The sequence below is a fragment of the Daucus carota genome, chromosome 2, assembly GCF_001625215.2.
Source record: "Daucus carota subsp. sativus chromosome 2, DH1 v3.0, whole genome shotgun sequence".
In the NCBI taxonomy this organism is placed as follows: domain Eukaryota; kingdom Viridiplantae; phylum Streptophyta; class Magnoliopsida; order Apiales; family Apiaceae; genus Daucus; species Daucus carota.
In genome coordinates this window covers 47,206,611-47,446,017 of record NC_030382.2, presented here as the reverse complement: position 1 = coordinate 47,446,017, position 239,407 = coordinate 47,206,611, and the positions used below count along the sequence as shown (strand labels likewise).

General features: G+C 34.0%; 36 protein-coding genes and 2 non-coding genes across 55 annotated transcripts; 16 read left to right on the top strand and 22 right to left on the bottom strand.

Annotated features, from left to right (window-relative positions):
* Positions 1-8,972: 8,972 nt before the first annotated feature.
* LOC108209299 (myb family transcription factor PHL8) lies at positions 8,973-10,726 on the top strand. The gene is made up of 6 exons (XM_017380128.2): positions 8,973-9,262; positions 9,352-9,428; positions 9,513-9,570; positions 9,665-9,734; positions 9,821-9,890; positions 9,982-10,726. The coding sequence occupies exons 1-6, from the start codon at positions 9,127-9,129 to the stop codon at positions 10,609-10,611; spliced, it is 1,041 nt and encodes a 346-aa protein (XP_017235617.1). The 5' UTR covers positions 8,973-9,126; the 3' UTR covers positions 10,612-10,726.
* Positions 10,727-11,432: 706 nt separating this feature from the next.
* Positions 11,433-12,609, bottom strand: LOC108209300 (E3 ubiquitin-protein ligase MPSR1). Its single transcript, XM_017380129.2, has one exon. It carries the CDS (start codon positions 12,338-12,340, stop codon positions 11,567-11,569), a length of 774 nt encoding a protein of 257 aa, XP_017235618.1. The 5' UTR covers positions 12,341-12,609; the 3' UTR covers positions 11,433-11,566.
* Positions 12,610-13,645: 1,036 nt separating this feature from the next.
* On the top strand, positions 13,646-15,743 carry LOC108209302 (uncharacterized). Of its 2 annotated transcripts, none has more exons than XM_064087868.1 (5): positions 13,646-13,813; positions 13,906-14,017; positions 14,122-14,210; positions 14,304-14,456; positions 15,431-15,743. In XM_064087868.1, exons 2-5 carry the CDS (start codon positions 13,918-13,920, stop codon positions 15,584-15,586), a joined length of 498 nt encoding a protein of 165 aa, XP_063943938.1. In that variant the 5' UTR covers positions 13,646-13,813; positions 13,906-13,917; the 3' UTR covers positions 15,587-15,743. The 2 variants fall into 2 exon arrangements, with proteins under 2 accessions (XP_063943938.1, XP_017235621.1); XM_017380132.2 differs by having other exon boundaries at positions 13,647-13,818.
* A 772-nt stretch (positions 15,744-16,515) lies between these two features.
* On the bottom strand, positions 16,516-17,878 carry LOC108209301 (extracellular ribonuclease LE). Its single transcript, XM_017380131.2, has 3 exons — positions 17,705-17,878; positions 17,406-17,561; positions 16,516-17,072 (listed from the first exon to the last, which is right to left on the bottom strand). Exons 1-3 carry the CDS (start codon positions 17,807-17,809, stop codon positions 16,650-16,652), a joined length of 684 nt encoding a protein of 227 aa, XP_017235620.1. The 5' UTR covers positions 17,810-17,878; the 3' UTR covers positions 16,516-16,649.
* Positions 17,879-21,290: 3,412 nt separating this feature from the next.
* On the bottom strand, positions 21,291-23,244 carry LOC108207026 (amino acid transporter AVT1I). Its single transcript, XM_017377492.2, has 3 exons — positions 22,917-23,244; positions 22,230-22,837; positions 21,291-22,065 (listed from the first exon to the last, which is right to left on the bottom strand). The coding sequence occupies exons 1-3, from the start codon at positions 23,032-23,034 to the stop codon at positions 21,544-21,546; spliced, it is 1,248 nt and encodes a 415-aa protein (XP_017232981.1). The 5' UTR covers positions 23,035-23,244; the 3' UTR covers positions 21,291-21,543.
* Positions 23,245-23,404: 160 nt separating this feature from the next.
* Positions 23,405-25,278, bottom strand: LOC108207028 (extracellular ribonuclease LE-like). Its single transcript, XM_017377493.2, has 4 exons — positions 24,995-25,278; positions 24,744-24,899; positions 24,081-24,279; positions 23,405-23,877 (listed from the first exon to the last, which is right to left on the bottom strand). The coding sequence occupies exons 1-4, from the start codon at positions 25,094-25,096 to the stop codon at positions 23,654-23,656; spliced, it is 681 nt and encodes a 226-aa protein (XP_017232982.1). The 5' UTR covers positions 25,097-25,278; the 3' UTR covers positions 23,405-23,653.
* A 980-nt stretch (positions 25,279-26,258) lies between these two features.
* On the bottom strand, positions 26,259-27,858 carry LOC108208183 (amino acid transporter AVT1I-like). Its single transcript, XM_017378684.2, has 3 exons — positions 27,700-27,858; positions 27,005-27,612; positions 26,259-26,885 (listed from the first exon to the last, which is right to left on the bottom strand). Exons 1-3 carry the CDS (start codon positions 27,815-27,817, stop codon positions 26,364-26,366), a joined length of 1,248 nt encoding a protein of 415 aa, XP_017234173.1. The 5' UTR covers positions 27,818-27,858; the 3' UTR covers positions 26,259-26,363.
* A 4,527-nt stretch (positions 27,859-32,385) lies between these two features.
* LOC108209727 (probable apyrase 6) lies at positions 32,386-37,527 on the top strand. 2 transcript variants are annotated; one of them, XM_017380792.2, is made up of 9 exons: positions 32,386-33,228; positions 33,683-33,795; positions 34,104-34,211; positions 34,684-34,738; positions 36,038-36,226; positions 36,315-36,412; positions 36,542-36,738; positions 36,867-36,981; positions 37,062-37,527. In XM_017380792.2, exons 1-9 carry the CDS (start codon positions 32,628-32,630, stop codon positions 37,092-37,094), a joined length of 1,509 nt encoding a protein of 502 aa, XP_017236281.1. In that variant the 5' UTR covers positions 32,386-32,627; the 3' UTR covers positions 37,095-37,527. The 2 variants fall into 2 exon arrangements, with proteins under 2 accessions (XP_017236281.1, XP_017236280.1); XM_017380791.2 differs by having other exon boundaries at positions 32,405-33,228; positions 36,867-37,527.
* Positions 37,528-39,633: 2,106 nt separating this feature from the next.
* On the top strand, positions 39,634-44,418 carry LOC108210192 (uncharacterized). 4 transcript variants are annotated; one of them, XM_017381480.2, is made up of 8 exons: positions 39,634-39,851; positions 40,412-40,720; positions 41,192-41,263; positions 41,928-41,992; positions 42,165-42,321; positions 43,295-43,375; positions 43,482-43,571; positions 43,991-44,418. In XM_017381480.2, the coding sequence occupies exons 2-8, from the start codon at positions 40,448-40,450 to the stop codon at positions 44,114-44,116; spliced, it is 864 nt and encodes a 287-aa protein (XP_017236969.1). In that variant the 5' UTR covers positions 39,634-39,851; positions 40,412-40,447; the 3' UTR covers positions 44,117-44,418. The 4 variants fall into 4 exon arrangements, with proteins under 4 accessions (XP_017236969.1, XP_017236967.1, XP_017236970.1 ...); XM_017381478.2 differs by lacking the exon at positions 39,634-39,851 and adding an exon at positions 39,857-40,185; XM_017381481.2 differs by lacking the exon at positions 39,634-39,851 and adding an exon at positions 39,903-40,029.
* Positions 44,419-45,807: 1,389 nt separating this feature from the next.
* Positions 45,808-51,929, bottom strand: LOC108205708 (TATA box-binding protein-associated factor RNA polymerase I subunit B). Of its 2 annotated transcripts, none has more exons than XM_017375739.2 (6): positions 51,216-51,929; positions 49,634-50,410; positions 49,360-49,493; positions 48,063-48,839; positions 47,345-47,438; positions 45,808-46,207 (listed from the first exon to the last, which is right to left on the bottom strand). In XM_017375739.2, the coding sequence occupies exons 1-4, from the start codon at positions 51,784-51,786 to the stop codon at positions 48,138-48,140; spliced, it is 2,184 nt and encodes a 727-aa protein (XP_017231228.1). In that variant the 5' UTR covers positions 51,787-51,929; the 3' UTR covers positions 45,808-46,207; positions 47,345-47,438; positions 48,063-48,137. The 2 variants fall into 2 exon arrangements, with proteins under 2 accessions (XP_017231228.1, XP_017231230.1); XM_017375741.2 differs by having other exon boundaries at positions 46,070-46,207; positions 47,353-47,438.
* Positions 51,930-53,887: 1,958 nt separating this feature from the next.
* Positions 53,888-55,850, bottom strand: LOC108207668 (putative NAC domain-containing protein 94). Its single transcript, XM_017378101.2, has 3 exons — positions 55,358-55,850; positions 54,938-55,233; positions 53,888-54,761 (listed from the first exon to the last, which is right to left on the bottom strand). Exons 1-3 carry the CDS (start codon positions 55,542-55,544, stop codon positions 54,072-54,074), a joined length of 1,173 nt encoding a protein of 390 aa, XP_017233590.1. The 5' UTR covers positions 55,545-55,850; the 3' UTR covers positions 53,888-54,071.
* A 2,670-nt stretch (positions 55,851-58,520) lies between these two features.
* LOC108208106 (origin of replication complex subunit 6) lies at positions 58,521-61,560 on the bottom strand. The gene is made up of 10 exons (XM_017378591.2): positions 61,238-61,560; positions 61,105-61,151; positions 60,912-61,016; positions 60,729-60,809; positions 60,503-60,614; positions 60,336-60,398; positions 60,134-60,221; positions 59,959-60,029; positions 58,978-59,074; positions 58,521-58,886 (listed from the first exon to the last, which is right to left on the bottom strand). Exons 1-10 carry the CDS (start codon positions 61,361-61,363, stop codon positions 58,810-58,812), a joined length of 867 nt encoding a protein of 288 aa, XP_017234080.1. The 5' UTR covers positions 61,364-61,560; the 3' UTR covers positions 58,521-58,809.
* Positions 61,561-62,347: 787 nt separating this feature from the next.
* On the bottom strand, positions 62,348-68,477 carry LOC108206168 (uncharacterized). Of its 2 annotated transcripts, XM_017376381.2 has the most exons (9): positions 68,332-68,477; positions 67,929-68,051; positions 67,474-67,671; positions 67,114-67,192; positions 66,397-66,542; positions 63,855-63,968; positions 63,418-63,549; positions 62,916-63,029; positions 62,348-62,813 (listed from the first exon to the last, which is right to left on the bottom strand). In XM_017376381.2, the coding sequence occupies exons 1-9, from the start codon at positions 68,383-68,385 to the stop codon at positions 62,766-62,768; spliced, it is 1,008 nt and encodes a 335-aa protein (XP_017231870.1). In that variant the 5' UTR covers positions 68,386-68,477; the 3' UTR covers positions 62,348-62,765. The 2 variants fall into 2 exon arrangements, with proteins under 2 accessions (XP_017231870.1, XP_063943937.1); XM_064087867.1 differs by lacking the exon at positions 67,929-68,051 and having other exon boundaries at positions 62,533-62,813; positions 68,332-68,450.
* Positions 68,478-68,533: 56 nt separating this feature from the next.
* Positions 68,534-68,607, top strand: TRNAR-UCG (transfer RNA arginine (anticodon UCG)). Its single transcript has one exon. It is a non-coding gene; the product is annotated as a tRNA-Arg (tRNA).
* A 532-nt stretch (positions 68,608-69,139) lies between these two features.
* LOC108209930 (cullin-3A) lies at positions 69,140-74,227 on the bottom strand. Its single transcript, XM_017381146.2, has 3 exons — positions 73,856-74,227; positions 73,555-73,744; positions 69,140-71,534 (listed from the first exon to the last, which is right to left on the bottom strand). Exons 2-3 carry the CDS (start codon positions 73,722-73,724, stop codon positions 69,494-69,496), a joined length of 2,211 nt encoding a protein of 736 aa, XP_017236635.2. The 5' UTR covers positions 73,725-73,744; positions 73,856-74,227; the 3' UTR covers positions 69,140-69,493.
* Positions 74,228-78,592: 4,365 nt separating this feature from the next.
* LOC108209850 (PH, RCC1 and FYVE domains-containing protein 1) lies at positions 78,593-86,982 on the top strand. The gene is made up of 9 exons (XM_017381001.2): positions 78,593-79,432; positions 80,053-80,139; positions 81,051-81,140; positions 81,351-81,431; positions 81,698-81,868; positions 81,963-84,071; positions 84,927-85,073; positions 85,577-85,863; positions 86,698-86,982. The coding sequence occupies exons 1-9, from the start codon at positions 79,385-79,387 to the stop codon at positions 86,789-86,791; spliced, it is 3,114 nt and encodes a 1,037-aa protein (XP_017236490.1). The 5' UTR covers positions 78,593-79,384; the 3' UTR covers positions 86,792-86,982.
* Positions 86,983-87,139: 157 nt separating this feature from the next.
* Positions 87,140-89,094, bottom strand: LOC108209851 (pentatricopeptide repeat-containing protein At1g26900, mitochondrial). Its single transcript, XM_017381002.2, has one exon. It carries the CDS (start codon positions 88,908-88,910, stop codon positions 87,144-87,146), a length of 1,767 nt encoding a protein of 588 aa, XP_017236491.1. The 5' UTR covers positions 88,911-89,094; the 3' UTR covers positions 87,140-87,143.
* Positions 89,095-90,051: 957 nt separating this feature from the next.
* LOC108208055 (uncharacterized) lies at positions 90,052-90,814 on the bottom strand. Its single transcript, XM_017378530.2, has one exon. It carries the CDS (start codon positions 90,641-90,643, stop codon positions 90,089-90,091), a length of 555 nt encoding a protein of 184 aa, XP_017234019.1. The 5' UTR covers positions 90,644-90,814; the 3' UTR covers positions 90,052-90,088.
* Positions 90,815-97,092: 6,278 nt separating this feature from the next.
* LOC108205730 (F-box/kelch-repeat protein At1g26930) lies at positions 97,093-99,516 on the bottom strand. Its single transcript, XM_017375770.2, has 2 exons — positions 99,287-99,516; positions 97,093-98,786 (listed from the first exon to the last, which is right to left on the bottom strand). The coding sequence occupies exon 2, from the start codon at positions 98,740-98,742 to the stop codon at positions 97,306-97,308; it is 1,437 nt and encodes a 478-aa protein (XP_017231259.1). The 5' UTR covers positions 98,743-98,786; positions 99,287-99,516; the 3' UTR covers positions 97,093-97,305.
* A 1,535-nt stretch (positions 99,517-101,051) lies between these two features.
* On the bottom strand, positions 101,052-102,533 carry LOC108207667 (AAA-ATPase At3g28510). The gene is made up of 2 exons (XM_017378100.2): positions 102,405-102,533; positions 101,052-102,195 (listed from the first exon to the last, which is right to left on the bottom strand). Exon 2 carries the CDS (start codon positions 102,182-102,184, stop codon positions 101,186-101,188), a length of 999 nt encoding a protein of 332 aa, XP_017233589.1. The 5' UTR covers positions 102,185-102,195; positions 102,405-102,533; the 3' UTR covers positions 101,052-101,185.
* A 522-nt stretch (positions 102,534-103,055) lies between these two features.
* On the bottom strand, positions 103,056-104,988 carry LOC108208384 (AAA-ATPase At3g28580-like). The gene has a single exon (XM_064087865.1). The coding sequence runs from the start codon at positions 104,801-104,803 to the stop codon at positions 103,292-103,294; it is 1,512 nt and encodes a 503-aa protein (XP_063943935.1). The 5' UTR covers positions 104,804-104,988; the 3' UTR covers positions 103,056-103,291.
* Positions 104,989-112,248: 7,260 nt separating this feature from the next.
* LOC108208197 (transcription factor PRE6) lies at positions 112,249-113,169 on the top strand. Its single transcript, XM_017378698.2, has 2 exons — positions 112,249-112,590; positions 112,954-113,169. Exons 1-2 carry the CDS (start codon positions 112,456-112,458, stop codon positions 113,104-113,106), a joined length of 288 nt encoding a protein of 95 aa, XP_017234187.1. The 5' UTR covers positions 112,249-112,455; the 3' UTR covers positions 113,107-113,169.
* A 2,434-nt stretch (positions 113,170-115,603) lies between these two features.
* On the top strand, positions 115,604-119,800 carry LOC108205955 (binding partner of ACD11 1). Of its 2 annotated transcripts, none has more exons than XM_017376088.2 (5): positions 115,604-115,806; positions 117,576-117,702; positions 118,360-118,435; positions 118,914-119,027; positions 119,152-119,800. In XM_017376088.2, exons 2-5 carry the CDS (start codon positions 117,587-117,589, stop codon positions 119,581-119,583), a joined length of 738 nt encoding a protein of 245 aa, XP_017231577.1. In that variant the 5' UTR covers positions 115,604-115,806; positions 117,576-117,586; the 3' UTR covers positions 119,584-119,800. The 2 variants fall into 2 exon arrangements, with proteins under 2 accessions (XP_017231577.1, XP_063943934.1); XM_064087864.1 differs by having other exon boundaries at positions 115,610-115,806; positions 119,149-119,800.
* Positions 119,801-123,498: 3,698 nt separating this feature from the next.
* LOC108205872 (homeobox-leucine zipper protein ATHB-13) lies at positions 123,499-125,488 on the top strand. The gene is made up of 3 exons (XM_017375988.2): positions 123,499-123,855; positions 123,941-124,371; positions 124,980-125,488. Exons 1-3 carry the CDS (start codon positions 123,702-123,704, stop codon positions 125,340-125,342), a joined length of 948 nt encoding a protein of 315 aa, XP_017231477.1. The 5' UTR covers positions 123,499-123,701; the 3' UTR covers positions 125,343-125,488.
* Positions 125,489-129,685: 4,197 nt separating this feature from the next.
* LOC108206017 (uncharacterized) lies at positions 129,686-130,629 on the top strand. Its single transcript, XM_017376177.2, has one exon. It carries the CDS (start codon positions 129,923-129,925, stop codon positions 130,508-130,510), a length of 588 nt encoding a protein of 195 aa, XP_017231666.1. The 5' UTR covers positions 129,686-129,922; the 3' UTR covers positions 130,511-130,629.
* A 138-nt stretch (positions 130,630-130,767) lies between these two features.
* LOC108206018 (transcription factor MYB124-like) lies at positions 130,768-134,810 on the top strand. 4 transcript variants are annotated; one of them, XM_064087860.1, is made up of 11 exons: positions 130,768-131,355; positions 132,049-132,298; positions 132,385-132,437; positions 132,524-132,580; positions 132,679-132,751; positions 132,835-132,890; positions 133,000-133,218; positions 133,304-133,435; positions 133,516-133,748; positions 133,848-133,996; positions 134,174-134,810. In XM_064087860.1, the coding sequence occupies exons 2-11, from the start codon at positions 132,239-132,241 to the stop codon at positions 134,354-134,356; spliced, it is 1,215 nt and encodes a 404-aa protein (XP_063943930.1). In that variant the 5' UTR covers positions 130,768-131,355; positions 132,049-132,238; the 3' UTR covers positions 134,357-134,810. The 4 variants fall into 4 exon arrangements, with proteins under 4 accessions (XP_063943930.1, XP_063943929.1, XP_063943931.1 ...); XM_064087859.1 differs by lacking the exon at positions 130,768-131,355 and having other exon boundaries at positions 131,884-132,298; XM_064087861.1 differs by lacking the exon at positions 130,768-131,355 and having other exon boundaries at positions 131,887-132,298; positions 132,391-132,437.
* Positions 134,811-136,054: 1,244 nt separating this feature from the next.
* On the top strand, positions 136,055-136,126 carry TRNAG-UCC (transfer RNA glycine (anticodon UCC)). Its single transcript has one exon. It is a non-coding gene; the product is annotated as a tRNA-Gly (tRNA).
* Positions 136,127-136,242: 116 nt separating this feature from the next.
* On the top strand, positions 136,243-139,548 carry LOC108210044 (probable serine/threonine-protein kinase PBL3). Its single transcript, XM_017381292.2, has 6 exons — positions 136,243-136,398; positions 137,462-137,793; positions 137,884-138,019; positions 138,177-138,313; positions 138,451-138,574; positions 138,647-139,548. Exons 1-6 carry the CDS (start codon positions 136,341-136,343, stop codon positions 139,114-139,116), a joined length of 1,257 nt encoding a protein of 418 aa, XP_017236781.1. The 5' UTR covers positions 136,243-136,340; the 3' UTR covers positions 139,117-139,548.
* A 38-nt stretch (positions 139,549-139,586) lies between these two features.
* Positions 139,587-141,948, bottom strand: LOC108210043 (SNF1-related protein kinase regulatory subunit gamma-1-like). The gene is made up of 6 exons (XM_017381291.2): positions 141,830-141,948; positions 141,353-141,531; positions 140,828-141,270; positions 140,260-140,526; positions 139,996-140,168; positions 139,587-139,866 (listed from the first exon to the last, which is right to left on the bottom strand). Exons 2-6 carry the CDS (start codon positions 141,519-141,521, stop codon positions 139,587-139,589), a joined length of 1,332 nt encoding a protein of 443 aa, XP_017236780.1. The 5' UTR covers positions 141,522-141,531; positions 141,830-141,948.
* A 1,787-nt stretch (positions 141,949-143,735) lies between these two features.
* On the bottom strand, positions 143,736-146,453 carry LOC108208242 (WRKY transcription factor 72A). The gene is made up of 4 exons (XM_017378762.2): positions 146,206-146,453; positions 145,327-145,914; positions 145,096-145,209; positions 143,736-144,693 (listed from the first exon to the last, which is right to left on the bottom strand). Exons 1-4 carry the CDS (start codon positions 146,272-146,274, stop codon positions 143,845-143,847), a joined length of 1,620 nt encoding a protein of 539 aa, XP_017234251.1. The 5' UTR covers positions 146,275-146,453; the 3' UTR covers positions 143,736-143,844.
* A 4,164-nt stretch (positions 146,454-150,617) lies between these two features.
* LOC108206568 (single-stranded DNA-binding protein WHY1, chloroplastic) lies at positions 150,618-153,219 on the bottom strand. Its single transcript, XM_017376908.2, has 7 exons — positions 152,847-153,219; positions 152,616-152,719; positions 152,417-152,509; positions 152,140-152,234; positions 151,397-151,470; positions 151,219-151,307; positions 150,618-150,943 (listed from the first exon to the last, which is right to left on the bottom strand). The coding sequence occupies exons 1-7, from the start codon at positions 153,082-153,084 to the stop codon at positions 150,824-150,826; spliced, it is 813 nt and encodes a 270-aa protein (XP_017232397.1). The 5' UTR covers positions 153,085-153,219; the 3' UTR covers positions 150,618-150,823.
* A 15,377-nt stretch (positions 153,220-168,596) lies between these two features.
* LOC108208160 (pectate lyase) lies at positions 168,597-170,673 on the bottom strand. Its single transcript, XM_017378657.2, has 4 exons — positions 170,336-170,673; positions 169,592-170,234; positions 169,256-169,498; positions 168,597-169,154 (listed from the first exon to the last, which is right to left on the bottom strand). Exons 1-4 carry the CDS (start codon positions 170,521-170,523, stop codon positions 168,927-168,929), a joined length of 1,302 nt encoding a protein of 433 aa, XP_017234146.1. The 5' UTR covers positions 170,524-170,673; the 3' UTR covers positions 168,597-168,926.
* A 3,689-nt stretch (positions 170,674-174,362) lies between these two features.
* LOC108205606 (mitochondrial outer membrane protein porin of 36 kDa) lies at positions 174,363-177,608 on the top strand. The gene is made up of 6 exons (XM_017375574.2): positions 174,363-174,547; positions 174,664-174,731; positions 176,053-176,163; positions 176,411-176,497; positions 176,645-176,853; positions 177,044-177,608. The coding sequence occupies exons 1-6, from the start codon at positions 174,499-174,501 to the stop codon at positions 177,348-177,350; spliced, it is 831 nt and encodes a 276-aa protein (XP_017231063.1). The 5' UTR covers positions 174,363-174,498; the 3' UTR covers positions 177,351-177,608.
* A 584-nt stretch (positions 177,609-178,192) lies between these two features.
* LOC108206282 (protein NRT1/ PTR FAMILY 4.6) lies at positions 178,193-185,626 on the bottom strand. The gene is made up of 5 exons (XM_017376531.2): positions 185,488-185,626; positions 185,276-185,384; positions 184,946-185,163; positions 179,464-179,898; positions 178,193-179,379 (listed from the first exon to the last, which is right to left on the bottom strand). The coding sequence occupies exons 1-5, from the start codon at positions 185,488-185,490 to the stop codon at positions 178,402-178,404; spliced, it is 1,743 nt and encodes a 580-aa protein (XP_017232020.1). The 5' UTR covers positions 185,491-185,626; the 3' UTR covers positions 178,193-178,401.
* A 6,882-nt stretch (positions 185,627-192,508) lies between these two features.
* Positions 192,509-194,461, top strand: LOC108206101 (homeobox-leucine zipper protein HAT5). Of its 2 annotated transcripts, XM_017376292.2 has the most exons (4): positions 192,509-192,660; positions 192,970-193,104; positions 193,405-193,817; positions 193,957-194,461. In XM_017376292.2, the coding sequence occupies exons 2-4, from the start codon at positions 192,975-192,977 to the stop codon at positions 194,368-194,370; spliced, it is 957 nt and encodes a 318-aa protein (XP_017231781.1). In that variant the 5' UTR covers positions 192,509-192,660; positions 192,970-192,974; the 3' UTR covers positions 194,371-194,461. The 2 variants fall into 2 exon arrangements, with proteins under 2 accessions (XP_017231781.1, XP_017231780.1); XM_017376291.2 differs by lacking the exon at positions 192,509-192,660 and having other exon boundaries at positions 192,715-193,104.
* A 9,959-nt stretch (positions 194,462-204,420) lies between these two features.
* LOC108206334 (DUF724 domain-containing protein 3) lies at positions 204,421-215,654 on the bottom strand. 2 transcript variants are annotated; one of them, XM_017376597.2, is made up of 9 exons: positions 215,458-215,654; positions 215,198-215,332; positions 208,586-208,990; positions 207,297-207,399; positions 207,064-207,224; positions 206,001-206,079; positions 205,715-205,924; positions 205,343-205,441; positions 204,421-205,212 (listed from the first exon to the last, which is right to left on the bottom strand). In XM_017376597.2, exons 3-9 carry the CDS (start codon positions 208,976-208,978, stop codon positions 204,602-204,604), a joined length of 1,656 nt encoding a protein of 551 aa, XP_017232086.2. In that variant the 5' UTR covers positions 208,979-208,990; positions 215,198-215,332; positions 215,458-215,654; the 3' UTR covers positions 204,421-204,601. The 2 variants fall into 2 exon arrangements, with proteins under 2 accessions (XP_017232086.2, XP_017232087.2); XM_017376598.2 differs by having other exon boundaries at positions 205,343-205,438; positions 215,458-215,653.
* A 574-nt stretch (positions 215,655-216,228) lies between these two features.
* On the bottom strand, positions 216,229-226,551 carry LOC108206425 (DUF724 domain-containing protein 1). Of its 5 annotated transcripts, none has more exons than XM_064087858.1 (6): positions 225,768-226,551; positions 220,247-220,634; positions 218,912-218,993; positions 218,195-218,497; positions 217,264-217,356; positions 216,229-217,169 (listed from the first exon to the last, which is right to left on the bottom strand). In XM_064087858.1, exons 2-6 carry the CDS (start codon positions 220,631-220,633, stop codon positions 216,505-216,507), a joined length of 1,530 nt encoding a protein of 509 aa, XP_063943928.1. In that variant the 5' UTR covers position 220,634; positions 225,768-226,551; the 3' UTR covers positions 216,229-216,504. The 5 variants fall into 5 exon arrangements, with proteins under 5 accessions (XP_063943928.1, XP_017232216.1, XP_017232215.1 ...); XM_017376727.2 differs by having other exon boundaries at positions 216,229-217,181; positions 225,763-226,549; XM_017376726.2 differs by having other exon boundaries at positions 216,229-217,181; positions 225,768-226,549.
* A 6,645-nt stretch (positions 226,552-233,196) lies between these two features.
* Positions 233,197-237,014, top strand: LOC108206197 (protein NRT1/ PTR FAMILY 2.13). Its single transcript, XM_017376417.2, has 4 exons — positions 233,197-233,462; positions 233,723-233,940; positions 234,720-235,294; positions 236,034-237,014. The coding sequence occupies exons 1-4, from the start codon at positions 233,279-233,281 to the stop codon at positions 236,911-236,913; spliced, it is 1,857 nt and encodes a 618-aa protein (XP_017231906.1). The 5' UTR covers positions 233,197-233,278; the 3' UTR covers positions 236,914-237,014.
* Positions 237,015-239,407: the final 2,393 nt, after the last annotated feature.

Sequence of the window (239,407 nt, the reverse complement as noted above, 5' to 3'; positions counted from 1 at the left end):
TGGTGTATTTGCAGGGGGTCCATCATTATCAAGAGAAAGGAGCTAATCAAAATGATCTAAGCATAAAATTTTCCGCACTCATGTAGGCACACCATAGAAAAACCGTTTTACTAAAGGGTGCTTTGGACCGATAAAGTACTTATTACTAATAATGGACACGTCGTGTAGACAAGCTAAATACATCGCTTAGCATCATCACACTAGCAAACCCTTCGATAAATTACACAGACATATTTTGGTAACTAATTCAGTACCTTGATATTACCTGTTGGGGCACAGAGATTGCTGTACAATGTTTTAATACAATCAAAGTGTGTGGATATATCTCCTAAACGAGTGTTACGTTCGAGTCCTGGAATTGGGGTAGAATTTGCCTCTGGTCCAGATCTTTTTTCCAAGGAGAAAGTTATGCTCGGGACCCTGCGCTCAATATTCTATGTTCGAGAATAAACGGAGGTTGAGTTTTGTCTTCAGGCTCCGATCTCCACTCTCGTCAGAATTCCGATCTGATGATGATTTATGGATTTTATTTTATAATTCGGTAACATCATTCTTTTATTTTATTTGTAATCCATTTCTCCGTCTATTTAAAAGATACGTCTTTTTTCGATGTTTGTTGTGTGTTTTCGTTTGTTTTGGTGGTTTTTGTATTTTTTATGATAGTAGATCTATATTAGTGCATGTTTGTTTCTCTTCTCTTCCGATAGTATAAGGTTTTTTAGGTGATCGGATTCTTTTATGATTTCGTTGAAATTTGTTCGGATTAGGTTATGAATTTTGTTGAGTTTAGTGGCCTATATATTTTAACTTGTTTTATCTTGGCCGGATTTGTTGTGGTCGACCACAAAATTAGTCGAGAACGGGGTTTTGTTTTAATTTTCCACTATGTGTTCTTTGTGTTCTTGGTAATTTTTGATTAGTGAATGTGTTTAGTGTGTGTTTGATCTTCTTCATTTTAAATTTTAGTTTTTAAAATTGTTTTTAGTTGAATGTACAAATAGTTTATTGTTTTGTTATGTTTTAAATATCAATTGGTTTAAATTGGTAGGATTCTAATTTGTATGTTTAGGTAATAAATTTCATGATTTATCGTTTTTTAGATGTTTTATATCTAATGGGCTGATTTTATGGGTAACTCCGATCTTTCAAATTTCTTGCAGGATAAATATTTTTTATGAATATTTAGTACCATTTATTGGGGGTCATTATTGATGACATTATTGTGCCTTTAATGGCTTTTAATTTCCTGATTGTGTGCCATTTTTATGGCTTATGTTACCATTTTGATGGTATATTATATATATATATATATATATATATGATATATGATTATGTTTTAATGTCTATTATTTTAATACTCGATTAAATAATTAAGGTTTATGTATCTAACCAAAGGAATCCCCTTTGGTTAGTTTTCTTTTTATTTATTATTATTTTTCATTATTTTACTTCCTCTATTTTATTATATTCATTTTTTTCTTTTATGGCTTTATTAAATTTATTACTTTTTACATTAATTAAGTTTATATATATATATATGGGTATCACTCCACAGCATACCCTCTTATATAGAGTTACGTAGCACACCATTATAAATATATACATAATATATATTCTAGAAGTTATACAATTTTTTTATTCCAAAGATTATCTAAAATTATGCAATATCTCAACATGATTCTATAACAGAATAATAATCATCTAGAATTATTCTGTTGTAGAATCAGTTTCGAAAATATATTTTTTTAATCAAATTTTAAGTGTTAAATTACTTAAAATAAATTTATTTTATAGTATTTTATATTAGAATCACGTTTTATATGTATTCTATAACAGAATTTATAATAAAATTGATGATTTATAGTGGCGCGCTATATAACTCCATATAAGGAGTCCCTCTCTTGAATGTTGGCCTATATATATAAACATATATGATTTTCTTGTATTGATTTATGTTTTGTTTTATTTTGTTTCTTTTTCAGGATTCTTTGGAAGAATAGAAGAGGGGTTTATCTTTTCAATCATTAAGTCTTATTTTCTAAGCTTCTGGGGCCATTTTGCATGACCTTCAGTTAGAAAATAAACTTTCTTGAATGAAAGAATTCTCTTGTGGCAGCTATTGTATTCGATACAATTCATCTACGTGTATGTAGACCCTGACGGACAAAAAAAAAAGTGTGTGGATATGTATCTGTTTGGTGTAATGCTGTTGGGCTATCTAATAGGAGAAATCACGTTTCCTTTCCTTTTTTCTTCGCATGGAAATTTATGAGGCTAAGAGCTGATGATAGCAACAATTGATAAAGCATGGAAGGGAGTATTATTCGATGAAAATAAAGAGATGATTAGGTCGACACCTTTCCTTCTGCTTACCAGCCTACTTTTTTGCAGAAAATTCGTAAATCATTTGGACCAGCCAAGTGTTTTCACATTCTAAACCATGAATCCGTTTGAATGCCAAGGCATAACAAGTTCAGAGTCTGGAATATGCAATAAGCCGAGGGTTGAATTTCCTCTATATCTCTCATTCCTTGTTAAGCTTAAGGATGAATGTTTGTTGAAAGATATATTTGTTTGAGCATGGAATTAAGTAAATTCATTTTTATTTCTCCTGTATGACACTGGACAGCTTGCAGAACTGGATTACAGATTACCAATTCCACCTAAAAACTATTTGGATACATGAATCAGATATTCAAAATTTGTCAAGAGCCACAGGGTCGTGCTCTTTGCTCAATGCAGAATATTTAGTTTAGCCAACAATTGCGAAGATCTGTGAAAACTGATATGTTTGAAGATGAAAGGGTGAATTCTAGCAAGTTGGTTTCAAACTGAAACAAAAATATAATTTTGTTAAATATCCTACACATCAGTTCTTATGCATAGTCTTTGACGAAATGTTTGTTGAATTTTAACCAAAAATTAGACCTTATACTGTTATGCATATCCAGACGTTCAGGATTCTTATTGGATCATATTGCATCAGAGTTGCAATGTAGCCCACCCTTGATTCTAAATTTTAAGGATCTGCATCTCTGTGTTGCTTTAGACCGCTTATAGTGCAATCCCATAGCTCCATCCCTCTAAGCAACAACTACAAGGAAACACCTTGTCCTTGGTCCAGGTTTTCATCACACTACAGCACATACGCGGATACTAGGTTTACTGACATGTGTGTAATGCTAGTCTGGAAACATTTGGTTCACTACAGTCTACAGCTATATATGGGCATTTTGCTATCTTAAGCTTTATTCAATTTTGTGTTAGTGCCTGTTTGGGGTTGTGGTTCCAAACCACAACAGCAGCTTTTTCTCAAACCGCTATAAAAAAGTGTTTGGTAAAATCTGAAAGAGCTTTTTCTAACCACAAATTTTGTCCAAAAGCAGCTTTTACAGAAAGCTGGTGTACCCTGCTTTTCACAAAAGCAGCTGTTGCGCGCAGTTGTTACAGACCCCAACATCAAACCCTGACACAAACAACTATTTTTTATAAAATATATTGTAGCCCTTAAAACAAAATAACAAAACACATATATAACACATGTTTTATTATATTCTGGGATTATTGTTGGTACACATGATGGTTGTTGAATTTTTTCTAATAAAAATTTAAATGAAAATATTTGAAATAAATATTGTTTAAATGAATTTTAAAGTTATATCTTTTTGGTGTTATTAAATTTTGTCCAAAAAAATTTCATTATAATATAGAGACAGAAATTAAATTTGTTGAGTAATATATATTAATAGAAGAAAAAAATTATATATTTATATATAAAATAAACGTAAGTAGTATATTTGGTAAATGTTATAGATTTTTATATAATTTTTAAATGAATATAAGAATTAATATTGGTGTTCCAAATAAAATAGAAGTAATCTAAATCACATAAAAAAATATTGTATGTTACTAATAAAGAATTGCTTTTTTTTATATTTGTGTGTAAAATATAAATGATGCGTTACTATTGAAAATCTTACAGAAATTATGTAGTTTTGAAAATAGAATATCGTAATTTTATAAAAAGCCATAAATTTTATTGGTTATACCAATATGATTTTCTATTTTAAATATGATTTTTATATCATTACTTAAAATTATATATATTAATAGCATATTTTTTTAAAAAAAAACTCATACATCATACAAAATAATCAATTAAATTTTAAAGAAAACAGTATTTTATAGTTTTACAGCTGTCAATAGAACCCCAAAACATGTTAATAAAATATTATTTTATTTATAATTATAACTCTAAACAGCAGTTTAACAAAAAATTTACCAAACAATTTGTTTTCAGCTTTTACTCAAACAGCACATTTGAAATCAAGTTTACCAAACAGTCTCCGCTTTTGTAAACAGCACTTTTGTAAACCGCACTTTTACTCACAGCAACACCAATTTTCAACAGCAATCCCAAACAGATAAGTGACAGAATGGCAGAGTGGCCTTACGTGACTTGTGAGTCAGGTTGTAACCGTCATAAGCCATAAAAAGACAAATAAAATAAACTATTAAAGAAATAAAAACAGTCACCAGTCACCGTACAATCCCTCTACTGGATGTTCCTTTTTCGGACGAATTTGTTTTCTAATTTTTTATCTGATTGTTATGTAATTCATCTTACACATATTATATAATATACACATGGCTATTATGTATGGAAATTTTATTTTAACTAAAGATTCTAATTTGTGTTTTATTTATATTAATCACTTGTTAGTATTTTTTAATCTTAGTTAAGGTTCTCTAAAACTCAGATTTTCTTATGATATTATGTAATTATAGTTATCTCTAAATTTGTAAGTATTAAATTAACTGATTGATTTATAAAAATATTTAAAATATTTAAATTTTATTATAAAATTATGTCATCTTAAATTATTCAATCAAAAAAAAAATATACATGTTACTTAATAAATTTGAAATATATTAATTTAAAATTTTAAAAATATTATTTAATTTTATTTGAGCTTTCCATTTTGATTAAAAAAATATTGATTTTAAAATTTTATTTCTCTAAACAAAAATACGTAATAAAAATTTCAATTCACAAAAAAATTGGTCACAAATTATAATTTTATTATTTCGACAAAATATTTAAAATTGTGCTTCGAAAATCAAAATGTCAAATAGAAAAAGGTAGTTGCTTAGTAAAATTGAAAAGTGGATAAATAAAGTTAAAAATTTGTTTTAAATATATAATCAAAAAATATTATAATTACTAATGAAATATAAATAGTATAAAATAAAAATACAAAATTTATGATTTTTTCAATTTCTTAATTAATTAGAAGTTTAATGATTAGTGAACAGCGAGTTTCGGCTATTAATGAAGAATCCATTGTTTTTGTTTTTATTGTTTATTTTATTTTATTTTTGTTCTCTTTTTTCTACTGTGGCCGTTGTAATCTGAGACACAAGCCACTCAGCCGCTCCATTAGTTACCCTGTTCGCCACGTCATTTTTCTGTTTGGTCAACCAGTCAACTAACGGACATGTCATTATCCGTTATTAAAGTGGTATGAATGAGACCCCGTTAAATTTGATATAAGTTTTGATACTACAAGCTCACTTCAGTGACCAATTTGATATTTTTCCCCTATAATATATGTTTACAATTAAAGTTGGCGATCACTTGTGGAAAATATTACCTCGTTTACAACAGTGATCAGCGACTTAACATACCTGGGCACTGAATTCTGTTTGGATTGAAGCCTTACATTCATGTTTGCATACATCAAGGCCTTTTCTAGACCATGCTCATCACTCATCAGAGTGATTACTACAAAGAGTCAAAGATAAGAATGACATAATTTTTTATCAATGTCTGTGGTCTAATAAGTTTATAAGAGGCAATTCTCCGTTATTAGAAGAAGGAAATTAACAAAATAAGGCTCAAATACAGTTTAGACTGTTGAGTTACATATATTAACATATAGTACTCCTTCAGTTCGAGGGAAGTGCAGCCTCCAACACTGATAATAACATTACAGACACAAATCGTCTAAAAATATACAATACTCGCTTGATAGCAACGATTGAGGCCCAAATTATTAGTATATTTAAAGTTCAAGATATAAAACATTGGTTTTAAAATATAATGATTTGATCTGTTCACTTATGTGATCAATAGGGCCAAAGCGTTAAAAAACACAAAATATGATAGAAAATCTGCAAAACTGTTCAAGTGAATAGTTTTGAATTATAGTACAATTTTGTCTCTGCATTCAGAAAGACAAAATAAAAAGATCCCTGGTACGAAATATAGTCATTGGACCTCACTGCACAAGTGAGTGCAGCATCTATTGCATCTGTGAAGACAGCCATCATAATCCCCACTCAAAAGGAATTTACTTTATATTTCACACCTCTGCAGACTGCAGTGCTGTGGAAACAGATAACATGAACACACAACTGTAGTTTTACCCTCCCTAGCCTCAGAAAGATCCTAAGACCTTGGTACTTTAGCCATTTTATCCATGAGATACAGTTTCAGCAATTTGACATTATATACCCTTCCTCTGATTAAACATTAATTAAGCCACATTGATAGTTCAGAAAAGATAGCATCACCGAATTCTCTGTCGTACAATGTGCTGCTGTTTAGCTTTATTGTACATTTTTGATACTTGATTAAAATTGTCACTCCAGTTTATCCTGATTATAATATCAAAAATTGGCAACATAAAAGTTTGTATGCTCGTTTGATCACTTTTGACGAAGAAGACACAATTATGTGATCATTTACGCTTGAATCTGCAGAAGAAAAAGTAAGATTACTTTGTTTTATGATTGTATGCCAGTTAGTTTTGCACAGAACAGCTTGCAACGCATATGTGGAAGCCAGGTTTAAGCTAGTAGACAAAGAAACATAGGTAATTATTCAGAAACATGCATCTGCAAGCTTTTACTGTTAAATCATTCTTTTCTTGATAAACATGCTTCTTTCTTAAAGCCCAAAAAACTCACTGGTGAGAATAGAAAAGAAGAAATTGATAAATGACATTATGCGCTCGTCATTCTCAGTCAGCAGTTGTGTTTTCTAAGCAAGTCTAAATGATGCACTGAGGGATGGTGACAAGTTCCCTTTGTTTCCCTTTACTCGATTCCTCGGGTCATATTCTTCTCATCTTCTTTCTATGCTTTCAGATTTGTTAATAGATCTCCTGCTTTGGGTCCCTAATGGAATAATAATTGATTAGGCATCTTCATTTTTGTGACTTTCGATTCACCGGACCTTCATACTACTGATCGAAAAATACCAAGGGGTCACTTGGCATCATCCTGGAATCTCCTTTACCTCAGTAGAATATTTAAAGTCAGAAAGGAGCTTACAGCAGCTGTTTAAAGAAAAAGGCATATATGAATAACAATTCTTTTCTTGTTTTTCAAACATTTGGGCCACATATAATGTAGAACTTGTTTATAATTATATTCTTGTTGAATTTAAGTGTGAGTCGACAGAAGGGAATATTAGTACAGCCAAGAAGCATAAGCTAGGTGAATGGTATTTGCTTCTCGTTATACCATATCCGATTCAAAGTCCAAAGTATCCAGCTGGATGCGATATTGGAGAAACCAATGCATAAAACATATCCTACGGATCGATTATTACAGGACCTCTTGATTCTCTTGGATCCAGTAAACTGAGTGCTGATCTGTTATTACACGAAGACGGAATTGCATTAGATTTTCACATTAAAGGCAAGGCCTTTAGGTATAACAGTTCTGGAATCCTGATCATTGTTATGCATGCTACGTTCAGATCATTTTTACTTTGGAACAATTAAAAATTGCAGCAGACCAACTGAATGTATGGCACTGAGACGGCAATGCTTTGGAATCAATCATTGAGTTGTGATTTGAGCTACTAGGAATAATTGACTGCAATTCTAGAAATCAAAAGGCCGAATCCTTGAGCTAAGAGATGTAAAATAAAGACTGTAAACTATAAGGATATAAAGAGAACACTATCTTTGGAATATATTTTTTCGTAGGACTTGTACACAAGAGTAGCTCATGTTAATTGGTTTCTTTATATTCCTTATATCTTTTATTTTGGACCCCTTTTTTCTTGGATGATTCCTTTTAGATCAGGAAAGTAGAAACACAAGGTTGTGTTGGGCATTTTGTTTGTGTGTGCACTGCCTGTATACTTCCAGTGAAACGCAAAGGCATTAACCCAGAACTCGAGTCTTGAGACTTAGCTCTGATACCATGTTAAATAACCAATTCTCCTAAAACCTCAACCTGTTAGGAGGAGGGCTGGTCAGGATCATATATTATGCTAACAATGTCTAATCTATGAAACATAAGTTGCAAATCAGGCTACAATGAATTGGCTCATTCATTTACTTTTCCTTTCTGTAAAGTAGTTGCAGATAACATGAATACGGCAAGTTTGTCCTAAAATCTATTGTTGGATTCTTTGATTCCTCCATCCCTACAAAGAACAAAAAGAATCTGCCAATCCCACCACACCCTGCTCAAACAGAAACTCAAAAAGAAGGCATTTCAAAACCTAAAATGAATAATGCATGTTTGGTTATTATCCCTTTCAATCTTTATAAAGATATATCCACTAAAGCATCCCCCCACTATTATAATAATCAAAGCTTCTCACAGTTTTACAAAGTTGATCCCACTATACATCATGGTAGGCCTGCCTTATTCACCAGGAATCAAACACATATATGCATACATTCATATACATATCTTTATGTTTGTTCATTCAGAGAGAGGAGGGTGGGGATAGCACAACAGGAAGATAAAAACAAACCATACACTTTTTTCCTCATTTCTCTGCTTTTGAGACTCCATTTCAAGTGTCTTGCTTTTACTGTTTTTGCTACATCACAGATTCTCCCCTCACCCTCTTAAGTCAAAGATCATACAAATTTATATTTAACAATGATAATTAATAATATTAGGCACAGCTAATAGCATATATTCCCATCCAAACACAACCCCACTTATGTTTCCAGATATGGTGGTGTGTCCTCCAACAACTCCCATTTATAAAGAGAACTCCAGCTGCCAACACCAACTCACTCATCATTTTATGACCCATTAGCTCAGAAAAGATTTCACCTGCATTCTCATCTTCCACTTAAAACAAACATAATGGCTCTACAGAATATGCAACAAGATCAAAATATGAACTTGGTTCTGTCAAGTGATGCCAAGCCCAGGCTCAAATGGAATCCTCAACTTCACCAAAAGTTTGTCCATGCTGTGGCGCAGCTCGGTGGTGCAGACAGTAAGTATTTTCTCTCAGATTCTGCAATCATGTTAATTTTACACCTATGTCACTGATTCATTTTCCTAATTACCATCATGATTGGCCAGAGGCAACACCGAAATCTTTGATGAGGCTGATGGGCATTCATGGGCTTACATTGTACCATCTAAAGAGTCACTTGCAGGCATTTTTCCATTTCTTTAGCTCATATATACAGCTATAGCAAATGGAAAAGAATCACTCTAATTTTTTATATTCTGTGCTGCAGAAATACAGACTAGGTAAAGGTCAACAATCACAATCTAGCTTGGACGATGATCAAGCAGGTGAGTACCCATCACATAGTGACACTGATTCTCAAACTAATAGAATTATCCACAACAATTGAATTTTGGACTAATAGACAATTCACCTATGCAGAGTATGACGAGAGGCGGATAGCTCCCCTCAGCAGGGAGTATCACGATGGGAGGCCGACCCAAATTAATGAGTAATAATACTTGAAAGATTATTCTCTCTGTTTTTTTTAATTTGAGTACAAAAGATCATTGTTAATTGAGATTATGTCTCATTCAGGAGCTTGAAAATAGCTCAGGCTCTACATATGCAAATCGAGGTGCAGAGTAAACTTCACGAGCAAATTGAAGTAAGAAAGAAACTTCTCGTGATCATTGCATTCTCTTCTTAGTTTCATTCTTATGATCATCAAAATGATAAAATCTTGGAGTATAATCTAGGTGCAGAGACATTTGCAATTGCGGATTGAGGCGCAAGGAAAGTATTTGCACTCTGTGCTGAAGAAAGCACAGGACACACTTTCTGGATGTAATGCATCTTCTGCAGAAGTGGAACTTGCTAAAACTGAACTTTCTCAATTAGTGTCCATGGTGGACAGTGGTTGTCCTAGTTCTTCACTATCTATGTTAACAGAAATCCATGGCTCTATCTTAAGAAGTAGTGAGAAGAAGCCATCAAGGGGCACTAGAAGTTCTCTAGAAAGTTCTTTAACGTCATCAGAAAGCTCTGGGAGAAAGGAAGGTCATTTTCAAGAACACGAAACAGAGGAAATTACAAACATAAACCCGAATTCCCCAGAGCTTTCTCTGATGGAAATGCATTCTCACAAGAACAGTATTCCTGCAGAGCAAGGGAATGGAAGAAAAAGAAGTGAGTGCAGTCTTTTTGAAGGGGACTCTGTGGATCAACCATTATGGAAAAGACCAAAAGCTCAGAGGACTGATCAGTTGACGAGGTTTGATTTTCTGGAGACGCTAGATTTGAACAGCCATTACTCGAGTAATCTGGAGTTCAGTCGGAAGGAAATAGATTTGAACTCGAAGGATGTGGAGCAATCGGATGGTATATGAATATCTTCTATGCATCATAATGGGAATGAGAATGCTTCTAATACAAAACATGTATATTGCTCTATGTACCCACCATCCTCAAAGAATTTATATATGTGTATATCTAAATTCTACATGGGTAGCCTGAGTTCGTTATACCAATGAAGCCAATTTCAGGGGATAGCTACCAGTGAAGTGCTCCCACCAGGCCAATTTTCGTGTAACATATAATTTTATCATAATCTCCTGTCTTCACATCCAAACCTAACAAAGTATGATGTATCACATCAAACCTAACAGCACGATGTAACATACTAACATTCACGTATTAGGGATCCGGTCATCCGGACCCATAATTTTTACTTTAAACAAATTAGTGCACATCTCTACACCAGGACACCACAAGTACAAAACATAATTGTGGAAGCAAGAACTCATGGACTCTGGCCTTGAAGTGGAGACACAACCATTGCCTAAAGCAGGCCACTTAGAGTCCATCTAAACTTCCTGATCCTTAAACTATATATACAAGAGACTCTTAAATAAGGTCTTGAGTACAAAAATAAAGAGACATGAAAAAAATTTAGAGTTTTAAGAAACTTTATTGACTCCTAAAAACACTCTGAACCTTTACATTTCTAATAATGTAATGATTTGCTAGGGGTTCATTGTTTTATATTAATATCTAGAAAACAAATCTTGGAGATGCTCTTAATCCCTAAAATCAATCATGTACTAATGCAATGTCTCACTGTATTCAGATTATGTGCAGTTTGGCACGTAAATAAAAAAAGGGCACACACCACAGTTCATAGCACTTTAAACAGTCCAAAGCACCAATCTAACCAATATAAAATCAAATATTTACTCAAACATGCGGTAGAAAACATCTTGTTTTTCCTGCATTGTGCTGAGAAAGACATAACCATAAAAATTGTAACAAGGAAAAAATAAAATCTTGTGTTCTAACTTGTAACTAATCTATTGATTGTATCTCACTGTCTTGTCCATCAGAACCTTGTGTAGCCATTTGATTTGGTTCCACCCTTAGTGTGCCAACGCTAATAGTAACAAAGCTTCCTCTTCTCCTCACCTCTTCACCCTCAAAAGGATTCTTGTGATTAAAATCATTATCATCTTCCTCAGGCATCTTATATCTACAAACAGGACAAGACCCATTAATTTTAAGCCACTTTTCAACACACTCCCCATGGAACTTATGCTTACAAGGCATCTCTTTAGCCAAGCCACCCACAAACTCATCCATACATATCACACACTCATCATCCTCTTTAGTTTCCACTGATCGCATAGCTTCGATTGATGCTTTTGAAGCTGGTGGTGGGCCAGTGGGGCCCGTTAGGTTACGCACCAGAGCATCAATTCTCGACGCGCTGCCTTCGATCACCACCACGCGCCGTGTCAAGGGGTTCAAAAGGATGATCCGATCACGTGGGTCGGATCTTTCTGATGAATCTTGATCTGGGTCGGTGTTGGTTTGCGAATCTGTGGAGTCGGTTGTGATGGGTGTGTTCTGAGAAAGATCAGTAGTTCTTGAATTATTCAATTGGTCATTTGGTGTCACCTGGGGCATCTCCGTTTGATCAGAAACAGGTGGGTCGGATCTTTGCGATGAATCCTGAACTGGGTCGAGGTTGAATCGTGAGTTTGGTGAGAACTGAAAAAGACCTCTGTTGCTTAAATTGATGAGAAAGTCATAAAGCGTCATCTCAGTTTCATCAGAAGCCATGGATGAGAGACCAAAGAACTATGTATTGATACAAATAGTATAGATATGATGAGGAAAAGGGAGAGAAGGGGGTTCTTAAGAGGTGAGAAGGAAGGAAGGAGGTTATAGAAGAGTCTGGAAGCATCTGGTAGTGATTTTAGTAACTTGTATGAGGAGGTTGGGAAAGGTATTTTAATTAGTAGTACTCTTGAATATTGAATACAATGAATAGGGAGTAGTGGATAAGTCTGGTGAAAATATTAATGTCGGCAGTGCAGGTACATTATAGCTGATGGACTCGGTTGTTGAGCAGCGGCAGTGAGCCGAATGTGAATGTGCGTGTGCGTGTGCGCTGGCGTAGTCCCTTCGTGACCGATACATGGTCATTTTATTTTCAACTTTTATTTTTTGAAACGGTCTTTCTAATGTGTGCCAAAATCACATAATAAGCACCAACTTTTATGAAAATGGTTTGGTTTGATTGATGGAATTGATGTGAATGCAGGGGTCATTTACATTTATTATCCATCCACCATGTTAGTGATTATGGTGTGTCCTTGTGCACACCACAGAAAATTCGTTTTTGAAATATTTATAAATAATTATTGGACTTTCTTAAAACATTCAAATTGTAAATAATTTTTATGCCATATATAATTTAATAACAATTCTCGTAACCTGAAAATTAATTAAATATTCTCAACTAGAGTTTCAATTATAATTTTAGTTGTGTTTTTAAAAATAAAACTGAAAATAAATATTTTTATAAATTTTCCTTTTATCACTTGGTTAGGAAAAATATTTTCTTACCAAAAAAAAATTCTAATTTTTTATAAATATAATACGAAGTATATAGTTTTTATTTGATTATGAATATAAAAGGCTAAAAATTCTTGGCAGTTATTTCAAACTAAATACTAGCACAGCTAATTAGTGTAATTTACTATACATTTAGATCGAATTTTTTTTTACCATACTAAAATCTGTTTGTATGAATAATTTAAAAATAGTATTAAATTAATTTTAGTTAATAATATAATAAACATTTTGTTGTCTAAATAATTCTAACGTCCATAGACTAAATCGATTTGCAATTTTTTAAAACACTGAACACAAGGAGCATTATTCCTTAACATAATTATATATTTTTTATTATTATATAATAATATAAAACAAACAATTTGATTGTTCAGTATAACAAAACATAGTAAATAAATAATATTAAATTTTCTTTCTTCTTTATAAATATTTAAATTTTAATCAAGAAAAAATAATAATATTACTCAAAAAAAATAATAATAATAAAACTATATTTTCCGTTAGACTTGGTATATGAAGGCCCGTCACAGGTAAACTAGCGGGGAAGAGGGAATAACAAACAAACAAAATTGTGATAACCTTGGTGGTGATTTTACCAGACAAACACAGCAGGGGAACAGGAAAAGATTATATGAACAAACGCAGAGAACATTTGACGCCGCCGATACTTAGAACGTGAGGTAGCACACTGTCATCGACCAACTGTTTGATGAAACGCCTAACAGAAACATTTCACATAAACTTTGTATCTTCCTTTGGTGTTTCAGGGACTTGATGTTATGGCTCTGGGGACGTTTCATGCTCTACAGTTCAAGACTTGCAATGTTTTTGGGACTTGTATAGTATATCCTTCCAAGTTTCTTTCTTTGCACACAACTAGTAAGTAAATGGTTTCAGTACCCCCTCATCTCCATTCTTATATAAGGGGAAAATGTATATGTATCACCTATGCGTTGAACTTGGAACTAATATGATGCTTTTAGATGTACAATTGAAGCAGTCTAAGATCGAGGCGAGGAACAATACTCGAACCGAAAGTCCTAAAATTCGAAATAGACGAATTAGAAAAAAGGTACTATAATGTTTAATTTGCTGATGAAGTCTGGCTGCAAATTCTTGCCACAACTTAATTTCTGAATGATGATGATTGTGTTCTCTTGACCAGTTTAATGGTACACCTACAAGACCAAGGCTTTCAGTATTCTGCTCCGATAAGCAGTTATATGCTATGCTGGTTGATGATCATAACAAGAAGAATCTGTTTTATGGCAGTACGCTGCAGAAAGCAATGCGGGATGATCCTTCCTGTAGCACTGTTGTAAGTACACATTCTGTATAATTTTTTATTTTTTTTGACATAAGACACTTTACACATTCTGCATAATTTAATGACAAAAAAAGTAGACAAGTGCTAGTTTGAGAGGACAGAGAAACTTCGGCTATCGTTTGGACAAATCCTCTTGGATGAGTTTCTTAACATTGAACAATATAGGGTGAGGAAAAAACCGATTTAAAATCAAAACTGAACCTAAACTGATAAAGAACAGTAAAAGCTGAATGGAAACCGAAAAATTCAAAGACTGGTTCAGTTCCGGTTTTAGGTTAAAATTGAAAGTGATTATTTAAATATACTAAACAATATCTAATTTAGTTTTATATAGATTTATATGAGTTATGAATTCCTGATGCTCTGAACTTCGGAGTTATCCAGAACTCATGAACCCTTTGGCCATGTTTGTTTGAAAGGATTATAATTCCCGGACAACTACAGTATTTTTTTTAAATTCATAGGATTATAATCCCATGAGATTGTCCCTCACAAGGTACTATAATCCCATGGAAATTAACTAAAACAATGATTAAAATATAAGTTTATGGGATTATAATCCCTTACATTTGAGATAAATAGGGTAGTAATCTGGGAATTATAATCCCTTCAAACAAGTCCGATACTTATCTCTAACATTCTTGACTGATCTATTGATCTGCAATTACACTCTTGCGTGGTGCACATTGTATATTTTATGTACATCTTGTAGATCAAAATGCATCTGCAGTGTTTTGTTCATTTTGCCGGACCAGTGGCTGTTAGTACACAGATATTAATGTTTGAATCCTGAAGATTCAATCTGCCGGCAATCTGAAATTGAAACCTGAACACAGATTTCGATTTTAGAAACCAAATGTATATGGTTCCGTTTTGTGGTTTTATCCAAAAATCGGACTGAACCAAACCATGCTCTGCCCTTGATTGAAGTGCTGTTCTGATTAACATATTCCACATTTGATCAGGAAGCTGCAAAACTAGTTGGTGAAGAGCTTGTCAAGGCTTGCATTGATCTGAACATCAATGAAATTTCCTCTTATGACCGTAATGGATGTGTTCGCGGTGCAAAGATGGAAGCCTTTGAGATTGCAATTTCACATCATGGATTCCTAACTGAATAGGTCTGTCGCTGGTATTTCTAACCTGTTGTATTCAAACATGCTTAGAACTTTATGTAAAAGTTACATTATCTGAAATATCTGAAAATGTCAACACAGGAATCTCTATATGTATCCTATGCCTTTTAAATCATATTCACAACCGATACCCGTTCCAGTACCTTATCAGAAAATTTATGCGATAAATTAATACTAGGAGTCTATACTGCTAGGACTGATTTTACATTTTACAATCAAGTCCTTGATAATCTGTGGCTTTTACTCCAGAGAGAGTAAAACAACAAATCCACTATTATGAATGTTGTACAAAGTTAGAGCAAGTCCAATGCTTGTGCTAAAATAGATGGAGCTATTGCTATAATTTAGCGTTAAAAAGTGATTTTTGATGCTAAAATAACATGTCTCCATTGGTTGGTACTCTATCTTGTTCCAAATTTAACTTATTCTCCAGGTTCTCCACTCTTTTAACTATTAATTTAATTTCTCAAGATAACTTTTCACTAAGGACCTCACTAATTCACTTTTTGGTGTGTTGGCAATTATAGCTCCATCTATCTTTTGTTCTATATTTAGAATAATCTATACATTGTTCTATTTTAACACAAGATATAGAACATCATTGGAGTGGTATGCACCTTACTGAGGAAAGCACGGGGACAGTGTTTCTCCTTTTGTCTTGCACTTCAACTTTCAATTCTATTAATTTCTTTTCTTGATCGAATGATAAATTCTATATGGATACCCCTTTCTTATATTCCTGATCGAAAGATAAATTCTAAATTCAGACATTTTACCGTAACTATGTGCACATAATCTTTCATTTCTCCCTGATTGTTGTTTTTTGTTCTATATTAAAGACAGTGAAGGAAAGATGGTAAAATATAGTATATGATTTGTGCCCAACCGTCCATTCAAAATGATGGACTGCAAACTTAACAGAAGCATGGCCGATCTTTTAACTATAAAATCAAATTACATGAGGGTATCATCAGCTTTGATATTGACATGAACTAAAAGTTGTATCAGTTTAGATCCCCAAATAACAATGACAACTGAGTTGTAACGATTAAAAAGTTGGAAACTGGATCTGGGCGCCACATTTGCCATGAGGAAATACAGGGCACTCGATAAGTTTGGAGGCAGAATTATCAAGACACAGATAAACCTGGTACAACTGACTATTGCCAGACGCATCGACATTGCACTCTATAAAAGGGGTATAACCAGTTCCTTGTTGGATAGCACTCTTTATGCTTTCCAAGCTGTAGGATCCGCCATCTGGGTGAATTCCTGCACTTTCGAGGCTCTGCAGAAGGTTCACTTGATCCTTGAGGTGGAGTGTCGTCGCAAAGTAGTCGTGCTGATCTAGAACAGACTCGGAGCAGGTTCCGTGTTTAGTCCATTCGTGACCCCAAAACGTCAAGCCATCGCCACTCGGGCAGGCCAGCGTTGGCCACTCCTTTTGCATATTGCCTTTCAAATCCGAGATCTTTACGTATCAAAACATAATGAATTCGTTATACAAACAAGTTAAAAATTGTGTTATTCAAAATACAAAAATTAAAGAATTCCAAAATAACAGTCAGCGAATTCTCCAAATTATAAAATTAAAACAATTAACGATTATGATGCAATTTGGCAACAAATGTTAAGATTCTAAAACAGAATATACAGTAATAGCAACGATAACACAATTAAGTCTAAATTTAAGGAACAAATATCGGGATCTTACTTTTTCAACAGCCATGCATATGAAGAAAACATCAAGACAAAAACAACAGCATAAGACAAGGTGATGAGTGTAATAAATCGAGATGAATACCTTGGAAGGATCCAAGGGGGCATCGGGATCACAGTTCTGAGGGTAAGAGCCGTCCTGATAATTAGGCCACAATCCATGAATCCCGAAATCTGAAGCCGGCTTCCCTGTGCTCGGATAACAACAACTTTGTTTCAAATCGCAGTACGATCCAGGCCACTGCACCAACAAAACCATCAGCTATAAACATTAGACAAGTTCGGATTTTATGAATGCAAAAAAATGCTTTAAAATCCCAATCCAATACACCCCCGTAAGACAAGTAAATAAAATCATGTTGGTGATGAAAAAAAAGTGGTTACCTGCTGAACGAAGTAGAAGAAATCAAAATCCTGAGAGAAACACACAACAGTTAGGCATTGTATCATAAGGAGTTTGATTGCCAGGCTTCTAGTACTGGATCCCATATCCTTTACTCTGTATGTGTGTAGAGAAAGGATTTGTAAGTGAAATGAGGGTGATTATAACGATAGTGTCAATTTAGGAGCTTTATATAGGCCTGTATGCGGAATAATACAAGTATATGCTTCCAGTATTATTAGATTTTAATGATAATAAATAAAATGATATCTGCATCATCTTAAATTAGTCTGAAATTCCTTACGGGAAAATGTGAACACATTTATGTAGTTCTATAGTTGTTACATTAACATCATGCAATTGAGGCTCTTTTTGGGTGTTTCTCAGCGTATCCATCATGCATCAAACTTTTTAACGTCAGATTTTGTTATTATACAATTTTAAGGAGATAATATGTAAATATTATACTCTTTGGATTACGGTAGTATTAAATACAGTTCAAAATCTATCCTATTGACTAAAACGTATAAAGTTCTAAAGGATATTAATATTAGGAATATACAAAAAAAAATGGAGATAAGGATATCATACGTTAAAATTTGTGAAGATATGATAATTTTAGTCCGGAAAATCTGAGAGGTATATATATTTGTCCTTTCTGTATTTGAAATTATGTATTGAAAAAGATATCAATCAAATATCATTCCATTATATGTACTTTTGGTTACTTCATAATTTTATTTTAAATAATTTGTAATTGAAAACAATTCGATATATAGGGACAATTAGGCTGTGATTAACACGTACGAGGAACAAAGCAGGGTATCCGTTACAAACATGCATTTGTTTTCATTTTTCAATCAGTCAACGTAGCGAACCGTATAGTAACTGTTGTTATGTTCCAATAATTAGCTGTATCTGACGCTATCTGAATTATTAGCGTTGCCGTTATGCTAGGATCCCTCATTTAGCTTAAACCCGATATCCTCGTTGCCTAATCATCAATTATGTCAGGTCTCTCCAATATACTCTCACGAGTGTATTTGATTGGAATTTTAATAGATTGTTTTTAGTTTATGAATTTTAATGGATTGTATGAGATTTTGATTTTGTGCGGATTCTTGATAAAATGTCGCGGATTTAGGTACAATGCTTCAAAATCCCATTGATTTTGGTGTGATTTCAAAAAACTTAAAATACATTGAAAAATGCCACAAAATCTATCATTTTATGAAATGAAAAAAAATCCATCAGCATTTGAATACCATCAGATTTTAATAGATTTTAAACAATCCCAATTGAATACCCTCGAATTTTAAAGCATAATTTAAAATCCAAATTGAATACCACCAGATTTTGTAGCATAATTTAAAATCCCAATTGAATACCTCAAGATTTTAATGGATTTCAAACAATCCCAATCGAATACTCTCGGATTTCAAGAATGCAAAAAAATGCTTTAAAATCTCAATCCAATACACCCCTCTTTGTTTTGAAAAAAAAATTCTCAAATTTCAGGGCAACGTGTGATTGGTTCTATATCAGACTAATAATAATGAGATTTCTAAATCTATATCAATCATCCCATTAAAAATAATCATATGTCTATCACGCAATTTTTTAAAAAAAATTGGTATCACGTAATTTAAAAAAAATAAATTAGAAACAGATGTTGGATTACGTAGCATAGCCCTTCGATAAATACGTGAACCATTCCAAATCACCACATAAAATAAAAAAATTCAGACAATTCTTAACCCGGTTTAAATTTGAGATCGTTGTTAACTGGATTTATTGAAATAAAACAACCACACCCTTTTTTTTTTTTGAAAGTAAAACAACCACCCTTTATTTGATTAATTAATCAAATTGTATGAGATTACTCTTAACCGGATTTATTAACATAAAACAACCACCTCTTAACTGAGAAGAACAACGCCGACAATATTATATGTGTTGGACCAACCTATAGGCTTATAGGTTATATAGTACACTATACATAACTTGGCGACGCAAATGCTTTCATATTATATTTGCTGCTGCTTAAACATTCACACTTGAGGGACAAAATCAACTCAATTATGATCATTATTATGCAGGCAAAACCTAACTCTCCTTGTACAGATGAATGTTCATACTTGAAGAGAGCCGCATGGGACCATTCTTCTTGTGAAAAACCCTTACCAAATGCACTCAGGGACAAATGACATTGATAGAGTATTTGTTATATCGATCTGTTATTCTGGCTCACGCAACAATAATTTGGTTAATATCTTCAGACTAGTAATTTATTGTCCATTGAATCTGATTAGTTACGACCTAGGACATCAGATATGAACACATTTCAACCCTGATTAGAAAAATAAAACCAAATTTAAATAGTTAATAAAACAGAGCATATCTGAAACTGATGCCAGAATATCCACTTTGCAATCTTCAGATGTCATTTGCAGAGTCTGGATGTTCACACGGGTGTAGCCATGTCGATACTCGATAACTAAACAATTTCACAATCATTGAAAGGTCGCAAACCAGTCAAGTGTGTATTCCTGGACTTCTCTTCTCATCTCCAGATTCAAAAAACCCATTAATGTACACTCCGATTCACTAGCCGCTTTCATGTCCAATGCTTTTTTTCGCTGTAACGCCCCCTGGAATATACATTAAAAATTTAAGATTAAATTGTTCAATATTTTTTTCCGCTGAACATATGCTACTAACATACGTATGTCAAGGACCGGACCTTTTCAACTGTTGCATTTCCCAGCCTGTGGCCTGATACAAAGTCCAGTATCAAATTTCATGCACCAGAGACCCTCAATCTTCATTAAACTTCTTAACAATTTTTACACTCCCTCAGTATTCATGGATCCTTTGCCTTTAAAACACAAACTCCAAATCGGCTTCTTTATTAATACACTTCACATTTTTAAAATTTTAAAAGATGAACATGGAAACCAAAATACATTATGGATGCAAGTTGCAACATATAGTACATAGCATCTACCATTTTTCTTTTTGAGTTATAGCAGCATTCGCATGAAGACTGCTAATAAGTACAAAACTAACTGAGAGGTTCCCTCGCTCTGTCGTATAAATGACAATCGATCTTATACTCAAGAAGCACAGATAAACATTCCTAGAGCCTTGACAACTTCCATCACGCTATCAATGCTATATAATTTCCCATCTGGTTTGATCCCTCTAACAAATTTCTACTTCATAATTGTTCTTGTTCTTTTTTAGCAACCATAAAACAAGTTCAAAGAAAGATGAGCTCTCAGGAAGAGATCAAATTAGTTGTATATGTATAGGTAGCGACTGAAATAATTTAATCCTTGACAATAGAAGATACTGTTAAAATGCCTTGACGACTTGAAGGTTTCCAATTGATGCTGATATTATTAGAAGGCTCAGCTCTATCAAATCCATTTTTGGGTCAAATAAGGGATTACTGACTGAGCACGAGAAAGCACTCCCCAAGGGCATGGAAGGTTTCATTTCTAGTTGCTTGAATCTTGATCATGTATTATGTACTCTCTTCTGTGATGAACAATCTTCATGCAATCTCGTATTGTGTATGCTATACTTAGCTTGGATTAAATTTAAACAAAATTCAATTGGAGAAACTTGTTTCTTCAAAGATAGATTAACTACAATCATTCTCGTTATCACACATCACAGAGAACTTAACCTCTGACTTCCTCCTACACTCTTTTTCAAACAAATAAGAAGCCATGCTATGATCTTGTAAAGTTTCAACTGTTCTTATATGCTGCCTCCACTAATCAGTCTCAAATGATTTTGAATCAACAATTTCAGGCAAACCAATCAACAATACTTAATTTGAATGTGCATGTCTAGCAATATCACGCAAAGAAGTATAGGTACCCACTACAGCTACTGATGCCCCCATCATTACTATCAAGATAATGATCACCAACTCAACCCCAAACTTCCTAGCAGCTTTGTTGATCTTCAGGTAGAATATGGACGGGAACAACATCGAAACACTTGTACCTGTAAATGCACCAATCAATGCCATGACAAACCCGAAAAATGGTATGGTTAGTGCCACTAGAACAGTGCTGCACACTATAACTGTCCTGATAAAGAGACTTATTGAACGTCTTTTTAGTAAAGGAAATGTGGCTTCAATAGCTGTGTTAATCGGAGACACAATAATGGCATACTTGGTGATGGGGTTCATGAGCGTCATATATATTGCATCTTTTGAGCTTAACTTTTTAGTGGGAAGATTCAGAGTCACTTGAGACATCAAACTTCCATCATACATCAAGTAGCCTAGAACAGCCATTGAACCATAACAAATGGTGCTTAGAACAAAACAGACCAACAGCACCTGCAGCCGGAGTCATGGAAAGGAAGAAAACGACGACATTATCACAAATCAAATTTAAAGTTGTAGTGCTCATGTATAACTTAGCTGCATCTGGTTCATCTCATGCAATGATGTCGCGTATGATTCTAATTAATGTAACAGGTAAAAAGAAAAAAAAATGTTACCTTGGGAAATTGAGCGCGATTTTTCATTGAATTGCAGAGGGTGGGAAACACTGCATGTCCACAATAACAAAAGGTATACAGGCTTATAGCAGTAGCCAGGCCATTCCAGTTCCAAAGGCTTCCTTTTTCGTCGAATCCCACGCCATCAAATGCACCAACCCAGAAAACAGAACATACCAGAACAATAGAAGCCAATACACCACTAGCAGAAATATAAGCCAACAATCCCAAATTCCTTAGCCAGGTTGTAGGCAATACTAATAATGCTGCTAGTAAAACAAAGCCTTGTTTTCCTGGAATACTTATTCCAGCAATGTGAAAATTTACATCCGGAAATAGCTTATGTAAGTTATCACCTTCTAAAATCAGAAACTCTACGGCAACAAAGTACAATTCAAGATACATAAAAGTTGATATCAGAGCCCTTCCTGTGCTTCCAAAGGCCACTTGTCCGATATCAGGGTAAGTTTTAATAGTAGGATTTAAATCCATACAGCGACGCAGAAGCAGTCCGGTATAAAAACACAGAAGTGCTATGACGAAAAGGATGATTAAGGATAGCCACCCTCCTTGAGAAAGTGCATATGGAATTGATAATATCCCTACACCTGATGAAACAAGAACTATATCATGCACATGAATTAAATTTGAAAATTTACGAGGCGAATTAAAGACACGAAAAGAAACCTGTGAGAGCATTTAGTCCATTAAAGCAAGTCCTGGTGAAGCTAGTGCCCTGGCAATTTTCTTCAGCAGCTGAGATATTGTTTTGGCTCTCTACCGAGTCCACACTCAAAGCCTCCATCTTTCTTACTTCAGCTGCTGAAAAGAACTCTTGCCTCTACCACTAATTTATTATAATCAACGTTACATCAATAAATGGTAAAACAAGATCAAGAAGAAGAAACTGAAACACAACAAACTAGCACTGAAGTGGTTTCCTAAACTGACTCTACCGCCTCTTGATTTATTCATACTCCTAAAAACATGCTAAAATAATTTTTATACAGTGGTTAGGATTTTATAATTAAAAACTTCAATATTAGTAGAATTTTTATAATCATTATTATAATATGAAAAGACTTATATAGTGATTAGGATTTTGTAATCATATAATATTTTTTATTTAATAATAATAATCATGGAGCCTTTGCCTTTCAAACTCAAACTCCAAATCGGCTCGTTTATTAATACACTTTACACATTCAAAAATTTAAAAGATGAACATGGAAACCAAAATACATTTACGGATGCAAAACATATAGAAGTTCATAGCATCTACCATTTTTCTTTATGAGTTATAGCAGCATTCGCATGAAGACTGCGAATAAGTACAAAACTAAGTGAGAGGTGCCCGTGTTTTGTCTTATAAATGATAATGGATCTTATACTCAAGAAGCACAGATAAACATCGTGCCTAGAGCCTAGAAGGTTGCAAACTTGATGGTGGAAGTGCATCTGAAATTTGGTAGTCCAGGACATTCAATAAATCTTGTTGCTGAAGTGTCCACACAAATATATATTTGATGAAGCTGCATCTGTCCAGATTTATCAGAATTGCATTTCACCCCAGGATAGTATCCAATCTCTGCTCTTATAGCTTCCATCACGCTATCAATGCTATATAATTTCCCATCTGGTTTGATCCCTGTAACAAATTTCTACTTCATTATTGTTCTTGTTCTTTTTTAGCAACCATAAAATAAGTTCAAAGAAAGATGTGCTCTCAAATTAGTTGCATATGTATAGGTAGCTATTGAAATAATTGAATCCTTGCCAATAGAAGATACTGTTAAAATGCCTATATGACTTGATGTTTTTCAATTGATGCTGATATTATTAGAAGGCTACCTGCATTACGAAGGTTTTGGAGGAGCTTCACTTTATCCTTGAGGTTCAAAGCATATTGGAAGTAAGTATGTTGGTCGAGAACAGACTCTGAGCACGTGCCATGTTGTTTCCACTCAAGAGACCATAGTGAGAAGCCATTGTTGCTTGGGCAAGATAGTGATGGCCAACTCTTCTGCATTCTGCTTATTAGGTCCCTGATCTGTTCATTTGCAAAATTCATATTTAATTAAGGACTTGTATCAAGTAAAAAAAAACGGAATCAAATTATCAAACGGTGATGTAGAATCTACAATCCACTCATTCTGGACTAGTACATTGACCCCCGCTTGTACACTACAGTTATCCCTGCCTATTGTTTTATAGAGATCTGAGCACAGCAATTTTCGCCGTGCATCTTGAAAATTCAGTAGTACAAGTACATGACCATACAAAATACTAAAGGCTAACCTATGAAAGAACAAGCCAGATGTAAACCAAGAAACAGACTAGTACAAGTTCATAAGTTGCAGTAGTGTAACATTTAAATGTTACTACAACTAATAGACAAGTTGGGATCCAACTGAGTCAATATGCAACAGATTTCAAATAATGTCCGTCTCAATTTTGCTCATGTCCCATTAAAAGATTTAAAAAGATAAACGTAAAACATAACATAAAGCTTACCTTAGAGTGATTGTAGGGGATCTTCGTAGTGCAGTTCGATGGAAAAGAGCCATCAATATAATAAGGCTGGACTCCAGCAATAACAAAGTCTGCTGCAGGTTTTCCTGTTGTTGGGTAACAAGAGTTTCGATTGGTGTTGAAAACAGATCCTGGCCACTTCATATCAAGAAGCATCAACAAAGTAAGTAACTGTCGAACTAAGAAATTACAGAGCTAGTTGATTTGTACACATATACATGAAGATTACCAACCTGCTGGATGAAGTAAAAGAAATCTGGATTTCGCGCAGCACCTACAGCTGACAGACAGTGCATTGCCAATAGTGTAATAAACACTGATCTATTAGCTTTCATATCGCTGTCTCGAACTTGATTTGTAGTATTAATCTTTGAATGATCTGTTGAAGCCTTTACAGGTTTTATATGAATGCAGGGGTATATAGCTTGTAACTTATCTGCAGACAGGGCTCTCAGAATTAGAACATAGAAGAAGTATTTTATTTTACAGAGATATTTTCTCAATCCCCTAGATCTTATCAAGTCCTGTTTCTCACCAATAAGTCTTGCGCCACATTTACTACTCGAAATAATTGTGTTCACGTGGCTATGTTTGATCTGTTTCTGAAATAAATTCACAATCATAAAAGATCAGAAACACTACAATTTCATGAACTAAAGGCTAAAGTCATCACATAGGCTGTTAAGTTGTGGTTTGTCCTTGGACCTCAACTTTTGAAATGTATTTTTAGAGCAACCTCAACGCCACTCGTCATCTCTTCAATCACATAGGCTGTTAAGTCATGACTTGGCTCTCGAGAAGTTTAACCCTCCAATTTTTAATTCAAGATTTTGTTTTTCTTTATTGGTTTTGCCTGTATACTCTGCTGCAATTTCAGAAAATTTAAACTTTAACCACTTTTCCAGATTTTGTCGTTTGACTAGGGGAGTTTGTTTCTGTAGTTATTATGCCTAATGCCTATGCTTGATTTGTGATTTTAATTTTTATGGTATTTAATCAACTAAACACAAGTTAAACTAGCTATTTAATGATTCAGAAGGTAACTGACTGTATATGGACTTCTTTCTTGATTATTATTCATATCGACTTTCTAGTGATGAATGTGATGGTCTGTTCCTGAAGTACTTATATTTGTACTTCTAAGTTTAGTTAGTACAGTAAATCTCATACTGCACAACTTGGTGCTTAATCTAACAGGAACAACTCCATAACGTAAATTCGTTGCACAATTCAGACCTTACAGTCTAGATGACAAAGAAACACCGGAGATTTATTGTTACAAGATATTGAAGATTAATTTAGATATTGAAGATTTTAGAGGAGATGTGATCCTAGTTGAGGCTGCAGCTTCAGGTAGCATAATTATCTGGACGGTCAAAAGTGAATACAGATTCGACAGGAATATCAGCTCTATCAAATCCATTTTTGGGGTTAAATATAATACGGATTGTGTACATGTTTCAAGATTTTTTTTCAAACAAATATGAAGCCATGCTATGATCTTGTAAAGTTTCAACTGTTCTTATAAGCTGCCTCCAGTCCACTAATCAGTTTCAAAAGTTTTGAGAATCAACAATATCAGGTAAAACCAATCAACATTATTTAATTTGAATGTGCATGCCTAGCAATATCACACAAAGAAGTATAAGTACCCACTACAGCTACTGATGCCCCCACCACTAATATCAAGATGATGATCACCAACTCAACCCCAAACTTCCTAGCAGCTTTGTTGATCTTCAGGTAGAAGATGGACGGGAACAACATCGAAACACTTGTGCCTAAAAATGCACCAGTAAACGCCATCACATACCCGAAAAATGGTATGGCTAGTGCCACCAGAACAGTACTGCACACCACAACTGTCCTGATGATGAGGCTTATTGAACGGCTTTTTTGTAAAGGAAATGTGGCCTCAATAGCTGTGTTAATCGGAGACACAATGATGGCGTACTTGGTGATGGGGTTGATGAGCGTCGTATATATTGCAACTTTTGTACTTATTTTTTTAGTGGGAAGATTCAGAGTCACTTGAGACATCAAATTTCCATCATACATCAAGTAGCCTAGAACTGCCATTGAACCATAACTAATGGTGCTTAGAACAAAACAGACCAATAGCACCTGCAGTGGGAGTCACATAATCATAAGTCAAATTTAAAGTTGTGTATGGTTCATCTCATCCAATGATGTTGCATATGATTCGAATTAATGTAACAGGTAAAAAGAAAAAAGTACGTTACCTTGGGAAATTGAGCGCGATTTTTCATTGAATTGCAGAGGGTGGGAAACACTGCATGTCCACAATAACAAAAGGTATACAGGCTTATAGCAGTAGCCAGGCCATTCCAATTCCAAAGGCTTCCTTTTTCGTCGAATCCCACGCCATCAAATGCACCCACCCAGAAAACAGAGAAAACCAGAACAATAGAAGCCAACACACCCCCAGCAGAAATATAAGCCAACAATCCCAGACTCCTTAGCCAGGTTGTAGGCAATACTAATAAAGCTGTTAGTAAAACAAAGCCTTGCTTTCCTGGAATACTTATTCCAGCAATGTGAAAATTTACATCCGGAAATAGCTTATGTAAGTTATCACCTTCTAAAATGAGAAACTCTACGGCAACAAAGTACAATTCAAGATACATAAAAGTTGATATCAGAGCCCTTCCGGTGCTTCCAAAGGCCACTTCTCCAATATCAGGGTAAGTTTTGATGATAGGATTGGAATCCATACAGCGACGCAGAAGCAGTCCGGTATAAAAACACAGAAGTGCTATGACGAAAAGGATGATTAAGGATAGCCACCCTCCTTGAGAAAGTGCATATGGAATTGATAATATCCCTACACCTGATGAAACAAGAACTATATCAGTATATCATGCACATGAATGAAATTTGAATATTTACGAGGCGAAATAAAGACAGGGAAAAAAACCTGAGAGAGCATTTAGTCCATTGAAGCAAGTCCTGGGGAAGCTAGTGCCCTGGCATTTTTCCTCTGCAGCTGAGATGTTGTTTTGGCTCTCTACTGTGTCCACACTCAAAGCCTCCATCTTTCTTACTTCAACTGCTGAATAGAACCAGCATGTTGGCTTATTTATAGGGAGACATGCACTTATATATGGGACATGGGTTTAGTGGACAATTGATACACGTATGTTCATCACTTTCCATGAGATAAAATGGATGAAAATACTGAGGTCATGTGTATTCTTGGTTCTGGAAAGCAGATTGTGAGTATGAGTAGATAACCATTCAAGTTTAACAGACAAGATCAGAAGTAAATATAATTGTCAATTTTAGATTAATGGATTGACATGTACATTACAATGCAAATCTTGTTTCAAGTCCAAATCCACTCAAACAAGCTCTGGAGCAAGTTAAAGTTTTTAATGTGCTAACTTTACAATACCAAACCCTCAACAGAAGAACAAAAAAAAGAACCATTAACTTTAGGTTTCGAGCCTACAAACATTTATTTTATCCACCATTAACATGATAACTACAATTGTTTACGATACTAGCATCAATAAAGTCCTCTACTCTCTTTGTAGAAGTATTAAACATTTGCCTTAAAGAATTCTTCTATGTTTTAAAAAGTGCGTTTCTTCAGAAATATCGGAGTTATGTATTTATTTTCAAAAATACAGTGCAATACGTGAAAAACAATTGTTTTCAACCAACATTACAACTTATATACAATTACCGTATTTCTAAGAAATCAGTACTTTCAGTCCATGTTAAATAAAAAAAACCTTATTAACATAAACGCTTATGAATTAAATCATTTTGGCCCGAATTTTTTAACATCCTAATTCTGTCAATATCGACATATCCCAGATTTCAAACTTTTGGAATATATAAAGACACGAGTGTCTAAATATTGAGTTTTATGCGGTTAAGCTTCCTGAAATAAAAAGAGAGGCAGATCTTAATGTATTGCAGACACAAATACATCCTTTTTGCAGCTAAAACTTGTTGTCGAGTACTTAAGACAAGCCTTGAGTCTGCGAGACGTAAAAAAACTATGAAAGCTACACAACCACTTCCCAGTTTTTCTGGTTGGAGCCAGATTTGTAACACGTAACCGAAAGTTTACATATGCATGTGACTTGTGAATTTCGGGAGAATGCTTAGTGCTTACAGTTAACACTCACATATATACGTACGGCTGCACACAATATATATTTGTAGGCGTGTAATTAAGAAAAAGGTTAGACGATCTTGTTGAGTTGAAGAATTTTTGTACGCAGCTGAATGTTTCGGAAAATTATTTATTACTCCCTCCGTCCCACAATACATGTCCTTTTGACTTTTTGCACGTAATTTGATGTGCAAATAAAACATACTTCTATACATTATTTTTCAAATTTTTTTTTTCTGAATAAAAGTATAACATCCATATTTTTATTCAGAAAAAAAAAATTTGAAAAATAATATATAGACATATGTTTTATTTGCACCTCAAATTACGTGAAAAAAGTCAAAGCGACATGTATTGTGGGACGGAGGGAGTAGTTTTTTATTCAAGGGGAGAAGGCAACAACTATTGGAAGAAACGTTTCTGTTGAATTATTGTAGGCCTTGAGTTCATCATCAAACACTAACTTTTCTCACAAACTACATAAGTAAATTACTAGTACTTAGGAAGGTGCTATAACATTGTGGCAAACATTGACCACACATGCACGCAGCACCTGTGTTATGCTTGTTTGAACTGCCGCTTAAAAATATTTCAAATGATTACTAGTTTGACCATGAATATAAAAGGACTAGCTAATTGAAAATATTACTCCCTCTGTTTTTTTTTATATGACACTTTTGACTTGTGCACGTGTCTTTAGGTGGGTTGACCGGGTAGTAAAACTTATTATTTTTAACTGATTTTTTTTGTGAATTAAAATTTTGATTACATATTTTTATTCAGAAAAAAAAAATTCAAAAATAATACTTTTAACTACCCGGTCAAAGCACTTAAAAGTGTGTGCCAAAAAGTCAAACGTCATATATAAAAAAACAGAGGGAGTATTATGTTATGGAAAATTTGTATTAATATTTATATTATTATGATATTAACTTATTATAAGTTATACTTGGTTGGTTGGTTATCTAAATCATATAAATTTGAATCTTAGAATAATTAGAAGAGAATCAATAAATATAATAATAATGATTTAAAAATGATTCTCTGTTTAAATTAAATATTAATCTTCATAAATATTATTATGAACAATATAAAGTATATTAATAAACTCTATTATATAATTAATAAGATAAATTATATTTTAAATAAATATTAAATATACTAAGAATAATATCAATAATTTATCTTGGCCGTCCCTAGCTAGCTAGTTTTATATTTGTGTAAAAGTAAAACCCGTGTTTTTTTTCCGAAAATAGTAGGAGTTCTTGTTAAGATGAAATATTGAATTTTTTACATATATTTCAACATGAAATTTGTTCATAAATATGGTGCATGCATCCCTTGCATCCATTTTGCTAATCCAAAATTGCAGAAATTCTCGTAAGTGGGAGAATGGAGTGACGGATGACATATCAAACTGAGTCTCCCAAGGAGATTTTTGATTCCAAAACTTTTACCTGTATTATCCACAAAAGATGGAAAACAACATTAAAGTTGTAAAGCGAGGATTATTAAAATTCATGCTATCCACATTCCACACAAGTTGAGAAACAATACCAGTACTACTTTAGTTCTGATTTGAGCAATAATAATTCTCGTGCATATCAAAATAAAACATGAATGAATAAATAAATAAATTAGTGCGGTTCAACTTTTGCAAAATTTGATAGATGAGAAATTATGTGATCAATAAGACAATAAGATGAGAGTGCCGGTGCAAGCAGAGTCACTAACACACACTTTCTACTCCAAATTTTCAAAAGTAGCATTACTTTATTATATTGCAACTCCCCAAATAATATAAAGTAGCTGAATTTCGCAATCTTGGAAATAATATAAAGTAGCTGAAATTCGCAATCTTGGAAAATTGTGAGTGAGTTGTTTGAAGCAATTGCTTTGCTTTTCTATGTTAACATAAAGCCTAAAGGTGATAAAATATTTAGACTCTACAGTGACATTTTGGTTTTCCATATTGTTGTTTGGATGCGAAAAACTTTCGGGGACATATGTTCGTTAAAACTAATTTTAAAATAGATATATAATATTTTGACAAAATAATATATATGTAATTTTTATTGCATAAAAATGTATTTAACCTCGAAAAATGAAAGGCGAAATTGTCGCATCATCTCCTGTTAGGCTGTTACAACTTGCTAATACGGACGGTAGGAGGATAGTCCAAGGGCCCGTAGACGCATCTCTGTTACTTTATGCACTGAGGCCGACTGGGCATATTCTCCCTTTTAGATCGCCCAAGGGAACAGATTAAGGCCTGCTGAAAGCCTGAGCCCATAGAAACCTGAACCAAAGTCATGGCCCGTGAAAAAAGCTAAAGCAGCCACCAGCCCACTAACACTGGAAAAAGATACGGAAAAGAATACGTGTTTGATTTTTCTCCTATATAATAATAGGGTCGAAACAGAAAAATGTTGCTACTGAATTCTTCATTCTTTAAAAAACAATCATAATTTGAAGGTGATTTGAATTTATATATTTATTTCATCCGAGTAATTTTCACTTAACTGTTTTGAACAATTGATCGTAAATACAATTTTATAATAACTTTCAAATCTGAATCAAATTCTTGAAAATCATGTCGATCTATAATTTCAGAGAATTTCAAACTAAATCAAAGCAAAACAAACTCTCACAAAAACGAGAGACTAACAAAATCCAAATAAATTGAAAAAATTATTGAAGGAAAATAGGATTTCAAACAAGAAAATGAGAAGAAAAAAAAAAAAGAAATTGGAATTTGTTACCAATAAATACCGATGAAAATCTTGTTGAAAATCTGCAAGGGGGCGTTTAAAAATATGAATTTCATTTCAAAGGATGGAGGTTTAAATGACAGGATGTGAGTTGTCATTTCAAATTCTCAGATTTATATTGAAATTTGAATGTTTGGATTTCATAAAATTGAAATCTAACTTTCTAAACAAATTATTTAATCAAATAATTAAATCATGATTTCCAAAAGGGTCATAAGTTAGGATTGGGGAGTATATCACTTCCTTTTTGCCCGGTTGTGGACTCCCTTTCACCAGGAGATTCATCATGTATGGCAAAAATAATTTTTCAAAATTTTTAAGAATCAGTTATATTATAAAATAAAGACTTTGTTTTTTCTTTTATAGATTATGGTCAAATTTCAAATATACCGAATCAAATCACAACATCCATTATTTTATAAATATAAATAACTCATTGCTATTAAAAGTATCATCGCATTTTAATATATCAAATGAAATCATCAATTTTTAGATATAATTAATTTTTTATTAAATATCACCTTTTTATTCATGATAGTTTAATTTTTCAATAATTATCCAGTTTCTAATACCGGTTTTCAAGTCTGAGTTGAATATACGGAGAAAAAATGAATTCTTTAAAGATCTCGATTAAAAGTTAAAACGGCATTGAACACCATCGAATAGAATAAGAAAATAATTAAAAAAAAAAAACCAATTAAACAATAATAATAAAATTAATAATCATCTTCATCATCACTTGTCTCCAAACCATCCGCAAGAAAATCAAGAGAAAGAGAGGGCAAAACTTTCTCCGACAGCCCTCTCGTTCTCCGATCAAAACCCATTTCAAAGATACTATCTTTTTCAATTTTCAATTGCTGCTTTAATAATATATACGCATATACATACATATCTTATATCTATTGCTATCTCTTCATATGGTTCTTTATTGTTTGAATTCTTTTGATGCGACGATTGAATGCTAAGCCAGTCGTCGATGATCCACCTGTCGCTGAAAAAGACTCAATGGATTCTCTCAAGTACCGTCCCATCAATCGATCCCCAAATCTGTTTTCTCGAGCCCAAGTCAATAACAAGAACGGCCCAAGATCCAAACTTTTTTTGTTTTCTGTGGTTTTGATTAGTTTTACATTGTTGTATTTCTTGTTCTCTGGGTCTAGAATTGCGGGTCAAAAGAATTTTAGGGTTTTGATTGATGGGGGAAGTACAGGGACTCGGATTCATGTTTTTGAGTATTGGGTCAAGAATGGGGTTCCTGAGTTTGATTTTGGGAATGATGGGTTGGTTTCGATGCGTGTAATGCCTGGGTTGTCTGCGTTTGCTGATGATCCGGAGAAGGTGGGTGGGTCGATGAATGAGCTGGTGGAATTTGCCAGGAAGAGAGTGCCCAAGGAATACTGGGGGAAGACTGAAATTCGGTTGATGGCTACTGCTGGATTGAGGTTGGTAGATGGTCATGTTCAGGAGGAGATCTTGGAGGCTTGTCGGAAGGTTTTGAGGCTTTCAGGGTTCAAATTTAGTGATAACTGGGCTTCTGTCATTTCAGGTATAGTAATGTGGGTTGGTTATGCATTTGTCGGTATATTTTTTTTATCGTTTATTGATTTGCTAGCGTTACAACTTGGGAATTATTGCGTAATGAAGGAATTTAAAATGTTGTGTAATTTTACAGTGTTATGTGCACTAACTATAAATTTCTAAGCTTGAGTTAAAGATTGGTGTTTTGAAGTGTGTCTAGCACCCTTGATCTTGTGATATTTTCTGTCCAAATTTTACAAAAGCTAATGGCAATCAAAAAAAAAAAAAAAATTGGTAATCCATACAAAAGCACAACTTTTTTAAAATCTGAATTGGGCAATGCTACTACTGTTAAGTGTATACTTGTTTGCCAAATACCTATAGCTCAATTTTGTACATCTGGTAGATATGACGTATTATGCACATCTATTATGGGGATAATAATTGAAGATCGAGGCCTAAATTCTAATCTTTCATTTTAGGTTCTGACGAGGGACTATATGCTTGGGTTGTTGCTAATTATGCTCGTGGTAGTCTTGGTGGTCATCCTGAGCAAACAACTGGAATCATCGAACTTGGTGGTGCCTCTGCTCAGGTGCATTTCTGGTCTGGCTAGTCGGTCTTAATTTCTCCATTTTAATATATTAGATATTTCAATGATCATATATTAACATAAGAATTGGTCTGTCAGTAACTCAGTATTGTGGAACTCTGTTTCTTTTTTACTGAACTTGAAAAGCCATCAAATTCATTTTGTGCCTTCTAGTTTGACTTTTTCCCAAGTAACTATGTTGAATAATAGATACCAGGGTGACCACTAATTCTTTCATGCGCAAGTCATTAGGCCTATACCCTGAATGCATTATCTGATTATGAATAAATCCATGAGTGTATCTATTGCAGGTAACCTTTGTTTCGAGTGATCCAGTACCTCCTGAGTTCTCACGCATAGTTAAATTTGGGAATTCCAGTTACAATCTATACAGCCACAGTTTGCTACATTATGGCCAGGTAGCATCAGAAATTTGATTTATTTATATCTGCCTGTATTGAAATTTGTGTAGGTACTCCCTCTGTCCCTCTCATTTCTTTACAGTTACTATTTTGGGATGTCCCTCTCATTTCTTTACATTACCATAAATAGTAAGTTTTTTCCATCATTACACCCACTATCCTCCCCCACTATCTCATATTTAACAATAAAAACTACTATTACACCCACTACTTTCCTCCACTATCTCAAATCTATTATTAAATATTGATGGGTCCCACCACTTTACCCACTTTTCATCTAACTTTACTCATTTTTCATACATTGTCTTGGTCTCCGTGTCCCCCTCCAATGTAAACAATTGAGGGGGACGGAGGGAGTATTATTATCTACAAACTAGATTGTTGATTCTATATCTGCTTTATCTTCGCTTTGCAAACTTATACCAAAAATCTTGAATGTTTTGAAATTTATCTATTGTGTTTTTTGCAGAATGTAGCATTCAACCTGCTAAAGGATTCGCTCCTTACAAAAGAATTAAGAGTAGGTAGGTAGAAGTAATTTCTTTTCTGTATTATGTGCACTAGATTTATGATTGAAGATTACAGAGAAGTTTGAGAAACAGCAAGTATGGATGTCCATCTCCCCTGTCTTGAGAGGAGGTGGTGGTGTTTGGGTATTTTCATGGATACGAATGGATATATTAATTTTAAAAAAGTCGGTGAATATGTGTTGAGGGCGGGTAGTAGTTCTGGTTCCTCGCTTCTCTGATCTTAAAATAATATATCAATTTCCGATTACAATATCCAACGAGGTTAGAGCGATTTTTATAATAAATATTATTATATATAAATAGCCAAAAAATGATATATATTATATACAATATGTCTAATTATATCTACCCCTAAAGCTTATAACCTTTTTGTAAAATTAGATGTTTTTATGTTAAAATAAAATTTAATTAAAAAATCTAACTTATCTTTAAGAGCATGTTTGTCTGAGCTTTAAGGGGTTTTACCCTTAAAGCCGTTTCTCACTTTAAGTTGAAAAATGTTTGTTTGTGTAATAAGCCAAAAATGACTTAAAATCATAAACATGTCGAAAACTGACTTAAAGTCAGAAGTTAGTTTGAGGTAATTTTTTTAGACTTAATATTTTTTAACTTTGTTTTGATAAAAGTTACCCCCAAGTCATAAGTTATCCATAAATCACTTTTTTTATTATTACATTTTTAATAATTCATATATCATTAATAATTTAAAATTAACCAAACAGACATTTTAAACTGCCAACTTATTACATTAAGTCAGGTAAAGTCCTAAGCCATAATTTCAAGCTCATATAAACGGACTCTAGATTAAATGTTGGCTCAAATAGGTTAAAGTAATTGTTAATAATATAGCATGTTTGTTATTTGTCCATAGTTTCTTTAAAGTATTTATTATTTATAATATGAAAAAAAAAATCCTGTTTTCCTGATGATGAATGTTGAGAAATTAGTTTAGATTTGGGGATCGGGGGAGGGAACACCGCTGCCTGACCCAGTCCACCAAAGGTTTAATACCTAATTAAATAATTTTATGAAGTAAAATTGTCTTGTCATAGAGTTTAAGCAGCTGGATGGTCGTTCGTGTATAACTAATTTTTACAAGTCAATACAGCGTGTGTTTTAATACCGCTCCCTTGTTTCTCTGGGCTGTTAAAACGGCTGTCCTGAATCACTTCTTCTCTTGGTTTATAAAGAAGTTGAGAGTTTGTCTCTAAGCACATGCTTGGGTGTGTGAGTATTTAAATTTCTGCAGCTGATTATTTAATTGTATTCTTTAATATACATTCATCACTGTAGCTGCTAAATCTGTTCCAATGGAGAAACAAGTCGATCCTTGCACCCCTCGAGGATATAAACATGAGCTATCGGAAGGCCTCTCTCCTAGTTCCATGTTGGAAAATAGAAGGTATTCATCTGATCTGCATCCAAGTGGTAACTTCTCAGAATGCAGATCTGCTTCGTTGAAGCTGCTGCAGAAAGGAAGGGGTATGTTATACAATTTGTCCAACTTTGCCTGATGGAAACCATAAATTATTGTTAAATAAAATGGAGTTTCTTTTTACATGAACTGTAGAGAAATGTTCCTACAAGCACTGCTCTATTGGATCAACATATATACCGAAGCTCAAAGGGAAATTTTTGGCCACAGAAAATTTCTTCCATACATCTAAGGTGATGCCTGTTTTCCTTTTCATTTATCAGTTCTTGTATGGTTATTTCGGGGGAGAACTTTTCTGTTTTACAATTTGCTACCTGTCGTCAAATAATGTCTAACTTTTTTACATTTTCACCCTTCACTAGTTCTTTGGGCTGGCACCTAGAGCATTTCTGTCTGACCTACCAATGGCTGGTAAAGAATATTGTCAAGAGGATTGGTCAATATTAAAGCAGAAACACCCCACACTGGAAGATGAGGATCTGCTTCGGTTTTGCTTCTCTTCAGCATATATTGTGGCCCTTCTTCATGATAGTCTGGAGGTCTCTATGGATGATCACAGGTGTTAACTATCTTCTAACCTGAACATAAATTCACTGCTCAATATGAGTTTGAGTTTTTTTTTTTCTGTGTTTAATCATTTATAATTCATTTTTATATAAATATTAATTGGCATTTTATTTTTATCAGTATTGAATACGCTAGTCAGGTTGGTGACATTCCTCTTGATTGGGCGCTGGGAGCTTTTATCTTGCAGGCCACAACCAACTCGGCAGTAGAGGACTCAAGTTGGATCGCTAACATTGTTAGTAGTGATTCTTCTGCTTGGCTTACTTTTTCAATCTTCTTCCTTGTGTTGATATTTACTACCTGCTATATAACAAGGTGGAGGAAACCTCAGTTGAAGACAATATATGACCTTGAAAAAGGCAAGTATATAGTTACACGCGTCGGTAGGTATTCATAGATTTTTTTTTCTTACGGAGATGAAGCCCGCAGTACTGGTACAGAAGTTCATTACGAAGGAAGGAAATACCCTCGGTTCAGATGTCCGGGTGAGCTAAAGAAAATGTCCATTGTCGGATATTACTCTCAGTGCCTCTGTTTTATGGCAAGATACGAAGTCTTGACTATAGCATGTTAATTCAATTGTTGAGGTCTTCTATACCTGGGAAATTTACCATCCAGAGGAAAGGGCGAGACATTTTGTCCACCGATGCAAGATATTTATGTATTTATAAAATTTTCACTGTATTGGTTATGATGAATATAGAAAGACGGGGTTGTAAAAGATGTAGTTGGGTTACTGTATTCTTTTGAGGTTAAATTTATGTTGCTTTTTAGAGGTACAGTATTTGTCTTTTGTCTTTTACATTTGCTTCCAAACGGCATCTATATGTTGTCATTATTGGTCTGTTGTGCTCTAATTTCAAGAACATTGCAACCTTCTGAATACAAAGAAATACTATCCATAAAAAAAATCCAGGAGGTTGACTAGTTACGTTCAGTCTAGCTGGGCTAGTGCTATATTTTTTAATTTCTTTTTGAATAAATATTTGACATATACTGGGACGAGGAGTATTAACGTTGCAAATAGAATTTTGAGTGTAATAATAGCTGCACTAATGGTCCGGGGCCTCCGGGCGTATCTTTTACACGAGGGGCCTGTAGAAGTAGAATTGTTAATACAATAAAAATTTCGTAAGTTTTGCCAAGTGGAAAAGAAGAAGCACAGCGGAAAATTGGTGAACAAGTTCGATGCAATGTCAAAGTCACTACAGCGCGACTCTAACGGCAAAGACTTCACTTACTTCACCAGTCTTCCACTTTGCGTTTTATTTTCTACATTGATAGGACAAATTTTCGTAAGCTTTTCAATTTTATTCCTAACACATGTTGTAGGGTGTTTTGATTATAAAAAAAATATCAGTTTTAACAAATCCTTACAAATAAATGTATTGACTAAAGGCTCATTTGTTAAATCTGAACGATAGTTTCTGAATGATTAAATTTCTGGATGATAAAAATTTCTGAATGCTGAATGAATAAATATTGTTTGATAAAAAGTTTCTGAATGATAATGTAGATATATTATGTGATATTTAATTATTATTATGTTTTTTAAGAAATTGAATAAATAGTTCTGCAATGTTGTAATTAAAATTCTTTGTTATAATTATTTTCTCGTAAGAAGATTTAACGAAATTAAATAACACAGTTCCATGATAATATTTATGAGGTTCTTTTGATTAAAATTACTTGTTGTAAAAATGAAAAAATAAATCACATATTTATATATTTAATTTAAAATGAAATTTTAAAGAAATTATATTTTTTCGAATTAAAGAGTTTTCTTGAAAAGAATATTGGGTAATATTTATGGAATCAATAATAGTAAAAACAATGAAATAGTGAAAAAAGTAAAATAATGCTCAAGCTCTAAACTGAGCCCAAGGAAAGAAAAACTGATGGGCATCACTCTAGACTGTCCTGGATCATCCAGTTTGCTTTTTATGCTCCTGCAATTCAGCTAAATTTTAGTGTTGTCCAGTAAAATTTTTGTTTCGTCCAGCTAAGCATTAGTTTGACAAATGATCTGAATAGCAGGTGTCATTTGTTACCATTCCTGTGCTAACAAATGAGACCTAAATATATTTAATTTAGGAATTGCAGCTAACCCCCGAGTGAAATCAAAATAATTGTCTCAGATTGCAGAAATGAGGACTCGCCTAGTCAAGAATCGCCCACGCCGGTAAATCCGAGGCTGTCATGATCGATACACTGGCATAGTGCCCTGCAGCATTTCTTATCTGCATACCATTCCTATTTATATACTCACACTTTTGGCATATATCATAATTTATTCGCCACTGAACAGATATATTACTCTCTGATTCTAAGAAAAATACCCACACCCAGATTATTTCAATTTTTTTATTTGTGATGTTGCACGATCTCATATTTAAGTTCATCGAAGTTAAAAAATAATTGAAAGAAACGTCTAAAAAACATATTCCCTCCGTCCCAATGAATTGTATACAGTTTTCATTTTGGGACGTTCCACCAATTGTATACATTCCAAAAGTAGTAAATTTTTTAATATAAAACATCATTACACCAACTACTTTCTTCCACTATCTCCATTCTATAATAATATGGGTTTGTCTAATGTGTGCCCATGGGCACATGCTAAGCACTAACATTTTGTGCTTAGTGTGTGCCCATGGGCACAACACAGAAAAACCGTAATAATATAAACACTATTACACCCATTACTTTCCTCCACAATCTCAAATCTATTATATTAAATATAAATGGATCTCACTACTATACCCACTTTTCATCTAACTTTACTCATTTATTACCCAATTTCTTGGTTTCCGTATCCCAATCATTTGTATACAAATGGCCGGAAGGGAGGGAGTATTTAATTACAATATTTATAAAATATAAGATCATTCAGATATGAAAAATTAGAGGTCATGGCAAGAGGGTGAATATAAAAGGATGACAAACGCGGAATGACAAAAAGGTGAAGTGATCTTCCTTCTTTTTTAGAGAGAGAGAGGGAGGATAAAATACGTTTTAACAAGAAGAAAAAGACCCTTTCTCCGTGGGCCCCAACGCGCTTCTTGTCTCCTTCCCCGTTTATCTGTTTCTTTCATTCATTCCCAGGTACTTTCATCGATTATAAATTTAATCTCCCTTCTTGTTTCTTGTTTTATCCTCTTTCTTTATTTGGGTGTAATTATTTCTTTTTTATTTGTTCTGGGTTCAAGCATTCTGAGAAAAAGATCATAGCTTTGCTGTGCATTTGATTTGTAGAGCTTATCTCAGGCTTTTCTTTGTTTGGGTACTTGCATTTCGAGAAAAAGATTGTATCTTTGTTGTGTTTGTGATTAATAGAGCTGTGTCTCAGGCTTTTTTTTGTTTGGGAACTTGCATTTAGAGAAATTTAGAGAAAAAGATTGTATCTTTGCTGTGTTTGTGATTCAGAGGGCTTTCTCAGGTTTTTCTATGTTTTGGGTTCTTGTATTTTGACAAAAAGGTTTTATATTTGTTGAGTTTTATTCAGAAGGGTTTCTCAGGCTTTTCGTTGTTTTGGGAACTTGCATTTTGAGAAAAAGATTGTATCTTTGTCTGTTTTTGTGATTTATAAGCTGTCTCGAGCTTTTCTTGTTTGGGTTCTTGCATTTCGAGAAAGATTATATCTTTGTTGTGTTTGTGTTTGATAGGGCTATCTCAGGCTCCCTAATTGTACAAATAAATAAATGGGTGATCATTTGGTTCTTGATGTGGACCGGCTTGTGAAGCCTGAGATATATTCTGGGTTAGATGAAAGGCGATCTCTGCCGCCTGAGATCTTGGCGGTGGCTAAATCATCCAATGCCTCATCGTCTACGGTGGGGGCATTGGATGGGAGAATGGACGGGGCTTATGATGAAGAAGCGCCCCTTATAACCATTGCTGAGTGCCGTATTTGCCAGGATGAGGATGATATTAGCAATTTAGAATCACCTTGTGCTTGCAGCGGCAGTCTCAAGGTAACTCACAAGTTTTTGTTATGTTTTTTCATTAATTATAGATTTTGATTCCGGTCCAAAAATAATGGGGACATTGTATTTTTAACCTCAATAAATGAATAAATTCCGCCGGTCCAAAACGTATTTATATTTCGAGGTTTAGCTGTGTATTGATCTTTCCTCAGGAAAAACATATCTAGTAATCTCAATAAATGAATAAATTCTGCCGGTCGAAAACGAGGTTTAGCTGTGTATTGATCTTTCCTCAGGGAAAACATATCTAGTAATTCAAACGAGTGAAATGGAAAACGTGTTTGTATCTGATGTCTTTATAGATTATATCCTTCAGTTGTCACTATTTGAATTCTTATCTGCCCTGCCCAGTGCCAAACTCTTGATATCCGTGGGCATGTGAAAATCTGAATTTTTTCTTTGGTTTCATTTATCTTTTGTTCTCTTTTGTCTAATTTTCCTATGATTTCTTATATGCAGTATGCTCACAGAAAGTGTGTTCAACACTGGTGCAATGAAAAAGGAGACATCAACTGTGAAATCTGCCATCAGGTACATCTACTGCCTCTGATATTTAATTTCTCTGCTATATGATTTTTTGTGTCCTAGAAGAACAGGACATGATGCTCCTGCTTGTGTCTGAAATTGAATTTCACACACAAAATGGTTATTTGTTGGTGCTTGTCTATTGCATAGTACTATCTGTGGATGATCTATATTATGCCCTGTTGTTTTGGAAAGTTGATTATTGCATTACCATGGAAAAAGTTTATGTAGTCTGTCCTTAATTCCCTCTCTATTATGTTATTGAAGTTTGAATCACTTGTTCAGTTTAGACAATAAATCATCAAAAGTTAATTAGTTATTACTTAGGCCTACCAAATTGCCATGTTGATCTGCCATACCAGTAACCACCAATCTCTTCTTGCGTGGTCCATGTATTTCTCATCATGTGGCCTTGCATTGAAAAAGGATGATGCTTTAATCTCTTCAGTACTGCTATCGAAAGGTTATTTCGACAGTTTGTATTCTTTTTTATGTTTATTTACAAGAAATTTGTACCCAACAAAAACTGATTATTTGTTTTTTTTTCCGAATAAAATTAGACCGTCCAAATGAAGTTTTTTTTCTGGAAATATGTGATTCTTATTTCTTATTTCTGTACAGTGGTCACATAATTTTACTTTGCCTTCCAATGATAATTTTTTTGCCGCAGTCTTACCAGCCCGACTACACTGCTCCCCCTCGACCACGGCTTGAGGAGGCGACTATAGATATTGGGTAAACTTTTTGTTTTATTGTATGCTACATCACTAACCTTATATTGGTTTTCATAGTAATTGGTAGCAATTTGGAACATATGTGGTAATCAACCCCCTAGGATGGGGGATAAGATGTTCAGATTAATATGATTAATGATAATGACATCTGTTTCTTTTGTTATACCTATCAGGGGAGGATGGCATATTTCTGGAACACCCTTGGACCTGCACGATCCTCGCATTTTGGCAATCACAGAAGCAGAGCGTCAAATTTTGGAGGCCGAGTATGATGAATATACTTCAACAAATGCCAGTGGAGCTTCGTTTTTCCGCTCTGCTGCTCTAATTGTAAGCCTTTATGAATTGCAAAACATAAAACCTAATGTAATGAGCATTTGATAGTACTTAGTAGGGTTAATTGAAATGTTTTAATTTTACCTCAAACTTTCTTTTATACTTCCTCCATCCTATATATTGCCTAGGTTCATTTAGTAACCCCTCCAAAATTTGTCTATATCTCGGGGTGGCAATATCATACCCGACCCGGCAACCCGACACGAATTCGATCCGCAAAGTACGAATTCGGGTTGGAGTTTTTCGGGTTCGGGTCGAATTCGGGTTCACCCAAAATCAACCCGAAAAAACGGTTCATTTTTGGGTCGAATTCGGCTTACCCGAAATTACCTGAAATTATGTATATACAATATAAAATTGTTATATCTCTCTAAAAAAATACATATATTTATGTTATTTTTGTATTACCTATTATTAAAATGATACTTATTAATAAATTATTATGAGTCGGGTCGGGGTCGGGTTACCCGTGGGTAGTGCGGGCCGGGTTCGGTTGAGTATTCTGACCCTTTAGAATTTCGGGTCGGGGTCGGGTTTGGTCAAATTTCTGACCTGCGTCTTTCAACCTGACCCAATATCCGAAATTGCCGGTCCTGTCTATATCTCTCTCTAAGAGTGGTTTGTATTTTTCGAGTTATTTGTACTCCTATAATCCTATGGTTCTTTAATGTAGGTTGGTGTGCAATCGTTTTTATTTTTAGCACAAAGATGAGTCATTGTCATTTATGCTGCTTTTTGTGGCTGAAAAATTGTTTTCTTCAAAAATAAAGATTAAAATTGTGCTATATAATATTTGGTGCAACAACTTAAATTGTACTACAGTTTTGTCTTAATGAAGCATTACTGTCTGCACTTCCGTGAGAACGTGCATGTTAAAAGCTTACCTGGGAAAACAGCCGTAAAAAGTCATGTATTCCCTTAATTGTATTGTCTTATATATTGTAATTTGTAATCTTCTTATTGGCAGTTGATGGCTCTTTTGCTATTAAGGCATGCAGTGACTGTGACTGATGCAGATGAAGACGGCGATCCCTCTAATTTCTTCACTGTAATCGGAGCTTGAACTTTTCACATTTAAATTCCAGAATCTAGTATATCTACAAATTTTAATGCTTTACGTTTAGGTTGACCCCCATAAATTTTGATGCTTACAGTTATTCTTACTGCGAGCTACTGGATTTCTGTTGCCATGCTACATCATGGCCTGGGCCATCAGTATCTTGCAACGTCGAAGACAGAGACAGGTATATCCATCTAGCTCCTACAATCCTAGTCCATTCCATCGGTTCTGTACATTACATCATCGACTTCTCTCAATACATGTTATATAAATTGTAAACGATAGAGTGAACTTCAAGGAAGTATGAACCGACATCCTATGATGTTTTGTAGTCAGTCTCCCTGTTTTAGCTATTACAAGTGTACTACAAAGTAATGCAGAGAGAGGAAACCATTGGACATGTCCAGGTTGAGACGTAATTTTAGGATGGTTTATATATTCAGTTAGACAGCATTCTTATACACGCTAATATATGATCAAGGTGACAAATTTTATTTAAAAATTTATCAGAGTCGTAACCATTATGTCCTTAACCCTGCGCATTAATTGCATATGATATTCTAAACTTTAAGACTCATACAGTAATGTATCTGGTGAAAACAGGAGGCTGCAGCACTGGCAGCAACACACTTTGCCTTTGTACTACAATCAAGAACCCCCAGGGGTCTACATATTACGCTGGCTTCAGCACCCACTGTCACCACACAGCAGCAAGCACGACACACCTAATGTGCAATAAACTTGTGCAGTAGCTCTGCCCAGATGGTTGCAGAGCCTTTTTCGTAGAAATGCAACTGTTATATATTAAAGGATATATATTTTTCCAGTTTCTGTCTATACTCTCTATAAAATATGATGGCACCTGCGGAGCATTCGTTGCATGGTGGAAGATGTTGATTCAAGATTTCTCTTTTTTCTCAATTCCTTTATGGTTTTTGTAAGTTTTCGAGATCAATCATATGTACCTGTATTTTGTATGTTTTCCATTTGTTATGCTTGCTTCATAACTAAAATTTCTCTTTCTTTCTTCACCGGCCCTTTTTTTTTTCCCTTTTTGTGAATTTGATCCATGTCATTGTAAAATAAGTTTATTTGTCAAAACTCAGAGGAGGTTTGGTATGCATCCATTCTTCCATAAGTATCAAAAAACAGGTTAAACGGTCAGAGAGTGAGTTTCATCTGTTGCACCATGGCATAAGAGACATGGATCTTGCAAACTAGTTGCCTTTCTTTTAGAATTGAAGGCCAGAGTTCATATAAATATAGTCAATACAAATATCGATTATATATGTAATTATCTATTATCATTATAAAATAATAATTTATTGAAAATAATTTAAAAGTATTCTTTTTTAATAAGATATAACCATCAATACAATCAGAGCACAATCTAATCTAATTTAATATCATCAGAATACGATTTAACATGTAATTAAATATCATCAGAACACAATTTAAGCTGTTCCATTTTATCAAGACAGGATTAATTGAAAATAATTTAAAAATATTTTTTTTATTCTTTTTTAAAATATAACCATCAATACAATCAGAACACGGTCTAATCAGTACCATTCGAACACAATCTAACATTGTCTTATTTAATTAGACAACATCGTAGAAAATGTAAATATAAACATTAGCCAAAGAGAGCTGCAATATGCAGCCAGTGTAAATGTAATTCTGAACAAAACAGATATTAAACTAATTTGTTCATCAACTGCAACCCTATGGAACAGGAAATTACAATGAATCATGGTTGATAACCTGATTGCCCCAAGTCCTGGCCCAATATAAAACTTGATGGCCAGACAGAAGACATTGCTTCGAAAACCCTAAAGTTTGAAATCCCACATTCTCTAGAATTCAAAAGGTCCTGGCTTGTTCGGAGACGAGCATCTTATTTTTCTTTTTTTACTCCCTCCGTTTTCAAATAAAGGTCACTTAACTTTTTAACACACACTTCTAAGTTATTTGACCGTTTAGTTAAAATTATTATTTTTGAATTTTTTTTCCTGAATTATAATGTTAATCATATATTATAATTCAAAATAAGAAAATTTTAAAAATAATAATTTTAACTATACAGTCAAAGGACTTAGAAGTGTGTGTCAAAAAGTCAAACGACCTGTAAACACAAACCAGATGACGAAACCATACAAATGCACACATAAAACAGAAACCAGATGACGAAACCACAATTTGTAATAACCGGAGAATGCGGGGTCTTGTCCTAAAAAGTATTTCTACTATTTTTGAAGTATAAGTTGGGGCTGTGAAATAAAATATTCTCTTTGGAACTTTTGAATTCCAGGACTGTAATTATGTTAGCCCCATATTTCAGGGATCCTTGCGAGGATTACAACGCTGAAACAACATAATACATAGCATAATTAAGGATTTTTAATTAGTTAAAACTGAACTACAAAATCAAAAACTAGTTTAAATTGCGCTAGATTAAAAAATATATAAAATAAACCTTCTTTACCACCAACAATCTGCACTTCATGTAATAAAAGTGGATCTTATCATTTTACCCAGACCACAATCGCCAAACTTTAAAGATAGCCAAGAGTCTCAAGTACAGTAAGCATGTAAGAGTACATAGCTTAATGTAACTGTACATGAAGAAAAGCCTACCTAGTTCTGAACGTCACTCACAACAATCTTACAGAAAAAGCTTTTGTCTGGTCCAAGCAATTTATGCTGAAAATTGATTTTCCATGTCTTCTACCCTTGGAATCTAGCAGATACCCCTCTCCACTCAATGACGGGAGGTTGATGATTCAAGGCAAAGTGAGAGAGGATTGTGATTTCTGAAATCTGAATATATAAATATCTGTGATTGACCATATAAAAAACATAATTCGAACTCAAGTATCTGATAATGTTTTGATAAAAAAGTTTTTCCCAATGCAGCATATCCTTCAAGGTAATCAAGTAAATTGGAGACATGCAATCTTATAAAGGAGTGGTCATAGGTATCAAGTGCATTAAAAATTACTAAAGAATGAAGATGAAAAAATAGCAAAACAGTTCAGTTCATTCCTTTAACTTTAATTAAGTAATATAAGGCACATAATTAGCTAAGTAAGAATATATATGCCATGAGGTATTCATTGTATCGGCCATCACTGATATTTTTACATTCAAACAACAACAGCAAAAGAAACAATACCATACACACTTTAAAGATGTGGGAAAAGATACTAGGCCATCATTGATATTTTTACATTCAAACAAAAAAGAAAAAGGAAAAAAAAAAAAGAAGAAACAATACCAAACACACTTTAAACATATGGAAAAAGATACCTAGCTTCCCAAGGGTGCTATTTCTGTTTCTATCAACCTTTTTTGTTCACAAATTTAATTTGCTTACGATGCAGGCCTATCATCAGTATAAATCTAAAACTACTTAATTTTACAGGACCCTCCCAGCTCAACACTTTAAAGTTCCAAGTTCTATTAAAGCAAATATCAGAAGCTTATATGTACACTGTGTGAATCGTAAAATCTGAAAATCAGAAGAATACATTTTAGGACTAGCAAAGTTTCTCATTTATTACATGGTGTTTAGTGGTCATAGTTTTTTTTATCCTTCTAATATGTATTGGTTCACTAGCAGGTCGTCCTGTTAAAATTACTAGCTTGAGGTATGGACAGTGCCCTTAGATAAATGAAGTATCATCATGGGGTAGCGGGTATCAATTAGCGACTGCTTGAGGAATTTGTTATAAAGAAATCGAAATGCAGAAAATAAACCAGTTACTATAAACAGAAAAACTGATCCATACCAAGAAAACAAAAAAACACTCCAATGAGAATCAGATTTCATTCACAACGGGTCATAACATATTTGCTGTTTCTTACAACATGGAGATATCATCATTGGAGTTTAGATGAAAATCACAATATCTTTTGAAACTACAACTACAAAACAAGGTGGTAGAAGGACAACACCTGCTTACATGGAGGTATCTGCTGATTTGGTTCATAGGCTTGCTGTTATAGATTTCATCAGAGATGTGTATAGTCACAGTCCTGGGAGAATGACCTACAAAGGCATGCAGTAGTGAGCCACATTAAGTGCACAATATTTAAATTAGAAATACAACATTTTAACATGTTGCTTAATCTCATAACCGAAGTACAGTTGTTTCTGTTAATCCTATTTCATGTGTCCACATGCCAACTGTTATCCTATATTTGTCAATCTGTTTGCATTACTACCTAGACTTAAAAAGGATCTAGAAAAACGCTTAATAAATTATGCACTCCAAGGGAAACTCATGCAACATGAATAGCCTACTTCTGCATTTCCAGTATTCACATCGTTTCCTTATACACAATAACACACAAAATATGGATGGCCTTTATTAATGAGTGCATACATTACATATATATTGCAATAGTGTCACTCACTATATGGTTTTAAGTAATAACAGAACTGAAACTGCATCCGTTTATGTTGTAACTATTGTTCTGTGAAAGTTAAGAGCTATGGATTTGTTAGCAATTTTTTCCAGGTCCAGGTACTTACAACAAAAATAAGATGGGGAGACAAATGAGTGGATGAACTAAAAAAAAGATACCGGAGTACAGCAAAAAGATGCCAGAATATTTGATCTATTGAGAGAAGGGGAAAAAAAAAGGCAATGCTAATTCTAATTACACGTACCAGACATATGAAAAAAGTGGTTTTGGAAACTGGATTCTGCTATAATTTGAAAGATAGTCCCAACTTCAATTTGGTTCACAAATTTAACTCTGAGAACCGCAGAACAGGATCATCAGTATCATTTACTTCTAACCCATCAGCAGCATTTACTTCCATTTCATCAGCAGCATTTACTTCCATCTCATCAGCAGCATTTACTTCCACCTCATCGTCACAACAAACCTCACAAGTGTCTGTAGGAAGTTTTACATGCAGGCAACTATCAACATTCTTTTCTATCCAAGCCAATCTTCTTTCAAAACTCAGCACTCCAGTATGCAAGCACCTAATATCTATATGGGCAACTCTTGCACAAGCGCGAAGCAGAATATAATAATCAGCATGGGTGGCATAGGTATAAGCACCTTCATCTTTCTTCCTAGAATAGTGAATGTAGCACTTTTCGTTGCATTTATCTCTGGGTGGAATGTAACAAAATCTGTTTGCTTCCATATTCAATTTTATTCGATTCACTGCTTCCTCTCTGTCTGATGCATCACAAGAATGTTTACTGGAGAAAGAATTTGGACCACCATTAGAGGAAGGTTCCTGGTTTATGTTACTTTCGGATTTGTCACTATGAGATTTGCCACTTTCTACTGTATCGCAATTAAAATCATGGTCTCTTAATTTCTTGCTCGACATTGGTGTGTCTCTGCTATTTTCTCTTGGTCTCTTGTTATCACCACTATTATCTCCCAAGGACATCTCTCTATGGTCAAGAGATGAACTCAGGCCCTGAAATAACAAACAAAATGGGAAACATTCAACTCGGATACTGGGTTTGCATCTGACCTCGTAAATCATCTTTATACAAAACAAACTGCACAATTGTCCTCAATGCTGTAACTCATATTGTCATAAAGCGAAGAGTATACTTCACCTTAGTTTAGAAAAGGAAATTCTCTTTTTGACGAAGACTATAAGTGACAAGAAGTTCTAAACATCCTATGCGAAATAATGGTATAAATTTTGAAAACTGGTGCTGGTACGCGCTCTTCCAATTAAAACAAAAAAACAGTAAAGACATTTCACATCAACATGTCAGATGTTAATACAAATAGAATTCACAATTACCTCGAAACATATATTGTAAGCAGTTAAATGATGTTAAATATATTGTAGAAATATCATATATGACACTAAGAAACATAGTCTGCAAGAAGCTGAATAATATATACACTGTACAACAAATTACACACTGTTCATTTATAAATTTATCAGATACTGCACATCTCAGCAAAAGAGAGAGACTCACCACTTTTCTCTGATACAAGCTCCAGAATTCCTTTATTATCTTACATTCTTCGATGTCCTCAAATGATGGTCCAACTCCAGCAAAAATAACATCTCTAAAGTATTGAAGATACGCAGGCATGTCTTTCACATACTCTAATTATATGAAAGTAACATTAGCTAGCAAATATATCGCCAGAGAAAACTATGACACAAAGTGAAAGTAGAAAAGCCTACAGCAATAAAGAAGAAAAAGACCTTAAAGGCTTAAGTGGGTCATAAGTTTGAAAAATTACCAAACATGACAAGAAGATCGACATATTTGGTATCCAGATTCAGTAGCAGCTCCTTAGCATCAATATCAGGTACAGTTGACTGTTGTGTGGCAACATCATTCAGGTCAGCATCAGACTTGGATTCCAGCTCAGTTTTCTCACAAGCAGTTGATGATGGACAATCAGAACCAGAAAAATTTGCTTCCCAGTATCCAAAACCATGCAAATTGTACAAGATTCTTATTGAAACAATTAGTATAGACATTACAGATGCACGGGTAGGAAGCCTCACTTCATTGGCTGATAACCGACACTCCGGAGGCATAGACCATTCATATATGAGACATGCATGAGGAAGAATCTTATCCACAGAAAGAGACATAAGTCTGAGATAGCGAGAAGCTATTGCATAAAAGTTTACAGGAGGTAATTCTAAACCCACTGTTTCAGCAATAATAGCAGCTGTTGATTCCAACTTCTGTGATGAAAGAGCATGGATAGGTCTAAACATACGACTCGAACTGATAGGGCATCCTCTAGGAGGAGGATCAATCTCTTTTTCAATATCAGTAAAAGCAGCAAAAAAAGGAAGCTTCCCTTCAAATATCCACTTTAAGATGTCTGTAGGCAGAACCGCCTCCCGCAAGACATGACAAGCCAAAAATGAAATCACTAATGAATGCGATAATGGTATAGTCTTACTTAAAGATCTAAACCAAATCATTACAGCCCGCTGACCAAGTAAATTGTGAGGTTCATCTCTGTGACTACCACTAGATACAATACCATCTACCGGTCCTGATATGCCAAACAACAAAGTTGTACAAGAAAATATTAATACAAAATCTATTTACAACTATGCAAATTCTATCACATTTCTATTTTCCTCAATAAACAGATTTAGTTTCTCTTCTTCCTATTATATTTATAGGAATAAAAAAAATAAAAAGATACAGAGGATCTCTAAAAGCCTGTTAGACATTGCTCTCCCAAGATTTAAACAGTTCTCCAAGCTAAAAGCAGTGTTTGCTGGGAGAACTGTTTCTAGAATTTATGAAAAACTACATGTTATAACTTCTGCAGAAAGCACGTTTTACAAGTTACAGTATGAGAAAAACTGCATCAAAATATCTTGGACAAATTAAGCCTTACCTTAATTCCAAAAGAAATATAAACCTCCTTCCGATCGTCAACTTAAAGCTATTATCATCTTAATACCATACACTCATCAAATTTTCTACACGCCAATCTTCCCTTGCACTTTATCTACCCATTTTAACTACTACTTCATAACATTTGAGTCTTTGACACATAAAAAAACAAAAAAATAATTTAAACAAAATTATAATAGATCACAAACTGAAAAATGTTCACAATTGAACCCATATTTTCTAGTTACTTGTTAAAGCCTCTTATAATTATACAAAGCTCAAACATCTACGTACATTTTAGTATGATCTGTTGCTTAAGTACTATAAGTGCACATAATTCTGTTTGAGCCGCAACCAATACACATATACAAAACATTGAACAAGTAAACAAGAATCCACATACATTATCATTAAAGAAAACAAAATCCCCCAAATAAAACCGACTTTAGTACCTTCAGTTTGAGATTCGGATTGCGTAATCACCTCATCAGCCCAATCATCAGCGAAAATCCCAGTCAGCACAAGAAACTTCAACCAAATACTGTTGGCCAAATTAACAACCCTCTCATTAACATGAAATTTCTCAACCAACGCTGTGCACTGCAACTGAATCATCACCTGAAACCCCATAGCATACCTCATCCTAATCTGAGAATAATAATCAGAGTATGCCAACTGGCCATCACTCTCCCCAAAATCCATGGGCCCAGTGGGCCCCACATCATCAACCTTACTAGTACTAACTTTCTGTTGTTCATCTACTTCTGCTTTGAGTGAATCCCAGAACTGAGAAGCCTGAGGTTGGGATTGAGACAAGGGTTCGGCGGCAGTACGACGTCGTCTGTTGGACATATAAGCAGATGGGTTACCAAAATCTTGGAAGTCATCGACATCTTCACCGGTGTCTTGTATGTTGTTGGCTTGGGACCCACAGTTCTGACAGTAATAGAAACCGTCGGAGCCGTCTTCTAAGCCTACGTGACCGCATACGTGGCAGGCTATTTGCAGTGCATCTTCTTCCATTTTCTTACAGTGTTCTTATGTTGTTTTGGTCCTGGGGTTTAAGCTGCATATATATACTTTAGGGTTGGACTCGGCTTAAATCTTTTGGGCCGATCTAAATTGATGAAGCATAGGAAGGAAACTAATCTACAGACCATGTCAATTTATTTTCAGAGCCTTTGGACGAATTTATCTTACACCCCAGGATCTTGTCTCAAATCACGAGTGCATACCATCAATAGATTTTTGAGTACTTGATATTTATATAAATTTATTTTTTTAATAAATAAATAAAATGATTAATTGAAATTTATGATCGTCAAAATGTACATAAAATATAAGATAAATTAAATAATTGAGAAGGGTGAGTACAAAATCAAAATATATTACGTTATACAACATACGGGATTAATATTTTATCGACTCTATTATCGCACTACAAAATTTACTGTTACTAGTATACAGTAATTTTAATATATTGTGCTTTCTAAATTTCTTAAATTTTATTAAATATAATATTTTTTGACAGATATTAAATATAATTTGTTATTGTATTATTATATAATAAATTCAACTACTGATATACAAGTATACTTTACAATTATGAAAATATAAGATAATCTAACTATATATACATGTGGATCAAATTTTGAACATCACTGAGTTAAATATCAAATAAATTGCTTACATCTTTTGAACATATTAATTGATAATTGATAATTTTTTGATTCATATAACATTCTGTTATGATTAAAAGAACTAAACACATGTTGTTTTATTGGGATTAAAATAGCAAAACGCTGACTTTTTCTTTCTAAATTAAAAAGATTAGATTATTCGGTATTAATATATATTTGAGTCATTTTTCACGACTAGGTCATTCTGGACATTACTTCTGACTGTGAGATTTTGAACCATTTTTCGAAATATTGATACAGGCTTCTAGAGCATGACCAAATACAATCAACATGACGAGGATGACTAAAATTATAAATAAATTGGAGTTATATTTTTTTTAATAATTTTTATGTATAGTATAGGGGTTTTTTCATAAATATATAGGAAAAAGTAAATTTTTGCAAATTTACTTTTCTCAAGAATAGCTATTTGCAGTTTTACTACACTAAGTTTCTAAATTGCAAAAATACTACCCCTCCTTTCTGCAACTGAATGCAACCACATGCAACTGGCATATATATATATATATATATATATATATATATATATATATATATATATATATATATATATATATATATATATATATATATATATGGATTCCAAGGATGAGGTCGAAAATGACATTTCAGAGCTGGAACTTGAACTCAGGAGTTGCAGTTGCATATGAGGTTGCATTCAGTTGCATATGGTTGAGTGCAATCTCATATGCAACTGAAAACTGTAAGTTACCATTGATGTATGGGTGCCCCTGGCGGGGCCATTAGATCAAAATAGAATCAACTGAATGCAATCTCATAAGCAACTGAATTTTTTTAGAGTAGGGTGATATCGTGGTGGATTTGGGTTGCAGGCCCCGCAGGGGCAATATTCAACTGAATATGCAATCTCATAAGCAACTAAATGCAACTGAAAACTGTAAATTACAACTGATGTATGGGTGCCCCTGGCGGGGCCATTAGATCAAAATAGAATCAACTGAATGCAACTAAATGCAACTAAATGCCTGATTTTAAGTTCCAGTCTCCAAATGTCATTTTCGACCAGATTTTCAGAATCTATATATATATATATATATATATATATATATATATATATATATATATATATGAATTCCAAGGATTAGGTCGAAAATGACATTTGAAAAGTGGAACTTGAAATCAGGCATTCAGTTGCATACGAGGTTGCATTTAGTTGCGGGGGGGAGGGGGTAGTATTTTTGCAATTTAGAAACTTAGTTTAGTAAATATGCAATTAATTTAGGAAGATGGTATTTTTGCAAATAAGATCCTAAAAAGTAGTATATTTGATAAATTCCCTATAGTATATATTGATTGTTTTTAAATAAGAGTTTTGACCAGATTGGAGACGGCCCTGGGAAAAAAAAAAAATTCAATCCTGGCAGAAGTACAAAAATTGTGGCAGAAGTACAAAAGTCAAAACCTCAAGAACAGAGTATTCATATTCCTAGCAAGTAAAAGGAATGAGCAACATAGTTTTAATATCTGTACAGCACCGGAACGAGATCTTCCTAGCTAACATGAACACATAGTAGTAATCAAGATATAGAGAACATTAAAGAAAGAAAATTGTCCGGAGATAAATTCTGCCAAGCAACTCCGAGTATTTCACTTGTTTGTAGAATAGGCACAGGAAATCTGATCAGTGGGATCTAGTGAAGTGTCACACAAAAGATTAAACTCCCAAGACTCCTGCATATTCATTGGCAATGTATAGGGAAATCCAATGGATGATCTGATCAGGCTTCCCCATTCATCATCGAGAAACGAAACATTTGAAGTAGGTTCTTCCATCAAGCTCATCGACGAGGCCTCTCCTCCCTCCCCAGTGTTTTCTTGGACTTGTGGCGGTAAACTGATCAAGGCCTCTTTGTTTACATACCGATCTTGTATAGTACTATAGTCAGGACACTCTGAGGCACCTACATTATCAAATTCCTTGAATATTGATGACGACAAGTTGAAAGGAAGATTGGCAGTGTCAATAGTGCATATGGTTGCATTATCAATTGTTTGAGGGGACATATATGGGTAGCCTGAGGTCATTTGGATGTAAGGCTTATAATCAGAGGAGAAATCAAAACTAGGCGAAAAGCTAGTCATATTGGATGGATCTTGTATGTGTGAACTTCTTGTTTTTGTTTCTGAGCTGAACTGAGCACTATTGAAATGTGGGAAACTTAGCATTTCAGAAGAAGTAATGCTTTCGTGCAGGTCTGGAGGGATCCAAGTATGCAAAGGAGCTTTATGTGCATTAGAGTTGGTTTTCTTGAAGATCCTACATATGGCCCAGGCATCCTACAAGCAACAATCAGCTTCATATATTAGTTATCAAGTCACATTTTCAAGAATAGTGATTAAATTTGAAAACATAGATAAATTTGTCTCATATCTACCAAAATAGATATCGTCTACGCAAGGTATAGAGTTTTGTCTGATTAGTACGCTGTAAAAAAGGTAGACAAAAGCTTTACATTGAGAGGAATGATATTTTTGTCCTTGGAGGGAACTGAGTTGGTGAGTGAAGGCAAGCGAAACTCATGCATCATCCAGTCAGTTTTCATGCCTTTGGCAGCTCTGCCTGTGTAGAATACTAAGGACTTTTTTAGCCCGATGCATTTGGAACCTTCTGAAGAGTAGATGGCTCTGTCTGTTCCTGTGGCTTTCCAAAATCCAGCTCCAGTCACTCGGTTTGGACGTGCACTATTTCTATATTTTCTGTCCCTTGGACAGTAAAAGTACCATTCTTTCTCTCCTGCTGTTGCAAACTCTGTTAAAAAACAGCTTATGTTAATTTCACTAGCCTTCATCATTAAGAACAACATGCATATACTTGCGAAAATTAATGTTCATGCAAGTTAAAATAGAGATAATTAGCTGAAGACATAACATACTTGGAAGATCCCAGGGGTCATATTTATATATGTCAAGCTGCTTGATAAGTTCAATGGAGAGCGGCCGCTTCTGAATCTTCCTTTTCAAATAAAATCCGACCAACTCCTCATCTGTTGGATGAAACCGGAAACCTGGTAGCATGAACTCATCAACTTTGTCTACTGCATCACTATGATTATCACCCATGCTATTTTTTCAGTTGGATGTAATAAGATCTAAAACTCAAATCACCTCCACTTTTAAGTTTTTACAAACAAAAGCAATCAGAATAATCAAAAAGAAGCTTTTAAGTGTACTTGAAGTCACCTAGAAACATGCACACAGAACACAGATGAAGTTAAGAACACAAGTATGTGGTAAAGAGTTCACTCAATATGAAAGTGTGATTCTATGCTTCATAATAAAGGGTCTGCCTCCTAAGGATCAGCCGTCGTTTCAGGTGACTTTAATGGAGCTTGTTTGTGCGAAAATCGCGTAATTTCACATATAGAGAAAAACTTAATTAGGCCTCTTAAATAACTGCAGATGCCAAGATACCCTAATTTATAAGTCAAATCAAATGAATTCCTAACATAGACTTGTATATTTCAGTCATATTACTTTCATGTGAAATTTAAGTAGTCCAAAATGAGGAATCTCAACAAGTACTACTTATTTATGGGGATTATGATTTGATTAATGTCATGGTAGTTTTATATTCATGCATTTGCATGTCAAGACAATGCACACTTCCAAATATGTGTAGCAATTGTTTATAGACATTGGTTTGAATTCTTACTTGGAAACTTGAAGTTAAACCAACTTCCAAGGTTAAAAGCTCAAAATTAAATTCAACTGTCAAATTCCAATGGTATTAAAATAATAAACTGAGGACTGACCTTTCAAGTTTATTTTTATAAACAATTGCCAAGTTAAGTCTCTGATTAGGATCCAAAAATCTCATTCATATTCCATTCCAGGTAGCTTCTATTCCACTGACCTGTCAGGCAAACTGTATCATGTATTATTCAGATGCCCTTCTTCATGAATATTGTAATTTTGCAGGTTATATATTTATGTGTCATGTGTGTGTCCGATATCTTGCCAATATGAACATTTTTAGGAAACTAATTATCCTGACCCCTTAGCTTCACTGCGGAACTTTTTCTCCCTTCTGACAGCGGAAGTCTTGTGTCCTGATTACGACTTTAAAAAAACATGTGATACTTTTGGAAAACAAGAACATGGGTATCCTCAGTTCCTCATTTAATTTCGAGCACACATGGAAACAGTACTGGACTAATACTAAATTCGAGTTCTAGCCATTTCTTGATTGATGAGAAGTGAGAACAAGCAATTAAGCAAAGTAGTATACTACTCCCTCCTTCCCATTTTAATAGTCCACTTTGCAAAAAAAAAAATTTCTCATATTATTTGTCCTACTTCTTTGTCCAATACAATTTTATACAAGTTTCAATGTTAACATTTATTAGCATGTACAATTTTCATGATTTACAATGCAAACTATGTTGACTTTTAACAAAATGAATGAAAATTTAGTAGTGTTTTTGTATAATTAATGCATAACAATGATGACAACATATCATATTTACTTTTTCTTAATATGTGTGATTTGAGCAAAGTGGACAATTAAAATGGGAAGGAGGGAGTACTTACTATAGCAGCACTGATCCTGCATTGGTCAAAACTGGAGCATCGGGCACTAACACCAGGGCAAAAGTGAGTGTGTGAAAGCTGGTCTCATGTCCATGATATGTTCCTTAGTTTCCTGGGTTTTCGCAACCCATTCGTGCAAAGCTTTAGTAGTCATAACTTTCCTTATTTGATTCAAACCCAAACTACTAAGCCGATGCCTTCTCTTTTCACGTGTCATTGTATTGACATTACTCCCCAGTCCCCATGCACACCTATTGTTAAAGTCTTCATCATCTTTGGTTAGGCTACATTAATTTTAGCCTCGCTTTACTTTCATTGACTATTTTGCTCAACATGTTTTCATCATCTGGTTTAACATGTTTAGGTAAACTTTAGAAGTGTTCAGAACTTCAGACCCATATTGGGCCGTTTGGCTGGACTTAAAAAAAGTGACTTATTGCTTAAAATAAAGAAATTGATTAGAAGTGAGAAGTTAGTTTGGACTTTTAAGCTATTATAAGTGTTTGGATGACTTATAAGTCTTTTAGGCGTTTGGATAACTTAACTTATAAGTTGGTATAATTTCATAATTTTATAATATAATTATTAGTTTCTTTTAAAAATATATTATAATAATATAAGACTTTTTATTATTAATACATGAAATATTTTACAAATACAAAATTTTAAACTCTGCATTAAAAGAAAAAATTAATAACTAAATAATATTATAGTAAATCTACTCTGAGTCATCAATTAATTAGTTTTTGTGTGATATTCTCTCTGATATATGGTCACAGTCACAGACTTACAGTGTGCAGGTTCATTTACCGCAGATTGGAAAGAAGCAAGAAGCCGAGGCTCATAAAAAGCTACGTTTAGTAACTTTTTTTGTGAGCTTTTTGCACGAGAATTAAGTACTTCAACTAATTTGTCAAACATGCATCAAACAGTGCAAGGGGGCTTATATCACTTTTAAGCCCGTAAGTAGAGCAGCCAAACACCCACATATTTTTATTCCAATTTTTGAGTTCTTTAACTTATGTCTAAATTATGATTTATTTTTTTGTAGAGCATATAACCCACATTACACATTACTAGCAGGTAATAACTCTCACTCAAATAAATTCGATATCCGTTCAAAATATTTGTTTTCCTATTCGAAATAATGTTGTTGTTATTTGTATCCAAAATAAAACGGATATTGGTAGTATCCATATCTGTTAATATTGAACTTCATAACGCCAAATCGCCAATTGTATCTAGGAATTGTGCTAGTGATTTAAGATAACACTAGGATAGTGTTGGAGTGCAATTTTTTTGACACATTACCTAAATGTGAATTTAGGACATCATATAGGTAACCTATTGGACTTGCTCTAAGGGACAAGTAGATGGTGATTTTGAGAATGTACTCTATTGATTGAACAATTCTCTGTTTAGATCAAATTATTGTGGATTCTTTGTTATATTTGTTTTTGTTTCATCAATATGCTCTAGTGATGAATATGTAAAGTAGATACAATGTCCATGAACAAGAGACATGTATAATAAACATTATTTACAAACTGAGAAATACATATAATTTCATTCTGCACAGCAACTACTAGCCACAGATAGTTTCTCACGTGCACTCAAGACCATTTAATTATACTTCCAAATGAAGATTTTGATAATTGCCTACAAAATCTGCTTGCAAATGTCCTGATATAGCTGTTTATCATTTATGAATACCTCCACCCTCCCACCCCTTGTCATTTTTTTTCAAAATGTTTTACACCAAGTACCAAAATAAGGTTGGTAAAATGAATGCAATTCACACAGCCTCCACCTTAGTTTCAGGAACCAACTTTGGAAAATTGAGTTGAGCTTGCTTGGTGCGCTTGGCAGAAACTGCAGACATTAATTACATCTTTAGTAAGCCGTTATAGTCTTTTGAGTTAGGAGTTGCAGAAAAAACATGCAACAGAGAGACCCTCATTACCTGTTTCCTTGTTCTTGTTGTTTGATTCCATAACTGTTGATTTCCATTCTTTGTAAGCATGCTCATCCATACGCTTACGCTTTTTGTACAATGAAGGCTGCAGAAATCACAAGATCAGACTCACTGGCAAACTCACAAGAAATTTACTTTAAGCTTCAAGGGAAAAAGAAGCTTCATTTTATAATTTTACATGATTACTACGCAAAACAAGTGAGAACTAGCTTAAAATCAGGAAATGGGATCACAATGTTTTACAAAGTCCGCCTAAAATTGCACCAATTAGGTGGACCGTGGACGGCACACACAACATTAAGTGAATTTTATAGGCCAAGAATACTGAAATTAAACAAGATTTAACTACATTTAACTCCTTATAAAACAGCTTGCAGATACATGAAGACAGTAAAAATGCTTCTCAGTTATTATGCATTCAGAAGGCAGCATGGTTATTGGCTTATTGCAAGTATGCAGATACTATCACCTGATTGTGGTGATTGGCATTGAAAATAAAAATAGACAGACGGAGCAAGAGATATTGAATTTGAATGCTTAAAACATGCAGAGACAAACAGAAGCGAAAGAGTACTGGTAAACAATATATGTTGAAAACCTGTTCTAACCATTGGTAAAAAGAATCACATGAAATAATTTTATGAACGATTACACCCAATAATCCAAGTTGTTAAATGACCAATTGAAGTCTCATGTTCTATAATAAATGATCCAAGCAAAATTTTCACGAGTGAGGATTTCTAGCACAAATTTAGAATGACTATTTCTAGCATAAATGTAATTCATATATTAGAACAACTGAAATTTATGTACTGTAATCAAGCCAAAACAAACAGTAATAGACAATTTGGAGACACTTACTAAGCATTAAGAATGATAATACCAGCACCATGCTGTGAATAGTAATATCTCTTCTTTTTTTGCTAATTTCTATACACAGAAAACTATATGCATGTGCATTGTAATTACCTCATCTTCATCATCAGATAAATAGCCCCCATCCTCAATTCTCCTTTTCTCAGGTAATTCATCAAGAAGATCTGCACAAATGAGTAATTTCAAGATGCTGAATTTACTACCAAGTTGATACAAATAAATCAACCCTCTGAGAGTGAAATAGGTATATTAAATGCAAGACAATTACCTCGATTCCCTTTCACCTTTTTTGCATCTGTTTTCTCCTTTGTAATTCCGAACTGATCAAAGCATAGATCCTTCATGGAGGTAGAGACCTGAAATATGGTTTCCAATAAATTAACAAAGGCAAGGCACTAGGCTGTGGTCACAACTTACAACACAAATTACACCTTCACACTAGGTTCTGAAATTAAAGAGGTGTTGCTTACACTGTTGAATTCATCCTCGGAGGTTCCACAAAGTTCAATCAACTTAATTTTGTCAACCTTAAGCTGTCAGCAAAAGAGAGAGCCAGTCAACATCATGTGTTCATAACACTCCATCTATGTACCTCAATAATCCCATCACTGACTAATAATAATGTAAATTAGCATACCTTGTGTTTTTTAGCGCATAGATAGAATGCCGCTGCAGTAAACACAGGGCGTGTGCTATCAGCACTTGCCCTGCGTGAAGCTGGTAGAGCAGCAAGGAACCGATCTCTATATCTAAAAGACAAAACAAAAGAACAATTCATTAGCATTTAACCACTAAATTTGACGACAATAACAAATCAAAGGGAAGCAATGCTAATATTAGGGAATTAAAAAATCATAACATACAGAGATAAAGCCTTCTGAACAAGCGGAATAAGCCTAATACATCCAAATTGAATCCCCAGCTCACGAACATCAAGCTTATTCCTATAACACACACATCCAATCAAACATTCACAACAATTTAGATACATGTTCACAAAATTTCAATGAAAAACAAGCAAGACTCGAAAAGTATAGAGTACTAACTTGACACCGAGACCATTCTGCATAGCAATGAGCGACCGAGTATAAGCCTTTTCGGACATTCCACTCAACTTAATAGCAGTCTTTCTATCGAAAATGACTTGCGCACTAGAATTAATATCAGTCCCAACTCAATCAGTATTCAACATATACGATTACAATCAAAATTGAATTGAAAATGCACAAGATATAGTACCTAGTCGCGGCAATTTCTAAACAGATAATAGCTTTACAAGTCTCCCCCTGGAAAATATTTAAAAATTAATAATTAAATTATAAATGAAACTAAAAATAGCAAAATGAGAGAGAATATGCAGATAACGACATACAACGCCGATGACGGAAGAGTTGAATTGGATGTCGGCGAGGCGGCGGAGCTCGGCGGCTTTGCGAACTAATCGCTTGGAATCGGAGGGAGTGAAGCCTAATTTGTTAGCCAAATCTGATAGATCCATTGCGATTGATGTTAGTTGCTGCTGTTGATTCAGCAGGAGTTGAAGAAGGCCTGTAGAATGCTTATTATCATGTATATATATTTATATACAAAGCGTGAGAATCAATGGCGCCATTGCAATTTGCGATATTTTGGGGGAGTTTTGGATTTTCATTTCGCGCCTCCCCTGCCATCGTCTATTGCCGCCCAAACTCACACTGATTAAATTAAAAGTTTATGCCAGCGGTTAAACTTTTTCATTTAAACTAAATATTTTCTTTTTATTTTATTTATTTTAAATTAACTATTAATGTTTTTTTTTATCATTTAGACATGTTTAATTTATTTCGTTAATGTGTTACTCCCTCCGTCCCTCCCATTTCTTATCGTTTGGGTTGGGCACGGAGGTTAAGAAATATGTATAAAGTAGGGGAAAAGAGAAAGAAAAGTGGGTGAAGTGGCGGGACCCATTGATTTTTAATGTATAAAAAAAAGATAGTGGAGTAAAAGTAGTGTGAAAAGGAAAGAAAAGTGAAGAAGTGGTGGGACCCATTGACTATTTTGGGTAAATTTTGAAATGTAAAGAATTGGATGGGACATCCAAAAAAGGAAAGTGTAAAGAAATTTTCTTTTCTGAATAAAAATAAATCATATTTTTATTTATAAATATTAATTCTAGGTATGTGGTCAAAACATCTTGATTAATATTATCCATTATTTTGATGTTATCATTTAACCTATTTTTCATTTTATTTCACATTTATTCGGTAAAAGTTGATGCTTCCTTGGCATACATCTGCACTTGTGTTCGAGAATAATAGGCCTAAGGCTGACCAAGGATCTTCCGACAATATTTGAGTAAGAATTTAGAAGTAAATTCGTAAATACAAAACCCACTCTTCAGAAAAATATCCCTAATTTTATAATAAGGTTAGTTATAATCTCAGGCCATTGAGCATGTTCCTATACGAATCCCACTTTTACAAGCAATAGAATACAATTAAAATACCAAAAATTAAAACCGCCACATTCGATTTCATATTCAATTTAACATGGAGTCCAGAATAGCTCTTCTTTTATGCTGTAAACATGGACATAGGCATGCCCAGCAAACTAAACCACATGTTACAATCCCAATTTGTAACATCATTATCTCTGTCTCCAGAATATGAACATTCTAAACCAATACACTAGTTCTGACAGTTTCATAATCATACCGTATAAAACAAATTCATATGAGGATTATCATGGCAAAATTTTATCGAAATGAACCTAACTATTGTTCAAGCCCAATTCCCTAATACTATGGCGCTCAGGACAAGTTTTTGCACACTGCAGGGCTGAATACTGAACAGTCACAAGTTCCACTCTCCTAGCATTGCGAAGGATTCCCACTCTGAGTAGGCAGTAATAACTTGGAAAATCTATGATGCTTTTATGGTTGTATCCTCGATGTCGCTGCCCTCGACCAGCTGTTAAACCAGCAAGAAGTTTATACATATTTAGCAGTTGAATTGATGAAAGGTAAACCAGAACTACAAAATAGAAAAGCATAAAAGGATATATAACAGTACCAAAGAGCCAACTCGTTCATAAGCTTCCATTACTTTCGAATTTTCCTCATCTTCGTACCCGACTTGAAGTATCCGAGGTCCATTAACTGACCATAAAGCCCTTCGGCCCCCATCCTGAGGAAGTATGTGAGTTTTAATTACTGGGAGTAAGGCATCAACGACCCACTATGTTTCTCTATTTAGGTATGCAGTATGTTATTATGTACGCATCTATTAAATTCCTCAAAGAATTCACTAAGACAATGAATACATGCATACATACGTATACACACACACACACACACACTTCAAATGTGCTGCACGAAAGCAGAAAAATATAAAACATCACGTTGCACATCATTTATAAAGGCTTATTAATGTTATATAACGCTAGAGAAATTTAAAATTAGAACTTCGAACTGACACATTGAACAGAAACCACTAAATAACACCAATAAATCGGAGTAACAAACCACTAGGCAACACCAATAAGTAGGAAACAAAGTATACACCCTTAAACTACCTGTACTGCAATCAAATATATAGCTTCAAGTGCTTCAACACGAATTTCAGGGTCATCGACTGATTCACGCTCGATAAGGAGGGTGCTCCCAAGTTCAAGGGGCATTTTAGATGTATCTTGTTCACTGTAAACCTGCCAGCATCATCAGATTAACGAACCTTCAACTAAGAAAGTATGAAAAGAACTGGGGTATATGTGTAGTGTCTGGAGAGTTAAGGGTGGAAAGTGGAACAATATGTTTACAGTATTCTGAATCCATATTAGTTTAGGATTTGCAATGCAAACATCTGCCTGGAAGAAAAACTTTGAAGCAATCATTTAAGAACTAAATGTGGTTTATATCTGTTTAGGATTGGTGTCAGTACGGCTCTAGATGTGGCTATAAATAGTTGGAATTGGTCTCTCAATGTTTTGTTACCTAGAAATAGAAAATGTACCTTCTTTCCGGCAACTGGAAGAAGTAGGGTTGGCCATAAAAATTCAGATACCAAAAGTAAATTCTGTAACTGACTCTCAGCTTCAAAGCAGCAGTTGCGAACAGTTCCCAACACCTACAAGTAAGAGAATCCACAAGACAAAATAAGCGTTAGGCTCTGTTTGGTTTAGTGATTACCCAAGATGGCAAATCATGTATTGTCATACTTCTAGATCTCCAAATACTTTTCTTAAAGAGGCCTAGATCTCCAAATACTTGTGATTAAATCAATATACTTATATAAAGGAGAAGCGAGGGGCGTGTATGTGGCGCCTCTCACATCACTCCGTTCTATTTTTCTAATTTTCTGGAATTTTTGGATGGAAAATATCAAAAAATAGAACTACCTTTTTTAGTTTCGGGTATATTAAAAGCAAGTTTCAGAATCTGATTTTGTTTCATATTATTTATGGAATATAGTAGCTTAAAATTTTAATCTGATTTTGTTTTAGATTATTTAATTATGGGAAAGAGTAACACACAAGTCTCTCTGCACCTATAAATACCCCTATAGATTGTAGGGTTTTGGATCATCTAAACACAACCTCCTCCCTCTCAATACCACAACCCTACCTGTCTCTGGCGTGTATGTGGCGCCTCTCACATCGCTCCATTCTATTTTTCTAATTTTTTGGAATTTTTGGATGAAAAATATCAAAAATTTGAACTACCTTTTTTAGTTTCGGGTATATTAAAAGCAAGTTTCAGAATCTGATTTTGTTTCAAATTATTTATGAAATATAGTAGCTTGAAAATTTTAATCTGATTTTGTTTCAGATTATTTAATTATGGAAAAAAGTAGCACACGGGTCTCTTCAATATATATATATATAAAGGAGGATGCGGGCGTCTCCAGAATTACTCGATTCAGTCTTCTGATTTTCCTTAAATTTCGGAGGGAAAATATAGTTATAATTAAAAAAATCAGGTAATACAGTTCTAAAAATAATACAATTCTTTTCTTATTGGTTTCTAAAAGTAATACTCTAGAATCTAGAAAAGAGATTCAAGTATTACAATTTTTTTTCTTATTTAGAAATCATAAATAATTAAAAGTAATACAATTCTTATTTTTTATTTATACATCAATATACAAATTATCAAAGTACGTGGAAAAGTATAATAAAGCCTTAAAGATTATAAGATCTCTGCCTAATGAACATCCTCATAACTTCACACAATAAGCTGCCATTCATTGCGCTTACTGCGACTCCGCATACGACACGGTTGGCTTCCCGAATGCTATAATCGACGTCCATTTCAGCTGGCTATTCTTCCCGTTTCACATATGGGCGGCGTCTCTATAATTGTTGCGTGTCTCTGTAATTGTTCAATTCAGTTTTCTAATTTTTTTTAAATTTTGGATTAAAAAAATATAATTATAATTCAAAATTATAAGGATTAAGACTTCTAAAGATAATATAATTTTTTTCTTATCGGATTCTAAAGGTAATACTCTAGAATCTATTAAAAAGATTTCTTTTTCATATTAATTTAGAAATCATAAAAATAATACGATTCTTTTTGCAAGACGGATCCATGTTAGCCGTTTCGGAGAAAACTGAATAACGTGATTACATAAATTCTTTGGACAAGAAAAGATAAAACAAGCAGTTAACCACAATATATGATGCTGGCAAGAGGTGGGAAAATGGTCTAAAAATAATTTTCTTAAATTTTGAATAAGAAAATAAAATCAACATCTAAAAATTATAGACAAGTACAATTTAGAATTAATTATAATATTTTTATTAATGATATGTTTAACGAGAACACGACTCAAAATAACTTTTATGCAATTATACTATTATTTCGTATCAAAATTTATAAAAAAAATTCTTTATTAGTATTGTGTTTAAGGGGAGGGAGGCCCAAATTAATTTTTATCTAAATAATAATAAATTTTCTATTAGTATTATGTTTGACGAGAAAGTAGCTAAAACAATTTTTTTGTCTAAATTTATTAAAAATTCATAACGCCGCCGCGAAGCGCGGTTTTATTCACTAGTTGTACATATAAAAGGAGAAATGAGGGGAAATGAGGGGCGTGTATGTGGCGCCTCTCACATCGATCCATTCGATTTTTCTAATTTTCTGGAGTTTTTGGATGAAAAATATCAAAAATTAGAACTACCTTTTTCAGTTTCGGGTATATAGAAAGTAAGTTTCAGATGCTAATTTTGTTTCAGATTAATATTCTACAAATATTAATATTAAATCAATAATATAATTTTTATAGGCCGCCGCAACGCGCGGCTTCTCAACTAGTTATTTTATATAAAACAACACACAGTTGATCTATAGTAACTAAGCCTGTAGTGTCAGAATTTATTTTATTATCTATTTACATGGCGCAACAGTAGTGGTAGATATAAGGCACACAAAAAATCTTAGGCAGATTATGTCACTCCAACTTTATCGTTAAAAAGAGAAATCCAAAAAGCTTTGATATTTGAAAACTTGAAATACAGAATAATTGGTCTTTTAACAGAAGATATACATACCCCCTTTTTACGCAGTACACTAGTAGAATCGAACTGCCTAAGAATCTGTTTAAGAAGCCCTCGCTTAGGGTCCAATAAAAGCTTTCTCCCAGCTTCACTTTTAGAAATATTTACTAGTATAGAACCAGCATGTTCAAAAGCATCACCTGATTGACACAAATTAGAACAGGCGAGTCAAGGACCAAACACAGTTGTAATCACAGCTTAAAACACAGTGCAGTTAATCCAAATGCTTCTTGGAATATAGATGTAAATTTAATATGTTGTGTAAAGATATTGTTTAAAACTCGCCGTAAAGTCTGCTAAAGTAGTGAAAAGTCGCTGATGAAAGATGAATCCTGAAAGTAATCATTATTTTCTTAGATATAGATCGTCAAAGGGAAGAATGACAGAGTAATTGTATTAAAATCATATGAGACGTCTGGTTAAACAAAGGAAACAGAGAAAAAAAAGCCTCAAAGGGTGAAATTTAGAAGCTCTCCGACGACTCCATCTTTAGAAACGGAATATGAGGGTTTCAAATGGATTAAAGTTACACTTCTATGTTCACAAGCATGCATTTGTGTTTTCAAAGACTTTATGTGAGTAATCCTACCATGTCATTAAAAGTAATCTACACTTGAAAGAAATAAAACAAGAAGAAAGTATGAATACTATATGATAAAGAACTTAAAGTAGTAGACAATGAATATTTAACAGGAGATTATGAACACGCACCATCTAGGTCACTATTCGATGTACAAAATGATCTCACAAGTTTCATGACATACAGGCTGTGCATCTTGTCATCTCCAGACTAGAAGGCATGCACAAATTTTTATTAGTAACAGTTCCGCACACTTCCAAAAGAAAGTTACTGAATTCAAGGAAACAGAAAAGATCTATTTTGTACTAATAATTAGTAATATGTATTGTTACTATACAAATGTCATGGCATCTGGTAGCCAAAATTCTTTTCAAGTATTGCAAAAAGCTAGGACTCTGATAAACATAAAAAATGGATGATGCTACAGTGTGCTGAATACTTATTTTAGTTCTTCAAATTAGCAGTGTTGATGAATAATCATTATAGTGTACCTGAAGCAACGCGTCAATTCCAACATCCAAACGTGTAAGATTAACAAGGAGCATGACTAGGAACTTTTTAATTTCAGAATCTTGCTTATATAGCATTTCCATGGCTATTTTAATCATACCCATATTGACCATCTTTTCAGCTACGTCTGAGTTTTGGGAAAGATTAATAAGTGCTTCCACTGCTGGTTCTGAAACTTCCTGAAATTTATCGTGCCGTTAGCAACAGCAAAAAACTTTGACATGTTGTCATTATTAAGTATGATATTTAATATTGTACCTTTAGTCATGCTATCATTTCCTACAATGAACTATCATGTTCACAAATAAAAATAGATAATCTTATTCAAAGATGACAAATAGGACACCTTAAATGGACTAAAGGGAAGGCACACTCTCTAACTCATTTTGCACTCCTTGCATCTGTAACATGTGAGGATATCAAGATATATAATCACCTTCTTTTCACCTAAAAGGCGGGACAATGGCGGAAGTACAGTATCCGAATACGAGCCAAGCGCTTGCAAACCATCTTCAGAGCCAGTGAGTCCCTGAACTATATCAACAGCTGCCTTTTTCACCTAACCAATGTGTCCAATCCAACCAAATTAAACAACAACCCTAAGTCCCTAACAAGGTCCAAGCATAAAAACTAACCAAGAGAAAAGATTCAATCTTTCAGCTAATTACTTGAACCCCAGATGTAATTATTTCCAATTTAACAAGATAAACACGTATTTAGTAAAACAAAAGTGAATTAACAAGTTCTTGGACTGCATAAAAATTGGGCCTATTAAAGAGAAACTTAAACACCATATAGTGTGCATATACATGTACAGATACAGAGAGAGTGATACTTACAGGAGGAGAAGGAGAAGAAAGAAAGTCGATTAATTCTTCAAGCTCTGTCGCCATTCTTCTTACTGTGCGGAGGTCTGAGAGATACAAGACTGCTAGCTAAACTGCCAAGCCTGGGAAAGTTATGGTGTGGAACTGTGGAATATATAAATATACCTTTAATTTTCCACTTTATAAAACTAGTTTAGAGAATTTAAAATAATATGACCGCATAGCGCAGTGGATTAGCGCGTCTGACTTCGGATCAGAAGGTCGTGGGTTCGACTCCCACTGTGGTCGCTCTTTTTCTTTTTCTTTTTTTAATTTTCTGCACTTTTTTTTTTTTTTACTTTTCTGCACTTTTTTTTTTTTTTTTACTTTTCTGCACTTTTTTTTTAACATATCTTTCTCAACAAAATATTGTGCTTACAAAAGTATAAATATTTATATATGGATCTGATGAGAGGTGTTTAGTTTTATCTTAGAAAATGACACATTTTGTTTTATTTCAAAAACTATTTTTCATTTGCACATATTTCATAAAATTTACAACACAAGATCGAACACCATATCTAAGCATAGTCATGAAGCAAATAACCGCCAACTTTCCGGAGTTTTAGTTTTCTTTTGTATAAAACTCTAATCTGGCTTCTTGGAATAATACGTATTACGTAGTCATTATCTATTCTTAATTATCTATCTTATTCTCATGCAGCTCTTTTCTTCTTGTCAAACCTTAAACACTTGAGGGTTCAGCTTCACTCCAAATTTCCAGCAAAAGTTACCAAGGCAATATGCTTGTTTGTCCTATGCATAGTTTTGCAGTGACATAAACAGGAAACAAAACAATTGAATTAAACAACAATGGAATTGAGTACCTCAGTACAATACAAGACACCTTTATATTTGGATTTTATGATGCGCGATGCAGCATATTGTAATCAAACAATGATATTAAGAAAAAGACATCTAATCGTAATCACAGACATGATTTCATTCTGCTAAAGTTACTATTATTCTCATTTTGGCAGACTCTGGAGCAGAAGCAGCAGCATGAAACTTAGCGGTAGCAATGTATATGATTAAGCCTTTGGAACTCGCTAAGATTCAAATATACTCCCACTATAAAACATGGTGAAGTTGAAAGAGTAATTCAGAAAAACAAAGAATACCCTAAGTTCCATCTTCAAGCAAGATATCGGTACAAGTGCCTGTCTGTGCCATCTCTCTCCAAAAACTCACGCTCAATCAATGACTCGATTCGTTTCTTGATCTCTCCTGGGTTCGCAAGGAATCTGGACTGCAGCTGCTTCGTGACCTCAGTAATAATATTGTTATGATCCAGAACTCTCCTTGACTTCATGATTCTTACTATTGCAGCCTCGATCTGAGGTTTTCTGTCCTCCTCCACTCTTTGCCTTGTTTCTTGTTTTTCAGGTTCTGACTCCTTTTGTGCAACTACTGTTCCTATTTTTATCTTGTAGAGTTTGCTAGTAAAGTTGTCATTTACAAAAAATACATCTTCCTCGCTGATATCCTTGCTCATTGGATCTTTTCGAAGTACATTCTTTCCCTTGACACATGCCAATGACTGCAAGCACCTCTTCAAATCTGCTGAAGGGATCTCAGTAGCCTGCTCTATCTCTTTATAGCTATACCGATCAGCATTATTAAACAACATGAGGACACACATCTGACAAGTAGATACATTTAGCTCATGCTTCTGCCCCTTGCCAAAGGTTGCCTTTAAGTCAGCTGTGCCCATGTTTGTTTGCCAAGTCAATCTCCGGCCTGTATGTGTTCCTAGATAATAAGAACGGAACTTCTCGCACAGAGAAGACATTTCAGCTGGCAGGTTGCAAGTGACAATTGGCTGGGTAGGCCATGACCCTGTGGTCAGAACCTGGACAGCTAATGTAGGGCTGTCTCCTAACTCAGCGCCATGGGTAGCATAGAACCCCTGCATTGTATCTTGAGAAGTTTTCATGTCTGTGAACATTCCTTCTAATTTTGACGTGAACTGGTATCCACATTCTGTCTTGAGCTTAACAATCAGACTTCTCTCGGCATCATCAGAAATAGTTTTTCCCGACAACAGTCGTTTAGCCAAGTGTTGCTTATAGTATTTTTCGAAAACATCTTTCTCCTGTAAATATCGGAAGAGCATCATTACCTTGTCAAGAGCAATCTCAACATCCTCCTCACTGACTCCTTTCAGACCTTTCCGCAATTTATCATCAACAAACAATGATATGAACTCAGGAGAGCGAGAATTCAGATTAATGAAAAACTCGAATGATGAATTTAAAGCATTTTGAAATGTCTTGTCATTGCTAAATGCCACATTTATTATTTTATCATATTTATCTTTTTCATTCAACAAGCACTGGACAAACTCCACAGGGTCTTTCACCTTTTCTGGATCAGTTACAAGCTGTTTACCAGTTTCTCTAAGGTGAGATGTCATCACATCCCTTACTGTTGAGAGACCATTCGGAACCCGGCGGAATAAACTGTACATTCTTCCCAAGTCTTCGTACTTATCATCAAGAAGCATGCTCACTAAACCTGAATTCTCCATATTGACTAATCTAAGCATATGGTTTGCAATCATCTCCTTCTCCACAACATTAGTTATCCTGATTTCACTCTTTGTATCCAGATAGTTAGATACCCGCTCGATTTCTTCGTTCAGACGTTTCTCAGCTTTCTTTAGGTAGTGCCCACAGTCACAGGACTCGATAAACTTTTGTGACTCACACCTGTAGAATTCAGCTGACAATTCAAGAAAAGGCTTCTCAAATTGTTCCTGGTAAACTGAAGGTCCCAGATCCATCAACATCTTAATGATGCTCCTCATCAAACCCCGGTTTATAACTTCAGCAGTTCTTTCTCTGAGTATAAGTTCAAGAAGCGTGTTTGAAAGCCTTGTCTCTATTTGAGGGGAGTGTACCACGATGTCCCTCCAAAGGTTCAAGCCAAGCTCATGAACAGGGGTTTTACGGTTACTTGGAATATAAGTCCTGTCCATGTACATCAGAATGTCACGGATCATCTCCAATGCTTTGTTATGATCAGTCCATTTCCTGTTAAGTTCTTCCAGAAACAAGGCACCTTGGGCAGCTTCTATACATCTTGAAGTCTCATTTAGGTGGTAAGTCATTGTTGACACTAACCCTGAATACAGCTTCTCCCCAAATTTGTGCAACACCATATTATAGGCATTTCTACAACAAAAAAGAAAACATAATTAAAAAAAAAACGTTTTTTGCTTAATATAGAATACCTATTACCAACTACTGCATAAACGAGCCTAAAAAACTTTAAAAAGTTTTCAATACCTTAAGAGAGTGCAAAGTGAATAGAACATCTGACTGCAGACTGAGTAAACAAAGAATACAAACAATGGCAGAAAAACAAAAAGCAAAGGAACAAACAGATAGTAACATTTTGTGTATGCAATCTGCAAGAAACTAGATTCTCAACAGTTACATATTATTTTCGAAAAACGATATACGCAATGGAGGCTAAATAGCATGCATGGTGTATGTGAAACCAAATATACAGAGTAGAATGTAAGAGAACTAAAAATTTCGAACCTGTGAAGACTTCTAAACAGATTTGTATATCTTCTCAAGTAAAGAAAAAACCCTTGTGCATAAAACTCAGGTTATTGTTTTATTCCTTGGTTCATTCTTTATCAAGCATGAAAAGACAGAAACCTATAACTACCTACCAAACCAAACTACAAAACCCATAAGCGGGTCAAAGAAATTTTTTGAGTACATCTCAAGTTAAACACGTTATCCAGCACGAGGTGCCAGACCATCAGCCATCAGGTACATATCACGCCAGTGATCCACATTGACTGAAGAACAAGTCCTGACATTACTGTTTAATGGAAACATTCCATTTTAAGTAGCAGGACCTGCATCTGGATAAACAATTTACCAGACAGAGAGTAATTGAAACTCTTTGAGACAGTCATAGAAAGTGTCAGCCAAATTCGTTCACTAATTGACTGGATATGGAAGATTGGGTTGCTCTCTTTGTAAAAGTTGCTGAACTAATTCTGTACTAGTGCATTTATCTAAAATTCATAACGCCTAAATCTTTGCTATTGTGAAGCTATCTTTCTTTTGAGTTTTGTCCCTTCAGCCATATTATGTCAGTTCAAGCATAATATCAAGGAAATTTTAAAATTGATGGCAGTGAGCATATGGAACACATCTAGTACTGCTCACTTTAAGTTCTCAGTTTTCATGGGGTCAAGTTCAGAAACTTAAATTTGTTAGATAGAGAAGCTGGACATAGTTTTATCCAGCAAAAAATTCAAAAACCAACAACAAGATCAACCTAGTCTACACTTGTTCGATCCATCAAAAAATTGGGTATAGTCTAAATAATTAATTTTATTAAATTTAAAACAACATTATTGTTCACATGTGATAATAATTGAATGGGAGTCCAGAAAGGAGTATTTACTTTTGGAATTATCTTTAGCTGCCTGTATTGGATATAGTTAAATGGTATTCAGTGACTAACATACATGTTTAAATAAATACTAAACTAAAAAAGAGCTCTATCTTCAAAGTAAAATGGATAAGTTATTTTCAAATCAAAAATCAGTTGTTATTCTTGTTATAATCCCATAGGCAGTTCTTTGTTGACATAGGGAGCGTTTGGATTAAGGTTGGAATGGTAATCAGGAATGGGGATGGGGGTTAACGGGAATGGGAATGGTACGGAAAGCCAAGGGATGGGAAGGTATGATTTAACCACCTAAAAAGATTAGGGTTCCCGTTCCATACAATCAAATAACTAATCCAAACACTTATGCATGGGATTGAGGTTCCGATTCCCGTTAACCGGGCTCATTAACCATAAACCAAACACCCCCGTAATGATTTCACAACATTAGGTGCAGTGCACATATATCTTTAAACACTTGGACGAGTGTGAAATACACTTTACAATGTCAACCAACAGCATATAAGCAACTAATGCAAGTGCAATTACAGTTCATCAAGCTACACAAAGGGCACATCAAAATGTATGACCTATCAAACGACAACCAAAAGCACATGAACAATTTTTCCAACAATCCTAATCACAAGACAACAAGAAACTGAATATCAAGATGATGTAAACCTATAAAAAAACCACACAAAATGCAAATTATTAATTCCAATATGCACAAAACCGCAAGCAATAAAAGGGCATAAGGAGGATCGTCAGAGAGCATACCTATAAAGCTCCTCGAAACTAAGACCGCTAGCATTATGATTATAAATCTCATTAATGGCATGCTCCAAAATCTTCCACGTCTTATCGGCATACTTAGGATCAACCACCACTTTGTGCTTAAACGCCTCGATTTGAAAAACCCTCTTCTTCTGATTATTATTGTTACTCATCTCTCTAAGTCTGATTTAACCTACACATATCACACACACAAAATAAAAAATAAAAAAACAAACAGTTTCTGTTCCGCGTGCATATATATAGTTATAAAAAAACAAATTAGGGCTCTGAATATAATCTATACTTGCAAGACTCTGAGCAGCTAAACCCTTGATTCAATAAGCGCAATTCTTCCGTTACAGAATTGATCTGAATTGAATTGATAGAACAACGCCTCTCTCTCTCCCTCCCTCCCTCTCTCTGTCCCCTCTCTCTCTCTCTCTCAATGGGAAAGAGGTTAGGGTTTGAAAATGAAAAATGGGGGGTTTATGAGGGAATAAGAGTAAGATTGTGAATAAAGAAGACCCTGAATTGGGGTTATCAAACTAGTACATCTCCTTGTAGTTTCTTCAAATCAAATCTATGTATGTTTTTGCTTTTGGGGCAGGAGAGAGATGGGGTTAATCCAATTCAACACCTCTCTGTGATTTTGGTTTTTTTTCCCCAACCTCAATTTAAATTTGTTAGGTATCCTTTTTTCACTTTGTTAAAAAATCATTTTTGTTTTTTGATGCAATTTATTTAACCAACTCATTTTTTTCAAATTCAGCCTTATACTAAAACTTTATTATTATTTTTTGCGTTTTCTTAAATTAATTTTTAAAATTTCCAGTTTATAAACTCAACTGAGTTTTTCCAAATCCCTTCTTCTACCGAGGATTAATTTGTACACTTCTTTGTTGTGGTTTCCATCAAGTATTGTAGTGGTGATATTGATAAAGATTAAAGAGTCGCATATGGAATTTGTCCTTCCATGACTCAGTGATAGACTGATGGCACGAGACAAAACAACATTCGATGCACCACAGTTACTAGAAATGACTCGCAAAACGGGGATGGGATATCTTAAATACCACACTTACAGAAAATGATCATAAATATTATTTTAAAATGTTAGTTTGTATTATATTTTCAAATGTCACCATAAGATGTTAGATCATATAGTGGCTTGAGCTAGAAAATCTAATTTCGAATCAGTGTTTTAAAATTGAAAACACAATACAAAGTAATTTTAACAATTTTTGGAAAATAGTTATCAATATTGAGTTTTGAACATGATATTTAGGACTTTATTCGTATATCTCACTTTAGTAAGAAAATGAGTGTTCGGAGCTGCATAAGTGAAGAACTAATGCATATATGTTAACATTTTTGCCCCGACATGTGATGAATTATTGGGTTTAGTATGTTTTTAATTGTGAGTTTGGGATGTTGCACGTGATATCAAAGTTTTACCCCGCTCGCAATGTTACACTGTCCGGATTTCGTAAGTTTATCACGTTTGGATCTTTATAAATACAAACAAAAATTTAATTATACCAATTCATTTTTGAGACGACAACCTCATCGATTGACCTGAAGGAACAAATTAGAAAACAAGAAATTATGAACGAGAAGGTGTACCCTAATTGTGTTTGATGACTTATAGTGAGTCATAATAATAAACTCATCTAAGAACCTAGATTGCTTATATATGTGCGTAAATGATGAAATGAACCCTTCTACATTTCCAGCATTGAATCGAGACTCACTAAAATCATATCAATGGAATGTATTCAACTGAGATTTTAATATTTTATATATACTTTATGGATAATAATAGATCGTATTTGAATTTAATTTTATGTTGATTATAGATAAAATATAGTAGAGTTGATTTAAAGTTTTTAGAATTTAAGTAAAATGTTTCAAAATCACATGAATTATACTGAGATTTTGAAAAACATAAATATACTGAATAATTCACAAAATTCATTATTTTATCAATTATAAAACAATCCGTCAGTATTTGAACACCATCAAATTTAATCTTAATTGGATAACTTATGATTTTTAAGTATAATCTCAAATTTATAATATAGCATAAAATTTTAGTTTGATATTTCAAAAGATTTTGATATATTTTCCAAAATCTCAATTACATACATTTGAATATTATGAAAAAAAAGTATTTAAAATCCCAAAAGGATGTATCCTCAGTTCCTCACTCCTCAGTCTCAACCAGTATTGGGCACATCCAAGAACTTCAATCCGCTCCAATAAGCCCCGCCCAGATCTTATTTCCACAAGACCACGTCAAAATCAATCTCCAGTTGACAACTCTATCCGTGAGACTGATTTTTATCGGGGGAGGATAACTAAACACTTCTCATAAATCATTCTTTCAAACAAATTATATAAAACTCGTATTGGGACACATAATTTACACCGGATCGCACACGACCTTGATTACTTTATATCGTATCTTAACAAATTAATATATAAATAATTAGTATTAAAATACTTGGATATAATTTCTAAAGAAAAAACATCCAATACTGAAAAAACTATCATTTCATACTACAATACAACGCATAGTCGTCTTTTATTCCATATCATTTAAAAATTTCAAATATGTGTCATTCAAGAATCAATCATTAATTCTAGTGTCTTTTATTTCTATAAAATAATATTTTTTAAATATATATATATATATATATATATATATATATGAGAAATATAATTTTTAATACATTGAGAAATATAATATTTTGCTTATATTTTTTTGATTATCTCTAAATTATCATTACTTAAATGAAAAAACAAAATTCCAACGCCTAAAAACTCACATTTTAAAAAAGTGAGCTGATTTGACTTTCACGGAGATTAATAAAAGTAGTAAGTTTAGTTGAAAAGTGGGTAAAGTGTTGGGACATATCAATATTTAATACTCCCTTCATTCCAAAATAACAGTCGCTTTGACTTTGTCTATGTAGTCTGAGGTGTAAAAAAAACATACTTCTATACATAATTTTTGAATTTTTCCTTTTCTGAATAAAAGAGTAACATCTCTATTTTTATTCAAAAAAAGAAAATTTGAAAAATAATATTTAGAAATATATTTTTTATGCACCTCAAAATACGTGCAAAAAGTCAAAGCAACTATTATTTTGGAATGGAGAGAGTAATAGATTTGAGATAGTGGTGGAAATTAATGGGTGTAATAGTGTTTATTTAATAAAAAGAGAGTATAAAATAGAGAGATAGTGAGTGTAATAGTGAAAAGTAGTGTTCAAAAATAATAAATATATAATGATGGATTTATTCTTTTTTGGACGTTTTAGAATATTTGGGTCACATAAAACGAGGGTTAATTATCAAATTGGTCACTGAAGTGGGCTTAATGTATCAAGTTGGTCACTGAACTCAAAACGGTATCAAGATGGTCACTGAAGTGGCTATAAATATCAAACATGTATCTTGAAATATAAGTTTAAGCAGTAAAAATATTATTTATAAAGTTTTACACATTATTTTTAAATGTTACCACAACCAACTAAAAGGTTATGACTTCTAGAATTTAAAATAATATATTTATATTTTATCAAGTTTATTTATTATTTATAGTTTATTATATACTTATTTTCTTTGTTTTAATTAAAAATAAAATAATAAATAAACTTGATAAAATCTAAATATATTATCATAAATATTAGAAGTCATAACTTTTTAGTTGGTTTAGGTAACATTCAAAAATAATGTGTAAAATTTTATAAATAATATTTTTAGTGCTTGAACTTATATTTCAAGGTACCTGTTTGATATTTATGGTCACTTCAGTGACCATCTTGATACTGTTTTGAGTTCAGTGACCAATTTGATACTTTAAGCCCACTTCAGTGATTAACTTGATAATTAACCCATAAAATGATACATAAAATGATACGCAGGGAGTATAAACCAAAACAAAAACTAAACTGGCTATACTAATCCTGCATTCCTCCTGTCAAAGCACTCAAATCCTTACACATTATGAGCCCAATTCAACTTGATCTTATCTCTTACGGTGCAGACCCAAGGAAAAATAAATATAAATAAAAATATTTCCGCCACTTTTCCACGTCTTTTCAGGCCTCTCGCAAGTCTTTGCAAACATAGTAAAAGCGCTCCCTTTATTTATCTTCCTGTTCTTTTTTGACGGATAAATAAGTACTCCTTTCACTTTGTGAAATTAGAGTGTGTATATTCAGCATGATTTTCATAAGCATCTTGCAAAACTAGAATTGACAAATGACAATGGACCATAAAAGCCAACCAAGCAGCCGACAATATGGGCCACATATGCACACTTTTTAGTCCGTCTCGTATCTCATTCCTTCAACAAATTGGGTTTTGAAGTGACGGTGGGTCCAACAAATACCCAAAAAGAAGTTCTTCTGTTGCTTTTTCTCAAACAAATTACTATTATACATATCCTATATAATTTAAATAATTTTATCTTTCTTTCTTTTAGGGAGAATGTTTTTTTCTTGGATCGAGGTCATTTACTACCCCTTAATATTCATTCAAATAAAATAAAATTATGAAACGGAAAAAGCATATATATTATTAACAATTCATGGTCCAATTAAAACAAAACAATAACTTATATTAGATATATTTATTGTATTATAATAAATTGGTTATAATAATTGAATACAGGTCTACACAAACAAACAAGTCTATTTAAAATAATAAATACAACTATTATAATAAAATTGATTAAAAACTAGATATTTTATAATATTAGTTTAACATATTCATAATATTTTAAAAAATATAATAATTAATCGGATATAAATCGGACGAATGATTTTCGGAACCTGGCAAATTATACATGAACAGATTTTTTGGTTACAAAGTATTCCCTGAGAATGTTATACGTATACTTCAAAGAAGTGTAGAGTGTAGACCCGTGACAGCAAAATTCCAATAAAACAGCATTGCACTTTTTAGCAAATTTAATAAAACTTAAAACAAGAAAAGAATAATTGAGAAAACTATCTCTTTCACAAAACTCCCAAAACATGCAGAGGATGACGTGGCAGTGGGTTCAATAAACAAGGGGTCCATTCATACGGAACAGGAACAAGAACAAGGAGAAACTGGAAAGGGAAGAGAGGTGCCCACGTTAAGAATCATCCTTCCTTGCAGATTTATATATCATTACATACACAATATATAGATATATAATCTCATATTTATTTTTAAATTTCTCTTTTTCTCTACCTTCATTTCTCTCTTCTTTTTATTTTTAATTTAATTTTCATTGTTCATTTATTGTATAAACCCTTCCAATTTAGAAGACCTCCATTGAATATTTACGATCTTTTTCTGGGGTTTGGGGGTGCTAAATTGGAAGCTTATTCATCTGGGGGTTTGTTTGTTAAATATTGGTCAAATTAACATTTACATTGCCTATTTTATTCAATTATTTCTGAAAAGAAAGAGTCTTCATTATCAGTTTTGAATGACTGAAAAGCTACAGTGAAATAGGGGTTGTTTGATTGGTTAATTTGCAAGAAAGGTTGACTCTTGAGCTGGTTCAGAGCTAAAGGTTGCATTTTTACCAGATTGAACAAGATATATTTGAGGGTTTGTTTGAGAGAGTGTTTTGGAGCTGGAATGTTTGCTTGTGAAGGTGTTTGTGTGTAGTGATAATGGGGTAGTTTTTCAAGAATTGAGACTCTGGAGCTAAACTAGTTGGTAGAGAGGGACTTTTAGACTGGTTTGTTATATGGGTTATAAACAGAATTGGGCATTTTCAAATGGGTTTGGGATGTATAACTGTGTTTCGCAAAATCTTGCAACTTGAATGGCTGATTTGCAGAAAAATAGTCTTGTCGACCGGGACATTGATCAGGTAATTCTGTATATATTCTTTCGGTTTCAAGTGGTTTACATAGGACTTGTATGAGCTTCAAATTATTGACTTTGATGTGGTTACAGGACTTGTAAAATAAGCTTTCAACAGGTTCCCGTACAACAATTTTTTTTGTTGATATAATTGAGCTTGAAAGACATTCCAACTATGTAGATTCAGAGGATGACTATAAACTTTGGAATTAAAGTTTTCATCATTACTTTTGTTGGTGCTATAGCCATGCAATTGCCAACTGAATCCATTCCTGATAGAATTTTTGTGAAGTATATCAATAATATTCAAAGTTCAAACCGCAATTGATTTTCCTGGTAGAGCAAAGGAGAGTATAGAGTACTTGGTTGTTTCGTTATCGCTTACCACCAGCAGTACTATGATAAAATGGTGATAGCATTTTTTTAAAGATGTATTTGTTACTACTGCCTTGCATCTTGCTTGGTGATGTTAATCATAAATTACTTAGATTATTGTTGTTAATACAATTTTTTCTTTTGGTTGTAAAAAGTATTGGTTCATTTCTAATTCTTTTCTTTTGGAGTCTTGCAATGAGAAGTCAAGCTTGATATTATATATTTTCTCATTTCCCATTTTCCATGACACAGGCTTTTACAGCACTCAAAAGAGGGGCATGTTTGCTGAAATACGGGCGCAGAGGAAAACCAAAGTTTTGCCCATTTCGACTTTCTTCTGTAAGTTGTGTCGCATGCATCAGATATGGCCCCGCTTTAGTAAATTTAATCCCCTGTTACACATATACACTTTTAAACAATTGTTTATATTGCTCTAAATTTTTTTAGAGTGACATGTCTGCCAAATATGAAGTCCATCTTGTGCAAATTGTTATAATACTTTTGATGTTTTTTCGGGATAAGTGGGTGACCGTCTCATTTTACATATATTTGCAGAATATGTTGGCAATCATATAGTTGTGCTTGCAGTGAATCAATTCTGTTATGCATTCTGATTAATGACAAAATAGTTTTTATGTCGTATATACCTAAACAAATTTGCTATTGCTGGCTAAATAATGAAATCAGAAGTACAACATTAAGCAAATTCTGTTTCATCTTACCCATCAATGGTACTATTATTTCCTTTAGTGATTATGTCATGTGAAAGCACTGGAGAGTAAAGTACCTTAATGCAGTCCACCAACTTCAGTTAGCACTTTTGAACATAGCTAGAGAGAACATGGGATACCTTGATCTTGACTACTCTAATTTGGTCTCCCGCTCTTAGTTCAATATCCGGAAAAAAAATGGCGCCCGGCTTCATGACCCTAAAGAATAGAACTTAATCAAAGGCATTTTATCTAGTAGTATATGCCTTGGTTCCTATATGGAAGTTTCAAGTCTTCTTGAAGGCAAAATAGGTGTCCGTGTGTTTTCAATTAGCAAAAAAAAGAGGAGGAACGAAACATATGTAGAAAGGGAAGAGAACCTATGTAAAATTCTCAGTCAGTACCAGCAGGACCATACAATCATTCTTGTAGAAAATACTTAAAACTTCCGAACACATTATGGTTTGTTAAACACTACATATTTTTTTCTATATATATGCTGTCATTTCTTATATTTTACTTTTTGCCACTTCACTGCAGGACGAGTCCAAACTAATATGGTATGTTGACAGAGAAGAGAAACAGCTTGAACTACGCCATGTGATAAAGATTATACCTGGACAGCGCACTGTGAGTTTGCTGTTACATTAGTACTTATCCTTTGCTTTTGCAATTAGTTCAGTAAAACCAATAGAAGCAATTCCACTGCCCTAGTCTTCTTTTTCCTTTTTTTTTGCTACTTGTACCATGTTTTCAGCATCACATTTTAGTTTGGCCAAATAAAGTCAACTCCTAAAAATTGTTCTTGTCCAATTTGTTCATGTCTCGCTTCTTGTCCAGGCAATATTTCAGCGGTATCCTCGGCCAGAGAAAGAGTACCAGTCATTTTCTCTCATTTACAATGATAGATCGTTGGATATTGTAAGTATTCCAATATACTTAAGCTTCTGGAATCTGGGGAGAGACAGATAAAGAGGATCGGCAAAACTATGCCCATTATTATAGAAAGCAAAATAAGTGAAATATTTTTACCTAATTTTAATATATTGATATCGTTAAATAAATCTACTCATGTTAATTGGTAGGTTATTATACTTTGAAAATAAATTGGCCTGAAATTGATAACATAATAAGCATTACCATGTTAGGCTTGATGATTTGTGTTGACCTTATGATTTTATAAACAGATATGTAAAGATAAGGATGAAGCTGAGGTCTGGTTTGTTGCCCTGAAGGCATTAATCGCTCGTGGTAGCTACCGCAAATCGAAAAGTGAACTGACAACTGAAGCAAGAACTGAGAGTATAGCATCAGAAAGTCCGCATGGACGAAGAGTTTCTCCATCAAGTGCATTTTCTGTAATTATCAAATCTTGTCTTTTTAATAGCACTGTCTCTGAATTTTATGTTTGATATCAGTATCTCACTTTTTCTTTTTGTGTGGGCGTATTAGGATCAGGGAGAAGGTCAGCAAGCAGACACCCGGTTGGGAAAAGCGTTTGCTGATATCATTTCATATACTGCAGCCACCAAGAGTTTACCACAAGCTGAATCAGTTACTTATTCTCCCACCTCAGTTCAATCTGGAGGTCAGGAAAACGCCAATGGTCGAACTTCTGCATCTGATACAATGCGAGTCAGTTTGTCAAGTGCGGTTAGCTCATCAAGCCAAGGTTCTGGTCTTGAAGATATTGATTCCCTTGGTGATGTTTACATTTGGGGGGAAGGCACTGGTGGCGGGGTGGTGGGTGGTGGGGTGCGTAAATCTGGTAGACCATCTAGTTCCACAATGGATGCCCATTTACCTAAAGTGCTGGAGTCTACCATGGTACTTGATGCTATTAGCATTGCTTGTGGTAGTAGGCATGCTGTTTTAGTCACCAAACAAGGGGAAATATTCAGTTGGGGAGAGGAGTCAGGGGGGAGGCTTGGGCATGGTGTCGAAGTAGATGTTTCGCACCCAAAGCTCATTGAAACTCTTAGCAGCATGAACATAGAGATGGTAGCATGTGGGGAATATCATACATGTGCAGTTACGCTTGCAGGAGATCTATATAGCTGGGGTGATGGTATTTACAACTCAGGTTTGCTTGGACATGGAAGTGGTACCACCCATTCAATCCCCAAGAAAGTGAGTGGAATCTTGGAGGGTATTCGTGTATCATTTGTTTCTTGTGGACCTTGGCATACAGCTATTATAACATCTGCTGGTCAGTTGTATACATTTGGTGATGGGACTTTTGGCGCCTTGGGGCATGGGGACCGTAATAACATTAGGATCCCAAGAGAAGTGGAAAAACTGAAAGAGTGCAGGACAATAAGGGTTGCTTGTGGAGTTTGGCACACTGCTGCTGTTGTTGAAGTGGAGAACGGATCTTCTAATTCCCCACCACCTGAAGGTTCTATACCTGGAAAGTTGTTTACCTGGGGGGATGGAGATAAGGGCCAACTTGGTCATTGTGATAAAGCACCTAGACTTGCCCCCGAGTCTGTAGCTGCATTAGTTGATATAAGCTTCTCCAAAGTAGCATGTGGAAATAGTTTAACTGTTGGTGTCACTGCCTCAGGACGACTATATACAATGGGGAGCACTGTCTACGGACAGCTAGGGACTCCTCTTGCTGATGGTAAAACTCCTATTTGCATCGAGGGTAAGATTGCCGACTGTTTTGTCGAAGAAATTGCGTGTGGCTCCCATCATGTTGCAGTTTTGACTTCGAAAACAGAGATTTATACATGGGGCAAGGGTGCAAATGGGCAACTTGGGCATGGAGATTTTGCTGACCGTCACACACCTACGTTAGTTGATTTTTTTCGTGATAAGCAAGTTAAAGGTGTTGTATGTGGTTCAAATTTTACTGCTGCTATATGTGTTCACAAATGGGCATCAAGTTCTGACAACTCTTTGTGCACTGGTTGCCGAAATCCATTTAATTTCAGAAGAAAACGTCACAACTGCTATAACTGTGGCCTTGTGTTTTGCAAAGCCTGCAGCATAAAAAAATCCCTGAAAGCTTCACTGGCCCCAAGTTCAAACAAGTCATATCGTGTCTGTGATGACTGTTATACCAAGATTCAGAAGACTATGGAAGTTGGATCTCCTGGGGTGATTCCTAAAGTTAAAAGCTGGAGTACGCTTCCCAAAAATAGTGAGTTGGGAGAAAAAGAGACTGGGGGTCCACGAGTCCAAGGACAGATGTCTAAATTATTTTCTTTCAATTCCTTTAATCTAGGTGAAGGGAGCAATTCCAGGAATTGTATGAATAATGAAACAAGGGACAATCGTTTGAATCAGCTACCTAATGGAAACATTGAGATGCAAAGCCTTACTTTAAAATCACCAGGTTCTTTCTCTGGAGCCTCCAGGAATTGCATATCACTCTCTGTTCCTAATTCCAGAATTGTTTCTCGAGCTACATCCCCTGTAAAGAGGAAGACATTTTCACCTCAGTTTCCCTCTCCAACACAGTCCCTGACTCGCTTTACAACTAAAATGATTCTTGATGATCCTAAGCAGGGAAATGAAAGTCTAAGCCAGGAGGTTATATATCTGAAGGCACAGGTACTGTTTGCAGAAGTATCTGTATTTCTTTAAGCACTTCTGCACCTATTTTCCTTTACTATCCATCTAATATAAACATTTTTTATGAAAAATTATAACATGTTTTCAAATGCAACATGTTGTCTCTGCTTTCCCACACGATGTTTTCTATTGAAACATGTTTTCTTGTGAAGCATGCTTTCTCTGCCTCTCCACACAAATATTTACTCTCTTAAAACTTTTAGCCTGTGAACTTAATATGCTCAATTAGGTTTGATGGAAAATATTGGGAGGGAATGGAATGAAATTTGTACTGTTTTTGGGCCGAATATTTAAACTTTCCTTCCTTCATTCCTTAGCTACCAAACTAAGGTAGAGTTCAAACCCGCCATATTGAGAATGAATGCTTCATTTTATTTCCTATTCATATTCGCAACGACGCAACCTCATCATAAGGAGTTGGCATCCTTTTTTTTCCTTTTCTTTTGAATCTTCCCTCCTACATCTGTATAATATTTCTTTAATTTTGTCCACAATTTTTGAATCTGCCCAAAGATTTCAAAACAGTGTTTTTTATTCCTCAAAAGTTTGCTGATATTTGCAGACTCTATATCTTCTATGATGCAGTAATATGGAAGTTGTTACATTAATCAAGGCATTGTAATGCTTTCCCTTTTTGTTTCCTCGAAATAAAGGAAGTTACTAACATTATGCCCTTTAGATTGTATTTGTACTGAAAAGCGGTTTTATTAATTAATAAGTGGGCTGCAATGCTGCATACATTCTATTTGAATGGAATTTATGTAATTGACCACTTGCCATTTAATTCCTATGATTAGATCAAATTAGCTCAATGTAGTTTGGTCTTTGTTGTAGGTCGAAGATCTTTCTAGCAAATCCCAATTTCTTGAAGCTGAATTGGAAAGAAAATCAAGGGAACTGAAGGAGGCGGCAGCATTTGCTGCAGATGAAGCTGAAAAATGCAAAGCTGCAAAGGAAGTGATCAAGTCTCTAACTGCACAGGTTAGTTGTGTAATATGTCGAAAATTGGGTGTATTTAAGGTGTGTTATAAATCTTACTGTTTTCTAGACCCAGCTTAATTTATATTAAAAGAAAGAAGACGTCTAATTAGGCAGCCAAGTAAAAATGCAAATACTTTTTGTGGTCTTTTCTTGTTAAGTAAAGATGTCTATAGAGATTTAGAGGGATATTTGAGTAAGCTTAGAAGGACTAAACAAATTTGTTAAAATTTGTCCAAATTGTATAGTAAGAGTTAGAGCCACTGAAACCTTACCTGTGTGATATAAGTACGGCTTCCGGACAACGGTGCAGATCCAAGTATCAGTGGTTTGTAATTTTAGGAGTAAAAAGGATTTCTAGATATGCATCTGGCATTGGGCATGGGTTGTGGTTTTAGGTGCTATTTACAAATTTGTGTCCATGTGTAGTTTTTCAATCAAGTTGTCCAAACATAGTTTCTATATAACAGTTTGCATCTTTATGGTCAATGTTCATATGAGTACAGCTGAAGGAGATGGCTGAAAGAGTTCCAGAAAGACATTCTTCCAGCAAAAAAGATTTAAATAGTGAAATGTCCAAAGATACGAGTAACCCAGTTGATGAGAGCATCAAAACAAACCCGTCACCTCCTAAAAGTAAATCGGTTGAAAATTCTGCTCATCCAAGTTTACCAAATGGATCTAAGGTTCAGACTGGGACAACAGAGTCGGTCTTACAGTATGAGCCCGGAGTATATGTAACTCTTTCTTCCTTACCAGGAGGTGGCAATGAACTCAGACGTGTTCGTTTCAGGTATATACCAGCCAACTTGTCTATATAAAACTGATGTTCAAAGAGTGATATAAAATTTTAACTGCATATCAGTATTACATATAATTCACTGTGTTTTTTAAAATCCCCATTAGCTCGAGTCTCAGTGGAACAACTATAACACTAATTAGTAATTACAAAGCTTTCTAGTGTTTTGGCATTATGAATAACTATAGTACTATGTATCTTTAGCTAAATTAAATATGCATCATATAGTCATAATGCATGATATGCTGAGACACACATAAACTCATACACTTGTATCACTACCAAAGGAACCTACTGTGTTTATTTTTAAATTTTCAGTTACTTAAACTAGATTAAAAATCCATTTAGTAATCACACTATTCATAATTTGGGTTTTCTTAATGTTCTGTTTGCAAGTCTTCTGTAAGTTTTCCTGCTATTCCTGTAATGATCTCTTCTTGTTAAAATTTTAATACATATGGGCAACTAATAATAGGATGTTGTAATTTACTATAACTATACTGATGAAAGTAGGGTTTTGATCAGTATTATTAGTTGTTGCTCCAAAAATTTAAAACTGCTTGTCTTACGGAAAGGAGAAACTATATGAAAGAGACTCCACAATTTTTAAGAGGTGCGTGTATGATTTATCCAAGAGAATACCTGAGCTGGTTTATAGACTGCTGTAATGATGGGCTGTCAAGTTGGTGCAAGGAGAATAAAGGTCTCTGATAGATATGAGAGATTAATTGTAATTATATATTTTACATCGATGCTATTTAATGATTATTGTTTCATACGCGCTGTTGTTTCTTAGCACTGACTGAATATTGTGGTATCTCTCTGCAGTCGGAAACGTTTCACAGAACAACAAGCAGAGAAGTGGTGGGCTGAAAATGGGTCAAGAGTATGTGAAGAGCACAACATACTGACCACTGACTAACTTGCTTATGGTGTGCCATTGGTTTACCTTAATGGAAGAGAGAACATGTCACGACTGCTTTCTTTGACATCACCTCACCAAAGTTTGTAATATCTTTCTTGGTTAATTAGGTAGATTTAATATTAGGATAGTAGATCCAGATGCAAAGATATGTAATATGTATAAAGAGGAGGTAGAAAGTAGCAAGTAAAGACGGTTCATGAAATGAAACACAGATTTGAAAGTGAGTGGATATTCTGAAATTTCTGTCCATGTTTGAGTAGTTGAAGTCTTCTTTCATTACTTTGTTTTAGTCGGAAAACCTCAATTTCCCCAGATTTCTCACTAACCGCTACACTCTTATTTCCGATGATCACTCGTCATCATCACCCAACTCAATGGAACTACATCCAGCTTCCTTCACTCCCCGAGATTGATATTCATGGTTGTCCACCATCTTTCCTCTTATCGTCTGCATCGTTTGAAGGCAAGGTGTACGACCTGCAACAGCATAAGTACTTGAAAGAACTATAGAATCTGCAGGGTGTTCACCATAGTTATCCTCCAGTGCTTTCTTCACACTTTTCCCCAGATCAACATTCCCATAGACTCTGCATGCTGCAAGTAATGCACGCCATGCAGTCGCGTCGCTCTTAATAGGCAAACTCTTGATTAGATTATGTGCTTCCTCCAGCAATCCTGCTCGACCAAAGAGATCGATCATGCATCCATAATGCTCAACCTTTGGTTTCAAGCCATAGTCTTGAATCATCATCTTAAAAAAACTTGTTCCTTCAGTTATCAGCCCCCCGTGGCTACAAGCGCTTAAAACTGCCAAGAAAGTGACTTCATTATGTCTAAATCCCTCCTTTGCCATTTGATAAAATATCAAAATGGCATCTTTTGCCTCCCCATGCATCCCATAGCCCAAAATCATTGCAGTCCAAGATTTCACATCTTTGCTTACCATTTTCTTGAAAACATTAACAGCCTCCCCGAGTAAACCACATTTGCAATACATGTCCAACAAAGCTGTGCCCAGAACTGCATCTAGTACTAGCTGCTGCTGATCCACATATTCATGAACGCATTTCCCTACTGCAAGAGCTCCAGAGGCCGCACAAGAAGAAAGTAACCCTGCCAATGTCGAAGAATTGGCCTTCACACCTCTGTGTTTCATCAGTCCTAACAGACTTAACGCTTCTTCCAGCAATCCATTCTTGGCGTACCCATCCACCAAACAATTCCACAAGACAACATCTTTTACATCAACTTCATCAAAAGCTCTCCGTCCAGAATCCATTTTTCCAATTCTCCCATACATACCAACCAAAGCAGTCACCACGTTACAATCAAAACAAAACCCGCGCTTGATACAATAACCATGAACACACTCTCCTCCCCAACCATCCCCAATCTCACCTACAGCCGACAAAACACTCAACATAGTACTCCCCCCAATCCTAACACCTTCAAACAACATCCTCTCAAACAAACCCCAAACAACATCAGGCCTCGACACATAAACATACCCCCCCATCAAAACATTCCACGAAACCAAATCCCTCCCCACAGAAAACTCATCAAACAACACGCGTGCATCCTCAATTCTTCGACAAACACAATACAATTGCAAAACAGTATTCCTCACATTACCAAACACAACATTCCCAGTTTTCACAGCAACTGAATGAACAGCACATCCATTCTTAACATCAAACAATCGAGCACAAGATTTAACAACAGACACCAAACTAAACTCATCTAACAACACACCAACAGCCCTCATGTAATTAAAAAGTACAAGTGCTTGATCAGGGTAATCACTGACAGAATAGCATCTAAGCATGGTATTAAACATAAACACATTTGGGGTTTGAATACATTTAAAAATAGATGAAGCATAATATACATTAGTAATAGAAGAAGCAAGAAGCTTGCTTACTGGGAAGGCTACAAGGTCTAAGCCATTCTTGATCATACAGCCATGTATTTGAGTTATTTCTGAAGTATTTTTACAATTATTTAGCAGAAAAATCAAGTCTTGACAAGAATAAGTTGAAGAAAAGTGAATAGCAAAAATGGGTTTTGGGTTAATTTTCAAATTTTGCTTCAGAGATGAAGCAATTGTTGATATCATGAGAAATGAGCCCTCGCGCCAAAATTTAATTGAACTTGTGGGTTTTATTAGTTTGTAAAGTCGGTGATTAATCACGATTAATCACTAATTAATCCATGTTCCGTAACTCGCCGAACTGATAAAATCTCCGATTAATCACTGATCAATCCAATTAATCCCTGATTAATCCTTGTTCCGCTCACCGATTAAGTCTGATTCTCACTTTTTACAACACTAGTTTGTAACGTAAAATCTAAATTCTAACATTTGTATTTCACTTCAACTGGGCCGAATGCTAGAAGCACAAAAAACCGTAAGTCAAGGATTCAAGATTGGGCTTTTGAAGATGGTCTCATCGAACATAATCATACGTTTTTTGTGTGCCAAATTTAACATAATCATGCGTTAAATACTTAAATCTAGTCAAGTTCTAGTTAAAAATATAATAAATAGACATAATTTATAATTTTGTATATTTAAAGTTATAATCAGTGTTACAGAAATCGGGAATCGGACCTAATCGGCTGAGCTACCGATTAGGGATTAATCGGAAATCGGGGATTAATCGGATTTATTTTAATATTAAAATATTATTTAATATTTAGTTATTATTATATTAGCTATTTGGTAACTAATATATTTACTATATTCATAAACTTTATAATTACTCATATTTAAAATAATATAGTATTTTAATTCTAATAATTTATCATATATACTTCAATTAAGAAATATATATAAGGATTAATCGGATTTTAGAAATCGGATCGGTGGCCGACCTTGCATAGGATTAATCGGGGATTAATCGGTTAAATCATGGATTTTTAGAACCCTGGTTATAATAGGAAAAAGAGTCTAAGTAATGGGCGGTTTTGAGAAAATATATGATTGTTTAAAATTTAAATTTAGTGAAGGTTAAATATATCTTCATAATTGATTTCAGGCATTAATTTTGGCCTAAAACTGGGAAAAAAAAGTTTCGTAGTGATTAGTGATATTTTCGGCCAGAATGAAGAAGATAAAATTCTTCATCCATTAGACTATGCAAGTGTGCTTAAAGGAAATTTTGATTGAAAAGATGCAGGGAAAGGGTTGTTATATACATTTTGCTTTGGTGAGCTGCTAAACCTGAAATTAAATTGCTTTGGTGAGCTGCTAAACCTGAAATTAAATTAGTAGTATATTAAAATATGCTAGGACTACATGAATAGTTGAGACTGCAACAACGTATAATAGTTGGCAGCCTCATCTTCGAGCTCCCACAGTCCATCACAAAATAATGATGAGCTCTGTTTACAATCGTCATCTACACCGTTACAATCTTCATCACTAGTGCCACTTCTCGCCGTCCGATCAACCCCTGCATCATTCGGTAACCCAAGCTCATCATCAGAAGCTTCTAGAAGGTGCCTTATGACACTCTCCTTGTCATCATCTCCAATACTGTCTTCCTTTTCTGCCACTGAGTATGAGCATGGGTTCCAATCTTCTGTGCTGGGGTCTACCAGAAGTGTCTGGTGGTCCCCGTGTGGGTCGGAGAAAAGCTCTTGTTGGAGGGTGGAGAAGAAGAGTGACAAGTCTTGAGAGGAAACTACAGTTTCCTCTTCTTCTTGTTCAAGAAAAGAAACAAGTGCATGCTGTTTGTTTTCGGTATTATTATATGACTTGTGAAGCTTTGCTTCTCTGTTCTCGTCAAAATCTTGAATATCAATTCCTTCTTCTTCTCTGTGACGTTTAGCAAGTGTTCCGGCCATGTTGTAATGAGATAGCTATGCACAGAGAGATGGAGAGAGGGAGACGAGGAGAGAGATAAGAAATGAGGAGTGTTTATATAGGGAGGAACATGGAGTCCGGTCAAATTGAGTAACGTGAAAAGTGTTGCATTGGCTAATTAGTAATTTCAATGCATAAAAGAATATTTCCATTTATTATGTGTTTGTAATTTTATAGGACAAAAACTATAAAGAAATTTAAGTAATTTAATATTAGCGAAAAAAGAGCACAAGAAAACCATTTAGAAAAGTCTCTTTAGTTATTGCTTACAAGCAATGATCAGCCATTATAAATATAATACATATTAAATATTTAAATAACAATTTAATAATTTAAGTGAATGGCGTTTGCACAGACAAAGGGAGATTGTCTGGAGGGAAGCAAAAGAGAGTTATTGGGGACATGATTTATTTTGCTTTTGGGACATGGGAATGGTCCCTGAGTTGCTACTCCCAACTCATCCATTACCAGATTCATTAATTTATTAATATATTATTTTTATATATTCTGGTGGAATAAAAATAATTAGGTAAAGAATAGGCTTTTGAGCGACCTGGTTTGTACTTTAGAAAAGCATGCCCACCTTCCCAATTACATTACATGCATCATCAAGATAATACAATCAGTGGAAGATTAATATTGGGAAACGTATCAAATTAAATCTTTATGCAGCTTTAAAAATATTTTTAACTTTCTTTTCGATAACTCAAAATTAATCTCTTCGTTGAAAAAATATGAACGTTTGATTGTTTTTATCTAGTTTTATCATGAATTTGTACAAAATAAATATAAAAACTATCTTCCAAACCAGTGACAACTCATACAAGCCCATCCCGGATGTTTGGTATATGATGGGTAATGAGTATTGAATGGCATGTATACAGATTCTATCCATACTGGGAAACGGCTACAGGCTTCAGCTTTGGATTTGTGGAAGTGTGGAACTGCACGTAGCTCAGGGGCAGAACTGATGAAATAAGACTAGAGATGTGGATAAGATAGGCAATTTCAGCATCTCAACGATCTGAGACGTGACAATAATATTCTTCTGCACTGGTTTTTTTTATAACAAAATATGTGTCCTTTTCGATTTTTAAAACAAAATTTGAATATATTTGAATAAGTATCATTGGACCATAAATTTGATATTTGACTAGTATATGTGTACACACCATTCAATTTAGTTCATTGTAATAATAACAAGATAACCTCAAATAACATTGTTTAAAATATATCATTTTTTCGAAAAAACATTTAAAAGAGGATAGATGAAGTATATTAAATAATAAATTTTACTTATCATATTGTGATAATAATTACTCTTATATTTCTAGAATATAATATCGACATAGATTTTACATTGAAAACTGAAGTGATCAACTAAATTAAAACAAATTTTATTTATAAAGTGAACATGTAAATTGAAATAGTGAAAGTATTATATAAATAAAGTTAATATATATTTTGGTACATGTATTAAAAAAACCTTATGCATAATAACATGTTTTTAGTTATTTACATATATTTAATAAAATTTAGATAATTTATAATAATACGTGTTTATTAAAAAAATTGTATGATCCTGTGGTAATTGATGCGTGCACTTTCAATTTAGTTTGTGAACTTAATTTAAACACCGGGAACTAAATCACTAATCACATGTAATCGCATCTAACATGACAGCCAAATTATTCAAATCCAGGAGGGACACATGGGACGACTTTGATGATGCTCCTTGATGCCTTCAAGGACTTGGTCGCTAATTATCCTAAACCAATCAATCTGTATTCAGGTTAGGGGCCATTATTAGTCCATTTCAGTATTAGTTATAACACATCACAATAACGACCATTTTCATAAATTTTAATTTCCCTTCAATAATACTGTCTTGTCGCATCATCGTATGCATTATGTATATACTTCATCGATTAAATTTGGAACTCGTATGATTCCCTATTTAAGAACAAGATAGTACAGAGAAGACAATATCAAAACTAATTTTGATTTTATCAATCAGATATTATGTATGAATTTGAAATAAACGTAACTCATACTCAATTTCAAAACACCCTTAACGAAATGTCCCGTTAAATCAATAATTACTCCCGATTTTTAATCTTGACTACCTTGCTGCACAGCCACTTGTGGGATTATATAATCGAAATGATGCTGGATTCGATGAAACTGTTGGTATTCAGCTACTTTAATTATTTGATTCTGATGTGTAATTAACAAAGGTATTTTCTAGGGTGTGCCAAGGGCACACAATAGTACTTAACTCCGATAAAAATAACTCATTTTAATTGGTGTGTGAATAATAAATGTGAATGGCTCCCCCTGCATTCACATCAAACTCCACCAATCAAACTAGCCAAATACTGTAGTAGTAAGAGCAAGTCCAAGAGATGCCCTATATCATGTTTTAAGTTATAATTTAGGGCAACTGATGAAAAAACTTGATCCAACAGTGTCCTAGTGATGCCTTATATCACTGGGACAAACTCATAAAACCCTATTTTTAGGGCACATCTCTCCTTGCCCTATCCTATTTTTTATTATAAATTCTCATGAACACTCTCTTTCTCTCTCTACTTTTATGTTATGCTTTAATGATGAAAGAAAGTTTTTAATAATAAAATATTATACATATTGTGAGAATAAGGCACCTTGTTGGAGTTCAATTTGGTAAAACATGTCCTAAATCACTAGGACATAATATTTTATATTATATTTAGGGTTTTCACTAGGACACTATTGGACTTGCTCTAATAATTTAAGGCCAAGATTGAGATTTCCACTTGTTCAAAGATGCTTTACGAGCTGGCCGATCAAATCTCCACCTCCATAAATTTACGCCAATGAACACGGGGAAAAATGATTTCATTAGGAACCCTATCTAAGTATTTTGAGTTCCCTTGTTAAATTTTGTTTTCCACCGTTAACGTCTACTTCCGCTATATAAATCATGTTGACTTTTCTTGATAGTGTTGGAAACGCATCTACTATATTATTTTTATTAATCAAGATTAACACATTCTCTCTATTGTAGGAGGTGATAGGCTGATAGCTAAAGTAAAGTTTTATTCCCCTTGCATCATTCCACTGTCTCCGCTCGGATATAGTAGTTAAAAATAATACTACCTCCATCCCAAATTAGATGGTCTAGTTGACTTTGAACACGTAATTTTAGGTGCATTCCCGTCTACTTCCGAAATTTATTTTTTTATTTTTTCTTTTGTAAATAAAAATTTCATATTTAAATATTTATTTGCAAAAATAAAATTTTAAAAATAAATCATGTAGCTATGCGGTCAATGAACCTTAAATTGTGTGCCCAACGTCAACGGGGCCATCTAATTTGGGATGGAGGGAGTAATTTATAACTCATTTAATATGATAAATGTTCAATTTAAATATATATTTAATAATTTTGTATTATACATGATTTATTACTAAAAATATAATAATAAAAATGAATTTCATTTTAGTTTTTCTTTACTTTGCAACATTTTAGTTCCTCTTCTTTCCTCTTGGAGTTGTAATACAACATTTTAGTTTTTCTTTACTTTGCAATTACCAGGTACTCCCTCTGTCCCATTTTAACTGATGTTTGACTTTTTAGCACGTATATTAAGATGTAAAAAAATAATATCTACCCTCAATAAAATAATTCAATTCTTATATCAAATAAAAGTTTAGGTTCTAAACTAAATTTTATAAAAAATTATTATGTTTAGATGTGATTTTTTTAACATCTTAAAATACGTGTAAAAAAGTCAAAAGCAGTTAAAATGGGACGGAGGGAATAATTGTTATGCTAAACACAGACACAGGTGACAACTACACAGTCATTCTGTAAGCTTCTGAGTCCTGATTAGAGCATATAGATCCATAAATGGATTTCAAGTTATGCTAATATTTCACCAGATGACGCGCAACAAACATACAGTACCAACAAGTGTCTAGTTGACAGGAATCAATATGTAATCAACAAGTGTCTAGTTAACAGGAATCAATACGTAAACATGAGTATATGGCGAGTTAATCACATCATTTTAAAGGTATCTTAATATCCTCACAAAGTGCTACCAAGTATTAAGATCCAGGCTAATTTAACCATTATGTTACAATGGCACTCAAGCGATCAGCAGCTTATATTTGCCGGGACACTGCAGTTACAGCTTACAAGGGAATATCTGTGTCAGTCAGAAACTAAAGCCAAAATCATCACATAATAACATCCATGCAAGTTAAGAGTCAAGTCCACTACACATGCACACAAGTTAGTTTGAGCAAAAAGCAAAGCATCTTGTAGCAAATAGAATCTTCCACCACAATAGATAAACCAACCCAAAATGTTTGCTACAAGAATACATTCAAGCAAACTAGAATACATAAAAAATAAGAGATCAAACATGTTGAGATCTTCGCAGGCCAACACACAAGCGAATTGCCTACTTTAATTTTCAGTTTCAAGATAAATATAAAAACACCCAGACAAGCCTTCAAGCAAATAAATCTGCTTGACTGCTTTAGACCTTATAAAATGCTATAAAGCTCTTAAAATTGTGGAATGCATTTCAGTTTCAAAATCTAGATCCAAAAAGATCAACAAAGATTATAGCTCAAAATCTATATCCACATTGCTGCTCCTAAACTACACAATCTTCCCCAACGCCAAATTTCAATTCAGTGGTATATCCTATAGATCTTTTCAATAGGGGAGACTTAATTAACCATTCCCTTTACATTAGGTCTTTAGGGGCATCAGTTCAGCTTACTTCAAAAAGGTTTTGCAATAGCTCGACTTACATACACATAAAAACACAAAGTGCAGGGTATTACCTCTTATACAAATAGTAATAGTCTAATAGATATTCCTATAATGGTTTGATTTAAAATTTGATATCCCCCATCCTAAAAAAAACCCTTTTATATGCATTACACAAAAACTTGTCAATTGTCAATAAATCAAAAGAAGATAATGAATAATATTTTTCTATGTCCTTTTCAAAAAAAAATAAATAATATTTTTCTATGTCGATTACTTGGTTTACCAATGGTTTGCTTGTTACAGCTCACTAGTAGCCTTCACAGAAGGCGTGCTAAGCTTCTTAAACAAAATATACAAAAGTTCAAATTTTAAAAGCATTTTGCAAACCACGTAACCACCGCCTAGATTTATGCAAAAAAGTAAACTCAAGCGTAGCGTTACAAAAACATAGTCATAAAAAAAGAGTGATATAGTGATAATTGGAACGGTTACGGTCCGCGGAAAATATTGGCATACAAAAGTTAAATTTTTAAAAAGCATTGTGCATACCATGTGTCCGCCTAGCTTTAATTAAAAAAGAAAATCAAGGCTCAAGCATAGCATCACAAAAAAAACATAGCGACAGAAAAAAGAACGTGATGTTGGATGATTGCAACGGTTACGGCTGGCAGATAACATTGTCACATGTTTATCGCAATGAACCAAGAATTCTAAAATGTCTTTTGTTTTTTTACCTCAAATAAGAAAAAAATATATGTTAGCAACTTAACATCCTCTTGCATCATAAATACAGCCTTAATATTTGAATATCCGACAACCTCCATCCCAAATTTCATAAATAGCGTCACTAATTCTTAATATAGTAAATTTAGTAACTAAATATGTTAAAGCTGTGCATAATCCACGCAAAGGAGAGACAATGCAGGCATGCAGCTTGAGGAGAGAGAATATCAGGTTCAAAACCGAAATCTTAACACCACTGGCCCATAAGCAGTACATACGGTATGCTAAAGCTAGAAAGATGACCAACCTTACACAATTCTACATTCTCATTTACTTGAATACACAGAAAAACATCTGAACTCTTTTTTTTATACTGTTGCAAAATTTATTGCATTATCTTCCTTTAAGTTGCAACTAATTTAACACACAATCCCATCATCCCCCACGCCGACAATAAGCAGGAATGGAACTATATAGAGTTAATAACTATAAAGATAATGTTATTGTGATCATAGAGATGCAGATAAAAAGAGATAAAAAAGATGAACAAAAAGCAAGTAAATAGATGATCAAATAAAAGCTTTAATCTGACAACAGATATAGATAGAATGTAACACTTGTTGATGCGCAAATCGCAGCCACTGAAGCAAGAAAATTTACCACAATTCTTGTAATCTATTCCAAAACAACTAGGAGTGATTTACTTCAAATTGTTACAATGGACAAATACTCCAGGAAGTAAATTTTTTCATAATTACTGATAAAAGCTTCTGCAAGAAAGAAAACTAAAACCAGCTTAAAATGCATTATCTGAAAGTTACCATAATCTCTTATCTTTATCCAATCTCACACATACAATTCACAACAATGCGGTCTCTGAGAATAGGGGGCACTGAAAATTTAATGGAAGATAACTTATACCGAAGTCAAAAATTAACACAAGAACTCTTTAAATAAAAAAACATTCTGTCAATTCTCGAGTCAATCTAATATCCTCCAATAAAAAAGACAATTATAAGTGAAAAAAAGCATTTAAGATATAAAAAAAATTGGGACAATTTACCAATTAGCAATAACACTGTTCCCATGTAGAAATCACCGACCTTGTACAGCACACTGATCAGAATGGAGCAGAAGGTACAAAGTTTAGCATCCCATCACTGCACAATTGTATACAAAACTACCACATTGCTTGCGACCAAGCAAATTCCATTGAGGGGGTCCATCCTTTGGAGCCCATGCATTAATTTCTATAAATCCTTCACCTGCTGCTCTAGGCCCTCCTATTACTATAAGGCGGTCACCACATGCCCTAAATGCCAATCCCCAGCCATTCATAGAATCTGCCCTTTCAGGCAACCTTCCAACAGTTTCCCAGATTCTCCTGTTCTTATCATACTTCCGCACTTCCATCTCTGCATAATTTGCAGCATACAATTCATTATCTACTACCGCCACAAGAGGGGGAGCATCAGCTGTAACAGGCATCCCAATCTCCCCATCTGGACGAGTCCTTGCAGGAGACATGTTAGGTATTTCAGTCCAAATTCTAGTTTGTAAATCATATTCCTCCCCGCAAGTTAGAAGCTTTGAATCACTGCCTCCAATCCCACCTATCACATAAAATTTCCCATCCATAAAAACAGCTGAACACATTTTCCTTGTTTTGTTCATGTTTGGAAGTGCTTCCCAGGTTCCTAACTCTGAATTGTAAAGCTCCGCAACACTCAGGGCATTGCCAGATAAATCACAACCACCAGCTAAAATAGCAATTTCCCCAACACTGGCAGACCCAAACAGGCATCTTGGAAAATTCATTTTCATTCCAGATGACCAAGTGTTGGTTAATAAACTGTATTTAAATATGAAAAGAGATGAAAAGACTTTTCCAAACACGAGGAGCTCAGTGCCAACAGCTAGAGACTCCTTATCTGAAAACATGAAGCATTCATCAGAAGTCATTGTTGGTAATCGCATCCAACGGCGAGAAGTAGGATCAAAAGCTTCCCACCCAAGTAGTTGACAAGAAAAATAAACCCAGTGTTCAATAACACCATTCTGTCGTCTCAGTCTATAAAGCTCACCACTGCGGATTAACTCACGAAAGCTTTTATTCAAAGATGCTAGGGCACCATAATCAGATCTGGAGGACCGAATAAGTGCGCTAATTGAGTTGTCTCGGCCAATGGAATGAATAAGAGAGCTTGTATCTGAATTATCGCCAGCATGACGTTGATTACCAGACTGGTCAACAGGGATCATGGAAACTTCTTGTGTTGTTGAAGCTAAGTCTAAGCTGTTATAAGCATCCAGTTGCTTAGGCAGCTTTCTAGCTCCAACTTCATCATCTTCATTAGATTCTAGAAGTCGTTTCCCATGCTGAATTTCAATCTTCTCCATCCGGTAGTTCATGCAATCCCAGCTGTTTTCCCTGTCGCAGCTTCTTGAAAATCTCCTTGAAACCAGAAACGATTGTTCCTCCAACATATTTTCTTGATTATTCTCAGATGACAACACTATTCCAACCTCAGTCAATCTTCTTGGATCTTGCTCTCCTTTACTATCGCCGCCAAAATAAACCATGAATGATCACGAATGGAAACACGACTTGCCAAAAAATCTTCTATCTATATTCAGATAGTCAATAATCAAAATATGATAATAAGAACAAAACATACAACAAAATCGAATACACTCATTCTTATGAAAAAAGATTCTCTCAAAAAATGAAGCAGACTTCATTACTGTCAGATGCAGAAAAAAAGGCTAGACTTATGACAACCACACTGAAATACATGAATCAAAAGCTTAACAATCCTGATCAAAAGTCTATCTGATAAAAATTTAATCTTTACATATTATACCATGAGCAACAAGTCAAAAGGATTTGATGATAAGAACCCATATTCAAACTTTCACAAAGCTTAAATCTTTTGATCACCAAAACCATCAAATACCCAAATCAGATCTCACTAATTCAGATCAAGAAATTCAACAAGCAAACCAAACCACATAATCAAGAAATGAAACCATCTAATCACAAGATCTACACACATGAATTATAATGAGATTGAGTAGCAAGAAAACATATGAAATACATAATATAATAACCAAGAAACTGACTTACAGATTGGATAAGAGGAAAGATGGAAACTTTTATGGACTTTTATGTCTAACAACTTATTTCTTTCTATCTATATCTCTGTCTCTACATGTATGTATGTGTATGAGAGTACTTTTCCTCTAATTATAAGGGTGTGTGTTTGTGGTTTCTGTTATAAGCATTTGAGCTGAAAGAAAGAGAAATGGGTTGTGCTTTTTTATCTTTCTCAGCAAATCAATCAAATGATTTTTAGTGCAGATTTTGGGAGGAAGGAGAAGTGTATGGGAGTCCCTTTAATTTATTTTTTAATTTATTATATTTTTTTTGAAACCAATTAAATTATTATATTTAATCGATTTTATATTATGTTGTATCTTATCCAATAGTATTGAAAATTTTGGCAGTTGTACAAATAAATGGAATTAACACTACGTATGATAATTATTATAAATAAATGATTGCAAAAAAAAAATTAGAGAATAGAGTTCATTTATTTTAAAATGTACCAACAGGCTGATTAAATTACTCATAATATTTATAAATAAATTATATCTGTAGGCCAGGGATTGGTCAACTGCTATAAGTTCAACTCTATTAATTTCAATTTACTAAAAGTACGATTACCAGCATGTTTTTTTGGCAAATCGTTGATGCATAAAATGGAAAGCATTAAAAACTAAATTTGGTTTTTATTGTCCAGACTTGATTGGAATAATTACAAACCTTTATTTTTTATTAAGTCTATTTTTTATTAAGTCGATGCTCCAGAGTTGCAATTCAACTAAACGACTGTTGTAATATAAATCTAGGGGTTATTTATACAATTAAAATATTTATATTAAATAATTATAAAAATTATGATTGACACATAATTCTAATTTGCCTGTCATTGGATGATTGCATACCTTTGGTTTAGACTTTCATATCCTGCGATGAAACCATCTCCTACTTTACATATTGTTTGCATCAATGTTTTATTCAAGATTACTCTGCTATATTAATTGCTACTCTTTCGAACACTCCAGAATATCATATTAAATATTCATTAATTATAATAGTTTAATAATTTATCGAATCATTTTTCCACTTTTTTTATATAATGTGAAATGGGTGATGCATTAATATGAGATGATTTGATTAGGTGAGGTTGATGTGAATGCAAGGTTCATTTTCATTTATTGTTAAATTAAAACAATAAGAAGATAGATACATGTTTATATTATCCTACTTTGCATGTAAGTGCCTAAGTGGCAGACATGTTGTTTCATTCTGCAAGACTCTGAAAGCAGAGTTCTCTGGAATGCACTTCTGATACAACTATGAAGTCTTAAAGTTTAATTTATACTATAATACAAATTTGTTAAACTTTGATTCTATATTTTGATGACAAGAACTTCTATCTGATTCACTGTAATTTGCACGCAGGTTATCCAAATAGCATTGTCTATAGATATGGAACCATAGTGATGGCTCTGTTAAGTAGAAAGCATATGATACCAGGAGTAGGAGAGCATGTTTGTATTATATATTTTTGTCAATTTTTTGCCCATTGTAGTCTTATAGCTTTGCGGCACTTTTTTGCATTGCTATCAGAGAAAATGAGTGTTTTCAAAATTAGATAAGAAGCTTTGTTTGTGATAGTCATTATAACGTGCCACTTGCAATATAGCTACTTGCATTTACATTTAACTTGGTAAAATGACGGATAACATCACAAACATTATGTTGCAAAATGCAGAACTCTGTCTTGATGTTTTAAATAATAACAGTTGAATACGATGCAACTTACATATATATATGATCATGAAAGGTTTTAATTTTTGAACAGCCTGGAAAGAACTTAAAGGAAATAATAACTATAACAATTTAAACAAACTAGATAGTTAGTTACTTGCACATTTCATTCACTATCTTATAAAGTTATCATCCTTGGCTGCTACTGGCAATGACTCTTCCATTTGTTTCATCTTTGGCCCTTGACATGGCCGCTTCTTTCACATCCTCTAGAACACTTATCAAACATTTTAAGCAAGTCTCACCATCATCATCAGCTGATGTAGGCATCAAATTCTCCGCAACATCAGCTGGACTTGTATTAGTTTCTCCCAACAACTTCTCAACTCTTCCAAACAGTTCATGAGACTTAATACCCAAATAATTGGCCATTGCAGCAATCATGGTAGATTTTCCAGTTCCTGGAGGACCATAAAGGAGATATCCTCTTTTCCAAGCCTTGCCTATTTTCATGTAATAATCTTTAGCCTTGCTGAAAGTGATCAAATCATCCATGATGTCCTTCTTTGTATCCGGCTTCAATGCAAGAGTCTCAAATGTAGCTGGATGCTCAAAAACAGCAGAAATCCACCTTGCAGGGCTTGGTGTCTGCCTTTTGTTTGTGTAAAGCTTTCTTTGGCGATTTCTTAAAGCAATAGCTTTCCCTTCAGCAATTACATGTTGCATGTAAGAATTGATGATCAAATCGCGGTACCTGCTATGAAAAACAAGAGTGTAACACCTTTGTTTGTGATGTGACCGTGAAATTGGCACTTCTTTTGTCTTAGAACTCCACCACAGTTTAATCCCATGATATTCATCAGTTATCTCTTCATTATCATCCATGCTGAGGACAAGAATTTGACCTCTGGTTATCGAATCAGCCTTCAACCTCTTGACAGTGTGCAAAGAATTTGCCTCCAGATAGTGCTGAATCGCAACAAAAGCATTGCAATTCTCAGAAAGTTGGCCTGAAGAATGCTCATTGAATGTGATTTCGATATAAGGATAACAACCTGAATCTATTTTCTTAATGCATCTCTTGAGTAAGTGGCGGAAATAAGGACTGTATTGATGAATCATTCCCCCAACGAACATTAAGCTTGCAACCAGAGAGCCCATGCTTCTCCAAGTTTTCCCTGTCATCATCTTCTCTGGCTCTAAAGATATGTGCAGGGACTAGTTACTATATAGATTAAATAAAGTCACTTGAATAAATTTACAGTTTAAAAATCTTGAATGGAGATCTTCAACATGCAACTTCAGATGTTAAATCACACTATATCTTGAAAACAATATCAGTGGCACATCATAAGAAAATTAAATTTTTGATTACAGAGATTATTTATGAAAAGGGAATACATAATACCTCTACTAGATCAAGTTCAAGAGTATTTCCAAGCACAAGACTTTATATAGTTGTATGCTGATAATTCAGTGGAAAAGTTTCTCTTCACTTGTATCTTCTTTTCAAGTGTTTTGGCTATGTTCCAACAACTCACTACATTATATGAAGAGGACTAAAATTTGTTATATGTAGCTACTTGAATTTTGTAATCTGACATTTTATTATTTTAAGTACTGAAACTGTATAAACATGATATATTGCTCAACAGAATATGATTCCTAATCAGATCACACTTTTGTGAATGTGATTACTTTACAGATACAAGGTACAGTGCTACATTGTGTGTTGGAATCTTCCTGAGTTCCTATGTTACTTCTGTACTTCTCTAGTTTTTTTTGACAAGTACACTTTTTCTAGTTTTTACAAATGTAAAGGCCATTGTATAATTTCTGTGTCTGCGTTTTATATTTGCAAATCAAACCTTTGTTGCAGATTTTCAAATATTTGTAACCTCGTCTGATGAATCTCAAAAGCATGTACCAAGAGTACCATACCAAACTACAAATTATACTTATGTTTGGTTATTATAGTTTAGTACAAATAGATTACTAGGAATTCTATTCATAGATATAAAATTAACAAAATTACTAGGAACGGAATGATGTCAACGAAATAACTTGGGAATGAAGATATAAGAATATCTGATATATTTGATTGTGGTTTAAGACGGAGCAACGACTTATGAGTTTGGTGTCAAAAACTCTTTGTAGGGAATGAAATGCTCTGTGACAAACCCTAGCTGGAAGAATGTTTAGTTTTACTCCTGACTTTATGATTAACCTGAGCCTTCTGAAGTTTTTATAACTAAAAAGAAGAATTTCATAGTAACGATCACAGATTAGGACTAATCATCCATTGGCTGCCACATCTTTTACTGCTAATGCCTCTTTAACCTTTTTCTTCCTCTTGTCTACTTTGACAACTTTATGCTTTTCTTCTTTGATGTCTTCTGAAATATCTTTCACATCCTCTAGAACACTTATCAAACACTTTAGGCAATTCTCGCCATCACCAGATTTAAGCATCAAAGTTTCCGCAACATCAGCCGGGCTTATATTAGTTTCTGCCAACAACTCCTCAATTCTTCCAAATAGTTTATGAGACTCAATCTCCAAATAGTTTCTGGCAAGCACTTTGAAAGCTTCAAATGAACAATAAGACATTTCAATATGTTTGTCCATTCGCCCTCTTCGAATCAATGCAGGATCAAGATCTTCCAAAGAATTAGTTGTAAACACAATGATTCTTTCGCCAGCACTAGAAGACCAAAGACCATCAATCGAATTTAGTAAGCCAGATAAAGTAACCTGGCTTGGCTTTTGATTACCACTTGGCTTGTCTTTCTCTTTCATCTCTATATTCTGGAGCTCCCTTTTCCCAGTGAAATCAAGTGAACAGTCAATGTCCTCTATCACAGTTATTGATTTTCCACAAGTTTCAGTAAGCAATTTCTTCAACTCAGTATTGCACGTAACAGAGGTCAGCTCAAGATCATACACATCATAATGCAACAAATTGGCCATTGCAGCAATCAAAGTCGATTTTCCTGTCCCGGGAGGACCATAAAGAAGATACCCTCTTTTCCAGGGCTTGCCTACTTTCATGTAATAGTCTTTAGCCTTGCTGAAAGTGATCAAATCATCTACAATGTCCTTCTTTGTGTCCGCCTTGAGTGCTAGAGTATCAAATGTAGCCGGATGCTCAAAATCAACCTCAGTCCACCTACCGTACTTGTTTGTATAAAGCTTTCTTCGACGATTCTTCAGAGACAGCGCTTTCCCCTTAGTCAAAACATGTTTCATGTAAGACTTGGTGATCAAATCACGATCCCTGTTATGAAATATAAGAGTATAGCTTCTCTGTTTTTCAAGCTGCAACTTATTCGTCGTTGACACAACATTGTTGCTATAAGTCCACCACACTCTGACCCCTTGATATTCATCAGTTATCTCTTCATTATTATTCATGCTGAGAACAAGAGACTCATGGCCTTTTACAGAATGAGCCTTCAGTCGCTTTCCCATGCGCGAAGAGTTGGCTTCCAGATAACGCTGAATCGCGACATAAGCTCCACTGCGCTCAGAGAATTGGCGTGACGAATGTTCATGGAATGTGATCTGGATGTAAGGGTCACAACTTGACTCTATTTTCTGAATGTATCTGTTGAGTGCTTGTTGAAGATAAGGACTACTTTGCTGCAACATGTTCGCAACAAACATTAAGCTCTTGACTAATGGTCGAAATTTGGGACTATATTGATAAATAATGGCCAGAGCAAACATCAAACTTGCAAACAGAGAACGCAAACTAGTCCAAGGCTTTACTTTCATGATCTTCCGTGGATCCAAAACTGTCTTCATGGCCTCTGAAATTTTTATGCACCGAATTGTTACAAATCAAAAAAGTTTTCAAACTAAAAGAGTACCATCTACTACTTTCAGTTCAAGCTTAAAATCGAGAATAGATTATCTTTTATTGAAAAATAGTTACAAATACACTACGTAAGAAAAGAGATAGAAGAATACCTCTGTCTAAGACCTTGCCAGCTTCGTTTACCTTTAGTCGTGTTATCTTTGTCCCAACATGAGCATATATAGGCGAAAGAGCCGAAATTTTCAGTCAGTTTTCCCAAAAACAAATTGTGATCGTAGTTTTATTTTATGTAATGAAATTGTATAAACATGGTAACTTGCCATAGTGAATGAGATTGCCAATAAAATCACAGTTAAGGAAAACCCATCGAAAATCTGAAGTTCTGAATTTACAGATTCCAATTTTGATTTGAATTGAGATATAGTTTTGAAATTTAAAAGTGATTGAATTAAAATTTCAGATATTTCGCACAAACATCTTATCAGATTTTCAGAAATAAGTAGAAGTCGTGAGACAAAAGCTAGCATTCGTAATTTTTTTTAAGTACTTCTTGAATTTTTACACAAACGGTACAAATAAGTGCTTCTAACTTATAATTCCAGAAGCGGGCTTATAAGCCCGTGCCAAACACTTACAATGACTTATTTCTGGAGAAAAGTACACAAAATTCTACTTTTCTCTAAAATAAGTCCTTATTTTAATTTCTATTAAATAACGAATATAAAACACTTTTTTAACAATTCTATTTAAGAAAAATAAGAATATTCATTTTTGAGAAAAAAAAAAGAACTTATTTTTTAAATTAAGTTGTTACCAAACATACACATAGTAGCCTTGGCATGAGATTTATTCTCTTTTTACAGTTTCCCTGTTGCATCTCTGAATGTGTAGCTTCTCGAACCAGCTGACATCTCATGTGCACATATCAGATTATTCTCTGTGTTGCATAAGGGAAAAGCCAAAAACTAACCAATTTTTTTTCGTATTAATGGAAAAAAAAAATAGTTAAAGCATCAGAATGTGACGCAATTAGGAAAACTAAATCAAATCACAAGTAAATATCTCCTATTAAGTCAAATATTGTGGTGATCATCTCTAATTAGAGAACGTCCAACTCAAACAACACTTGATTCGTGGGTGAGGAGACTTTAACCTTGCTTCTATCTAACCTTTGAGATAGAGAATGTTTTAATCTTGTTTAGCTGCTAATCCTGCTTGTTATCACCTATTTCCTGCATGCGCGTTTGCCTTTGAAATGGCTCGACACTGCTGGAGCTTGGGCTGTTACTGATGCATGCAGTTGCTTCGCTATATGCTTCATGTTGAAAGGTATGGATCCATAATTCTAACTAACGGTTTTTTATTTTATAAGTTTGACTCATCCTTATAGGCTCTCATAGCTATCGTATCTTAATAATAATGGACCCTGTCTATACAATCATCACACCAATCAAAATCAAAATCTCCCAAACATATAAAATTTAGCGCTCGTACACACACTAGACAAACCGTTCTAACAATAATTCAAGGGCTGTAGCTCAGTTTACAGGTCTATCCATGTAAAAGAAGTATATTCAAAATCGCACATTATAGAATATCCTGTACCTTTTTAGCCGGGCATAATCATGTAAATTTATAAATTAATTTTTGATTTTATTAGATTGAAAAGTTGACAATACGAATTTCTTATGCTAATTTTATTTTGATATTTTACATTTAATTTTATAAAAGTGAATAAATATATAAATAGTTTACAAATTAGTCTGTAATTATTTATTTTTGTTGGTAATTGTGTACCTAATAAATTATAAATATCAATAAATATATCCGAATAGATAAATTATAATTAATTTATTGTTTGTTCATAAACAACTCCTCTTTTACATAAATAATAAATGATTTTTTTTTGAAAATAAATAAATAATTTTTAAATTAAGTTAAAAGAATCTTTAGTTTAGTAAGAAGAAGACAACTTTTGGTAGCGCAAGTGGATTCAATGATAAGATTTATAAAATTGATACCATAAAAATTGATTTATATTAATATTGAGCTATACCGCTTAGTTTTATTGATACATTATTCCCTCATACGAATATTAAAATTTTTAATTCTGATAAATTTGGTCCACAAATTCTGCTCTCTTCGGAGTCATACAAGTCCTCTTTTTTAACCAGCTGAACTAACCCTGCGGGTAAGAACTCGTTATAAATCGATATGAATATTGATATCTAGTTTCATAAAATATAAATTACATATATAAAAGTGTCCAATTATCATATATGCAACTCTTACACAACTATTGTCATGAACGTTTATGAACAAAGTTCTACATGATATTGTACCAAGACTAAAATTTTACACGAGTAATAATTTTTTTAGATTTAGATATCTAAACACGTTGAACAGTTTATATTTAATTTTCAAAACAATATAGTAAATTAAATTACCTGATTTCTTACAAAATTTTAGCATAAGAAGATAACATGGGCTTGCGTGCGGGGATTGACACACAGAGACCCGCCAAGCTGGGTGGTAAAGAAGCACATCTTTCTGAACCCATCTGAATTCTAACCCCGTTTCGGGGACAAGATAGACTGCCGACAAGGTGTACACATTTGCCGGGACCTCAGTTTGGTAACTAGGGGAGGGATGATGAAAATATTAATTTTTATATTTGTTTCGAATTAATGGTTGCTTACTTTTTTTTTTTTTGACGAAAAGCAAAAAATTTAATAGATAACTGAAACCCAGCCGAGACAAACCCTCGAACTGTCAATTACAACCTGATTAAGAAACAAAAAACGAGCTAAATATATAGCCGCTTTGTTTTCAGATCGTTTAACAGATAGAATATTTAAATTCTTTATACTAAAAAGTATTACGATCAAATCTCGAACAATCCAACCTATATCAGTTGTGAACATAGTAGCATCGCAATTGACCTTCACATAAGCACCAGCATCTGTAGCCCAATGTTCAGAATTATCAGTTACATCAACCGATATTGGATCAACAAATGACCCCAAAAGATGAACAATTTTATGTCGTGAAAGGTGAGCTCTTACGATATTCACCACCGTGCCATATCTGATACAAGCCTCACGGATTACCCAAAATATCATGTAACTCCTTCTTAGAAACATTACCGAGACCCATAACAAAACACACAGAAACGTCAAAACAGACACAAACATCCCAAAAAGATGGGCACGACCTTGATGACAAGGTACTCAACAAGAACTCACCCAAAAGGATTAGATCTTGGTTTTATTGATAAAACTAAGAAATACAAGAGAAGATGGAAGAACGAAGATGATTAATCAGAGGGGATGAAGGATGAAGAGCGGAGAAGTGGTGGTTAGAAATTGGAGTCGACTCTCAAAACTGCAAACCCTAATTTTGAGAGAGAATTGTACTTTCGAAGGAGTTAGTTATTAGTTTCATATTTAATGGTTGCTTACTTACTTTTATGAAACAATGATTTACATATATAATTTATTCACATATAATAGTTTATGAATTTATAGGTCCACTTGTTTGCTTAAATTTAATATAATATAATACTAAAGTTATTTTATTGATTTCTTTATTTGCAACATTTGTGTTTCTCATTGAAATATAATTAAATTTCGATATAAATGAACATGATTGTATAGGTCAAGTGGTTAACAATTTATACTTTGCTAATCATATATCATATATTTTATTAATACTCAATTATAAAATTTAAGCGAGTCCAAAAACATTCTCTTTATAAATTTTTCTGCTTTTTTAAATGATAAAATTCGGCAACGGGGATTGATGAAAACAATTTTCATGTGAATCAATATACTTATATAAAGGAGAAGCGAGGGACGTGTATGTGGCGCCTCTCACATCGCTCCATTCTATTTTTCTAATTTTTTGGAATTTTTGGATGAAAAATATCAAAAATTAGAATTGCCTTTTTCAGTTTTGAATATATTAAAAGCAAGTTTCAAATTATTCATGGAATATAGTAGCTTGAAAAATTTAATCTGATTTTGTTTCAAATTATTTAATTATGAGAAATAGTAGCACACAAGTGTCTTTGGCACCCATAAATACCCCTACAGATTGTATGGTTTTGGATCATCTAAACAAAACTTCTTCTCTCTCAGTACCACAACCCTACCTCCCCGGTGATAGTTCTCTTCCTCGATTTATTACTCGATGGTGTTGTTATTCTGCAACGATAAGTGAAGGTTGTTTATACAGTATTAAAAAAAAAAAAAAAGATTGTTGCAAGCAAAGGTAGTTATTGATCGCTATGTGGGAGTTGACAAATCCAAACATGGGAAAAGAATATAGTCTTGACATGATATTAATGGATGATATCAAAAAATTAACTATTAGTGATGTATGTTTGTTGGTTATTTTTTTATAATATTTGTTTTCTTCATCGGACATGTTTGTTATTGTTAATTTTTATAAGATTTACTTTTTATACAGGAAAAAATTATTCATGCATTATATGTTTGCTCCGTTCAAGCAACTTTTAAGTGAAGGCACGATAAGTGAAGGTTGTTTATACAGTATTAAAAAAATAAAGGTTGTTGCAAGCAAAGGTAGTTATCGACCGCTATGTGGGAGTCGACAAATCCAAACATGGGAAAGGAATATAGTCTTGACATGATATTGATGGATGATATAAAAAAATTAACTATTAGTGATGTATGTTTGTTGGTTATTCTTTTATAATATTTGTTTTGTTCATCGGACATGTTTGTTGTTGTTAATTTTTATAAGATTTAATTTGTATATATACAGGAAAAAATATTCATGCATTATCTGTTTGCTCCGTTCAAGCACCTTTTAAGTGAAGGCTGTTTATAGAGTATTAAAAATAAAGATCCTTACAAGCAAGGGTAGTTATAGACCACTATCTCACGGATTTAAGTTAGATTTTTTGTGGCGATCAATCCAAAAAAATTGGAGGAAGGTGACGATATATGAACATGATTTATTTTAAAAAAACACAAATAAAATTAAGATTCGTCGTACTTTAAATTGTTAATTACATGTATAAATTTATTTTCATTTTTCACCATGAATTATATTCCAATTTTGCAATTTATATATTATTATTAGTATTACATCAAGATTTTTATAATATAAAATTTATTTTATCCTACAAATATTAATTTTGAATCATTAATATACTTTTTATCAGACAACCACAAAATTATTTTATTCTACAAATATTAATATTAAATAATTAATATAATTTTTATAGGCCGCCGTAACGCGCGGATTTTCAACTAGTTAAATATGAAAGAAGTATACATTTGAGATATATCGAATTTTTTTTTTGAAACAAAAGTGTTAATTTAATAATAAAAAATCATACGACATCTACACCAATAATCGAGTCGGACAAATAATAAATTGTAATCACATGTTCTCATAAACAGACAGTTAAACGATATTTTGAAGAAAATGTATATACAAATACAAGTACCCGATTCATGCATTCTCGTTGACTTACTATACCCTCTTCATCATGACCTAATAGGGTTATCGACCAGAACTATGATTCCATACAAACTTTCATCATCAAATCAAGACCTCGCCTACAATTAAGAAGCGAAAAACAAAGCTCTCACTACGAAGTGAAAACAAGCTGAAAATACAAATCACAAATCAAAATAAAAGCAAAATGAAAACAAACGAAAATAAAAAAAACTTAGATATAACCGTAAGAACGATTAACTATCGTATCCGATATCCGATAAGCTCTGCTTGAATCGAATAAAAAAGTAAACCGGAAGCTCCGATGATTTAGATTAAAAAACAAATCAAATAAGATAAATTCTTCCTCAACGAGGAAGATTATTGAAAGAAACAAATAATATAAAACAAATAAAAGAGTTGGGGTCTCCACCGCTGATGAAAGCTCATCCGATGATGTAGACAGCTACCAGAGAGAATAAGAGAATATGAGGGTTTTTTGTGCAAGTTTGTTTTTAAAATTTTGTAAAAAAAATTATCCAATATTTATTTAAATAACCGATAGTCTTTTAAATGAAGATACATCACATTTCCGAATATATGTAAACTATTTCGAGTTTATTAAAATATAGCAATGATAACTTCGCCGACAAAGAGTATGAGCATGCACAAGTGACCATATGTTTTATTGAGTACAACATAATTAGACTGTGAATTTATCATCAACCGACAACCATACTTGGTCTCTGGAAACACGATGGAGGGTGATAAATAGTACTACCTCCGTTTCAAATTAGATGTCCACTTTAAAAAAATCACATAGTTTAAGAAAAGTGAAGAAAAGTAGTTGTTTACAAATTAATTGCACTAAATAAGCATAATATGTGATGTGAGATTGATCTAGGAAATATAAATAAGAGATATGTGGAGGAAAATTGACTTTGGAAATATGATTTTGCATTGAAAGTGGAAGTGGACAAGTAATTTGAAACAAAAAATTTTCTTCAAAGTGGACATGTAAATTGAAACGGAGGGAGTAAGTATCACTTAATAAAATAAATACTCTCAAAGAAAATTCTTGGGAAAACGAAGGGTTGTTTGTTATTGGTGTGATATGGTTACATATAGTTAAAGACGACTGCCGCCTCATTATTCAAATAAAAATAAATATAAAACATGCTCAGTCTATTATTTAGTGAAATTATGTGATATATTGTGGGTCCGGTGAAAGTTTATTTTGCCGACTTATGTCTCTTTAGTCATAAGCAATCAATTTATTAGTGATTGGTGTCAACAAGGTAATTATAAGCTAATTTATAAATCAATTTTTACCTTAAAATATAGAATCTTGAGACGTTGAAGGAATTATTTTTTTAATGAGTTATTTCTTTTTTTAAATTTGGCTTTATAAAAATGTTAGAAATATTTAGAAAATATTTATAATATTTAATTATTATATTAATAATTTTTATATCAAGTAAATTAGAAATATCAAAAATATTATCAAAAACACATAGAGGTTGTTTGGCTCTAACTTATTCCGTTTATAACTCAAAATTATGGCAGTGTTTGTTTAAAGAAGTTAAGCCAACTTTTAACTTATAACAACTGCGCGGACTTATATGCTAGAATTCGAGAAGTTAAAATTTATCACATTATTTAGTAAATTATATTACTTTATTTTTAAAATTTATTTTATTGAGATATAAAAATCATTTTAAAAGATAATTTATAATATTTTATTATAATAATCATAATCTTAAACCTAATAATTTTTTTTATAATAAACCTAATAAAATTTTAATATAAAAAAACTATCCAAACATTCTAATCAAAAATTATTTCTCACTTATAAATAATATATTTTTTTAAAAAAATAATTAAACAATTCAATAAGTTAAAAATTACTTATCACTCCTGAAGAATAAGTAATTCTTATAACCTCCCACTGTATTCACCTGTTTTAAAATCTGCACTAGAATTTAAACGAACCCACTGCTCTCTCCCATGCAGTACACTTTCTTCTTCAATTAGCTTACAAGTTACAACACTTGAGGCATTGTTCCATGCATTTCCTTTTCTCTTCCTCGTCTAACCCCTCAATTTTCTCTTGCAAACAATTCTAAACATCTTGAAGTAACTAGCTAGTAAATTTTACAAGCATAGAAAAATGTCTAGCCGAAGATCTCGTTCCGGACAATCATCAGGGGCTTCTAGGATAAGTGATGCTCAGATTGCTGATCTTGTTTCCAAGTTGCAACAACTTATTCCTGAGATTGCTAATCGCCCCACCGGCTCTGCCCAGGTACCTATATATCTCAACTCTTCCAAAGACTCTATATATAAGTCTTAAAACAATCACTTTTTGATGAATTCTCCTCTCTATCTCTTTGTTTTCCTTTCCTATTAGCAGCTTGAAACTCACTGTTCACTTTCTAATATGTGGCTTTCATTCATTAAGCTTACCCAGCTTCAGTATACATTATTACCATGATCCCCACTAGCTTTCATGCATTTAATTCAATTTTTATGGCTTCTCTTATTTCTCAGTTGTGGGTCAAAATTGTTCCCTGCACATTAATTAACACTTTCTATCAATACTTAAATGCTTTTTATCATGGTAAAAAGGTTACTACATGCACAAACTTATGAGTTATGAACACTGCAGGTTTCAGCTTCAAAAGTGCTGCAGGAGACTTGTGAGCATATAAGAAACTTGCGTAAAGAAGTGAGCGATTTGAGCGACAGATTATCACAACTCTTGGAGTCTATAGACAGCAACAGTGCTCAAGCAGCTGTCATAAGGAGCTTGCTTATGTAAAAGAAGTATTATCTGATCTTGAGTTTATAATTATATATAATTAATAATGGCTTCTGAATTTCATTTTAAACCTAATTAAATTTGAAGGCTTTTTCAGCGGCTCAATTTGCCTTTTATGATTAAATTATGTATAAGCATATACTGTAAGTTAATTATATTAGGAATTTGGGACATCGATTGAGGCGCTGATATACATATTTACATGCATATAATCTTTTTTCGATTATAATGAAGAATATTTTGAAAGTCTTCTTCAATTTTGTTGATGATTCTACTAGGTTCAACTAGTCGACTCTTATATGAATACGATCAAATTAGAAACGTGGAATATAATCTTGGAACTGAATGATATCCTAATTTTACTTTCTACTATAATCAATTAAGAAAAATTAAAAAATGGGGAAACTAAAGTTAATATATGCCGGCATAAGGTAAAAGATAAAGAGGCACTCTCAAGAACAGTAAGGGAAAACCAATGATACAGGGATAGAAGTATAAAATGTAAGAAAAAAAATAAACTTGCAGTGATAGCTCTTATTTGTATGAACTGACAAAATAATATCATAGTGGTGGAATTTCCATTCCTAACTTATATTTTCTCGAAAATATGATCTTGTGATTTGTGAAATAATATTATCGTAGCTGTAGAATCTTCATGAGCATCTTATTTTCTCAAAAACATGAATACTTTATTTCTCCTATACTTTCTGTCATTCACGAAAACAGCCCGCTAGTTGTTGGTATGAACTTTATCTAATTGTCTTCGTTCTCGCTTGTCTTGCTACCACCCAACTTGCCCATCGTTGCTAAGCAGTTTTGATGTGAAATGTACTTTCAAGTGCCATCTGCAAATTGACATATCATGACGAGCAATTCCAAAAGGTTAACTGTTTAGTTACCTATTAATAATATTCATAATATAAAATAATGAATCTTAGTGTGAATCCTAGTGGTCTAATAAATCAATTTTTAATGTCAATTTCAATAACATTGCTATTTTTGTTCCATATTATTATTTTAAAAATAAATTTGAGGAAAAGGAGGAAAAAGATAAAGGAAAGAAAAAGAGAGAAATGAATTTTTTATTCATAAATATTGGATTATTAATAACTAGAGATTATGTAAAAATAGGTAATAGCTAGGAAATTTAGGATGTGCTAGTGATTTAGGTGATGGAATACCATTTTTTTTTTATACATTACCTAAATGTGAGTTCAGAGCACATTTAGGTAACCATTGGATTTACTCTTAGGAATTAGTCGAACTTAGTCGAACTGATAATTTCAAAAAAAAAAATAGAATTAATTTAAAATTTTATATGTAATTATATACAATATATAATAATACAAACATAAGCATGAGATCAAATAATTTTATTAGAAATTACAAACTTAGGAAATTTTATCAACATATTTCCTTTTAGTTATTTTGAGTGCTTGCGTAAAAATATTTATCGTATCACACTTGTTACTAACATATTAATAATGAGTTGAATATCACATTTGTTACTCCCACTGTTCTTTAATATATGATGTTTAACTTTTTGACACATATTTTTAAATACTTTGACCGGGTAGTTAAAAGTATTATTTTTGAATTTTTTTAATTTTAATACACAAAAAAAATCTATTAAAAATAATAATTTTTACAATACGATCAACCCACCTAAACATACTTGTCCGAGAGAGAAGTGTAATATTTAACGTATCTTACTTTACCTTTGAACTGTATTCATGGACTTTACCGACGAACAAATAGAGAAGCCGTTTGAGTGCTTTTTGGTTAAAATAAAAAAGTGGAGTAGAAATCACAAGCAAGTTGAAATCAGAAGCAAGTTAAGACTTATAAGTGATTAAACTGTTTGGGAAATAAGCAAAAATCCTGAAATAAAAGCTAATAATCCTAACTTTCTTTTAAGTGCTTATTGACTTTTTACATAAACGGTACGAATAAGTGCTTATAACTTATAAATCCAGAAGTGAGTTATTTATGTGCTGCCAAACACTACCAGAATTCACTCATATCACTAGCTAACATAAAATTATACATCCAACAAATTTTTTGCCGTCCCCCATTTTGGGTGTTCATATCGTTTCTTGATTATTTTATTTTTTTAAACAAATAAATTTTATTTGTATAAAAATAACTACACCTATCAGTTTTGTATTTTTTCCAAAACCTTCTTTTACCTATAATAATAATTTAGTTTTAGTAATAGCAATTAGAATTATCTGTAAAAAAAAAAAATAGAATTAGTTGGTTATACAAATCTCTTCGTGCCCATCAAATTTCATAGTATCATTATTTTGATACTTGGGCCCGAGCCCAAGTACTTTCTACTTGTGCCCATCAAATTTCATAGTATCATTATTTTGATACTTGGGCCCGAGCCCAAGTACTTTCTACTTTCTACTAGTGGCCAGTGGGCTTGCCAAGTGAATGATTACCGAAAACCTTGAAATCAATCTCCATCCACAAAAGGTGTGCGTGTATATCATGTTTGTGCGTGTTTTTGTCATGCGAGTGCGTGTAATGACAAGAACATAAAAATAAAAAAATACAATAAATAAATTTGGACTGTTTTAGTAAAATTAACTGACGCTTGCACCTCTCGAAACTTCGCTATTTGAATTCATCAGACAACTGGGTGCTCTCTGCCATCTTAATCCCAAATACCCTTTCGCTGCTTCTTTACTCAAGGTACTTTTTTTATTTGGTTTTAATTAATAGTTTCTAAAGCTTTGATTTTTCATGATTGTTTTTCTTATATACAAGTGGGTGATTTCTGTGATGGTGTTTAATTTGGTTTTCTTGATTGTTGTGTTATTTAAGTCGAGATTTTGATTGTTTGTTCACTTTCTTTGTTGCTTAGAACCCTAGATCACTTGCCTGTTGATGATTGTGTTTTCATCCTTTTAAGGAATGATATTGATATGGGAAGTTTGGTGTTTGAGAAATTGAATGGAAATTTTGGTTTTTTTTTTTTATCGAAAACCCGTGAAATTTGAGAACATGTGTGTGTGTGTTATTGTCTATGAGTTTCTTTGCAGGATCATCCTAATTCCCATATTCAATAGCAGTTTGTGATCAGTAATGATATGTTTTCATTGGGTTTGATTTTGGAAGTAAGGGGTTTTCAGGAAGTTGGCCAAGCATGAAAATTGATATTGTAGTTTTCACGGAAAGATTCCTTATTCCCTTGTGTTAAATGAGAAATTGCCAAAAAAGTAAGATTCTGTTAAAAAAAAATTATCCGCGGAAAACGGTATTTGTTTCTTTCGGTAATATCTCTGCATGGCTACTGCAAGTGCGACTGCCTATATGCTATATGTGCTGAATCTTTGAATTCCTAATTCGTTAGGTTTTGATGAATTGTTTATCCCGCTTATGACAAAATGAAATTAGAACATTGATTCATGTTTCTCATGTTTACCATTTATCATTGGCATATAGCTTACAACCCTAGATCGCCTCAATTCTGAAACGTGTTTCATATTGTTTTTTTGTTAATAATGTGATATTGTAATAGAATTGATCTGGGAAAGTTAGTTTTAGAAAATTTGAATTCACGTAGTTTTGTATAAATTGCATATGAATTTCGCAGCGACATCCTGTGTTTTACAGCACTTCTTATCTTTTGTATTTTTCTATTTGCTGGTTATGATATTGGGAGCAGGGGAATCATTTTTTATTTAGTGGGTTTCTAGGAAGATTCTTTAACTTGTTCTAAATGAGAAACGACACAAAATTATATGATCTTATTAAATGTAATGTGATATCTGAAGATCAGTTAGAATGTTGTTGTAAAAAGGTAACTTTTATCATTACGGAAACATTTATGTATTGCTGCTACACGTGCAACTGCATGTATGTGCCAAATATATGAATTTCCAATTTGTGAAATTTCTGGGATTTTCTAATCTCAACATGACTTGATGAATTTGTGAACATGAATCCTGATTTCTCAGCTCTTTTTCCCTCATACATTAACCCACTATTCAAAAGTAACTCCGAATGATATATTTAAGTTTCAAACTGTTTTAGCCAGTATAGAAGGATTCATAATCATATGCAGCAAGTTATTATTCAGTATTCAAGTTAAAATTATGTTTCATCGAGTGTCCTACATAAGCACATGATTTGGGCTATACGCCTATACCACTGAGTTAGTCTTTCTGTGAGACTAGAGTGTGGAGGTATTCAAAGAAAAGATTCAATTGAAGTTTTGTAATTAGTGTATCAGTGTGGTTTTCAAAGAGTAACCCTTACTGTAAAGACGCAATGTTTCTGCGGTTATTGATGAGTGAGTCAGTTGAAATAAATTATGTGATAATTATTATGAAACCTAGATATCAAAATGCAGTTACAGCAATCGTTGTCCATACTTAGTTTCCATTGAAAAATATATGAGCTTCATTGTTCCTCTTCATTTGTATACCAGTTCAAGTCTGTGATTGTCTTATGTGTAGGTTCCAAAGACATGGATTCACGTTTGTATACGATCGAAGTAACAAGCCTGTCTCCTGCGGCAACAGAGAAGGATATTCAAGATTTTTTTGCTTTCTGCGGGAAGATTGAGCATGTCGAAATTATCAGGTTATGACAAATATTCTTCCTGGATTATTATATTGTAATAATTAATAAATACTATTTGTAATTTTAACTAATATCCACATTTAAATTGACAAGAGTTGGTTTGACACTCCTCTGGTTATTGTTATTAATAGCAATGTAGCAATAAATACAATGAATTGATATTTTGCTTTTAAACCATAAGTCTACCTCTTTATGGACTTGAAAAAAATTAGGAAAAGACCAAACAAGGGTACCATCACTATGGACTTAAAAAAAGTCATTTCTGCTAGTCGGGCTTTCTATCGTACATGCAACCTTAATTTTTAGCAGTCTTCTTACATGATATCAGATTATCAAAGCCATTAGTTTCCAATTTGCAATAGCTTTTAATATGGATCCTTCTGTATGTAGTATGATACTGATTGGTGTCTAATATTCTATCATGGCATATGAATAAGATAGGCAGACTTTTTTGGATGCTATAGTTTTTGCAGCTATATAGTTCACATAGTCTATACTCCTACAACAAAGAGGACTGTTGATATATATATATACATCAGGATTGTTGTTTGCTTCAAAGAGCTTGTAGTCTTGCATTTTCAAAAAACTTTTATCCTCTGTTATTACTTTTATATATGGTTTGCTGATGTAGATCGATGTTTGTGCATTGGGAAACAGGGCTGGTGATTTGGCTAGTACAGCTTATGTGTCCTTCAAGTATGCTCATGCTCTGGAAACTGCTGTGTTGCTCAGTGTAAGTTTTGCTGTAATTATATACAATAATACAAACACTTCCACTATTTTCTTTTTTAAAAAGTCATTTTTGAAATACCTCATTAGAATTTAGATGTATGTTTTTTAGCATCTAGGTAACTGTTCATCTGAAGGATGTCACTATGAAACATCAGATGACTATGGTAACAGAAGAATGTCACTATATAATAGCTATATGATTACAGGTTTTGGTAACAGCTAATCTAACATATCTTGTTTTGCATACTCTTGCTTCATTGGCACTGCTAATTCATACTTTTGCTGAGAGTTGTTTGGACTTTTTATATTACTATCATGTTATCTTCTTAAACGCAGCTCGAACAAAACTACCTCATATTATGACTTCTCAGCTTGATATTCATCGCACATGATGCCTTTTATATGTATACAAGGAGTTTTTGTTTTGTCTCCGGAATACATTTGATAGCTTATTGTTCACATGTTTTGATTTGTTTCAGGGCGCTACAATTTTGGATCGACCTGTTTGTATAACCAACTGGGGACAGTCTGAAGATGAATTTAATATCTGGAACCGACCTACATGGAAGATAGAAGATGAAAGCAGTGAAAATGTATGTTTATTTATATTTTTTTTTCATCTCTTGCTCTGTTAGATATGGTTAATGTTCTGCCGTTTCTGGAATTCTAAGTTAACCTTGTTTCCTTTTATTAACATCTACACAACTATCTTAGCAGCATGTTTCGGAAGGCACTCGTTCTGTTCCTTCTGCTGGAGAAGCAATGTCATTGGCTCAAGATGTGGTGAAAGCCATGGTATCCAAAGGATACGTGCTTGGAGTAGGAGCACTGAGCAAAGCTAAATCTTTTGATGAATCTCATCAAGTTTCGGCAACTGCAACAGCAAAGGTTGCTGAGCTGAGCGAGAAGATTGGCCTCACTGATAAGATTTATGCAGGTGTTGGAGCAGTCAAATCTGTGGACGAGCGATACCACATCTATGATACCACCAAATCGGCTGTAGCAGCCACAGGAAGAACTGCTGCAGCAGCTACCAACACTGTGGTGAACAGCAGTTACTTTTCTAAGGGAGCTCTTTGGATGTCAGATGCTCTAAGCCGAGCAGCCAAAGCTGCAGCTGATCTTGGCAATCGCGATACTAGCAAATAACTGCATCTGGGTGACTCACAAAAATATTCAGGCTCTTAGTTTTTCGTGCATCATATCATAAGTAGTTAATATATGTGGGTACATTAATGGATATCACTTTGACAGAAAACTTGGTGTTATCCATGTTTACCATGTTTTAAGTTGATGCAAGTACAGTTTACTGTGTACAGATATTTCTCAAGAAGTTTATGCACACAAAATTTGGGTTTTTAGCTTATACTGGCATGCAATTGCATGTATCTGGTTTTTTTATTTTTTTTGGATAGAGGTGCCAAAATACGTCAGAATAAATGACTTCATAGAACTGCATGCGATGAACTCTGGAAAGATACAAGGATCGGTCGATGGTGATCATGTAGGTATGTCGTGCTCTCATGTTCACCTCCTTGCTTTCTCATATGCTGAATGTGAAGAAGGTAAAGTGGATCAAATTCTGTATTGTAAATTCAAGTTCACTGCATTAAGTAGAGATAATATGACAATAGTTTGAGGTGCAAAAGATAAATTTTGGCACCTCTATTACAAGAATATGTCTCTGTTCACTGTAAGTTAGCCATTATTATGGTGGGCATCGTGTTGGAGAAGATCTCTGTGGCTTGCCCTGGGCCGTCTTAAAAAATTAAAGACACCCTGAACTTACTTGCCTATATTGTTTTCCTTGAAACAAAATTACTCCTGGTAATGGCTTCTTCGTTCTTTGTTTCCAAATTCCAAGTACGACTTGTACAAACTTGGGCACTTCCCTTAAAATATATCTTCGAGAATGCTAGAACTACTTTCCCATATAATTAGAATTTACTACCTGCATCTTTCCTGGATTCCTTATCTGCCCTTGCCGCGTGATTGCTACACTTAAACTGCCAAAACTTTATAATTCTTTCGGATTCTACCAGGTTTTCCATTTTGGTTGAGCTGATTCCTGAAGTAGAAAGAAAACAAATTATGTACCCGCAATCAGAAAAGGAATGTAGATGACCTTCTCAGGAGCAGCGGTGCTGGTGCTCTTCCTGTAGTTCTAGACAAGGTACTGTAATCAGGAATAATAAGCTTAGTCTAAGCCCTGTAGATTTAATCGATGCTATTTGAGTCAATCATATCTGTGCAATGTGTCGAGAACTCAGGTATATGTTTATACAGACCCGGACAATTAGAGCCGTAGCAGTTAGCAGTAACTTAAGCTAATTTAGATTGATGGTTCTTAGCGGTAACTCAAGCTAATTTACCTTTCATGGTTGATATGGTGCTCAAATTTCTTAGTGGCAACTCAAGTCAACAAGAGTGCATTCTGCAATCTCGAATTCAAATATTTCACATTAATACTGTGTCTAGAGGTCCACACAAAATGACTTTGTTCCCGAACTAGCTGAACAGTCTTTATAAACTACCACAGGAGAATGTTTTTATTAGAGTACATTTTTGTGTCACCTGTGGAATTGGGTAGTTAGGAAGAGGAAGAAGATAATGAATTAGAATGGATGCATTGGTGTGGGAATAAGAGGGAACAGTAAAGCAAGGCCCACATGAGGTCTGAAACAGTGAGCGTTGGGCCTCCTGTCAAACTGACAGTGCTGGAAGATGGGCCACCGGGTTAGAAATTTATGTCATGTTGCATGTACGTGGGAGCAGCTCAAGTTTTTTGAAAACGAGCGTGACTAGTACAACAAGTGGTTGATGAATCGCTGTCAGTTACGGATAGCGATATTTCTTTTCATTTTGTGAAAATTTGAAAGATGGAAAGGAGATATTGGAACTAACAGGGTGACGTGAAGCGAAGAAGGCACATGGATTCAGATGAGAGTGCGCCGGAAAGGGAGGCCCATATGGTGGAGAAGCTTTGCTTCTTTCGTCTCAACACATGGCATGGACATGTCAGGGCAGCAGGACGGGTTTACGTAGACAGAGTCCCGGCTAATTTTCAAAAATCAATAGAGAATTCGTTTTTTATAATATTATTTTTTGTTAAATATTGTTTAGAAATTTGATTTTGAGTCTCGGCAAAAATTCAAGTGTTACCTCCCGTTATTTCGAATTCCTAGTTTTCCCGTTGTTAGATAGTATATTTATTTAGTTTATATGCATAATGCATTCAGTTGAACTGCATCTGTGAATATCAGTTGTGTCTATGCATGCAAGGAACAAAAACAAGAGACCCCATATACACATTAACATCATTACTAAACTGGTCACAACAGTTCTTATGATCGATTAATCTGTGGCAAAGCTCAGTACATGAAAAGGGTTAACAATCTTCTTTCTTTACCGGTTAGAAAGTTGCCATACTAATTGGAGCCTTCCGGCAAGATTTCAGTGGTCTGAGTTTAAAAGATAAAACGGTAGAAGTGAATATTCTTCGGTCTATTTCGAGTACCATGACAGATATAATAATCATTTAATTTCAATTTTGATAATTGAAAATGATTCCAATTTCAAATTTGAATAATTCGATTGTTTTGGTTTCCGATTCGATATATATCTCGGTTTTGGCCTTTCTGTTTACTCTTACTTTGGAAAGCAGAATATTTGTAGGCCGAAGGAGACTTGGGTAACGTCCGTATGCGAATGGGTCCTGAGATAAACTGTTGGTATACAAAATACGAGCCAGCTAAATTAGAAAAAACAAAGACCCACATGTCCAAAACAACTACAATTCGATCAGGGTGTTGCTCATGTGTTCATGTCGTGAAAGCTACTTTAGCTAACACTCATTTCATCCCTATCTAATTCATGCACCCAGACACGAATACGATAATCAAATTGTGTGGTGTTGAAATTAATATTTTAAAGGCCTAAATTTAATTCTAACAACCCAACAATATAGTCAGCTGCTTAGTTAAAGACAACGTGAGCTGGCTGCCTAGAAACCAAATTTAGTGTAGATAGTGAGACTTACTGTAATGCAGACAAGGATAGACAGAAACAGGTAGCCATCTTTAAATCAGTTTATGCTATAATTACCATTATAGTAACTGTAATGAGATTTAGTTAGTTTATGTTTTAAATCCCTGCTTGTTTGTAATAAATTGGGATTTTGTCCCAAAATTTGTTCGACTGTGGAAATGAGGAAAGGAGCCAGGTAGAAAATAGAAATGCAAAATGCATGGGAAAGGAGATAGTCGTGGTGCACGATAGGTGTTGGGAGTTAGGTGGCAATTCCTAATACATAGGACCCCCTCTTTCTTTTTCATCTTGGATCGGAATAACCTGAATGCTTATCAGCTTCTCTGCTAGTCTCACCATTTGATTCCCTCTCACAATTTCAAACTTCATTTGCTGAAACTATCACATTTTACATTTTAGTATTCCGGGGTCCCGGATGCTTAAACTGCTCTTATTTTCTCGATCTTAGATTATCATCGTGTTGAGAACCAGTTCATCTAAAATTTTAAGATCTTATAATAAGATCTCAAATGGATCTGAAATTATATACCAATTTGTATGTATCTTAAAATTTCTTGTTTGCGGAGATAAGGGCAAGAGTGGCTTGGTTTTTATTTTATTCCAAAAGTAGTTTGTTATTGAATTAAAATTTAAATTGACTTTGAAAATCCTATTCTTATCTACTCCATCATATTCTTTCATACATGGCTAGTTGCACTTGAAATCTTGTAGGACAATACACAAATTGTTGTAACATGTAAGTATTGATCTGTACGTAGTAGTAGAGAATATTATACAGCAGGAGCCAGTTTGGTTATTGCTTCTGTCGAGTTGTTTGTGTTAATATATATAGAATAAAAATCTGTCCCTGTACTTACCGTGAAGCTCATCTCCTGATCCTCACTCTCATGCAATGCAGCTTCACCACAAGTATTTTTATCGCACCAAATACGACTTTATAAAAATCTACGTTAAAAAAATAAATAAAAAACAGTAAAATTTGAAGTGATATAAGATTAGTGTGGATGAGTTAGTTGTAACATTGCATAACCTGATAAGTCTCTCTCGCTTTCTGTCGATCACTGTCTGTGAACATGAAAGTCAGAGCACCACTCAACATCTAAAGCTGCTGCAGCTGGCAAATATCTATGCCTACACCTTTCTTTCGAAAATCGATCTTTTTCTCCCCTTTTCCTTAGAGGAATTCTTATGTTTAAATACTAGCTAGAGTGAAGTTACTGATGAGTACTTGCACCAGAGAGATGGATTTCTTCCCGGCCAATTTCATGCTACATCATCATCAAGAACAAGATCATCGACGCAATCATATTCAGAACCCGGCCTCTCAATTTATTGATTCGTCTCAGAATTTATTGCCTCCTCAAGATTTCCATGGTACACACTTCTCTGGCTAGACATAATTAGTATACATAATTTGAATAATTTAGGATATTTATTTGTTGGAATGTTATATGTACAGGGACGATTGGCTCGTTTCTTGGGAAAAGATCCATGTCATTTTCGGGAGGTGATCATCATCAGCAGCAGCTTAATGAAGAAAGCAACATACATGGAGATCATGTGGATGATTTGTCTGATCCGGAGGATGATGATGGATCAGGAACCGTAGGATCAGGAGGTTCAAAGAAGAGAAGGCTAAACATGGAGCAGGTGAGGACTCTTGAGAAGAGCTTTGAGATGGGGAACAAGCTTGAGCCTGATAGAAAACTGGAGCTGGCCAGGGCTCTCGGGCTTCAGCCTAGACAGATTGCTATTTGGTTTCAGAACAGGAGAGCCAGATGGAAGACCAAGCAATTGGAGAAAGATTATGATCTACTCAAGTCTCAGTTTGATGCTGTTAAAGCTGAAAATGACTCCCTCCAGTCTCACAATCAGAAACTACACGCCCAGGTACATCATCACAAGCCATATCTTTCTTTCATGATATTATTATCTATAAATTACTCCATATTTGTTCAACATGTTTATGTGTTTTTAACAACTTTAAAAGGTCTCCAAAATTTTCTCAAAAATTAAGGTCATCACATATATGCACACAGTCTCTGCTATACACCTGACCCACAACTAATTCTTCTCTTACCGGCATAGGGCTCATTGCTCTGTACATACCATCGCTCAAACCCTACTTCCGAGTTGGACATATTAAATATTCTCAGTAACGTGTAACGTAAGGTGTCAAATAATCCCATGTGCTAATTGTAACATTTGGAAAAATAAACATAGACTAATATCAGTGAGCCAGGAGAAGGGAATGTAGAAGAATGACAAAATCTTGGTGCATGGTAATTTTAATTTTGTTTCAAGTTGGATAATCTCCATGCATTTTTTTTTACCTGAATCATTGTTTAATCGTTTGACTGGTGATGGCTTTACCAAACTACCTGGAGAGGAGTTAATCATTAGATCCACCTCATCATTAGCTAATTATATATGTTTTCAATAAGTGTGTCTACTTCTTGTTTCAGTAATTAATCACATTATTAACTGACTGACTGCAGATAATGGCATTAAAAAATGGGGAGCCAACAGAGTCAATAAACCTGAACAAAGAAACAGAAGGATCATCCAGCAACAGGAGCACAGAAAACAGCTCTGAAATAAAACCAGATTTCTCAAGAACATCACCAGCTATCGACAGCCATCCTCATAAACTCACCAGCATACCGCTCTTCCCCCCTCCGAATAATAATAATAAGTCGAGTTTTTTTAGGCTGCAGCAACCCGCGGCATTCCATATGTCAAGACCATCCGATCATCCTCATCAACAATCAGTCAAGGAAGAACATTTCTGCAACATGTTCACCGGAGTGGAGGATCAAACTGCTTTCTGGCCTTGGCTCGAACAACAGCCGTTTAATTAAAATTTTCGATTAAAAAAACGTCATGGTCAGGACCTGCATTCCAGCTTTCTCTTGAATTTAAATTCTGTTTTGGTACTTTAAGTAGCTTGCGACTGGTGTATAAATCTAGTGAGTAACCAAGTTATTGAATGAAGTTGATTTGATTATTCTGAGTATTGTTTTCTGCCTGCAACAATATTCTGTCAGTTTTAGCAGTTCGTAAACATATATTAAAAAAAATCCTAATTTCCAAAATTTACTTAATTCTAAAACTTTAAAATAATATCAGACTTTGTTGCCGAGAGTCGAATCCTGATATGACAAGTTTATTGGACAATATAATTAATGTTGCTGTATGGTGATGGAAATTATTGTGATTGTACTGCTTAACGGAATGATATACGAAAAGCTATAAAATCCTTTGTAATCATTGGTTTCTGATATTATGAATAAAATGGACAATAGTCAAGAATGGTGTACAGAATCCAGAGTGAAAAGTTAAAGTAGTACTCCAATAAATTTCTAAATCAACATTTCCGACACGAAATTGTTTGTCATGGAATGGAATGCACAGGCACAGCAAAGTGTACCAAAAGATTGTGAATTAGGTAGTAGTGAATGGCATCTTTTCCTAATATTGAGACGATGAAAGTGAGAGGGAATCAAGCACACAGTTCGAGAGAAAGAGACGACAAATGGATGGGAAAGTGTGTATGGGGGTAAAAGTGTGTGTGGAAGGAAATGAAAGGAAAAAGGAGAGTTGGAAGGAAATAAGGAGAAATTGAGAAAGTTAAGGTGAAAAGTGACAAAGATATTGAGAAATGGTGGGCTTGGTTTTCTAAACACAATGCCCCACCCATCTCTGTTTCTGGCACTTGCCTCAATTCACTGCAACTTATCACGTTTTTTTCTTTTTTCAATTTATATTTATATTCATACTCCATTACAAAAATTTAATATATGGGTCTAGGGTCAGGATCGACGAATCTCTTTATGATAAACATATTCATTTTGCAAGTTCGTTATTACGGATATTTTCTACAAAGGATCGGACTAATGATGTATACAATACTTGAATTCTCGATGTAGATGCTACATAGTTGGTTCTCATCCTTCAGAGACTACGAGTATAATAAGAGCATACGTCGACAAAATGATCACCCTAAGATGATCATCTCATGGCTACTGAGAACGAATCAAATCAAATAGTTCTATTTCTCAAATTTTCTGATTTGCTCTTGTAAAACCAAGACCGAAAAGATTGAAGGTGTATTTTCATGAGCACCAAACTTATAGGAATTAGTATTTATTGTGTACCCCTATAGAAAATACGTTAATATAAAGACCCCGGGTACGACTTAAAGCTTTGTTTGGCATTATTGTTCTAGATAGTAACAACAATTTTTGCTGAAAATCATACGAAAAATTGTTTGATAAATTTAATAGCAATTTTTAGTTTTAAAGTTATTTTTAGAAGTTTTTGCAGGAAATTGTTATAAATTTCACTACCAAAACTCAGCAAAAATGTTATTTTTTATATTATAAATCAAACTATGGAAATATCCAAAAAAATATTGAATAGTAATCTGATTTCTATAATTAACATTTTTTTCACACTATAATTTTTAACGACACTATGAAACGGATCATGAATCGATTATCTAAGGTGAAATAAAACCAATATGTTCCTGAATAGGTCCATATCTGAATTTCTATAAGCTAAGCAGTTTGGTAAATTATGAACGGAGATACGAGCATTCACAAATAGGTAGTGTAAAGAAAAGCTTTGGAATTTGGATGCTAAAATCAAATAGTCTTGGATTACCATAAAAGCACACTAGTTGACAAATTAACAAATGTTGATACGCAAGATTATAAGGCTGGCCACGTGCATGGCTGATGCCATGCAGATACAAATTGGATTTTTATGATAACTAGTTGAGAAGCCGCGCGTTGCGGCGGCCTATAAAAATTATATTAATGATTCAATATTAATATTTGTAGAATAAAATAATTTTATGGTTGTCTATAAAAAGTATATTAATGTTTTAAAGTTAATATTTGTAGGATAAAATAAATTTATATTATAAAAATCTTGATGTAATACCAATACTAATATATAAAATTACAAAATTGGACTATAATTCATGGTGAAAAAATGAAAATAAATTTATACACATAATTAACAATTTAAAGCATGACAAATTATAATTTTATTTGTTTGTTTTAAAGTGATCATGTTCTTACATTGTCACCTTCCTCCAATTTTTTTTTGGATTGATTGTGTACAAAAACATCTAACTTAAATATAACTACTCTCTTAAAAGTTGCTTGAACGGAGCAAACATATAATGCATGAATAATTTTTTCATGTATACAAAGTAAATAATATAAAAATCAAAAACAACAAACATGTTCGATGAACAAAACAAATATTATTAAAGAATAACCAACAAACATACATCTCTAATAGTTAATTTATTGACATCGATCATCAATATCATGTCAAGACTATATTCTTTTCTAATGTTTGGATTTGCCGACTCCAATATAACGGTTTATAACGACATTTGCTTGCAACAACTTTTACTGTATAAACAGCCTTCACTTATCGTTGCAGAAGAACGACACTTCCGAATTAGAAATCGAGCAAGAGAAAGGTATTTCTAAGTTTTGATATTTTTTCATCCAAAAATTTCAGAAAATTAGAAAAATAGATGGAGCGATGTGAGAGGCGTCACCTACACGCCCATCGCTTCTCCTTTAAAAATCGAGTAAGAGAACTATCCGGTAGGTTTGTGGTATTGAGAGAGGAGGTTGTGTTTAGATGATCCAAAATCTTACGATCTATACGGTTATTTATAGGTGCAGAGAGACTTGTTTGCTACTCTTTCCCATAATAAAATAATCTGAACAAAATCAGATTAAAATTTTCAAGCTACTATATTCCATAAATAATCTGTCTTTCCCATAATTAAATAATCTGAAACAAAATTAGATTAAAACTTTCAAGCTACTATATTCCATAAATAATCTGAAACAAAATCTGATTCTGAAACTTGCTTCTAATATACCCGAAACTAAAAAAGGTAGTTCTAATTTTTGATATTTTTCATCCAAAAATTTCAGAAAATTAGAAAAATTGAACGAAGCGATGTGAGAGGCGCCACCTACACGCCCCTCGCTTCAAAATTTTCAAGCTACTATATTCCATAAATAATCTGTCTTTCCCATAATTAAATAATCTGAAACAAAATCAGATTAAAACTTTGAAGCTACTATATTCCGTAAATAATATGAAACAAAATCAGATTCTGAAACTTGCTTCTAATATACCCGAAACTAAAAAATGTAGTTCTAATTTTTGATATTTTTCATCCAAAAATTTCAGAAAATTAGAAAAATAGAACGAAGCGATGTGAGAGGCGCCACCTACACGCCCCTCGCTTTAAAATTTTCAAGCTACTATATTCCATAAATAATCTGTCTTTCCCATAATTAAATAATCTGAAACAAAATCAGATTAAAACTTTGAAGCTACTATATTCCGTAAATAATCTGAAACAAAATCAGATTCTGAAACTTACTTCTAATATACCCGAAACTAAAAAAGGTAGTTCTAATTTTTGATATTTTTCATCCAAAAATTCCAGAAAATTAGAAAAATAGAACGAAGCGATATGAGAGGCGCCACCTACACGCCCCTCACTTCTCTTTTATATAAGTATATTGATTCCCATAATTAAATAATCTGAAACAAAATCAGATTAAAACTTTGAAGCTACTATATTCCGTAAATAATCTGAAACAAAATCAGATTCTGAAACTTGCTTCTAATATACCCGAAACTAAAAAAGGTAGTTCTAATTTTTGATATTTTTCATCCAAAAATTCCAGAAAATTAGAAAAATAGAACGAAGCGATGTGAGAGGCGCCACCTACACGCCCCTCGCTTCTCCTTTATATAAGTATATTGATAGTGATGCGAATTTCTTCGCAACATATTTGCATGTTCCTCAGTATCCCCCACTTGTTCAAGACATGCCACTGCATATATTCATTTCTGTCTTTCTTCAATTATTGGTTTTTCTTTTCCAAGTAATTATTTAATATTATTTTTACAAAATCTGTATTGTTATTAATTTAAATTTTGACAACAATGCTTTGAATATTATTCATGGATTTTAGTATTGTCAAGATAATCTCCTCCACTTCATTGTTGTAACAGGGGTAAAATGCTTTGAATACTTAATTAATGAAGTGGAGGAGATTATCTTGACAATACATGTGAACAACATGATTAATTAAAGTTAAGTATGTGCATGTAACTGAGTTGCAGGTCGCTTGTGTTGAGTAGTCAGGGAGCAGAAAGGTTTCTATGGTAATGTAATGTGATTATCTAGTGTTTAAAATAAAGCAAATAAAAGGGACACCCATATATTTGTTCGAAAATTCTTCTAAAATTCCATGAATGTATGAAATTTAACTGGCCAGAAAAATGCCAAGTCACGAGTCCTCTTAGCCACTGAAAACCAAGAAACCATGCAATCTCGATAATCTTCATCTCCTCAACCCCTGTCACCCAACCTCCCTCCTCCACCATGGCCAGCACCACCTCAGCCACCTCCATCCTCTCCACCTCACCTTCACTTTCCCGCCACAAAACCCCCCTCCATCTCTTCTCCTCATCTCTCCAACTCAACCCTTCTTTCCCCACTTCAAATCTCCCCAAACTCATCACAAAACTCCACGTCACTTCCCCTGCAAACAACTCCACCGCCGCCCCCACCAAGCCCACCGAAGAAACCATCTTCTTCGACGGCGGAGCTCACTACGGAGACTTAGTCGCAAATCTCGTTCTGGGCTTCACTCTTCTCTGGCTACCTCTAACGTTAGCTGCCGTGTTTCGAGCATTCTTTTTGAGGTACAGGTTTACGAATTTGAGAGTTACTGTTATTTCGGGGCTAAGTGGTGACGACAGAAGTGATTTTAGTTACAAAGTGATTAAGGATGTTCAGGTTGTGCCGAGGTTTATTGGGGAGTGGGGGGATATTATTATTACTCTGAAAGATGGGACTAAAGTTGACTTGAGAAGTGTTCCTAAGTTTAGGGAGATTGCTAAGTATTGTCTGTCCATGGCTCAAGAAAGTGGAGCTGTTTCCACGGAGAATGGTCCTAAAGGATTTTGAGGATCTTGTGTTTCCTTTTGTTTTTGAGTATAATCACACTACTCTTTACTTTGAGAGGCATGTACATTTACATAATTTGCTAATTTATATGTGAATTGTCAACAATTTTGTTGTTTTTACTTTTGTTGCTAAGGAGAAGCTCTCCATTTGTTGGTGCATTTCTATATTGTTGATGATTTGTTTATCACTACAAATTGATGGACAGTTGATTATACATAGGTTGAATTAATCATATTTATCAGATATCTAGCCAGTTAGTCCTTCATTTACACCATTGTTAAATAGAAAATCCAAGTAGATTTATCTTCATGTTAATTGTGCTTCATTAATCTAGAGGCATTGTTTTCCTCTTTGATGCCTTCATTCACTGGCATCTCGAGAGGCCTGCTGTTTTATTGCCAGATATTAAATCTTTTTTCCTTTCCATTTTCTCAATTTAAGTTCTTCTGGAAAATTCTTTGGTTGTTGATGGCAGCAATGATACGGACTAAGCTAAGCTTGACAATTGTAGAGAATTCATTAGCTGTGGTTGGTGCTTCTAGTGTCTTAGAGAGCAGTTATCCAGGTCATGATAATAATTTGGGGGGAGCCAAAGTTTGAACTACTGGCGTTCTGCAACTGTGTCACTTTTGACTAGTGGTCAGTCACCATAGCCATTTCACATCTGTGATGGCCAAGGTGCAGAAGGGTCGGCCCATTCATTCATTATAATGTACAAGGGATTGCGATCGAGTTCATCTTCATCTTTATTAAAAGATGCTAAAGATAATATGAGAGCCTCAAGAGTGAATTGACATTTCTTTATTATTCAGACCTTTGTAGTCCTTGAATCATTTCCTTTCGAGGTATGCTCCACTTCTATGAATTCAATACCACGGTTACACTTGATTCTACCTAAGACAGTGTCGACAATATTCAAACTGTAAATTAATATTTGAAAAAAGTGCTTTAAAACAGAGGGTATTAAGTCATGAAAAATATGCAACTCAGCTGTGGAATATATTAATAACATAGGATTCTTGAACATGTCACTTTTTACATCATCTTTGTCTCGTTACATTTTTTCTTGGTAAAATTACAAAATATGAGGGAGGTGCTTTGCAGTAAAAGGTAAAAAGAGAAAGCGAATGCATGAACTTGAACGAGCACACGAATTTTCAAAACGGCAACCCTACCTCATTTCATTCTTTCATACAGTTTAAACAAAATCCATGAAACATTGCACTGGCTGGCCTTGCCTACGTTTCCTACAAAAGATAATTTTTCTTTCTGTAGAACACAAAGATTGCAATGAAAGCAGTAATAACGTTTTAAATACTTTTACTTTTACCCGGATAGTGATTTTGTTACCCTATTCATCTATTTATCAGATTGTTAATAGACAATTTTTTTATCTGATGATAAAAGTCTCACTTTCTAGAGCAAAAGAATTGAAACACTTTCTCATTCTCATGTTACTACACCTAATTTATTATTTGTTGAGTTATATGCATGTGTCCTAATATCTGATTCATTGATTTATATGCATGTTTATAAAGTTAGCTCGAAAAGGATGACAAAGTTTCTTCATTAAGCTGTTCAGTTTTTGAAAACAGAGGCAGCCTCATTTTTACTTTCCCGGGGACTGAGGTCTTATATAACAAAAAAGCAACATAACGTTTTTATCATCACGAGCTTTCTTGAATACGGCTCTGAAACTAGATGTGTCGTTAAAAAAACAAGAGAATAATGCACAGATTGGCGAAGAACAAGAAGGCAACTAGACACATTGTTTCTTGGTCTTCCAAGGTGTTTTGATTCATTTATTGATTATATTCAAGTATTCTTTGGATTTTTGTGTGAATAAGTTGTGTTACAATATGAATGATGTTAAGCTGCAGGAGGATAATATACTGCGTGAACAAATTGGCATCCTCGGCATGGACAAGTACAGATTTTAAGTGTTTCATTTGTGCTTCGAATCTCCTACTACTGTCAGATATTCTTATTTGAGTATTGAACTTGCCTCTGCAGTTGGACGCATATTGCTTCCAAGTTTACTAATAAAACAACTAGACAGTGCAGGAGAAGGTTCAATTTCTTTTCTCTATTGACAAATTTACTATCTAAAAGTTTGAATCAATTATTATTATTCCTTATCCGGCGTTGAAGTGACTAAGAAACTGCAGATGGTTCACCTATCTCAATTCTGATTACAAGAAAGGGGGGTGGTCACCAGAGGAAGACAATCTCTTATGTCAGGTATAAGTCGTGCTATTCCATAACTGATAAATAGCGTAGTGCATTGTTGGATGATTGTAAATTGATATTTAACTGTTATTCAGGCTCAGAAGATATTTGGGAATCGATGGACTAGGATAGCTAAAGTGGTATCAGGCAGGTAAATGAATTACAAAAGACCGTTTCTTTCCGTCCTTCTCATTGCAAGTAGCCGGGTGACAATTGGAAGCAGCGAAAGTAGTTAACTATTTCTATTGTTGCTCACTCAGAACGGACAATGCTGTAAAGAATCGATTCTCTACTCTTTGTAAAAGGAGGACAAAGCATGAGCCTTCAGCAAAAGAAACTGCAACTCGAGCAAAGCTTGAGGCTTTAGCAAAAGAAAACGCAACTACTTACGTCGACTTGAACAACAAAAGGGTTGTCACTCAACTTGATACTAATTCCAATGAGTTATCAGAAACTAGTGTGCCTTCTAAGAAGATGAGGTATTGCTGTTGTAGTGTGATTCCGCTAAGAATATTAAAGATAGACTGGCAGGTTATCAGATAACGCTGAAACTTTTTCATACAGGAGAGGCAGCTCTGATGTTATTGAAAGACAACAAGAGGAATTTAGTGAAGTGAATGAGCAACTGACACCATCATTAGCAGTAATACGACGAAAAGTTGACATTTTGAGAAACTACTGCCAACAATCTTGGAGGTACAAAAAATGTCCAAACTTAAATTTCTGTCTAACCTATAGCTAGTCTGCTATACTGCACTGAATGATTCTTAATGCAGGGCTTCACAGTTATATGTAGACTCTCCAGGGAGTTCAGACTATAGTATTGGATCAACACTTTTGACCCATATAGCACTTGTTAAACCTGAACATGTTGCATCTGATTTTTCACTTCAAAACACAGGAGCTGATATTCAACCATATAAACTCGGACAGTCAAATGTTGATTGTGATGTTGTAAAGGATGCTGTCACCTGCGAAACAACAAACCAAAGTGGAGAAATTTCATCAAGTAAGAAAAAAGCTGCTTGAATTCATATTTTCTTCCTTTATTATTCAATATACATGAATGCTGGCTGAGTTTCTAAAGAAACTTCTTTTCTTTATATAGAAAATATCATGCTCTCTTTCAATGACCTGAAAGCCAATGATGGAAGTTTTCATGACTTCTCAAGTAATGAGTTTGACTTCCCACTTCAAGCAACTCCATTATTCAGATCATTGGCATCTGGGGTTCCCAGCCCCCAGTTTACAGAAAGTGTGAGTTAATTAATGTTGCAGTTAAACCGAAAAACATATGTTCCATAGCTACTTGCTAGCACAACAGACTCTTGTAATCTGGTTCTTTTATGTATTTAAATCTATTATAGAAGAATCCTATTAATTATATGTTGGTACAGTAGTAAACATGAGTTTGTTTACATGACTTGAATTCAGTATGATATCAAAGAAGAAAGAGTGATGCTTTGTAACGTTTGTGTTGCATGGATATCTCAGGAGAGGGAATTCCTACTTAAAACACTTGGTGTGGAGGCCGCATCCCCTATCCCTGAGCACAACAGCTTCGCGACCTTCAACTTGCAAAAGGGTGCTTCTTCAAAGCCTCTGATCAACACCTGACTCCTATATTTGCAGTTTATTTGATGGATTTCACAAGCACATGTTTTATCTTCAGTTTTGGAGTTCATTTTAACTCGACTCACAGTCATGCCTACCCTACATCTTATACACACAGATTTTCCATGATCAGATCTGACCTTGGAATCCAGAATGCAATGGTGCCTCCTAGATTCCGGTGAAGATTTTATCCTACATCCAGTTTTTTTGTTTGAGTTGCCAACGCTTGTGTTCACATTGGATTCAATGGCCCTGAGTGGAATTTTTTTGTTGTTCTTCTTTTGGGCTTTTGAATCTGGGTATTTAATTCTGCATAAGTTTTTTTGTCTAGATTTATTGTTTGCCCAACACCTCCTGTATACCTTCTCACTGTATTCCCTTTTCTTTCTCCTGTCGGTTTTCTCTGTAATTTGCCACAAAGTTTACTGAATGGTTGAAGAATGTGCTTTTGGTGCAACTGTGCGCATCGAACTCTGAGTCTCGGTTGGAGGGGGCTTATCCAGGGGCGGCTCCGATAAATAGAAGACCCGTGCAATCATTAAAAAAAGGCCTTCTATATATATGGAAAGAATTAAATTTAATGAAAATAATTTTTGATCATCTCCGATCACAAAAAACTCCTCTTCGCTGAAGAATAACAACAATAAATAACCAAAATTTAATGAGGAAAAGAGGATCAAGGGTGGTCAATGTTTAATTTTTCACTTTCCCAACATTGTTTTATTTCAATTTAGCAAGTTTAGGTTGTATATTATACTATCATATACACAATTATTAATTTGAAAATTGACGCCTCCCAAGCAGGCCCCATATCATTGTATGGGTTGCATAGAGTCAAAATCATGAGCTTCTCAAGATTATATTATGGGGCCGTTTGATTTAGATTAAAACAAACTACTTATTACTTAAAGTAAAAATAAATATTATAAGTGATAAGAGAACTTAACTTATAAGTTATTAAATGTTTGAATAACTTAACTTATAAGTTAATTGGGTGTTTGGTAATTTGAATTTATAAATTAGAAAAAAAATTCAAATACAAGAAATTTTATTAATAAATTAAATTTATTACATATTAAAAATTTAAAAACTTCATAAAAAATACAAATCACCAAAAAAAACTCAAAAAAATCTAACTTCCAACTTCCAGCTCCAAAAATCCTGAAAAATACTTCTGGTTTCTATAACCAAACACAGTCCTGAAGTTAATTTTTACACAAAAGAAGTGAGAAGTTGGGTTCCCAAACACCCACTATATTATAATTATATTATAACAGTGTCTGCCGAAGTGAAAAACACTCAAGAATGATCTGAGCATTTTTATTGTTTCGAACTTCAGCTACATCAACCAGACAGATTAAACAATATTCTACATGAACTCTCAACAATGAATACATCGCATATTACTGTGAACACCAAGTGGCCAGTAAGAGAAAACCAATTTCGAATTTAATCACTAGATAATTACCAAGTTGCATACATATAGTGATATATTGAGTATGTTTCTCTTTGTTTTTCATGTTGCTAACGTTGTACATATAGTTCTTGCATTGAAACGCAACTATTTATTAAGTTAGTAACTCAAGACAGCACCTGCAACTGCAAGTAGTGGCAATAGCCAATTTAACCAAACACAGGTTTACGAGTAATAAATACACTGATCTACCGTTATTACCGAAGTACACAAAATTTGCTCAAGTTGCGTTTGTAGTCCAACGGTTAGGATAATTGCCTTCCAAGCAATAGACCCGGGTTCGACTCCCGGCAAACGCATTCGTTTTTTACAGTTTGGTGAAAGTCAAGCACCGGTTTGTTAGATGATGCTTTTCTTTCCTGGTGGTTGACTTATCTGTCTTAGCTTTTCCTCTTAATATAATAATCCTACAGATATTATTGTATACTTGTGTACCTTAAAATTAATGATTACTCCACCTATGTTCATTCAGTTCTGTAGTTTTGTAAATCTCCCTTCATTTCAATCTCAACAATGGGTAACTGTTTTGCTGCTTCTTCAAAGGTTGATGCCACTCTCCCCTCCACTTCTGGTACTCTCCTTGTCCATTTTTCTCTTTGCCAGCTCAGATGGGCACCACTTATCATGCTTTTCTTGAATTTCAGATTTTCTTTATTGTCTATTTCTTGTGTGTGTGTGTCTGTGGGGGAGGGGGGTTCTTACTTGTTATGAAGTTCTGTTCTTTTAATTATAGTTACTATGGAAATTGATCTTGATACTATCTTTGGTTAATTGTTGATCAGTTGTATTGGGTTAATAGGCTGATGATCATTTTAGATGGTTGACCAACTGTCCTCAATTTCCTTCTTTAGCTAAGCTTAGCATTTTCCTACTTTATGTGATTTCAATTCGGTTAACGGAAAATAGAATCCTTTTCAATGTGTTGGAATCAAATTTCAATTCGATTCTTGGATATTGTTATGATTCTAAATATAGGAAGATGGGGATGATCTAATTTTTGCTTTTAATTCTGTTACTTTATCCATATCAGGTTTTAGTTTGTTAAGTGACCAATTCTTCCATAATCTCAAGGTATGCTAAGTCTCTCATGAGCAAGAACTCTGATATTATATTAAGTGACCGATTCTTATAAAACTTAAATATGATGGGCCAGAGCTATGTACTATGTGAAGTGACCAATTCTTCCAAAATCTAATATGTTAGGAGGATGATTTACCAGGATCATATATTATTATTCCAGCATAGTTTTTGTTTTTTCTGTTTTTTTGGTATACAATGAACGCCTCTGCCCTCTAGAGATTATATATCTGCTGCAAATGAATTTGTAAATAATGATTTCAAATGTCTTTTGGCTTTGGACATTTATGTGTTGGGGTTTATTCTGGTGCATCTTCAAAACGGAGCTAATGGCTTAAAAGTCATTCTGCTCAACTTTAATATGATTTGTACACTTAATCTATCAACATTCTGATACCCATTGTAGTATTTATCACAATGTGTATGGAGTTCTGGAACAAATTTTATTGAAATGTGAGCCTTTCGACTACTTGGGTACAAAGAGCAGATGGCTTGGACAAATGCCACAATTCTGTATGCTTATGTTTCTAAAGAGGTTCCTTTCCTTCCATCTTTAGGGGCCTCAAGAAGTATCAGCAAAACCACCACTCCTGCTGTAACAAATGACTCTTCGAGCTGGAAGAACAGCAATGGAAGTCACCTTCCATCTCCAAGATCTGAAAGTGAAATTTTATCATCCTCTCACTTGAAAGCATTTTCATTTAATGAGTTGAAGAATGCAACGAGAAACTTCCGTCCTGATAGTTTACTTGGTGAAGGCGGGTTTGGTTATGTGTTTAAAGGATGGATTAATGAGCATACACTTTCTGCTGCAAAACCAGGATCCGGGATGACTATTGCTGTTAAAAAGCTTAAGCCTGAGGGCTTCCAAGGCCATAAGGAGTGGTTGGTATGTTACCTATTCTTTACCATTGCTAACTAAAATCTGTATTACACCAATGGCTGCTTGAACTTTTCACTGAGAGACAAGTTTTTGCAGACTGAATTGAATTATCTTGGACAGCTCCGTCATCCAAATCTTGTTAAACTTATTGGATATTGCTTGGACGGTGACAGTCGACTTCTGGTTTATGAATTCATGCCCAAGGGAAGCTTAGAGAATCATCTGTTTAGAAGTAAGTTGATTAGTTAACTATTATGCAGAAGTTGGAAATAAAACAATATTTACCATATAACCAGTGATCGCCCCTAATAGCACCTGAAAAAGATGTAACTTCTGCCTTGGTATCACGTAGTCCTCGGTGAGGTTTGAAGCTACAGCTTGTTTTTCAGGAGGGCCTACACAACTCTCTTGGACTATAAGAATCAAAGTGGCTATTGATGCTGCTAGAGGTCTCTCTTTCCTTCATAATGCTGATAATCAAGTCATATACCGTGATCTCAAGGCGGCTAATATTCTTCTAGATGCAGTATGTTAATTTGATACCAGAAACTCTTTGTTGCATTTAACAAGAATCAGAAGTAACATTTCCATATCTGCTGTTATATTTGTATCCTCGTCCATATTTTGATATACTCCCATGCCATGGCAATTCTGAGTGTGCAGGAGTTTAATGCCAAATTGTCCGATTTTGGTCTGGCCAAGGCAGGACCTACCGGTGATAGGACTCATGTATCCACTCAAGTAATGGGTACTCATGGTTATGCAGCACCAGAGTATGTTGCTACAGGTATATGTTTTTCATTTCATGGCAACAACTGGTTTTGAGTGTAGCATATTGCTGAAACTCTCGTATGAACAGGTCGATTGACAGCAAAAAGTGATGTATACAGCTTCGGGGTTGTTCTTCTTGAATTATTAACTGGTCGTCGCGTTGTTGATGAGTCAAAGGTTGTTGTGGAACAACATCTTGTGGACTGGGCATTACCATATTTATGTGACAAGAGAAAACTATTCCGGATCATGGACACCAAGTTAGAAGGCCAGTATCCTCAAAAAGCAGCTTTTGCTGCTGCTACCATTATTTCTAAATGCCTAAACACCGAGTTCAAATCCAGGCCACAAATGTCTGAAGTTGTAGCTTCCCTTGAAGAGCTTCAATCATCAAAATTTGCTTTTAAAAACACCCCATCTGAGCGTCAGACTGGTTATGATCATATTCACAAGTCGCCACTAAATCAACATCGAAATCAGCATAGGTCCCCTTTGAATTTGACACCCTCAGCATCCCCATTGAGGTCCAAACATCAATCTCCATACAGACGAGGCTGATTCATTGTGTTGTATTCAAGAAATTACAATCCAACAGTCTGCAGATCTTGTGAATATTAGAAATTACAATCCAACAGTCTGCAGATCTTGTGAATATTGCAGCAGCAACATCGACTCGTGTGGAAGCAGAGGTAGAGCAATCAATGATCAAACTTCACCTCTCAATTCACTCCATTTTTGTTTGCACAAGCTGCTGTGTGGTCATCTTCTGTCGTATGGTATATAAATTTGCAATGTGCATAACAGTAGGCTAGCAGTTGTATCATACGGATTATAAGAGAAAGATATAGCTTTTGCAAGCTTTGTTCATGATCATCCTGTGTAAGCAATAGCATTAACATTCCTGCATTTTGATTGCGGCGACATGATAGATTTCCTCATACATGTACACTACTGATACAGAGAAATAAAAACTGATATTCATTTGTTCTTCCTCTAAGCACAGTTGGTTACATTGTTATAAGAATTGATCAACTGTTGACCTCTTGCCTTGACGACGCCAAATAGTTCTCAAAGTAGTTTGGAGGTTCAAATATGAAGCATGATATCACGTCCCTGAGAGTAATAACACCGGCTACTTCTTTTCCACTAGCAGCGACAACATAAACCCTGTGAACCATCTTCGAAGAAAGAATGTGTATCACATCCCCCAAAGTTGAAGAGAGACTGCATGTTATTGGGATCATGATTTCCCCACCATCAGGGGCTTCTGAAGCAATGGTGTTCATGAAATCTTTCACAGTGAGATTCCTGTGAGCATAAATGTAGAAATGATCACAGCTACAAAACATGTTACTCTGTGTGTTATACATGTGGCTAACAAATAATATAGTTCCATTGTGGTTTATCAAGCAAGTGACAATATTAATTAAAATTTACCTAAAGTTTGAGAAAAGTTCCCGATTGAGTAACAGAAACTTAATCTCTCTTATGCTAAGACTGCCTACAATATTCCTCTCCGGTCCTTCAACGACAGGAAGTCCTCCAATTTGGTTTTCTTTCATTAGCTTAAATGCTTCCAATACCAATTCACTGCTCTGGACACAGATGACCTAAACAGCATGAGCAAAAAAGGTTACTAATCTGAGACTTCATGTGCAAGCAGTAATACAAGTAATGGACAGAGGTGGTTGTATATCTAACCTCATCAGTGGACATGAAAGGAAGACCCACTTCAGTAATTAGTTGAGAAGCAATGCAATCAAACCAATCCCTTCCTTGGCAGTGCTCTAGACCCTTTACGACAGCAGATTGGGTTATAAAGTTTTTTATGGATGCTTTTCCACTTTCAATTACAGGTACATTCCTCAGCCTATACTTGGAAAGCAGCAATAGGACACTCAACATCGAGCTATCTGATGCAACTGGAATAAATGGCGCCCAGCGATAAGATGTGACAATTGACCTCACCTGCAATTAATTTCTGAATCAAACTTGAAAGCGTCTTAGAGAGCGGAGGTTTTCGTAGCACAATCTATATACAATATATTTAGCTTAACCACATTAACAAGAAATTAAGATACCAAATTTATCTACAGTATTGGTTTATTGATTTTTAAAAAAAAAACCTCTAGCGGTGGTTGCACTTGTTCTAGGTTCCTCTGATTTTTCTTGCAAATCTTGTTGAAACAGTTTATTACGAGTAACTGCTAAACTCTCAAGTGAGAGAATTTGATAGATATGATGAGTTCATAATTAGATGTTATCTTACTGTCGTTGATGCAAAAGGCTCTTCTTCGAGGATGACTTTATAGAAATCCTCTCCCAATGTATTAGCGGCTGCAGGTGCATCTTTTCCAATCCCTTGATCTGCAGCCAAACCACCAGCTACAGCTGCACCAACTGCAGCAGCAGCTAGACCTGCAGCTGCCACGGGACCCGTTGCGCCTGCTGCTAGCACTCCGAGTGCACCAGCAGCGCCCGCACCAACTCCAGCAGCTGCTGCAGAACTGGCAGATAAGGCCGCCGCAGCAATATCTGCACTCTCCAAAACCCAAAGAACAATGGCAGAGAAATCTATGATTCCTAAATACCTCTCCCTCCAATCCATAGTGTGTACATCATCCGACTCCCTCACAGGAGCCGCCAAGATGTTGGCATCCGACAGAATCTTGATCGCCTCGCCAACTGAAGCATCTGCTTGAATCTCCACAACTACAAAGCCATAACGCGTGCTATCAGTTCTACTACACTAGACCAAAATCTTATATTAAGCTTCAAATGTACTAATTATAACCTTTGCCTCGAGGAACTTCGGGGAAGGCTGAAACTGGAATACTTGCGAATGCGTCAGTTAAGGTCTGCTGCAATGACATAGGCAGTTTCTTTCTGTTCTGGACCTTGTCAAAGTAAGCGTCATAGCTTGGATTCTTTAAAACTACTTTTGATGCTTCTAATTGCGCCATATATATATCCCTAGCACAAAACCAGAGAATAAGCTAATCGGAATGCTAATTTCAAGTATTAACATTATAGACATCCTTTCATATATAATCCTTTTAGAATTGCACTATGCATAAAAACTAAGGAACTTGCAAGTTTGTGAACACTAACCACACTCATGGCTGATGAATTAGTTTAGTGAAGTTGAAGATTAAATTTGTTCATGCTAATCTTGTTACTAGTTAAAAGGGTTAATATCAGTGGTAAATATTTTTGCAACGAAATTAAGAAACGGACAAGATGTAAGCAAGAAATACAAATTTACACTTACCGGAAAGATGATTCCTGCAAGATAATTAGGAAGATCTCTATTCTGAATTAATTCCTGTGTTCATATGTGTTGGGTCACCTAAGAAGGACTAGTACAAGACATAGCTACTGCTGGTCATGAGATCTGTCAGCCGTTCGAGAAACTTGACACGTATCATCGTATGATATGAACGCCTGACACGTGTCCACAATAATCTGATTCTGTAATAAATATTTTAAGTTGATACACTTTTTTCAGAAAATAAAATGTTGATCTTCTGTATATATTTTTTATTAAAATTTTATTCACATATTAACTCTCAAAACCATGAAACCTGTATTATGTTTTTTTTTATAATTATATGCCTTACAAATTAGTATCTGTCCTGATACTTGAGTCAAGGTCGAAACATAAGTACATATTTAACTTAGTCTTTAATGATGTTGAATATCCATATTACCATTTTTCTTTAAATTATATATTTTTTAAATTTTGACAGTGATTTATATATATATTAAAGTAATTTGAAAAATATAAATATCATATATCTTTATAATTTATTTTTGAAATCTCTAGAATTATGCAAAATTAATATAAAATTTAATCAAAAGTCAATATACTTATATAAAGGAGAAGCGAGGGGCGTGTAGGTGGCGCCTCTCAGATAGCTCCGTTCTATTTTTCTAATTTTCCAGAATTTTTGGATGAAAGATATAAAAAAAATTGTTTCAGATTCATTGATATGGTATATATCTTGGTATAAATTAATCTGATTCTGTTTCAGATTATTTATGGAATATAATAAATTGAAAGCATCAGTCTGATTTTATTTCAGATTATTTATGGAATATAGTAGCTTGCAAGTTTTTTAATCTGATTCTATTTCAGATTATTTGATTATGGAAAAGAGTAGCGCACAAGTTTCTCGGCACCTATAAATACCCTTATAGGTTGTAGGGTTTTGGATCATCTAAACACAACCTACACTGTCTCTCAATATCACAGTTAAGGGTGTGCATTCGGTTCGGTTAACCGAAAACCGAACCGAATAACCAAAATAATTTCGGTTCGGTTAATCGAAATTTATATTTCGGTTCGGTTTTCGGTAGCCAAATTTTCAATTTTCAGTTATCCGGTTTTTTAACCGCGGTTTCATAGAATTTCAGTTTCGGTTAACCGAAATAAATTTCGGTTTCGGTTAACCGAATGCACACCCCTAATTACAATGATATATGTTTGTTGGTGATTCTTTTATAATATTTGTTTTGGCCGTCGGACGTATTTGTTGTTGTTTGCAAGCTTACGGTCTGTTTTATTGACAGTCAGTATAGTCGTATGCTTTTTATATGCAGGTAGTGGTGTATATGTCTAAGAAGTAGTGTTTGGAAAAGTTAATGACAATGTTAGTCAAGAACAAAACTTTTCAAAAAAAAAACACAATTAAAATTAAGATTCGTCGTGCTTTAAATCGTTAATTACATGTAGAAACTTATTATCATTTTTTCACATATGAATTATAGTCCAATTTTGCAATTTTAAAAATTAATATTGGTATTGCATCGAGATGTTTATAATATAAAATTTATTTTATTTTATAAATATTAGCCGCCGCAACGCGCGGATTCTCAACTAGTTGAATAAAACTGACCGAAAAAATAAAAAATAGACTTTTACTCTGGCGGAGAGGATGTAATTTAACTGCTAAACTGAAGAAAAAATAATCAGACTATCATTTTTCATATCACAGGTTTTATTTTTATTTTGCTAACCTTTAATTAAGTCAAAAATTAAATATTAGTTACATATACAGCCAATGTGCAGGCTTCTCTTAATTTTAATTTTTGCTAAATCTTAATTAATTCATCTATACTAACACAGATATGTCTGAGTTATAATAGAAATATATGCATGCTTGAAGTATGAAAAGATAATAAAAATCTAAATTATCAAATAATCTTTTTCTAGGAATATACAACGACGACGAATATTTTTAATAGTAAAAAATAGTCCAAATCTTTTACACAATCTCAAATACATCACTTGTTATGTTCTCCTTGGTGGGTAAAACCAGCTAGAGGTCCTTTACTTGAAGCCAATGGTGATAACTCAAACCTCAGGTTCTTCTCACCTTGCTCAGAAATTGAAGACTCTGCTGTTGATATAGCATTCAATAGACTTGAAGCAGACGCAGCACCTGAATGCGATTCCATGCTTCCTGCAAAGCCACCAGTACCCCTTCCAACTATAGACGAAATGGCAGCCGCCAAGGCAGATTGAAAACTCGGGTTCGACGTGATTTCCTTTGTTGCAGCTGCAATTTTCTCTGTGGAAAACTGAGGTTGATGTTGAGTTTGATCAGAGGTGTTTTTATTAGGTATGGAATAGCTGTAAGGTTGATAAAAAGGTGTCTTAGATGGCAATGGCAGTTGTGTGGTACTAAAAGTCGATGGAGATGATTGCACATTGTGGTTTCTCCAGTGCTCGAAAGACGGAGATGAAGACAAGGAAGGGGCGGAGAAGTTGAGACATGCAGGAGGGGAATAGGCTATTGGTTGAGGAGTTGGGAAAAAGGTTGATGAGTAGTTGTTGTAACGAGAGGAGGCGGATGGCGTGGTGAGGTCTAGAGTGATTGTGGGATGTGATTGTAATGTGGAAAGGGTTGTGTTTGGGAAATAGAATGGAGGGGTGTTGTTAATGGTGGTGGAAGTGGTGGAGGGGAAGCTGAAGCTTGGTTGTGAGGTGGAGGTTGAGGAGGAGGCTTTGAGCATGGAAACGGCTGCGCTTGTAGTGGATGCCATTGCGGTGGCTGCAGGTGGAAGTTGGTGGTTGTGTGTTCCTTCGTAGGTTGTTATGAGAACGGACATGTTTTCATGACATCTTTGCACCTACATTTTCACATCGACATGATCAAACTCTGATAATTTCATGCTTTACTCGTATGTACATGACACCTTAAGATTTCAGATGAGCTGATTGCTTAACAACAGTGACATTAATACAAAATGTTAAAATAATATGATCTTGGCAAATCCTCCTCCTTATATCCTGAGGTTTTAGGAGAATTGGTCACTTAACATGATATCATGATATCAGTGTCATGTTCACGACCTCGAGGTTTTGGGAGGAGGGTTCATCAAGATCATATTGTATTCTAACACAAAGTAGAAAATGTGAATAATTTTGTGAGCCGGAGGTTGATGGATTGAGTGACATATCAAATCTCATTGGTAAATAAAATTTCTGCAATTGAATGATATATTTAGAAGAGGTTGATGGATTGAGCATACATGTTTTCTGACCGGGCATGAGGGCGACATGGTGCAGCGGTAATAGGCTCGAGGGCATGGATTTCCTTTTGCTTTTTTCTGTCCATATTTCCTCCATTGACACCCATCATTCATCTATATACAACATTAACAAATATATAATCAAGTAAAGAAACTGCGGCGCATGCATTTGTTACTCAATTCTATATGTAATATAAGACTAGCTGGCTAGTTCCTTAGATTTACACTAACCGTTGGGCCACTGCAGATAGCTCGCACGGAAACCCTAGCTTTCTTTGCAGGACTTTGCTGCAAAACATTTTCATCATCCCCACTTGTCGACATCGTCTTTGAATCTTTCCTTGGATACCTCGTCGTTTGATCACTCGCGCCATCCCCTTCGACTTCTCTGGAGCTTTGATTCCTCGAGACTCCAGAAGCAATCTCATCATCGCCAGAGAAATCATACGATCTTCCATCCAACCTCAGAGCAAGTCCACGTTCCATATCATCATCACCGTCTTCGTCTTTTTTGATAACTTTGTGAACAGCTAGATCCTTATTTTTAGCTTCTAATGACGACGATCTGCCAAGGCTGAGACTCACCAGCTCATCATGATCATCTTCTTCCTGTGAAGAATCAGCTGCATCTTTGTCATCGCATGAGCGATTATCTTCTTCTTGTTGCTGATGATGATCCGTCCTAGTAATATTATCGATTTGCTGTTGCAGAGTCTTGTAATCTTTCATTATATTCGACAATACAAGTTTTAGCCTTCCGTTTTCTTCTCTAACTTGATCCATTTCAGCTAATTCTCCCGGTCTGTTCTTCAGTTTGTTCTATTAATCATATCAACCAAAAATTATTTATTATTCAAGTTTTGATCTAAATATAAGAGATTGACAACATGAATTACAGATATAGCTAGAAAACAATAATATCATCAAGATCGGAGATGCAGTATGGAAACTGAGGTTGCATCCAAGTACATCTCTCCATATTCTAAAACGGAAACCCAAAACTTGGTACGACAGAATATAAGCTCTTAATCACTTGAGCTATTCAATCGTGCTCAAAACAGATAGATAATTTAAATTTAACAAAAAGAGAGAAATATTTAAGAGGAGTACCTTGGATGCCTCTAGTGATAGATTAGTCTCTCCCTTAGTGTTGGAGCATATTTCTTGATTACTGGCCATGGATTACAAGCTGTATGAGCAGCTGCTGCATATATAAATTTTTATAGGCCTTCCTAGACGACGTTCGGGAGGATGTATGTTAGATGTCTGTGTGTATGTACACATATATAACGAGGAATCCAGTGGTTTGACTTTTTTTTCCCCTTCTAAGAAATCAGAATTTTTTATCTTTATATTTTGTTTTAAAAATATACACTTGATTACAAATTGCATGCGAGATATATGGATAGGCATGTAATTCGAAGTTTCAACTTAACAACTATTACCCCAACCAAATGTCTTTTTAGCTTACTACTCATCCTCCAAGGTTTTTCAATATATTTACGTAAAATGGAAAGAATAATAGGATACTAAGCTAGTTGACACACAGACTCGGAGAAGAAACGTCCCAGGCACAGGGAGAGCCGACGGAATAAGTCAACGGAAATACAAATCTGTTGAACATTCGTACATAAATTGGGGACCGCAGGTGACCTACAATTACAGTCCTGTTTGGGTCCTCTTGCCTGCATAACAATCAACCGTATTTATTATTCTACTCGTTCTTGTCAAATTTTATTTCTACTTTTTTTTTTTTTGAAATTAACTTGCCCCACCGATTTGTACCAAGGTAAATAGACTTATTAGGTAAATAGAATTATTGTTATAATTTAAGTTTAAAAGAGATTTTAATATCAAAATAATATTATATTAAACAATTAATTTTAACTTTCATTTTAAGTTTAACAAAACTTTCAAATACATCATATCTTTAAATTCAAATTTAACTACCTTTTCGCTCTCAAATTCTTTTCTTTCATCTATATATTTCTGGGTCAAATTCTCAAAATATAAAAATCATTTACTAAAATAATCTCTTATTAAGTGAATGATATCTTCAACATAAACAAATATTGCAAATTTCATTTTATAAGCAATCATTTTTTATATTTTTTTAGTTTTCGCTAATTCTCTATTCTTCTATCATAGTACTATTTGTACAGTATTCTTTTATGATTTCTCGTTTATATAAATTTTTATTTCATATTTTTCAGTAAAGATATATCAATTATACCTCTTGCAATGTTTGTAGAATGTAATTTCTTTTACATATTCTTTGACATTTTACACGCTTATTTAGATACTTTGACAAATGTTTATTGAAATAATTGTTTTGAAACTCTTTTTTATAGATAATTGTATTAATTAAAATGTAATTTTCACAATTGATGTACCATTATAATTATTTCTAATTTAATTTTCTGAATTTGATATAATATCGATATAATAAATTCTGAATAATCTAGTTTAAAATTATGTCAGCTTTCACACTCAAAGTATGTTAGACCACGGAGCATAGTTAGAAAATTAATACATAACGAAACAAGACAAGATTGGTCGCATTTTCAGACGAGGGCTCCTGGACAAATATCTAGTTGGAAAAATAAACTATTGTCCGAAACAAAACTAGACTTTTTACCAATTAAATAGATTAGTCAAGTTTTCCGCGTACTATGTTCTAACAAATACAAATACTCCAGAATACCTTTGAATTCTCAATTTCCTATATAAAAAAAATAAAAATAATTTCCAAGTCGTTAGAGATTAGAATTAGGGGTGATCGCGGTCCGGTTTGGAGGTAGAACCGGAACTAAACCATACATTAGCGGTTTTTCAAAATCTCAAACCAACACGTGACCCGCAAACTAATTAACCCGAACCAAGCGGTGTGGTTTTAGATGGTTCGGTTAAGCGGATTGATCGGTTTATGACTAAGGCTTATAATCAAAAATGAGGATTCATGAATAATATTGAAAATTGAAAAATAAAGTATCATTTTGTCTCCATTTACACAATTTCACATAGTTAAATTAAAATAAAAAATTTAGTCTAATAAAATGCATAAACTTGAATCGAAGTCGTGAATTACTGAATTGATATGACTTGTAGTTGGTATTGATAAGGTCGGAACCTAAACAACAACCCAGCAAGTATAAACTAAAAAATTAATATTTTGTATATATATAATATTAAATATTTGTATTGTAGTCCAAAATTCTAGTTATATTTTTTGGTTGGTACTCTCCTTTTGGTACTACAAGTCTACAAATGTGGAGTCTATTAGTATTATATTTTTAAACAGTTTCAAATACTAAAAACACTCATAACAATACATTATCATATACTATTTCATTAAAAAAATTATAATGATGTTATAAATAAAATTATAAATATACAATTTTGAATATCTTTTTTTAACAAGAACCTTCATATAACTCTTTTTAATTTTAATGAGTTCTATTTCAATATAAACACGAACCATTACATAACTGTTTCCAACTCTAATCTTAAAAGTTATTGTTGTCAAAAATATTAATACTAAAATACTAATAAACTGATGTTAAAATTTAAATTATAAATAATAAATTACGAATTATATACACGTCCGTGCTTTGCACGGGTTAAAGGCTAGTATATATAAATACGCGGTTCGGTTTTATAACGGGTTAGTTTAATATATTACCGAAACCAACCCACAAACCACGGGTTTTTAAATTAATCGAACCAAAACCGTAAATCTCATTTCGGTTTCGGTTTGGATCGGATTAATATCAGATTGGTTTATGCGGATTTTGCGGTTTAAATCAGACCGTGATCACCTCTGATTAGAATACAGAACGCTGTATATACACCGTCCTCTTTCACTTTTTAAAAGAATAATTATTTAAGTTTTACAAAACTGACCACAGAGAGAATGGAAAAGACTTTAGCCTCCGGAATATTATTGTTAATAGCATTATAGAATCTAAGAACACAAAATGACAAGTTGGGTTCTGCCAGCTCAAATAAAGAGGACCATTATTACCTTCGTGCTATTGCAAACACTGAGTTGTTCTTACTCTAATCCAACTTGTATACATGTGCTTAAACAAATGCATTGACTAATTACTTGTACTAACCTTAGAGTTATAAGTATTGCATTGACCTTGAAATGTTACAGCAATTATATAAGGTTACTTGGGTGGACAAGTAAACCTAAGAGTTGATAATTTAGTAATTAGTGGAATGAATCTAACCTACTACAAATATAATTATGAGAAGTGGCTGTCATTACACATCCATGTATGATCTGCAGTGTCATGATTATAAATATAAGATAAGTCAATGAATTCAATCTAACATAACATGACAACCTATAACAAAATGATTAGCCATCATACTAAAAGTAAGGTTGTGATTAGTCAAAGTCTCTCAACCTTGTCTACAATGCTTATATAGATGTAATAACAGATGATTATTAAGTATGTTGTAATTAATGTTTCATGCCCTCTAAAATAGGACAGGTGTGAATTTAAAATGTGTAAATGGGGTTAGAATTTTGACTTGTAAAGATCAATGCAATTATATTTTACAACTTGATCTTTATTTGATGAAGGGACAAGCAATGGTGTATTATATAGTAATGAAGTTGACAATTGATAGTAGATTATATAGCTTGTATGCTGCTTTGGCCATTAGAATGAATTAAATTTTACTTGACCTTAGCAAGGCACTGCAGCAGGAAAGAACCTGATCACAGGTGAAGGTGTCTTCTGCATGTTTTAGTACTCAAATCATAAACTAATGTGCTAATTTGTTCAAAGCGGTGCATGTTGCTTGACTGAAGGCTTAGCTGCCTACGAACACTAGACAACAGCTCAGCTCTTAGATATCATATGAAAATTATTGAACAGTTTTGCAAGGAGAGACCAAATCCACAAGAGTTTGAACGAATTCTTGCTTCATGATATTTCTGCCCCTTTCTCAAAGGCTTTCTCAAAGGGATGTCAAAGATACCCCGAGTGTTTTGAGGTCAGCAAACACTCATAATTAACCAAAGTGAAGAACCAACATGCAGTCCTTGGGTACTGCCAGGGGGTTCAGTCAGATGATCTTTCTGCATAACTCTCTACAGCTAGATACAATCAGTTTCCAAACAGGGGATTCTTTGAACAAATTGATAAATGATAAGAATCAGAAGACTCGTTCGAGCTGCAGAAGCCTGAATTGACGATTAATGCATAAACCAAACCTCACCCTAGGAGTCGGAGTAACCAGTGAAAGGAACGGAGTTGGGCCCTACACCTCGAATTTTTATTCAACCCACAGAATTAGAATAGTTCATTTTGGTTTTGTTGTGATTAAACATTAAAAAGTAACTTTTATTTTGTTTTAGTACTGGATCGAAGGGAAAGACGAGTAAAGTTTAGTGAATTTTACTCGTCAATCATACTGTCATTATCGTTTACGATCTGTTTTGGTCAGACGATATTGGTGAACAGCTCATGCATTTAGTTTGAAGTTGCAAGGTGAAGAGAAAATAGTGAATAAACTAGACCAGATCTAATAATTTAAAGACTATAGCTTGCATTACATGTTAAAGGTTCTTGAAAATTTGCTCCCCATTACTTCAAGTCTAAACACAATGTCGAGGAAGGATTGAAGGGGTTGCTACAAAAAGTTAGTCAAGAAGGACCAAAGCGAACCTGGTTCTTCCATTATACCAGAGACAACTGAATACCATCCGCCACTATCTGCTCCATTCAAAGTCAGCTCCAGCTCTAGGATTAGCATTGTTCCCCCGAGTTAAGTCATCAGGTTTAATGGAATCCGCATAGGCGTGCCAACCAAGAAGGTACGGGACGAGAAACTGCAGGATATCACAATTCAGTAACTGAAAGAGGCAAAAGTGATAATTGAGAAAGCAGGGCAACAAGGCTGCCTAATGACAAAGGGAAGGGCTCTATTGCACATCTAGACCAGCAGAAACAAGTGGTTCATGGTTCTTTTAGATATAAAAAGTAAGAAAAACAACTTATTAAGTTTTATCTTTCACACACTTGAACTCATTATAGACAAAGTAATTTTAAATTTATTATGTAGTAATCCTCCCAAGAAATATTAAAAATGAGGGTTGAATCATACATTGAATGCTGATACAAGAACAGTCAGCTCGGCCCTGGTAACTGGAATATAAATGCTCTCATCCATGTTTGCAAGCTTGTTCTGAACACCTTGAATATCCAGCAAGTTAAAATAAGGAAATCAATTTTTGCACCAAAAATGAAAATTTTAAAGAAAGAATTTAATTATAGAGGATTACTGAGATTAAAGAAGTGTCCAGAGCCATCTGGAAGGGGCTCTACTTTCAGCACCTTCCTGACCTTGCCTTCATCGCTGCAAAGAGTAAGCAAATTAAGTTTAGCATATCAACTTCCACCGCAATCAGTAAATTATCATTATCAAGCTTTTAGATGCATAATATTAATACACGTGAAGTTCCCGATACCGAGAATTAAGACATGACCAGCTTAATTTAGAAAAAGAATATGTTAAAGAATTTAGTCATTAACTCAGCCAGCTTATTGGCTGCTTAAACTGATGACTTATAACATAATTACTACTAATAGTATCAAACAAATGCTAAACCACAAACAAAGACTAATAAGGCCCACATCAAAATCAAAACAATGTGATCAATACAAGACTTGAATATACAGGTCAACCATTTCATTAAAGTTTTTAGCTGCAAAAAGTCTGAGTGTTGGTCTTTTATCTTATTGAATCCCTGCAGGGCCCTGAATATAAAGGGAAAACATCACAAAAGCATTCAATGCTTGTATTCTTAACAACATCATACACAAAGAAAGAAGAAAGAAAGAAAGTACAGATGGATCACATCTTCAAAACTTTTAAACATTAAACCTGCATTTGGTTGATTTAAATTCTGTGAACTGTAGAAGTTTAACTCTGGAGGTAATAGACACAACCTCTCAGAAGAAAGAAAATTAACATTAGTGATGATATTTTCAGAGCCTTAATGTTCATAATATGATAAAATATTACCTTTTTCCTTTAAAGGGGTCATGGAAAAATTCACATGAATCTTTAGCACCAAGGCTCATAAGAGTTCCAATTTCAGTAATCGATAATAAGAACACCTACGCATATGAAAAACGATCATAATCAAAACATATGTAAAAAATTGTAATACAATGCTAACCTCTATAATTCCTATCATACACAACCAAGAACCCTCTAATTAACTCTTACGAATAATAGCAAATATAAGTAATAATAACTTAACAAGTCTAGCGACCATTTAGAGATAAGCTTCACTCACCTGCTTTCTACTCCAATCATATTGACGAACACTAGCTGCCGGAGCAAACTGAAGCAACACACACCCCTCTCTCGACAACTTATATGAACCTGACTATACAACCGAAAACATTATAAAAAAATCAAACACCCAGGCAATCAAAAAAAACACAACTGCTGCAAAAAAATAACAAGAGAACTCATACAATAAAGATACTCACATCTAGAGGAGCGAATTCGGGAGCCCGAGGCTCGACAGTAAGAGCAGCCTTCCCTTTGTATATCGAATGCCCGACAAAGAACCTTGGTGATGCTGACCCAGTAGCTAAAATAGAAAAAAACTCAAACCATTACACATTTTCAACTCATAATTCAACTTTTCAAGGAGTTGTCAATACAATACTCTGCTAACATAAACATATATACATAAGATGGGGTAAGAAATTGCATACCTGGTGGAGATAAAGATGATTTAGTAGCAGTGAAATTGTTGTTTTGATGGTGAAAGTGCTCAAAGTGTGGGGATCTATTGACAGAGAGCTTATTGGGAAATGGGGTTTTGGATTTTTTAGGGTTTAAGGAGAAAGAGTAGTGGAGGTGAGATGATAGTTTAGTGTGGAGATGGTTAGGGTTTAAGATGCTGCTAAACCCTGAAGTAGATGATGGCTGAGATAAGGTGTGGTTTAACATTTTTGAGTTTTGATTTGTAAAAAATATTCAGAGGGTTTTAAGAAGTTTCAGTTCTTCAAGAACGGTGAGAACCTGAGCTTCGTTCCTGACCCGGGTTGAGCATTCGACCGAGTTTGGTTCAAAACTGAACTGAAAAATCGAAAAACAAATTATGGCCCTGTTTGGGAGTTAGCTCTAGCTAGCTGATTGAAATTAGCTGTTTTCGAAGAAAGTGTTTGGTAAATAACTGATTGAATTAGCTTTTTTATTTTACCGAGATACATTGCCAATCATCTAATTGAAAAAACTCCTAGTAGCTTTTTCAAAATTAGCTTTTTGGATCCAAAAACCTATTTCAATAAGCTAACTACCAAACATTAACATTAGCTTTTTCATTTGGTCAAACATCTAATTTGATCCAAAAAACTAATTTCATCTCAAAAAGCTAACTTCCAAACACCCCCTATATTTTTTATTGAAAGTCGAACTGAATCGAATTATTATTTTAAACCAAACCGAGTCCAACCAACAGATTTATTTGGATTTCAGTTTTAAAAGCTGAAATTTTAAAAAAACAAATATTATATTTTAACTATAAATCTCAATCAACCAACCTTTAAGATTTAATAAATTAATTTCATACATAAAAAAGAATAACTTGATTGCTGCACTAGTGAAAATAGTAAACTAAAATTAGAAAGTTTGAAATTTAAGATAAAACCAATAAGAATAAGGTTGTGTTGATTTGGAGAAAATGGAATGGAGGTAGAACGGAATGAATTTTGTACTCTAAAATGGTGTTGATCAAAGAAAATGTATATAATTTTCATTCTTTCAATCATTCCAACCTTACTATTTTAACTATAACTGTAACCCACATGTTTTGGAAGGAATGCTCATTCCATTTCAACATCATGTTTCTTCACAATCTTTCTCACAAAAAAAATTAACTACATTCATATTTTGTCACCATTATCTCATATTTTCTTATTTCTCCTTAAAACTTCTATATAATTTTTCATTCCATTCTCCTCTCATTCCATTCCATGAAGTGAACACAGCCTAAGTTGATGAGTCTCCTTCTGAAAAAAAAAAAAAAAGAAAGAAAAAAAAAGTTGATAAGTCTCCTGACTAGCATTAGGCCAATAGCAACAAGCAAGATGGTTGATATTCACTGTTTGCACGTATTTTGAGTCTTGTATAAAGCATAGTTTCATAACATTTTTTATTTTTTTAATTAAAAGTTTAACGTCAATTCAAAAAAAAATTAAAAAAAAGTTATGAAAAGATATTTTATAAAAGTCTCAAAATACGTGTCAAAACATAACGTAAAAAACCTGATAGGACAGAGGGAGTAACTATTATGTATTGCATTTGCATTCCAATCTATGTTGAAATAAAAACCTGCAGTTCGAGAAGAAATGATTGAAATCAACATATCGCAACAGGATTGTACTGTTAATGTGTTATCGTGATGTTTGGGTTATATGGATTATAAACTCATGAGAGACGCTTGAATAATCAGAATATTAAATATTTAGAGTTACTCCAATATATATATATAGGCCAACATTCAAGAGAGGGACTCCTTATATGGAGTTACATAGTGCGCCACTATAAATCATCAATTTTATTATAAATTCTGTTATAGAATACATATAAAACGTGATTCTAATATAGAATACTATAAAATAAATCTATTTTAAGTAATTTAACACTTAAAATTTGATTAAAAAAAGTATATTTTCGAAACTGATTCTACAACAGAATAATTCTGTATGATTATTATTCTGTTATAGAATCATATTGAGATATTGCATAATTTTAGATGATCTTTGGAATAAAAAAAAATTGTATAACTTCGTTTTCGGTTTAATAATCAAAATTTGCAATTATATTTCATAAAAGATATAATAGAATATATATTATGTGTATATTTATAATGGTGTGTTATGTAACTCCATATAAGAGGGTATGCTATGGAGTGCTACCCTACATATATATATATATATATATATATATATATATATATATATATATATATATATATATATATATATATATATATATATATATATATATATATAATATTTATGTTATATGTAAATAAAAGTTCGGTGATTTCAGACTAAATCGAAATATTATATTAAAAATCGAACCTAACCGATATTATTTTCGAAAATGAGAAAGATTTCTGCATATACGCCCAAATCGGACAATAATATCAGAATCTGATAAATCAGTCCAAACCGCTTTACTAATAGGGTGCCCCAATACGTTACAAAATCTCGCTTTAGCCAATGATCCAATCAGAGGAACAATTGGAACAGTTGCGCGCCTAGGAGGGCAGCGCGCTTTGGGATGCGGAGCAGCTATTATCGCCCAGCTCCGTTTTCTAACTGATAAGGAAAAAAAAATAGGGTCAAAAGAAAATGCCATTTTGGAGTTTTACCAACAATTTGCTTGTGTAGACGGGCATCCGGTATTTTCTGAATCCTTATGTAAGGAATTACAAAAGAAATTCTTTCAACAAAAATGCGAATTAGGAAAGATTGGTCGACGAATTAGCTATTATCGCCCAGCTCCGTTTTCTAACTGATAAGGAAAAAAAAATAGGGTCAAAAGAAAATGCCATTTTGGAGTTTTACCAACAATTTGCTTGTGTAGACGGGCATCCGGTATTTTCTGAATCCTTATGTAAGGAATTACAAAAGAAATTCTTTCAACAAAAATGCGAATTAGGAAAGATTGGTCGACGAAATATGACTGGAAATTTAATAAAATGGAAACCAAACTGAATCAAAATTTTACAATTCGGTTCGATTTTACGGTTTCGATTCGGTTTACTCTGCCCTACCCGTGTGTGTAAATAAGTAGAAGCACTTTTGAGAAGTTAAGAATGCTAGTTCCTCCCTCATAACTTCTATTTATTAATTTATTTATTTCTCATTTCTGACCCACTTCTTTATTTTAAGCAAAAAGTCACTTTCTTAAACCTTACCAAACAACCCCTCTGTCCGGAATTACTTATATTTTGGTCATTATGATTAGTACGTGTTAGATATAATTGATGATTACTGATGTTCTTAAGGTTTGTTTTAGAACAGGAATCATCAGAGTTTAAACTGGAAGCTGATCAGAGTTTAGCAAAGTCTGACAGAGTTTAGCAAAGTCTGACAGAGTTTAATAAAGTCTGATCAGAGTTTACATAGTCAAGACTCGACAGAGTTTACACGTGGAAAGAGCTCAGAAGCGGATATACTTCAAGGAAGGATAGAAGCTGAGGAGTGATTTGCTGACTATGGAAACTAAACAGAAAACTGGAGCAATCTTTGATTGATAGATTTATTAGCTGATTTATAGGATATCAAATCAGAGATTGATTTTGTAACTGTGTCTATATAAACACAGATTAGGGTTACTCTATAGGAGTTGAGTTATCGAGTATATTTTACAAAACCCTAGCAGCTCTTAGTGATACATTATAAATCACTGAGAGAGTTTTTGTAACCATTCAAGCTTTGTGAATATAAGAGTTTACTGCTTTCAATCTCTTATATTGTCTTACTGTGTTACAGATTGTGATAGCTATATCAGATTATATAGTGAATTTATAGGACCTAACAAGTGGTATCAGAGCCAGCTCTGTTAAGATTACTACAGTGAGATCTTAAACACAATCATGTCTGAAAAATCACAAGCTTCATCCTTTAGAGTTCCAATCCTTAAGGCATCTGAATATCCAGTCTGGAAAGAGAGAATGATAATATTCTTAGACTCTGTTGATCCAGAATATCTTGACAGGATCTTTGATGGACCACATATGCCCACCAAGCTCTCTGTTGGGCTTGCTGATGAACCTCAGAAGATGATCCCAAAAGAAAAGAAAGATTATACCCCTGAGGACATCCTGTCAATTAGTAAAGACTCAAAGGTGAAACACCTTTTGCACAGTGCTCTTGACAATGCAATGTCTAATAGGGTAATTGGGTGCAAAACTGCTAAACAAATCTGGGATGCTCTGGAAACCAGATGTCAAGGAACTCAGGCCATTAAGAAAAACAGAAAAACAATCCTTACACAGGAGTATGAGCACTTTGACTCAAAATCTGGTGAGTCTCTGACAGATCTGTATGACAGATTTGTCAAACTGCTGAATGACTTATCTCTGGTGGACAAGGAATATGATCTTGAAGACTCAAATCTCAAATTCCTTCTGGCTCTTCCTGAAAAATGGGATTTGAAAGTCACAATTAGAGACAATCTTGATCTTGGAGAAATGTCTCTTGATGATGTTTATGGAAGATTGAAGACCCATGAACTTGAAATGGAGCAAAGGAGCAAACGTCATGGAGGAAAATCAAAGTCTGTTGCTCTGAAAGTTCAAGAGGAAGCTGCTAAGAGCAAAGGAAAAGCTCATATCACAAAGTCTGACATTGAGTCATCAAACTCTGATGACTCAAACTCTGATGTTCCCTCAGACTCTGAAGAAAGTGATGATGAGATGATGCAGTTAGCAGCATTGATGGTGAAAAGCTTCAAGAAGTTGGCCTACAAAAAGTTCAACAAAGGCAAAAGTTTTTCAAGAAAAGACAGAAACTCTGACAGAGTTTATGACAAGAAGAACTTTAAGAAGAATGAGGGCAAAGAAGGAAAAGCTGGAAAAGCTGACAAGTATACCTGTTTCAACTGTGGTGAAAAGGGACACTTTGCATCTGAATGCAAGAAAGCCAAGAAGGAAAAAGAAAAAGCCTTTATCACCAAGAAAGGAAACTGGACAGATACATCTGATTCAGAAGAAGAAGTCAATTATGCTCTGATGGCAAACACTGACAACAACTCTGAATCTCCTGCTAAGGTACCTCATTCTACTCTTGCCTTTGATACTGAAGATATAACTGAGTTAAGATTGTTTCTTAAAACTTTGCATACCAGCTTTAGAGATCAGACTTTAGAAAATGAAAGATTAAAATCTGAAACTCTAAGTGTAAAGAAAAGAAATGATTATCTTGAAAAAGAATTAGTTCAAATGTTGGAAGTTCAGAAAGAAAGAGATGATGCTGTCATTATCAAAGATGAATTATTAAAGAGGTATGCATCTCTTCAATCAGAACTTGCTAAGGAAAGGGAAATTATTAAAACATGGACTAATTCAGGCAAAACTACTCAGGATATCTTAGGTAGTGGAAACTGGAAGAAGGGACTAGGTTACACTGATAACTCTGAAGCTGAGTCATCAAAAACAGAGTTTGTTAAAACTCAAAAACCTAAGGTTAAACCTATCAAATTTGTTGTTGAATCCTCTAAGTCTAAACAGAGTAGACCAAAATCAGAGATTAACAAAAATTTAAAATCTGATAAGCCCAAACAGGTTAACATAGGACTGATGACTCAGAAACAGCTTAAACACAAGCTTAAAGAAGTAAAGTCTGATGACAAAAACAAGGAGCCTAGGAAGAACAGAAATGGCAAGATTGGAATAGACAAGAGTAATAACTACATGCCTGTTCCAAATGCACCTAGGAAGACATGCCATAACTGTGGTAATACTAATCATCTTGCTAATTTTTGCAGGAAGAACAAGGACATTAACTCTTTACCTACAAAGTCTGGAGTTAGAAAAAGTAGTATTAGATATAAACCACAAGATCCATGTTTTCATTGTGGTAGTTTATGGCATTCTATTTATACTTGCAAAGAATATCATAGTTTGTATTATGATTATTATCAATTGAAACCTTCTTTGAAGAAGTTTAATAAAAGCTCTGCAAGTACAAAATCTGTTTCTAGTACAAACTCTGTTGCAAAGTCTGTTAGCTCAAACTCTGATAATAATACCGCTGCAAAAGCTAACAAACTTAATAAGGCCAAGGGATCCAAGCAAGTCTGGGTCCTTAAAACTAACAATTAGTGGTCTTTGTGATTGCAGGGCAACAGGAAGAATATTCTAGTCTTGGACAGTGGATGTTCAGGACACATGACTGGAAATAAGGCCCTGCTGTCAGAGTTTGTGGAGAAGGCTGGCCCAAGTGTTTCTTATGGAGATGGCAACATAGGAAGGACTCTGGGATATGGCAACATCAATCTTGGAAATGTCATCATATCTAATGTAGCTCTTGTTCAAGGGCTAAAACACAATTTACTCTCTGTCAGTCAAATCTGTGACAGAGGATATCATGTTGATTTCTATGAAGAACACAGTGAGATTGTAAGCAAGTCAACAGGCAAAGTGGCAGTGATTGCTCACAGACATGGGAATATTTATGAAATCCACTTGCCTACAAACTCAGAAGGAAAAGCAATTTGCTTGTCTACAAGGATCTCTGCAGAAGAAAGTTGGAAGTGGCATAAGAAGCTCTCACATCTGAATTTCAACTCTATAAATGAGCTCATAAAGAAAAAGCTTGTGAGAGGACTTCCTGAATCACTACTTACATCTGATGGATTATGTGATTCATGTCAAAAGGCCAAGCAGAGAAAGACATCCTTCAAGAGTAAGACTGAATTCTCAATAAAGAAACCATATCATCTTCTACATGTTGATCTATTTGGACCAGTTAATGTACCATCCATTGCAAGGAAGAAATATGCTCTTGTCATTGTTGATGAGTATACCAGATACACTTGGGTATATTTTCTTCACTCTAAAGATGAAACAGCCTTGCATCTGATGGATCATGTGACACAACTGGACCATGGATCTGAAGACAAAGTGAAGATCATTAGAAGTGATAATGGAACTGAGTTCAGAAATTCAACAATGGAAGAGTTCTGCAAAGAAAGAGGTGTAGTGCAACAATTCTCTGCACCTGGTACACCACAGCAAAATGGTGTAGTTGAAAGGAAAAACAGGACTCTTATAGAAGCTGCCAGAACTATGCTTGATGAGGCTAAATTGCCTACATATTTCTGGGCAGAAGCTGTTCAAACAGCTTGTTTCACTCAAAATGCAACCTTGATTAATAAGCATGGCAAAACCCCATATGAGATGGTGAAGAAAAAGAAGCCAAATCTGAAGTACTTTCACATATTTGGGTGCAAATGCTTTGTATTGAAGACTCATCCAGAACAGCTTACCAAGTTTGATTTAAAAGCTGATGAAGGCATTTTTGTAGGTTATCCTATCATAACAAAGGCCTTCAGAGTCTATAATCTAAGAACCAAGGTGATCATGGAATCCATACATGTGTCATTTGATGACAAAAGAATAATGGGTCTAACAGATATGGATGATCATGAAGAACTGCATTTTGAAAATGAAGAAATATTCTCTGATTCAACAAACTCTGATGAACAGTCAAACTCTGACTGTGAACAAAACACAGCAAACTCTGGTGAAAATTCACAAGTTCATGATGATGAAGCCCTTGCTGAGGGGGAGCATCAGAATGCTTCAGACTCTACTCAAGACTCATCAGAGAATGCTAACTCAACCTCATCAGAGAATACTGATTCAAACTCTGATAGCACAATTGTAGGGGGAGCTACAGAGAATAATCAGCAGAATCAGGAGAGCATGGATCAAGGGGGAGGATCCAATGATGAAAATGGTCAACTTCCACATGCAAGGAAGTGGACAAAATCTCATACACCTGATTTGATTATTGGAAATCCAGAAGCAGGTGTACAAACAAGGACAGCTACAGCCAATGAGTGTTTACATCATTGCTTTCTGTCACAAACAGAACCCAAAAAGGTGGAGGAAGCTCTTCAAGATCCTGATTGGATTCAAGCAATGCAAGAAGAGTTAAATGAATTTGAGAGAAATAAAGTCTGGACCCTAGTACCAAGACCTAAAGACAGATCAATAGTTGGTGCAAAATGGGTGTTCAGAAACAAAACTGACAGTGAGGGTGTCATTACAAGGAATAAAGCAAGGCTTGTGGCAAAAGGGTATTCACAACAGGAAGGTATTGATTATGATGAGACATTTGCTCCAGTTGCAAGATTGGAGGCAATTAGAATCTTTCTGGCCTATGCTGCACACAAGAAATTCAAAGTATTTCAGATGGATGTCAAAAGTGCTTTTCTAAATGGGAAACTGGATGAAGAGGTATATGTTGAACAACCTCCAGGTTTTGTGGATCCAAAACATCCAGACTATGTCTACAGATTAGACAAAGCACTTTATGGACTAAAGCAGGCTCCAAGGGCATGGTATGAAACTCTAGCTCAATTTCTTCTTGAAAGTGGATTTACTAGAGGTACCATAGATAAAACTCTGTTTTATTTGAATCATGGTAATGATCTGCTTTTAGTTCAAATCTATGTTGATGACATAATTTTTGGCTCCACTAATGCTAAACTCTGTCAAAGATTTGCCAAGCTTATGCAGTCTAGGTACCAAATGAGCATGATGGGGGAACTCAGTTATTTTCTGGGTTTACAAGTTGAACAGACTGAAGATGGGATTTTTATAAATCAAGCCAAATATACCAGAAATCTTTTAAAGAAATTTGGTATGCAAGACAGTTCTGCTGCAACTACTCCTATGGCAACAGCAACAAAACTAGACAAAGATACTGGTGCATCAGTGGATATAACAAACTATAGAGGAATGATTGGATCATTGCTTTATTTGACTGCAAGTAGACCAGACATTATGTATGCCACATGTCTATGTGCAAGATTTTAGGCAGATCCAAGAGAGCCTCATCTGACTGCAGTAAAAAGGATATTCAGATATCTCAAGGGAACAACATCATTGGGATTATGGTATCCTAGAGAATCAGATTTTAGTCTAATTGGATACTCTGATGCAGATTTTGCAGGTTGCAAAATTGACAGGAAAAGCACAAGTGGGAGTTGTCAATTTCTGGGTGGAAGACTAGTTTCTTGGTACAGTAAGAAGCAGAAGTCCATCTCAACATCAACAGCAGAATCAGAGTATATTGCTGCAGGCAGCTGTTGTGCTCAAATTCTTTGGATGAAGAATCAGCTGTTGGACTATGGGTTATCCTTCTCTAAAATTCCTATTTATTGTGATAATCAAAGTGCTATTGCTATGACAGGAAATCCAGTTCAACATTCTCTGACAAAGCACATCAGTATAAGATATCATTTTATAAGGGAGCATGTGGAGGAAGGAACCATTGAACTTCACTTTGTTCCTACTGAACAGCAGCTAGCAGACATCTTCACCAAGCCATTAAGTGAAGCAACTTTTACTAGGCTGGTGAATGAGCTAGGAATGATATCAGGAACTGAGTAAACATATTGGTTAGATCTTTAAAATTTAAATTGTCAAATTTACCATATGTATTACTCACACATCTGCCATGATTGATAAACTCTGATGATATTCTCTGATGATATACTCTGATTGCTTTACTCTGATAACATTCTCTGATAACATTCTCTGAATCTTGATAAATGATCTCATTTTTATCTTCTCTGAGACAAAACACCTATGAAGATACCATGAAGCATGTTCTGAATGAGTAATCATGAATCTCAGCTAAGTTCCTCAATCCTGATCTCAATTTTGTGCTACAATAGTTCACTATGCATGTTGATATCATTGAGACTTTACTACTTCCCATATCTTAATTATAAGTGAGACTGATTAATTTAAATTTTCTCTCATATACTAGACAGTGATTATAAACTCTGATGTTTTTGTTACCTGAGACAAAACCCCCCTGAAAAATAAGCATGGTACTCCTTTGAGATCTTAGATGTTAATATGACAGTGACTGGGAAGAACCAAACATTTGCTGGTATTAAGTAATTGCTAAGATTTTATAATCTATGGTGACCAGTCACAATCTCTGATTACTGGAGAAATACTAATGCAATAGTATATTTAAAGGTCGTGCCTCACTTACACTGAGAAGCGTCCTTGAAGAAAAAAAAAAAAAAAAAAAAAAAAAAAAAAAAAAAAAGGGGGTTATATTATTTTATCTGAATCATCAGAGTATGTCTCAGTCTAAATTTTGAGAGTTTGCATAAATTATTTTTGTCTACCTTATAATTACGAAATTGTGAAATTTTATATTCTCTGATTTAACATGACCACACACACATTTCACAGGCACATTATTGAGCTATGGATTTTAGAACAAACTCTGATTTATTGATGAATATTCTGAAAATTATGTCTTTATTCTGAGGTTTGCAGAAATTTATTTTCTTTGACTTAAATCTCAGAGTTTAAAATTCGAGAGATTTGATCTTGATTTTTATTTCAAATATTCAGAGAATGTGAAGAGAATATGTTTCAAACGGATGTATTATTAGTGGGTTTACATGCACAACATTTTAATAGGAGAACGTGTAATCAGCATTTATTACTGCGCATGTTTTACTGCACTCATGATGATTACTCTCGTTTCTCTATCCCACTAACATTCATCTACCAGTTACATTTTGACAGGTGTCTAATTGAACAAAAAGCCCATGCGTACTCAGTTCAACAAAATCTGAAGAGTTTTTCAGATCAGATTTTATTATTCAATTTTACACTTACTCTCTACTTTCACTTTCTAACCAACACTCTTACACTCTGTTCTCTGCAAATTCAAATCTTCATCTACACACTTCCTCAAACATCTTCTTCTCATAATCTCTGATCTAATGGCCACTACATCTTTTATCTTGGCAGGTGTTGAATTTGTTCCAAATAACTATGCAGCCATTCTTGACACTGCTGAAGCTCCAAGGGATTATCATCCCTTTCAGCGATTCTTGGCACAGAGTGTCATCGGTACAGCTCTCACCGCTCCTGCAAGACTTTCAGGAAGCCAAATCATCAGCTTTTGGAGGTCGGGTACATATGACAATGGTGGTGCAGATGGATCACCATCAATTGTGTTTTCCTATGACGGGGAGGAGTATGCAGTTACTCCAGCAACTGTTCGTCAGGCACTCAACTTGCCGGAACATCCTGCATACATTACGAATGGAGATGCAAATCTCAGAACGATGATGCTTGATTTGGGGTACTACGAATCTCTGGATAAACTGGGTCAGTTGAAGCGTCCATGGCTCAATAAGGAATGGAGCTTTTTCTTTGATTGCATTACCAGAGCTTTCCAGAAGAAATCTACAAACTGGGATGCTATTCCAATGGACATGCTACAAATCGGGTATTCTCTGATCTATTCTACTGCTTTTGATTTTGGTAGATTAGTTCTTAGAAATATTGGTGAAAGAATGCTTGAGAACAGAAAAGTCATTTATTTCTCAAGATTTTGTCAATTGTTGTTTAATGCCACTGTTGGAGAAGTGGATTTTGATGCTGCAGATGAGATCAAGCCTTTTAAACTTCATAAAAGGGCTTTTAAGGATCTCATATCTAAAGATGAGAAGAGACCAGTTCTCAGGCCTCTGCAAATCCCAGCTCCTTTCAGAGCAAGGCTGAACCTTCCTCAGGAACCACAACAACAGCCTCAACAACCTCAACCACAACACCCAACCTCTCCCACAATCACCAGAAAACAAAGATCATCAACCACAAAACCATCCAAATCTACAAAGTCTGATGACCAACCCTCTACAACCAAAACCAGAACCTCTGTTGATACACAAGTTCTAAAGACAAAGTCTGATAATCCAGCAAACTCTGATGCTGCAAACTCTGATGTCCCAGTAAACACTGAAGCTGCTTCTCCTCCAAAGCAAAAGAAAAGAAGAAGGCTTGTTGCAGCATATGACTTTGATGATCTTGAACCTGCACAAGATGTAAACTCTGAACCTACACCTACACCAACCAATGAACCTGCTCAGTCTAGTCCTCAACAAAAACCAGCTAGATTCAAAAGAAGGGCACACAAGCCAAAGAGAGCCAAGATTCCAGAATCTGAAATTACTGATTTCACTATCCAAGAAGAGCAAACACCATCAAGTCCAATTCCTGTTGATCCTTCTCAAGCTCTGATGGTGGAACCTCTTCAAGCTGTTCCTATCACTGATGCCACACCATTATCTCCTACAACATCTCCTAAAGCATCTCCTACAGCATCTGCAGTAGATGAAGAGATCAGGTGTGATGAACCAGTTACTGCTGCAGCTGGAGCAACTCAGTCTGATTGTCAAACTCCACTATCTGATCATGGTCAAATTCCTCAATCTCCAATGAAAATTCCTAAGGATGCCATTGTTCATGATACAGCTCCAGAGAACTACAAGTCTGATGCAGTTGAGGAAAGTGACAAAGTAGCTGTGGAAGCTTTACAATCTCTGGCTCAGACTGGTGAAGAGCCCATCAAGTCACAGTCTGAAGATAAAGGAAAATCTGCTCAGGATAATGTGGAGAAAGTTGCAGATCCTGTTCCTGCAGATGAAAAAGCAAACTCTGATACTGAGGATGATACCAGTTCAGATACTGACAAGGATGACAATGCTGAAATCCCTTTGACACAACAGAAATGGGAGTCTACTAGCCAGTTCAATGCAAGGCTACAAACTCTGAATACAGCCTCTGAGCCACTCCCAAGGGATCTTCAGGTTGATCCACCAAATGAAGTCTGGGATAAACTCTGGTTGAGTCACCAGCACTCCTTGGAAACACCTAAAGCTGAAGAGTTCTTAGCTATGGCAGAGAAGAAAATTACAAACTCTGATGTTATGTCAAGCCTCAAGGGCACAATTCTATATCTGAAGACATTTCATCCTGCTCATGACCAGACATCTAAATCTATAGATAGTCTAAGAACTGAGGTGGCAAAGGTCAAGGAGACAAATGACCTGGAAAAGAAAAGGACCATCAATCCTATGAAAGAAAGTGTACAGAAGCTGGTCACTACAAATGAATCTCTTAACCAAAGGATGACCTTGATTGAATCCAATCAAGAAAAGATGTCCAAACAGCTTGAAGCTATCCAAACTTCACTTTCTCTGATCACATCCATTCTGATTCCTGATGAGGATGATGTCAAAAAGGGGGAGAGAGTAGCTCAAGTCAAATGCAAGTCTACTACTCAATCTCTGAAAAGGAAGAAAAAGGATGATGATGATGATGCTGATGATTTTACAAAGCACAAAAGATTTCAAGCAGGGACTGGTGGAAGAGTTTCAAACTCTGACAGTCAGAAATCATCTAAGCAAAGCACAAAGTCTGGTCCAACTCACAACATCACATCTGGATCTAATCAAAGACCAGTGACTGGATCAGACAAACCCATGACTGATGAGGAGCTTGCTAGATTGGTTTTTGAACAAGAAAATCCAGAAGCAAATTTGGATTTGGAGTTGATTGCTGCAGAGGAAGCTGAGCTGAAAAAGGAACATATTGAAGCCATAAACTCTGGAAAGATCCAAAAGCCTGCAAAGTCAACTACCAAGCCAAAAGAAAAAGGAATACTGATCAAGGAATCTACTGTTGCTGATCAGAGTTTACCAGTCAAAAAGGTATACTCTGAAGATGAATACACCTCCAAGGGTAAAAGCAAAGTAGATGAAAATCTGGAGAAAGGCTGGGAAAAGAAGAAATCTACAACCTCTGACAAGGGTCAAGTTGTGAAGGAAAAGAAAACAGAAGCTGCAATCTCTGACAGAGCTCATGTTGCAGAACCTCAAAAAGAAAGATTGACCTCTGACACAGCTCAAGTCAATAAAGAAGCAAAGAAAGACACAGTCTCTGACAAAGCTCAAGCTGTGTTCAAACCAACAACTACACCACTGGCTGGATTTGCAAAACCTACTCTGATGACTGAAATAAGTTTTGAAAAAGGCTCAATTAAACCATTTTCTCATAAAAAGGCAGGAAGAGATAAAGGAGGGCTGGGATCCAAATATGAAAAATTTGATCAGAGTATAGGATCAAGACCAGATGACCCCTCATCTCTCTGTGCTCCCAAGATTGGAGTATTGCAAGACAAAATGGACAAACTTGATTCAGTCCAGTTGGTGAAGAATGACAGAGGAGATAATGTTCTTATCTACTTCATGTCTGATGGAACAGTGTTTAGAGTACTTGAAGCAGATCTATATGCTAAACACTGGGAAGAATTGAGATATGTATCATACATATTTCAAGTAAAGAACAAGTCAGGACAACACATCTCCAACCTGCTGAAAGATCAAATCAGAAGAAAGATGGGGATTACAGGAAACAAAAATGCTGGACTTTTCGTTCCTAAATACCTCGATCATAAAGGACAGCTGGTGGAGATGAAGAAAAATTCAGCAAAGATTGAAACAATAGGTGGAATCAGAACTCTTGCATTTAATGAAGAGTCTGATAAAGCTTACAATATAAGGCTGGATAGAGACTTGAAGAAGAACAAGATCTATGATCTCAGAGCTGCAATTTATCAAACTGGAGTTTCAGATCCAGAGTTGAGAGAGATCAAGAGACAAATGATTACAGTGCTTGATGATGCTGAAAAAGAACTCCTCAGAGAGTATCTAAAGACAGCAAATGGTGTCTATGCAGCTAAGGAATAAAGTATCTGTAAGTTTTAAAAGTTTTCTGTTATATAGTTAAACTCTGTTGCATTTGACTTAAATGTTTTGACATCATCAATTATCTGTTAACTTGCACATAATTTATTCATGCACAAGTTGGGGGAGATTGTTAGATATAATTGATGATTACTGATGTTCTTAAGGTTTGTTTTAGAACAGGAATCATCAGAGTTTAAACTGGAAGCTGATCAGAGTTTAGCAAAGTCTGACAGAGTTTAATAAAGTCTGATCAGAGTTTACATAGTCAAGACTCGACAGAGTTTACACGTGGAAAGAGCTCAGAAGCGGATATACTTCAAGGAAGGATAGAAGCTGAGGAGTGATTTGCTGACTATGGAAACTAAACAGAAAACTGGAGCAATCTTTGATTGATAGATTTATTAGCTGATTTATAGGATATCAAATCAGAGATTGATTTTGTAACTGTGTCTATATAAACACAGATTAGGGTTACTCTATAGGAGTTGAGTTATCGAGTATATTTTACAAAACCCTAGCAGCTCTTAGTGATACATTATAAATCACTGAGAGAGTTTTTGTAACCATTCAAGCTTTGTGAATATAAGAGTTTACTGCTTTCAATCTCTTATATTGTCTTACTGTGTTACAGATTGTGATAGCTATATCAGATTATATAGTGAATTTATAGGACCTAACAGTACGAAATACTACGAATCAACTAAAGTTTAGAAAATGTCTTAAGATTAAATTTTAAAATGTCCTACTCCCTCTGTCCCATTTAATTGTATACGTTTCTTTTCAACTGCTCGACACGCATTTCAATGCTCTTATAAAATATAGTTCCGTAACTTATTTTTGAGATTTTCTTTTTCTGAATAAAAATATAACATCCAAACCTTAATTTAGAAAAAGAAAATTTTAAAAATAAATTACACAACTACACTTTACAAGAGCATTAAAATCCGTGCCGCGTCCCCGTCCCCCAATGTATACTACTCAAGGGGAAGGAGGGAGTAACATTTTTTTATAACTTACATGTAGTAATATTTGAATTAACAATTTTGACATAAAATGAGAACCTCAATCCTACTCCTCATTCTCACTTGTAATCCAAACATCCTCAACCTCTTTCAAGATAAATCATTATTGGTGACGAGTTACGTACAACAATCCTCAAATGGTATATATTTGTTAATTTTAATCTCGTGAAATTTAACGAGTAAGTAGCATAATGTATGAGCATATTCGTACTGCAGCATCTAATTAACCCATGACCAGATCTGATAAATAACAGTATATGTGTTTGTTTTCCTTCCTTCTGGATTAAATAATTCAAGAATTTGACCCCATTACATCTTATCATCTCCCTTGGCAATCAACTACAACTAAAATACAAGAGAGAAATTAAACCAATCTTAACCAGGTTTTTTTTGTCTTGTATTCTGCATATATTGCGATAGAGTGAAAATAGAAGTACCCATCTGATATGCTCATTAACAAGGATGGCCAAGCTTGCATTTGAGAGCACCTGCGTAGCGTGTAAGTCTCCCGGCAAAACTTCCAGGCTTTGCTTTGATCAGACGCCTCCTAATCGCTGGATTTTCTTGGATAAAAGGCGGTCCAGACTCATTGAAGTAGGCTCCATTTTTAAACAAGTCGCCTTCGGATCTCCACTGCCAGTTTTTCCATTCCTCCTCTGTCGCATAATCCCTCTTTGTCACCTTTATCCAACAGAACATAAACCAAAATATGAGAACCCCTATGTGTGTATCTGAAGCAGTTTAATTATAGACAGCATTTTATGACAAGTCTATATACATACCCCTTTAGCGAAAGGATTTTCAGGGGCTTTGAAACGGTTGCCTTGACTAATGATGGTAGGATTAGCACTGCCACCAATAGCGTACATTTGCCATCGATTGTAATCATTGTTAACCACATGGAAAAACCCATGTCGAGCCCTAGGCATCCGCTGAATTAAGCCCTTTCCAAATCGGTTAAATGCAACGGTTACTTGCATAATTCTATCTTGCACAGATTTATCACTTCCTCCAAACAACATCACCTGCATAAAAGAATCACAATGTTTTAATGTAAAATTCAATTATAGAACATGGGCATAATTTTTTCTATTCTTTAGTGCTTGGGTATCAAGTACATGATCATGGTTGTTGAATTTGCAGTTAGAGATTGTAATAGCTGTTGATCCCTCAATAGCATCAATGAGGCCATCTGAACATTTTTCTAGTGAAACATGATCGATCCAGACGTTACTTGAACCGTAAATGCTGATTCCATCACCATCACTGATTGTTCGAAGTCCAATGTGATTTACAGCATCTCTAACCATTCCACCAGGTCTTGGAATAATGTGATGAATCCGAATGCCATGAATTATCACGTTGCTAATATACTGAATAGTAATTCCGGCACCATAAGCAATGTGAACATTCACACCTCTCCCATCAATTGTCTTGTCTTTTCTCATAATGAGCTCTTCTTCGAGCCTAATCACCATTGATTTCGAAAAAATGATCCATAACGGACGCATCTGAATAACAGCATGTCGAAGAGTTCCTGGTGTTGGTTCCTCAACATTATTGTCAGATGGATCAGTTACAACATAGATTTCGCCGTCTCTTCCACCAATGGTGTTACGACCAAAGCCCTTCCCACAGTCCGCAAGCCTCTTTCGATTTTCATGCCAATCCCCGTGACACCTCCAGCATCTGTCTATAGGGTTTGTTGCCATGCATTCTGCTCCTGCAAGATGTCTCCTCGTGCGATTGGAATGCAGCAAACTTCATGCACGTACGTAAAAAAGAAAACCTTAACTTATTACCAAACAAACATATTTGCAAAGTGAAATAAATTGGATTTGTTAAGCTTGCTAGCAACTTACTCGCCAACTTGCTTGTTCAAACTATTAGCAACTTCTTCAGGATGAGGATTATACGATTGTTCTGCTATTTGCTTGGCCTCCTCAGCTTGTTGCTTAAGAAAATCATCAAACTCTCCTATATTTGCATAGATTCCAGAAGCAAATGACAAGAAAATCAAGAAGAAAACAACCTTTCTGCCCCTACCCATTATAATTATTGTAAAATTTGTTCTTGTGGGGGGTACTGCATGCACTTTGTATCTTAATGATGCCCCCTCACAAACAAATTTCTCACAAGCGAATCTTGGCGATTCGCTTGTTATTTTGTGGGTGGAAACCCAGGCGAACAAAACAAATCGGTTTTATAATGTACAGAGACACTAAGAAAAGCTTCTACGCAAATATTGGAGATAATTAAAAAGCAGTTCATTGAGGAAAAATAGGCTGCAAAAATGGTAGACCGATCTTACAACGCTATACTTATACTGTGTATTCTTAACAAGGTGAAAGGCCACAATAACAACACTTTGTCATTATTCTTCTGATGGCTGTTACCCCAAAATATCATAATCTCTCTTCTTTTTTTGCTAAAAATATTATTATGTATCATTCGAATGTACTGTGCCTATATAAGAGACGTATTGTGCAAGTATGAGCTGCATTTATCTAGAGCACAATCTGCATTTTAAAAAAAACACAAAACACTATTATAATACTTCATTTTTCACAAAGAATGATTTGTTAAAATTTTAGTTACTCCGTTAAACACCATTTAAACATAATATATGAAATCTAATATCCAAATTCATCCACATTATTACTATGAAATATTATAGATACTAGCTAGGACAGAATCTAGAATAGATTCATATATGTATATATTTTTGTGCAATTAATTTTACATATAATCATGTTATTTTTAACCAAAATTTATTAATGACGGGTAGAATTAATATTCATAATAAGAAATGCATTTAACAGCTTAATTTTCTTTAAAAAAATTCAAATTTTAAATTATTTTGAATATAAATATCATAAATATATTTTATATTCGTTATTTGAAAAAAAAAATAAGTGTTTATTTTAGAAAAACAAAATTTTATATACCTTTTTTAAAAAAACATAAGTCATATTTTTTTAAAAAATAAGTTTATTCAAACAGTCATTGTTAAGATTGTTTGGTTGCACTACCTACCAAATACGAGGACTTATTTTAATTAAAATATTTCATATTTATGCATTATTTTTTGAAATTGAATATTTAGCGGGTGTTTAATATTTTTTTTTACTGATATACGTACTTATTTGAAAAAAGGTATTAGTCGAAATTATATATTTCTTCATTCGCACGTAAAGGATTACTCCCTCCATTCCATTCAATTCTATACTTTTTTTAACTGATCAGCATGCATGCGTTTAGCGCATTTTGCTGATCCTATAATATACTGGCTTATAGCCCGTTCAAGACACGGGAGCTTTTTAATTATTTATAAATTTTTTAAATATATTTTAAATGGTGTGAAAAACTTTATTTTAAATATAATAAATTAAAATTTGAAATTAAATATAATTTGAAATTATGATTTGTTTGTAAGTTAGAACTGTTGTGAAAATATATAATTTTTATATGTCGCTGGTATAATTTAAAATTTTATCTTATATTTTAGTTGAATCGAATCCAAAATATTAGTTTTCCATGATTTAACAGTTATGAGTAACTTAATCTAACATATTTGTCTTTAATAATAAAAATATTTAATAGCATGATGTAATGCATATTTGTATATAATTTTTTGTATTTTTTTTAATATATTACTTACATGGTTCTTGTATTGTTCTTGACATATAGCTTGTACCGTTATCTGCGTTGTTTGTTAAGTTAAATATTTCATTTTTTATTCGTATTATTTGAGTCGTCATGCAAATCCATATCGTGATCTACAAAAAATTGAATAAATCAATAAAATTTAGATAAACAAAAAATTCATCAAACAACAGGAAAAAAAAAAAAGAAGAGAGAAGCTATTATCTTTGTGAGCAGCAATTCGATAGAGAATTTTGAGAAAGATAGAAAGGTTGCAAACTACCAAGCCATTCTCTTTCTCGTATGTATCATGCCAACAAAGTATTGCATTCTTTCTATCAAATTTTAATATATTTTGAGTAGAATATATGACGCCAACTTCTATTAGATTATATATATAAATGTATTTTATATCAGAATTATTATAATATGATTTAAATATTTTTCTAAAAATTTATATGGTTCTAGATTAAAATTGATAAACATAATTTATTTGCTTTGAATTAAGAAAAAAGAATCATAAACATGTAATAAGAAGGTAGAATTTGTTTTGGATTGAGAAAAAGTTTTTTTATTCGTTCCTCACATATATTCGGCTTATTTATTCTAAAATATATTAGATAAAAATAATTTTGTAACGGTGCGATTTATATGATTCTACAAATAAAACTGTTAGAAAATATTTATTTTAGATTAAAAAAATTATAAACACATGAAAGACAGATTTTGTTTTGGATTCGGAAAAGTAATTATAAACATACAAGTAGATATCGGTTGCCTTGTAGAACAAAAGTTAATTTTATTCTAATCTAACGATGTTTATTTATTCAAGATACGATCCAACGGATGATAAGCTTATAGGACCATGCGACCAAATTATCTCCCTTGTATAATAATTTTGTAACTTATTTTTAAGGTTTTGTATTTATTGATGCGGTATGACTTTTAACTAATGAATTGATTTCTTTTTATTAAAAAAACATTCTTTCACGAATAAAAATTTAATGCATCTTCATTTTCTAATGTATACTCTTGAGTGGGAGTGAGGGTAATATATTTATATACTTTTCAAAGATAAGTAATGATTAAGATAAACCAAGATGGATATTAAGATAAATATTTCTTTGTCCATGGTAATTAGTAATTTTTTTAGAATTTTATATATTTTAATATTTTTTTGAAATAACTGATTCCATTTGTGAAATTAAATAAAGTTGGAAAAATAATATCGATTAAATTACTTATATTAGCGTTGGACAGCGCAAACAAGTGAGGGATGGAGTTCCACGTATGAAGCACGTGTTCAGTTCTGATAGTAACCCATGACGAGAACTAGCATGTCGTATTTGACTTCAAATCTTTAATACTCTGGCAATCTTTAAAAAAAAATCTATACTTTGGCGATAATATAATAGAGTAGAATATAGATTAAAAATCATCAGTTGAAATATATTGTTTTCCTTTCCTTTACAAAAATGAGAATAGAAAATACAAATACATCTAAACTTCGAACAGTAAATGGTATAAAATATCATTTTCTCAAAAAAAAAAAATGGTATAAAATATCATCTATTTATCTATATATAATTTTATGAAAATATTAAATATGCATTTTATTACGAAAGATGAGTAATATTTAAAAACTACACCATCCTTTCCCTCCAATTAATACACGAGATGTCGAGGTGGAGACTAGAAAAAATGTAGAAAATGAGTAAATTTAGATGAAAAATAGGTAATATGATGAAATTCATTTATATTTGATAATTGATTTGAGATAGTGGAGAAAAATAGCTGATGTGAATAATATTTATATTATTATCACAGAATGGAGACGGTAAAAGAATGTAAAAGGTATAATTGTATCTTTTTAGAGTTTTTTCATATATACCAAAGTCCAAAAATTTTTTTGTAAAACTATTATATTTTTTTCAAATATTTTGCAAAAATATCAAATTTTTAAAAATATTTGTAAAAATACTGTATGCAACAAGATGCAACTCTACCTGCAACTCATGGGAGATCAATTAACTGAAGTTGCATCTAGTTGCAGATCGTATTTTTGCAAATATTTTCTAAAAATTAATATTTTGCAAATATATTTTATAGATAGTAAAATCATAAAAAAATTGAAAATAATAATAATTTTGATAACTTCCTTATTTGTATTGTAAAAATTATTATATCTAAAATGTATAAAAATGATAGGATATAAAAATGAAGAGGACGTGAATTATATTGTTTAATCAATAGTGCTGTAAAAGAGGAATAAACAAGGGCATATGCTTTTAAGTCTGGCTTGGTTCTGGTCTCTCTCTCATTTGATTTTTATTAGTCATTCATCTATCTCTCTGCAACTGCAAGGCTGCTAAGGAGAAATATGGCAAAGGGTCCAGGTCTCTACTCCGATATCGGCAAGAAAACTAGAGGTATTTTCATATATATTTACTTCTTAAAATCTCATCTTTATAGTATCGATGCATATATTATGTATGTCTGCTCTATATCGAATTGAAATTAAGTGGTAACGGAGTGTTGGCTACAGATCTTTTGTACAGGGACTATCAGAGCCACCATAAATTCACCGTCTCTACCGTTGCTGCCAATGGAGTGGTCTCTCTCTCTCCTGCCTTTATCTCTCTCCTCCCCCCCCCCCCCCCCCCCCTCTGTCTCTGTCTCTCGTATATGTAGATTATGGGCTTTACTTGAAATTGCGAAGTATATTTGCTGAAATGTGTAATTGATAGATGCTGAAAGATTTGTGCACTTTGTTAGAATGTCCTTGACTGGGCAAATACGCTACAGCTGCTTATATTTTTACCTTAATTAACTCGGGAGTATATTATTGTATCCTTATTTGGATTACATGTGCTTTGTGTGAGGTTTGTTTAACTGTGGTATACACAAATATTAGCTTTGTGTTTTTATTTATTTTCAGCTTAATTATTTGCCATGGGAGTAGCCCCTTACAACCTGGCAAAGTCATTTTAGTGAAGGAGTATTCTGCATTCCTATATTTGTTTTTCGGTTTATGTTATCTAATTGAAACTTAAGTCATTTGGAACGTCCAGTGGATGTGCGTGTTAGAGCATCTCCAAGAGTATCCTTGTGGCCTCCCTAAGTATAATATTCAATTCCTAGTAAGTTAGGACACTATATTGAATGAGAACTCCAACAATTATCTTTATATGTGTTCCCTATATTATTGCAGTATTAAATTCAAAATCTATTTGCAAAGAAATAGTGTGAAAAAAGTTGGGAAGTGAATACTTCATTATTAAAATCAAAATGAGGAATGATTAGCCATTACCTATAAATGAGGAATGAAAGGGGCATCCTCATTTTTTAGGAAATGGCTAGGACTCTGTTGGAGTGACGTTTTGTAGCATATTCCTCAAAATTATAGCTTAGGACATCATATAGCTAATCTCTTGGAGATGCTCTTGGAGCTTCTTTACTGTTTGCCTTTCCTACAGAATGATCGACGTTTGAACATGGTTTTTCTTGAACATTTATGTCACGTAGCTGTTAGTTAGATTGTAGAAGTTATCTGGTTCTTTTTTATAGGCCCCTGGGTTTTATCTAGTGAACCTAGTGATCAGGGGGTTAAAAGTAGTGATATTTGGTGTTCTAGTGATATTTTACTTGTGTTATTGCCATTCTCCCGCCCCTTGGTTAATTGGAGACAAATTAATATATTATGCTACAATTAGGCATGTTTTATTTTTCATTTGAGAACTATTGTAAACATTACATGTCGTCAATATCTTTCTGGCCTTAATTACATCCTTGTAGAACTCAAGGTGCTTGTATGTCCGTCTTATTATATATTTTACATGGATTTTTACTTTTTCTTATGTCCTCGGACATTGCTATTAAATGTTAGTTCTTGATTTGTTTTTCTAGTTCTGATTTCTCCTCCTTAAAATTGCAGGCAATCACTCCCTCGGCCACAAAAAAGGGTGAATCATTTTTGGCTGATGTGAACGCCCAATGGAAAAACAATAATATCACTACCGATCTCAAGTTGGACATCAACTCAAATGTATATTGCAGAATTTTTCACAAAATAGCAACAGCCTTTTGTCTTCTAAAATTTGATGATTGTTATGGACTTTATCTGACTTCATGTTCACATTAAATGTCATTTTTCTTCACAATCTGGTGGAATTGCACTTTCTAATTTGGAACCAGATTAATAATCCCTTAAATTCAATGTTTGTCAAATTGAAATAAGTACCTTCTTTTCTTCTTTATAGATAAATTAGCTGATATTTTGTTTGGATATACAGCTCTGTTCAACTATTACCATTGATGAACTTGCACCTGGCCTGAAGACAATTTTGAGCTTTGTTGCTCCTGATCAGAGATCTGGGAAGGTAGACTATTTGTGCTTGATATTAATTTATGCCAGATTCTTTTACTGTGTTTTAGTGTTCAATTTTTGAGCAAGCCTTCTATGTGTCACCTACCTGGTTTTGAAACTTTTTTTATATAAAGATCTAACTTCAGAAATTTGGAAACAGGTGGAACTACAGTATTTCCATGAACATGCTGGAATAAGCACCAGCATTGGCTTGGCTGCTACTCCACTTGTCAGCTTCTCTGGAGTTGCTGGGAATAACACAGTTGCACTTGGGACTGATATCTCCTTCGACACAGCCACAGGAAACTTTACCAAATATAATGCCGCTCTGAATTTCTCGTCTGGCGATCTCATTGCATCTTTTGCATTGTGAGTACATAATTTATTTATATTTGGAAAGAGGAAGGTGAGGTTGTTTAGTACATAGGAAAAAGGGTTGAAAAAATAACAGTTTGATAATGTTAATATGTTAGCAATTGGACTGATCTATACTGTTATATATATGTCTTTGACCTATAAATGTTGTCCTTTATTGAGGTTATTATGTTGATTGGAACAGGAACGATAAATTCGACACCCTCACTGCTTCCTACATGCACGCAGTAAGCCCATTGACCAGCACAGCTGTTGGTGCTGAGTTGTCTCATTGTTTCTCAAGCAATGAAAACACTCTCACGATTGGTACGCAGCATGCACTGGATCCATTGACTAGCGTGAAGGCTCGGGTTAACAACAATGGAATAGCAAGTGCTCTAATCCAGCATGCATGGCGCCCAAAGTCTCTTGTTACCATCTCTGGAGAGGTGGATACCAGGGCTATTGAAAAGAGTGCCAAGGTAGGAATTGCATTGGCCCTCAAGCAGTAAAACTTTATTTGATATGTCGCAGCCTTTTTTGTATGGTGCAGAGCAATAAACTAGGTTGAGTGAGATTTCCTGGTACCACTAATTTTGTTTTGAGGAAGGAAAACTCATGTTATGTTAATGTGGTGGTATTGGTACCGTGTATTTTGGTCATTGTATCAAGTATACTCTGGTGAGTGTTGATTATGGAAGTCGAAAATAATTTTAAGCTGGTGGAACAAAGCAGTAATTTCATTCTAAATGTAATTTCAATTCTCCCCACTATTTGGGTCTTTAATAGTGTGTTTATCTTACCATTTTGAAGTGTCTGAATCATATGTTATATATCTAAAGAACGCTGAACAAAGATCACAGAAGTTTTGAGTTCTAATAGAACTTTCATTAGAATATCATTACTGCCAGGAACATACTGTTGTCAAGCTTTCATAACATGTTAACAAGCTTGAATAACTAAACAAACGAATTGCATACCCTTGGGCAAAGAGAGGTTTTTTCTGTCATGACATATTATGACACAGGAGTACATATGGGACATCTAGTGGGGATTCGAACCTATAAACTTCAGAACGTGTCCCACACTCGAAATCATCATTTCACTCCGAAAGATATAGAAATTACAGAAATTGCACGAATTTATAATGATTTTAACTGAAATATAAATGTATAATTTGTACAACATTGGATTTGAATATGTTAATTTGATAAAAGTTTATTTAACTAACTTTATCTTCTCATTCGTCCCAGTTCACTAATTGCTTTGCTTATAATGAATTGATAATGATAACTTTTGCAGGCATTTCTTAACGAAATTATTGCAAATTAACCACCACAAATCTAAGATGATATGCACAAGCAAAACGAAGTATTTGATGTTTATGACATTATATAGTTGATATGCTCATGTCATACAGCAGCAAAATGATCAAAATTCTTCGATACATTGTTGTCTGCAGACTTGATAAACTACTTATGTATTAGTTTTAACTGGCTGAACATTGCCCCTCTTCAGAACTTGCACCGGAACTTTCTTAACTACCCTCCATATATTGTGTGACTAGTTCACTGATCTATACTTGTAGCGGCTAGCCCAGAATAGATAATGCAGAAAATTTAATCCGCTCAATACGCACAGCAGCCAGTAGAATCTTTCGAGATGGAAGTGGTTCAAGTTTTTGCCAGAGAGCCATGGTGTGTTGTGGGAGGTACCTGTGGCGCTGTTGACTACTGAAACGATCACGGAGCTTAGGTAGTAGCCCATTGCCAGTGAAGCCCATGTCAGTGAGGTAGCTAAAGATCGCATGCTACTTGGAGCTTCTGTGAAGAAAAACTCCATTAGTCCGGCTATGGTGAACAAGTCAGCTGACCCTAGAAACAAGTACTGAAATGCGATCCAGAAGAATGAAATGGGCAATGGTGCTTTGGTGTCTAGACCAGAATTAGTAGCGACTCTCTTGCGTTTGATCTCGACTAAAGCTGCAACTCCCATTGCAACGACGGACAGAACTAATCCAAAACCAATGCGTTGTAGATGTGTGATTCCTGTTTCTGTTTTAGTTGCTCTACGCATGAATGGGATGATGACATGGTCATAGACTGGTGCAAGAATCATGATGAAAACAACAGGGAAAAATGGAAGAGAAGCTGGTGGAATTGTCAAGGACCCGAGTTTTGTGTTCATTGTAGCCGCTTGTTGGACCGAGTATGTAGAAAGTTGGGCTAGGCAGCAGCTGAGCATGATTGTACAGGCGAATATGGGGAGAATTTTGAACACAATTTTCACATCTTCTACTTCATTTGTAGAACACTGTAGTGATCTATAAGCTGGTGTCCTAGTCACTGCTCTGTTCAGAAATTTCAGGCTTTCAGAAGGGCCTTCATTTGGATCCCCTGGTTCACCACTTTTTCCGGTTGCTTGCTCAGCCTCTGTGTTAAATAGTGTTTGATGAGATGGACTCACAGACATACTTGCAATGGCATTGCTTGGGCTTCTGGTGACTGATACGCAAGTGTTTAATGCAGAAGCCATCAAAACCTGTTATTCAAATAGTAAAATATCAGTACTTGAATTCAATTCCACTGAATTTGCATTTCACGAAATTACTTCAAATATTCTAACCTTAAATATGGTTGTAAGTGGACTTCCATTAGGTATTTTGTTCCTGTAGAATAAAGTACCGGAAAGGAAAATTGGAATGGACAATAATATCGTCAATGTAGAAATGCCAAAGCCCCATTCCCAACCTTTGTTATCTTCAATCCAAACCACCAAGGTCACCGCAATTAGCCCACCAGATGCAAGACAAAAGACATAGTAGTTGAAGAAAGTTGATCGCTGCTTTCTTCCTTCTGGAGCATGCTCATCGAATTGTTCAGCACCATGTGTCGGAAGGGATCCCTTGATCCCACCAACTCCGAGTGCCACAAGGTAGAGTCCTAAGAATAGCATTGCTGCTTTTCCACCATCAACCACCTGGCAACCACTGTCATGGACTTGACATTCTGGTGGCTTTAGAGAAGCTGACCGAGCCTGCACTGTGAGTATCACCAAGCCCTGTTCCGAAAGATGATCACATTGAATTGTAAGTTATATATTACATTGAACCTCAGACTTCATGCTTTCTTAGTTAAGTAACTCTCCTAGCTAACTCTCCCAATACATTAAAGTGTTGAGGCATAAATTGGAACGTGTCACATGTAATCGACAATTATGTATTTTAACTCTCCCAATACATTCAAAGTGCTGAGATACAAATCAGAACATGTCACGTGTAATTGATAATCATGTACTTAGAGAATAACCATAACAGCTGCCACATAAAGCGAAAAATCTATCCATCCCACTAAACAGCACTTAGTGTTAAGCAATGAGGTAAATGGTAAGTGATTAGGAAATGGAAGAATGAGTGGGTTCCATTTGTTCTAGGCTTCACGCGGAAGATCCAAAAAAGAGAAGAGTAGAATCTCTAAAATATATCAAGGTAGTGTAGTCACTAGTTAGTCACTCTCTGCTTTTGTGGCCTTGTTTTGACATTCACCTAATGGCTAATGGAGGAGGACAATTCGAGAAAATAGTGATGTTTTGGTTGTAAATCATAATTCCATAAATGTCAAGCTTTCTTGGTAGAAAGACTTGTAGACAAATTAGATAAAACACGCAATATAGGCCTGATCTCTAAAGTGGTAAGGAAAATCTAATTAATATTAAAATTTTGGTTTGAAAGAAGAGTAGTGCTAGGTGCACATAATTGTGTACAGAATTTTTGTACATAATGATGTGGCAAGTGATGTGGTGAATTTTAATTGGGGTGGTTGGTGTAAATGCAGGGGGTCATCAATTAAAATCCACCAGATGTCATTATGTACATGTTTTTTTTGTACACAATTATGTGCACCAAGCATTTTCCTTGAAAGAAATAGTTAATTAAAGATATGATCAGATTTGAATGGGATATTCTTTAATGCTAAGCAGATGTTTACTTAAAAAAAGAAAATCTTAACTGAATATCGGATTTCAAATGGGTACTCTTAATTGCTGACATGAAAATCATTTTCTTAAAATACCAATAGATCAAAAATCGGAATGGAAGACTAAAAGTGCACGAGTCTATGGATTTCCACTAGGCTATATAAGTCACAAGTGTACTGTGTAATTTATTCAAAAGGAGGAAATAATGTTAACTTTGGTGTAAGAAACTTGTGCCTTTTTTGTGAACTAATCAAAGAAATCCTATATTATAATACCTGAGTCTACCCAGGTATGCAGTTAACCAATCAGAAAAGAGGAATTATTTTAGGACCAATTAGAAGTCATTCCTAAATTTTAGACCAATCATATTGATTCTCCAACTTTCCTTCTACCACTATATGCAGTTAACCAATCAGAAAATAGGAATTATTTTAGGACCAATCAGAAGTCATTCCTAAATTTTAGACCAATCATATTCATTCTTCAACTTTCTTTCAACCACCTTATGCAGTTAACCAATCAGAAAAAAGAATTATTTTAGCAGTAATATTATTCATCATCCAACTTTTCTTCTATTAAATTTTATCCAAAATATTAACCACATACAAGTTAATCATGAGTTAATCAATACAATTTTTTTATTATACAATATAATTAATCAGCTCCTTTTCATTATCTGATTATAACTAAACTAATTAGACTCCTTTTCATTATCTAATTAAAAATAATCTAATTAGATAATAATAGAATTTGAGATTTGCTTTAAGTAATTTAATTCAATTCAATTCAATTTATGAAAAAATAAATTATTTAGGATGTTAACCAATAAAAAAAAGAGGAATTAATTTAGTAACAATATATCATTCCTTATTTTAGCCCAATGATATTCATTCGTTAACTTTAGATAATTTTAGAACAAATCAGAGTCCATCTTTAATTTTTTTATATGAATAATCAACAATTATATGTTTAGATCAATTTGATAAATCTTTTTTAAAATTATACGAGTCTCCACACCCTACAGATTAGAACGAGCTTTTTATTTACTTGATGGCAAAGAAAAACAGTTTCCTTCTGTTGCGGTGGATAAAATATTAACATGTTACATGACGTGCATAGTCTTTCGAGTATTATATGATATATAAAATTAGATATTTACTATTTTAGAAAATTAAATTCACACTTAGCTAATATAAACATCGTTTTTATAATTATAAATATATAATTATAATGTGATTGGTTAACTGCATACCTGGGTAGACTCAGGTATTATAATATAGGATAAATACAAGTTAGCATCCAGAATGACCAGTTTTCATAAACCTCACAGTAATTTTATAATTTACTAAGACAAATTTTTTATTAAATCCATAAAATTTATTGACATAAGTGAATTTTTACAAGATATACACTTTTACGGCATACTCGATTGAATTTAATAATTTTTATTATTTCATAAATAAGTTAAGTGCATACAAATTATCAGAAATATGGCTATAATGACAATTATGCAAATTAAATGAATATGCGTATAAATCAATTAAATTATATAATATAATAATAACGACTAATATTAGGCATGTATCTACCCGATCCGATCGACCTTAACCCAACATTACTTTATTCAATAGAGGAAATTAAAAAACATTATGACCTTGAAATTACTCGCCCGCTCGCGTCCCCATTCACTAACTGGCTCCCCAGTTCTCATATATATATATTATAAAAAATTTATACATAAATATTACAATATTGTTAAAATTAAAATAATTTTATACAAGTCCACCCATAAATTTTCATATGACTAAACAATATTTCTAATTTGTTGCGGTGGTTAAAATATTAACATGTATTACGTGACATACATGGTTTTTTGAGTATTATATAATATAAAATTAAATATAATATATTTCTAATTTGTTGCGGTGGTTAAAATAATTTTATACGAGTCCACCCATAAATTTTTATATGACTAAACAATATTTCTAATTTATTGCGGTGGTTAAAATATTAACATGTATTACGTGACATACATGGTCTTTTGAGTATTATATGATATAAAATTAAATATTTCGTATTTTATAAAATTAAATTCATACTCATCTAATATAGTGAAAATGCCCTAAATAATTAATATTTATGTAATGCATGCCCAAAATAACAAACGTCGAGTTTGATGCCTTTTTGATGCCTCTTTTAACCAATCAGTGACGCATTCAAAGGATGCGTGTATATGAATCAAGTGATTTAACCGCTACGGGGTACTTCTGATCCAAATAAAGACAACCCCTGCATATTTCTTCATATCCAAAATAGCTTTGGACTCCGTGATGCTGTATGTATGATCATATATGTGTTTTCAAAAGGGAACAAAAAAAAATGACACGCATTCTGACTATGCGTGTTTGTTGATCACGCATACTATATATGCACTCAGTATTCGCATTCAGAGAATGCGACTCTTTGTGGTTATTTTGGTCCATTTTAGTGTGGGTGATCATTATGGACAATATGCGCAGAAAATGAGTTATATTGGATATTCACCCTCTAATATAAACATCGTTTTTATAAGTGTAAATTTATAATTATAATGAGAAAAATAATATAAAATAAACACAAGTTAACATACAGAACGACCAATATAGAAATCTCATAATGACTTTACAATTTACTAGGACAAAATTTTCATTATGTTCGTGATTAAAATAGATATAAAAATAAAATATATTTATCATTTTAAATTCATAAAATCTTATTTACATGAGTGATTTTGTTACAAATTTATACTTTTAAGGCATGCTCCATTGAATTTAATAATTTATATTACTTCGTAAATAAGTTAAGTGCATACAAATTTTCTAAACTATGGCAACGAAGACTAATCATGCGGATATAAATGAATTTTTGCGTACAAATTAATTAAATTATATATTATAATAATAATGACTGATATCAGGGGATGCATCCACCCGACTGACCTTAATCTGACATTACTTTATTTAATACGGAAAATTGAAAAAATTTATGGCCCTGAAATTACTCGCCCCGCTCCCTTCCCTGTTTACTAACTGCCTCCCCAATCCTCATATATATTATAAAAAAAAATTCATACATAAATATTACATAATTGTTGAGGATAATATAATTTTATATGTACATTTTTTATTCTCTTATTAGTTTTCAATATCTCATATTATAAAAACAAATTAGTTTAGATCAACATCGGTGCAAATTCAGGATTCAGTATGAAATTGAGATAATTCACATTTTGGATCCGAAACCGGGAGCGGGATTGCATTCGCATTCCATGATTTCTAAACGATAGTCGATCCTTATATAATATTTGATTGAAAAGAAAATATGATTATTTCATTTCATATAATATGAGGGTGTTGAGTAGAGTATTTAAGGAATAATATTATTTTTTTTAAAAATTTATACCTATATTATGTAATAAAATTATATAAATGATAAAACAATATGTACTTGAATTTGTAAGTATACAAACTTATTTTTATTTTATAAAAATAACCATTCGGTGCGTAGCACGGGTAAAATGCTAGTAAATCAATAATATTCCAATAATTTGATGGCAAGGAAATCATGTCAGTGTCACTTTCCTTCAATAAAGGCTATTGTATGCAGGATGAAGAGAAAAAGTAAGTCGTTGTACAAGTACAACACTTCACTTAAAATATATACATACACACCCCATAATTAAAACAATAATATTTTTTATTCTAAATTAGAAAAAAAAACAATAATATTTTAATTCACAATTATAAAAATAATGTCAAAATTCAAAACGGCATATAATAAATAACATGGAGGAATTATCATCCCATGTATCAAGACCCCTTTAAAATGCCTACTTTTAAAAAAATAATATATTCTAAAAAAAATTAGTTGAAAGTTATCTACCTCAAATAAATACATTCAGTTGAATTGAATCAGTTTGACATGCCCAACTGAAGTATATCAACAGATATGCATAAAAAATGATGTCAAAGAAGAAATTCGAATAAAATATTGCCAAGTATATATACTTGCATCAAATAAATCAAATATCCCAAATAATTATGATAGAGTAAATCCATAAGATACTATTAAAAAAGAAAAGAAGACTACATACCAGGAATTCAATGGCCGCACTTGTGAGGTAGATGTAGTAAGTGGTGAAGAAAGCATCGGAGAGGAAGCCACCGAGAAGAGCGAGAAGAAAAGCGGTGCCCATGAAATTTGTGACACTGTTGGACGAATTCGATGGCAACATGTTCATGTGGTCCATCAGGTATCGAACCAAGTTACTTGCATTTGCCAGGAATGCCAGATTCTCCAACACCTCAACCACTGCATTTATTTTATTACATCTTTTTGTTATTACAACATCATCCGTGATCATAACAACTTTATCTAAGATATTACACAATAATTAGAAACGAGTTTTGTTTGAATTGCGAACCTAAAACAAAGGATGCGGCACGCATGCCACCGTGGCGGCCTCTGATCGCCGCCTTGTTTTTCCAATCTACATAGCCTTCCCAGCTCTTCGTCTGCTGCTCAACTCCTTCCTGTTCAAGTGCAAAAACACTCTTTTCAGACAACAACTAAAAAAAAACATAACCAGTTTGTGTGCATGTGTGATTCCTACGAAGATCATGAAGACTGACTTACCATTTGATGTCAACTTTGATGGTTCTTGGTGAGAGAGAGAGAGAGAGAGAGAGGGGAGGAGGTGTGATAAATGGTGAGAGGTGAGTGATTCAGGGAGGAAAGAGTATAGTGCAAAATGTTAAATATATGTGTATCTCACGAGAATAGTCTAGAGCGTGTGGAAAAGGACCAGGCTGCCTTTTATATTTATACTACTACAAAATCTAGAGCTACTATTTCTTATTCGGAGAATATTTTAATAAATCTGCATTTATGACATTCTTATTTCTACTGGCATATCTCGACTTTCGAGTCTAGAGTAGAGAACAAAAAGATTAAAAAATGAGATGTCAATGTGACTATAAATGGAATACAGATTATTTGACTTCTTTGTGGAAAAAAGAAAATTGTGTCCGCGGTAATTTTGCTTTAGCAAAGGGATGTGCTTCCTTTTGAAACGATCAGAGGACCCTATATAATTCTTTACACATTTACACCTTTAATACCCGTGCATCACAACCCAAAATAAATAGGGGCTTCGTTGTGTATAATTTAATTTTAAGAATTTAATTGTAACTTTTAATTATTATTATTAATTTATGAAAATTACGTATGTTTAATTCGAATTCTAAAAAATATATCAGATGTTGACGTATTCAATTTAAGATTTTAAATTATATTATAAAATTCAATAGTACGAACTTTAAATTATATTAAAAATTTGATACTATTCAAGTATCGGTAGATTTGTTTGGTCTGAATTTTGTGAGATTATTGGATATATTTTATGATTTTTAAACACGGTGTTTAAACTATTAAGAGTCTACATCAATTTTATCACATTTATGTAGAATTAGCTTAAAATCAAAATCATATATTATTTATAAAAATTTATAGATAATTCACTAAATCCATATACTCCCTCCGTCCCCCTCAATTGTTTACATTGGAGGGGGACACGGAGACCAAGACAATGTATAAAAAATGAGTAAAGTTGGATGAAAAGTGGGTAAAGTGGTGGGACCTATCAATATTTAATAATAGATTTGAGATAGTGGAGGAAAGTAGTGGGTGTAATAGTAGTTTTTATTGCTAAATATGAGATAGTGGGGGAAAATAGTGGGTGTAATGATGAGAAAAACTTACTATTTATAGTAACGTAAAGAAATGAGAGGGACATCCCAAAATAGTAACTGTAAAGAAATGAGAGGTACAGAGGGAGTATAGTTTATGGATATAATCCATATATATAATCTAGATTTGATCTTTTAAATTTATCAAAAATATATTCTTCGTCATTCACATACTCCCTCCGTCCCTTTTTATCTGTCCATTTTGGAAAAAAAAACACATACCAAGGAATAATTGATTGTATGAACTTTTTCATTAAATACCTCTAATCAATATCTTGAAAATGGTGGAATACCCCTACTTTATGTCTTGAAAACATGAATTCAACCAAGTTTTAAATAAGTCAAGTCTTGAAAATTGAAATTATGGAGATATATTTGAAAAACTATCATTAAATTGGTTTTGAAAGTATAAATGGACAGATAAATAGGGACAAATTTTTACTTCCAAAGTGGACAGATAAATAGGGACGGAGGGAGTAGTAATTAAAATATTGGACTCCAGATCATATCTTCGATTTTCTTGCAAAAATATATGCACACGTGTGTATAGTATATATACAGGAGAAAAGCGTCAAAGCAATCTCTATTGCATCAATCTATCCATCTGCAAGACTGCAACTTGGTTAAAAAGATAAATACATGTGTTAGTTAGACTATGCTTTTTATTTTTAATCTACTTTTCTTTTTTCTTTTTTTTTACAATTTAGACTTATACGTTTTATAAGATTTTATTCTAATATTTTTATGACGAGGAAAGTCGAACCCAATCGTTCCTCGACGACAACAGATTGATTATCTAATCGCGCGTTTTATTTTTAATCTACTATAACTATTACGTGAATAACCAACCTTTGAGGCATACAGTTGCGGAGTATAAATAACAAACCCGCTACTCCAATATTTAAAATGATTAGTTTTGTTTTTCATTATGACATGTTTGGAACTTGAATTTTATTTGAAATTCTTGATTAGACAATGACATGTTTGAATTCACAAAACAAGTTGAATTTGAATTTTATTTGAAATTTAGGATATTTGAATATTATTATAAAATTGAAAATGCTATTATCATTTTCATTTAAAATCCGAAATTTGACATGAATTTATATTTCCAAACACAATCTTATATTATTTGAATTTTTCTAAATATTTATTAAGTTATAGAAATAGTTTTTGTTGTGTGTACAAGAAGTGAATCTATTCTTCAGTAGCCATTTGTGGACTCGCAAGTCGCAACTACACGAACCTTTACTAAATCAAAAAACGACTTGTTATCACTTTGGCATCTTCGTTCACTATCCTTGACTTATCTACAGTTTGTTTGCCTCTGACATCATAGATGTTAAATTTTCAAATATGCATATTTATCCGAACTACGTAGAACTTAGAAGACAGTTGAACGTCTAACTCTTAACCACCAGAAAGATGATTTATAGCAAGGGATAGGGCTGGATTGACTATGAAATTCAACGTAAGTGAAAGAGAAAGAGAAATGGGTTAATGATATTGGTTTGAATTTAGTAAAGATATTTGGACCTATTTAGATCTTTTATCAAACTTGTTGAGAGTCCTAACACTACAAATAAAATTCGATGAATACTGATCATCTAAAATCTACCGATTCCAAATATTTAACCGGATGAAATCGACCATCAACTTAGATAGTTAATTTTTTTTTTTTGCCAAAGACTTAGATAGTTAATTTTAATTACTTACCTAGCACTCTTTTTTCATGTGGGAGTATTGGACTCACAAGTAGAAGTGTTTATGCCAAATAGAACCGAACGTAAAATCGGTCGGTTTAGCATTTAAACACGATCAATTTGACTTAATTGACAAGTGTAAAATCGATCACCTAAATGTAGTAGACAAAATATTGGATTATATTACGTATACACGTGTTGCATACGTTTTTATACAATTTTTAATTTGCTGATAGTTTGTTTTCGCACATTTGTTTTTGTATTCTGCAAGACGACGACGACGATGATTACAAAGATCTGTTCTACAATTCTTTTCTAAATATAGTTGAAGACTATGATGGACGGTACGGTAGTTTTGCTATGCAAAAAGATGTAAAATCGATATACAAGACGATGGTCTTGCAATCCTATTTACAGTGAATACTTGATTTGTAATTGAAGATTTATTAGAGAGAAATATGGGATAATGCGGTAATGATATATCATTATATCACATCTACTGTTTCATGTATTCCTTCCTGATCATTACATATCTTTTTAATGAAATTATATATCTTAAAAAATTATTTTATATTTCACACGTTAAAAGTGATGCTTCGATTCCCAGTTCAACTTTTTTATATATAAGAAATACATGAATCTGCAAGACTTTATCCTGTTCACTTTTGCAATGGCAGTGGAAACTAGATTCTCTTGGTTTGCCTGTAGCAGATGATAATAAAGAATCCGAAAAGTTCCGTTAAGATCACTTGGCAGGAGAATGTCATGGCCCATTTGATATCTTTAAATATATTTCTGATTTGTAACTTTTTCCTTTGCTACATGTTTTATATATGTTCATGTTATGAGCGTTACAAAACTCGAGTTTGGTTTATTTAAGTGAACTTGATTCGTTAATATCAAATAAATTTTGAAACATGAAAACCCGTTTGGTTTATAAATAATATTTTTTTTTATTCGACTCAGACTCCGCTAACTACGATAATATGTGTGTGTTGAAATTTTAAAAGAAAATTCATTTTTTTTAAACTTAAAATTTCAAACTATTACGATTATAAACTTGACATGAGAAAAAAAAGAGTAAACTTCAAAGTTGTGGCCAAAATTTACACCGATTTTTAAAAAGTTTTGTCAAAAAAGTGACCAAACTTTTGTCCGCTTTTCAAAAATGTGGCTTCCGTTAGGCATCCGTTGGTGACATTTAACGGAAGCCACACTTTTAAAAAGTGAAGCCAAAGTTTGGCCATTTTTTTGAGAATTTAGAACTCTGGCCAACGTTTTGAAAATCGATGTAAACTTTGGTCACAACTCTGAAGTTTGCTCGAAAAAAAATTGAGACAAACAGAACAAATGCAAATTTTACTTATGAGGGAGAGTATAAGTGTATGGTTATTATTATAGTTAGATACTGATTTACGTGTAATTTAAAAAGTTATGAATTATATTTTACAAATTGAGATTATTAGTAAGAGTGTGTGATTATTCTTGTAGCGCGTACAAAAATTGTTGAGAGTTTGATACTGATTACCTTGGATCAAATTGATTATATTTAGATTCGGTTGTATATTTTAACTACAACATCCAAACTAGACACTAGAACTGTGCTATACTTGCTCTGCATAGAACTATGTTTATAAAATTTCAAAATTTCGTTGCAAGAAATTTGAATCAATTGAATATTACCCAAACTCTTGTATATATTTTCACTATAGATCTAAATATAAGGTTACCACTTTTGGCGATCCAAGTAAGAAAAAAAAAATTAATTTATTGCAAGTACTAGCTAGTACAACTTTAATTACTCCCTCTGTTTTTTTTTTATATGACGCTTTGACTTTTGGCACACACTTTTAAGTGCTTTGACCGAGTAGTTAAAAATATTATTTTTAAAATTTTCTTTTTCTGAATAAAAGTTTTGATTATATATTATTATTCAGAAAAAAAAAATTTAAAAAATAGTATTTTTAACTACCCGGTCAAAGCACTTAAAAGTGTGTGCCAAAAGTCAAAGCGTCATATAAAAAAAAACAGAGGGAGTAGTTGTTAACTTGTAGTAATCAAATTCACAATCACCTTAAACCAGCTTATTGAATATAGCTATTCTAAAATAACACTGCAATTTTTTCCTTGTCAAGGAAAACAGCAGCATCTTTTGAGAAAGAAACGGAAGTGTTTGGTATAGGGAACGAAAACCGCGTTAGGTTATGAGCATTTCTTGTTAATATAAGCTTCACCCCGGCAATTTTTTTTTCCTTTTTTTGCTAATATTTCACCAGGCTTTGGTGCCACGTTTTAAGTTCACCTGAGAGGCGTAAGATTTTAGTCCAAATTAGGTTTCCTAGATCAGCATTCACCTAACAATTTTCCCAACACAAAACCACTAACTACTTAGAAATATGAAAACGGTGTTACAGTATGATTTAATGTTGGATCACTTGGATGAATACGACAGGAACGTGTTTAATTAATGAAATCATCATCAAAGATCAGGCTAAATGGCTAATGGAATAATATGAGTCACGTCCTTAATGAACACAATTGATACTTATGTTCATTACGCCCATGGTAATAAATGTGAAACCATGTGATCAATTGTTCATTAGGTTCACTTAAAGTGTCGATCCTAAAATATAGACATTAGGTCCAAAAAATCAATATTATAAGTCAAATGGGTGTAAAAGTCATTTTGTGGAGAAATGGCCGACTTTAAAACACGACTTAAAAATTGCGTTTTGATTTTTTTTAGGAAAAAACACAACTTGAAGTTACGTTTTCATTTGAAAACACGACTTGAAATTGCGTTTTTTATAACACAATATAAAATTGCGTTTTGAAGTGACAGCTAAGGCTATTTTTTTGCAGAAAATGACAACAGGAAACATTTAATTTTATTGAATTAAATGAAAGAAATATTACGTGTTCAAAATATTAATTCATAAAATCACTATACAAATATTACAAATAAGATGATATTGATTTATATAAGTTTGGGGTAAAAAACCTTAGCCACATTTAGCAAAAACTTAGCCACAGAGACACATTATCCATAGGCACAAAAACTCCGTGACCGGACTAATAATGCAAAATGGATCGGATAAGTAGGCTTCTAGAGTTTAAAGCAGGACCTTACAGCATCTGGGCGTAAGCCCAACTTTTGTCTTCAGAAATCGTAAATAAAGATCATTTTGAGATGGAAGCCCAACTTCTGCGTTGATTCTGGAGCGAGCTGAGAGGGAGGGAGGGGAATTCAGAAACATTTCTCACAACTGATTTGGATTATACAACTGAATTTCTATTATATAAATTTATTTTGCTACAAGTTATAAAATAATAAGCTTTATCTAAATCTACAACTTCACTTCATAATGAGGCCGTTTGGAAAAGTTTAAAAAAGCTATTAGACAATCCAACTCTATTATCTTTTGTAAATCGTTTAAGTTATTTTTACATGGATTAAAAAGTTCAACATTACACTAAAAATCATTTATTGGTCCTTTCTTTTTCATTTTCGTCCTTATTTACTGTCTCTCCTTTCTTGGACTCATAGAATCATAGTATTAAATAAGAGTAATAAAAATTATTAGACAATCCAACACTTCTTGAAAAGAAAGAACGAATTATATTTTATAAATTAATAAATAACATGTTAAAAGCTACTAATAAATGAAAACAGAGTCCATCGACGGTTTATCTATTATATAAGTATTTTTGAGTATTACATTTATATTTGAATATTATATTTTATGAGCACTTTAAATTATTATAAAAATATTATTTTAATATGATGATGAATGATAAAAATTAATATTATAGGAAATATTTGGCTGGACTTATAACCCGACTTGTGGACTTATTAGCTAGAAATGACTTATTCGTCCCGTTAGTGTAACGACTTGTAAGTCAATTTCTGATTTATAAGTCGGAATCTGATAAGTTGATGCTCCATTATTTGTGATTTATTTATATTTTTTGAATATATCCGTAGAGAATCACTTCAAATGAACATTTATAATAATTTATTATTATATCGATAATTTTGTTATGCAAAAAATGGTAAACACCAAAAAATTAATCCGAATACACAGATTAAAAATTATTTCTCACTTATAATTAATTAATAATAATATTTTTTAAATTAGGACAGAACCCTCCTAATATTTCACCATTTTAACCAAGGCGATTCGGGGATGATGTTACCAGTTGCAGGCTTGCAGCCAAGGGCAACGAACATTAGGGTACAATAGTAAAATTAGAAAACTCTGTACTTAACCTTTGTAGAGGCTGAAGAAGCAAACCCTTTCCGAAATTCAGTGACAAAGTAAAAACAAAAGAAGTACAGTACTTGTAATCCCAACAAGGTAACTCTTCTTCCCACACAAGAACCTAATCTAATGTGCTCTCTATGTGACTTGTGTTGCGTCACTCTTTTATGTTCTGTTTCTGAGTTATGGGCTTAAGCAGCAGCTACTCCTTACTCTTACATCTTTCACATGTCCTGTACTGTTATCCCCTAGCTTCTAGTTTCTAGCTTCTTCCCACACTAGTCACTACTAGCCTCTCAACTCAACTCAACTCAACTCAACTACTACTGTTCCCATCTCTCACCCTTGCTTTCTTGTTTACCATATAGAAATTTAAGAAGTTTCTTTAACCTTGTGATATTTCAGAAGCCATGGAGATTGATAAAGTTTATGATGGTGCTGATGATGTCTTGCTTCCAACTGAAAGTCTACCACCTTCTTCTGCTGCATCTCAGTTTCTTGATTCCTTCTGGATTTCCAAGTCTTCGCCTTCTTTTCAAGGTCCTTTTTTGCATATATTTTACTCTTGTTTGTGTGATATGAGTTCTGCACTCATGTTTTATGTACACTTTGTTTATTGGTTTTTGCATAACAAAACCCTACTGAATTTACTTTAGTATATTTGATTTGCAGTTTTTTACATGTTAATAGGCTAAATACATAAATACCAAGAAGATTACATCATGATCCTTAAGTTAATTTGAGATTAATTGTTAAGTTATGACTGTAGTGTAGTTGCTTGCTTTATGCTTTCCATTAGCAGTACTGTTTGTTAATGAGAGGCAGTGATACTTGGTACAGGGGACTCTGTTTCCGGCTCTGCGGATATGGTTAATTTTCAGAATTCCCCACCTGAAGATGCTGCTGGACTTGAGGGATTAATACCTGTCATGGAAAAAGGAGAGGGTGGAAATGAGGACTATGATCCTGGATTTCATCAGCCCGAAAAGAAAAGGCGACTTACAGTTGATCAGGTTAAGCTTCTTGAGAAAAGCTTTGAGGTAGAAAACAAGCTTGAACCTGAGAGGAAATTTCAACTTGCAAAGGATCTTGGTTTGCAGCCTAGGCAAGTTGCTATATGGTTTCAGAACCGACGAGCCCGGTTCAAAACCAAACAGCTTGAAAAGGATTATGATGTCCTGAAAGAAAGCTATGATAAGCTCAAAGTGGATTATGATAGCCTTTCTAAAGATAACAAGAAATTGAGGCTTGAGGTAACTTATAGTCAAGTATGATAAATTTTACTAATTACTAATGTTTTGACAGTCTAGTTGTCTAAAATGGCAAATAGTTTTCACAATCAAGTTCAATTGTTGGTTTTAAGTAAGAAGTTTAATCTTTTGTTTCCACCAGGTCGAATCACTCAAAGAGAAAAAGAGGCTTGAGCGGCAAAATGTAACGAGTTCAGTTGTACCAGAACCAGCAAAGCTACCATTATCAAGTCCAATTTCTCAGAATGAGATCAGTGCAAATGTGATAACAATAAAGCAGGAGGATGCAAATTCAGCCAAGAGCGATGTTTTGGATTCAGAGAGTCCACATTATGCTGATGCGAACCATATTTCTATATTCAAGCCTGTTGACTCTTCTCGAGTCCTAGAACAAGATTTATCCGATTTCTCCCAAGACGAAGATGATGACTTGTGCAGGATTTTGCCAGCCTCGTGCCTCCCAAAGCTCAAAATTGAATCTTACGATGACTTAACTGCAGACCCTTGCAATTTGGGTACTTCTGTTGATGAACAAACCTTCTGGTTTTGGCCTTAATGTCAAGTAGTTCCTGAGAAAAATCAAGCAATAAGCATGTTTGTAATTAAATTTTACTGCCATGAATAAAAGTGGAACCTTAAGTATTCAACTTGTGTCTTAGTTCTTACAATTTCACAAGTACTCGGGGGCACACGTTCCTCTTGTTTTCAGTAAACTGTCAAATTTATAAGCTTCAAAGCATTGGCTACATAGACAGTACGGATTTTCCCTCTAATTTTATGGTTTCACCGGTGTTTTAAAGATTTTCAATTCATCGGAAAATTCTTGATAAATTTTTAAAATATATTTTATCGATTAAATTCTAATTTGATTGAAAATATTCGATATATTGAAAAAAAATTTGAAAAATCTTGAATCGATAGATCAACCCATTAATTCCGTTCATGGACTTCGGCAAACACATTGAGACATTCATAAATATAATCCTGGGAATACCGATGGATATTGTAATGTGGAATAAAAATTAGGATGTGTATATATATACCAAGTGTTGTAATTATTCATCAACTCGGACGAGTAGCAAAAATCAGGGCAAAAACTCGAGTTTAATGAAGTATCAGTAGTCGAATTTCATCGATGCAGCCGAATACAACTAGTTTCCGATATTTACTCCCCCGTAACCAAAGTTGTGAGATTTTAAGAGGGCGCGGTGATGGAAATGTGTAATGACTCGAGCAGGAGGCAAGAAACTGGTAACATTTACAAGGAGGAATAAGTCAGGGCAAAAGGGTAATTCACCAGACGGGGGTCAAGGGGAGAAAGTCAAGGGGTAGAAAAGGAAGAAACAAGTAGAGTATAAAAGGAGAAGGGAACTAGGGTTTTATCTTATCGAGTGAATTGTAGAGTGAAATAGAGGAGATCTCTGGGCGTCTCGAATAGTCCAGTACTGTTATCTTTTGTTCTAGTAAATTCCAGTACTAATTACTTTAATTGAAGCTCTCAGTTCATTACAAGTGGTATCAGAGCTCCGATCGATGGGACCGCCGACGATGAATCAGCGCGTGGATGCAATCGAGGAGCGCTTGTCAGATCTCAATAATACCCTCTCTTCAATGGTTTCAGCCGCCGTGGAGAAGGCAGTGGAGACGATGAGGCACTCGCTCACGGAGATTTTGCTGGAGGGTCAAACCCTAGCCGCCAAGCAGTTGGGGTCGGAGGTTGAGGCGGTGGCGGCGCGATTAGAAGGGCGGATCGCCCGGAGTCGCGAGTATAATGAGACTTTGATCTCTTCCTTGCGTGCTGACCAACGCAAGTTTCAGGCGGAGATCCGAAACTCGTGGAATGAGTTCAACCCACTCCAGTTTCCGATGCCAGAGAAGCTAGAGGGAGCCCTCAGTCACCAAGGGTCGGTGATGGGTGGGACCACCACTCCTGTGGGAGGGGGTCACACACCAGTGGGGGGTGTGGACGACGGAGGCGGTGGATCTGGGCCCCGGGGTCGGGATGGTTACGGCGGTGGTGGGCATGGAGATGTTGGTGGGTATGGTGGTGGTGGCTCGGGGGGCGGACCGGGTCAGTGGCGTTTCCGGAAGTTGGACATGCCCGTATTTGATGGGGCTGATCCAGATGGGTGGATTTTTCGGGTGGAGAGGTATTTCCGATTTTATAAGCTCACGGAGGAGGAGATGTTGGAAGCAGTGGCGGTAGCGTTAGAAGGGGATGCGCTCCGTTGGTACCAGTGGGAAAATAAACGCCATCCGATTAGGAAATGGGCGGATCTAAAAGGGTTTATTCTGAGGCAGTTTCGCCCACTACATGGCGGCTCATTATATGAGCAATGGCTAGCAACAACACAGACAACTACTGTGGGGGAGTATGGGCGGAAATTCATCGAAACGGCATCCTCCTTAGACCGTATTCCAGAAAATATATTGATGGGACAATATCTGAATGGCTTGAAAGAAGAAGTTAAGTTGGAGGTGAGGCTGTTGAATCCGGTTAGTTTGGAGCATGCCATGGAAATAGCCTCCAAAGTCGAGGAACGCAACAGATTTGCAGCAAGTAAGCGAGCTGGGTTAAGCAGCATTAAGACGGGGTCATTCATGGGATTTTCGAAGGGTGCCCCATCGGTGGCCAGTTACCCGTACAGTCTGCCCACAAGCCCACCAATCGCAAGACAATGGGGCAGTAAGTCTGTCGAGTCGCAGGCTTCGATTCACTCCCCTACTCTCTCACCCTCTCGCACATCGTCCACGGGGGAGGTGAAAAGGCTGACGGAGAAGGAGTTACAGGACAAAAGAGCAAAAGGATTATGCTATCGATGTGACGCGAAATGGATGGTCGGACATCGTTGTAAGAAAAAGGAGTTGAGTGTCCTTCTCATAGAGGAAGAAGAGGACGAGTTAGACAGTGGGGATGGAGAAACAGTACACTCCCCAACCGAAGAGGTGATCACTGAAGTGTCTCTGAATTCGGTAATTGGGATTTCAAACCCCAAGACCATGAGGTTGAAGGGCGCAATTGGGGATTTTGAGGTGATTGTAATGATCGACCCGGGGGCGACGCATAATTTTATATCGCTGGATGTGGTGAGAGAGCTGGGCATCCCTATGGAACAATCTGGGCAGTTTGCAGTGTGCTTGGGAAATGGTGATTCGGTCAAAGGATGTGGGTTATGCAAGGGGGTACAGTTACGGTTGGAAGGAGGAATTGACATTGAGTCAGATTTTTTACCCTTGGGTCTTGGCAGTTCGGACATCATTCTCGGAGTCCAGTGGTTGGAGACACTTGGGGTGGTCATGACAGACTGGAAAAAACAGCAGATGACTTATGAATTTCGGGGAGCTCCTGTAACAATAACTGGGGACCCATCTCTGGTTAGAGCCAAAATCTCCTTGAAGGCCATGGCTAAGGCTTTACGAAAACAGGGTGGCGGGTTTATTGTGGAGTGCCAAAGGATGGAAGTGGTGGAGTCGGAGCTGAGACCAGTAGAGCAAGGAGAGTTGGGGGAAAACAATGTTCCTCAGTTTTTGGAGAAAGAGGTCCAAGGATTTTCGCAGATCTTCAGGACTCCAACTGGCCTTCCCCCACGTAGAGCACATGAGCATGCGATTCGGTTGAAGCAGGGGAGCAACCCCGTGGGGGTCCGTCCATACCGTTACCCACAGTGCCAAAAAGATGAAATAGAGCGGTTGATCAGTGAGATGTTAGCAGCGGGTATTATTAAGCCGTCTACAAGTCCATTTTCGAGTCCCGTATTGCTAGTGAAGAAAAAGGATGGATCATGGAGGTTCTGCGTGGATTATAGGGCGCTGAATAAAGAGACCATAGCAGATAAATATCCGATACCGATTATAGACGAGCTGCTAGATGAATTAAAGGGGGCTACGGTGTTCTCAAAGTTAGATTTAAAAGCGGGTTACCACCAGATTAGGGTAAGAGACGAAGACACCCATAAAACCGCTTTTAGGACCCATGACGGGCACTACGAGTTCTTAGTCATGCCCTTCGGGCTGACTAACGCTCCTGCTACTTTTCAGTCGTTGATGAACGATGTTTTCAGGCCTTTTTTGAGGAGGTTCGTGCTTGTGTTCTTCGACGATATCTTGATTTATAGTAAAACGGAGGCAGAGCACGTGGGGCATCTAAAGGCAGTGTTGGCTAAGCTCGTTGAGCATCAGTTATATGCCAACAAAAATAAGTGTGAATTTGGCAAGGCTTCAATCGGGTACTTAGGCCACGTGATTTCCAGTGAAGGAGTAGAGGTGGATAAGGATAAGGTAGCAGCTATTCTGGACTGGAAACAGCCTACGAATTTGAAAGAGCTGCGGGGATTTTTGGGGATAACGGGGTATTATCGAAAGTTTGTGAGGCAGTATGCGCAATTGGCCAAACCCCTTACCGATCAGCTAAAAAAGGATAGTTTCGGATGGAGTGCAGAAGCTACTGTAGCGTTTGTTCGCTTGAAAGAGGCCCTGACTAAGGCGCCAGTGCTTCAATTACCAGATTTTGAGCAGCTTTTTATTGTTGAAACTGATGCGTCGGGTTATGGCATAGGTGCGGTATTAATGCAGTCCGGGCGCCCCATTGCTTATTTTAGTAAACTGTTGGGAGTTAGAGGGCAACAGAAATCAGTATATGAGAAGGAACTAATTGCGATTGTTTTAGCAGTGCAAAAGTGGAAGCATTTTTTGCTAGGTAGACACTTCATCATCAGGTCTGACCAGCAGAGTTTGTGATATCTCACTCAGCAGAGGGAGGTGAACCCTGAGTACCAGCGTTGGGTGGCTAAACTGTTGGGCTACGATTTTGAAATACAGTATAAACCGGGGTCTGCAAATCTGGTGGCGGATGCATTATCTAGGAAGGAAACAGGGGAAATTGTCTTGAGTACCCTGCTGTCAACTCATGGTGTTTGTTGGGATCGTTTACATCAAGAGATCGCAGCAGATAAGGACTTGCAGATTTTGATCCAAGGGTTGGCGTCTGGGCAAGAGAGTGGGAAGTTTGAATTGGTGGAGGGGACCTTGCGTCTTAAAGGCAGGCTGGTGATTCCCAGTAAATCGAAAGTGATACCGGAGTTATTGCAAGAATATCACACGTCTGCAGTGGGGGGACATGCTGGAGAGGTTAAGACTTATTTACGAGTGGCCAAGGATTGGTACTGGAAAGGAATGAAAGGGGACATAACTGAGTTTGTGAAGCAATGTACGATATGTCAGCAAAATAAACTCAGCCAACAGTCACCTGCTGGGCTCTTGCAACCGTTACCAGTCCCGTGTCTAGTGTGGGAGGACATATCTATGGACTTCATAGAGGGTCTGCCAATGTCCCAGGGATACAATGTGGTGCTCGTGGTGGTAGATCGTTTTACGAAGTATGCACACTTTATTGGCCTACGCCACCCGTTCGATGCCTTCTCTGTAGCTATGATATTCATAAAGGAGGTGGTGAGGTTACATGGGTTTCCGGGGTCAATCATTTCAGACAGGGATCGCATTTTTATGAGTACTTTTTGGAAAGAATTGTTTAAGTTGCAAGGATCAGAGCTGAAGAGAAGCACTTCATACCATCCGCAGACGGATGGGCAATCTGAGATCGTGAACAAACTTTTGGAGACTTATTTACGGTGTTTCGTAGGGGGGAAGCCGCGTACTTGGGCTAAATGGCTGCACTGGGCAGAGTTTTCCTACAACACTGCTACGCATCTTTCGTCCAAGATTAGTCCGTTTAAAGCATTGTATGGTCGAGAGGCTCCTCATGTGTTGAAGGTGAGCAGAGGTTTAACAGTGGTGGACAGTTTGGAGGAGTTCTTGTTGGAGCGAGACGCGATTCTCGATGAGCTTCATCATAATCTGTTGTTGGCTCAAGCCAAGATGAAAAAATGGGCAGATAAGCACAGAAGGGAGGAGGCGTATGAAGTGGGAGATTTGGTTTATCTCAAACTACAGCCGTATAGGCAGCAGTCGTTAGCTCGACGGATGTATGAGAAATTGGCTAGCCGTTTTTATGGGCCTTTCAAAGTCATCAGGAAGATTGGCAAGGTTGCTTACCAACTGGAGTTGCCGGAGGACAGTAGGATACACTCCGTTTATCATGTATCCCAGTTAAAGCGGGCGGTTGGGCAAGCTCCAGTTTCGTCTCAGATTCCTACCCAGTTGAGTGCTGATTTGGAGTTGTTGGTTGAGCCAGAAGAATTGTTGGAAGTACGACAGCGCCAACAAGGGTCCATGGAGAAACTCGAGGAGTTGATTAAGTGGAAAAATCTGCCGGTGTATGAAGCCACCTGGGAAGAAGCAGAAAAGCTGCGTATACAATTTCCGGACTTCCACCTTGAGGACAAGGTGAAACTTTGGGGGGATGGTAATGTAATGACTCGAGCAGGAGGCAAGAAACTGGTAACATTTACAAGGAGGAATAAGTCAGGGCAAAAGGGTAATTCACCAGACGGGGGTCAAGGGGAGAAAGTCAAGGGGTAGAAAAGGAAGAAACAAGTAGAGTATAAAAGGAGAAGGGAACTAGGGTTTTATCTTATCGAGTGAATTGTAGAGTGAAATAGAGGAGATCTCTGGGCGTCTCGAATAGTCCAGTACTGTTATCTTTTGTTCTAGTAAATTTCAGTACTAATTACTTTAATTGAAGCTCTCAGTTCATTACAAAATGTTGACTGAGAAGGAGATGCAGTAAGAAAGAAGACAAGGAGATGGAGGGGATTAAAGTGAGTGTCAGCTGAATAAGAGGAGGCTGTTTTTAACGTATGACAGTCTTTATTTGTGGTCCTAGATTTTGCACTGATTGTCATATCCAACTTGACTGCTACCAAAGAAAACAGATCCAACATGTACGTGGGTTTTCAAGTTTAGACAGAATAATTATGGACACGCCAAATTTTCATACACAAAACATTAAAATTCTTCATTAGTTCAGGTTTTTTTTATATAAATATATGTCCGGCCCAAAGAAGAAACATTTTGTGCAGCTCGTACGGTATATTTGTATGTCAGTTCTTTCTGGTGAAAAATTTATACTTATACTTTCATGTATAAGAAAAGATATTCATTCATTTCTAATAACTTATATATTGTCGTGTTTATTAATATTGTTTTACTGTTTTTTCCATTTAGACACGTATTTTAATACTTTATAAAGTGTATACAATGTAATTTCAGAATTTATTTTTGAATTTTTAAACAAAAATTTTAAAGGGACGTATATATGTATACTCATATATATGTATCATCCAAACACTTAATTAACCTGTAATTCCTAATTACTTATCACTTATAATCTCTCACTAACTTTTGTTTCATCACTTCTACTTTTTCCACAAATATTTTAATAACTTATAAGTTTTATTTACTTCAAACTTTTATTTCATTCTCTTATTTTAAACAACAAATACTTATTTTAAGTTAATTCGAACGTTTCCGAAGTAAATGAAGACGACAGATGATATGAGATGAGAGTAGAGGCAGTCGACTACGGAAGCTAGGGGGTAGTGCAGGGCCCAGTGGACAGAGAAAAGGCAACGTGTGATGATATGTATGGTGAACAGGAGAGTGAGGGAATTGCTGCTACTGCAGGCAGGGTCCGTGTCACTGTAATGGCTGTGGACCTGTCTGTATTCACATATCACCGGGCCAGGTGTGGCTTCATTACGGTTGCATGTATGAATATTGCATATCATGACAGGATATCTATCCACACTTAACTGAAGATGATAGATAGATAGAGATTAGAGAAGAGGGTGAGTACTGTGTAGGGCTCCCAAGACCAAGATTCAGATGATTTACATTGCATGCAGGGGCGGATCTGGAGACTGAATTTAGGGGGCACTAAACAAATTTTCGAAAAACACCTATATATTTTTAAATTTTAGAGGGGGCACTTCTATAATTTTATAAAATTTAGAATGGTGAAAAAATGTAAAAAAAATAAATTTACGGGGGGCATGTGTCCCGTGCCTCTTATTAGATCCGCCCGTGATTGCATGCCATATATCACCCTATCGGCTATCACTTATCAGTTATCAGTATCAACAATATGGCTGTTTTAGCAGTGACTTTTGACCTTTGTTTTAGAAAGCAGATGCAGAACAATACTCCGGTAATCCGGTTATAGAAAACAAAGATGATCTATTACGGACAACAAATTATTTTCAATATTTTTTATAATTAATTCTAAAATGAGTGTCTAAGACACTTATGAGTTCATAAATCCTTACATACATACAAGTAGGGGTGTACATGGGTTCGCGAAACCGACCAATTCGATCCAAACTGATCACTTTTCGTCTGATCCAAACCAAATTTTTTTAACCCGATTAATAATTGGATTGAAAAAGTATTAACCCGATTTAGTTGGGTTGGACATGGGTTTCGAATTTTATAAATCGATTCAACCCAACCCGATTGAAATATATGAGAACATATTAAATTTATTCATCTCGTCATATATTAGCCTAGTCCATTTAGTTTTATTGTATTTGTATGCTCCTTAAATTTAATATGTTTGTTTTCTATTTTTTAAATATATATGAGATTAAATCTGTGAATGAGAATATGAGATTAAATTTACTATTCTGTTTGTTTAGGAGCACACAAACATGAATATTGTTTGTTTGTTATATTATCTATTTAAGCAGCAAACAAACATGAATGAGAATATGAGATTAGATTCATGAATATATTTGTTCATTATTTGTTATTACTTATTTTTAACACAATTCAATTTTTGTCTTTGACAAGATTGTTAAAGGAATTTTAAGTGTAAAAAATTGGATGTTGAAGACCTATTTGACACCAACGATTATAATATTTATTAACCCAATCAAACCGATCCAAACCGAAGCACTACAAATTGGTTTGGGTTAAAAATTTATACGGGTTGAGTTGGGTTGAAATTTTGAAAACCCGATTTAATTGGTTTGGGTTGATAAATTCCATCAACCCGCCCAACCCGAACCGTGTACATCCCTTACAAGAAACATAAAAAAATAACGAATAATTTGTTGCAATAATCAATTGACACACAAATATTATAAAAAATATGAATAATTTGCTATAACAGTCTATTGACATAAACCGTACACTTTAAACATACTTCCTTCTTTCTCAATTATTTTTATTGAAGAAGGGGCATGATCAGGGACGGAACCAGAAAAATTTTCTGGGGGGGCGAAATTTTACAAAAAATTTTTTAAGGATAAAACACTACAAAATTATGAGTTTTGGGGGGGCTAAATACTACAAATTATGAATTTGTATCATATAAATTGAATATATATAAGGGTTTGGGGAAGGTTTTGGGGGGGCCAAGACCACCCCATACCCCCCCTTCCCTCCGTCTCTGGGCATGATAAATGATTGTATTTTTTCTTCCTCAAAATTTAATATCTAAATTTTTATACATAACAAAAAAAAATAAAAATAATTATAAGTTCATAAATTATATATACTTTAAAATGTGTGTTTAAGTAAAAATGGTAAATAATGAGAGGTACATAGACTAACATGGATTAGCTCAAGTGCTAACAAAAGACTTTTATCGTCTTTCATGCTCCTGGTCCAAGTCACTTGTAAAAATATTATGTATATTAATGATTTTTAATATTAAACATAATTTTCATTTATATATATCATTTATCTTAATTTAGTGAGTAAACAGTTATTTTCAATAAAATTTTGATTGATAACCAATTATTATACATTATTTTCATACATATTCTTTAGAAGAAGCAAATAAAAATATAACAAAATTAAATCATACAACTATATTAATAATATAAACGAATAAATATTTTGTAAAGGGAATATATTTAAAAAATTATTTATATTAAATTAGCGAAAACCATAAATTTTTATATACGTACCTTTTTTTTCTTTTTGAAACTATTACTCATGAAAAATGCAGAAAACGACAAATCGTATGACTACAATTTCCTTGCACCCACGTGCAGGCCACGTTTGCTTGTCAGATATGAGTAACAAAGTTTACGTGTAGAGTCAAGTTTGTGGGTCCATTTTCTCAAGCCATCGCAGCCTCACTTTAACTCCTGCCGGCTGCTCACATATTTTTTGATTTCTATTTTATTTTTGGTTTTCCTACTCCAGTAGGATCCATCCAAGAGACCAAGAGTATTACACATCTCCTACTCCAATAACTATCAGGATCCATCCAAGAATATAAGACACTTCATGAGTTCATGAAGCTTCAAGACTTATTAGGAAGACTGATTAAGAGCATGTTTAGTTGAATTTTTAACTCGACTTATTTGATAAGCAAAGAGCTTAAAATATATGTTTGAGTATTTTTTTACTTATTAATGTCTTGTGAGTTATTAAAAATATAATAATAAAAATAAAAATATTTTATGAGTAACTAATGACTTGGGAGTAATTTTTATCAAAAAAAATTTAGTCACTAAAAAAAGTACCTCAAACTAACTTCTGACTTTAACTCAGCTTTTATCTTATTTCCGATTTAAGCAAACTTCTGACTTGTTACAAAAACAGACATTTTTCAGCTTAAAAGTAGAGATGACTTAAAACCCGGACAAACAGGCTCTAGGTTGGTTGGGGGCTTGAACTTGTGTTGCTCCTCAAGAAAGACTTGCAAATAAAGCAATGCATTTTAGAGTCTAAATATCTTATTTTAGCATAATATAAATCTAATAAACTTAAAAGCAAGTTACTGAAGTTATCTCTGTTGCAATAAGTGCTAAACGATTAGCAGAATTTTACCTCCAATCACTTCGAAAGTGCATTTGCATCACACTGCAAATAATCATTTATAGTAGAGAACCAACTAAGCTTTCAAATTCAGCTTGAAGAATCTTGACATTTTCTGCAAGCGTATCTTGTTTTGATTGCAATGCTGCTAAGGCCTCCGATTTCTGTTTAGCCTCGCTGAGCTTCTTTTCAGTTTCTCTGAATTCCTGGCAGAGTTGGCTGATTTCTTCATCAAGTTCGCCATTGTCAACACTGTTTGCTATTTTACTTCTAATGTCCTCATACTCCCTCTGGAACTCATCCGCTTGTTGTTTCTTTAACAATAGCTGGTTCAGAGATGCTTGAACTTTCTCAACATCAAACCCATGAGATTTGTACTCATCAAGAGATTTCAAACCTCTTTCAATGACAGCAATGTCCGAAGAGAACTGCAGTTTTGAGATGTCCTCTATAAGATTAACAAAATTTACTATATGACCTACTGCCAAGCCTTCACGTTCTTCTTCTATATGTTCGTACAGTGGAGCGAAGTGTGGCTTCTGTGTCATTTTCTTATAGGTTTCCATAGAATCGATATCTTCCCAAAGTAGAGGATTCTTAACAAACGGCAAACTCTGTTCGTTCTCCATAGCATCAATGCCTACAATGGCAGGGGTTCCAAGTCCACCACCTATATCAATTGATGCAGCATGTTGATTGAGATTTTTAACAGGTAAATTTATCTGGATAAGATAACAATAATAAACATAACAAGATTCCAGATCATAATATCACAATTATAGTTCAAACAATGAGCTTACCCGGACCATCCTTTTTCTTAAGTGGAGCGGACTCCATTGCATTCTCTTGAATAAATGGAGGAGTTTCGGAATCATCTTGTCTGTTGACAGACATGACTACTTCAAACAATAACAAAACTTTCTGTTACCAATACAATAGCAGCAGTAGAATTTTCATAGCCGTAAAATACAAATAGAAAAGCAGAAAATTATGAAATGAATTATTGAAATGGTTAATCTAATTGCCACGAAATAGACTATTATAGTAGTTACAGATTTTTCCTCAACATCTTCCAGCAATTAAAAAGCGCATAAAAAATCACATGCAAAGAATGGTCTTCAGCTAAATAATTACTTGCATGTATCTAATATGAAATAAGTTCCAGCACATACCTTGATAGTGTGATACACTGTCAAGAGTTTTGCTCTGCACACCATTCTGCTGACGAACTTTACTTCTCTTATACACATGTTTGCCAGGTTCCTTGCTAGGTATAGTAGGCTGAAAATCACCTTTTTTGGGTATTTCAGCAACAGTTGTTACAAAGTTCTCTGCACTGGATTTCGCTTTCATATCCACATTACCTCCAGTGCTTCTCTTACCTACAGAAAAATTATTTCAACTAAAATATCTTTAATTCTATTTGTGTGTGTGCTGGTAGAATATCTTTCACCGAACCTATCTGTTTCTTGGACTTCTTTGGTCTTCCCCTTTTCCTTTTAACAATATTGTCTCCTTCAGTTGATCCCACGACGTTCTGGGAATATAGAGCAAGGCATCAACAACAGTAAGACAAATGCTACTATAACAGTGATGGTTATAATTGGTTCGTCCTTCAGGGTTTTGCAATCTACCCAACAAATGTATCCTACGAATACAAATAAACTAGACATGACCCCAAAAGTAAATTCCACATACAGTCTAGAGTTAAACAGAAAGCACAACTATCTGTACGATAAGAAATAAAAACATCATCTTCTACCAAAGTGTAGTACATTATAAGACATTACTACCAAGTTCAACCTGGGGTTAAAACTTAAATGTACCTAGAAGACAAAACTAAAGAACAATTTCTAATAAAAAGTAAGTCACTGCCACAAATATTCCTTTTTATATGACATACTAAGAACAATATTTTTTCGCTAAAGAAGATCGCTGAACAGGTGGCAAGAAGAAACTTCATCCACACCTCTTATATTATATCTTAACATGGTTTAAACCTCAAAGCCTAGTTCGGGAAAGAAGTGAATGTTTAAGAGAAGATTTTCCGTAATTGAGCTGGAATCTTATAATGCGATCAGGAACATTTTCTTCTGATAAAATTTCTCAGGGACCCCCCCCCCCCCCCCCCCCCCAAAAAAAAAAAAATACCTCTTTTGACTTGCTGATGTTTCAACCGTCCAAAAAAAGAGGTTCTAAAGTTGTCCACTTCACTTATAGATGCCATTGTATTGCCTAACGTCTACTAACTATATTATAAGGATTTATCAAAGGACACTTTCTATAGAGATATAGCCCTCACCGGCTCACCCCCTTATGGGGTATGAGGGATCAAGGTCTTTTCGTTGAAGACGGTGGATGGTGTTTGATTAGCAAATCCAATGATTAAAAAAAAATAAAAAAAAATGAAGGAATTATTCATTTCATGCAAGATTATTGGTGTAATTATGTGATTGAATATGTTTACAGAACTAAATAATTAGCGGTATTGTAGAATGTTTAAGATAAAATCATTACTTACATCAGGTATTTCCTGATCCCTGCTTTGTTTCTTCTGAGGGACTTCAGAATTCTTTGTAGATCTTGCGCCTTTTACTTCTTTAACAGACAAATCAACTTCTTTTGTAGTACATTTTTTCTCGACGATCTCTTCAACATGAACCTCAGTATAATCCTTCTTTTCTGAATTATTATTCAAGGTTGTACGTAAGTTATAGATAGTTAGTATTATGTTATCTGGTGATGTATTGATACCTGTTAAAGCACAACGATTTCCAGACTGTTGTTCTTCAGCCCTTGTCTTCAGTCTGTTTAATCTTACAGACTGCCTAGTGAGCATACCAGGTCTGTTGGCAACCTGCAAGATTATAAAGCAAATATCTTGCACTTGGAAATTGGAATAGTATAAACTCTGAGATCAAAAGGCAAAAGACTAGGACGATCAGTTTTTTTAAAAAGAGACTGGCATTCATCACCGCTAGGGGATCTACTACTAAATTATGTAAAAGTTATACACCACATAACTATGTAATTGCGAGCACGGTTGGATAGCTCAAGTATTTAAGAGCTTATCCTCTATCGTCCCAGGTCCTGGGTTCGACCCTGGCTCACCCCGAGAATTTATTAAAACAGATACTCTCAATTGTAAGGCTATAAGCCATATTTGTCAAAAAAATAAATAAATAATACTATGTAAATGCAAAGATGTCAATTTTCATCACATGATGTAGAAAGGAGAAAAATATAACTTAATTATATTCATTATACATAACTCCAGACATGAAGCAATGCCAATCAATAATTAAATAATGTATACCAGCCATGTATCCAACTACTTTTGAATTGAAGCAAAATACTTAATATATTCTGCATATAGTTTAAAAAAATTTAAGTACTCCCTCTATTCCAATCAAGTTGGATAACTTTGCAACTATAAAATTGCACCATCATTTTTATATTATATGTCAATTATAACAGGAATATATTTAAGAAAAATAATTGCAATTTGTAAGCGAGCGAGTATATGTCTTGGGCACATGGTACTAACCAATTTAATTCTGTACCACTAAAGTTAAACTTCTAAATATCCTTTTCGGTCAATAGCAAGTAATTTAGGCCATATAATAAAATTCAAGCTGCGCCGAATCTTCAGTCCTTCGATAACAATAACATTAACATTTATCAAACAAAAGAATCTTTAGTATGCTATAAAAGCCATATTGTAGATCTTTTGTAGTGGGTCGATCTTGGTCCAACATTCGGTCTCTGGCCTTGTATTAAATGAAAATTGGGTAGAATTGGTTTTAAGAAGTTATAATATGTTATTAACACAATCAGATTTTGTATATGAGACAATTTAAATTAATCAAAATACAGGCCCATGCCTTGCATGTACTTTGCACATGCTTGTATTATATAAAAACAAGAATCACAACTTTGACTCTGTCATCAAGGTGAATTCAAAAAATTCAAGATAGTAATAAGTATAACCTGAACTCAAAGAAGTTAAGTGAGCGAAAGTAAAACTGAAACTAAGCTGGTACCTTAGCTTCATCGGACCATTTCCCATCAGCCCAGATCATGCTAGGCCTCAAATTTACGTGATCGATTTCCATCTCCTTTTTTGAATGTTTTATGAGAACGCAGTACTTCTTATCTCCAAGAAGTTTCTTAATTACTCCACCCCACCAACAGCATTCAAAGTATGCCTCCACTTCCTCCCGCAAAGCAAAGGAATTATCCTGGACACATGGGGGTGAAGGTCGGACATCTGACAAAGCAAATTCTTGACCTCTATATCCATTACCATCTCCAGGGCATTGAAAGTTCACCAAGCATTTATTTATTCCAGTTACTTTCATGACAGTTCCGACATGCCAAACATTATGATTTTCCTCTTGAAAAGACACTTCTACTGCTGTTCCTTCAGTAAACATTGTACCAGTACGCTGTTGTGATTTTAGTAAATCAAAGAACACAAACATCATTAGTCCAAAAGAATGAGAGACGCGCAACATGAAAGACTTAATTTAAGGCAAAATGAATATCAGCATATTTTTTTATATAAAATAAACAAGAGCAAATAAATTAAAGAGTGAACAATCAGTGGCTTAGGAAACACAACGATGGAACTGGTAATTTAATACTAAGGTAATGGAGAGATCTATTAGGCAACTACTATGATTCAACACATATATGTTTTGGATTTTAAATAGAACCATGGGTGAGGTTTGAGTTAAATTTGCCAAGTAAAAAATAAATCTTTTTAATGTGCTGCACATTAACATAAAGGATAATCACTGTTGCTCGAGTCTTCACCAATATTTTGAACAATGATCTTGTGAAAAAGTATTTAACCACTAGTTATCAAATTATATTTAATACTCCCTCCGTCCCGCCAGGAAGTTTACGTACACTGTTTGCACGCATTTTGAGATTCTCGTAAAGTATAGTTCTATAACGTATTTTTAATTTTTTCTTTTTTTGAATAAAAGTTTAGACTTCAAACTTTTTTTCAGGAATTGTTTTAAAAAAAATATGTAATGTAAGTATACTTTATAAGAGCCTTAAAATGCATGTCACAAAGTAACGTATAGAACTTGGTGGGACGGAGAGAGTTCTATTTATAAACATTTAATCCTTCCCACATAAAAAGAACATTATTACATAATAAGCCATATATTTTAGGTAAACATAAGCATACACACACAAACACAAATGCACAAACTGCATTAAATTATCATTCTTTCAGAATGCATCTATACTATCTACACTAAAATATAATAACCAAATGTAGGGATAATTTTTAGTAGTTTGGTTGGATATTTCTGGTCATCCCTAAATTACCCTTTTTCTGCCTTTTCAAAAAAGCAAATAGAAAAAATTATATAAAGAATGAGACACACACCAACATGTCTCTTCTCAATCATAACGTGTTCCACTCCAAATTAAACATAAATGATCATATAACTCATCCTAACGTGTCCTACTCCAAGACAAACAAAAGGCAATATAAGATAAATAATATCATTTTTCTTACAAATGAAGAAATAAGAAATATGATTAAAATTAATCGAAAATACATCAACACATATTAATATTAGGAAAACATTTACAAATAAATGATAAAAAAAACTACAATAAAAATAAGAATAATTTGTAGTAGTTTGGTTAGATATTTTTGGTCATCCTTAAATCATCCTTTTCTTTGCCTTTTTTCTAAAAAACAAATAGAAAAAATTATATAAACAATGAGACATAGATCAACATGTCTCTTCTTAATTCTAACATGTTCTACTCCAAGACAAAAACGAATGATCATGTAACTTTTTTTAACTCTAATGTTCTACTTCAAGATAAACACGAATGATCATGTAATTTTTTTTAAAGTCTAATGTGTTCTATTCCAAGGCAAACATAGAGCCAATATATGATGAATAATATCCTTTTTCTAACAAATATATACATAAGAAATATGAAAACTATGATTTAAAATCAATAAAAAAAATACATTAACACATATTATATCAGGAAAACATCTACAGATAAATGCTAAAAAAGTTATGGTTCCTACTACCGATTACAGTATAAAAAAACACTATAAAAAACCAAATCTCAAAAAGAAAATATAATCAATCGGTTAATAACATATAATCAAAATTCAATACATTATCGTAGAATTCCTCTCGCAAAAAAAGGGGGCATACAACAATACTAACACTAATAAAATGTTGTTAAAATTTTAATTAAAAGTAATAAATTTATATACAGGTTTATGGCTAGAATTATTAAAGGTTAACAAATAAAGTTTGGTTGGTTGGTTTGTAGTATGGTACAGTCAACTATAGCTGTTAGATCTTATATATCAAATAGTATGGAATCGCTAGATCATATATTACATAATAATTAATATATTAATATTTATGATGCTTTCAGAGGTTAAACCTCGAATCTTCTCAACATCATATTAAAATTTATTATTAATTCAAACATATATGAAAATTTATTAAATATTAAAATAGACTCATGCATTGCCCGTGTTATAGGCTAGTAAATACTATTAACGTGCCAGAAAACAACTTTTCGCAACTTTTCTCTTTTCTGTGATATCAACTTTACAGAACTTCTTATGATTTTCCTTTTCCTTGCAAGCCTACAAGTTACAGTATATCCCTGGTCTATGGATCATATAATTTCATCACTATGAATGAGATATCAATGATATATAAAGGTTGCCAATCATATCAAGTGAACCAGCTTTAAGGCCAAATCATTTCAGGCTTAGATGTGGAAATGCAAGATGTTGTAAATGAAAAAATCTAACATATAAGTGTCAGTTTGTGCTGAAATAAGCAAATGTTAGATTTGCTGATGGTGGGCCGAATAAAAATGCTTAGGCTAATCTAGTGATCTAAAGCCTCGAAATCAAGACAGTATTAAATGTAGAAAAATCGAAGCCAGGCAGATTACATATAGAAACTGAGACCTCCATTATGGAAGTTCTTAATTTTCCTAAATTACGAAGATAATAATTCATATACTTCAAGTCAACAAGCTACCACTACATGTGATATAATCAACAATTGCTCATAACAACTATTTAAAAGCAACATGATCGTTCTATATTCTACTTAAACAAGACTCTAGGAAAATAACTACATATCTACAGATCATTAACCCCATATAAATACCCACTTATCTGTACACAATTTAAAAAACAAACAAGAAATCAACATTAACAGAATAAGAAATGAAATCAAATGGAAGGTAAAAATGTCCAGATTATTAATTGAGTATAGAACCAAAAAGGATTGTCATTCAATATACGTAACAGCGGTATAGGAAATTAATGATAAACATGTGTAACAAGTAAATCATACATATACCAGGTATATCACATATATATGTACTAACTTCATATCTGTCTAAACTAAAATGTGACAAGAAAAAAGATACAAGTGATTAAGCACTGAATTGGAAGATATTCACTAGATGTGTTAATACCTACTTGAAGCAAAGAGGGCAGGATGCAGGATGCAGAACACAGAAAGCGGCTAGGGTTTTTTTCTTTTTCTAGTTACCTGTAATGAATTTGGGCTTCTATTTGGGCCGATATTCAGTTTTGAATTTGGGTTCTATATGGGTTTAACTAATCGAGCCTCAATTACGACTCATGGACACTGCACCTCATCTTACACACTAAGGTGCACACCTCAGTGAAGGCCTGTTGCGTGACCCGTTCGAGTCTAATCAACCATCACCGTGCCTCGTGCTTGACAACACTAAGAGAAAACTGCATACGATACTAATTTATCTGTCAGAAACCAATTCACTTCACCACTGGCTCTTAACAGATGATATCTTGATACCAATTTGTTAACTTTGTTATAATCGTTCCCACATTGTAGTTAAAACACAATAACAAACATAAAAACAGATGAGACAACTGAATACAAGTATGTAACACAATAATTGAGCCACACACTCTACACTCCTACATACAATCACCTCGCTCTGATATGAAAAAAAAAACAAAAAAAAAACATCCCTTTTCCCCTTTTCCTTTCCTGTACATTTTTTCTATTTTTCCATACTTCCTGCATGTTTTTATTAATATATGATGATATGCTTATATCTCTTATTGATCTCGTCCCCCAAATTTTACTTGTTTTGTATTGGCTAGGATATAAGTTGAAGAGTTATAATATATTCTTGTACAAATCATCAGATAAAAGAAGGATTGCAGCTTAAAGAACAAATTCTCAGCATAACTTGGACAGTCTTCACTGTTTGGGCTTCCCCGGAATTCCAATCAGGCAATTAACAACCCAAGGAAAACTTATAATTATATCACAAAATTCAGATTTTAAGAAATGACAGATAAACTCCACTATTTACTAATTGATCTTCCATGGATAACATTATGTACAGGTGTCACAAAACGTGTAATGTACTGTTTAGAACTCATTTAGTTTTCCTCTACATTTAATATGTGTGTGTGTGTACATACATATATAGGCAATTGTTCAAATACAAAATAAAAACTAAAATACAAACAAGAGAAACTATACCTAAACGACATCACCCACCCCCTATATGTTATCACCCACCTAGGGCCCACCCTTATCCCCACTCAATCTATCCCGGGCCCGCTAGAGCATCGCCAAGGCTCCGCACAGGCTCCAAACAGCCTTAGGAGCCAAAACTTGGCCCCACCCCTACCCTACCAGGCCCCACTTAGACCCCGCCTAGGCCCATCTCCAGTCCCAAAACTCTTACCATTCTACTTAATCGCATTGGTTTGTATTTAGTTTGTATTAGAGTAGAACCCTAACTAGGGGAGGGTTTCGATACAAACTTACAAACTTTTAATTTTTTTTATTCTTCGTATGTGTTATTTATTAGTTATATAAGGTATCCATGTTGAAAATAATTGAAAATACATCATTATTTCATTAAAAGACATACAAATAAACTATTCGTTCAACATATTTTGTTGAACATCGATTAAAATTGTGTTGGAGAAGTACATAAACTAATTTTTCAATGTAAGAACTAAGTTAAACGTATTATATAACTAATATTTATGTTTTTAGACCCTAACCAAACCACAGAGGTATAGTTGAAGCATCTTTATATATATATTCAACACAATTTATTTATGCATTATTTATAAAAATTGTGAAGTTTTTTCAATAATTTTCAACATGAATTCTTTCTATAACTAAGGATTAACACGTTGGGAGAATAAAAAAATTCAAAGAAAAAAGTTTGTAAGTTTGTAAATTAAAAAAGTTTTATTTGATCCTATCCCTATATAACTAATTAGGTCACCAGCAACAAATTGCTAGAGATTAATTTTGATCCTACAAATCATATTATTTTGTGACATTGATGAGCAGGATGCAGAATCAAAGAGGTGCTAGTCATTGTAAAGTTAAATAATTACAATCTTGATCATTCTGATACATAAACAGGGTGTTGTATAAGACACTTTGACTCAAAATCACTTCCTATCCACATGCGACGACGGAATCAGGTCCTACTTATACTATCGTTCTCTTTGAATAACCTTGTTGTCGTAAGTAGATACATTCTCAGATGTCATCTCTGAATGTGTTATTCTTCTTTGTTAAGACTGGTTATGATCCTTACACATTCAGCTAGCCACTTAACTTGATGATCCAGGAGGGGTGCAAAAGTTTGATGAACCATACTCACATCCTCTAGTCCAATTTAACCATATTTAGAACCTGGTTACGGTCTCCATGAATGTATCATGGTGTGCAGCATTACTGTTGATGCTTAGCAGTAATAGAGGCTATTTGCCCAGGCCATTTTCAACTTTAAGCCGAAAAATGTTTGTTTGTGTAATAAGCCAGAAGCCGACTTAAAGTAAAAAATAAGCTTAAAGCCAGAAGTTGGAAGGATGTACTTTTATGCACAACTTATTTTATTTTTATGATTTTTTTTTAATAAAAGTCAACTTCAACACTAAAATGAATCATCTATCTAGTTTATTTTTGTTATTATATTTATAGTAATTCATAAGTCACATATTACAATTACCTACATACAATTTAAGCTAAGGACTTGTCACATTAAGTCAATATAAGCCATAAGTCATTATTTTACGCGTAACCAAACCGGTTCATAGTGATCGGGATATCTAAATATCAGAATAAATAAAATTGCTAGAGTCTAGATATTACTCCTAACCAGATCGATAGACTGCATATCATATGCTATGTCAGCCACAATTAAGGAGGACCAGGTGTTCCACTTTTTGAACATATTTCTTTCATTACAACCCTTGAAATGGTTTGGTTCACCTGCTAACAGGGTGTTTAGCTAAATGTTACTATAATATAATAATATTAATAACTGTTTGATAGTTGTGTCAAAAATGATGCCGATTACATGATTATTCTTAGAATGGTCTTTGATGCTGCTGATAGTGTGATAACATGTTATGTTTGGCAAATGTGATGCTATAATACGAGATCTATCTCGCAGGGCAGATCCTATCTAGGAAAAAGCGTCTACACCGAGATCAATCAAGCATAAAATCTAGTCACTTCCATGCAGCATATAGGATTTCATTATAACTATTACATGCTTCTGCCTAACTAATATTTAAAATTAAAAAAACTCACAATGACCCATCAGACGAGGAAGCCGTTTGTGAAGAAGACGTAGCATCACTTCAGCTCTTTCTTGAAATTCGACAAAATCAATACCATATTTGCAGTGCACCTTTTGATCACCACCATCATCTTCAGACTCCCATCCTAAAGTAAAGCAACAAGCATTCTTGATAAGAAAAACCGGCATTAACAAAATCTTTTCAAAATCTCCCATCATATTTCGGCATAAAGAAAAAGAAATCTGAAAAGTTCAGCAAACAAGCCACTACCCCACGTCTTGTTTGCACATATTTTGGAAGACCCATCAGAGGAATGCAGAGAAACCTTAGAAAAGAAATGAGGAAGGCATTCAAAAACATCAATTATAGCAACCATCTCTCTAGGGCATTTAGTCAAACACCTAAGGTATGAAGTAAACTACTTTGAGTCTAGTTTTAGGAACCTACGGAGGCCTGAGGGAAAAAAGTAATTTTATTAATATTTATAAATACGGAAATAAGATTAAATAAATTATGATAATACGATAAGAAGTAATTAATTATATAGTTTTAAAAAATCTTATTCTAAGAGATAACAATTATTTTAGTAATATAAATAAATAGATAAAATTAATAAATTATGAAAACTAAATTTCGATTGATTCAGTGAGTTCTAAAAGATTGGTTTAATAATTCTCGTCTATCTCAATATCATTAAGCGACTGTTTGGTTAGGATGAAAAGAAATGGAAACGATCAGTTTCATTCTCTTTATTGTTGTTTGTTTTATTAAAATTATCATTTCTTTTTGCTCAAAATCCCTTGTGACCCATTCCCCACCCCTAAGATTTTTATTTTATTTTCATTTAAGCAATATGTAAAATATTTTTGAAAACCAAAAATAAATTTTAATTTATTTTATATATTAAAAATAATTTTGATATAATTTATAAGTCAAGATATTTAAAAAAGTAATGAAATTTTAAAAAAATAAAATGTATCAAATTATAAACGTAAATACGTTTGAATATTTTGATCTTATTTAATATTTAAAAATCAAAAATAAAGATAATAATCATATAATTTTTCATTAACCAAACAAGTAATACAGTCCTTTCGGTTCGTTTCCCTTATTGAGTTTCATTTTGTTTCTTCAAACCATACGCCCCAAAAGAACCGACAATTAAGAATAACAATATTCAGGTGCCAAACTGGTCACGAAATATACCCAAAATTAGCTCTGAAGTGTATGTTTATCCGGCCCCCAACTCTAGCTGAGAAGTTGAGTTGCCCTACCCTTTTTCTTTTTTTTCAAGAAAAACACCAACTCCACATATTATCATTTACCTAAAGAGCCAACTATACTTTCAAATTCAACTTGAATACTCTTGATATTTTCTGCAACTGCATGCATTCTTGATTGTAATGCTGACGAGTCCGTATCCCTGTTCTCCTTCTTCAATTTAGCCTGGCTGAGCTCCTTTTCAATCTCTTTTAATTTTTGGCACAGTCGGCTGATTTCTTCATCAAGTTCACCCTTGTGAGAACTGTTTGATATCTTGCTTCTCGTATCATCGCACTCCTTCTGGAGCTCCTCGGCCTTTTGTTTCTTCAACAATAGCTGGGTCAGACATGCTTGAACATTCTCAACATCAAACCCATGTGATTTGAACTTAGCAAGAGCTTCCAGACCTCTTTCAATGACAGCAATGTCAGAAGAGAACCGCAGCTTCGAAGTGTTCTCAACCAGATTATGAAAATTGACCATAAGACTTATTGCCAATCCCTCGTGATTTTCTTCTACATTTCTGTACAGAGGAGAGAAGTGTGGCTTCTGTGCCATTTTCTTATATGTTTCCAGAGAATCGATATATTTCCAAACCGGAGAACGCTTAACAAATGGCAAAGTCACTTCATTTCCCATAGCATCAGTCCTTGAAGTGGCAGGGGGTCCCAGTTCACCACCTTTATTATTAGACTCGGCGCATTGAATAAGATTTCTATCTGGCAAATCATCTGGATCATATATCAATAATATAAATTATAAGATACCAGATCAGAATATGATCACAACTAGAGTTCAAAATAATCAACTTACTAGGACCATCTTTCTGAAGTGGATAGGACTCCATCGTATCCCCTTTAAGTGGAGCAGTTCCAAAACCCTCTTGTCTGCCGACATGCAATGCTCCTAAAAACAATAACAGTCAATAGTAGAATTTCTACAGCCGTAAAATACATATTGAAAAGCTGAAAACCATATTTGCTCATTTGAATCATCTATGTTTAACCTCACTGATAGAGGTTGATCATCAGTGGTATCACCAATTTCATCAATCATCATATGATCACTACTCGTACGATCAAATTCAAGGCAGTCTGCAGGATTGAGCATAGTTACATAACATAAAGTAGACAAGAGAAGAAGTTAATACAATATCATCTTGACCATAGTGAACGTTGATCTTTAACCTAATCATCAGCTATGAAATATCTTCCATGACATTTACGCCCTGCAATTCTTATCTAGAAAATACTTCTCTGAAATGAAATAATTTGAATTTTAGAGGTACATGCTTAGGTTCGCAATATGAAAAATTCCCATTAATATGTCATAGACCTAGATACACATAAAAACCAAAATCTCAGACAAGACTGAAAAGAAATTCAGAGGATATAACAGTATTGTAGATGTGTAGCAAGTCAAAACATTTTTAATTTTCAATTGCTTAATAACCGCAAAAGAAAACCCAAGATGCAGAGATTTTCCTTATTCATTAGTACAACCTTCTGGGTTGCATAAAATGTAAATGCATATTGCATTACATCATCAAATCAATTGCTAATGGTTAACCTGATTGACCAAATAAACTGCACAGATTAAGGCTATTAGTTGTTACAATTATTTCCCTACATCATTCAGCAATTAGAAAGCACAGAGAAAAATTCACTTGCAAAGAATGGCCATGCATATCCAGGCTAATTGATTACTTGCATGTATCTAATATAAAATAAAGTCCAGCACATACCTTCATAGTGTGATTCAATGTCAACCGAATTGTTCAATTCTCCATGTCCATTTGACACAAAATTCTTTGGTTGGCTAACTCTTTCAGTTAAAACAGCTTCACCTGCCTGGCCTTCAAGCAGAGGGGTGTTTGTTGTTTTTCTCGCGCTATTGTGCCTGTGAGAAGCTCCGATTTCAAGTATCCCAGAATTACCGTCATTTGGTATGTCATTGAAGGTTGTAGAATTCAGAAAGTTGTTCTCTGCATTTGGTTTGGCTTCATTTCCTACACATGAAACTTTCATATCGGTAGTGATTCTCTTACCTACATAAAAATTATTTTGACAAAATATATCTTGAGTTCTATCTCTGTGTGTGTGCGCGCACTATGTTACTCCGACTCTCTATTTAGGTTGCCGTATCCGTGTCGAACACTCGGACACGACACTTATTCATGTCGGATCCTTTGACTAAAATGTGGACACTTCGACCAATTTAAAAATCAGATATGAGTCAAACTTACATTTCAAAAGAAATATGTGAGAAAAAAGAAAGAAGCAAGAATGGAATTAAAGTACAAAAGACGCCTAATTTGCAAAATCCCCTACAAAATCATGTCTAATTTGCATAGTTCCCGAGTCCGACACTCGGATATGTGTTGTGTCCGACACTCCGTACCAGAGTCCGAGTAACATAGTGTGTGTGTGTGCGCACGCTGGTAAAAAATCTTTCACCGAACCTATCTGTTTCTTTGGCAACTTTTTTGGTCTTCCCCTTTTTCTCTTAGCACTATTGCCTCTTTCAGTTGATTCCTTAATGCTCTGTAAATAAAGAGCAAGGCATCAACAACATTAACACAAGTAATACCATAACAGAAGATAGTTATACTTGATTCATTCCTCAAGATAGATGCAATCTACCCATACAAGGAGTAGACACAAGTAAACTTTTTATGATTTGGACAATATTTTAAATATAACATAGAATATAGGTTTAAACAGAAAGCACAATTTACATCCAATGTGTAGTACAATATGACGTTATCACCAAGCTCCACAAGGGTTTAGGCCTACCTGGATGACAAAACTAAAGAACAGTATTCAGAAGTAAATAAGTCACTGCCACGACAATTCTTTTTTTCAGCTAAAGGCGACTACAAGTCTACAACACAACCTTTTCTCGTTAAAGAAGAGCCCCAAGCAGGCAGCGAAAAGAAACTTCAATTTACTTGCATTATAACTTTACATGGTTTTAACTTTGAAGCCCAGTTCAGGAAAGGAGGTAATATTCATTAATTGATCTAAATTGATAGATAATTATTTATTAATCATATATCTACATAACTCCAGTCTCCAGGTATGATTATATGAAGCAATGCCAGTCAATAATTAAATAAATTATACCAGCCATCGATCTAACTAATATTAAATTGCAGAAATACATTTTTTTTAGCAGTTATAATAATGTTATATGATTTTCAAATATAAAGTTACACAATCATTTTCAATTAAACAGTTCATAGTTTGATTTTAAAATTCAATGTTGATGTAGAGGGAATAGATATAAGGAAGAAAATTACAATTGGTGAGTTAGTATTCATCTTGGGCACAAGGTACTACTCCAAGGTTTGGACGGATCTATACTACACCACTAAACGTCTAAACCCCAACTTGTAATAATCATTGGCGGTTGGTGGTATGTAATTTAGGCCATAAGATAAGTTGTGGAGAATTTTCAGTTCTTGATTAAAATATTAAACTTAAAATCTAATTTGTGCTACTGAAGTCATATAGAAGATCTTTTGCAGTCGGATGGCCTTGGTCCATCATTTGGTCTCTGGGCTTTGTATTAATTGAAAGTTAGGATGAATTGGTTTCAAAAAATTCTATACTAAGAACAAAATCGAAATTTGTATACAAGACTATTTTAGATTTAATTAAAAATAAATCAGATTTTTCAGGAGTCAGGACTCCAACATCAAGGTGAATTCCAGGAATTCACAATAAAAATATGTAAAACCTGAACAAAAAAATATTAAAGCAGTGAAAGTAATAAGAAGTTAAGCTAGTAGTACCTTAGCCTCATTGGACCACTTGCCATCAATCCAAACCATGCGAGGTCTCAAATTTACGATATCGAATATCATCTCCGTTTTTGCTTGTTTTATGAAAACAAGGTATCTCCTATCTACAAGAAGTTCCTTAACTACTCCACTCCGCCAACAGCATTCAAAGTATGCCTCCACTTCCTCCCGCAAAGCAAAATTATTAGCCTTGGCACTTGGGGGTGAGGGTCGGACATCTGAAGAAGAAACTTCTTGTTCATCATCATCATCTCCAGGGCATTGAAATTTGACCAAGAATTTATTGATTCCAGTTACTTTCATTACAGTTCCGACATGCCAAACATCATGCTTTTCCTCTTTAAAAGACACTTCTACTGCTGTTCCTTCGGTAAACATTCTGCAAGTCACGAAGAGATTCAAGTAAATCAATAAACACAAACACCACTAGTCTAAAAAGAATGAGATACGTGCAACATGAAAGACTTAACTCAATGCAAAATCAAATATCTGCAAGATAGGTTGTGTGTGTGTCTGTGTGTGTGGATAAGAGCAAATACAATCAAGAGTGAACAAATCGAATCAGCGGCTTAGGAAACACAATGTTGGAACCAGTGATATAATACTCAAGTTAACACAGAGATCTGTGAGGCAACTACTATGATTCAATTGATATTTGTTTTGGATGTAAGATAGCCGAGTGGATAAGACTGGGTTAAATCTGTTAAGAAAAATGTTAAGCTGCACAGTAACATATAAGGTACCACAATTGCTTGAGTCTTCACTGATTTCCTTAACTATAAGTCTATGACCTTGAGCCTGTTTGCCTGGGCTTAAAGCCCGGGCTTTAAGTCATTTCTGGCTTTAAGCTAAAAAATGTATATTTGTGTAATAAGTCAGAAGTCGGCTTAAAGTCAGAAATAAGCCAGAAACTGACTTAAAGCCAGAAGTTAGTTTGAGGTACTTTTTTCGGTGACTTCATTTTTTTAAAACTTTTTTTTGATAAAAATTACTCCCAAGTCATAAGTTACGCATAAATCACTTTTATTTTTAGTATTATATTTTTAATAACTCATAAGTCATTAATAAGTCAAATTTATCCAAACAGAAATTTTAAGCTCCCGGCTTATCAAATAAGTCACGTTAAGTCATAAGTCATAAGCTCATTCAAATGGGTTCAAGAGTAACAAAGAATTTTTAACACAGGCGTTGACTCCCTGCATATTCTGCCCACATGCCAAACATAATCAGAGAAAAATCGTCCAAAAAGCATGTCTGATCTGACCACTAGTTAACAAATTATATTTAATAACTTATTACTAATTCTATTTTCAGAAAACTTATACCCTTCCACATAAAAAAAACCTGTACTATTGCTACAAAATAAGCCCTGTACTTTAGGTACTGAACAAAACACAAACAGACACACACAAATACAAATGTACATAAAGCACAACTAAAAATGCACAAAACAGCATTAGTTACCCTTTTTCAGAATGCATATATACAATAAATGTGCTTATGTATCTCCTGTTCTCCTTAATATTTGATACATATTTAAGGAAACAACTGTTCCCATTTTTACTCTTTTCAAAATTTTTAAGGATTTCTTTTCCTTGAAAGACCCCAAGTTACAATATATCACTGGACTATGGATCATAATTCCATTAATATAGGCGAGATATTGATGATATATAAAAGTAGTAAATCATACAAAGTGAAAATAGATGTAAGGCTCCCACTTAGAATTTTAGGCTTGGAAGATGTGGAATTCCATGATGCTGCAGATGAGCAAATTCAAAATATGAGGGTTCAGTGTGAGCTGAAACAGGCAACTGTCAACTCTACTGATGATGAGTTGAATCAAAATTGCACAGGCTGTTCAGTGATCTAAAGCCACAAATTTATAATTTCCTTAAATGTAGAAAAGTCAACCTGAAGCAGATTACATACAGAAAGTAATACCTTGGTTATTGAAGTTCATAATTTTCCAAAAAGATGACGATAATAATTCCGATACCGGATGTTAACCAACTACTACTACTACCATGTGATATAATTTAAAACTTGTTTATAACAATTATATATAAAACGAACATAATAATTTAATCTACCACTATTTAACAAGACCCTAGGAAATTAATTACATACCCAATATAAATAAACATGTATCTGTACACAATTTGAAAATTAAACAAGAAATCAAAATTCAGAATTCAACATAATCAAAAATGAAATCTGTTATGAATGTTTAAATGTGCAGATCCATTATTTGATCGCAGACCTAAAAAGGATTGTCATTCTATATACGTTACAGCGGTATTAGAAATTTATGATACACATATGACACATATACCAATTACTAAGTAAATCATATATGCACAAACTGTATATATAACTTAAATGCGAAAAGAAAAAGGACATAAGTGATCAATAACTGAGTGACGGGGAAGACCACCAGATCTGTTAATAACTTACTTGAAATGTGAAGCAAGAGGTAAAACCCAAAAGGGTGAGGTGAAGAGCGGCTAGAAGACCAATGACAAGAACGGAACACAATCGAGTTAGGGTTTTTTTTCCTTTTTATTATGATCTTTTACAAATTTGGGCTTCTATCTGGGCCGAAATTTAATATTGAATTTAGGATTCTGTTTGGTTTCAACTAATTGAGCCTCAATCACACCTAGCGGGCACTGCAAGTATTTAACGCACTAATGGAGCCATACACTCTACCGTCCTATTTACAATCACCTCTCTGATATAAAAAACAGGGATAAATTAATTATTGACTTGTCTTTATAAAGCCCAAAGTAATCATAACTTAAATTACAGAACCTAGGCGGAACTTTGATATCATTTATAACATCCCAATCCCACAACTATATGCATACCAGACCCAACAACCCACCACAAGTCAGTCCCAAACTGCTAGCAATTTGGTGTACATAGTTATTGACTTGTCTTTATAAAGGCCCAAAATACTCATAACTATATCGATGTGGGATGTTACATCAATTCCCTATACATGTCTCTATTTTTTGCAAACTTACTGCACGGTTCTATTAATAAATAATGATATGCTTATTTTCCTAATTAATCTTGTTGCTAAATTTTAGTTATTTGGTATTAGTTTGGATTTTAAATTAATGATATGCTTATATTTCTTATTAATCTTGTTACTAAATTTTAGTCATTTTGTATTAGTTTGGATTTTAAATTGATGAAATAATATTTTCTTGTATGCATTTGATAAAAGAAGAATTGCACTTTAAGGAACAAGTTTTCTGGATAACTTACAGTCTTGTTTATTATCTGATCCATAAACAGGGAATTGTATAAGACTCATTGACTCAAAATCACTTCATATACATATGTGAGAGCCAAACCAGAACCTATATACTTATATTATCATTCTCTTTGAATAACCTTGCTTTGGGTACAATTGCATTCTCTGATGTTCATCCCTGAATGAATTATTACACAGTGAGACTGGTTATGATCCTTGCACAAAAGTCAGCTAGCCACTTAACTTGATGACCCAAGAGTGGTACAAAATTTTGACAAACCATACTCACATCTTCTAGTCCAATATAACAATATTCACGACCTGGTTATGGTCTCCCTACATTTATCAAGGAGTCCAGCAGCACTGTTGATTCTTAGCAGTAATTGTGATCTTGGTATATGAATAAATAATATTGCTACAGTCTTAATATTAGTCCTAAACAAATCGATAGACTGCAGAGCATATGCTATATAGTTAAAACTAATGAGGACCAGGTTGACCAATCTCGTGAAACTAAGTAAGAGCTCTAGAAAACTAGCCTCGAGATGAGGAAGGGAAAGAAGAAAAGGACATTTCAAAGGATGTATGACTGGATTAAATAACCATTGTCTTACATCATCAAACAGCAAAATACACCAAGAATAACAAGGTGCTCAGGGTTAAACTCGTTAGAATGGAGAAATGTATTTGTTACTGATTTAAATTAATAACATCAAAAATCTTGGTCAGTTGAATTTGATAGGATGAAACTAATGGATTGTCAAAGAATAAACACGATATGAAATGAAAAGAAAGAAAGCAAAAAAAAAAAAAAAAAACAGAGAGAGGAAAAAGTAAGGAACAGAAAAGTTATAGAGGTTCAACCAAACGCTATGCCAAGGCTAATCCACGAACATATATTTTCATTACGGCCCTTCTAAAGGTTTGTTCACCTAGATAAATGTTACTATCATTTAATAACCATGTCAATAAGATGCAATAAATGTTCTGGGTTGTTTGCCACTTTGTCTCGGTTCTTTATGAGCAATTGAGCATTGCTAGCTTTCTTTTTCCAATCTTCCCAAAAGATTGGTTGTAGAAAGTCCTCTTTTGCATGCCATATCTATTTTAATTTTTCTTTTAGTTAATATAATTATTATTGAAGCAAAAAAAAAAAAAAGAGATGTTGGCATGTTGCAAACGATTGATGTTTGATAGTTGTGTCAAATATGACGCCAATTACACGATTGTTGTAAGATAGTCTTTGGTATTGTTAGGTATTAGCCCATTACAGTGGTGCATGGGATTGGGTGATCCAAAACATATATGGATAATAATTGTATGTTTAGACAAATAAAAGGTATGTCTTGGTCACAAAATATCGGAAGGATCGTTGGGTATGATCCAATATAAACTTTATTCTAATTTGAGTCAGATTTCATAATTGGATTATAGATGGAGTTAGGTATTTCAGAATTAGATTCTGATTTAGCTAAGTTTGAGATGACTATATATACATAGTCATATTGTGTTTGATAGGTTTGCTCAAGATGTAGACGTAAGTATCGTTTGTGGGCAGATGCTTGAGTATTGTTAAGCTTAGTATCATAGTCTGATTGATTGTATTATTGATAACGGTTTTGATTAATAATACAAGTTGGAACGTGGATTTTCCGCGTCATATATGTTTTTGTGTGTGCTTTGCATTAGAAGGTGAATCTCTTATTTTATTCCTAACAGCTACTCCCTCCGTCTCTCTCGTTTCTTTACAGTTTTTTTTTTTGCATTGCCTGGTATGCATTTTAAGGCGTGTATAAAACATAGTTTCATAACTTATTTTAAAAAAAATTCTTTTTAGTATAAAAAAATTTAAACTGTTGAATTTTTATTCAGAAGAAAAAAAAGTTCAAAACAATTTATCAAACTCTATTTTGTGAGAGTATTAAAATGTATACTGAGCCCCCGTCCCCCAATGTAAACAATTGAGAGGGACGGAGGGAGTATTACTAATGGTACGATAACATGTTTTTGGCAGAAGTGATTGAGAGGGACGGAGGGAGTATTATTTATGGTACGATAACATGTTTTTGGCAAATGTGATCTATCTCTTGGGGTTGTTCCTATCCAGGGCAAAGGCATCTATGTTGAGATCAACTAAGCATGATATCTATTTACTTTCTTGCAACATATAGGAATTCATAATAACTATTATATGCTTTTGCCCAAATAATAAAAATGCAAAACTACAAATGCAAATAAGAACCTCACAATGATCCATCAGACGAGGAAGCCGTCTACGATGAAAATGTTGACTCAACTTCAGTCTCCTGAGCTAAATTACAGCCTTCCAGACTCTCAACTCTTTCCTCAGAATTCTACAACATCAATATCAACATTATTAGGTGTACCCTCTAGTACATTCCCTTGTTCATCACCGTCTTCAACATTCCACAATATCAATGTCAACATAATTAGTGGACCCTCTTGTACATTTCTCTTGTTCATCACCACCATCATCGTCAGACTCCCATTCCAATGAAAACCAGTGACCTTTCTTGGCATTAACCAAATGTCCAAGTCCAGTCTTCTACCATGCATAAGCTCACGTAATGTTTCAGCATAAAGGATCACTTTTTGTCCTTATCACCTGAACAACCATGAAAGAAAAAAAGCTAATGCTATGGTTCTCCAAAATATTTAGCACAAATTCCACTGCCCACATCTCGTTTCAACCTATTTTTGAGACCCATTAAAAGAATGACGGGATATAGCAACCATCCCTCTTTCGGGCATTCCGTCGAACACCTGAAGGGTATAAGGTAAATGCCAATCATACAGCATGTTTGAGCAATTGAAAATGGGACAAGTCAAGCACCAAACCTAATTACTTTGAGCTCGCACTCTGGCTCAAACTCATCTTTATGACTCTCTCCCTCTATATAAACACACAAGACACCTATTTTCAAGTTTTTGCCATTTTTAAGAGGGAGGAGTTCATATACTACGGTAACCAAATCAACAAGATTGAGGCGGGAGTAACTGTCTTCATTTATAATTCCTTACTAATTATTTGTATTTTTTGACTTCATTTGATTTTAATTTTTTGCAATTGGAAAATATCAAAATGTCGCAACGAAATTATGTAATTTATTAAATGATTACATCCTTGTAATTAAAAACATATTCGTTTATAATTTCGGGGAACAGTCAATATAGTATTTCTCAAAAATAAAACATAACTTAAATTATTTTGCTTCTTGCTGCCTAAAACTAATATCACACTTTGAGTAATTAATTGAGAACATTAATTTTTATATTTTAATTATAGTAATTTTTAGAAGTAATTTTACTTTCTATTTAGCTAGTTACAGTTGAACCTCGATTAAATAATAATCGATGAAGTAATATCCTCGCTAAAATAATATATTTAATCTAGTCCCAACATAATGTAAATAGTGTATTTTTACACTAAACAAAGTAATAAACTCGATAATAGTTGGTCCCAACATTACTATTTTAAAGAGGTTTGACCGTAGATAATGTAAATTACGCATTATTATAATATAGCTTCATGCAACATGCTTTTGGATATCACTAAATTCAATTTCTCGCGGAAGGTGAGAAAATGATGATTACTTGTTTTATATTAATTTTTAATTATCAAATTTATTGGTTTTTTAAAGGATATAATTATTTTTTTATTATTTTTAAAACATGTCAATTATATTACAAATAGATTAACTATGTATTAAAACGGTATAATTACTTTATATTTCTTGATCAGAATGGCTAGTTGATCCTATAAAAGCCTATAATTTTTTTGTACGTTATTCTCGAGAGTGAACTGTTTAAATCTAATGGATTGTGATTGTTAAACCCTGATTCAGTTACATATATGGCACCCTCATGAACGTTTACGCACACCCGCTTATTATTTTTCTACAACTTTGATAATTTGAAACATGTTTTTAGAGAACAAAGAACAGTGTTATCTATCTTCTGTTACTGATATCAGAAATAAATTAAGGGTTTATATGGTGCGTGTCCAAGGACACATGCTAAGAATGAGTCAAATTTATAAACATGTGCTCATAGACATGTATTAAGAAAAACCGATAAATTAACATGAATCCAGGAAGTAGTCGTATCAAAACAATCTTGCTCTCGAAAAAGCAAAAACAATGGGATCATCTTACTTGCAAATCATCACCATCTGCCCCTCCCTCCCGGCCTCCCCCTCTCTCTACTTTTATTCTTTTGTTATATAGCTTAGGATATATCAGTTATAACATCAAACATAGAGTTGTCCTAATGATATATTTATATTGCTACGGGTTCTAAACTTGAGAAAATTCTCGGCGATCACTTTCCCGAAGGCAAACGTTATTTTGGTCTTGAGAATTTTGGTAATACTTGCTATTGCAACTCTGTTTTTCAGGTATCTCTTCGTTTTTTTGTTTGTTACTTCATTTTCTGATTTATTTTGAGTGGAATTGTGAAAAGATGTTGACTTTAATCTTGTTTGTTTGTTTAATCCTTGTGTTTTGTTTGGTTTTGGTGTTCATTTTGCATACGACGAGGTAACTCGACCGATAGCATAGAGGTGGAGGCCGATGGTGGCGGTGACGACGGTTTCGGGACGGGATCCGGTTTCAGAAAGGAAAGCGCCAATTATGCCTTAATTGAGGGCGTTAATTGTGCCTCGTAATTGAGGGCGTTAATTGTGCCTCTTTAATCTTTATTGAGGGCGTAAATTGTGCCTCTTTATTGAGGGCGTAAATTGTGCATCTTTATTAAGGGCGTTAATAGTGCCTTAATTAATGACATTAATATTTTATTATTATGCCTTAATTAAGAGCTTAATTGTCCCAATCATGAGTTATCATGATTGTGAGAATATTTTAATATAATCTATTAAATATATCGACTTATATTCTTCTTGTTTCTCTTGTTTTATTTTCAGGATTATTGGAAGAAGACCGGTTTTTCTTTTCGGACATTAAAATTTTATTGTCTAAATTTCCCCGGTCATCTTGCATGTCCGGCGGTTTGATAATAAGCTTTCTTGAATAAAAGAATTATGACGGTGAATTGCCGATACTCGTTGAGATTTATTCTCATTTAAAAAAAAAAAAAAAACAATCTTGCTCTCCAATTAATAGCTCTCCAATTAATAGTGGTGCATCAAATCAGTAGTTACATTACAGAGTTGCATCCCACAAGCACATTATTGACAATTGATGCATAAAAGATCACTTCAGTCTTCACTTATCACCTTATTCATTTGCACATTTTCCCAGCAACATTCAATAGTATCACGACTCCTCATCCAACATATCTAATATCCCTGCAGGAATTGAACTACTAGTCCTCAACTAGCTGGTGCGTATATCCTTCCATTACTTGTATCAACTCTTATCTAATCCTATCCACGATAATAAGTGCATGTACAAATCGTCCATCTCTTTAAATCTAACGTTAGATTTAATTACATTGCTTCTGGCTTCGAAGCACAGTGGGAAGTGATCAAGGGGCGGGTCAAAATTACTGGGGCTGTACGAAATTACAAATTATGATCCCTTAATTTTTATTTTGATATAAATTTTAATACATAGAATGATCATTAAAACTCATTATAAACAAGATATATACTCCAAAAAATTTAAAATTCACTTGAAATGATATGCTCTTCGTACATATTTTGTAAAAAAAATCATTGGCAACACTTTTCAGATGTATAACAAATCTTTTTGTTAAATTTTAAGATATATATATATATATATATATATAATATATATATATATATAATATATATATATATATATATATATATATATATATAGGGGCCTTCTCAGCGGGTAACCAATCAAAATAGTAACCAGGTAACTTCTAATCTCAACCATCAGATTATTTGACCCACATAAGTCCTGTGTTGCGTATAGTACTGGATCATATGAACATGGCAGTTATACTTTTGATACCTGCTTTTCTACACGTGCACACATAACTGTTATCACTTGCTTTTCATATTTTATTGTGATCTTTTTTATGTTTATATTGTATAAATAGTTATGTATTTTATATATATTTTATTTTGTAAATATGTTATGTAAAGAGAGTATCTTAACATATAAAATTTTAATAAAATTAAAGTAATTATACATATCTTTAGTTAGTTTGTTAGAAATCATAATAAATTTATATGGAACTTACTTATACAATACAGAACATACAAAACATAATCTTATAATAAATTACAGCACATATATGTTTATTATTTTAATTACAGAACATACTTAAAGTACAGAACATAATACAGAACATTATATAAATTATAAAAATACGGAACATGTGTAAATACAGAACATAATTTTTTAATAAAATTACTGTAAAAATATATATGTTTGTTTATTAGTAAAAATGTTATATTATATATAATTTGGTTATAAAAATACAGAACATGCACAATTAAGGAACCTAATCTTGTTATTTTAATTACAGAACATATTTAAAGTACAGAACATAATACAGAACATTATATAAATTATAAAAATACGGAACATGTGTAAATACAGAACATAATCTTTTAATAAAATTACAGTGAAAATATATATGTTTGTTTATTAGTAAAAGTATTATATTATATATAATTTGGTTATAAAAATACTGAACATGCACAATTAAGGAATCTAATCTTTTAATAAAATTATAGTAATTTTATATATTTATTTTAATTAAAAAAACATAAGAATTTAATTATAAATTATTAATATACATAATAATTTTACAAAAAATAAAACAATTATTAAACAAGAGAATAAAAATAATATAATGTATAAAAAATAAAATTTTAAAATTATCTCATACACACAACAATAATTACAAAATTGTATTCATAAACATAAAATAAAAAAATTTTATGCACAAGCACGTGTCTTGCCCCATGTTCTGTTCAGTTATTATACGTGGGTGTCATAAAGAAACAATAGGGTATACTGTACCATCCACATCAATGATCGGAGGGTTAAGCGTGAGTTACTAAGTTACCTGTATAAAATGAGTTACTCATTGAAACACACCCTATATATATATATATATATATATATATGAATTTATAAATTTGAAATCCTATATTTTCGAGATTAATTCTGTGCGTTCGCTCTATGAGTGCAGCTCTTGGTGGTTATATGTCAAATTGGATAATGAGATAGTCTATTAAACATGCATATATAGCTTCTTCCCATTATGCCCACTTTCATGTCTGGACTTTTTAGTGTTAGGTATAAATAATTGAGATGTGCTTGGTACAGTCTGATTTCATCTCAGCTTAAACAATTTGATATCAACTTAAAAATTCAATCATGTTAAAAATGCAGGATTTATAAAGTCAAAAGATAAAGTTGAACCAAACGCCATTGATACGATTTGATCTTTTTGTATTACGATTTCAGTTTGAACCTAAATATGACTTCTGCTTTCTGCAAGGTTTACCTAAACTTGATTTTGTAAAGCCTAAAGGCAATATATTAAAGGACAGGTACTCTATGTTAGCTGAAACGAGGCGCACTTGACTGGAAAAGTGACAAGGACGCCAAAAAAAGATTTTTTATCAAATTAATGAAAATATAAAACCTAGTCTATGTCCCTGTTGGGCAAGGCTTTTTCTAATGACTTCTAATTTAGCATCAAATCGGCTTATTTATATTGTTCGCCTAAAAATTATTGGGGAATAAAATACAAGGTAGTTTAGTCTTTGTAATAGAGTAGGTATTGGGCTCTATATAAAGTCCCACTTAGTTTCATTCTAGAGCAAGATTTTATCACAATGTAGTCCTTTAAACATAACAGCAGAATATATGTTTTCCTCGCTCTGATACCATGTTAAGTGCCCAATTTTCATGTTTTCCTCGCTCTGATACCATGATACCATGTTAAGTGCCCAATTCTCATAAAATCTCAAGGTGTTAGGAGGAGGGCTTACCAGGATCATATTCTAACAAAAATATTATAACATGTCAGAGAAGTTAAAAAAATCAAAAAAAAAATTTCGTGATTTAATTTTTGAAAATCTAATTTTACGAAAACGTACAAAACTATTCAAAAGAGATTTATAATATTATAATATATATATACACATATTAATAGTTTTTATATTCAATAAATCACGAATATCAAAAAAAATATACAAACACATAAATTATTAATAAAAGATACACACTGTTTTTTTACTAAATTGAGCGATTTTGATTGATGTAAAGTTTTGGGCATGCATGGTGACGTCATTATCAATGAAATGTGAGGCAAAAGAATCCACCATCTAATTAAAAAGTGAATTTGATTTTACGAAAATGTATGAAACTATTCAAAAATAATCTATAATATTATATAATATATATTAATAATTTTTATATTTAAAAATCATGATATAAAAAATTATTTGAACACATATATTGTTAATAAAGGGTTCATCAATATAAATTTTTGTGCAGGTGGACATCATTATTGATGAAATATGTATCATCTAATTAAAAAGGGGTTGTCGAAAAAAATCTGAATTAATAAACATTTTTAAGTAAAGTCGAACTCCACCGTCTGTATATGCGTGGGCTAACTGGTCGGAACTTGCGAACAAACAGATCATGCCCTCTGAACCTGCTCACTTCCTTTGTACGAGATGTTAAATACAGTAAGTGTTTAGGCGCGTGCCTAAAATGTTTACTTCCAAGAGGCAATTTGATACTTACACTATGCAATATGATTTTTTTTTTTTGCAGGAAACTATGCAATATGATTACAATCTCATTGAAAGTTGTCTGATCCACCTCACCTCAAGACGCTTGGCACTGCAACATGCTAAAACCTAGATGGCTTTACTTTTTAGATATTTAGGTATACCGTCTTAATTCGTTATCAACAATACTCAAAATATTATATACATGAAGAAATAAATTATTGAACGTCGTCGTCTCATCAGCCGTAAATGCGCGACGCATACCCAAGCACAATAGTTCTTCTATAAAACAAACAATCATTTCGTACAAGTTATAGAAATTTTAAAAGACAGCAAAAGAATTAATACAACATGAGTCAATAGTTTTGACAATTTTTTAAAAAAAAATACTTAACAAGTAAGCAAAAAAGAAATCTCTTTCATGCAAAGAAAATAACGAGGTAGAGATCAGATCATAATTAATGATACTGATGAAACTTAAACAAATAACTCAACCAAATGTATACATTTTCTACACGTCTCGCGACCTGTATCTAATTAGTTTTAATTCGAGATCTTGTGCTTAAATTTGATAGTATTAACTAGTGTGCTACAAGACCAAGAATGGACGACACAAAATTTACCAATCCAATCATGAAATAGTTGTCATGCAATGAATAGAGATGGTCCCGCGCACTACACATAATGGCCATGATATATTCATATCAGCTTCATTACTACTGTACGTAGTATATATACCGTCAAATATCAGCTCTTAATAATTCTTAAATTATATGTGGTCGATCATTTTTATATTTCTATTCAAGACTTGATTACATAATTTTTATGGTTGGATGTGTGCATTATAAATGACGTGAGGTCCTCGATCATCATTGCCCTACATTTTGCTGTAGCTCTCGTTTACAGTACACGTATATGTAAGTGTGAACAAAAAAGTAGGAACGTATATGAGTTGAGGAGCTGGAGGTTCTATAAATAAGCTCCATCAGTACTCGAGCCTGCAGGGATAAAACAGCTGCATGAGTATACAGCCTAGTAGAAACTAAAGATGGGAGAGTTAGAGGGAAAAGAGATACACTCAAGCTCTTCTTGGTTTGGTTGTACCACTCAATGCTTCCCTATCTCTTCTTCTTCTTCAAAGTCACCGTCTTCAGACGAACAAACTTCTGACCAATTGTCTAAAGCAACCCAAAGAAAGCCCGGTGGATGGAAGTCCATGCCCTATATCTTAGGTCTCTCTCTCCCTCCCTCCCTCCCTCCGTCTCCCTCCTCTCTCTCTCTCTCTCTCCTTCTCCCTCCTCTCTCTCTCTCTCCCTCCCTCCCTCTCCCTCCCCTCTATCTCTCTCTCTCGTTCGTTTATATTTTATACGCAAACGGACTATAATAAGGTTATATATCTTGTTTTTTTTTTTTGCTAAATTTATATATCTTGTTTCATGCATTTAAGAGTTGATCAAAATAACATTTGTTCTGAATATAATTACTTATACAGGGAATGAAACATTCGAGAGATTAGCCACTATAGGACTGCTGGCCAACTTCACAGTATTCTTGCTGACACAATTTCACATGGACCAAGTGGAAGCTTCAAATGTTATCAACATCTGGTCCGGCATCTCTAACTTTGCGCCTCTCCTTGGTGCCTTCATTTCTGACGCCTACGTCGGCAGGTTTCGGACCATTGCTTTCTCCTCCTTTGCTTCCCTTCTGGTACGTCTCCCCACATCCATCCACACACACATATATATTCTGCAGTATACAGTTATGGTTAATAAATTAAATTTAAATACTCACACACAGATGTAATATATTCACACTTTGATATATCCTCGGATCCTGTGCCTTTTCAGAATAGATCAGTCGAGCAAGAATATCAGAGTATTCAGTAATCATCCTCTAGTTAATACTAGGATCGTTTAAATTACATTCCTGTCACATCTGGAACCATCAACAATAATGCATGACCTAGGATTACTATTATTAATTGCACGTTCCGGCAACAAATTACATTTACCTACCGGAACTTAACTGCCATTTATAAATGGGATCCACGAGGACCACTCACTATACAATCCTCTGCGGTTGTAGCTCATGCTGGTAACTAAAATAAATGCTTGTACCGGTACGAAAAACTTGATGAGTGCATATGGGTATATCCAGGAGGATGTAGACACAAAATCTTAAGGGGTCACCAAGCAAATTTTCGGAAAACACATATATATACTTCCATAATTTTGTAAAATTTAGAATGGTGAAAAAATGTAAAAAAAAAATTTAGGGGGCATGTGTCCCCCTCTTCCTAGATCCGCCCGTGTATATCAACATAAGCTTCTCTAAATGATTTCTGAGACTGAGGATTAACAAAACTTCTAGGACCTACTAATTAACTGCCTCATCTGCTCAACTAATTAGATCATTGCTTAATTTGACACAACATGACAGTTAACTGGTTACTAATTAATTAATGCGTTTAATCAAATCATTAACAGGGAATGGTGACCATGGTTCTAGTTGTCTCTATACCTCAGCTACATCCTCCCAAATGCACCCCAGAGCAGACCCGCCTGGATCAATGCAAGGGCCCCACCACTTCTCAATTCGGTTTCCTAGTCCTAGGACTAGGGTTTCTAACCGTAGGCGCCGCCGGAATAAGGCCATGCAGCCTTCCCTTTGGTTTGGACCAATTCGATCCGACTACAGACGAAGGAAGAAAAGGAATCAACAGCTTCTTCAATTGGTACTACACAACTTTCACCATAGTCCTTATCATTGCCCTAACCGTTGTTGTCTACATTCAAGATTCCGTGAGCTGGATTCTTGGTTTCGGAATCCCTACCGGCCTAATGCTCTGCTCGATTGTATTGTTCTTTGTTGGAACAAAGCTCTACATTTACGTGAAGCCAGAGGGCAGTGTTTTTTCCGGCATCGGGCAGAGTGTAGTGGTGGCTTACAAGAAGCGGAAACTCCAGCTTCCGGCCGACGACAAAGTCGACGGCGTTTACTATGATCCACCGCTCATGGGAAGCTTCAAGTACTCAAAGCTACATCTCACCAATAAGTTCAGGTAATTTGTAAAATGCATGCATGTCTATGTCATGAATTTGTCCTGTGCTGATGACCAGCCTTTATTAGAAATATTTGATTTTGAAATAATTGCTCTTTTTTCAAGTTACTTTCCACGCCTAAAATTTCAAAGACCGGTTGTTAATTTTTGCACCTAACACTAGTACATTATTACATGTATATGCATATGTTCAACGAGTGCAGTTAACGTTTCTTTATCGACAATAATCCAGTAAGAATATGTATTATTGCATTAAGTACGCAGAAACCTAAATCAGATTACGTGTACGCTTGTTTAAATCACATTTTGAGTGCTAAACCCCCGAAAGAGACCCGAGTTGGCAAGAAAACGGTTTCCCTATTTCTAGTTATGTACTGCAATCAATTTAGGAATCATCGGTAGATCCAGTAGATCTATATGCGTGTAATTAGCTACAGTAATACTAAATGTTATGTATCTAAAAAAAACTTATCAATTTTTTTTTTCAAAAATATGGTCAACATATGTCTAATTTTAATTGAGTGTTGATTTATGTGCATACAGAAATCCCTTTATTACTAGTGTTAGTGAACCAATCGTACGTTCCTAACTAGATTTGAGAAAAAAGTTGGAAACAGTTAGCATTTTCTCTCGAATTATAATTAAGTTAAAAGATTATAAATTTGCATATAAACATGCATTTTCATATTCCAAATTATGCACTAATTTAAATATATTCGGCAAAATTTTGGTGATGCAGGTTCTTAAACAAAGCTGCTATGATATTAGAAGGTGAAGTAAAGCCTGATGGGTCAAGAACAAATCCATGGCAACTATGCAGTGTTCAGCAAATCGAAGAGCTTAAATGTCTCATAAAAGTTATCCCGATATGGGTTTCTGGTATTATCACTTTCCTAGCCATGGCACAACAAGGCACTTTCACAGTCAACCAAGCCCTCAAAATGGACAGACATCTCGGTCCTAATTTCCAGATTCCAGCTGGAACTTTATCTGTTATATCTATGATCACCTTAGGCTTATGGATTCCTTTTTATGATCGCATTCTCGTTCCATTCCTCCGAAAAATAACAAAAATCGAAGGCGGAATCACGTTACTCCAGAGAATCGGAATAGGAATAGTTTGCTCAATCCTGTCCATGGTTGTTGCTGGGATTTTTGAACAGATGCGAAGAAACTCGGCTATTAAAAACGGAAATATCGATGGAATTGCACCCATCTCGGTTATGTGGCTTGCGCCGCAGCTTATACTGATGGGATTTTCGGAAGCGTTTAATATTATTGGACAGATCGAATTTTATTACAAAGAGTTTCCGGAGAGTATGAGAAGTTTGGCCAACTCGCTATTTTTCATCACATCGGCCGGGTCGAATTATCTGAGCACGGTTTTAGTGACTGTGGTCCACAACTCCACGGCTAAAAACGGCAGGCCGGATTGGTTAACGAAGAATATCAACGAGGGAAAAGTGGATTATTTTTATTATTTAATCGCGGTTTTGGGAGTTTTTAATATGGGGTATTTTCTAATAGTTTCTCGGAGTTATTGCTACACAAGTAGCAATATTGTTCTTGGTGGGGAGAATATGGAGCATGATGTGGAGCTCAATGACATCAAAAAATGAAGCGCTATAATTAGTTAATTAGCTAAATGTAATTAGAAATAATTTGTTGTTAATGGTACGATACATCCAGAAAAGAAATAAAGTAAAGCATTTTGTCTAGACTCCTAACTCTTGTGATTGACTGAAACAAGAAATCATACGGTATATAGTTGGGTAAGGTATATATAAATCAATTACAATTTACAAGTACGTATGGAAATAAAAATATTATACATTATTTATTATTTAAAAAATAAAATTAGCAGCTACCACTGCCCACTGGCCATGTATATCAATTATTAACTATGAAAATAATTTTAAATTTCACGAATTTTTTTAAAGAAACAACGAAATGAAGTTTATTCACAACAAGAGTCACAACTTTTTGCTTTACCTTGCTCGTGTGCGTGCTACTATTTCAATTTGAAGGAGATAACTGGTTTGTCGGCCATATTCATCAAGTATTCATATGAATGTCCTAGCCTACCAGGTGATAAAGTTACTTTATAATCTATATCAGCATTCAGCACAGGAATGAAGGACAACAAAGCCGATTCGAACTAAGGCGTGCAGTCAGAACAACAGGAGAAACTCAGCTATATCTATGAATCTATCTGCTCCTCACTTTAACTTTTTATTGTACATCTGAATTAACTTTTCCAATTTAAAAGATTCGGCACTTTTACATTTTAGTGCATATAATTGCGGGCCATGTCTACCTCGGATGTTTATGACATATGATACAAATTAATGAATGGTTTTTCTATGATGTATTGTCCCGTTATGTTGGGGTTCATTTCCGATTATTATAGAGCAGAATTGAAAATATTATTCTTACTGTTTTTTTATATGATACTTGATTTTTTACGCACATTTTATATGTTTTGATCGGATCTTTTGAAGACTATTTTTTAAATAAGTGTCTACAATCTCACTGGTGACTCGTGAGCTGTGACAAGTTATATTATTTTTAAGAATTTTTGATAATTACCTCACTTATCCAAACAGCACAAACAACACAACATTACACTCCGTATATACATATCCGTGTATAATATGAGCTTATCATATACTCTCTCTCCCACTTTACGGTTTATTTTCATCCCGGTCATTTTTTTATATCACAAAATTTTTCTTAAAATAGTTAAGGGATCCCGCCACATTCTCATTTTCCTACCCTTTTACATTATTTTTACTCCATTATATCTATTTTATATATTAAAAATTAATGGATCTCACCACTTCACCCATTAAAAATTATTTTATAATTTAAATATAAAATAAGTTGACTTAAATGAAAACTATTTTATAATTTAAATATTTATTTTAGGGTAACAAAAAAGTCTTATCTTAATTAAGACTCTAATAGTTTATGCATTTTTACATGTAGAAAATGTCTTTTCTTGATATATAATATAGGTTAAGAAATTGTTTTAATAATTCTCACATTTTGATTAACTGATAAATAAACCATGCATCATTAACCAATCATAAAAATCTAGTAACTTCGTTTTTCTTTTAAAGAAAGTAACCTCGTTTTTTAGTGCCGTTAATTTTGTTAAATCAAAACTCTTTATGCATAAACATAAGTCGAAAAATTTCTAGTAAAAGTTTAAATATTAATTTTTTATTCAAACAAAAAAATTATGTAATTATTATTTACGAGAGCCTCAAAGTATGTGTCAAAAAATAACATAATTGTGTGTCAAAAAGTAAAAGAACACACCAGGAGTATCAAAGACGAGATGTTGCTTTAGTTTAAAATTCTTTAATTCAACAAACCGCATTTGAGATTTCTTTTTTTCAAAAAATTTTATTATCTAACCGAAATTTATCTACGAATATGTAGACTTTTAAAAAAAAATCTTTAATTCATAGTTTTCGTAAAATGGGAATTTCCGGTCAATTTGTTGCTTTTTACGCTGGTCCAGATAGCATTTGAATAACAATAACCTACTATGGCCTATGGGCCTCAAAGCAGAACAACAATAAGCCCAGATTTGCCTTTTTCATAGTAGGTTAGATCAGTTCTCGGTATACTGCCAAAAAAAGAAGAAGCGGTTCTCGGTATAATATGTTTACTTTATTTTAATATGAAGAATTTTAGAAATATAACGATGATGTGTATTTATATTATCTAATATATATGTTTTATTGTTGTACGTCATTATAATATCTAAATTTTGTACTTTTATATATTATCAGCTTTAATTTTCTATAATTAATTAAATATTTTGATTTTTGTATTTCACACGAATTTGAATGGGTTAAATAAATTTCTAAGATACAAATAAAATAGTAGAAAATAAAAATATATTAAATTCTATAAATATAAATAATTAATAAATATTTTGATAAAATATAAGAAATAAAGAATATAGGAAAGTGAGTCCAAGGAGTGAAAATGTGGCGGAGAAAGTAAGTGGAGTTTATTAAAAGAAGAGAATAGGATGGAATAGCATAGTTCATTAAAATTGGGAGAACTTGCAAAAGGAAGAATGCATGAATGTGACTT

What these genes read in the sequence shown, in the direction of transcription:
- LOC108209299 (XM_017380128.2), top strand. Translation starts at nt 9,127, where the DNA reads ATGGCTCTACAGAATATGCAACAAGATCAAAATATGAACTTGGTTCTG. An exon ending in CTTGGACGATGATCAAGCAG is followed by an intron (nt 9,571 to 9,664) that starts GTGAGTACCCAT and finishes TCACCTATGCAG; the next exon opens with AGTATGACGAGAGGCGGATA. An exon ending in AGGCCGACCCAAATTAATGA is followed by an intron (nt 9,735 to 9,820) that starts GTAATAATACTT and finishes TGTCTCATTCAG; the next exon opens with GAGCTTGAAAATAGCTCAGG.
- LOC108209300 (XM_017380129.2), bottom strand. Translation starts at nt 12,340, where the DNA reads ATGGCTTCTGATGAAACTGAGATGACGCTTTATGACTTTCTCATCAAT.
- LOC108209302 (XM_064087868.1), top strand. Translation starts at nt 13,918, where the DNA reads ATGGCTCTGGGGACGTTTCATGCTCTACAGTTCAAGACTTGCAATGTT. An exon ending in TCTTTCTTTGCACACAACTA is followed by an intron (nt 14,018 to 14,121) that starts GTAAGTAAATGG and finishes TGATGCTTTTAG; the next exon opens with ATGTACAATTGAAGCAGTCT. An exon ending in ATAGACGAATTAGAAAAAAG is followed by an intron (nt 14,211 to 14,303) that starts GTACTATAATGT and finishes TCTCTTGACCAG; the next exon opens with TTTAATGGTACACCTACAAG.
- LOC108209301 (XM_017380131.2), bottom strand. Translation starts at nt 17,809, where the DNA reads ATGGGATCCAGTACTAGAAGCCTGGCAATCAAACTCCTTATGATACAA. An exon ending in TCTTCTACTTCGTTCAGCAG is followed by an intron (nt 17,562 to 17,704) that starts GTAACCACTTTT and finishes TTGTTGGTGCAG; the next exon opens with TGGCCTGGATCGTACTGCGA. An exon ending in CCCCCTTGGATCCTTCCAAG is followed by an intron (nt 17,073 to 17,405) that starts GTATTCATCTCG and finishes TGATACGTAAAG; the next exon opens with ATCTCGGATTTGAAAGGCAA.
- LOC108207026 (XM_017377492.2), bottom strand. Translation starts at nt 23,034, where the DNA reads ATGGAGGCTTTGAGTGTGGACTCGGTAGAGAGCCAAAACAATATCTCA. An exon ending in TGGACTAAATGCTCTCACAG is followed by an intron (nt 22,838 to 22,916) that starts GTTTCTTTTCGT and finishes TTGTTTCATCAG; the next exon opens with GTGTAGGGATATTATCAATT. An exon ending in ATCGCGCTCAATTTCCCAAG is followed by an intron (nt 22,066 to 22,229) that starts GTAACATTTTTT and finishes CTCCGGCTGCAG; the next exon opens with GTGCTGTTGGTCTGTTTTGT.
- LOC108207028 (XM_017377493.2), bottom strand. Translation starts at nt 25,096, where the DNA reads ATGAAAGCTAATAGATCAGTGTTTATTACACTATTGGCAATGCACTGT. An exon ending in TCCCCTACAATCACTCTAAG is followed by an intron (nt 24,280 to 24,743) that starts GTAAGCTTTATG and finishes GCAAATGAACAG; the next exon opens with ATCAGGGACCTAATAAGCAG. An exon ending in CCAAAACCTTCGTAATGCAG is followed by an intron (nt 23,878 to 24,080) that starts GTAGCCTTCTAA and finishes AATTTGTTACAG; the next exon opens with GGATCAAACCAGATGGGAAA.
- LOC108208183 (XM_017378684.2), bottom strand. Translation starts at nt 27,817, where the DNA reads ATGGAGGCTTTGAGTGTGGACACAGTAGAGAGCCAAAACAACATCTCA. An exon ending in TGGACTAAATGCTCTCTCAG is followed by an intron (nt 27,613 to 27,699) that starts GTTTTTTTCCCT and finishes TTGTTTCATCAG; the next exon opens with GTGTAGGGATATTATCAATT. An exon ending in ATCGCGCTCAATTTCCCAAG is followed by an intron (nt 26,886 to 27,004) that starts GTAACGTACTTT and finishes CTCCCACTGCAG; the next exon opens with GTGCTATTGGTCTGTTTTGT.
- LOC108209727 (XM_017380791.2), top strand. Translation starts at nt 32,628, where the DNA reads ATGCGACGATTGAATGCTAAGCCAGTCGTCGATGATCCACCTGTCGCT. An exon ending in TACAAAAGAATTAAGAGTAG is followed by an intron (nt 34,739 to 36,037) that starts GTAGGTAGAAGT and finishes TCATCACTGTAG; the next exon opens with CTGCTAAATCTGTTCCAATG. An exon ending in ATTTCTTCCATACATCTAAG is followed by an intron (nt 36,413 to 36,541) that starts GTGATGCCTGTT and finishes ACCCTTCACTAG; the next exon opens with TTCTTTGGGCTGGCACCTAG.
- LOC108210192 (XM_017381480.2), top strand. Translation starts at nt 40,448, where the DNA reads ATGGGTGATCATTTGGTTCTTGATGTGGACCGGCTTGTGAAGCCTGAG. An exon ending in TCCGCTCTGCTGCTCTAATT is followed by an intron (nt 42,322 to 43,294) that starts GTAAGCCTTTAT and finishes TCTTATTGGCAG; the next exon opens with TTGATGGCTCTTTTGCTATT. An exon ending in AACGTCGAAGACAGAGACAG is followed by an intron (nt 43,572 to 43,990) that starts GTATATCCATCT and finishes TGGTGAAAACAG; the next exon opens with GAGGCTGCAGCACTGGCAGC.
- LOC108205708 (XM_017375739.2), bottom strand. Translation starts at nt 51,786, where the DNA reads ATGGAAGAAGATGCACTGCAAATAGCCTGCCACGTATGCGGTCACGTA. An exon ending in CGATCTTCTTGTCATGTTTG is followed by an intron (nt 49,494 to 49,633) that starts GTAATTTTTCAA and finishes TCATATAATTAG; the next exon opens with AGTATGTGAAAGACATGCCT. An exon ending in GCTTGTATCAGAGAAAAGTG is followed by an intron (nt 48,840 to 49,359) that starts GTGAGTCTCTCT and finishes TTGTTATTTCAG; the next exon opens with GGCCTGAGTTCATCTCTTGA.
- LOC108207668 (XM_017378101.2), bottom strand. Translation starts at nt 55,544, where the DNA reads ATGGGTGATAATCATAGTGATGCAGTAGACAAAGTTGATGAGTTCATG. An exon ending in TGACCCCTGGGATCTTCCAA is followed by an intron (nt 55,234 to 55,357) that starts GTATGTTATGTC and finishes GTTTTTTAACAG; the next exon opens with AGTTTGCAACAGCAGGAGAG. An exon ending in AAAATATCATTCCTCTCAAT is followed by an intron (nt 54,762 to 54,937) that starts GTAAAGCTTTTG and finishes TGTTGCTTGTAG; the next exon opens with GATGCCTGGGCCATATGTAG.
- LOC108208106 (XM_017378591.2), bottom strand. Translation starts at nt 61,363, where the DNA reads ATGGATCTATCAGATTTGGCTAACAAATTAGGCTTCACTCCCTCCGAT. An exon ending in CAGAATGGTCTCGGTGTCAA is followed by an intron (nt 60,810 to 60,911) that starts GTTAGTACTCTA and finishes TGTGTGTTATAG; the next exon opens with GAATAAGCTTGATGTTCGTG. An exon ending in TATGCGCTAAAAAACACAAG is followed by an intron (nt 60,399 to 60,502) that starts GTATGCTAATTT and finishes TTTTGCTGACAG; the next exon opens with CTTAAGGTTGACAAAATTAA.
- LOC108206168 (XM_017376381.2), bottom strand. Translation starts at nt 68,385, where the DNA reads ATGGCGACAGAGCTTGAAGAATTAATCGACTTTCTTTCTTCTCCTTCT. An exon ending in ATCGAATAGTGACCTAGATG is followed by an intron (nt 66,543 to 67,113) that starts GTGCGTGTTCAT and finishes TGTGTCAATCAG; the next exon opens with GTGATGCTTTTGAACATGCT. An exon ending in ATGAACGAGTTGGCTCTTTG is followed by an intron (nt 62,814 to 62,915) that starts GTACTGTTATAT and finishes CTGGTTTAACAG; the next exon opens with CTGGTCGAGGGCAGCGACAT.
- LOC108209930 (XM_017381146.2), bottom strand. Translation starts at nt 73,724, where the DNA reads ATGAGTAACAATAATAATCAGAAGAAGAGGGTTTTTCAAATCGAGGCG. An exon ending in AGTTTCGAGGAGCTTTATAG is followed by an intron (nt 71,535 to 73,554) that starts GTATGCTCTCTG and finishes TTTTTGTTGTAG; the next exon opens with AAATGCCTATAATATGGTGT.
- LOC108209850 (XM_017381001.2), top strand. Translation starts at nt 79,385, where the DNA reads ATGGCTGATTTGCAGAAAAATAGTCTTGTCGACCGGGACATTGATCAG. An exon ending in CTCCATCAAGTGCATTTTCT is followed by an intron (nt 81,869 to 81,962) that starts GTAATTATCAAA and finishes TGGGCGTATTAG; the next exon opens with GATCAGGGAGAAGGTCAGCA. An exon ending in CTCAGACGTGTTCGTTTCAG is followed by an intron (nt 85,864 to 86,697) that starts GTATATACCAGC and finishes ATCTCTCTGCAG; the next exon opens with TCGGAAACGTTTCACAGAAC.
- LOC108209851 (XM_017381002.2), bottom strand. Translation starts at nt 88,910, where the DNA reads ATGATATCAACAATTGCTTCATCTCTGAAGCAAAATTTGAAAATTAAC.
- LOC108208055 (XM_017378530.2), bottom strand. Translation starts at nt 90,643, where the DNA reads ATGGCCGGAACACTTGCTAAACGTCACAGAGAAGAAGAAGGAATTGAT.
- LOC108205730 (XM_017375770.2), bottom strand. Translation starts at nt 98,742, where the DNA reads ATGGTTTATTTTGGCGGCGATAGTAAAGGAGAGCAAGATCCAAGAAGA.
- LOC108207667 (XM_017378100.2), bottom strand. Translation starts at nt 102,184, where the DNA reads ATGATGACAGGGAAAACTTGGAGAAGCATGGGCTCTCTGGTTGCAAGC.
- LOC108208384 (XM_064087865.1), bottom strand. Translation starts at nt 104,803, where the DNA reads ATGAAGACAGTTTTGGATCCACGGAAGATCATGAAAGTAAAGCCTTGG.
- LOC108208197 (XM_017378698.2), top strand. Translation starts at nt 112,456, where the DNA reads ATGTCTAGCCGAAGATCTCGTTCCGGACAATCATCAGGGGCTTCTAGG. An exon ending in GCCCCACCGGCTCTGCCCAG is followed by an intron (nt 112,591 to 112,953) that starts GTACCTATATAT and finishes TGAACACTGCAG; the next exon opens with GTTTCAGCTTCAAAAGTGCT.
- LOC108205955 (XM_064087864.1), top strand. Translation starts at nt 117,587, where the DNA reads ATGGATTCACGTTTGTATACGATCGAAGTAACAAGCCTGTCTCCTGCG. An exon ending in GAGCATGTCGAAATTATCAG is followed by an intron (nt 117,703 to 118,359) that starts GTTATGACAAAT and finishes ATTGGGAAACAG; the next exon opens with GGCTGGTGATTTGGCTAGTA. An exon ending in AAGATGAAAGCAGTGAAAAT is followed by an intron (nt 119,028 to 119,148) that starts GTATGTTTATTT and finishes CAACTATCTTAG; the next exon opens with CAGCATGTTTCGGAAGGCAC.
- LOC108205872 (XM_017375988.2), top strand. Translation starts at nt 123,702, where the DNA reads ATGAGTACTTGCACCAGAGAGATGGATTTCTTCCCGGCCAATTTCATG. An exon ending in GCCTCCTCAAGATTTCCATG is followed by an intron (nt 123,856 to 123,940) that starts GTACACACTTCT and finishes TTATATGTACAG; the next exon opens with GGACGATTGGCTCGTTTCTT. An exon ending in ATCAGAAACTACACGCCCAG is followed by an intron (nt 124,372 to 124,979) that starts GTACATCATCAC and finishes GACTGACTGCAG; the next exon opens with ATAATGGCATTAAAAAATGG.
- LOC108206017 (XM_017376177.2), top strand. Translation starts at nt 129,923, where the DNA reads ATGGCCAGCACCACCTCAGCCACCTCCATCCTCTCCACCTCACCTTCA.
- LOC108206018 (XM_064087860.1), top strand. Translation starts at nt 132,239, where the DNA reads ATGCACAGATTGGCGAAGAACAAGAAGGCAACTAGACACATTGTTTCT. An exon ending in AAGACAATCTCTTATGTCAG is followed by an intron (nt 132,752 to 132,834) that starts GTATAAGTCGTG and finishes ACTGTTATTCAG; the next exon opens with GCTCAGAAGATATTTGGGAA. An exon ending in AAGTGGAGAAATTTCATCAA is followed by an intron (nt 133,749 to 133,847) that starts GTAAGAAAAAAG and finishes TTCTTTATATAG; the next exon opens with AAAATATCATGCTCTCTTTC.
- LOC108210044 (XM_017381292.2), top strand. Translation starts at nt 136,341, where the DNA reads ATGGGTAACTGTTTTGCTGCTTCTTCAAAGGTTGATGCCACTCTCCCC. An exon ending in AAGGCCATAAGGAGTGGTTG is followed by an intron (nt 137,794 to 137,883) that starts GTATGTTACCTA and finishes AAGTTTTTGCAG; the next exon opens with ACTGAATTGAATTATCTTGG. An exon ending in ACCAGAGTATGTTGCTACAG is followed by an intron (nt 138,575 to 138,646) that starts GTATATGTTTTT and finishes TCGTATGAACAG; the next exon opens with GTCGATTGACAGCAAAAAGT.
- LOC108210043 (XM_017381291.2), bottom strand. Translation starts at nt 141,521, where the DNA reads ATGGCGCAATTAGAAGCATCAAAAGTAGTTTTAAAGAATCCAAGCTAT. An exon ending in CGAAGTTCCTCGAGGCAAAG is followed by an intron (nt 141,271 to 141,352) that starts GTTATAATTAGT and finishes ATGGCTTTGTAG; the next exon opens with TTGTGGAGATTCAAGCAGAT. An exon ending in AGCCTTTTGCATCAACGACA is followed by an intron (nt 140,527 to 140,827) that starts GTAAGATAACAT and finishes AATTAATTGCAG; the next exon opens with GTGAGGTCAATTGTCACATC.
- LOC108208242 (XM_017378762.2), bottom strand. Translation starts at nt 146,274, where the DNA reads ATGGCCAGTAATCAAGAAATATGCTCCAACACTAAGGGAGAGACTAAT. An exon ending in TATCACTAGAGGCATCCAAG is followed by an intron (nt 145,915 to 146,205) that starts GTACTCCTCTTA and finishes TATGATTAATAG; the next exon opens with AACAAACTGAAGAACAGACC. An exon ending in CTATCTGCAGTGGCCCAACG is followed by an intron (nt 145,210 to 145,326) that starts GTTAGTGTAAAT and finishes TGTTGTATATAG; the next exon opens with ATGAATGATGGGTGTCAATG.
- LOC108206568 (XM_017376908.2), bottom strand. Translation starts at nt 153,084, where the DNA reads ATGTTAAACCACACCTTATCTCAGCCATCATCTACTTCAGGGTTTAGC. An exon ending in ATGATTGGAGTAGAAAGCAG is followed by an intron (nt 152,235 to 152,416) that starts GTGAGTGAAGCT and finishes TCATATGCGTAG; the next exon opens with GTGTTCTTATTATCGATTAC. An exon ending in TTCTTGTATCAGCATTCAAT is followed by an intron (nt 150,944 to 151,218) that starts GTATGATTCAAC and finishes GATATCCTGCAG; the next exon opens with TTTCTCGTCCCGTACCTTCT.
- LOC108208160 (XM_017378657.2), bottom strand. Translation starts at nt 170,523, where the DNA reads ATGGGTAGGGGCAGAAAGGTTGTTTTCTTCTTGATTTTCTTGTCATTT. An exon ending in AATTCAACAACCATGATCAT is followed by an intron (nt 169,499 to 169,591) that starts GTACTTGATACC and finishes TCTTTTATGCAG; the next exon opens with GTGATGTTGTTTGGAGGAAG. An exon ending in AAAATCCTTTCGCTAAAGGG is followed by an intron (nt 169,155 to 169,255) that starts GTATGTATATAG and finishes TGTTGGATAAAG; the next exon opens with GTGACAAAGAGGGATTATGC.
- LOC108205606 (XM_017375574.2), top strand. Translation starts at nt 174,499, where the DNA reads ATGGCAAAGGGTCCAGGTCTCTACTCCGATATCGGCAAGAAAACTAGA. An exon ending in TATCGGCAAGAAAACTAGAG is followed by an intron (nt 174,548 to 174,663) that starts GTATTTTCATAT and finishes TGTTGGCTACAG; the next exon opens with ATCTTTTGTACAGGGACTAT. An exon ending in CTCATTGCATCTTTTGCATT is followed by an intron (nt 176,854 to 177,043) that starts GTGAGTACATAA and finishes TGATTGGAACAG; the next exon opens with GAACGATAAATTCGACACCC.
- LOC108206282 (XM_017376531.2), bottom strand. An exon ending in TGCCGCATCCTTTGTTTTAG is followed by an intron (nt 185,164 to 185,275) that starts GTTCGCAATTCA and finishes AAATAAATGCAG; the next exon opens with TGGTTGAGGTGTTGGAGAAT. An exon ending in GTGCGGCCATTGAATTCCTG is followed by an intron (nt 179,899 to 184,945) that starts GTATGTAGTCTT and finishes CTTTCGGAACAG; the next exon opens with GGCTTGGTGATACTCACAGT.
- LOC108206101 (XM_017376292.2), top strand. Translation starts at nt 192,975, where the DNA reads ATGGAGATTGATAAAGTTTATGATGGTGCTGATGATGTCTTGCTTCCA. An exon ending in GTCTTCGCCTTCTTTTCAAG is followed by an intron (nt 193,105 to 193,404) that starts GTCCTTTTTTGC and finishes TACTTGGTACAG; the next exon opens with GGGACTCTGTTTCCGGCTCT. An exon ending in ACAAGAAATTGAGGCTTGAG is followed by an intron (nt 193,818 to 193,956) that starts GTAACTTATAGT and finishes TGTTTCCACCAG; the next exon opens with GTCGAATCACTCAAAGAGAA.
- LOC108206334 (XM_017376597.2), bottom strand. Translation starts at nt 208,978, where the DNA reads ATGTTTACTGAAGGAACAGCAGTAGAAGTGTCTTTTCAAGAGGAAAAT. An exon ending in GGGATCAGGAAATACCTGAT is followed by an intron (nt 206,080 to 207,063) that starts GTAAGTAATGAT and finishes CTATATTCCCAG; the next exon opens with AACGTCGTGGGATCAACTGA. An exon ending in TAAGAAAAAGGATGGTCCGG is followed by an intron (nt 205,213 to 205,342) that starts GTAAGCTCATTG and finishes CAATTGATATAG; the next exon opens with GTGGTGGACTTGGAACCCCT.
- LOC108206425 (XM_017376727.2), bottom strand. Translation starts at nt 220,633, where the DNA reads ATGTTTACCGAAGGAACAGCAGTAGAAGTGTCTTTTAAAGAGGAAAAG. An exon ending in GTTGCCAAAGAAACAGATAG is followed by an intron (nt 218,498 to 218,911) that starts GTTCGGTGAAAG and finishes ATTTTTATGTAG; the next exon opens with GTAAGAGAATCACTACCGAT. An exon ending in ACTTCAGAAAGATGGTCCTA is followed by an intron (nt 217,182 to 217,263) that starts GTAAGTTGATTA and finishes TATATGATCCAG; the next exon opens with ATGATTTGCCAGATAGAAAT.
- LOC108206197 (XM_017376417.2), top strand. Translation starts at nt 233,279, where the DNA reads ATGGGAGAGTTAGAGGGAAAAGAGATACACTCAAGCTCTTCTTGGTTT. An exon ending in GTCCATGCCCTATATCTTAG is followed by an intron (nt 233,463 to 233,722) that starts GTCTCTCTCTCC and finishes TTACTTATACAG; the next exon opens with GGAATGAAACATTCGAGAGA. An exon ending in CATCTCACCAATAAGTTCAG is followed by an intron (nt 235,295 to 236,033) that starts GTAATTTGTAAA and finishes TTGGTGATGCAG; the next exon opens with GTTCTTAAACAAAGCTGCTA.